The sequence below is a fragment of the Pipistrellus hanaki genome, assembly GCF_964339955.1.
Source record: "Pipistrellus hanaki genome assembly, chromosome: 17".
Lineage (NCBI taxonomy): Eukaryota > Metazoa > Chordata > Mammalia > Chiroptera > Vespertilionidae > Pipistrellus > Pipistrellus hanaki.
In genome coordinates, this window is record NC_140519.1 from 17,609,472 (window position 1) to 17,897,829 (window position 288,358).

The window sequence follows — 288,358 nt, forward strand, 5'->3', positions numbered from 1 at the left end:
TTTGGGATGGGAATGGGGGAATAAGGACAATTATGTGAGACCATACTCAATAAAATAAAAATAAATAAAAAATTGATAAAAAGCAATGGGAAAAATATCCTCGAATGAGAATTAACAAAAAAAAAATAAAATTAAAAAAATTGAAACTTTGAAAGCAGATATCCATTCTATTTGGTAACCAAGGACCCTTCCTGGCGCAGACCTTCATTGCATTTCTCTAAAATCTTGTTTGTTTTGGGGAGAAACTGCCTTAGAGGCAGTGCGGGGTGGGGGTGGGGAGGGGGAGGGGGGTGTGTGTGTCAGGGAACTTACAACATGGAGGGGCACATGGAATCATCTCCCCTGAGTGGCTTTCCTTAGCTTTTCCTCTTTCAGGTTCCTCTAAAGAGAAGAGAACATAAAGTATTCTACATAGTTTTATTCTTGTTTGAAAAAAATTGAGCTTTATACAGCTATAATCTGAATGGAAATAAACTACAGATCCTATACCCAAAAGGAAATGTTAACTTTAGTCTGATATTAAATAGTGTGGCTTTATAGTCACATTTTTCAAATCTTCCTTTTGCTTACAAGAGTGAATAATACTGCTACCCAAACAGATGGCATTAAGTGACTAATAAGTCAGAAAGAAAAGCTACCGTTGAGAAACAGAATTACTAGCTCATCATCTTGCATTATGAAAGCCAAAAAAAAAAAAAAAAAAAAAAATCACTTCCCACAAAGAAAACCTGACCTTTGTTCGTCTGCTATGGGTCTTATTAATGTCATGATGCTGTTGTCCTCTAGAGGGTAACATTTGGTTGCTATTTGCATCTTTGTAATTTAGCCTTTATACAGCACATTCATCTTTTTTTTAGGTCTAAAAGGTCAATTGTGACAGGTTTTTCCAGCTTCCCCCATTCTATTTTCTTTGAATTCAGTTAGGACATTTGGTTTGCTGTCCTCTGAAGGAGTCCATGCTGAGTGGGAAACCCATCCTAAGGATGCTTTAAAGAGACAGATCTTGATGACCTTGATAATTTATAGGTGCATGTGTTCTCATCTGATTCAGCACGTGGCCCACATCTTTGGCTATTCGCCTCCAGACTCTTCAGATTGCTGTTAAAGCAGAGAGGAGGGCAGATAGAATCTTAAAAAACTTGAACCTGCCCTAACTGGTTTGGCTCTGTGGATAGAGCATCGACCCATGGACTAAAGGGTTTTGGGTTCTATTCTGGTCAAAGGTTATATCTTTCTCCCAATATAATCTCAAGACTTATTGGAACTGTCAGTCCCCATCCCACTATATCACTGGAGTTATGTCTTTCTTTCTAGCCTAGACCCCTTCTTACAATTGCCATCAATTTTCCCTGTCAATCTTTAACCTTAGATAAATCCAACCATTGGACTTTTCTCATTATATCTCCTAGCTGGTAAAACTTACTAAAGAAACTTGAAACTTAAAATGTATAGTGTGTTATTTTCAGGCTCTCGACAAGCATTGAACACATAATCAGAAGCTGTTTTACCACTCATATTCTATATATTATTTTTTAAATTATTTAATTTCATTAAAACTTGTCTAAGTTTGAATGAACAATTTGTTGTTGACATTGTATTGTGGACTTTCACAAATACTGTTTGTGAGGCCTTTTAAACCATAAGTATATTTTTGGTGTGTGTTTAAAAATGAAGAGATGCCACACAAAATCTGGCACAATACCTCTTAGAACAGGGATGGTAAATACACTTATTTTGAATGCCAATTTCCATTAGCTACTGAACTCATGGTGCATAACTTAGTCAACAGTTGGTTGGATACAAAGGGTTAGAAAAGACAGGTACTTCACTGATGCTTGGAATAATCTTCCAAGCTCCAAGCTGTGCCTGGCTGACACTGATTCAACCTTTAGGGTCCAGCTTAAATAAAACATCTTCAAAGATTGTTCACCTCCAGACGTGGTCAGATGTTCTTGCCATAGCTCCCCTATCATAGCTGTTTAAATAATCTATCTCCCCCAGTAGACTAAAAGCTCCCCTAAGGAGACCCTACTGTGTTTCCCCGAAAATAAGACATCCTCCGAAAATAAGACCTAGCGCATGGAAAGATAAGACATCTCCTGAAAATAAGACCTAGCGCAACTTTGGGAGAAAAAATTAATATAAGACACCGTCTTATTTTTGGGGAAACAGGGTACCTATACGGCAGGCTCACTCACCATTGTATTTTATGCTTAGGATGGTGTCTGGCACAGAGCAAGTGCTTAAAAATATTTTCTGTATGGTCCCCATCTCTGCATTATTAAATCTAGCCTCTACATATTCTTCCTGTTCTAGCCACACAAAGCCCCTTGTGCTTCCCCTAAAGATTCCACATTTCCCAGATTTCCTCATATTTACTTGTGGGAATAAACAGCCCCCCCTCCCCCCATCCCATCCCCGAGCAAACTCAGCATGCCTGATTCTATTCTGTATCCTTCAATGTCCGTTTCCAATTCTACCTTCTGTAGGAAGCACTTCTGTATCTTCTCTTCCCATTAGGAACCCCTGCACATTTGATCACTGTTTCTTATATATATGCTTAGACCTGAAAGGGACCTTAAATTTGATTTGCTCCAACTCTGTAATTCAACATATGAGAAAACAGAAACCCAAAGCATGTAGGGCTTTCTCCACAGAGGCTACCCAGTGGAGCGCCCGAATCTGGAAGTCAAGCCACCTATGTTCTTTCCGCTGGCTGCACAATGCCACCTTCTGAAGGTAGATGGCCAACTCTGCCATCATCAGCTGAGAATTCTAGCACATCTGATGGTTATGCCAGTATATACCAATTATCACAATAGGGATACTTTACAATTTAAAAAAATGCTGTCTAACTTTCTGGAATTACTAATGTTCAGTGTTTATTTTTTGGTAAATTAGGATGGTTATGTATCAGAAATGTCCACAGTTAGATGCATCTGTATCAATGATTATAATACTTGAAGAACATTTTTCACTTTCATGCCACTTGAGTATATTCACCCTGATTCTAGGTGTTTTTTTAAAAGACATTTTAAAGCTGATTACATCGTGGTGATATTAATCTCCAAAGAGAAGCTTTTACAAGCCCTTCAACTAGAATCCAGAAGTGAAATCACTTTCTAACCTAAACTATAGCTTTTATGGTAGAAGATTTAGCGAAGGTCGGAGAGCATTGCTGCTGTAGTATTTTCTCCAGGAGCCCGCATTTTCTCCTCTTTTCTCCTATTTCCCATCACCACCCTCTCTCTGCCTGCTCCCTTTGTGGTTTCACCTGCTATCATGTTTTGTTGTCAGTATGCCACCATTAGCACAGATTGATTCAGGGCCCCTTACAAGAGAATGTAATGTTCCCAGATCCTGCTTTTTCTATTTCCTAAATATCTTAGCATAAACACAATCTGTTCTCTCTTATTAACTCCATTTAGAAGGAAAAAAAAATTACCCTTATCTTTCAAAGCCCAGCTGAGTTCCTGACTGACCCAGAAGAATTCTTACTAAGATCAGCCAGCAGTGGTGTTCCATTTATCGTATCCCAAGAGACGGATGGTTCTTAGGTCTAGGGCAGCATGGATCAGCAAAAATTGGTGAAACCTGTTTTTGTTGCTACCTGTTTTGCTGAAATAGTAACTGGAGAAAATAGAAGAACTTCTGCTAATGTTGTATAACCAGCATTTCACTTCTAAGATGGGATAGTTGACAGTCTAGACATTTCTAATAATCAAGAAGCCAGCAACTAGATATTAGATGAAAGTTTGGGCTAAAAAGGCTTAAAAATTGAATTCTGTAAAACAAACAAAAACTTCTCCTGAAATACAATTAACTAAAGGTAAAGGTTTACTTTCCCAGAGGTGGACAAGAAAATTATATACCATGAAAAAATGAAAAGGGATGTGCTGGGAGTTATTTTAAGCACTTTATGGCATTTTATTTAATTCATACAACCATATTGTGTCAGAGTATCTGGTGAGCTGGTGTTTGAATAGGCTGCTGGCCAACAATTCTTGTGTGTTGTTTGTTCTATCCAGTACTCCACACTGCCTGATACAAAATAGACTCTCTTCCGAGAGAATCAACAAATATGGACAATTTAGAACTGTTGATGCGAACAGCAAGGCTCTTGCCACGTGTCTGGGGCTGACCAAGTAGAACTATGTCTCAGTTTATTAAGACTGCTATAACAAAAGGCCATGAACTAAAAGTAGCTACCTAACCAACATAGCCCATTGTGGACTCAGAAGTACAGCAGATGATGCTGGATAGTCCCGTAGCCTCAAAATGCTGGAAAATAAGAATCTCTGCCTAGGATTTTGGAGACAACTTGACTAGCCAATATAGCTTTACTTTCAGCTTCTCAGATACTCAAAGAAGACATTTACTCCTGTCCCCTCTCTAATATCACCCCCCTATTAAAAGAAAAGGTTTTATTATTCAGGCATTGTGAGGCCAGAAGATCTTGAGATGATTGCCATGGGAAAGATCTTGTGTTGCTCCCAGTTCTCTAGAAGAGGGCGGGTATGCCATGCTGCACGGGGCCACATGGGAAAGCACAGGGTTGGAAGGAGGCAGAGGAAGAGGAGGGGGGTGGTGAGGTTTACTGTGGTTTCTTAGGGAAGAAACAGGCTTAGGATTGGCTAGCTTAAATACCATTGCAGACTCTGCGGTGTAGGGGCCATCGCTAGTTGTTTGGTAGCTGGCTGAGGGTGAGTAAGGCAGATGGGTTGTGGCCAGGAGTGTAACAGCCTGACCAAGGAGGTAGATGGGTGTGGACTCTGCCTTGGTTGGTTTGTATTTAAAAGAGCACACTGGCTGGTGAATTGTTTAAAATCTCAAGGTAGCCCTAGCCAGTTTGGCTCAGTGGATGGAGCATCGGCCTGCAAACTCAAAGGTCCCAGGTTCAATTCCCGTCAAGGGCACATACCCGGGTTGGGGGCTTGATCCCCTTTGGGGAGCTTGCAGGAGGCAGCCAATCAATGATTCTCTCTCATCATTGATGTTTCTATCTCTATCTCTCCCTCTTCCTTCTCGGAATTAAATATATATATATATATATAATTTTAAATTAAAAATAAATAAAATAAAATCTCAAGGTATTGAGTAACCCCGGGAGGGGCAGTCCTCCAGGGTCAACCAGGCCCCTGATGTCAAAGCATCAGAATACAGAAAATAAAAAACACGGTTCATATACCTCACCTCAGCCCCACCGCACTCAGTCAGCCAGGGCCAGAAGCAGCCCTTCTGCCAATCATAGAACTAGTCCTGCCTTATACGTACAAACACATCTCCTTCCTCTCTGGGTGGCATTTTCCACTGTCTCTATATTTAACACAATAATAATTATGAATTTGGAAAAGAGATGTGATTCAGCTCTAACATTTCAAATGACGTGTTCCCATGAGCACCGGCAGCAGTTGCAAGCAAGACTCCACTTCTTAAGTTTCCTGACACAGCTGGTTTTTTTTTTTTTTTTTCCCCAACCATTCCCTTAACTAATGTCAATATACATGTTCATATAAAATAGTTTGGATAACTCTTCCCTCTGCCTCTTCTCTAAAGGTGGATCTGGCGTCATTTGTCACCTGTCACTCTGGCGCAGGCATCTGCTAACTCTGCTTAGTTTCTGTCACAGACTTTGATGAAATAGTCCTGGGAAAAGTGAAACTGCATCTCATAATCTTTTCCCTTTTCTCCTCTGGCTGAGGAATAGAGTGGCAGTGGGTTAAAGTCCCCCAAAAAAGATCCTTGAAACATGTCCTAGATGTTTGAGAAAAGCTCAGGCAGTACCTCTCACACGTCTTTGTGATTTATAACGTCAGATGGGGAAACGCTATTAATGGCTTTCCATTATCTTCTTTTTGTCAGAATGACATCAGACACATTTCTTTCTGGATTTCAGTTTCAAAGTTAAAGTTCAATGCCACTGACATTTATTTATTAACTGAGGCAGTGAATACTACCCTGGTGATATTATCATCTAGCTCTTCTACTTCTGATTTTTAATTTTATCCTAAAAGCAAGGAATGGTTAGGGAATAAGTTCAGAATCACACACTCCATCCATTGTTCAGATCTGAATTCACAATAGAGTGCCAAAGCCTTCTTCCTGTTTACTTTTTAAAAATATTCAAACATTTGTTAAAACATTAACTACTTAACATTTTATTTTTTTATATTTATTGTTGAAAGTATTACAGATGTCTTCTTTGTTGACTTTTTCCCATTGACCCCCTCCATCCTGCACCCACCCTCCCAGGCCTTCACCACACTAGTGTATGTGTCTATAGGCTATGCTTATATGCATACAAGTTTCCAGGTTAATTTCTCTCCCCCCAATCTCCATCTTTCCTCATAAATTCATCAGTCTGTTCCATGCTTCCGTGTCTCTAGATCTATTTTGTCAGTCGGTTTATTTTGTTCATTAGATTCCACCTTTGAGTGGGATCATGTGATACTTGTCTTCCTCTGACTGGCTCATTTCCAGCACAATTTACCATAGCTAAGATTTGGAAACAGCCCAAGTGCCCATCAGCACACACTGAATAAAAAAAGCTGTGGCTCATTGACACTGTTTACTTTTTAAGAATACTTTCCTTCTGTGAACCATAATATGTGCAATTTAAATGTAAAACTCTGCATTGTTTAGATGGCCATACTTACAACATTTTAACCCTTGGAGGAAGCCTGCTGTAGAACATGCTGCTGATGTTCAGATCATCTATCTGCTATTATGCATTGGGTCTCCTAAACCACTTTCCACAAAACATGGTCTCTACCAAGGTTAACGTCATTCTGAAGGCTCACAGTTAAGCAGGGCCAAAGCCAAATAAAATAAATCCAAGACATGTATATTTACATACCCTTACCATGAAAAGCATCTTACCTAATTGCTACATGGAAAAAATATCTAAGCATTTTCATTCTTAATAGAAAAATAAATCGTCATTGATCCCTGGCCAACGAGCTAAAAAAACAAAAACCATTTTACGCTGCTTTTACCTAAACTGGAGCTCCAACGTTCTCCTTTCTTTTTCTATTAGCTTTATAAGAAAATGAATCTGTATTTGCTTTGTTTTCCTCTTTTTCTGCTTAATATATTATCTACTGTCGCCTGGCTTCTGAACCAAGTGTCTTTGTAGAAATAATTTTCCTGTTCTAGTTTGATAAAATCAGGAAATTCACAGAAAAGGAACTACACTAATGGACTTGCCAACAAGATAAAGCATGAAATTAAGATTGGTACATGAGTTCTCCAGTGCTACTCTCATGGCCATCTGTTGTTTAGGCCTGCCCAGAATATATTCCCGCTTCTGATAATATCACCATGATTTTTATTTTTTATTAAAGACATTTTTTTAGGAGTCTCTGACAGCACCCTCTCTTTGAGGTGGACGATGTCTTGCCAATGAAAGTACAGCTTCTCCCTGGCTCTCGTGATGGTTTAAGAGAGATCACAGGACTTGGACTAGCCGATCAGAAAGCACTGCAGAAATTCTGCTGCAGTGTTTGGGAAATTCTTTTCCATGGAAGTTGGTAAGCTGTATAAAAATAGAAGCTTAGTGATGTTGGTGGCCACTTTGCTATCATTAAGGGAGAGCTGGTCTGAACATGTAGCAAACACAGAGGAAAGCAAAGGCAAGAGATGAAGAGATGATTTCTGATGACGTCATTTTAAACGTGAGGGCTGGTCCTGCCCAGGAGACCCACCTCTAACATGTAATAACATCAATACTTCCCTTCAATGCTTTGTTTTACTTGTTAAAACCACTCGGACTTTGGTTCCTACCAATCACTTATACTAAAAGAACTGGAATAATACCAATATCTCTGTTATATAATCTGTATATTAGATATATAAATGTGCCAGGCAATAGGCATTCTGGTGGAATTATTATATGCTATGATGTTTTTTGAAAAACAAAATTATGATCTTACAAAAAGCATGAGAAACTTTTGCAACTAAAATAAGAGAATGCAAGAAATAAAAATAATTTAAAAAAATATATTTTATTGTTTTTTTACTGAGAGGAGGAGAGAGGGATAGAGAGCTAGAAACTTCGATGAGAGAGAAACATCAACCAGCTGCCTCTTGCACACCCCCTACTGGGGATGTGCCCGCAACCAATGTACATGCCCTTGACCGGAATCGAACCTGGGACCTTTCAGTCCGCAGACCGACGCTCTACCACTGAGCCAAACCGGTTTCAGCAAATAAAAATAATTTAAAAGCCAAATGTCCTTTTTACCTCTCATTCTACTTACAATCACTGAGTCAGTTGAAAATTCCCTCTTTGAACTCTATTTTATTGACTTCCATTACCACCTAATTTTTTGAATCTCCTCCCAACCACTTCAAATATTCCTTCTGGATTCCATTCACAGCATCTTTTATTTCACTTACATTTTAGTGTCCCAGAATTATATACTTGGTTCTCTAGTTATCTATCTCATTGTACTCTTATGATTATTGCAATAACCTTCTAACTGCACTGCTGTGAATGTAACTACTTTGATAGTTTCCTTTGTTTACTTGCTTGAAAACTTCCGAAGGGTTACCACTGCCCACAGAATAAACTACAAACTCCTTTCCATGGCATCCCATGCTTTCAAATGGCAACTAACTCCACTGATGCCATTTCTCTATTCCCCAAATAAGCCGTCCAAAGACACTGTCTCTGGAGAGTAGGTCTTTCCTCTTACTTCTTAGTTGAACCTCATAATGATACAATATTCTCCTCCCTAGTGAACATTATAAAGTGCTTCTAGGTGTCAGGCTCAGTGCTAAATTCTTACCTGCATTATTCCATTTAATTCATGTTACAGCCCAATGAAGCAAGTGGTATTATTATTGTGATTTTACAGTTCAGAGAATCTGAGGGAGGGTCAAAGTAGTACCTTGTTCACTGTCATGCAGCTATTAAGTGATGGCTTTGGCCTCTTAACTAGACGTGTAGACTATACCTCTGGTTACAGGCTGACTGCTCCATTACCATATGAACTCCTCAAGAGCCTCTGAACGGGTTTCTCAGCCCCAGCACCAAGCCTTCCCTTCCATAAAGTGGGCTCTCAGTTTGTGCAGTTGACTTGCTGAATGAATGAATGAATGAATGAATGCTATGAGGGGCAAAGAAAAAAAGAAGTCATCATATTTATTATTAGCCTCTATCTCAAAATGTGATTTCATTTTCAGGAAGATATTTTCCTTCCTAATCCTTTAAAACTACCATTTTGAGAGACATTTAATACTCATTCTATATTTTTAATTGAAAGTTCTATTAAGGTAAAGGTAGATTCACATTCAGTTGTGAGAAATAACTCAGAGAAATCTTGTGTCCCCTTTATTCAGTTTCCCTGAAAAATAAAATCTTGCAAAAACAATACTACAGTTTCACAATCATGATGTCAACAATAACACTGACAGGATGGAGAACCTTCCATTGCCCAAAGTTCACACTCGTTGCCTTCCTATAACTAAAAGTGCTTTTTTCCTTCCCACTTCTCATTTATTTTCCATTTCCATAATTTTGCCATTTCAAGAATGCTACATAAATGGAATAATAGTTTGAAGCCTTTCACACCTGCTTTTTTTAAAAATTCTTTACATATTCTAATTTGTCAAATAAGTAATTTGCGACTATTTTCTTCCTGTCTGTAACATACCTTTTCACTGGCTTTAAAATAGAAAAAGTTTTCAATTTTGATAAGAACTCATTTATCAATTTTTCTTTTCTGGATCATGTTTTTTTAGATCAAGACTAAAAACCTCTTTCTTGCCTTGGATCATGAAGATGCTCTTTTATATTTTTTCTTAAAATGTTGTAATTTTATATTTTATATTTAAATCCATGACTCATTTTGAATTAATATTTGCATGAGATGTAATGTTGAGTTCAACATTTTTATGCCTATAGATGGATGCCCTAGCACCTATTGAAAAGGCTATCCTTTCTCCATTGGGCTGTTTTTGAACTTTGTAAAAAATTTGGATCTAAGGTTATTTTTTTTAAAGTTTAATTAAAAATAACCTGCTTGAAGGTGATGAAAATGTTTTGGAAACAGTCATAATGGTTGCACAGCATTATAAATATACTAAGTGTCAGGGAGTTACAAACTTTGAAATTATTGATTTTGTTACACGAGTTTCATTTTAATTAAAAAGTGGGGAGGGGGAAGCTTATTGTTTGGACATCAACTCATATTTTAAACAATTTAAATAAGGTTTTCCAAGGCTGTGTATAAAAGCCACTTTTCATATCACTCCTGAACCTGCTCTTTATTCTGCGTTTGGTTAGTTTCTAGATCTCTCATTGCTAGTTAGGTACCATCCTAAGTCTAACCTCTGAGGGGAGCATTTTTAACAGTGAGTCAACCTGTGGGCAGTTAGAGAAGTTCTTAGTAGACCTAATATTTCCCGGCCCTCAATCCCTGCATGCCCTTTGTCATTCTTTGACCATCATTTATATCCTCACTTGTCTTCATCCTTCTGAACTGAAGTGCCAGGAACAGAATGCTCTACTCTATCAAGGGTGATCTCTGCCTTTTTTCTCTGAGCACACAGCCCTGGAATAATATAGTTTATCATTTTTCTGGCAAGGGGTTCACAGGTCTCTCCTAAATAAAAGCAGCATAGTGAGTCAAGGGCTGAGTCTCTAGAAACTCCATGACTTGATGAATGTGTAGACAGTTCTGCAATGAAATCTTTTCTGCTGCATCTACTTTAATTAACAGCAGAGGAATCCACATTCAGATCTGGAAGATTTCTGATCCCCAGGAATCTTGGAGATGATCTGGGGGCTCACTGTATCAAGACCTAGCTTTAAAAAAAATCAGTGTGATGTATGTATTCCTACATTCACATGAGGCCCAAATGGCTGACCAGTGAGTCTGAAAAACCCCACAGTCAGCATATGTTTAAGTACTTTCTGGAGAGATAACATTCCTTCAAGTCATCTGACTCAAGATACCTAGTCATGCCCATCAAAAATTACAAATTTGCTCCTAACTGGTTTGGCTCAGTGAATAGAACCTGCGGACTCAAGGGTCCCAGGTTCAATTCTGGCCAAAGGCATATACCTTGGTTGTAGGCACATACCTAGTAGGGAGTGTGCAGGAGGCAGTTGATCAGTGTTTTTCTCTCATTGATGTTTCTAACTATCCCTCTCCCCTCCTCTCTGTAAAAAAAAATCAATAAAATGTATTTTTAAAAAATTAAGAAAAAAATTACAAATTTAGTCCAGAAAACATGGTAAACTGGAGTCAAGTTTTTATATAATAGTAAAACATCTTATCAGAGTATAGAGCTGAAATGATTAGCATGCGGAGGAGGCATTTGCATTTCTCTGTGGATTAAGCTCTTCCTCATGACTAATATCCGGAGCAGAGACAAATGGTGAGACAATAAACATTACAATATTACAGCCTGCTTTTAATTCTAATTCACTGTTACTGTTCATTTATGTCACTATTTGTCATTTCTTCCTTTAAATCCTAATGACATCTGCATCAGATAAAAGCTGTGCCATCTCCTATGAATGCATTTATTATTTTTTCCCTTCTTGTTATCATGAAACTTCTACACCAGTGTTCCCATAGTGTGTGTTGCTGAATGTTAACAAATCTTCCGTGAAATATGTCCTGGCCTCTAGTAAGTTTGGGAAATAACGCATGCCACCTGTCTCCTCCGAAGTCACGATGTGCCTAAGTTCATTAAAAAGTTGGAAAAGTCTTAAAATAGAGCTGGTTAACCCCGTTTCTTAAGCTTGTTTTGACCATATCATATTTTGTATGTGTATCTCACCTAAGAACCTCTCTGGAACACCCGTGTCTAGAATGCTATTAGAACAGCCTGTGTGTGCTGGTTCCATTTTGTTCTTATTTCTCTAATTAAATTTGCAATCTCAGCATATACCAGCAATCTCCAAAAAGTCAAACCGAGTTAAAGATCTTTGTTTCCTTCAGTGCATATTTCTTTTGACATTTTTGAGTTGGCTTACACAATCAATAACATACACATTTTTCAACCATCTCCCTGGGACTTCATAATTCTTATCGTTGTTATGAACTAGGTATTTCAACTTGCTTCTGCATACAATGCTGACTTCCTAGCCTGCCATTCAGACCTACACCAACCAGACCCAACTTTCTTCCTAATCACACTCACAAATCTTAATTCTCTATTCATACCATCCCACACATCATCCCATCAAAATACCTGCTGCATTTGTTTCTCAGCTTGTGTATCTGTGCTGTTCTTCTCAACAAAGCTGCCACTCTCTTCTTCTGTTGTTTGACTTACAAATCCTGAAAGCTGACCCAATTTTCTATCATCATTTTCGTCAGTTTTCCCGCATCTAGACTGTAAACTCCACATGGACAATAACAATATATGTGTTTCTAATTACTAAATATCCAGCTTAGCTCAGTACCTGATCATTTCTATCAATAGATGCCCAATGAGATGTTGGGTTAAATGTAAATTACCTGAAATTTTGTAGGACACATATCTCATTGCCTTACTTCTCATTTTGTATGAATGTGTATTGCTTATGTCGATAGTTATCATTTTGGTTTGTGCACTGCATTCAGTATCGTAGATACCAAGTTCTTCAAGTGCAGAGTATGGGAATTATATGCATTGATAACACCCTCGGCAGGTAGGACAGGGGCTTATACATAGGTACTAAATAAATCTTGATAGATTGGCTAGTTAATTCCAGGAATAGCAAAAGTCTCTTACCTCCCATGAAGCTTTTCCAAGCATGGTCACTATTAAGCTTTGTTTTCTGACACCTCCTCCCCACAACTCACCTTGGCTCATATTTGTTGATTTGTTTCATATGTATATACATTTTCTTCTATAAAGCCTGTAAATTCTTAAAGGGTAAAAATCTGTTTTTCATGAAGTTTTGTCTCCTAAACAGGTGAGAACAGCAGAGGAATTGGTTAAATTTTAATATGATCATACTACATTACACTTTATTGTTATTGACATTTATGATACAATGTTACTATTCTAGTCTTTTATGCAAACAAAAATAAATGGTATAAAACACATAATACACTTTGATTATTTTAACCATACACAAAATACTGTGTGATTGAAACTATGTTACATGTATATTTTACAAAGGAAAGGATAGACTACTTTAATAACATCTTCAGATTAAAGTTGTCATTATATTTTGGATGTTATACAGCATTAAATATGGATATATTCAAGAGAGTTACTATATATAGAACCAATTTTACTAATTAAGATAATAACTGTGTAAATGAATACTTATAAAAATATGTTTAAGCAAAAGCTATGTTCTACTTATTTATTTGGCAGTAACAAAAATATATATATTCATCTGAAACTCTAATAAACTTGCTTGAGGCATTAGATATTCAAATTAAAAATGTATGTTTTCTAAAGCATTTTATCAACTTAGTGTTCTTGACTTAATACAGTATATATACTTCCACGATATTAGGATAGGTTTGCGTTACAAATAATGTTATTTCAAGTAAAAAACATAGGCAGTCATTAACACATCCAATACATAAAGGAGGCCCACGGGCTGTGCCTGGTACACAGTCGAACTCAAATACATTTGTTGCATAAATACACAAGTGGATGGCATTTATTCAGTTATTTTCACCCAAATGTAATTACCCAAAGCTTTCTATTTCTAGCAAAAATATCACTTAAAAACTCAACACTTTGACTTAATCAGCTACTTCTTCTGGAAAAGAAAGTTAGGTAAAGTGATTCCAGATTGAGTTGCAAACTAATGTCAGTGTTCAAAACGATGCTCTACCAGGTGTGCTTACTGTATATGTAGGCAGCGGTGGTGTTTACAGGACATTTAATATTTTGACCAACTCCATATATCATATCTTCATACAAAACAAGACATCATAATCTAACTTCAATCATGTATTATCATGAAAAACAAAAAGTAGTAAATATCAATGTGCATCTTTATATATTAGTAGACTCATCAGACTTCAGGTGTCTCAGTGAAGTAGGCCATGTGCCTGTGCAACAAAGGCTAGACCTGTGGTTGGCAAACTGCGGCTCTTGAGTCACATGCGGCTCTTTGGCCCCTTGAGTGTGGCTCTTCCACAGAATACCACGGCCTAGGCGAGTCTATTGTGAAGAAGTGGCGTTAGAAGAAGTTTAAGTTTAAAAAATTTGGCTCTCAAAAGAAATTTCAATCGTTGTACTGTTGATATTTGGCTCTGTTGACTAATGAGTTTGCCGACCACTGGGCTAGACGATGCACAGGCATTACTGAACCGTCTTCCACGCATGCACGACTTGGCAATCAGAATGCTGAGATCACTGGCCAAGGGAGTTTTGAAGCCGTAAAAGTTTTCTATAGCCAAAGTCTGTTAACAGTTGTGGCACTGCAGTGCCTAAGAAGACTGTGGCCGTTATACTAAAGGAATCAGCCGGAACCCATTCTTGGCCCACATTCCTCTTGTAACTTTCCCCTAACGCTTTAGCTTCATGCAGGGTGAAACATTCTGAGGCTCATCCCTAAAACTTCAAAAACTTGATAGGGTACAGAATATTTTTCTTAATCGAAGTTCAGATCATCTATTTCAAAAGCTTTTGCCTTTATAATTAAGCAGGACGACTGAAAATTCATTCTGCAAATTGGTTAATATATTTACATATTAATGAAATAAGGACTACTGGCTTTGAGAAAGCAATTAAACTATAATTTAGTGCAATAATTCTCTTGAAGGTAAGTCTTTAAAAATTAAACATAGTTTCCAAAAGCTTAGAAATAATTTAGTCACCCACTGAAGGTGAGTTTCAATATTAGTAAATACCACTAATGTAGAAAATCTAAAAAAATGACCATAGTCAAAAATCCTGTACAACTTGGGAATCCCCCAAACATAACTAATAGTCTACTCTTGACCAGAAGCCTTATCAAGAACATAAACAACTGATTGATGCAGACTTTGCATGTTATATGTATTATACGCTGTATTTTTATAATAAGTAAGCTAGAGAAAATAAAATGTTGTTAAAATCACAAGCAAGAGAAAATACATTTATGGTATTGTATGCATTTGTGGGGGAAAAATCTGATGTCAGTAAACCCAATGTAATTCAAATCTGTTGTTCAAGGGCCAGCTATATATTATAGTATCATGAGAATTTAAATTAATTTGAAATTGAACATTGTGGTTGCAAAAAGAGTGGTCACTGAATTGAAACCACTTGAAAAATGTGATTTAAAGAGACAGGAGATAGTATGAGACTTCTAAGGTTGGGATATTGGCTCATAAAATCAAGCTATACTTTAAAGTCAACATTAGATATGCAATAAAGGGAAAAATAATACAATTTTTTTCTTTCTTTCTTATTAAGTTAAGAACCACATTTTCTATGCATGCCTTTCCCTTTTAGGGGGAGAAAGGCAGATGTCCAAACTCAGGACTTGGAAGAACTGTTGGCAGACTTTAGCAATGTTAAAAGGTACTCAGGGTGCACAGGAATGTGTGAGCATTTTAGGTAAACCCGTTCTAAAAACTCAAAGCCAGTGAAATGTCCAATGTCACACAGAAGTGCATCATGGCATTGAAAAAAAGTTTTTTTATTCACTCATTAAATAGACATTTTTTACTGTTACCACTGCTTTGGAATCACAGTCAAATATTATATTATGTACTATTCCAGACTCAAAATATAGCTAAGGCTGTTATCTTTAATTTGAGGATTTTTTTTTCCTTCAGATTGCAACAGCATTGAATTACTTCAAAATATGTATTTAGAAAGGTAAAATATCCTGGAAATCCTAAGATTTTCATATATTAAAGGCATTTTACTTATTTCCATTCATTTTTCCCCTCTCAATATAAGATGTATAATTTAATGGCAACCCAGTCCACATAACTCCTACTTTACTAAGAAATAATTGGTAACATTTCCAATAATTCTGCTGGTAGCCATAATGTATTAAGAAGACAAACCTGCCTGGCTGGCGTGTTTCAGTGGTTGAGTGCCAACCTATGAACCAGGAGGCCATGGCTCAATTCCGATCAGGGCACATGCCTGAGTTATGGGCTCCACCCTCAGTGCGCAGTGGGGTGTGCAGGAGGCAGCTGACCTCTCTCATCATTGATGTCTCTCTGTCTCTCTGTCTCTCCCTCTCCCTCCTTGAAATCAATGTACAAAAAGAAAAGGCAAACTTCCTGGGTTCAAAATCCTGATTCTACCACTTGTCAGTCATGTAGTCTTGGGCCAGTCACTGGACCATTCTCTGTTTCAGCTCCTGAACTGTAAAAAGGGGGTTATGAAAAGAATGCCACCTGGAATTGTCATTATGAAGATTAGTGAAGCAATAACAAAAGAACGGGTAAAGCACTTTGTACGTATTGCTTGGCACATAGTAATTATGTAGCTGTTATCTATAATTTTTATTATAATAAAAAATGAAAAAGGCTGATGGTAATATACACCATTATTAACTTTGGAGCATTTAGTAAATGCCAAGCACTTATTAAAGTAAATGGTATCCTTACACATTGTTTGACCCTTAAAGTAATAGTAAAAGCATTATATTACAAAGAATGTAAGTCCTTAAAAACATGCTAACTTATATATACCACAAGAGCAGGTAATTCCCCTATGAAACATACCAAAGTGTGACCAAAATGTTTAAGGACCCTTTCATCCCTCTAAGAGACTGCTGCTGCCAGGACAGTGATTAGAAAACACCAATGACAGTATGGAAAGTATCCGCTAGTTAGTCAGTTTTGCTCACTCATTAGCTCTACATAGAATTTAACCAAATTGTCAGTATGTGGAAAGTTACAATTTGCCAATATTATGGACCTTTAGGATCACTTGCTGGTAGTATTGAGAATGTTAAAAGTTAAGAATGTACTTAATATAAATATTTATGTTATACTCATCTCTATATTACATTCAAAGTGTTCAATTTTTTCTTTGAAAACTCTGATGTTGGTTTCTTTATTTTTCATTACAAATATGAACTTATTGCCCAAATTTTAAATCTTTACCAAATAACAATATTACCTTAACCAGTATATAAATAGCTCATACATATGTAAACATGGTATTTTTGTTCTTAATACACAATTGCTAGGGATGAAGGTCGTTAATGATAGCTTGAAAACCATGAACAAAGTTTATAAATTAAAGTGTAGTAATGGTTTGTATATTCTTTAGTTTCCAAAGCATTTTTCATACTAAATTAGTCCAAATTCATAAAATTATAATAATCACAATAAGAGCATTTTAGTTATTTTGAAAATTATATGAATTTAAACTCAATATTACTGTATTCATTATGCTAACAACGTTATTTTATCAAGGTAGAAATGATAAAAGTTATGCACAGAATACATCTCGTGCTTCCATAGATTATCAAGGTCTCTAATAGTCCTTTTAAAGTTCACCAAATAAAGCTTTAGTTTCATATCTTCTACATATACCTTGAGAGAAAAATGCTGGGTAGGGCGTATTCTCTTAAGAGTTTGATGTCTTATGTGAAGGCCTTAATAAAATTAAGAATTTTAAGTATCTAAGTTAAAGGTTGAGTTTTTAAATAGACTTATTTTCCCCTCCTTTAGCCTAGCCTTCTTTTCCACCTCCCCAATCTCTGCCTCTCCCCACCCCCTGGCCACGTCTGACAGCACCAATACATGTGGCCCAAGAAAGCCACGCCCACTTCTGAGACCCATAATAATTATCACCATGTCCAGCTCTGGCCTCTGGAACTGTCCAGGAGCATGAAGGACTCCGGGAAGCAGCTGGAAGAAGGTCTTGGTGGAGGCCTCAATCGGTCTCTTCTCTCCGGACAAAACACCCTTTGAAAGAGGAAAGCATGCTCTTCACCTTTCATTCAGGAACCATTTTCTCTGCTGCAGAGGGACTGAGGACTAGGACCCCAGTCTGTTTTCTGTAACGTTTCTGCACAGTTGAGGAAATATGGGCATGTGTCTTCAGAGATCCATTATTACGTCTTCCCATTTGGAGGAGATAAAACTAAACACAATGAAATAATTTTAGTAAATGAGAGAGTAGACAGGCTGGTTCATTTTGTCCTCTGATATTTTTTCTGTAATATCCAGGGATGAATTTTGCCCTAAAAACGAATAGTTCATGTCAATACATAGAGAGATCGGCTTGTGAAACTGAATTGTATGAATGAAGGGCTATCCATTTCCAGCACAGGAGGAGCTGGACATTAGTTAGTGACACCACGGTGAAAGATTTAGAGAAAAAAATTCACTTTTCCTTGAGTGCAGAGTGTTTCGCCAGGCGGTCCTTTGTCTAGTCCAGCGCTCAGAAGCTCTGCTCGCCAGGTTCCTCGAGGTTCTCTTCATTCTTCTCCAACCGGGGGAGGCGGCTCGCACAGCTTGTACAGCCTAGAAGAGGCACGAGAAAGTGTGACCCGTGGCTTGATGCAGTGACATCACTGGAGGTGTTTTTATTAGTATAACAAATACATTAGTATAATAAACCACTAACAATAATTTCTTGGTTTAGGAGGCATGACCATATTGCCTGTTTCACTAAAAATCACATATGAATGAGCAAACTCCAAAATTTCGGTTCTATCTTTAAATTTTTTATTTATCCTCACCAGAGGAGATTTTTCCCATTGATTTTGAGAGAGAGAGAGAGAGAGAGAGAGAGAGAGAGAGAGAGAGAGAGAGAGAGAGAGATATTGATGTGAGAGATGCATTGATTGGTTGACTTTTATATGCACGCACCCCTATGGGGGCTGGGAAACCTGCAATCCAGGTATGTGCTCTTTGACTGGAAATCAAACTCAAGACCCTTTGGTCCCAGGGCCAATGCTCTAACCACTTAGCAAATCGACCAGGGCTGTTCTATTCTCTAGAAAACACCAGTGCTCTGTGCAAACAAATATGATATGCCCTAACCGGTTTGACTCAGTGGGTAGAGCATCAGCCTGTGGACTCAAGGGTCCCAGGTTTGATTCCGGTCAAGGGTATGTACCTTGGTTGCAGGCACATCCCCAGTAGGGGGTGTGCAAGAGGCAGCTGATTGATGTTTCTCTCTCATCAATGTTTCTAACTCTCTCTCCCTCTCCCTTCTTCTCTGTGAAAAATCAATAAAATATATTTTTAAAAATATGATGACTGGTTGGGCAATGCTGTCTTGTTCACTCCGGCTGCTTTGCTCCAATGCCCGCTGTTCTTCTCCCTGGTAGCAACATTGATCCTTTAAATTCCACAAGATGATATTATTATGATAATTATCGTCATGTCTCTCGTGATTGTCTTGTCCCAAGATAACATCTACCCCTTAAGGGTCTACTGACTTTCTAACCAGTTTCAGAAATTGACTTCATTTGGTACCATCTACTGCTACAGGCAGTTCAATGTGGAATGGCTGCTGGGGCAGAGTCCTGAGTCTGAACATCCAAGGCACAAGTAGCTGGTCTTTCCGAAGAAATCTATGCCCAGCTTTGCCTATCCTTCCCCTACCTGTCTACAGAATCAGGTGGAGATTCACGTGGGTCTAGGAATCAGGTGGAGATTCACGTGGCTGGAGATGCCGGGAGATGGGGAGATGGGGAGATGCTTCCTCTTTTCATCCCAGGTCTACTTGTTTGTGACCATACAGCCTCAAGGCCAAGTTCAGGGGACTGACCTAGGATTAGACACATTCTAGTGCTCCACATTCCCCTGAGTGGTGGAATCCTAACTCCAGAAGAGAGGAAAGAGGGAACATGGTTGCAATAGTGACCACATAGGGCGTACCCATGATGTAAGGCATAGTTTGAGAGAATATCTGCTGGCCTAAGGTGGCTGGATGTTGGACCCCACCTATGGTCCTTAACTTTGCCCATGGCTATGCTGGTTCTCCTTCAGAGCTTAGTTTCATGGTCTAAAAAAATAAGTGCAGATTTCTGCTTTGCTTCCTTTGAAAAGCACTCCAAAACCCAGGGGTAGCTGCTGTATTCACTCCCTTTAAACACATGAAAGTGAACCCAGATTAAATGAGTGTTGGCAAATTTAGCAAGTTAAAAATTTCCTCTCCCTTTCATACTTAATCCCATGCTAATTCTAAATCAAAAAGGAAGAATGAGAACGATTTAATATTGAGTTAGAAACTTAGTTAACAAAATGAACTTTCCTAGTCTGGACACACACATAAGAAGTTATTGCCTTGGAGGTTTGTAAAACATATTTCAAGTCTGGAAGTTGGTTACTGTTCCACGTGTCACATCCATAGAAGAAAATAAATACTGAAATAAGGACATCTGATATCAGAAAGCTTATTTCAAAATAATACATTAAAATGACCTGACAGACTTCTAAGCAGCTTTTTTGTTTTGTTTCGTTTTTTTGCTAAAGGATATAATATTGCTTCAAATTGCATGCCCGGGGCTGGAATAGCGGAATAATTAGAAAGTTCTTCCCCTCTTGAATGCCTATCCTCAATTCCCAACAGTGCTGCCTGGGGAGTGAGAAGGCAAAATGGCCGTAGCCGCACAGAACACACACAATACGTTAGTACGTTGGGTAAAGGATGTCCTTCCTGGGCTGAGCCATCACATTCCATTTCTTTGAACTGCATATTCACACAGAATGTAACTAATGCCATGGGGTAGGCAAGTCTTTGAAACGTCTGCCTTGCAATCTGGCGAAAAGGCTACTGCCTGTGATCACCTAATGAAATAATAGCTCTGGGTACTGCAGAGCTGGGCAGATTTAGCTTCTATGAGGCTTCTTGGAAGAGATTCAGGGTTATTTGAGTTCAGACACATTTGTAATGGAAATTGTGGGGCTTTGGGGATTTAGAAAAGCAGATGAAGTTCGGAAGTAAAATGTAATAGGTAAGAATTAGACTTTTTCTCTGCACCAAGGCATTTGTTTTTTGGCAGCTAAATTGTTAGGTAATAGGAGGTCTTTGTTTGCCCAACGCTCAGGGGCCCTTGCTTTTCTCATTCCACTCATGCACACCAGCGGCCCTGCACAAAGAGGGTGGTCCCAGCTCCACTTTGTCTTTTCCTGTTGGAGCTGATAGTTCCACCCAAATCTGAACCCGCAGAGTAGAACTTTCAAATTGCAGGCTATAGATCATGCCCTTCATCTGTGTACATGGCAAAGTACAAGCCCTGTTAAAGGAAACCACAAGCAAATGCCTCTTTCAAGGCTAAAGTCCCGTAACACTCCAATGCACGGCAATTTCCCCATTACACACACACACACAAAAGAAAACTGTCTCAGAGGATAAATAACATGACTAAATAAGGTCACATAGCAGGAGCTGGGGCTTAACTATCTTGTCACTTTTAACCACTACAGTATGCTTGCCTCCCAATCCTATATAATAAAAGCCTAATAAAAGCCAAGTGCCTGGTTGTCTGGTGACCAGTTGAATGACTGTTGAACCAATCAAAGCATAATATGCTAATGATATGTTAAGGCTGCTCAACTGCTCACTATGATGGCCACTGACCACCAGGGGGCAGATGCTCTGACCGGTAGGTTAGCTTGCTGCTGGGGTCTGGCTGATTGGGACTGAGAGAGATGGACCAGGTATGCCGTGGAGCCCTCCTGTGACTCTTCCCCAGCCCTGATTGTACACTGGCAGGGTCCCTTGGCCTGGCTTGTGCCCTCTTGCAATCTGGGACCCCTCGGGGGATGTCAGAGAGCCAGTTTCAGCCCAATCCCACAGGCTGCTGCCCCCTGGAGGGTGCCAGACACAAGGCTCGTGGCTGGCAAGTGCTGCTGCGACAGGTGGGAGCCGCAGGCAGCGTTGGACTACAGGTTTCAGCCTGATCCCTGCAGGCCACCCAGAGGGGCCCACCTGTGCACGAATTCATTTGTGTACTGGGCCTCTAGTTATACAAATAAAGAAAAGTCAAGCTTTCATTGAACAATCCTTTACAGATTTCATAATGCAATAGAAAATAAGACAAGTTTGCCATTCCAGCTGAAATGTAATATTTGGTTCTTGGTGAAGATGTGCTAATTGCTCTGAAAAGCCCATGTATGAACAGAGGAGGAGGAACCCCATCTGTACTGCCCGCAGAGGCATCTCCACATGATCCTTAGTCTCAGTAGTATCAGGCTGAGTTCGTCATCTTTCCTCTTTGTGTGCTCTTTTCCCTGTATCTAGAACCATTCATCTCTTGTCACTCAAGCCAAAACTGGGGTGGCCATTCTAGGACCTTGCTTTTCTCAACCTTCTTCTTCCCATTAGTGTCCGAAGACTATTATTTCTGTCTAGTAAATGTTTCTCCAATCCTTCCTCTCATCTTCATCCTCCTTTCAAGTGCCTGCCTGGCTTCAGGCTTAGCTCTCCTCTGATTGATCCTCTTAATGTTGCCAGAGACAAATTCTAAAATTTAAATCTTCCAAGTAGGAAGAGTGTTTATTAATATCTCCCGATGGTCTACAAGTTAAATGTCTCATACAAGTGTCTTCCTGATCCAGCTGCTGCCTATGTCTCCAGCCTCACTTGGCATCACTCTCCAAGCACATTCAGCCATCACAGAGACCTCAGACTAGTTCTCAGAATGTGATGTGTCTACAGGCACTGGTGTCATTGCATTAGCTGTTCAGGACATTGATTACCATGCTGACTGGGCCAGGACTACTCTTCAACCTCCCTTCTCCATTCCTAGGCTGAGATATGTGCCCCCTCTATGTATTCTCATGGCAATATGTGCCTGTTGCTGTCACGGCTCTTAACTGTCTAACATTATTATTTTGTTCAACTGTCACTCTGCTATACACATTGATGCCTGATGGAAGAGACTATATCGCTAGATTTTTAAATATATATATATATTTTAATTGATTTCAGAGGGGAAAAAAAGAGGGAGAGAAAGATAGAAACATCAATGATGAGAATCATTGGTTGACTGCCTACTGCAGACCCCCTACTGGGGATCCAGCCCGCAACCTGGGCATGTGCCCTGACTGGAAACTGAAAGTGACCTCCTGGTGCATAAGTTGATGCTCAACCACTGAGCAACACTGGCCAGGCTATATTTTTAGTTTTTAACAAAGAACCAGACACATGCAAACACATAGCTGAAATTCAATGTATGTTTGCTGAGTGAATTTTTAAAAATGAAAAAAAAGTGAATGGTTTTAGAGAAACTATGAAGAGATTGGTTGGAGATTAGAATGAAATATTATCTTAGGCAGAGGTAGCAAATGTTATCTCCACAAAGATATTTGCAGAAATATTACCCCAGATTTGCCCATGGATGGCCTGGTTGTAAGTTCTTCAGTTTGATGTCTTTGGGGGAAGGAATCCTGCTGGTTCCCAGCTGGGAGGGAATCCCAGCCCCTCTGCAGACCTTAGCACTCTCTTATCTTCTTCTACTTTTCCTTATGAGTTACATTTTACTCATCTTAGCTCTTTAGCTGAAAGTTCCTTGAGAGATGAAACTATTTCTATCTCATATTTACCTTCAGCATAGGCGGTAACAGAGTGCTTTGCATTTCATAGGTCCTCAATAAACATTTGTAAAGTGAATGAAAGAATAAATACAATAAAATGTAAAAACTACTCTAGCTCTCTCTCTGGGGGCCATTATTGCCTGGTGAAAAATGTCAGTTTTATAGCTGGCACATTTTATTGCATTTCATTTCAAGTGTTTTAAAACATAACCCAATAAATAAAAGAGTGAGTTCATCAGTTTCTTCTCTTATATTCAGCCTGCTACTTATTGGTTTATTGATTAGGATGCGGAAGTCTTATCCTACCCCACTGTTTATTATCGTTTATAAGCTCTAGCTGAGAGGACCTTGCTGAGCTGTTATCTTGTTTTCTTATTGTAATTTTAACACTGCACTGGGTTCATTATCCAAATGTACTCCATCTGCTCCAGGTGCTAGAGAGCTAATTCCTACGTGAAATGGTTCTTTGGCAAAAAAAAAAAAAAAAAAAAAAAAAGTCTTAGATTATAATCTAATCAAATATGGAAGATGACATTAACAAGACTTGACTCTCAGATAGGATTAGGAGTCAGCACTAAAAATAAATGCAATTAAAACACGAGTAGTACTTTACCCATTTTCAGGGGAAAATATGTTTTGTTTTTCCAAAGTACTTTCACTGCCCACACAGTATTTCAGAACGAAATTTAACTTCATAAATGCTGCAGTTTTCATTCTAACTCTGGTAACTGCTTTGTACATAGAAACAAAGAGTGTCTCACCTGCAACAAGGCTTGGAAGGGCCTTCTTTTGGTTAAAATGCAAAAAGTACAGGCACATTCAAAAGTAAAAGAAATTATTTAATTTTGCCCTACTTCAAGATGGATGACTATTACCAGGGAAGTCAAATCAGTAACATTTCTTTGATGGCTGTTGCCATATTCATTTACTGTAAGGGTGAATTAAAGTCCTTTCCTGTGATGACATATAAATTGTGAATATTTGGTCTGATAACAAACAAAAAGCTCCTTCATACATTCTTGAAATCAGTTCAGATATTCCTAGGTAAGCAATGATAAGCTTATCAAAACAACATATTCCCTGCCCCCAAATAATTCATTATTCAGATTGGGTAACTAGACAGTATATTGTAACACAATCAGGGTTATAAGCAATCAATATACAAGATGCTAATTGAGCATAAAGAGAAAGGAAACGCAAACAAAACTTCAAGGGGAAATGGTATCGAAGTTGGGTTTTGTGGTTAAATAGGAGTGTTTCATTATAGACACAGATGGCAAAGGCAGTCATGCCAGAGGGAACAAACAGCAAGGCCAGTCATAAAAGTATAAATGAAAATGGCATTTTCATAGTTTGTCACAGTTGGCATATACATTTTCATAGGAATTGTGTGGACTTTAGTGACCGAATTCATGATGAAACTTGCAAAATTTAAATGAGGTCAAGACTTCTACTTGCTACCTCTAAATTTTCTTCAGCTAGAATTCCATTTCACTTTGAGAGCAATTATGCCTAATCACATAGCCTCAAAATGCCTACAAGGCCAATTCCTATGACTATAATCAGGTCTACACTGGGCATAGCCTTGAGCAGTTGCAGTAGCTGAGAGTGACTGGGAGAGGGTGGAAAAGAGCAGACAAGGGGAGTCACTTACCTGGGAGCAGACTGTGGGGTCCGGTCTCTGACTCCTAAATTCTTTGCTGTGTTCTGAACTCTTGCTCCCTGAAAAAAAGTAAAGAGAATCACTCTCGGCTCTGCATTGCATTAGTAATCAACACAGCATGAACACTTGAGTGAAGAGTATTTATTCCAACCATGTACTTAACATCAAGGGAAACTGGATGAGAAGGAAGAGAGACATTTTCACCTGAGCATTTTCAAAAGTAAAGCTTTTAAGAATTAAAACAGGCTGATATAGTGCTTCAAAGGATTGGTATGTATTCCAATAGCCACCTAAATTATTTCAAATTAGTTTAAATATCAGCTTCCTTTTCACCATCTCATCTTTATTCCTAAAAGCAAGCAATGCATAAGACAATAGGAAATGAGCAGATTATAAATACCCGCTGTGTCTTCATTTCCGTCGAACAAAAATCACAGTTGTATTACACTCATGTGTATTAGCTAAATAATTAGCTATTTTAAACTTCATAGCTTCATAGTGTTTATCAAGAAAATAATGTCTTAAATAGTTCTAAAGCAATCTGCCTGTGGATCTCTGAAAGGTAAGAATTCTGTCTCAACATTTATAGCACAAAGACAATGTACTTGAGTAATGAGAAAGTCTTTACAATCTGTTAAGTTCACGAATGAAGCTATAATCATTGTTTAGTTCCCAATAGAAATTAGTTATTACATAGAACAAAACACTAGGGTGTGGGGCTGAGAACAGATAAAGGAGAGTAGTTTAAAAAAAAACAAAAAACTCTGAAACCCTCTCTCCTGCTACCAAATTCTAACCTATGGGAAAGGAAGAAAGGAAAGAAGAAAGAAAAGAAAAAGAAAAATTCTCTCACTTGGACCAAGCAAGGATGGGTAACCTCTGGCCCACTAGCCATATAAGGGCCTGCAAAGTAATTTGGTCTGGCCCTGCCAAGGCATTAGGAGTGAGTTAATTAAATGTTTGCCCAAACATAGTAGGCTAATTTTAAGTTGATAATTCTGTGTGGCCTGCCAGTTTATAAATATGCAATCGGCCCTTGGCAGAAAAAAGTTCCCCACCTCTGAACTAAAGGAAAGCAAATGGGGTAGGAGATGGGGGTGAGGATGGGAGAGATGGGAAGGGATTCAGGAATTGCAATTAGGCAGGTTGTAAAAGCAAAAAGAGAAGTTGTAAAAGCAAAATAGAGAATTCACAGTTTTCATTAGTTTTCTGACTTATGTCCGGGACCCACTAGGCTGTATACCACTGAGAGTACTTACTTGCCTGTTGGTGTCTGTATCATGGTGATTTGCCTACACAGGTGTCCACTATGGTATTAGGCAAGAAGTGCATCTTCCCTGGTCCTTGATCCTGGTGCCCAATCTAATACTGTAACTAAGGAGCCAGAATTCTTTGCAATCCCAGTGTTTGTTAAAATGCCCAAAAGAGAATGGTTGGCTTCCCTCAAAGAATATTGAAAATGCATAATTTATTGGACAGAAAACTTTAAGTTTATAATGTAAATGGGGGTGTCAACCTCAATTACTTTATTAATCAGATCAGATGGTTATGTGAAAGTGCTGAGGAAGATTATTATAATCATTTCAAAAAAATTGTAAGGAGTACAATACCCTTCCTTCTATCTTTTGCTTCTACTAACTCAAGCAGTTAATTCAAACAACTCTACAGAAAGCACATATACAAAATCTGTTCATGAAAACTGTACTGCAATTAGAAATAAGAATAATAAATAATGCTGAAAATCTTCTTCCTTAAAAAAAGAAGCTAAATATCTTAGAAATGATAAATCACTAATTTGGCAAATATTCTAACCATCCAGTCTTCTGAAAAACGGAGTCTAAGGAGTTAAAAGGCAAAAGAAACATCTTTCATTACAAGTGTGTCCTAACTGCTCAGATCCCATGCTGTGAAGTGCTGGCTTGCAAACTGGTCCCAATCATTAATCCCATTGCCTGAAGCTGCTGAACACTGGTCAGAGGGTTAGCAGCAGGAGGAACATTGCAAAAGTTGACTCCAGTTTCTCTAAAGAGAAGGCTTCGGCTCCATAATCTTTCTCAGAGAAGGTAGAACTCTGCCTTTGTCTCTCAGAACCTCTTAGAGATTTCCCAAATCTTAGAGTAGACAGACAAGCAACAAAGGAAGGGGTAATGTTCTAAATGTATTTATTCAACAATTAGGAGGAAGACGAAATGATAAATACTAAAAAATAGTGCAAATTAGATATCGACCAGGGACTTTGTAACATTTTAGTCTTTTAAAATTACATTCTATAAATATATAGTAACAGGTATGAATACAAATGTATGTATATTATGTTTTAAAGACACTTGTACAGTTAAACAAGTCATGAAGACCTACATAATATTGTTTTACTCTTCTCATTTTATCTATTCTCATTTTCACTTATAGGAAGTTAAAGGTTTTGAGTGTTTAAGTCTATATACTTACAATGCATATGAAGCCAACTCATAATTACCCCCTTACTATTAAAAAAAGATTTTTATTAAAAAAAAAAGATAATACAGTCTCCAATAAACCACAATTTTGAAATGGCTCCTACAAATCTAGTAGCAACAGAGTGAAACAGAAGGTTTTTCTCTCTCTGTATGTTTCAGAGCCCACATCCCAATCCAGATCTGACTAAATCACACATTCAGCTTAACCTACTTGTAAAAACTGAACCCCAAGAAGTTCTTCCTAAACCTGCCACTTTGCCATCTGCATTTGCCAGTTTCCGCTGAACCACAGTATGCCACGTGCTTCTAGCAGATCTCATCTCCTTGCAACAAATCCCTCCCCGGACCCCGTGAGGCCTGGGCTTTCAATCTTCAGCTCTGGGGTTCACAACCTGGAACTCCAGGGTATGTGCCCGCTGCCCCTCATGTCTGCAGTGCAGTCCACGGGCCAGCGCTGGCCTCACTGTCACTGCTTCTGGGATTTTGTATTGTTGTTTTCAGGGTTTTTTTTTGAGCAAACCCATAGGGATTTATGTTTAAGATCATCCACTCTTTAGTAAACAAAGTTCATAATTACAAAAGCATATCTTAAAAGTTAAGTCCTTCTCTATCACTGGACAATTCAAACCAAGACAGCAGGTAGAGAGATTGGTCAAACCAATTTTCTGTGGTAGCCCTAAGAGGAGGTGACAGAATAAGATATAAAATTGTCTTTCATCCTGGCTAGGTAACTTAGTTGGCTAGAATGTTGTCCTGATGCTCCAAAATTTTGGGTTTGATTCCTGGTCAGGGCAAGGCACATACAAAAATCAATCCATGGAACAACAAGTGGATCTCTCTCTCCCTCTCTCTCTCTCTCTCTCTCTCTCTCTCTCTCTCTCTCTCTCTCTCTCTCTCTCCCTCTCCCTCTCTAAAAATAAATAAATAAAATTTAAAACAATTAATTTTTCTCAACTTCTTTTGTCCTTCTACTCATTATGTCTTTTATTATGTCTTTTCTACTAGTAACTAGAGTAAGCACATTTTCCTAATAATCACTAAATTGAATATTAGTGCAGTTTTGCTACTACCTTTTCAAAGAATTTTAAGGGTTAAAAACCAATTGACCACTCCAAATGCTCTTGGATTATTGTATAGAATGTTCATCCCCTTTGTAAGCTAGTACATTCCTACCCACACATACTTCAGAGACCTACAGGCAGTCCAATGGCGTGCTTTATCCTCTAAATGAAAAACCAAGGTCTGTGCTTATCTGGCCCATGAGGCCCTGTGAGATCTCCAGAAGGGCGCAGGGCCCTCAGTTCTTTCCTCGTCCCCCATCCCTTCCCCAGTCTGTTCCCTGCGATTCCTAGGAAGTGACACACATCTTCTCCTTTACATAAGCCCCACGCCTGGCCAATTCCCTTTCCTCCTCAGGTGACCTCTTAGACACCTTTTCTCCAGGTTCTCTAAGTTTCCTGGAGAACCTTCATGTGGACATCCGTGCTGTCTTCTTCCCTGGGAAGGTTTCTTGTTCTCAGCTTAGGCTCTGAGCTTGGAAAACTGCCCGTCACCTCCAGGCACTTGTCAGACATCTGATGAGCGAACAAAGGAACCTTCGAATCCAGGTCTTATAACTCAACTCCCTACAGTGTGTGCGACTCACCTGCTTCCGCATCACATCCGTGGCCTGCATGATGTAGCGAGGAGGCAGGCCGTGGCTTCTGGCCAGGATGATGGCCTGCTCCACGGTCACGCTCAGGGTGCACCTGTGAGCAAAGGCAAGGGCAAGTCAAATCCCACCGATTCCTGGTAAGCACTTCAAGACACTCAAGGTTACTAAGGAAGGTAGCAGAATACACCCCCCACCCCACCCCAAATATACCATCGTGGAGAGTTAGTCATTTTCCCTTGGGTATCTCCCATGTATATATGATATATACATGTTAATGAATTTGTTTAATTTTTTTCTCTTGTTAATCTGCTCCTTATTACAAGGGGCTCAGCTAAGAACTCTGAAGGATAGAAGAAATTTTAATTTTCCTTCCCTACACTAATTTCAAAATCAAAAGGCACCAGGCAAAATCAAAGCAACCAGACAATGAACCATTAATTTTTCTACAAAATACCTGTTCTAAAGTGATTATAGAGCTACATTGTTGGAGTCCAAAATTAAGTGTTTAAGTTTCAAACAAATCCATAATGAACTATTGTTTATTGGAAAGTTCGTACACAGGAAATTAAATAAGCGAAATTATAATAAGTTCTATTACCTGATATTATTCTTTACTGATATTTTGTGTAATTAAAAATGACTTCCTAATATTGTCATTCATATTGATAATAGATTTATATTGATTTATGCCTATTATAGTAGAAAATAAACTGAAATTTTCACTAAAACAGAATTGATTTTTAAAAAGTGTACTTCTTGGACTGAATTTAAAGACTGTAAAAATTTCCAAAGGAACCTTTAATTAATTATACAACAATGCAGTACCCAGAATAACCCCAAGAAAATTCACAATTCAGTCCCTGAATTCAATATTGGTGAGCCTTCTTCCTTTTCCTTTCCTTAATGGTCTTTCATATTTTTCTCTCAACTAGCTCTTAGAGCCTATATTTAAGTATTTGTTAATGTTCTCAGGAGCTGGTTTCTAAATTGTTTTTTCATGGGTAATTTCTGTACACATTTAATAAAAATGCTCATTACTTTCAGATGTTTTTTCCGTTTTTCCTAAAATTTATTTTAATGGATATGCTCTACTTCACTTTTCAATTTATTAATATTTTATGGTATTTTCTCCATGTCTTTATGGTATGTTTCCCCATGTGGTTTGGTTTTTACACATATATCTTTCTAGATCGGTTTAATTTTTCCCTACAAATGAAAGTAAGTTCAATAATTCAATTGCTTTTTTTGTGTGTGTGAGAAATATCTAATCCATTTATCCCTGGTTATGAGGCTGAACTATTGCAATCAAGGATGTGTGGTGGCTTTTGATACTGATGATTAAGAAAAAAAGAAGACAGTATTTAAAATATCACTGCTGTAAATTTAGAAAGAGCCTGACAAAGTGCCACTGTGTTATTATCCATAATTGTGTTCTAGGGAGAAACATGTTGCGTTCCACTGGCTGTTAAATGACTTGAAAAGCTGCTTCCATGTTAACATTACAGAGAATTCTTCAGAAAGCACTAATAACCCATATTCAAAGGCTAACGTTTTATGTCTAGCTTCCAGTAGTGCACAAGGTTTACAAAGATTTAGTGTATGAACCTGATAATGCACATGCCTGCTGTAGGACAGTATATGCCAAATGAAAGCCAAAAGGTATCACTGACAGTTCATGTGTAAAAATCAATTGTTTACAAAGCATTTGCTAGGTTACCAGATAGACAATACATAACCTTATTCTCCTTCTTCAGGTCTCCTCTACTTCAATTTTAAGTCCTTACTGATCCTAACATTTTAATCAATAATGCCCATTACACCAACTGGATGAAGTTAAAAAAAAAATTGGTATCTTTTCCTAATCACACTGAAATATCTGAATGAAATTTCCTTCACCAGCCTATCAAAAAAAAAAGATGGCTTCATCTATCCTTGCTCTTCATATTAACCACATATTCCAATTAGGCTCCAAGTTTAATTTGTCATTGTTTAAAAGTAAGACATTTTAAAAGAGACAACTAGGTCAATGTGGAAGATAATGCAAAAGGTTGATGTCTCCATGAAGGCTCAGAGTTTCCTTCACAGCATCACAAGTCCATTTCCTAAACTGAGCTTATAAAAGAAAGCCCAGCCACAAGTCCACAACTTCTCTGTGAATATGTCATTATTTGCCTCATAACCTTTTATCTTCTCTCAACTACCTCAATCTGAATGTCCAAAGGAAAAACTCAGCATTAGCAAGACGCATTCTGATTCTGGCATTGTCTGCAAAATCCCAGGTCGAGAAGAATGGTGCGTGGTTTCCCAGTGGTGTATAAATGTACACGCAGAGTCAGGTTTTATGAGGAAACAGTCGATTCTGTAGCTATTACCAGTGACAGTGATCTGCTAACGAGAGTGAAGGGAGCAGCACCAAAGGCCAGGACGCTAAGCAAGCCCCACTCAATACTAGATGTCTTGTCTGACCACCAGTTTCCTTTCTAGCACAATCTCTGTTGTAACATTAGACAGTACATTAAAATTTAAATACATCTATATATATATTTACTCCACCCTGGAAAATATGGACCTTCATATTTTAAGCTCATTTCAGATCCAATTCCACATAAAGTTTTTAGACAACTGTTTTTTTGGGGGAAGTCACAAAAACAAAAAAGGTCACAGAGTTGAAATTGTCCTTTGTAAAAAGGCAAATATAACTAGATATTGAAGACAGTTGTTTATTAATTTTAGTAATAAGACATTTCAAGTAGTGGTTCTGCGTAGGGCATACTCCTGAGGAAGTGAAGTAGACAAGGCTTCAAAATTTTGCAGAAATTGTGAATTTCCCATAGAAAGAGGAAACAGGGGGTCAATATATCTGTGCTTATAATGAATAAATCTTGACATATTTTGTGTTAATAGATCCCAAGTCACTATGGTAAATGTGACGTGGAGCTAATTGGTCCAATTTAATTTGATTGTGGAAATGTCACAAAGAAGTTCCTTTCCATCCATCCATCCAACAATTATTTTTCAGTGTCTACTTTGAACCTATAAGTGACATTAAGTGCTGTCAGAAGTGGATTTATCATTAAAATAAAAAAGGTTGAGTTTTAGGGTCCCTTACTTGTATGGATGCCTAAAAACCTGTTTATATAGTAACACACTTTTAAGGACTCACAAAAGCTGTAATACTTTCAATAATAAAGACAAATTTAAAAAATAAAATTAATTAATTAAAAGAACTCACAAAAGCAAAATGTTTTCATTGCAAATGGTTATTACGGCTGCCTTTTTATATCCCAATGTCCCTCTGTCATGTTCTGTAGTGTTCAAATGGCCATGGCTATTTCTGGAAATAAACTAAATGCAACTAAAAGATGCATTTAGGTTAGTTTACTGGGACTTATGTATATGATTCCTAGGCACTTCCACTTATAGTTAGGTTATTAAGGTATCCTGATGCAGAAATGGATTCCAGAGTATTCCTACTACCCACTGTACAAATTCACCCAACGTTAAAAAGGAGGTGCAGGGCTCCAGGCTGTAATGCAGTATGTTCATACCCTGGGGCATCCAGGACTGTAAGTATGTGTGTGGAGGAGGAGAAACAAGGTTGGAAATGCATAGAGCCAGAAGGCTACTAATGTCATCTCCACTGCTCCTTGCTACTGACTCATACGGTACCTGTGCCTATATGATCTCATGTAGGCAACACATTATTTGGAAAATCTGAGGAACATTAGCTTTCAGAAATCCCAGTTTCTCAAATCCCTTTGTATTTTAATTATTATTTTTAATCCTTTCTCAAGGATATGTGTTTATTTTAAATACAGATTTTATTTATTTCAGAGAGAGAGGAAGAGAGAAGAAGAAAGAGATAGAAACATCAATGATGAGAGAAAATCATTGATCAGCTGCCTCTTATATGCCCCCTACTGGAGATTGAGCCTGAAACCTGGGCATGTGCCCTGACTAGGAATCGAACCTCGACCTCCTGGTTCATGGGTCAATGCTCAACTTCTGAGTCACAACATTTGGCAAGGATATGTCATGATTGATTTTTAGAGAGAAAGGGAGAGAGAGAGAAATATCAACTTGGAAGAGAAGCATCAATTGGTTGCCTCCCAAATTCACTCCAACCAGGAATCAAACCCACAACCTGCATGTGTGCCCTGCTGGACAATACTTCAATAAATTGAGCCACCTGGCCAAGGCTATTTTAACTATTTTTAAAAAGCTTTCTACTCTTTTTATTTTAAAGAGAGGTTCATTAAAGTAACCCTGTGGTAAATTCTTTTATAAAATTCTGATGTTACAGGATTATGATCATTACATGGAGTAAATGACAAACTTCTACCAATATTCTTTTATAAACTGGGGTTTGGCTGAACTAGAGTTTTGCCTGACTTTATTAGGCATTTGCTAATATGATGTTTTTCTTTCAGATATCTGTCCCAATTGATCATAGGTAGTAGCTATCAATTTTACTTTATACTAGAGGCCCGATGCACAAATTTTGTGCACAGGTAGGGTCCCTAGACCTGGCCAGTGATCAGGGCTGATTGGGGCCTTCTGGCTGCTGGCCAGTGCTTTCCTTCGGTCTGCGTCACCCACTGGTGGTCAGCACACGTCATAACAAGTAGTCGAACTCCCAGTGGGTCAAACTCCCAAGGAGGCAATTTGCATGTTAGCCTTTTATTACATAGGATGTCAAACCACAAAGCTAAGGGTTAGGAAAAGCATGTGAACTGGTCTCTTATTTGCCATTTCTACTCCTAGATGCTAGGGGTTGAAAATGACCAATATCCAAATCTCCTTCTCAACCAAGTCTCACTGCAGAGACAAAGCCTGGCTTCCCAAGTTGGCTTCATTGGAAAATTGTGTAGCTCAGTCATTAATTAAGTTGAATCTATCATACTCTATTTAGTTCACTTTGTAAGACTTCACATCTTAAATCAAATTACATGTAAATCCTTTTTAAAAACATCAAACATGACATTTCTATAATAAATTAGACACAAGATTCTTGAAACCTAAGGGCCTTCTACATATTTGGTCATTTGCCAGGAAAACAGATAAAAACATCAGTTGTACTCTAATTACATTTTCAAACCTCCATGGATCTACTGCCTAATTTAATGTTGATTCAAATTGTACTGAACAATAAAGCCAATCTCCCAAGTGTTGAAATGTGTTAAATTAAACACGTGGGGAGATGCATCACCCCCTTTGGGCTACAAGGGTGACGAAGCAATTTAACCTGACTGGGGAAAGGAGAACAATGCAAGGTCTGTGGCTTTGGGTTCTGTTTTCCTACAGTGGATATATTTGCTAATTCTCAGCAAGGTCATGGTAAAAAAAAAATTCTGAGATTTTGCTAGGTACCTAAGGATTATATTGCTATTTCTTGGGATGATCCCAAATTTTCTTATTATTAGTGGAGGAGGGGCATTCAGATTATTGATAGTTATAAGCTAAATCATCTTCAACAAATCATCTGAAAACCTAATGTAATGAAGATTTCTGAATCTGCAGCCACCATAATTTTGAGTAAATTAACATTATGTATCTAGATGTTGAAGTGAAAACATATTTAAAAAAGTAATTCAAAATAAAAATGCAACCTTAAAAAAGGATAGTTTGTTTTTATTTCCCCCTTTTTTAGAAAAAAAAAATCAGTATTCATATTTCAAGTCTCTAAAGGACCAAGTGTTATAATCATGATCACGCAGGGAGGAAGTCACAGGACTCAAAACCATTTTCTGATTCAAAATCTAGGTCTCTTTCTATTATTGCAAAATTGTATCACGTAGATGGCTGCATTTAGAGAATTCTAACTCCACACATCCATAATTCAACAATCACAATCTTGGCTCAGCATTTATATTTTGGATATGTTTTTTAAACTGACTTAAAAAAGAAAAAAAAAAGAGGAAGGGAGAGGAATAGAGAGACAGAAACATCGACTGGTTGCCCCCATCATGTTCCCTACTGGGGATCGAGCCTGCAACCTGGTAATGTATCCTGACTGGGAATCGAACTGGTGACCTCTTGGCTCAACCACTGAGCCACAGTGATTGGGCAGCATGTATACTTTAAATTCATTGTTTTGGGAAAGTTTAATTCAGTCATCTCAAATCAATTCACTATGAATGTAGACCTCATCACACTAAAATGAATGTGTTCGTGATTTAAAAAAACAAACAAAACTTAAATGTGAAGCACGTTAAATGAGTATAATGACTGTAAGGCCATCAAGTAGTAAAAATAAACTGAAGGGAGACCTTGTACCTTCTCTATGCAGATTTGCATTTTTCGATATAAAATGCACTTTTCTTTGCAGAGAGTGTTCATTCCTGCAATGATCTCATTTATTCTGTCTTCTAATTACTTTTAACCACCGAGCACAGCGCACCACTGTGAAAAGCATATTGACATCTAGAATGAAGCAGCTGACTGAAGAAGCTAATTGCATAATGTCGCAGGGTTATATGTCCCCTGCTCCCGTCTGCTTCCTTACACCTAGGGAGAACGGTGCACCCAGGGCTGATCCTGAATGTTAAGTACTGATCAGTCCTGGATTGGCTGCTCTGCTTCTACACACACAGAGTGTCTGTGACATTAATATGGAAAGACCGCTGCTGACCTATGGGTCTTTCCCACCTTGTTTGCCCTTAGCAATGCATTTGTGACAAATGGAAAGCGTGAGAGCACTGTCACAGGTGCTCAGGGATCTCAAAATGCCAACCCCTGTGTCCTTGATCCCCTGTAACAAGGAAGATAGTTTTCTTTATAAGACACTTAAGTATTATTATGTGGAAAAGGGGCAAACAGACTATTTTCAATAATAAGGAACTCATATATACACTTATACACAGATAGAATAAAATATTAAATATATATATACTCTTCCTTTAGGAAAATGTGAATGACAGTCTAACAACAGCTAGTAACCATAAGCCAGCAATCACTCAAGCAAGTTTCCAGTATAGTCTATAGAAATAAGCTCTGGCCCTGCTGGTGTGGCTAGTCGTTGAGCTTCAACCTATGATTCCCTGTCAGGGCACAAGCTTGGGCTGCAGGCTCAATCCCCAATAGGAGGCATGTAGGAGGCAGCTGACGAATGTTTTTCTCATCAATGTTTCCATCTTTTTCTCCCTCTCCCTGAAATCAATAAAAACATATTTAAAAGAAAAAGAAATAAGCTCCGATGTCTTTTGAGGCTTTCAACATTTTTTGGCTCCTGTCAAACAGACTGTACTGATGATATTTTCCCATGACTATACTGGGTTCCTAGGTTTCCTGGTCTGCGAGCTGAAAGATGAGGGGTTAATGAGCAATAGATAAAAAGAAAATAAACACAGCAGAGATGGCAGGCAGAGCGGAGCAGGGTGGAGAACTGAGCAGAAGGCAGAAGTGAGCAGGAGGGCTGGAGTGAGATCCTGGTGGCACATGTAGGGCCAGGCTGAACACTCCGCTCACTCCATATATTTTAAGGCAAAAAGCCATCATGTGTAAGGAGCACATGTGCAGCGTTGGCACAGGAAACTGGACGTGGCATTTTCATGCAAGATAATGGGACTTTTCTACTGCAAGTTTCCATACATGTCCTGGCAGTCCTCGAGTATAACTTTAAACCAAGGCTTTCAAATTAACTGGCAGGCAAAAACTTTCCCCACCCCTAGTTCTCTCTACTCAAGCACCTTAAGGCATGTTTTCCTCTGAAGTGGTTTAGCACAGAGGCAGTCACGTGCCTTTGGGGAATTGAGCACTTGAGGATGTATGTGCTGTGCTGAACATGTGTCTGAATATGAAATATCATGTGTGTAGCTTAGTCACCAGGTTTGAATCTGCTTCTCCACATTTTAAATTTTTAGCCCAAACTCTACCTATTTTATTTCATTTCTGTTTTGTTTGGGCGGATTTACCTGAATAGACTGGAAACCTATTGCAACTTTCTGAACTTCCTTGACCTTACTCTCCACTTTGCTATCTGACTTGTATCTTTACTCCGTACAGGTTCTCTGATGACACCAACACAAAAGGGGTGTCTGGTATGAGATTTCTTCTGTCTCCCCAGGTCTTTGACGCTGGACCATAATTGGTTACTCTTTGACCTGTTTATCCCAGACACCAAATAGAGCTTAATCTGCATATCGTGAGACTTTTCTGATGGGTCCTCCTGTGTTTTATTCTGAGGCCCCACTTGCAGGGCACAGTATGTACTGGGAGGTGGAGAACCCAGGACAGCAATACTCTGATGTGTTCTGCTGATCTTTCCTTAATCCCACGGGGGCAGCTGATTCTTCTTTGTCTCACTTCTGTGCCTTCTCTTGGGGTAGCTCTTCCTGCTTCTAACACCTGAGTGTATTTATGCCCAGAAAGTTCTTAGTCATGCTTTAAACTCAGCTCACATATATCTCTGTGAAGTCAGCTCTGACCTGGTCTCCTTCTCCTCTCTCATGTACTTATATCAGCCACATTTCTGTCTTTCCATAGCCTCTTGGAGGGAAGGGGGAGTCCAATTATTTCTAATTGCAGAATACATTGTGAAATAGTCATCACAGTCAAGCTGATTAATATATCCATCACCTCACACAGTACTACTTTCCTATTCTTCGTGTGTGTGTGCTGTGTGTGTTGAAAACACTTAAGCAATGTCAGGTATATAGCACAGTATAATTAACTAGTCACATTGTTGTACATTAGATCTCTAGAATTTATTCCTCTTGCATAACTGAAATGTTGTACCATTGACCAATATTTTCCCATTCCCTGCTCCAAGCCCCTGTTAACCACCATTCTGCCCTCTGTTTCTCTGAGTTTGGTAAAGTAATTAAGATTTATATGTACTGATATTCTACTCTGAGTGGGATATATTTTTCTATTTTCCCAGAGCCCCATTATAGTATTTTATTTTTTCTTTCTAAAGATTACAGCACACTTTTTTTAATTTTTTGTTTTGATTCATTAACTATTTTATTAGATATCAAACAAGTGAAAGCAGCTGATTTAGTCATAACCTAACTGTTAAAAACAATTGAAACTACAGTTAAATTTAATGACAATTTTAAATGTCAGCTCTGACAATTTTAAATGTCATTGTTATTCCTACCTTTATATAAAAGAAGTGTTTTAGACAAATGTGTTTCAGATTCGTGATTACAGAGCACAATTTTAGAACTCCTTATTGGGAATGTGTAAGTATCTTGGGATCATGAGTAAGCAAAAATGTCTCTTCTGTTCTATTTAGCCGTCTTTCTGGAGATTTAAAATTCAAGCCATTTCTACTAATCTTGTTACTGAATCTCTCAAATCAGTTTTTGCACAGAAAGTAAAGGGATCCATCTGAAACCTACATTTGCTTACTGCAGGGTTTTTCTGTCCCATAGAATCTAACCTACATAGGGAAATCCCCGGAGTGAATCTTCTGCCCTTGCCTGCTGTCTCAACTGCAAGTGGAGAAAGATGCCGCTTCATCACCTGCCCCTTAGGACTGAGGACCCGCACCAGGCTGCCCTGAGTGCCCCACTTTTATAAGATCCTGTATCTTTTAATCGGAGGCCTATTTTGTAAATTTGTCCTCCAATGTCATATGATGTCAGATTAAAATACTAAGAGAAAGTCCTTTAAAGTTCAAACAAAAGTGGTTTTCAAAATAGTTCATTGATGCTTATCTGAAAATTTTTTTTAAATTGTAGGTATTGAGAATCACTACACTGTTTATCATAATTTGAAATAACTTTTTCATTAACCAAATTGGTAACACATAGTTTTCTTTATTGTTTTATATTTTAACTCCTGGATTTCATTTTTCTAACAAATGCTTACAATCATACCTTAGGTCCTATGCTTTGGTGACATGATGGGTTATATAAGCTTCAGCTGGGAGGGAAGGGTTAGATAGGACAAGGGTCTTAAGGTCTGGGCGGTTCTTACTAGGTGCTATTCTTGCTAAGTGATAAAACATACCACAGTATTTTGCAAACAAAGCTACAAACAGATGAGCTTGACAGCAACTCAACCTGGTAAGCCCACTGCAAAGAAGAAATCAACCTGTAACTAACCAAATAGCCCACATAAGCAATGGCAGAGCCTACCTTCCCCAAGACAGAGTTTTGGTCAGAAATCCTGTCTTCTTCACTTGTCACAATTAAGGAAGCTAGCCCGCCCCAACCATGTCTAAGTCCTAGAATAGAGCACCCCAAGTGGCCAACCCCTGGAGTTCAGTAACACAAAGGGAAGAAGAACAACTGAGAATCCAATCTCCAGTTGTAATACCGTTAAATGTGAGAATATATCCCAATTTCAAAATACCAAAATAAGAAAGCATTTTAGAAATAGACCCCTTTTAAGTTAGAAACTTCATATATCTCTATCCCTAATCTCTATACCTATATCCCTTTAGCTCCTAAAACTTTATACATGCTGAAGTTAATTTCTACAATGTACTTAAGAAAAAGCAGTCTAACACTGGAATTCATAGATGATGGCCAGCTTGATGATGCTCAGCATAATTACGTGTTTTGTTTTGTTTTTAATGATGAGAACAAGCTGGTGTGGCCACAGACTTTCTCACGCTTATGTATGGTTTTAAACGGAGGATAGTGGTGATGCTGGCTGGTGCTGGTGAGTTCAGGTGCAGGGACCCCTCCTTATCCCCCATGATGCTATTCATAAGCCCAACCGGATGTCAGTAAAAAATGCAGGGCCTTACTTCCTGGAAGACGTTCACCCTCTCAACAAAGCATGAAGATAGAAGGTAAATTATGAGTACAGAGCCTCCAAAGTTCTAATTCCAAGAGTCAGAAACATGCACTTGTGTTCAGATGACCCCTTTCCTTCAGGGCCAGCCCAGGGCTCTGACACCACCCACACCCCATTGTTAACAGAACCAGAGAGTGTGGACAAAACCCTGTGGAGTAAGTCCTTAGAGGGGAAACAGAATTCCAGGTTTCTTGCCCTCACTAGAAATTTCTCTGACACATCTTTTCAGGTAGCCTCCGGAAATGCCCACCCACTGGCTCCCAGGAAGCTGAAGCCGATGGGGCAGGAGGACAAGGGCGTCTTTGGTTTTGGGCACAATAGGACGCATGCCTCTGGTTTTATAACATTTGTGGGTACTGATTTTTATCAGTTAAAGAAAACCAGTTGGCTAGTAAGCAGGTGTGGGAATAAATACCAAAACAAAATGAAATGCCGCGTTGAATGGAAGGTTGCTGCGGTATGAAATCAAAGAGACACGGAGAAATCCCCAAGGCATGCTTCTGGATTGCCCGCAACAAATAACCCGGCAGGGGGACAGAAGGAAACTTTAACAGCCACAGTGGCGATTCAATACTTTAAAAATGTCCACTTGAGCAAAACAAGTTAAAAACCCTCACTTTGGCATAAGGCAAAGTTGCTGTAAGGCATGCATCTGGACAATATAGCATATATCTTGGTAGAAAAGGAAATTCAAAATATCTTCAAATATTTGTACTGGTTAAGCCAAGGAGTGTAAATGAAAGCACTGCTGAAAGATCAGTGCCCATTAAGAAGAGAAGCATAATCTGTACCCTCTTTACAAAAGGTAAAGGGGAGCGAGTCCACGACCACCTGACCTGGTTGTATTGTGCATGAGGGCAATCCTTCTGGACCCTGAACAATCCTACCTAATATAAAAGAAACATGCAAATTGACCGCACCTTTGCTATGCCCATAAGCACTGCCCACCACCAATCAACGCGAGTATGCAAATTAACCCAACCAAGATGGCAGTTAATTTGCCTATCCAGGCCAGAGCGAAGACTGAAGACAGTGTAGAAAGAAGCCAAGCACTGAGTGAAGCTGTGGAGAAGCAAGCAAGCAGGGTGGGGGAGAAGGGAGAGAAGCAGTCGGGGGTGGGGGGGGGGTGGAGAAGGGAGGGAAGCAGGGCAGCGACCACAGCAGAAAGCCCTATTGCAGGAATCTTCCTGCAACAGGCCATTAGTAATATATAAACCAGAGATTTCAACTCCAGTAATTCTACCTGGAGGATATTTTTGTTTTCTTTTAGCTTGGTGGGAAATAAAATTGAAATATAAACAGCCTCTGATGTGCAAAGGATTAAAAAAGAGAGATCCCCAAAATAATACAGTAGTTGACTAAACTGTGGTATAACAACTAGTTAGAATGTTATGTAACACAAATAAAAGTGATAATGAGAAAGTTGATGTATACATTTTGGAAATACATATAGTTGCTAGGAGCCTAAAGTAGATTGTCAAACTGTATATACCAATAACACTGTGTTCAAATGTGTGTTGTTTGATATAAGTTGCAAGAGATGATATAAAATGAAAATAAGGAATGTCAGGATGGGAAATTCTGGGAATTTTCTATTATTACACTACTTGTTAATAACATGCTTATATTGATTAAAAGGCAAAACCTGATCTTAAAAAGAGACATTCCTGCCGAAACTGGTTTGGCTCAGTGGTGGAGCGTCAGTCTGCTGACTGAAAGGTTCCAGGTTTGATTCCGGTCAAGGGCATGTACATTGGTTGTCAATGTTTCTCTCCCATCGATGTTTCTAGCTCTCTATCTCTCTCCCTGCCTCTCTGTAAAAAATCAATAATATATATATTGAGAGAGACAGTCCTGTTCTTCCACTATTCGAAAGCAATGAAGAGACTGTGGGCAGGAAAGTTCATCGGTGGAATTGTAACTCATGCAAAGGATTACCCTGGGAAAGAGAATTTAATAAAAACAAAGCCAGGCTAAATGCTGTGAGTGGGTTTTAATCATTCATCCTGAATTCTTGTCCAACTAATCTTGAATTCATTGTTGTATGCAACTCTGCCATCTAATTCAAATAGGCATTGAGACACCTAGACATTAATGCTAATTAACTCTGCCTTTTCATACCAAGAAACCACATTCTTCTCTTTAATTGGAAACATATGCAGTGTAATTCAATCTTTAAAAAATATTTCAGAAAAGGAAAACTGACTCTCTAATGTGGATATCATAGGGTTGACAATTTCTCATCTTGATTTTAAAAGTAGATGATAAAAGGTGTGTGGAATATTTATTCTCACACTGTGAACTTCTCCCCTCTGTTGGATCCATGTTTAATGGCAGTGCAGGTGTGGATCTACTTGAGCTCCTCTCCAGCTGTCTGAATTATAACTAGTAAGGGAATTATTTTAGAACCAGTCTTACGTGGAATTTCTGTTTCCAACATAAATTAGTGCACATTTACCATCATGAAAAGTCTAAGCCTAGCCTTCACTAAAAGGTTAAGGATATTATTAAAGTCTCGTTTTATTCTGCATCATGGAAAAACAAAACCATACCATTTTCAAATAGTTTTGACCTTCAGTTCAGCATCTGCCATGGGGCATTTGTGCCCACACTTCAGTAAATGTCTCCAAATTGAACTAACCAAAACTATATTTATTTTGAATTGTAGAAATGGAAAATGTCACACTACTTTGAAATCCCAATGTTACTTGTGATTCTAACACACCCTTCAATGAATACAGCAATTGTAAAATAGTTGTGGGACATCAATCTTTTTTCTCCTGTACAACATCAGTCAAATTCTCAGTTGCTCATGGAATATCTAAGAATAATTTGGACAACTTGGTCATGGTTCTTAGGTTAAATGACAAATTAATTGTATTAACTTTCAGTAAATTGATGTGGTGGTTGTCACAGTGTCTCCAGTCCTCAAATAATGATGATCTTGTACCAGGAAGAGAGAAAACACAAATGCTCAAGGTGGTGACATGTGGCTGAGGCCACCATGGCCACCATGCCATTCCTGGAACACACCAGGCACACTGCTACTTGAGCTCCCACAGAGGGATTGGCTGTACCCTACCATGACCAAATATCCTTTCCGGAGATTTCTGCATACCTCAGCCCATTTCATACAGGTTCTAATGAAATCACCTCTTCAGAAGGCACTACCTCTTCTTCCCAGCCTGTCAAATTTTACCCCTTTGACTTCTAATCTTTTTTTTTTTTTGCATTTATTTCACATATCATACTATATATTTACCTGTTTACTTTATTTCCTGTTTGCCCCCACACAATGAACACCATATGAGAATAGGGTCTTTATTTTTTTCAATGCTGTATCCCCAGCCACTAAAACAGTGCTGGCCCATAACTGGTGTTCAATACATATTTATTGAGTGAATGAATAATGAGCGAATTAATAGGGACAGAATGAATGAACACAAGTTGATCATATAGGAGAGAGAATTTTTCTGCTAGTAAAAAATGTGAAATAATTTTATATATTCAGTTGCAGACAACACTTTCAATTAATCTCTTAGTAAGCTTCCAATAGAGCACAAATTTCACAGCAATGAAAATAAAGAGGGAAATTCTGTATACTAGTATTCTATCAATCAAAATCTGTAATGTTCCTTTCATAAAAATCAAGTCTTGCCATACTGCATAAGGCAAAACATGCTGTGTAGGACTTGAAAACTAGAATTCAGGCATACCAAGTCAAACAGAATTTCACACATGAGCACCTCCTGCTTTAAATCATCTTTCTCCCCTTTTCTACTTCATCAATCTGATGCAACAAAACCCAGTTCAACCATCAGCTTCTCCATAGAAACTTTCCAGTTCTAACCATCGCAAAGATCTTATGTTTTATGGATAACTTTCCTAGGTCATTTACATTTTCTGTACACAGTAGTACAGATTTACTTGTGTTTTTTTTAATTGTTTTTACTATATGGTATATTATTATTATTATTATTATTATTAATTTGTTATTATTTTCTGTTGTTTGTTGTTCATACTTTATGTCTCTTACATGAGCATCACCACTTTATTACACAGCCAACAGCACCAACTGCGGTTCATTGCATGAGTTAAATACCAAATGCATTTAAACAAATAATAACCACCATCCTCAAATCTAACGGGCCTAGAACTAAGAGACAATGACAGATGACAGAAGGTTCTCTGCCCACTCAGATGACAATGAGAATTAAATTCTTCCCTATTTTCCCACCTATATGGTTTAGCTTCCATGTGAAAATGGAAGGATGATAGAAGAGGAACACATACTTATAAAAAAGAACTTAACTTGTGGCTGTCCACTCCCCTTCTTCACCTGAGGTAGCCATATGCATTCATACAAAGCACAGTTGCCAAAGACAAACCACCTGACTAGGACCCATCTGGGTGTCCCCTGATATGTTCAGGAAAAACATACTAATGGGCTATTGCACTATTATTTTGCCAGGAGTGGGAAGATGGTAGTACCCCCAAGGTTGAAAACAGCTCACAATAATTGTGTAGTAGGGATCTAAACCACTGAAGAGTGGAATGTCCACCAAATGCAATGAAAAGTTCCAAGCAAGTTCCTTCAGTGAATAACTTTGTACCTAAAGTACAAATATTATAATATAAATAAAAGGGCAAAAACATTCTGGGCTACAATGACAGAAATGTGGGACTGTATTCATTTGGGTGAGTAGTCACAGAAAATATAGGAACTAAAACCAGGAAATACTGTGTAAGGATTATCTAATTTCCAAAATCTTCTCCCAAAATACATTTGTCCTTTGAATGCAGCCAGTTTAGCCAAAATGTAAACCAAAGCCACTAAGGGAAATTGGGCCCGGTGCATGCTCACGTACCGGTGCACGCCGCTGTTGCACATGATGACGTGGCAGGCCCCCAGCCGGCTGCACAGCTCCGACGACACCGACAGCAGCCCCACGCCCGAGGCGCTGCACGCCGTGTTCGCACAGGCCGCCGTGCGCTTGGACCTGATGAACGAGGCTACCAGTCGGTAAAGTTCATCCAGGGCATTGAGAGGCCTCAGGAGCTACAGAACAAAGAGGTGAACATAAAGTTCAACATGTTTAGTGGAAATACATCCTTTTATTGATTTTATTTTTTCATTGAATTTATTGGGGTGATATTGGTTTAAAAAAAAAAAGGTTCAGGTATATAAAATATACATCATCCTTATATTGCACTGTGTGTTCACTACCCCAAGTCTCCTTCCATCACCATTTATCCTCCCAGGCCCTCTTCTACCTCCCCCCAACCCCTCTTCCCTCTGGCAATCACCATACTGTTGTCTGTCCATGAGTCTTTCTTTTTTAAGACATACTTATAGATGGAATATAATTCATAGTTATTATTATAACTTCTAATGGATAGTCTAAAATATTTTATTATGGAGGTAACAGAATTGGAGACTGCAAATACAAAAGCAGAAAAACTGAGTAAAGGAGCTATGTGAATGATAAAGCATAAATAAACGCTTTCCTCTATTGGTACCTTATCAACATAGGCAGCCTTGGATGTGGAGTTGGGTGGTGAATTTGACTTGTCCAAGTAAAATGCCCTGTAAGAATCCAAAGAATAAAGTATCATTCAGTGTGAGAGAAATTGAAGTGCACGAGTGTGCTTGGTACACAAGTCTACGGACACATTATCCTCTCATCCTGAATCCTGCAGCTGCCTGTTGGTCCTGGGCACACAGCACTTTCAAAGTAACCCAGGGAAGTGTTCAGCTCAGGGCAAAGGTTATGGGGACAGAACTCCTGCAAAGTGGAACATCGAGCAAGGGCCATGACAATAGTTTCATTTACCTGGCTGAGTCAATATCTACTAAGAGCACAGGATGGAGAGCAAGATCAAAGGAATTTGAGCTATTTTAAAGAGTTCTAGACTTTCCCCAGTATCCGAAGGAGATAAGAACTCTCTAAGAGCATTGCCGTGATGAGAAGAGGAAATGAGCTTGAATTGTGTGAGGTACAGAGAAATGCAATGTGGCTGGAGCTCGGTCAGAATGAATGAAGCTTAGGAAGAGGCTATAACGAGCAGGCACTATAGGACCCCGTTAGCCCTGATGAAGACCTGGGTTTTAACTGGCCCCATGACCAGAAGGCGGGCTGTTTTATAAACTTGATTGCTGGGCCTAAAGAGTCATGTTCTCCTGCAGATCTGAGTACCTTTTTATTTCAACTGTACAGGTACACACTTAGGTGAACGCTGTGAAAACCCATGCACGCACCATGCTTTAACTGTGTTAGCTTTATGCACTTTGTTTCTCCTTTAAAATAAAGGAAACTTGACAGATGCAGATAAGCCCTTTGTTGCTCACCCTTCTCAATTCCCATCTGGCCCCAAACACTCCCTCCCAAAGGGCAGCAGCACCTCAAAGCTGGTGTTTATTCCTTCCACACTTTAAGCTCACCCATATAGTTGGCCTGAATGGAGGCACCAAGGAATAGCTGTGTCTTTACCACCACCACCCCCTGCCCCTTTAAATCCCCATTTTCTTTCTAGGCTACTTTCCCAAGAAGGTAATTATTGGATAAATATTTTCGTCAGCATCTGTCAGTGGTATGCTCCCACAGAGTTCTAGAATTAGATCGACAGTACATTTTCCCCTAGGTCCTGCTTTGGTGTCTGCTCTCAAACTAGTTGTTTTTGTTTTGGGCATAGTCTATTTTTTCTCTCATAGGTTAAGGCTTTCTTTTTATCCTCGATATTCTAAAGTTTTACCACAAAATATGTAGGCATTGGTTTATTTATATTTATCCAGACAGAGTCTTAAAGTGAACTTTCAGCTTGAAGAGTTTTATCTTCAATTCTAAAATAATTTCAGCTACTATCTTTTTACCTAAGCTAGGGGTGTCGAACTCAATCAGAGAAGGGGCCAAAATCTAAAATCCAGCCTAAATCGTGGGCTGAATGGTTTACTGAACAGTCATAAACTGACAATGTCATAAACTGACAGCGGAGTGCAGTGATGACAGCGCGGTGCGGGCCACATTTGGCCCGCGGGCCTTGTGTTTGACATATGTGACCTAAGCGCACGTTCTCTCTCTCTCCACACACACAAATACTCAGACAGTGCACCCTTTTTTTTTTTTTTTTTTTTTTAAAGATCTTATTTTGCAATGATTGCATTTTAGAAGATTTACTAAGTAATATCTTCCACGTGAAAAAAAAAAAAGGTCAAGTCTAGAGTTTAGCATTTCTGAGAATTTTATTTCCATGATTATTTTTTCATTTGCAAGATTTCTGCCTAATCTTATTTCATTCCTATCATTAAATGCACAAGAATGTAAACTCTCCATGTGGAGGTGGGTTTGATTTACTTTGGTTCATTGTTGCTTCTCTGGCACCTAAAACAGTGCTTGGAACATAGTGTGGACTTAATAAGTGTAAATAAGTAATTAGGTGAAAAAGGTGGAGAGATTACAAACACAACACAGCTCATAGACAGATAACAGTATGGTGATTACCAGAGAGAAGAGGGGGTGGAGGGGTGTAGAACAGGGTATGGGGGGATAAACAGTGATGGAAGGAAACTTAATTTGGGGTGGTAAACACACAATACCAGATGTAGAGGATGTATTTAGATTTGTGAATCTGAAATCTATATAATTTTACTAGTCAATGTTTCCCCAATGAATCCAATAGTTACAGAAAATAATAAATAAATAAATAAATAAATAAATAAATAAATAAATCACTGGCTTTCTTTTTCTTCAAGATTGTCTCCCTTTTTAATGGGCTTCAATCCTTTGTTTATACTTTGAGCATCTACAATATTCCTTGCCAGGCTATTTCAACATTTTAATTTCTTCTGAGTCAAAATTGTTTTCAGAGGCAATTTCGTTGGCTCTTTCCTTCTTCATGTTCTTTGGGATTTTGTTTTGCAAGTTCATTTGACGTGGGAGGATTTTTAATTTAGTTTTGTTATTTTGATTTAGCTCCATCCCCTATCTCTCATCATCTTTCTCTTACAAATGATTCTGTGCTCATTTGGTGCCCAGAACCCCCATCTTCATATTGGAGATGGGAGTATCACATTATGCGGACATCTGGATTATTACCAGTCACAACATGAGCCAGTTTAGTTCCTAGTTTAATGGCCATGTCAGCTTCTTCCTTCATCTCAAGTCCATAAAAGCTACAGTCTCTGGCAGCAGTCGGAAACAGATTGCTCATATTTGCTCAGAAATGGAAGAGTCCTTCTCTACACCCTGCTTTTACACTGAGGGTGGCTCTTGATCTCTACCTAGTGTGGGATGACTTGAATTCCTCATTTTCCTTAAAAAGTTGTACAGAACCCTCCGTCCATCATCAGAGGTCAACAAGCCAGAGGCCTCAGCACAGAATTTTTCCCATTTCCTTTCCATTCACCGGTCAATGAGATGGTAAACTGTGACCTCCGCTGTGACTTTTACATTGTCTGCCTTCACATTTTATCCAGCATTGCTCTACATTTAGAACAGAGGTAGGTGATGCTTCAAAGCTGGAAGGCACAGAGACACCAGGTCAGATGTTCTCATGGCTCCTCATGTGTGCTTGGTAGAAAAAGAGCACACAAGTCAATGAATTATTTAGCCCCTCCAGGGTCTCAAGCACTTCATTTTTACAGTGGATATTAAAATTGCCCTTCATATCTATAGCATAACATTGAAGATTAATCAATGAATATGAAGTGGTCAGTACTGTGGTCAGCAAAGAGGGCTTATGCAATAACTATTTTTCAAGTGCACACAGTAGGAGGCCTCTAAGCCAAAGTGTCCAGTTTTCCCTTAGGCCATTCAAACATTTTATGATCCACGTAGAAAATGAAAATTAAGGTGGATATTTGGCATCTACATAATTTTGCAATCACTGCACAAACAGAGGTTCAGTTCTCAAAAGAAAGGAAACTCTATTTGGTGAAAGTTAGAGTGTAATTTAAATGGCTTGCTCATGTGCACCAGTTGTGGGAACTGCGGCTCTTCCCTACCCTGAACAGTTTGGGGAGAAAAATATTCTGTAAAAGCACTGCAGGGATCATTAGTACACCAAGGAAAACGTCACTACTGAAGCCTGCCACCACAGCCGGCCACACTGGGCACTCTCCCTACTTTCAGAAAGGAATGTTACTTAAAAAGAAAAGTTAACAGGAGGATCATGTTGATCTAATTCTGCTACATTCTTGGCAGAAATCTTCCACTTTTCAATAGGTCAACATATTCTAACAAACATATGTGGTGAAGAGAATCAGTAGAAAAATAATTTGTATAGATTTAAAATAATTAAGTGCCCACATCAAATGAAATCTTATTCAGAAACAATCATATCTTTCCTAAACTGCTATATTGCAGAACTAAAATAGACCAAAAAAATCAAATGATATAAGCGCATCCTGAAAAATACTCTTAGAAGAGAAAGGCCAACTATAAATTCAGAGTTAGATATATTATTGATCCAGACTTGGGCAAGTAGTTAATATTTGTTAGCCCATGATGATAGAAAGCAAGAAATTATTATAAAATACAACTGTGAGCTGATGACATTTAGAGAAAATGACCATGAAATATAGCCACCTTGTTACTCTTATGAAGTTTACATAGACAACAAATATTTTAGTCAATTACTTCTTATAATAAAACGTGGACTTGAGGCTGCAGCCAATTTTAGGTACCCCCGTCAGAAACACACACACACACACACACACACACACACACAAAAGCACGGTTGTGCAGCCAGTTTACCATCCTTATGGTTTGCAGGTATTTTTCAGAATATGACAAACTATGGACAGGAAATGAATTTCTAATGCACTTCCCTTAATTGCAAGTCTTACCATATTCCTTAATCAAAATTTATGAAAAAGTTAATGGTAAAATTGGATCAATGCCAAAACTGACCGTAGTTTATTATGTTTCTGAGGCTAATAAGAATGAAGTCATGATCCTTTGTCTCAATATAGCAAATCTGTAAGACCATTTGGAAAGTGCTGCTCTTATTTTATATAAGGTGAACAGTAAGTTTCCTTTCATGCTTGATTACATCAGGCTTCACTGTCACAATTTTATAAATTAACTCTACCATAGAAAATGGATATATTACAATAACTTTCTTTTCATTTAGTCCCTACAGAATAAAATACCAATGAAAGAAGTGATAATGTCTTAAGTACGATCAGTAGTGATATAAACCTACCCAAATCAGATAACTACAATGAAACTAATTTGAGCAAACTAATTTCATACAATCTAATAGTAAAGACAAGTGTACAGGTATCTACAATGCAAGGTACAGTGTTTGGAGGTAAATCAAAAAGTGCAGAAAGTCACTGGGATATACCTGCAAGAGAAAGAAGGAAGGCCATGTAAGATTTCTATATAATAAAAGGCTAATATGCAAATCAACCAAATGGCAGAATGACCAGTTGCTATGACATGCACTGACCACCAGGGGACAAATGCTCAACACAGGAGCTGCCCCCTGGTGGTCAGTGCCCTCCCTCAGGGGGAGTGCCACTCAGCCAGAAGCTGGGCTCAAGGCTGTTGAGCTTCTCCCTCCTCCATGGCAGCACTAAGCTGTCAGTCAGGCATCCCCCAAGGGCTCCCAGACTGTGAGAGGGTGCAGGCTGGGCTGAGAGATGCCTCCCTGAGTGCATGGCCTCTTGTATAACATAAGAGTTGTACTTTGACCCATGGAAGGAATTCTGGGCAGGTCAAAATGGGAAAGAATCATTTCAAGTGGAGGCAACACCATGAAGAACAGAACAGATAAAGAGTGAATGGAGCCAATTTGGCTGAAAACAAGGTTCATGTAAGGTACAGAGAGAGAATATCGGCCAATTCAGCTGGATCATATTGTGACAAAATTAAGCAGCAAACTGAAAAATTGTAATTCATTTGTTAAGCAGTTGAGAAGCACCACACAGTAAACACTCAGCTACTAGCAAAAAAAAAAAAAAAAAAGAATAAATGGAAAAAAATGTGTGACACACAAAATATAAAAGTTCAGGGAATTTAGAGCAAGAGACCCTAGAAATGAAAAGCATCATTCAGCATTCATAACAAGACCACAGTAATGGAAATATGGGGATAGATGTTTGCCATGAGAGAGAGAAAATTCGTTTGGGGAACATAGAGATTAGTTGTGTAGAGTTAATCAAGCTCATATACTAATTTAAGGATCAGGGAAATGTTTTGTCAAATGGGTGAAGAACTAGGATCAAAGCGCTATAGGAGCAGGCTGATGCTCCCGGGGATGGCCAGGTTTTCACACAAAGAGAGACGATGCAACAGCTTGATGTAAAATATTTAAATTTATTAATTTTGTCATTGAAGATACAGAGAGGTTAAATCAATGACAAATGTGACATTCTTCTCATTTGGCGCTACCCCCCTCCTTTTTCTGGGCATGTTGGAGTATATCCAATTTTCCAAGAGAGATGACAAAGTCAATAGAGCCCCTGCTGTTTTATACATAGGGAAGAATAACTATAGTATTCAGCTCAGATCTCTGCTATATTCTTGTTTCTTTTCCAGATCATTGCTTATGAGATCATCTCTATATTTAAAATAATTATGGAAATTTCTCACTTGGCCAGACTCATCTGTACTACATAAAATCGCATTAAAAGATACTGATCTCTTGTCCAAGTGAGCATCACCAGCGAGGTTCAATCTAAGCTCACATATGGGTAAAAACACATGATAAGAAGGAGCTAGGAGAACATTAATTTGCATCTTCATCCCAACCCCTTTCCTTGTCCATAAGCATTAGCCTTGGTTTCTCTAGATTAGGTATTTCTAAAAGTAAGAGAAATCCTGAATAATGAGATAAATGTGGATTTGCTCGGGCAAATTGTGTGTTTTGGCTTATCAAAAACAGAGCATCTTAGGTACTTGTCATTAGAGAACCGCCTATAACCAATTAGCTGCGCCATTTTTACTTCTACCCGAGTGTTGGGAGTGGGAGGGTGAGGAGTTTTGGGAAGGCTAAGACAGTCGTGTGACCACAGAGGACAGGACTTTCCCACATTGAGAAAAGCACTCTTCTCAGACTTCCCTTAAGCTCTGAAAACAGGATCATGGTGTTCAAGGTGATGGAGATGGACCCATTGCTCCCTACTGCTGCTGGCCACATTTCACTCTCCTTTTGACAGCCTTCAGCCAGCAAATACTGGACTAGAATCCTACTCTCTGGTTTTCAAATGCTCCTTTTCTTCACTTTCATCTTGTCCATCTTTTCATGAGGATGCTAGGGTGATAGTCCTTCTTGCACCCGCGACATGTCATTATCACCACATACCGAGAAGAGAGCGAGCCTTATACCATTTCTGGTCATGGATTCTGCTATGTTGAATTAGATTGAAGAGAAAGGGTAAAAGAAATGTTCCCTTGCCCCAATTGTCAACAAACTACTGTGAATCTGTCTTATCTTCCTGAAATCCTTGTGGCATTCAACAACAGTTGAGAGTAATAAAAATTACTAATCCTACACGATGGCTTTCTGGACATAAGGACATGTTCTTAATACTTTTCATTCAATTATTTCAACCAATATTGTGTGAGCATCTATTGCAGTGTGAAGCACTATTTCCTGTTTTAGGAATACAATGATGAGAGCAAGAGACAAAGTTTGTTCGCTCGAGGACGTGTACACGTCAGGTGAGAACACGTGTACAAGTCAGGTGAGAAATTGTCCTTCCCTCCTTGTAAGTGTCCGAAGAGCCTGACTCTAGCAGCCTTTCTTTGTGGGAAAATAGAAACTCCTCTAATTCTGGTTCTCCCGAAATCTGCTTTTCTACTACAGAGCAGCCCTGTTCAGTGTTTTCTCCAATAACATTTCTTTACCCAGACACAAGACAAGCTTGTTCTCACTCCGGTGGGATCTGCCCTTTGCTCGCTTGACAATGTCCATCCTCATTTAGAAAATACACACACACATGAAGGGCCAAAGTGACGTCTCTCACCAGCAACTGTTTATTTTAAATGTGAGCCTATTCCTCTATCTCGGCGCCACTCAAAACGTGGTTTGCAGACTTAACAAGTTGATAGCAGAAATATAGAAATTTCATAAAAATATATATTGTGTCATCCTGCAAACATTCAAAAGCATGTTTTTGAACTTGTCATGTTGAGCAGGACTTAGACTGGCACAGTAAGCCCTGTGCTATGTGAGTTGCAGAATAGTCACAGACAGCAGGGCCACATCACAATTAGTGCCAACTATAAACCCAACCTGTATAAAAACAGGAATCAAACATAAGCATGTGTTTTTATTTAAAACTTATCGACTCTACAGTCACTTTAATGACCAGTCAGAATTTTAAAAATTGATGGTTAACGTAATTAACTAGGAAATAAAATTGGTAACATTTATCTGTACTTTATGGATAACAATAAAAATTTCACTGGAGTTTTGTTAAGAAATTGCTTTTAAGTCTTATCTTTCTTCCCATTAACATATCTCTGAGAAACTGGATTTCCCATACTCTGAGGGTAAGACCAACGTGGAAAGATTTTAGAGTTATATTTTCTCCTGTAAGCCATGCTGCCATGCCAACCCAGAGTAGGCCCTCAGAAAGAAACTAGCTTATTTCTCACACTGAAAAATTTAAACATTAGTGTATACAGTGCTTGTTCAAGTATATGTAGACAGTGAATATGGAGAATCACAGTATTACTCAACTTTTCTTTTCGGTTGGAGAATAGCAAAAGTGACTCATGGTGATTCCGTACTCACTGCTGTGAGAATCTGGTAGTATTCAGATTCAGCGGAGCGGAGCAGAGCTGAGCCTGATACTTCCCGTTTGAATTACACCTGGCATGAAAAGCCCCTGCTTCCTGGGCCCTCACTGGAGAAGAGTACTGCAACCTTGTTCATCACAGATTTGGGCAACCTCATTTCCCATTGTTACACCACACGCAGGACTGGAAGCACAGCTAGGCTGTCCCTCCTTCTGGAGAGTTCTCCACAGTCACTTCTGTCCTCTTACAGCTTTCTGGTATGAAATCTAGGTTATTTTCCTGAGTATCTCGGTGCTCTTCCAGTTCCATCTGCATAGTTGTTTCATGCAAGTGCCCTCTATGGTTTCCCCACTGGAAGGTGAGGTCAGCTGGCCTGGCCCTGAGGTCCTTGGAGAAGCCCTTCATAATAACTTTATTCTCCAATGAGCTTCTCTGCAGGAAACCCATAGGACCCACCTTCTGAAACAAGCCTTTGCTACTATTTACGTTTGGTGAACATGGAGATCTGGACAAACCTCCTCTTGGCTACTACTCATAGCAACCTCAAAAGCAATGCTAGCTCCAATGGATAAGTAAGGACATCAAGGCTCAGAGATATTAAGAACTTTCCAAAAGTCATACAGCTAGTAGGTATAAGCAGGAGAGGCTCCAGCCACCACCGTTGCGCTCGCCAGTCATAGGCCTTGCTTCTGGCTGAGCAGCGCATCCCTGGTTGGAGCACACTGACCACCAGGGGGCAGACACCCAGTCCCCTGGTGGTCAGTGTGTGTCACAGTGACCAGTTGTTCTGCTGTTTGGTCAATTTGCATATTAGCCTTTTATCATATAGGATTACATAGTATATATTCCAACACTTGATTGAAATTTGAGGCAAGGAACATGGCTGATAATGCATTTTGATGGCCTTTAAAACATATGCAGATGAATTCCCCTTCCTGAGAATGTGGAATCGTCTATGAGGCACATTCATTGTGAGAATAAAAATACATCAGTGAGATTGATTCACAGACCCTAGAGATGCTTTCAATTAATTAGTAATATGATTACAATGATTTCAGTCTCTTTTGCCTTTTTCTTCCACTTTGGTCTCTTTCATCTCTTCTAGTTATATAGCTATGAAACAAAATCTTTTCATAAAAAAACAAACAAACAAAAAACAAATCAGGATGCTTCTTTGCCTTTTAAAACACTTGGAAATTCTCATCTCCCCCTTGCCCCCAAAGATTTCACATATTTGTGTTGTATTTAATGCTTGTAAACGATTACAACAGCATTAAATCACTTCCCCAAACCATGCACATTAATCCTGTGATCGTTCACTTGTTGGGAGAAGAAATGGAGTATTAATATAAAAGCATATGCTTCAGAGCTGAAAATATCTAGTGTGAGTCTCCACTCCCATGGAGCCAGCTGCCTGCCTTTGAGCAATTCACCGAACCTCTCTGTGTGTGAGGTGCTATCATCTGGGAACTCTCAGGCATTATTTTGATTTTAACTATTACCTCCCTGTTAGTGAACCCAACCTACTGGATAGAGCCTCTTAGATAGCAGTCCCATATCTCAAATTCAATTCAATGCAGTATCCTGACACTTCCAATCCCCAAGGAACTTCTCCTCTGGTTTTGTCATTATATCAGATAATGATGTAAGCGCCCAATCCAATGAGTCTGTCTCCCTCTCAGCACACTATGTATTCTCTCAAGACTTTTTTTTCCTACTTCCTAAATATTTTTAAAATTGATACTTTCCTCTGCATTTCCATTTGCTTCACTAACATCCTAACTAGTCTCTCTGACTCTGCTCTTAGTTTCAGCCTTAATTTGTCCTCAGAGGTACCACCAGGATGCTCAATTTAAAATGCATGACCACTTGTACCACTTAAAACTCATAAGCCAATCACCTCTCTTACGGGCATAAGGCTAAATTCCTCAACTGGTGTCCCAAGGTCCCCTTGGGCTGCTCCTGCCCACCCCTCCTGCTTCCTTTCTACCCTTCCTCACCCATCATGGTTCTACAATGTCTTTGCTCATATTGTTTTCTCCCCCTGAAGGAGCCTCCTCCCTTCCTTCAACTAGCCTACTAGCAGTCATCTGTCAGAACTGCCCAGGCTAAACTCCTGGGTCTTTCCTAAGTCTCTACCGCACTCCCTGGCATCCTGTTACCTCTACCATAGTGTTTAACCCGTGTACTGCATTTCCTCTTCCTTTCCTTTAAGATTTTCAAGGGCATACTGTCTGATTCATCTCTGCATCCCAATGCTGTACACAGTTCTGCACTTGCATAAATTACACAATAGCTGGGCTGGCATGGCTCAATGGTTGATCATAGACCTATGAACCAGGAGGTCATGGTTTAATTCCTGGTCAGGGCACATGCCCGAGTTGCAGGATCAATCCCCACTAGAGGGCTTTCAGGAGGTAAGCATTATTGATGTTTCTGTCTCTCCTTCTTTCTTCCTCTTTGAAATCAATAAAAAAAATATATTTTAAATTACACAATAAATATTATTGAAACATACAGATTATTTCTAAAAGGAAGACATTAAAGTCCATACTACCTGTTTCCCCGAAAATAAGAGTGTCTTATATTAATTTTTGCTCCCAAAGATGCGCTAGGTCTTATTTTCAGGGGGTGTTTTATTTTTCCATGAAGAAGAATACGGTACACATTTATTGTTAAATGAAAATAAAGGAAATTTATTACCTGTATACGGTACAGTAGTATGGTAGTGGTCAACACAAACCAGACAAACTGTGAATCCTACAGTATCAAGAATTTACTCATTTATTCAATGACAATCATGTCATTATCTTCTGGAACATCATCATAACAATCCAATTCCTGAATTTCCTGGTGAATTTCTTGTGACTCCATTTCTTTCAGAATCATTGGACCAAATATCTCATGTTTAGCCTAGGGGTGGGGCTTATTTTCCGGGGGATGCCTTATATTTCACTCAGAAGGAAACCTGTAAGTAGGTCTTATTTTCGGAGGATGTCTTATTTTCGGGGAAACAGGGTATTCACCATGAATACTATTCTGTTAAAGTCACCATGTTACTCAGGAATCCACCACCATTTCTATTCTCATCTGGTTGCCCCAACTTTAGGGTATATATATATATATATATATATATATATATACACACACACACACACACACACACACACATATATATATATATATATATATATATATATATATATATATATACATACAAACATTCATTAATCATCTGTTAGTAGATACCTTATCAACAATGGGTAAATAAAAAAGAAAAAGACAAATCAAAAAGAAAAACCAGATATTCATAAAATGAATATAAAGAATGATGTGACGAAGTCTATAATGTAAGCATAGAAAGGAATATAAAGAGAAAACTAACTTATGGGAAGAAGGAGGATGGATTTTGAGATATGCCGGGAAGATGGGTGGGAATTGGCCAAAGCAACTGAAATTAGTCAGTCTGGCTAAACTTTAAAAAGAAAACCCAAGCAAAGATATTTCATTTTCTTCTTGAATGACTGACAGAATCTCACAAACTTGGAGCTAATATATAAAACAGAGCTTTGTCTACCATTGAAGTTGTAAGGTTCATGTAACTAGAGAGCTAATATTCAAAACATAACACTCTATTTTTCCCACAAATCATGATTTTTAGTAAGTCCATATTAATTTCTTCTAAGTTACAATTACGTATATATTTTGAATCAGAAGTTCTGGGCGTGACCTAAATTTCCTGATTGGTACAGGAGCAAAGCTTTGAGAGAATAATGTATAATTATTCATTCACCTTCTGTGGTCCATCCACCAAACAGAAGTTTGAAATGTCAGCAAAAGAAACTAAACAAAAGCAACAGGGGGAAAAATTACACTCAAAGAATTTGACCAGAATGCCCTGAATACATTTTTTAAAGACTGATTGTCCTTGTGATGGGCTAAAAAATCCAGCAAAGATACAAATAAAAAGAATTCCTGCTGCTGTAAGCCCTAACAATTTTTCCTCACAGAGTACATTTCCTTAACTGAATCTTCAGGTTAGTCTTATTTTCTCTCTAATATTTTCAGCTCTCCGTTATCCCAAAGGAAATTCTGGACACAAAGTCCTTTGATCTTCCCTTTGCTTTGGTGAAAACAACAGCTTTTCTTAGCTTAGAGACAGAAGTAATTCAAAGGTTTCTTTTTGAAGATGATTTTATCTGCTCCTGCTTGTCAGTCAGGGTATCTATTCATCCTTAATAAATATTATCACAATAAAAGACTTATCATAGGATGTGAAAACACCGAGTTAAGTAATTCAAATCTCATTTGCTGCTCTTATCTAAAGATTGTATTAAAAATTCCTTTAATGTAGAAGTTAAATAAATATTAGATATAAATACAACTTCTCAAGGGCAAATGAATTAGTGTGCATGCAGATAAGCATGAGCAGAGTGCAGATAATGAAATAAGGCTACATGTATATATGTAAATGCCTCTAGGTCATATTCTCAGAAAGTAGTGGTGGCAACCTTTAATAGAATTATAGTGTTTTCCAAATAAGGAAAAGATAGGTTGTTCTTAAGAGTGTCACTATAATTTCAAGTTTACCTGCTCTTGTCTCATGTAAAATTTATGAACCTTGGCTCTGCTGATGAGTTTTCTTGAGAGCGGCCTCCAACAGAGCCAGCATCTGTGCCCTTCAAATGGCCTAGAATGTTCTGTATATAAGAAGCAGACTGGATGCTAGAATAAGCTCAATAAAATAATATAGCACAAAAAAGGCTATTACACTAAAATTAATCTGATCTCCAATTCACTTCAACTACTTTTATGGTACTCCCTACATACCAAGCACAGAGGTGGCCAGGACCTAGCTGCCCTCCTATGCATTGAACAAGGCAGATAAATAACTCACAAGACAGACCAAAACAAATGACATTCAAGAGGTTATTAAGTTTTAAAGAAGAAAGTGATTAATTCCAGCTGAGACTGTAATAACTGAAGGCTTCCTGCAGAAAGATAAATTTGAGATGGGTCTTAAATAATTACTCTCTCACCAAATAGAAATGGACCTGAAGCATGCCCTGAAGGACAGCTGGGTTCAAACAAGCTGAAGAAGAGCTGACAGCATAGGAGGCACAGGTGGACATGCTGACTCTATGCGTACACCTGTTTCATGCCCCTCTTCCTTTTGAATTCTAACCTCATACCACTCTATTATCCGCCCCCTGTAGGATTTTCACACATGCTATTGTCTCTGCTAAAACACACCCTCTGCCCCACACTTTTATGTCCTCTTCCCTCTCTCCTAAACTCTATAGCTTCAACTCCTCTTTCAGAAGATCGCTGCACAAAGATCATACTTCCTCAAATAATTCACTCCTCTAACCTTCAACCATCTCCCTATCCTGCCTCCAATTAAGACAGATTCCCTTCTTATGCACATGCATAGCACCTTACACATTTCCATTGTTTTTCCCACACATTGCTACAAATTGTTAGTAAAAATGTTGTTTGATGTTTATCATAACCCATAGGCAAAATTTCCTAGAAGTTAACAATCTTATCTCCCAGAAGGCCCTCAATGTGAAGCGCTGTCTCCAGGTACTTGGTGGGAATACAGGATTGGGGAGCACATGGAAGTATCCAGGAATACCTTTACTATTATATTGTATGAGGATTTGGCACTTAAGTATAACTTACACATTGTAAATATTAGAGCCTTTATATATTTCACATATAGAAAAGAAGTATAGAAAATATTCAGCCATTACAAATTAATTCAAATTCTTTGTAAATTTAATTTCTCCTGCTATTAAAGAATCACTTCTTATATAACACAAAATTTACAACTCTGAAAACAGAAAGAAATTAGATGTACACATTTAGTTTACAGTTTTTCTTAGAGCGACAGAAATATGGATGCATCTTAAGGTATAGAAACATAGAATCCGCCTGAAAGACAAACTAGAAAATAAATGTAAAACTGCTATAGAGGAGATAAATATGCATCTGGAATGTTTTGAGTTAATTTAAAAAAGAGACCCCATCCTATATAATAAAAAGGTAATATGCAAATTGACCCTAATAGTGGTACCACGGGTCACTCTGATGTGCACTGACCACCAGGGGGCAGACACTCAATTCAGGAGCTGCCCCCTGGTGGTCAGTGCTCTCCCACAGGGGGAGCTCTGCTCAGCCACAAGCCAGGCTGACTGGCAGGAGCCTCTCCTATCTCTGGCAGCATTAAGGATGTCTGACTGATGGCTTTTAGGCAGTGCTCCCTGTGGGGAGCAGGCCTAAGCCATCAGTCGAACATCCCCCAAAGGCTCCCAGGATGCCAGGGAGCAGGCCGAAGCTGGCATCTGGACATCCCCTGAGAGGATGCAGGCTGGGCTGAGGGTCCCCTCCGAGTGCATCCGGCCTCTAACATTTACCGTATTTTCCGGCTCATAAGACGACTTTTGAAACGAAAAAAAGTCAACCGAAAATCGGGGGCAAAAGACCAAAATTGCACAAAAATTACCTGCATATCTTGACGGCAAGGTAAGTCTTTTCTTTGAAGTGGGGGGTAGTCTTATACAGCAAATATAGGCCTAAACCTATGTTTTAACTGCAAAATTAGGGGGTCATCTTATATGCTGGAAAATACGGTAATAACTCTAAAGCCACAGATTTACTAAGAAAAACAACTGAAGGATAAGGAATTATTCATATTCTAATTTAATGATCTCTCTCTCTCTGTCTCTCTTACTTTTTCTCTCCCAGATTTATTAAGTTCATACTCATGTTGAGTTAAGGTAGTTTCCACAGCTCTTCATCAATAGAACAACCAAAATTTTCCATTTCAAGCTTGGGTACACTATTTGTTATCTAAACAAGGAATGAGAAACAGTGTTTTATGAGCTGAAGACACTGAGGGAAGAAGGACATGGGGATGGAGACAGGGGCTAGGACTGGAGATGAGGTATGAAGGCTGAGGTCCTTTATGTCCTCACACTCCTAGCTGTACTTAAAAACGTGAAGTGGCAGTGAGCCCACACCATCCTTCACATCTACCTCATGCCAGAATATATTCATGACATCCAGCCCCACTTCAGAATACAGAGAAATAACACATTTCACGGAGGTGCTATCCTGGGAATTGCCAAGACTTCCAACCAGACATTTTTTCTTTAGTTGAAAAAAATTGTTCAAAATATGATTCTGAGATTGGTATTTGGGTAGCATACCTTGTGAACACAAATAAAATATCTATCATTTTCCTATTTATATCAAACATAGTTTGGCCCTTTAAAAACTTGCTTTTAAAGAAAATGTGCCAATCCATATCCACAAAGGCACACTTTAAGAGAATACATGCTTTGAGTAATTTTCTTGTCTTCCTTCTGTAAGGATGATGAATTTACATTTAGATACCCCGAAACATAAACTCTAGAATGTTTCAATGTGAAGCTGACACATGACAAAAATGATAAATGACCTCAGTAACTAATGTACAACTTTTTTCCTTTTGATTTTTCTGTTTTATTTTACTGTTGACTTTATAATAAAAATGATACTTAAAAATAATCTAGAACCCTCTAATTGAAAGGAGTACTTTCATATAAGGAATAATGTTCACACTGACATTACATTTTAGCTAACAGGTCACCATGTAGTGGTGCTTTTGGCTAATAACCAGGATGTATTAAAATGAGTTTGGTAACGATAAAGTACATTTATGTAAGGCAGGAAAGAACAAGGCTAATGGGGATGATGGCTCGTGTCCAGAGGGAATGAATAAAAAGGAAAGTCTGGGGAAGAAAAAAGAGAATAAAATAGTTAGAAGATGGTGAAGGGAGAAAATAAAAATGCCCTTGCTCCTGAGTTTCTTGGTTAGAAATTATGTTAGACACTTTACATGCTGCTATCTACACTAATAAAAGAGAAATACGCAAATTGACCATCACTTCACAATACCCACCAGCCAATCAGGAGTGAGTATTCAAATTAACCCAATAAAGATGGAGGCGGCCTCACCCCCCAGTTGCTCCAGGCCTCTGGGCAGCATGCATGCATGCATGCAGGCACAGAGCGGCCAGGTGGGGTAGGACACCTGCTATGAGGGGGAGGGGGAGGGAGGAGGGAACTACAGGATCAGCACTCGGGCCGGAATGAAGATAGAAGGCAGCAGCCAGAGCGAAGGCCTGGGTCAGGGATGCTGTAGGAAACCCGGTGCTGGCAGCCAGGGGAAAGAAGGCCTATTGCATAAATCTTCGTGCAAGGGCCTCAAGTTTCTTAATAATCAGAGAAAATTCAATCAAGAACTCTGACTTGGCACAGGAGGGTATAATTTAGACATAGTTGTCAAACATTTCTGCTGGCTTAATGCTATCTATTGAGGATAACAACTAAACCAGGTTGCCTTCCAGCCACCAGTGTCAGGGCTCTGATGCAGGTGGCAAGGATGCCTCAGGTGCTCTAAATGCCTGGCCCATATTCCCATGGAGACTGGCATGGGCAGACCAGCCAGTTGGTGTCTGCTGGGTGCATTAATGTCTCATGAGAACTTTAACCATTTTGAACATGCTTAATGGTACATAACAAAACTATTTTACCCTCAACCCACTGAACCTCCTAGGGACACCACTGTACACATCAACGCTTTTCCACCAGGAAATGGTCTACTAAATATTTAATCCTTTAATCTTCAACAGAAATTAAAAGGATAGCATGAAAATTTACAAACATGTTTTCTATTTTATTTAGAAAAGTAGTACCCATTTGAATATTTGAAATAGTAAGCCCTAAATCGAGAAATTTATATCAAAAGAAATATCATGATTCATCTAATATAATGAATAATATAAGAGGGCAAAAACACTATCTGCCCCTGTCAAAATACAGAAACAGAATTTTTTTTAATCTTTACTGTTGAGAGTATTACCAATGTCCTCCTTCCCCCCATTTCCCACCTCTACCTAGTTCCCATGCCACCCTGTCCTTCACCACCATTGAATAATTACATACCTGAGCTTCTGGTTGTATTGTTTGACCTTTTCCAATGAGGCTGCATTTATTTGGGCTTGAAATTCTTCCACTGAAACATTGTCTCTATAATAATATCCTTCCATGCTCTCTAGAGCTGTGGAAACAAGTAAATGTACTTTTTATGTGATTTATAACTCAGTTTCTCCACATTTAATCTTAATTTTTAGTAAACTAGAGGCCCAGTGCATGAATTCGTACACTGGTGGGGTCCAGGCCTGCCTCAATCAGGGCAGAGGTTGCCTGGCTGTCCTGCCTCCAATCAACGTCAGGGAGCTGATCGGGGGCTGGGCCAGCTGGAAAAGAGGGGCCGAGGGAGGTTGGTCCAGGGAGGCTGGCTGGCCACAGTGCATGTCATAGCAACCAGTCGTTCCGGTCATTCTAATAGTTGAGGTCACTTGGCTTTTATATATATATAGATGTATTAAATATCACCAAATATAACCATATATGAAAGAAACTATCTTTCATCAGACCAAAAATGAATAAAAATCATTCTTCTGCTCTCATAATAAAAAGCAAACATTTGATGACTCTGTTTAGGAGGGAAAGGAATTTCTAATTTAAACTGTTTTCTGTTCTTAAAACATTTTGTATATGTTCTTTGTGAAGCTAAACTCAAACTCGTATATGTTATTAATATATAAACACAAAGGTAAATACACACATACTTATGTATGAGGCAGAAATGTATATTAACATATGAGAGTAAAATATTGAAATTGTCATCTCCATGTATATTCACATTCTCTTATAGCTGCAATTAAATTATGAAATATTAGTGTAATAAATAAGACATCTAAAGTTAAAACATAGAATACTGCCTCTACCCAAAATTTAGTTAAAAATAAACAATCATAAACACATATATGTGTATATAAGTGAATATATAACTAATATATATGTCTATATATATGTAAAACTCTCATTCATTTTAAAAGTCTTTTGATTAATATAAATTTCCTTCTTAACTAACATTTTTGGGTAAGTGGTTCTTTTTCCCTTAAACTTTATGCAGTGATATTTTTAACCTTTTGGCGACGAAATGAATCACATGGAATTGCCAGAAGTATAAGATTTCTTATAGAGAGGTTGCCAGCAAAAGGAATGGCAATGGAATTAATCTTGTCCAATGTAAATTATTTCCCTGTGAAATTATTGCCACTAAAGAGCCTCACTTGTCAGCAGACTATTTCAAAATTGAGTAAAAATTAATCTTTCAAAACTTCTAAATGCCATCATTTCTAAACTATAATAAATAATAAGGTTTCCTTGAATTGACAGAGACGTATCATCATTTTGGGAGGCAAAATAAGAAAGTCGCTGCTAATTTTAGCTGTGCTATATTTTCTAAACTAGTCAGCTTGGAGCACTGAAGAAACAACAAAACTTTGAATACTGCTGCATTTGAAATTTTAAAAATGGAATTACTGGCCTGTAATCAAGAATAGCATTTGTGCAAAATTAGAAAGACTACTACATTTAGTTCAGCACAGGAAATAAAATGTGGAGCTTGTTTCAATGATTGTTTTTATTTGTTTATTCCTTAAAACTTCTGCATTAATTAGACTATTTGCACTAGTTCAGCAAGCTTCTGGTCCTGAATACACACACAAGTCATACAAAGAAGTCTTCCTGAAAAATCAATCTTCAAATATTCTAGGAGGATTCAATGTGGGTTCCTCTTACTAGTTGTAACGCTAATAATGAAAGCCCTTGCATGGGAGTTAAACCACCCCTAACGTTCCATAGTACCGTGTTTCCCCGAAAATAAGACATCCTCCGAAAATAAGACCTACTTACAGGTTTCCTTCTGAGTGAAATATAAGGCATCCCCCCAAAAATAAGGCCCCACCTAGGCTAAACATGAGAGATTTGGTCCACTGATTCTGAAAGAAATGGTCACAAGAAATTCACCAGGAAATTAGGAATTGGATTGTTATGATGATGTTCCAGAAGATGATGACATGATTGTCATTGAATAAATGAGTAAATTCTTGATACTGAAGGATTCAGTTTGTCTGGTTTGTGTTGACAACTACCGTACTACCATACCGTATACAGGTAATAAATTTCCTTTATTTTCATTTAACAATAAATGTGTACCATATTCTTCTTCATGGAAAAATAAAACATCCCCTGAAAATAAGATCTAGCGCATCTTTGGGAGCAAAAATTAATATAAGACACTGTCTTATTTTCGGGAAAACAGGGTAGCTGTGTGACCTTGAGCATGTTAATTAATAATCTGAGATCATCAGGTTCCTCATTTGTAAAATAGAAAAGAAGACTACCTACTAATTATGGTTCTTGAATTAAGGTAAGTAATAGTATTAAGAGAGCCTATGACTACTCTTATCATTCACGGCACACACTTTATGTACTAGGCGACATGCCCAATGCTCTACGGGCACCATCCAACTTTCAGGGCATATAGATGATGCATGAGTGTGCTTAGCCAAACAAGAAGTTTGTGATTCCAGACCAAAGAGACTGGGAAAACACTAGGAAGGAGTAAGAGGGGAACAGGGGCTGGGGGGTGGGAGGGAAAGAAGAAAACACCAGGGGTCTAATTTTTATAAAAGTCTGGAAGGCTTGACTTTAACCAGAGTGTCCAGTCCTGCTCTAAACGCCTGTTATAATTTAAAAACAAATGGACATTTTCATCACTCTTCTGGACAATATTTCTAAGTTAACAACAGTTAAGATTCACAACTATGTGAAAAAAAATTTTTATGAGAAGAGAGTCTAATAATTTCGCCAGAGTTTCGCAAAATGTTATGGTACCTGCATGGTGTTGTGGGGGAATGAATAAATAAGGTGCGCTCTATATTTAAAAAGTAAACTTTGTATGGAACCACATTCCTCCTTTTAGGTCCATGGCTTGATTTTTTGTTTTGTGTTTTTTTTTTAAAAGAAAGAAAATGAAATGACTTTTTGCCAAATTAAATTTCTGTTCTCAGGAAAGTAGGTTAAATATACATTAACATTCAAACTTTACAATTTGACCTCTCCTTAGCATTTTACCTTAATTCTCATTCTGTGGACATCTAGCCTCAAGAACTCTGATAGAATACATTTCTGTCATTGTAAGCCACCTCGCTTGTGGCCATTTGTGTGACAGTCCTGGAAATGAATACACATTCAGTTCCAAGGCCTCCCGTAGGGAATGTGTTCGTTCCAGCCCTGAAGCTCTGGCTCCCTGGGCTTAAATTCCCATCCTCAAAGGGTCACACTTTCCCCAGGAGACAAAGCAGGGGTCCCACAGAACTGTAAGCTGTGGTTGCCACCTGGGCACTGGAGATTCCTTGTGCCAAGACATCAGCAGTCGAAAAGATCAAATACCATCTTGGCAAGAGTAATAGACCCTGATCATCGTAAGGGAGTAGTTATGATGCATAATATGAATGGCATCCAGGTAATCCACTCAGGTCCCTCTTGGTACACCCTGGCCCACTTTTGACCCTCCGGCATGAGGGTCCTAGTCGCCATGGAGACCAGCAGAGACTCAGGCTAACAACAAGGCTAATCTTCTATTATGGGTAGCAAAAGAGGAAAAATGAAAATCTATTGCAGCCCAAGACCAGCTGTAGCAATAGGGCTATAGCAATAGGGCTTCACATGTCTTCCCAATTATCCTCCCAGGAAAGGAGGTCCATCAGTCATGAAGGACACAATCCTGATTCTTTAAAAAAAAAAAAAAAAAGAATGGATCTGAGAGTGCGAAGGGTGTACTATAGCAGATGTTCTGAGAGTCACCCACTCAGATTCCCTTTCAAAAATGTCGCCCAACCGCCAGAAACACCAGAAAAACATCCTCAGCTGTCAGCTCTCTACAGCATCTTCAGCCTTTGCTGGAAATTTGTCCCTCCCAATTACATCTCCTCTGGAGGCAGCCTGCATCCTAATGACCTAACAACTGCAGAAGCAAAAAGGCCCAGCTCCCTCCCCCCAAATGCCCAGACTTTAGAAGGGTCAAACATTTGTGAAATGGATTATTCTAATTAAGCAAATATTTACTGGAAAATTTCCCAATGTTTCATATTCCACATAGTCCTGCGCCTTCTCACTCCCAGTGGACATTCAGAATCACCTGGAAGGCTAACATATACCAGCATTTGGGCCCCACCTTCCAGAGATTGTGATGTAATTGGTTTAGTTTGGGACCAAGCCTGGGTATTTTCTAAACCTTCCCAAGGTAACGAATATGTAGCCATTAGTGGGAACCACTGAGAGACAGCATGAAAACAGGCCTGTGGGGATGAAGTGAAAGTCAGTGAGGAGGAAGTAACCCCTCAATACCCCCCTTTATTCCCATTTCTTACTTCCTTTATCTCACCCAGGGCTGGGGGATCTGGCAGGATTAATCCCCTGACTTGCAGGGTGTATTGACAGAAGATAGTTTTAGCGTGATCTTCACCTTCTGGCACTGTGTGATGCTTTGTGCTGACTTTGTGACTGTGTCTGTGCCCCTCACCTTGGACACCTGTGCCACTCGTTTTGACTGCCCATAATTCTTTTCTGCAGCTCTGATCTTCAGCAATGCATGTTCCCTGATGTGTTCCACTCTGGCCTCCAACCCTGGAATTCCTGGTCTAATTGTTGGTCCCATCTTTGCAGGGTGCCCCCTCTATGAGTGTGCCCTCCTCTGCCCAAAGACCCATTCTAGTAAGAAAATTGGGGAGAAAGCAGCTCATTCGCTTCCTGTTCAAGGATACGGTACTATTGACAGCTTTCAGAGCGATACTGTTAATATATTTCCCAGGAAATTTTCAAATTCATCTACCGTATTTTCCGGCGTATAAGACGACTTTTGAAATGAAAAAAAGCCTGCTCAGATTGGCCAGAGACAGAGAGGCGGTCTATTAAAAAAAGAACTGGTGTTGCCTCGGAAGTGGGGGGCAGTCTTATACAGCGAATATAGGCCTAAACCTATGTTTTAACTGTAAAATTAAGGGGTCGTCTTATACGCTGGAAAATACGGTATTTCTATATTCTTATTTGCTAGCAAAGACCTATGTATACATGTCCACACAGAACTAAAACCCTCCAAATAAATGTTTATCGCAAAATAGATTTCACTTGGAATCTCTTCCATTTACTAACACTTTCAATTGCCAGATGGTAGTCTCCACTCAAACCATGGCCGTATTTAATGTGCTTCCCGCAATCTGATGAATACTGAGAGCTACTAATGGTTCCTCATGGGGGTTTATGAATGCAGAGGAACTCCTGCAAGCCATTTCTAGACAACTTTATCAATGACAGAATCTCAGTGACACAACTGTTTCCAAGTCTTCTTTACCTATCTGTGACCTCAACTGCACAAGTATTTCCTCTGATGCTTACTCATTTTTCACATTTTACTGCTGTGTGGCTACTAAAACTAACATTTGCTATAGTTTCTTTTTAAATTTTATTTTTTAAATATATTTTTTATTTATTTCAGAGATGAGATGAGAGGGAGAGAGAGAACCTATATATATTTTTAATTAATTAATTAATTTGTTTATTTTTTATTGATTGATTATGGTATCACATAAGAGAGAGTCTATATTTATAAAAGGCTAATATGCTAAGTGTCTGACCATCTGACATTATAAAATAAAGGTTACTTGCAAAATAGTCTTTCTCCTATGCACGCTTGCTGCTGTATGAATATTCAGCTATTTATGGCTGATATGGCACACATGAAATAATTCTTTGAGAAAAGATGCTTAATGCCATCTGTCATCTCAGTAATGATTTCAAAGACAGAGTTTTTAAGAAGAGACAAAGGAAAAGAAGGGAAGAGGCTGTAACAACTGTCTGCTCTGGTGAAATGCTATACAAGTTAACATTCTAGGTCAGCATTCTTCTCTGTCTTCTAAACCAATGTCTCTATAATGGCTTTTAACACATTTTAGGCTGAACTAATTCTCTTAACATACTCCAAAGGTCTATTTTTGCTCAGTGTTGTTTTTTTCCCCATTTTTATTCCTTTTCATTATAGAATCTTGTATTACCTTTAAGGACGCTAATACAGTTAGATGGATGGATGGATGGAAGGAAGGAAGGAAGGAAGGAAGGAAGGAAGGAAGGAAGGAAGGGAGGGAGGGAGGGAGGGAGGGAGGGAGGACGGGCACCGGTGGAGGAAAAGGACAGGGAGAAGGCGAGAAAGGGAAGAAATACCTTATAATAACTCTTAAGATCCTCTCATCCCTGAAATTGTCCTTTGCTAAAATGTATTCTCGCTACGAATTTGTTCTTGGTAGTCATTGTTCTTAGAATTAAAATAATATGCATGTGGTAGAAGCAGAAATTTCACTTGGTGTGAATTTAGGTTTCATATGCCGTCTGCTCTTCAGTCACAAAGGTTAATTTTATTCCTCTTCTCATTTTTTTTTTGTAAGAATATAAAATTCCCCAGCAAAACCAAGGCACGTCTTGAAAACTCAGAAGAAAAAAAAATGAAATGTTCTATCATACCACTCAGAAAAATGAATATAATCTTGTGACCACAGCATGAATTAAAAAAAAAAAAAAAAAAAAAGACAACCTACAGGAAACTACACAATAATCTGGACTTCTGATCTTTCCTAGGCTGCATTTATGACTCTAAAGATAAAAAAAAGATGTGGGACCTTCCTTTGGAAACCCACTCACTGCAAGAATCTTCTCACTGTGTTAACCTTAATCTCTTCTACTGCATTGCTACTCACTGCTCATTTCCAAAAAAAATTTTTTTATTTACAAATGGAATACATATTCATTGACATAATGTATAAAAACTCAAAGAATAAAATATCATCGTTAATCATCCAATTATTTTAAAAGCATTTTAAATACATGTAAGTATATAAATACATGTATGACATAAGTGAGATTATAATATAAATCCTTTTTCATAATCTGAATGTGTATATGTGAACCTTTTTCTATATCATAAAATGTTGTAAATAATACAACTTTAATGGCTCTACCATCATATAAGCCAAATTAAATTATTTTATTTATTTCAACCAGTTGTGTCTAGTTACTGTATTATAAATAATGCTATAATCTTATTTTATAAATATTTAAACCATATGTGATTATTTTTAATAAACATTCCCAGAAGTAAATACATTAGCTAGGCATTATGCATTTTTTAATTAATGGAAAAACCATGATGATTACAATTACATTTATTTTTTAAAAATTAATCAAGATAGAGTAATTTAGGTACATGAAGTAAAAAATAAAAATAAAAAAGGATTCAGTTTACCTTGTGCAAAAAGAACAGGATGAATTTTGAAACCTCCTCCATTTTTCAATCGTTGAGGCAGCTGTTCAAAATGATAACTATCAAGGTAGAAGTAAACTTTCAGAGCTTGTCGGCTTCCTTCCACTTGATACGTAAGAGGAACATCTAAAATGACATTTAATGTTATATTATTTCCTAAAATCAGTTATACTGCCTAGCATAAAAATTACTAGAAACTACACATCTTAAAGTACCCATGTTTATTAAGTTCAGGCTTGGGCACCCTTTCAGTGCTATTCAGGGAAAGACTATAAATCAGGCTCTCATTAACTAAATAACAGATTTATTACTGTACTGTATATAAAATCCTGTAAGAGGAAACTTCATCACACTCTGATGATACACCAGGTGTCTCACTTAACTAAATGAGAAGTTAAGCTTCACGTGGTTTGGAATCACAATCTCCCAGGGCCTCCGCCTCATTCATATTTTAGCCAAATGGGCCCATGGGGTACACTTCTTCAGTAGGGTGCAAGGAATGGAGTACCTACCAACCATTATCAAAGTCAGCTCCAGATCAAAACTGGATGATCTCTGCTGGTGCCCAACAGTCATTAGAAATTATCTGTCTTTTCTCAAATATCCTAAATGCACTTACTCAAAATAGCAAAAACAGAACCCAAAACACCAAGAGAAAATGCTGCAGGAGTATTTCACAGTGCTGTCCTAAATCCTCATCATGGCAAATAATTTTCAGATAACCTTTTAAAAAATGAGTGTAAAAACTTTCTTAAAAGTACTGTATTAACACCTACAAATCTCTTTTATCCATATACTAATAAAGTTCATTTTATTTCTGTTTCTTTTTTTAAAGGGAGATGAAGGATTTTGATTTAGGAAAAATAACAAATAAAGAAGTGAAAGAGTTGGAAATAAGTGCATTTTAATGATTGAGAATACCTTTTTTATTTTTCCTGATTCTAAAATAAAGAGGAAAAGATGCATGGACACCAAAGAAAAAACAAATTTCTATATTTCAGATATTGGTATCTTCTTGCTCCCTTTTTCATACAATGTTATTCATATGTATTTTTTTAAATATATTTTATTGATTTTTTTTTTACAGAGAGGAAGAGAGAGAGTTAGAAACATCGATGAGAGAGAATCACCAATCAGCTGCCTCTTGCACACCCCACTACTGGGGATGTGCCTGCAACCAAGGTACATGCACTTGACTGCAATCGAACCTGGGACCTTTCAGTCAGCAGGCCCAGGCTCTATCGATTGAGCCAAACCGGTTTCAGCTATTCATATGTATTTTTTTAATTTTGTTAAGTCCCATGCCTTTTACTCTTTGGCAACCATGGAGCCGATCTCTGCAGAAGCAAAAGAACAATGTCATTGGAAAGAAAACAAGGCAGCAGTTTAGTTCCATATTACAGGACTAACAAAAAATGCTTTACCAGAAATTAGGAAACTGAAAACCAAAATAATCAAACAGACTGAATTTAAAATGAAGTAAAAAACTAAGAGTACTACTATCTGAAAGAAAGCAAACCCATTTCTCTCAAACTATTTGGTGGGTTCTTGACTTCAAGGTCAATGTTCCCTATTAATTCTCTTTATATATTCATGCTTCCACCCTCTGCACTCAGTCCTTCTTACATAGATATGCAGCCAACTAGTTCTCCTTACAGTGACACATATTAGTCAATCTGAAGCCTCTGCTTCTATGCTTATAGAAATTAAATCACATGCAATTAATGGTAAAGCTCTGGTTTTCTTACACCACATGAATAAGCTGTGATGACCCTCAGATACTGAATCATTCTCTTCTTTCTTGAAATTAGCTTAGGATAACTAGATTCCTATCATCACTATTTTTAATTTATTTGGAATATCTAGTGATGTAGCCTGGGAACTGCTCTTTCACTGGCTGAGGTTATGCTTCAGGGAAAGGCATAAAAATGTATTGCCAAATGTATCTCACAGTTTTTGTATTTGTCGCAGATTCATCTACATTTACATACAAAAGTTAGTTAATCGGTCTGCATTATCCAACAGTGTATTTTCAACATGCCAAAGTCAAATCTCTCATAGTGCATATGCAATAATTAGGTATTTTATCAAGCTCATGGTATCGGTTCCTCTTCTGCTTGTTCAACAGACCATTCATCCAGGAATGTCATATTTAAACCATGAAAAAACAGTACTCTTGTAATTTATTGTCCCTCGGGCAAAATTTAGAAGAAAACAATAGGTTATATGGTGAAAATAGAGTTTCTCTACCTTCAGCAAAGTGGTGCCTACATTACTCAAGCAGATGAAAATACATTTCATTTTACACATGCCCACAGAAGACCGCACAATTTGTTCAAATAATATTATCCTTAACAAATAGTCCCCTTGATCAGACAAATTCTCCCTAGAATATAACCTACATTCTTAACATTGTAATTCATGTTTTTGTTCACTGTCATTTATCAGGGAAGGTGAACATTTAATAAGAGTCTGTCCTCTTATCTTCATAATTTCACACCTACAGAACCCAGGGCTTTTACCAACTCCACAGCTCCTATCAAGGTCAAGTCCCCATCATCTTTCACCTGGGTCACTGTAATTGCTTCCGAACTGCTCTTTCTGCTCCTGCCCTGGCTGCCAGTAATGATTTATTCAACACAGCAGGCTGAGGCAGCCTTTAATAAGCAAGGCAGATCATGTCCGTCCTCTGCTCAATGGCTTCATTAGGAAGGCAAAGTTCTCTCAATGGTCTGGCCTCGGCTTCCTTCTTATCTCCTACTCTTTTCCCCTGCGTCACTCCATGTCAGCCACATAGGCCTACATGAGATCCTGAGAACATGCCACGCAGTTCCAATGAGTCTGGAGCACGCCCTCCCAAATACCTGTGTGACTCCCTCCCTTAAGGCATTCAGGTCTCTGCTTTGCTCTTCAGTAAGGCTTCCCTCCCCAGCTTGTTAAACATTCGCACCCTTTCATCTGCCCCTTCCTTTTCATCCTCTGTTCTCTTCTATTTCCCTTATACATTCACATTATTATCTCCTAATTTATTATACAATTACCTCTTTTTATCTTGCTTATGATTTATATCTCTCCACTTGAATAACAGCTCTGTGAGGGCTGTCTGTCTAGATCTCTACCATATCCAGCACTTAGAATAGTACTTGGTGATAGTAGATGTTTACTAAATTATTTTAAAGATATATTTTATTAATTTTTTTTTTTTTTTTTTTTTTTACAGAGAGGTAGTGAGAGGGATAGAGAGTTAGAAACATTGATGAGAGAGAAACATCGATCAGCTGCCTCCTGCACACCCCCTACAGGGTATGTGCCTGCAACCAATGTACATGCCCTTGACCGGGCACAGGCCGACACTCTATGCCACATGTGTCAAACACAAGGCCCGCGGGCCAAATCCAGCCCGCCAGGCCTTGCAATGTGGCCTGCACGGCGCTGTCATCACTGCACTCCACTGTCAGTTTATGACATTGTCAGTTTATGACTGTTCAGTAAACCATTCGGCACGTGATTTAGGCTGGATTTTAGATTTTGGCCCCTTCTCTGATTGAGTTCGACACCCCTACTCTATGCACTGAGCCAAACCGGTTATGGCAGATGTTTAAGAAATTTTTGATGAATGAATAAATGATTATCATTCTTAAATCAGATCACAAATTAAATGGATATTTATCGAGTCCCTATTTATTGTTCTAGACATCAGAAATGTAAAAATAAGTAAGAACCTTTCCCAGCCCTGGAAAAATTAATTTCTACATAGTACGTAAGATCCTCACACTTATGGGGGACGGAAAAAGAGAGAGAGAGACAGAAAAATAACAAAACTGCTAAAAATTTCTTGGATTCACAGATAAATTTTAAACCTACTTATGACAATGTTGAAATAGTAGGTAAATGAGAACTTGCAGAAACTAAAAGATAAAGATTAAACCCTAGGTATTTCTATTTCTCTGAATATAAACTTCTGAATTACTCCCTTCATTGGGTAAATTGTGTCTTATGACCATCAAATTGCTAAGTCAAAGGAATATTTTTCAAACCCTCCATTCACTAAGTAGCTTCTTCATTATATTAGATATAACTACGTTCTAATGAAGTTCTCTCCTTCAGTCTTCACACTGTTTGTTCTTTCTTTAACTTTGATAATAATAAAGCCCTTCTGCCCATGGCAATGCATATACTTAATTGATATTAAGTAAATAAATAAATTGATATTATTTATTTCCTTGGGGACAAGTAACAATGTTGCCTTTTTTGTTTTAGGCACTCTCTTAGGTGCTGGAGATATAACAATGAACAAGACAGGAAAGAGTTTTGCCATCCTGGATACTGTAGAGCCAGAATGTCAAACTCACGGCCCATGGACCCCATGCCTCATTTATTTGGCCTATGTTAGCCTTTTAGTTTGACATGCTTGTTGTAGAGAATATATAAGTGAATCAAGACCATTACTGTGATCATATTTTTACACATTAAAATTCTTGACATTCAGAATGAAATGATTTTTGATTTTCATTTTTAAGCAAGCAAAAGGTACTGAATGTGTGTCTACTTTGAAATTAAATTATAACTTTTTCCAATTGTTGTCAGATTAAGTAACTATCATGTCTTTCTCAATTGGTTTAGATCTAAGTTGTATACAATGTGAGCATAACATAGGACTCTTCTGCTTCTTATTGGCCCTAAATACTTGTTTGTGTTGCCTGCTAACACATTCTTTAGAGAAGAACTATTGTGAAGATACGGAGTGCAAAGTCAATGCAGTAAATTTTGTATATATTTGAGAAAAAGCTTTGGAAGCTACAGTTTTAATTATTTTTAACAGTTATAATTAGATTATGGCTAAATCAACTGTTCTCACTTGTTTGATATCTAATAAAATAGTTAATGAATCAAAACAAAAAAAAAAGAAAAAAACTGTGCTCTAATCTTTAAAAAGAAAAAAATGTTATAATGGGGCTCTTAGAAAATAGAAAAATATATCCCACTCAGAGTAGAATATAATTATGTATAAATCTTAATTACTTAATTACAAAGCAGGAGAAAGAACAAATATGCTATGACTCTACTTATATGAGGCACCTAGCATAGCAAATTCATAGAGACAGAACATTGAAAAGAGACTACCAGGGGGTAGAAGTGGGTTGTGGGGAGGATTAAGACTTAATGCTTAGTGAGAATGAAGTCTCTATTTGGAAGAATGAAAACATTCTGGAGATGAATGCTGGAAATAGTTGCACAATAGTATGAGTTTATTTAATGCCACTGAATTCTGAACTGAAATTTATTTAAGTGGTAAATTTTATGGTATGTATGCTTTACCAAAATAACAAAAATAAAAAAAAGGGAAGAAAATCTTGACTAGCACAAAATTTGATGCACACATTCAAAACATTTTAGAGGCCAAACTAGTAAGTACAAAGAAAAGTTTAGAACTATTTGTAGGTTTACGTTATATATACTTTCTATGCCTCCCAGTTTGCTATTATTATTTTCTCTAAACATGATATTTTATATAAATTAAACTTCAGTCCAGCCAGCATGGCTAAGTGTTTGAACGTTGACCTATGAACCAGAAGGTCATGGTTTGATTCCTGGTCGGGGCACATGCCCTGGTTGGGGCTCGATCCCTAGTGGTGGCGCATACTGGAGACAGCTGATCAATGATTCTCTCTCACCATTGATGTTTCTCTCCCTCTCTCCCTCTCCCTTCTCTCTTAAATCAATAAAAATATTTTTCAAAAAAATAATAAAATAAACTTCATTTAAAACATATTAATATCAAAGTATTACCATATGTGTTTGATGACAAAGGAATTCTATAAAACACTTTACTACATACTTGCAACCAGTGGTTCCTCTTCTGATGGTTTAAAGTAAAAAGAAACCTTTTCCAAATCAAATAGTGCAACCAGTGTATCTTCTAGCATGGCCTGTTCATCTGTCTAGAAAGAGAGGGAAAACAAATGATACATGATATAATAGGATTGTGTATAACATAACGTGACATGACATATATTACATTACATCTCCAGACCTAAACTAGCTTCACTTGTGTTTTAGTCACATACAAACCAAATTATCAACATTTAACTAGAAGTTTGCTGTTTAAAATAAAATAAATCTCTCAAAGCTAGACATTTCTTTGTAGTTTTATATTTTTACCATTCCCAATTGTTTAAATGGTTCTACGCAACTCTTCATTCTATTTTGTAGCTAGAGTCTAATCATATTTATTTTGTGTACTGCTTACAAATAAATCTTTACAAAAAAGCATATCATTTAACCTCTAAATTTCTATAATCTTATTAATGTAACAGCTGAAAGGGGAAAATGTTGTTGTATTAAAAAGCCACACCACATAATGGTCATCCCATTTTACAATAAGACAACTACGCATTATTCATTTTGCAATCTATTAAAACTGTGATAAAAGCAATCTGCATGGTTAAAACCACTATTCCATTTAACTAGCACCTTAAGTTTATATTTAAAAGTGAACTTATTTGCCTTCAAACATCATGACAACTAGAACCACAGAAAGTATGTGTGAGAGAAAAACTCTTAAGTTCACCACAGTGTTATTTATCACATAGTTCAAGATGCTTTCTTCATATGTATTGTGGAAAACTAATGCACAAACATGGAATATTCTACAGTAATTAGAGCAATGTTCTTAGATTTAACAGGACAAACATGATTACGAAAGGGAGGAATTTTAATCAGGTTGTCAGACCATATGACAGGCGAGTTGTCAGAGCATGTCTATCAAGAATGCTCCAGAGTATCAACCTCCATGGGAAGTTGGTTTCCAGGCACGGGAGGACCCTTTTCCTGCACTGGAAATAAGGAAGCATCTAAGGAACCCTCGTTCCTCTGAAGACCCTTTTTCAGCCAGTGCTTAGGGGTGCAGGATTTAATAACAGATCAAGGTTTTCTCAGCTTTTAGCAACCACTGAGAACAGGTCAAAATCAGGAAAGAAAGAATTCCTACATGCCTACTAGAACTACATTTCCCATGAAAAATATATATTCTTTGGAAGGAGCTGAATGACTGCTGATACAATAATGAAACACTTGCTATTTGGGAACATGTTACAAAGAATATATTACAACAGACAGAATATATTACAGCAGTGTGTCCTGTGGTTCCTTACCAAGTTTGGTGACAGAAGGGACTGAAAGTGAAAAAGAACGCCTGCATTGGCGATCTGGTCCAGCCACCTTCTGCTGGCTTCCCACGTTTCCATCTCATTTTCCTTGCTGTTGTCAAACATCTGGTTTAAGGCTGCCATGAGCTGCTCGGAGAAGGCACAGACCGTGGCCACAAGACTCTGGCAGAAAACCATGTCTCTTCGGAGCTGTGGCTCACTGTCTGCGATCCAGGAGAACAGAGGGAGCTTTGAGAAATGTCATCAATCAAACCAGTCCAGTAAGCATTTACACTAGCTGTTATTTCGACCTCTCACTAAATTCACACTATGTGAGGACGCAAATTTGAGCTCTCTTAATGAGCACATGTATTTTAGCAAGTTTGTTTTTTAGAAAACACCAAAAAGCGTTAGAAACATTAAAATAATTTTTCTTACATGACATTGTGACTTTATTTTATAATCCCTAAATTGCTTTATAAAACCTAAGGAAAAAACATAAGTATTTATTTACTTTTTTATTTCTCCTAATGGTCCACAATTTGTTATAGGGAATGTCCCTAGAGGAAACTCAGAGTCCATTTTTTTGGTTTATGCTGTCAAACGAAACACAATACCATGCCGGACCAGCATGACTCAATAGTTAAACCAGGTCATGGTTCGATTCTTGGTCAGGGCACATGCCCAGGTTGCAGGGCCCCCAGTGGGGGGCATGTAGGAGGTAGCCAATCAATGATTCTCTTTCATCATTGATTTTTCTACCTCTCTCTCTCCCTCTCTCTTCTCTCTGAAATCAACCCTATATAATAAAAGCGTAGTATGCAAATTGTCCCCTCCACCAGGAGATTGTCTAGGTCTCTAGGAGTTGGACCAGGAGGCGGGGCCTGCCAGAGAAGGGAGGGAGTTCCTGGCTGGCAGCTGGCACCTGTTAGGGACCTTACCAGTGCATGAAGTAAAAATATATTTTTAAAAGTACAATATCATGAATACTAAAATTTTTTAAATTGCCTACTAAACCTATTGAAATATTGATGTGAAAAGCACATGGGAAACAAAGTATCAATGTCCAATTGTTTGTAACAACAAGCACATCTGTATGTCCTGAATTTACTATTCAACTTCACAAGTTATCAATATGTCCAGTTCATAAATTCCTATATTTCTTTGAAATAAGTAATGTAGTTACAGTTTTAGCACAAATTGCTTTTACTAGGATTCTTATTCTGCAACTGACTGGCATTTTCACTGAACTACTTTGTAGGTATATTTCCCATGTGATCTGCCATTCTTGGGTCACAATGTTTTCCAATGGAAAGAAGCTGTGCCTGAGAACCTGATCACAGAGGGTTAACTTCCTGGGGTGGTTTGATATATGCAAATTACATAATTACTATAAACACACACCATATATTATGTGCATTAAAAAATGTACTTGTACTAGAAGAACAACAAAGGTGAAAATAGTGTATTCCCCAAAAGTCTACTGAATATTGAGAGGACTCAGAATCTTCTGAAATGAAGGAGTATTGTCAATATTAGTGTATAATGTAGTATAAATGCTGCCTTTATTCGGGGTTGAGTTCTAGCTTTATTCATTAAAAAACATAATTTTTAAGATGTTTAACAAGAAGACAAAACACCTGTTTTTAATAACCATCAAAGGCACGTGTACACATAATGTAATTGCTGTGTCACTCAGTTTCACTGTTAGTAAAAACTACTCTTGAAAATTTTATTAGAAAAAATAATTAAATATTTTAAATATTTAATTTAATAACAAAATATTCATTTATTAGGTTAAACTACAAGAACTTGCTATTTCAGCAGGTCAAAATAGTTGACTATGGCAATTCCATATGGTTCAACTTACTAATTTAACCAACAACATGTGTTAGACATTTTCCTTATGTAGTTCTATACCATGTGCCCCATTCTAATAGATGGAAAAGAGCGTTTTTATACAAGTAACTATAAAAGGGCTAAACTGGAGAAAAACTCTGTTCAAATTTCAATGAAGAAAAAGGCAAAAACACTTATTTTGTTGTCGTGTATACGTTCTCACACAATGTGGACATTCAATAAATGTTTACTGGATGAAGGGATGAAGATAATAAACCAGTGGAGCAACTAAGAGACAAAGGAATTGAGTGAAATGAAAATGTCTGAGCTCATTCCCTGGCTTCTTGAAATCTCTGGATTCAGTTTTACTTAAAAGGGGACTTCAGAAAGCTTTTAGCTCAGCAGTGCGGCTAGAAGATTGACGTTCAAGACCGAGACTAAATAAACAAAAATTGCCCTGAATCTTCCTTACACGTTGTTGCTTTGTTTTTTCTTTGTCAGAAAATCTGGGCAATCTTAAAATATACCTCAGTAGCTTTGGCAGGGATACTCCCACCTATAGTCTGAGAATAATTCTTTAACAAAAATCTAAGTGGAAAGAAATTGCTTATATCAAGAGCAGCGGGCTGAGGGCTGTAGAAGGAAGGACCTGGCTCCCCTGAGAGCTTTAGGAGAGATCACAAGGCCTGTGCCATGAGAAGAAACAATGATCTCCAAATTGATTTTTGAGAAACAAATTCTCAAATTTCTTCTTCTTTTATCCTAAAACAAACACTTAAGATGTTTGTTCTACTCTTCGCTAAGTTCTGTATGCAATGTAAGCCAAATTACATTTTTCATTCAGCCTCATTATCAAATCAAAACTAAACACACAAAAGTTGAATTCGTTCACTAATTCAAGCTTTAACACTGAATGCCGCCCAAGAAATAAACATTTTTGCACCAGATACTGGGGGTGTAAAGAAGTCCGAGTCCAGGCCTTGGCCATGGCCACGCTCCCAGCAGATTGGGAGAGGAGATAAGCAAGATGCCTTGAGACCACACTGCTTCTGATACCTTAAAACCAACATATTTTCAGCTGAAAAACATTTAACACTTCGCAAGTGCTTATTACTTCAGGAGCGGGTTTTCAATTGCCCCTTCCTGTTTTTAACAGAGAGTAAGTGACTAGTTTGCCTAGACTTCACAATGCACATCATATATGAAAAGCTTTTCAAGTGGCTTTTGATAGGAGTGATGAAAGTAGAAAACTGAGTAGCGGAAGCATCTATCTATACCCAACTTATAGCTTCTCCACACATTATCTGCCTCCATCCATCCCAGACAACCAGCAACAATTTTCACACAATTATTGTGGGACTATAATGAAACAGCGTATCTGAAAGCAGCCAGGACAGTGCGGTACAGACCTCTCTGAGCCACACAGCACTGCGGAGCGTTCCTGGAACATGAAAGGCCCCTACAGCCACACGTTTGTCCACCGACTCGCTGGCTGCAGGCCCTTCCCTCCTCTCCACCAGCAAACTTCAAACCATCAGTGAAGAGTCAAGTCACTGAACTACTGAAACGCCTCTGAACTATGAAAATATTGTCTCCCCTGGTAACATTTCCCTTCTCCTTCAGGAAGTACTGTGCATGTCTCCCTGCCACTAGGCCTGGAGCATCCCTGTACCAGATGGCTAATGACCTACAGTGGTGAGTCTGTTTACTGGTTTGTGAACCGCAGGGACCTTCAGCACAGGCCATGGGAAGTGGCCTATAATGTATAATGTGTGAATTATACACATAGATTTTAGAGGTATATGGTTGGCTTTTGTCTACCCATCCCACCAATTTTAAACCATATAATCCTAAGCATTAGGTTCTAATATGTAAAATGGGGGTATACCTATTTCTTAGATCACCATAAAGATAAATGACACAACATTTAGAGCATTGTCAGCCAGTGTGGCTCAGTGGTTGAGCATCAACCCGTGAACCGGGAGGTTATACAGTTCAATTCCTGGTCATGGTACATGCCCAGATTTGTGGGCTTGATCCCCAGTGGGAGTGGTGGTGGAAGAGTAGGGAGTGGATGGATGAAGGGGAGAGTAGGTAGGAGGCAGCCAATTGATGATTCTTTCACATCATTGATGTTTCTATCTCTCTCTTCTTCTCCCTTCCTCTCTGAAATAAAAACATACTAAAAAAACATTTAGAGCATTTTGCAAAGTGAAACTGGACATTATAGTGATTCCTTTCTCTAGCATTTAGCAGTGTGTCTGGCACTGAGTGGGAATCCAGTTTTATTGATGAACGGAGAGAGGACAACATGATGAAGAAAATAAAATAAGTGAACTCTAAGCAAAAACACAGGTTTTTTTTTTGTTGTTTTTTTTTTTTGTAATTATACAGCTGTTTAAAATTCACAAGCGTCCATCCTTGCTAAAGCTGTTCTCATTCCTCATTTTATCAATAAGAATTATAGCAAGAATCACAATTGCTGCTTTCAGCTTCCAGCAAACGAAGAAAAGCAGAGAGCTGTGTTTTCTTGGTGACAGCTTGTTTATTTCTTTTGCACAGTAAGTATTCTCTTATAGTAGAAATGGACTAAAAAAAAAAAATGGATTTTTTGAAACTTATCAAATGCTTCTGTTTCATTTCCGTTTTTAAGCACCTACTTCAACTCGTTTTTTACAAACATGCTTTACAATATTAATACTTCATTTATCTCACTGTTTTAAAAGTTCCATAGTTAGCTAGCTGGTCTAAAAAGAATGAGATGGTTTCTAGACACAGAAGCAATCCCAGCGATTTTTCTGAGATGGTAGGGAAAGAAAGCAAAATAAACAAGGAAACAAAAAGAAAAGATCAGAGAGAGACAGGAATAAAAGTGAGTTAAGAATATTTAGTAGACACAGTCTACCCTTTCCAAGTGAAGAGTGTAATTTCACAGCCAACCATATAGTGTAATTTGGTTACTGTTTTGGTGCCAGGCTATTTATATATGAGGGAACAAAGAGTTAGTGAATAAAGTAGGCAAAGGCAGAATTATGACGAGAACAAAAAAAAATAAAAAAGAAATCCAAAATAAGAATCTACAAGAACAGCCATTTGAATATTAATGAATAAAGTAATATATTCCAGGACCACTTCTGAAATTAGCATAAGTTTGAATTTCAAAACTGCCACTTACAATTTATTAATTCATGTACTCAGTGAAACATATTCTAGTTGCTCAAAGATATGTGTTGAATGAACATCATTTACAAAAAATTATTAACCTTACAGATTCTTAATTTTTAATTATTTTTAATCTGCCTGATTATTATTTTCTTCAATTTTAAAACTGTGGAAAAATAATTATATTCTCACAGAGTGGTTGTGAGGGTCTAATGAAATACATAAAAATGAGGTCTATCAACTCTGTGGTTATTAGTAAAGTTTAAAAAATGTAAGAAATGTATTATATTATTATTCAGTCAGAAAGCAAAGCAAAAATGTGTTTTAACAACCAACAAACAAAAAATCCCTCTTGGTTAACCTGACTCCTACAATTATTTATTTATACTATAAATTTTCTAACTGCGGCAGGTTTGTATAAGTGGTCACAAATTCCTATATGCCTTTGCAATATGATTTTAATATTGAGACTCTCCATCCAAAGCACAGTCCATTTCCCCACCTATATGCTTGTTCATATACAGAAGTTAAACACAATTTCTCAATATATCTGGTTTGCCCAATTGGCTTTACCAAATCTGCTTGCTTTTTCTTTTTAATTATATTTTTAATTGATTTTAGAAACAGAAATAATGATTTGTTGCTCCAGTTATTTTTGCATTCATTGGTTGCTTATTGTATGTGCCCTGACCGGAGATGGAACCCACAACCTTGGTGTATGAGGATGATGCTCTAACAAACTGAGATGCCCTACCAGGAACCTAAATTACATTCATATAAATGTTTCTATGTGGTCCCATGTTTCTATTTGTAAGTGAAGATGAATATACATTTTTGTGTTTTTCTTAAAACTAAGTTATTTTGTCTATCTTTCAAACACTTTAGAGAAGGTAGGGATCATATTTCCATCTTTTCGCTGGAGGCATTGCTTTGATATCATGACACTTCTAAGGGCATAATTTTAAAAAGTAAAAATAACGAAAAATATTACCTGAATACTCCAGAAGTGCCAGAAGTATTCTACACTTGACTTCTGCAGAGGAAAAACACAACAACATATCAGTTAATTGTTCAGTCTTTTTCTGCCACATTTTAATTATTCCATAATAAAAATTAGCTCAATCTCATTACATCAGATAATAAAAATCACTTGAAATGCTATTCTTTCCAACCTGCTTATATAAATTCTATCCATTGCTCAAGACCCTGAAATGCCTCCTAGATCTGAATTATGTGAGTTGATGAAACATCATTCAAATCCTGCTACTTATGTAGGTCCTCCTTTGTTGCTATAGCTTACATGGTACTCTCTAAATTCTTACAGTTGTCATAGTCTTGATCAATAAACTATCAAATGGTATTTTGATTAGTTATTTTAACTTTTAAAAATCGTATATAACATGTACAATTATCCTATATAATAAAAGGCTAATAAGCAAATTGACCAAATAGTGGAACGACCGGTCACTATGATGCACACTGACCACCAGGGGGCAGGCGCTCAATGCAGAAGCTGCCCCCTAGTGGTCAGTGCACTCCCACAGGGGGAACGCCACTCAACCAGAAGCCGGACTTATGGCTGGCGAGCGCAGTGGTAGTGGCAAGAGCCTCTCTTGCCTCCATGGCAATACTAAGGATATCCAAATGACGACTTATGGGGAGCGGGCCTAAGCCATCAGTCGGACATCCCCTGAGGGCCCCCAGACTATGAGAGGGCTCAGCCTGGGCTGAGGGACCTCCCCCCACATAAGCGTACAAATTTCGTGCACAGGGCCTCTAGTATATTGTGCATTATATATTATAATTATAGCTTATGTATAATTACATAAATTACATTTATAGATTCTACAGAATATATATAGTCTTCCTTTTCCATCTATAATTCAAGATACTGCACTAAAGGACAGAAAAATACTAAATGTTTCCAAATAGTTATCTTCCCACTCTATCTCCAAGCAGGGTCAATCACAAGTATTTCATAAATGATGTATATGAATTTCATTTTCATTGCTCTGTATCCACTTATTTCCAATTGGCAAATAGTTTGTCATAAAAACCTACAAAGATTTTCCCCAAGATTATTGGAAATAACAAAGGTTAGATTGCATCCTATTCTAGATAAATTCACAATGGTCAGAGCAACAAAATTAATCTACAAGAAATGCAGGAGATACTTAAGATGGCATTAAATTTTACAAGTGAGACTGCAAAAACAATGGTAATGACTGGGGTAATGCTGTGATTTTGCTGAATACTATTTACCATATTGAACTGACATTCAAATCATTGTGGAATAAAAATTTAAACCCAGGCATAATACTTATTCATTGTATAGGTTCCCTGGTCTTAGCACTACTAACATTTGAGCCAAACCATTTTTTGTTGTGAGAGGCTGTCCCATACATTGTAGACTGTTCAGTAGAATCCCTGGACTCTACCCACTAGATGCCAGTGGTATACCCACAGTTGGGAATGCCAAAATGTGACTTCAGATAACTGCCAACCACTGGCTGAATTTTGGAAATAAAATCATGAATTAGATATTTTTAAAAATTAAACAAATTTCTCTCTTCATTATTTTCACCATAACCATGTAGGAAACTCTCAGAATTTTCTACTTAATAATTCTGAATCTAAACAAGCAATCAGATTTTGGCGAGGTCTTGAAGTTATATCTCCAATTACAGGTTGTACCAATAATACGGTGTTGAAGAAACAATGTCATGGTAGATAATAACACCAACAACTCAGACAAACAATTCTGATAAAGAAACATAAAATGAACAATGCAACCTATGTCATTATCTTGATTCTCACACAGATGCCCAATTGATTTTTTAGACTCTCCATAACATTTAGCTTCATGTCTTCTGCGAATTCTTTAAAAATTTTTCTGTTGTCTCATATTATAAGATGTGAAGCTCCATGCTCCATTTGTCTTAAAAAATATAAGCTCTTATTTTATTCACTGAGAATATTCTCCATCATGTAGATCATTTAGATCCTTGGAACATAAGGTTCCACAATCTTATTCCTCCTTTCTCATCCTCCATCACACTTTACAGTCCTTTTATTTCACTCTTAACAGGAAACATTGAAAAAGTGATCAGACCATTACTGAACGATTAGGTTTAATGGGTTTTTAAATGATTACTACTAATATAGTGAAATATTCTTTGTTTTTCAACCTGACCTTCAACAAATTTTCTGATGTTCTGAGAAAGACTCCGGACGCTGCTGGGAAGATTCCAAGGATCTTGCTTGATGTGAAGCCTTAATCGTTTTGGACAACTCAGCTTTGGTTCCATTTCCAGCTGAAATTCTAAATAAACACAAAAAAATCTCTCTTAACTCTCAAACAGTTAACAACACTATCAGCTTCAGAATCTTCTTGTTTTTCTTGCTGTTGTCCTAAATTATTATCATGTTGGTAATTTCTTCAGCCATATCACAGGAGAAAATGTGTTAAATCCAGAATGCCAAACCTTAATATTATTTTCTTACAAATGTTTAAACAAAGGTGCAAATTTAGATGAAAAAGTATACTCTAAACATCTTAAACTAGATGTCTGAATGTGGAAGCTCTAAATCTTCTGTTAGCCTATTCTGCTTGCCCATCCACATTCTCAACCCTCCCCCCTCACCACTGGGATATAAACAAGTAGCCATTATGCTTGGTTTTAGCCAAAGCAACTTAATACCTGTATCTCTTCAATTAACTCATATGTTCAGTCTGGCCCCATAGGCATTAAACATTTTAACTTTCAAAGAAATCTAAAAGATCCTATACTTGTTTTTTACTTAGATTTAAAATTTATCAAAAAGAAGCAATATTAAGTGAATTATGAAGCATGAGCAAAAAGAACTTTTCTTGTAGTACTAATAGAGGCCTGGTGCATGGATTCATGCACCAGTGGCGTCCTTCAGGCTGGCCTGTGCCCTCTTGCAACGTGGGATCCCTAGGGGAATGTCGGACTGCCGGTTTCGGTCTGGTCCCCACAGGCCAGGCCAAGGGACTTCAAGAATCCATGCATTGAGCCTCTAGTATGCATATAAGATCTTTGGTTAATCTCTTCCCACCCTCCCCTCTCCTGCCTTCCCTCTGAGATTCATCAGTCTGTTTCATGTTTCCATGCCTGTGCGTTGAGAGTTTGTCCCCTGGTGGTTAGTGTGCATATGGCTACCAGTCGAACAGTTGAATGGTTGAATGGTCGAAAGGTGGAATGGTCAAATGTTCACTTAGGCTTTTATATACATAGACTAGAGGCCCAATGGACAAAATTAGTGCACGGGCCTATGGCCCTGGCAGCCATGGTGGCTTGCCTTTACCCTCGCAGCCCCTGCTTCATCAGGAAGGTTGTTTGGCTGTCTGGTCTAATTAGCATATTACGCTTTTATTACAATAGATGCTTTTGCTTCATAACTATACTGTCTCCCATTTTGTTTCCCAATTGCTTCTAACAGTTATTTTATAAACCTTACCCTGCAATCCTCGACCTGGGGTGAGGTACTTGGTTTGCTCAAAGGCTCTGATCACAGCTTGCCCTTTTAGGAGATTGGTAATTGAATCCACCTATGACAATAGGAGAGATTCTGAGAGTTACATAATCTCTCATAAGACATCACATATTTCCAAGAGTAAATCTTGCAACATTTTTTTTTTTTTGTAAAGCAACAATTACTGCTTAAAATCCCATGATTCTTATGAAATCTACCTTTAAATAAAATATTGGAATAAACTCACCTGAGAACTTTTGCAATATTACTTTTTAACATTTCTTACTATCCTACCATATAATTTTACAACATAAGAGAAGTATAGGTCTTAAAGTTATTAAAGAAAACTAAAAGTTATCAAAATCCTTTTCAAAGTAATAAAAGCTTCTACACTATAAATTATAGTTATGGATATAAATTTTTAAAGGAGCCCTATGATAATCTGTGCTTTTTGAAATTAAGAATAAAATTAAGTAAGAAATGTCATAAAGGATTCTGAAAACCCATAAAAAATAAACAGTAAAAAAGATAACTCCTGTGTGTATAACTCTTTATGATTTCCTCAGGACTGTAAAATACTTGACATTATAACAATCCTTCAGGTTAGTTGGCTGAAAGAATATTTATTCCCATTTTTAAATTGTGGGAATTGAGTTAAAGTGGGTGGAAGGACAGATTGAAGCCTTTCTATTCTAATTCCAAGCTATTTTCGGTACATCTGAAAAAGAGATACCCGATAGTTTGGTCTACAGGAAAAAGATACCCACGGGGTCCCAGTCATACCTGGCTGAAAAGATGCTCCAGACAACCATGTATCTTGTCCTGTTTTTCATGAGAAATTCGAACACTTAGTGGAAGTTCATCACCTAGATTTTAAAAAAGAATAATTAATCCTATGTTTAATATTCCAAAGTATTTTAATATAAATAAAATGAAAATGTTGAAACACAAGCTCTTATTCAAGACATTCATTTTCATGATCATAAAATGAATCTCAAAAGGTTTAATAGCTATAGAGATATCAGATTATTGATCCTAGCAAAGTGGAGTGAAAGAGGCCACATAGAATACTGCACTATGTTAATTCTTTCAAATGGTTCATTTTTCTAATAATTAAGTAGTTGAAATAAATTTCAGATTCAAAGTTAATATTTATCCTAATTGGCTGCAAAATCTTGTCTTTAACACACAGAAAACAAGAAATTTGTGAGGTCTTTATATCAGGTATTTATTTATTACTCTGATCACTACATTGAAGCTATTTCAGGTACCGTATTTTCCGGCGTATAAGATGACCCCTCTAATTTTACAGTTAAAACATAGGTTTAGGCCTATATTCGCTGTATAAGACTACTCCCCACTTCCGAGGCAACACCAGTTCTTTTTTTAATAGACCGCCTCTCTGACTCTGGCCAATCTGAGCAGGCTTTTTTTCGTTTCAAAAGTCGTCTTATACGCTGGAAAATATGGTACATCTACTGTCCTGAAGTCCTTGGTTCAAAAGCCCTTCCCACACACATACCCAATCAACAATGCCTAATGTTTCAGTAAAACTTGCTTCCTGTATATCTATCATCCTTCAAATTGCCATAGAAGGATCATAAAACATATACTAATGTAATTTAAAATTTTTAGTTTGTTTACTTCATCTCTTTTTAGTTCACTATTTATATCACGATTGAGAAACGGACTTGACCAAGCACCTACCCTGAAATGCAGCATGCGCAGTTACCAAGGATGACTGGAAAAGGTAAAAATGCATAAGGATCCAAGAGGTCCATTCCAGCGGTACTAGCATCCCAAAGCACCCAGACCTTCCCCACACGCACCTGAGTCCATGTCGTCACTATGGAAATAGGAGCTGCACTGGCTGCTGCAAATGCTGGTGAAGGAGGCGATGGAGTTCCTGTTGCTATTGCAGTCGCTGAAAAGAAGGAGTTGCGTTGACTTTAAGGCTGCATTCGCCACACCTGCCCTGTGATTTCTCATGAGAGAAACGTACTCTGCCACAGTTACAGGTATTAATATGTTTTATAGAAAGTGATGCAAAAGATAAACTTCTCTACCACAGTTTATCTAACTTTATTCAAAAACATGTATTTTAAGTTCAATCATATTTCAAGTTTTCTTGTTATAGAACATCATTCCAGATACATTTTTAAGTGCATAGTTATAAAATCTTAAAAAATGAGTATATAAACCAAGGATTCAAACCAAACTTAAAATCCTTCATAATCTTTTTGATGATATACTAGTATGCCTGGAGTTAACCTGTTAATAGAGACAAATAGAGTCCTGTTTCAGATCCCTGACTTTCAACCCTTACTGGTACCTTAAGTGATAACTTATCAATGGCACTCTGAGCTTCCCTAGGGGGGAGGGAGGTCAGTGCCTTCTCCCCACCTCAGAGCTTAGCACAAGGCATGTACCTTGAAAATGTTCAATAATGGTGAACTTCGAAGGAAAGGAAGTTTAAAATAATTGTGAATGTATATGGATATATTACACATATCTGAAATAGTGCAGATTAAATATTGTTTTCCTCTCACAATAAATAAAAATGATTTATTTAAATTTACATTTACATTTAAAATTTCTATTTTTGCCTAGTGGGAGACTGAGAATAATTTTAATTAGTAATTTTAACTACTAATCAAAATAGTAATTTTAATTACTCAATAACTAGAATTTTAGGCAAGAAAGTATTTTTAGGCAAGTCATTTCCCACTGGACCTCTCCACAGGTTCCTATTAAAGAGCATATTGGTATCCTTAGAAGCTAAAAGTAAATGAAATGGTAAAAGTGGTCCATCTGCGTGATATATTATTAAATCTCTAGTAATAATTTTCTTATGTATTGGTTAAAATCCCTTTCACATAGAAATTGGGAAAGTAGAATGGTTAAGAGAGAAACTCGGGGCCAGACCACCTGGTCTCATAGGTCAATTAGGGAAGCTCTGTGGGCCTCAGCTTCCTTATCTGTGAAATGGAGCTCATCTCAGAACCAGTCACATGGGGCTGTGGTGGGAATTATGTGAGAGCATCCTGTTCCTCCACGAGTCGGTAAAATATGTTTTTAAGAACTATTAGTATGTACTAAACATCTCCGATGGGAGTAACTTTGATTGAATAATTATTTTTTACAAGACCTGTGTGGAAAATAACTGAATCACATTTGACCTTGTGGATGAAATGAGTTCAAGGAGTTAACGAATTACCTGTAAGAGTCCCTGTTGCTGATGGTGTCATGACCTGAATCTTCCTGCTCATCGCCGGCCACATTAAAACAGACCCGCTTGCTGTTCCTTTCCCCCTTCTCATTGTCACTGTCTGTTGGCACTATGCATTCGGCTGCCTTCCGTTCTAACTTAGGAGAAGATGTTATCGAAGACAGAAGGCTGTATGGTAATATAAAAAAAATAAAAAAAAAAGAGTAAGTGCACACTTTCAAACTGGCTGCTTACTGGTTGATAGCATGGGCTTTCAAAATATGCCTAGAGTGCATCTGTGTTTTACAGGAAGTAAATATCCTACTGCAACCAAACCCAAATAATAGAAACACAATTTAGACTAGAAAGCTGTGTTCAAATCCTGGTTCTCCAACTTACGAGCTTTGTTATTAGAGCAAAACAATGAGTCTCTTTGACATCCATCAGATGGGAAAACTACGAATGACTAACCCACAGGATCGCTGTGAGAATAAAAAGAGAACAACAGCCGAGACCCGTTTGGCTCAGTGGATAGAGCGTCGGCCTGCGGACTGAAAGGTCCCAGGTTCCATTTCGGTCAAAGGGCATGTACCTTGGTTGTGGGCACATCCCGAGTAGGGAGTGTGCAAGAGGCAGCTGATCGATGATTCTCTCTCATCGATGTTTCTAACTCTCTATCCCTCTCTCTTCCTCTCTGTAAAAAAAAAAAAAAAAAAAAAAAAAATTAATAAAAAATATATTTAAAAAAATAAAATAAAAATAAAAAGAGAAAGACATCAGCTACTAGCACTGACATCTGAAAATACTGGGAAACTTTAAAGGGCTACCCAGATATTAAAATAAACACTAAAGGTGCTTCAATACCCTCACTGGCGTGCCCTCAGATATTAAAAAGCCACCTACCCACCTGGGCCTGTCTTAGTTACCTCCCAGGCTTTCTCCATTTGTCAATCCTTTCTTACTACTCAGACTCACAGACTCACAGGAAGGTCCTGGTCCTTGTGATCATAAGATGCTAAACAGAGTCACACACAAAGTGAGGACAGGAAGCCAGCAGCTGCTATTCCCACATTGGCGGCAATACATCAGGACGGAATGTCACAAATCTGCCCCCAACCTGGCTCAAGGCTAAAACGCCACCTGCAGATGCTGAACTGGTGTGAAAACTGATCTTGGACTTGGACAAGCACTCCAGCCTTGAATGCTGGGCTGTGAAAAGTTTCTGTTAGACTTGTCTAACTCAAAATCATGCAAAAATGTAATCAGTCTTTACTATTAAATAACATGCTATAAACTTGAATTAAATCACATCTGAAAAAAAGGATCCATGTTTGGCTTCTCCAGCCAACCTTTATCTTCTCATTTATCAAATAGCAATGACACTCTATTCCATCAATAGCAAATGTACATATCTTTGTTTTCAATCTTCACCTAAAGACATGTTTATTGATTTTAGAAAGAGAGGAAAGAAGAGGGAGAGGGAGAGGGAGAGGGAGAGGGAGAGGGAGAGGGAGAGGGAGAGGGAGAGGGAGAGGGAGAGGGAGAGGGAGAGGGAGAGGGAGAGGGAGAGGGAGAGAGGGAGAGAGGGAGAGAGGGAGAGAAGGAGAGAAGGAGAGAGGGAGAGAGGGAGAAAGGGGGAGAGGGAGAGGGAGAGGGAGAGGGAGAGGGAGAGGGAGAGGGAGAGGGAGAGGGAGAGGGAGAGGGAGAGGGAGAGGGAGAGGGAGAGGGAGAGGGAGACCTCCTGGTGAGAGAGAAACATCAATTGGTTGCCCTGAACTTGGACCAAACCCACAACCTAGGTATGTGCCCTGACTGAGAATTGAACCTGCAACCTTTTTAGGTGTATGGGACGACACTATAACCAACTGAGAAACCCAGTGAGGGCAACATATACATTTACTCATTTTTTTTTATAGCAATGTCATGTTTGCTTTATTTCAAGACCATGAAAATGTCTCATACCGCTTCTATGTAAAACCCATAATGTCATAATTAATTATTTGCATTTATTATATTATGCATGGCTCTCAAGCTGTGCATATCACAGTTAACAAAACAAAGATCGCCTGCCCTCTTGGAGCTTACAACCTCCGGGGAGGGAACAAAACAATAAACAGTAAACTGTCTAGTAATCAGAAGGTGACAAACGTTAGGAAGAAAAACGAAGATGGCAAGGAAGCCAGAGCTGCAACTTCAAATCAGTAGTCAGGTAAGGTTTCCCTGGGAGATGACACTGGAACAGCATTTGGCAGTTTATGGTTTTTAGGCACCAGTGACAATCAGGAAGCCAAGGTACAATTGCTACAGACCTAGTGAGGCTTCTAATTCTTTTAATAAAAAGCCCACTTGGAAGGATACTTTTACGTCTTGTAAGACAGATGGGATATGTATTCACTCCCTCCACCCAAAAGACTGAAACAGTATGCACCACAAGCGCCACAGTGCACAGACAATGAGCCCTGAATGCCAAAGAGTTCGCAGGAGTTCCTTCTGCCAGGCGTCCTCTGTGCTCTGTGTGTTTTTAAATCAGAAGCCGTGGGGCTCAGCATAAACATTCCTTTCCGACTTACAGACACTGCATTCACATATTTGCTTTTCATCAGAATCAGCTGCAATTATGCTCACAGTGACCCTGCAGGAACCAGTGTTAACGCTCACAAATGTTACAAAAAGTGTGTGACACCATGATTTTGCATAAAATGTCTAGATTCCTTACAGCAATAATAAGAAATAAAACTTAACGCGTGCATGCAAACAAATTTTCCTGTACTGTTGCTCATATATAATTTGAAAAAGCTACCTACTATAAGTCCATTCATTCTGAATGAGAATTCTGAGCAGCCTACCATTCCAGGTCAATCTTTTCCTGATGCCCTTGATTAATAAAGAGTTTTGTATGTCAGATGTGCATTGACCTGTGTTTTTTTCTATAATATTAACATTTAAATATCATCATCATCATCATCGTCATCATCATCATAAATAACAGAGCTCTTACTGAAGTCATTACACTAAGTACTTAATAGACATTAATTCACTTAAGCCCTAAAACTACCTTATGAAGTTGGTATGATTATTATTATTCTCTCATTTTAGAGATGAGGTGAGACACACTGTTTTATACATATACTTTCAAGTTCTGCAGAATGCCTGCTCCCCTGCATATCAGTGACACACTCTGAAGGGAGGAAGGTGGTCATCAGAGCTCTCCTCCCCTACCCTGGTGAGGGTGGGAATGACCAGGTGACTTGCTTTTGATGTGAGTGGAGGTGACATGGGCCCCTTCCACCTAGAAGCCTTTATGCCAGCGGGATTGGCCTCATTCTCTCCCCTGCTGGGGCAATCAGACATCCCAATGGACCAGGGCTGTTGCCTAGACTCTGAAGGAGGTCAGTGTGCAGGGAGACCCTGTGACTCAGATGGGCATGGAGAGTGGGTAAGAAAGACACCTTGCTGTGAGGCTTCCAGTTAACATAACAATGAAGGGAGTAAAAAGACTTGTATAAAAAGTAGATTCTAAGAAGACATGACATGAATGGCTGGGCACTGGAGCATCTGCTCACTAGGGGTTCTGAGGCAGTGTCTCTCTGCACAGCAGCCATTAGCCTGACACTTAACTGCCTAGAAGGCCAGCCAGGTAGACCTCAGGAGCAGGGCTATCCAGGCTGTTTGTCAAGTTCCGGGAACAGGAAGAGGTTGGTGTCTTGGAGCTTAGGGAGATGAGTTTCCCCGGAGAGGGGACAGGGGCAGATCATGTGGAGTCTTGCAGGCCATAATGATCCATTTGATGCTGTATTAATTGCACTGCAATGTCATCAAATGGTTTTAAGCAAGAAGCTAGCATGCTTTGCCTTTCAGATCCCTCTGGCACAGGTGGATGTAGAATGTATCAGAGAGAGGCAGAGCTGGAAACTCCTACAATGGGCACACATGGGGGGACAGTGGTGATGCAGTCTAAGTGATGGGATGGATACGTTCTGCGGTACAATTGATAGAACTTAATGAAGTACCAAGGTAAAGGGGAAGGAAAGGGAAGAATCAATGGTGAGACCCAGATTCTGACTTCATGAACTAAAGAGTTGGGAAGTACTTTACTGACAAAGGGAAGCTCTTGGTGAAGGGGTTGAAGTGGACTGAGTAAGAGAAAATCTAGAATTCAATTTTGGAAACAAATTTAAGTTTGACGTATCTGTGATATATCCCAGGGGTTCATAAGCCATATGACAGAGGGACTGTGACAATGAATAAGCCAGTGCCTACAGTGTGTCTGGTGCACAAGTTAACTCTCATGAAGCTGTTGCCTCTTGTATACATTTACCAGAAAAATGCTTGGGAAACCTCAAAGATAATTCCACCGCCAGCCCTACCACTTCTATCTGTAACCCCCAGCTTGCTGAACATTCTACAATATTCACAGCTCAATCCTGGGCATGTGGTACCTGCAAAATGAAGTCTGTTTTCAAATGTCCTGTCTTCAATAACTCCCAAGGCTCTTTATTTATTTTTTCTATGTTTTCTGAAATCCCATGAAAGGTTTTAGACTATCCTAGATCATCCACAAATTATTTTCTATTTACTTATGTCTAGTACCTCACTGTCATTAATCAGAAAATAACCCATGAGAAGGCAAAAGTATTTAGTGTTCCACAGTGAAATAGGAATCACAGTCTTGATGAAATCCATAACACTGCCTTATTTCATGGTACTAAACAGTAAATTGATCTCCAGTTCCATCTTTGGACCCGAATGAAGTAGGAGTGAGTGGAATGTCTACATGTTAAGTAAGATGTTAATTCTAGAAGTGCTCCAAGTGACAGGCTTCAGGGGAATACAAGTTCACCACCAGGCCCTTTCACAGGAATGAATGACTTCTAGAAAGGCTAGCCATGGGGTGTTCTGAGGCCATTTCCTTTAAAATGTGGCAAAACATCTGAGATCTGCTTCTCCATTCTGCAGACACGTCTATGTGTGACTAAGAATAATTACTACATGGTGAGAAAATTGTTTGGTATTAGCTTTTCAAATAATTTGACAAGTTCCACTGTACTGCAGCATCTCTGAATTGTAAGGCCAACAAGGAATCCAAGCTCTTGGACAACTACTATACTGTTTTAAAGTTTATTATATCGCACACTGAATTATATAGAACATATTTATATTTAGAATTGAATTATATGGAGAAAACCAAGGAAGTTCCTCAAATCATTTGCTCATTTCACATCACTTTCCTAATAAACCTGCACAGTTGAGTAATGGCTTTTAGAAGAATAGAGTGGAGGAACTCTTAAGTAAAAATAGGTAATCATTTTAAGTAGTTTTAGATAAGAAAAATGACTTCTTTGTGCAAATAGTGCTTTAATTGCAAAGCATTTTAAACCAAGGAAAAGGAGTTCCTTGGCTCTTACCATTTTCTTGGAAAACACACAAAACACACACACATTAGCAGAACTTAAAAATAAAAAGGTCAAAAATCTAACACAGACAGATGAAGCCTGGACAAGTGCCAGGCTGTGCCAGGTAGTCAATGCATCCAAAGCTTCATTCTGAGGCAGTGTGCACTCGGGCAATCAATTATCCTGCCACTGACAAAGGATTCATCTGAAAAGCAGGAACAATTACTCTTGGCCTGATTGGAGTATGCAATTGGTCCAGATGTTCTGCTAAAACCCTTTGAGACTAAGATACATGACTCAATGTTATTACTTATGGCTTTATTGCATATATCATACTGAATGCATTTCCTACATATTTCAGAGGGAAAAACTGATTTCTTATATAAAATATGTCATATAATAAAATCAGATTTATTAAATAAAGCAAAATATAATGCCCTAAAATATAAACTTCTCTATCAAAAGGTTACATATCCATTCTAAAACAATTAAAAAGTATCATACAGTTGTTTGAAACTAGCTTCCTGTCCTCAGAAACTGCAAACTGTCTAATTCATCCTTAAATGGGGCAGTCACAATATGATATGCCAATGTCATTTTTTAAAATTTATTTTCAAATTGTATTTCATTTTACTTTTTCTATCACCATTTAGCTCCTTTATGCCCTCTTCCACCTCCACCCATTCCTCTTTTCCTGCAATCACCACACTTGTCCATGCCCATGAGTTCTCTTTTTTCTTTTTTGCTTAATCCTTCCACCCACTCCAACAATGTCCCCCCACCACACACACACACAATAAAGCTGACTCCCAAGCACAATAGGTAAAAAAAACAAAACCTAGAGTATCAGATCTAGTAAAACAGAATTATAATTCCAAATTAGCTCATTAAAACAACTGGAAAAATAGCATAGTAAATAGTAAATATAAAAATAATCTTATAGAAATGATATAGACTAAATTTCTCAGATATGTAAAATCAGAGATGATGTCTGTTAAGACTTCATTAATATAATGTCTAATTGCAACAAAGGCTTAAAGTAAGTGCTAAATATTTTGTCACAACTGAATCACCCATGGAGGAATGGGAAGAAGTCTGTGTGTGTGTACTACACAACACACACCCAAAAGCAACCTAAAAGTATAACTTCAAAAGGAGATACAATAAAAAAAGAGGATTAACAGTGTTTATACCATTTGCAGATTCTACTAATTTTGGATATTTTTAACAATTTCAACTCCTTGAAGGATAAGCAAACATGATTGCTGATTGCTTTTTGTATTAAGTTGTATAATTATCACCACAAACTTGCAATGTGTCATTATTCACCCTGCTGTGTATATGAGACACTGTGCTACACTGAATGCCGTGTTGTTTTGTACACACTGAGCTGTCTTGACTAGATGTGAAACTTAATCAGATACGATGATGGGGCAAATCATCCTGCAGAGCTCAGGAAATTCTCCAAATGTCAAACTCCTCAATCAGACTCATGTTGGAAAAGTTATAATTAACTTTCTCTGCCTTACATGATAAAATCTTTCAAATAGTTGGCACAGCTATTTGGGTTATTATATACCATTAATTTGGTCATTAGTCCAAGGAATATATAGGTTTGGATTGACTCATTTAAGAAGTATGTTAAGGATCTGTTATATTTTACATTTTTTCCTAAACATCTACTGCATGCACATATACCATATATTGTGCTCTGCTCTGTGAAGGCTACAATGAAATCCATCTTTCAGTCATATTTGTCAATTTAATATTTTCACACTGAAACTTAGTGTTTTCCATACAATAAAGTTTTGTCACTCTCTTCCCTGTGTTAAAGCTTCCTTAAAATATGTATCTATAGTTATATGGCATGTTTTATCATTTTTAAGTTAGAAGAAGAGGGTCTAAGCAGTCAGCAAAAATCTCCTACATTTCCAAAAACTAGAGCGAATGATGGCTATTCAAAAGTGTTATTTTCTACAGCTATTTCATCAGGCACGTTTAAAAACACAGTAAATAAAATACTTACTCGTCTATTTGACAAACACACATCTCCACCTCTTTCAGGGCCGCCTGGAGTTTGCCCAGCAGTTTCACATAGATGTCCTGGGTTTCCAAGTCTTCTTCTTTTAACAGATACCGGAGTCCGTGCCCGTCCTGCTGTGCCAGCGACAAGCCCGAAGGGGCCGCCATGGTGGTGATGGTGTGCTGAATGTACACCATAGGGTTCAGTTTCCCTGGGGAGGTAAAATCATTCCATCATGATACTTCCTGCCTTTCACTTATAGTAACAATCGTAGAGGCCCAAGCTTACCATACAATAAAATGCAAGCCCAATGCTGAATTTAATTCCGGAATTAGAGCTTATGGGGAATTGCCATGTAAGGGGAAGAATGCAGTTTGATCCCACATCCTGCGGTGATGGTGGGAATTACACTGTGCTTCTCTATTTTTCCCAGAGTTATAGGGCATTTCAGATTAATTGATTTCACAGTAAGATGAGCTGTACCCATCATGTGTAAGAAAGGCAAGAACCCCCATTCTTCTTAAAGAAAAAAAACAATAAAATAATAAAACTGCATACTCCATTTTCATTCTATAAATGCTTACACATAATTATCCAAGTGATTATAGTGAGGAGTCTTTCTTTACAAAAGTTCAGACTTGCTTACACACCAGGAATCTGTCCAAGGCCAGGGATGTGGGAACCATTATGACTGCCTAAATTACTTTTATATGATTTGACCAAGTTTCGAAAGCTAACATACCTTGTTCAGATTTGTTTTCTTTATCTTGAGTGTTATGCTTCCGACTATCCAACTGAACACCAAAGGCGCTCCCCAGCGAGGTCGATGTTTTGGGATAAGAAACTTCCATCACGTTGACATGGCAGTTGGTAGGGCAGAAATCACTGCTGTGCAGCGGGGATATTTTAGATTTGGCTTGTTTAAAGGTGGGCCAGGCTCTATTCTTCAGTACACGAGAAAACTATAAATTAAAGAAATAAACAGCAGTTGAACACACAGTGGTACCTCAGACATTTCACTTCCATCATCCATAGCAACATCAACATAAAATTAAATGTCAACTGGAACAAGTGAAATAAATTATAAGCTGCTAGAATTTAAATTGTTATTTTAAAATCCAGACATTTTTTTTAATAAAGCAAAGCAATGTAGGCAGCAGATGCATGTAATTCATTTGGAACTCTGCTCACAAGGTAGTGCTAAAAAAAATTAATTTAAGGAACCAATATCACTTCCTAGGATTCAAATTCAAAGACTCTTAATATTTGAGAGTTCGATAGAGAAGTAAATGTCCTATAACATCAATATAGGGTGTTCATTTTTTTAAAATATATATTTTATTGATATTTTACAGAGAGGAAGGGAGAGAGATAGAGAGCTAGAAACGTCGATGAGAGAGAAACATCGACCAGCTGCCTCTTACACACCCCCTACCGGGGATGTGCCCGCAACCAAGGTACATGCCCTTGACCGGAATCGAACCCGGGACCTTTCAGTCCACAGACCGACCTCTACCACTGAGCCAAACCGGTTTCGGCAGGTGTTCATTTTTAAAGTGAGACAAGGTGACAGGATAGGGTAGCTGGCAGGTCAAGGGTGAAAGATGGGTTTATTCCAAACACTGCCATAAAAATCAATCTAAGCCTGAGCCTGGGAGCAGGTTAGACAGCAAGGTGTGGTGCTGTTGACCCAGAATGGCAGGATGACAGACAGGACCAATTGTGTTCCCCATGCCTTCTGTTAATCACTGCAGAGCACTCGGGTCAGGATCAGCCTGAGGACTGGTGTGGAGTCCGCTATAGTGCCACTGAGAATAAAGCACTACTCAGAGGACTGACATGCCTTCCAAAGATAGCCACTCCAATGCTTACAACCTTGCAATCCAAATCCATCTAATTCTTGCCATACTCCACAGCTGCCCAAAGTCCAATTGCACCTAGCTTATTTATCTCCAGCTCTCTTCCCCTTGCTCCCTGTGCTCCATCTAGGCTTCACTCAGTTGCTCTCATACACCATCTCTCACTCTTTGTACACACATGTCAGAGTGCCTGATTCCCACCGGTTATACTAATACTTTTGTGTAAATAGGAACTATCTCTTGATTGAAAGCTCATGAAACATGTATATGGAGGAAGTCTGACCAATATCCCAAATAAGCTCCATTATGAAAGTATTCTAAAACAGAATAAATCTAGAATTTAAAAGGATTCCTAGGACAATTTAGGATGAGAATGTTTCTTCCAACCAGTACCCAGTCTTACTACTGGATCACCACATATCCTCCAGAGCTTAACTGCCTGCGGAGGACTCATCCAGGTCTCCAGTGAGGTCTGAACTTCTCTCACATCTGGGCCAAAAAAGCATCGATGGCCAGTACAACTGGCTGGAAAATCTATTATGATCGTAACAGCCTGGCTACAGAAACTATAGAAATCAACTGCTTTCTATTTTTATAATCTAAATCTTTTCTAATCAAAATAAAGGCAAGGTAGCCTCTTTCGAGATTTCAGTTTCTATGGATACATTTTATTTCACAGAAAGAAAAGTCTTTGAAGCCTTCCTCTAGAAGAAAAATACGTTGCTAATAATACTATAAAAGTAAATATGTGGAAATTAAACACATATATTCACCAATGCTATTGTTTCGGTTGACATGCATTTGACATGCAAATGGAACTAACCTTACATGACCTAGCGAGACTATTATTTTAGGTATCTAAACTTGGTTCAAATAGAAAAGAACCTTGAAATAATCTCTTGCTAATCTGGTTTCTCTATCTAGTGAGAAAGATAGCCAATTATTCTAAATATGCTATGGTCAAGAAGGGATAAGGGGGGGGGGGGGGAAGGGAAATAGCTTCATTTTTTTTAAGTCCTAGTTGTCTACAAATTTCTTTTTATTTCTAAATTGAAAATAAAAATAAGTGAGAGCTTTCCAAAGGACTGAGACCTGGTCTTCCCCAGCTACATGACATTAAGGAAATTATTGATCTCCCTGAAAAACCAGCAGCTTTCCGTACTCATGGTTATTTCAAAACTCAAATAATAATGCACATACAAGAGCTTTCTATAATTCAGTGTTATTATTTTTGTCATCTAAAACCATTTCCTGTTAGCTTCTCCATCTCTGCTTTAAAAGCTTTCCCAGGCTGCTAGTTACTCCTGAGAAAATGTAAAAATGATGTGTTTTCATTTATTTCACTCACCAGAATAATGTGTTTGAGAACCCCCTGCATCTGGGGGGAAACCCTGAACTTTATGTTTCTAATCCCACACAACATTCACTCCTTAGTTTATCACAAACCATATTTTTGTTAGAAGCCAGGGAAAAACACCTGCTTCCTCCACCATAACCATTTCATCATATATACTTTACCTACACACACCATGAACGAGTCATTTTCTCTCCATTCCCAATGCTTCCACACAAGTCTAAGTCACTGGCACTTTTTACAAACATGAGTATTAGGCCACTCCAAATATCACTGGAAAAATCAGTTTACTTTTTTAATTGCATCCAACTCAAGTCCTCCAGGCAGTCTGCCAACTCTTCATCAATAAGATCATTGTCACATCAACATCTCTGCCTTCACTCAGGATATATCCCTTTGAGCTCACTCTTCCCTCTTCACTTAGATAAATCTTTCCAAACAGCAGGTAGCACTTTTTGACGAGTTGATCCATAATAATTCCTCCTTTTCTGAAATGCTGTTTGTTGCCCTTGTGGTCTCAACTATACTGTTTAGCACATAACCTGTGTAGCTCAGTGTCAGTACAGGTAAACAAGCAACAACCAGCGTTAGCACAAAAGGGAGCAAGGTTCCAGCTTCACTGCTGTTTCCAGCTGTGTGTCATGACGACTCAGCTTCAGATACTTCTCTGATGAAGTGAATCATGTGGCTCGTATCACTGCACTGGTAAAATTATATAACATAGGCAAACTGTGAAATATCTCACACAGTGCCTGACACCTGTGGCAGACTGCTGCAATCTGCTGTGCACTCACTCCATAACTCCAAGGGGCACCGTCATATAGATCAGGGTGTGGGATGCCAGCACGTCCAACCATTCACAATGGCACCCCCTCGTAGGCTAAGCAGGCAGTATTATTACTGCTCACTTCACGTATTTTGATCTTTCTTCCCAGGTAAATTGTAAGGGTGAGATGGCAAGAATCCTCAAGTCAATAATTTAAGGACTCACTTAACAAACATTTCCCTATTCTTCCTGACCTATTGGCTTCTGTGAAGTTGAGTTTTGACCTACGTCATTGGCTTTCATTAAAAGAGTGCATTAAAAATATCAGCCACATAAAACAAACTGCTGCTCCTTTTGCATGGATATGTTGATGGGCACTGCCCTGCCATTTCCTGGTGTCGCCCATTTGAAATCCAGCGAGAGAGATTTATTTTAGAACTCAGGCCAAGAAAATCTTTGCTTCTCTTAAGAAACATGTATATATCTCAGAGATGCTGATAAATATGTACTGGGTTACATTTCCTTTTCTATTTGGGCCGTCAGGAAGCTGAAGTCTAAACAGAATATTCCACTTCAGTAACTAAATAGAGTCTTAGCACCTGCTTACCTATGACTCCTTTCCCCTGGTGGTCTATACTATCTATTCTAATATAGCTTCACCTATAAATTTACCTCCTAATTTACCTCCAGTATTTGTCTCCTTCTTCCTTTTGGTAATAAAAGTTCCTGAGTTTCAGTTGAGCACACGATGCCCAGGGCTCATGGATTCCCAGCCTCCCTTTCACTAAATGACTAACAGGATGTCAGTAGGAATGATGTCTACAACGTCTGGGTCATGCCCTCAAATGGAAACTCTTTACTCTCCTCTTCCTCTTTCCCCTCCTGGGGAGCTATGACTTACATGGTAGTGGAAGAGGCCAATGTCCTAGGAGAGACAGCAAAAATATAGGGGGATCCCTAGAAGACTGTCAAGCCGTACCCCACCAGATTCCAGGTTGGGCCTCCTTAAAAATAAACTTTCTATCTTTTTTTAGACTGTGCTATCCTGGTCCTTCTTGCTATTTTTAGTCTGTGCTATCTTGGTCCCATCTGAATCAATACCCTACCTACTATACCCTGATCCCAAAGTTTTATTTTTATGTATAAAGTATACCTATTTCCATGTATATTTCTTGAAGCTATTTCCACTGCCTTTGTTGTATGAATGGAGAGAAGAAAGTACAAAGAAATTCAAGAAAACATCAAATGACCCTATGCCTGGCCACACCTCCTTCCATCCTGGTCTTTTCCTGGCTATGGGGCTTCAGCTGCTCCTTCTACATGGATGCTTCCCCACTCCAGTGGAATGAAGGGTTCAACTTGCCATTCACCACACTCTTTCTCGAGGAGGCTTTCTCCAGCCTCCCAGTCTAAAGTTGCCATCCGGGCGCTTCCTGCCATGGCTCCCTATTTTGACTTTCTCACAACTCCTTTCAATATTTGATTTCACTCCTTTGAAGATATCTATTTACTTTCTTGCTGCTTCCCCTACTCAAACATAAGCGCCACAAGAGATGTTTTTGCTGCCATATTCCTCAACCCAAGAATAGTGCTTGGCATATAAAAGGTGCTCAACAAAGTATGTCAAATAAATGAAACAATCGATCAATTTAAAATAGCTGATGTTCCCTATATTTTCTGATTAATGGCTCTGTTCCCTCTGTGGAGATGAAAGGGAAAGAAGAACTAGCAGGGGTCCTCAAACTTTTTAAAGTGGGGGCCAGATCACGGTCCCTCAGAGAGCTGGAGGGCCGGACTATATGAACTACTAATTCCTACTGTAACACCTCGGCTGCGCTCACTGCCCAAAAAACCTGGCGGGCCGGATCAGACTCCTCTGCGGGCCGCATGTGGCCCGTGGGCCGTAGTTTGAAGACCCCTGAACTACAGTATAATTTTAAAATTTGACTTCAGGATTAGGTGGTTGAGATTCAAATCCCAACTCTATCATTTGCTAGTAGGTTAAATATAATTCTCTAAGCCTCAGTTATTACATTTGGAAAATGTGGCATAATGCCCTAGCTTACAGGTTTGCAAAGATCAAATGAGGTGATAAATTTACAGGCATTTAAAATCATTAGAATGTTATGTAAAAATTATCATCTTAATAAGCTGGAACATGAATAAGGAAAATATCAGAAATTGAATAAAATTTGACATTTAAACAATAATTTAAATAACCCATGTGAAATGTATACATAGGATGTTTACCTTTTTGTAACTGGATATTCTCTGACAGATGTGCTCAACTTTTTCGCTGCAGAGGGCACTGAATTTACTCTGAAGTTCAGCAGGAATCACTTCATTTAAAGAGTTAAGGCTCGTGCAGTTTTGTACAAAATGATCATCACTTTTAGCTAAGGCTTCGAGAATCTGTAGGGACACACATGCAAAATGCAGAACAGAACAAGAAAATAAAACCTTCAAAATTAGCCAAGTGAAATGTTCACATTTCCACAGCACAGGTGACTTCCCAACGCTCCTCTGCGGCTGCCTAGGATTTCCATGCTTACCCAGCCCTGGCGGTGGAGGGATGGGCCTGTGTGTCTGGTATCTCCTTCTGTGCCTTCTGTTGACTATAAAAGACTCCCCTGAAGGAGCTGAGTGGGCTTCTAAGACATCTCGCTCGATAAATCAGCACACTGATATGGGCACTCAATGCCTATGTTACTCAGAAGATTTTTTTTTTCTTTTCAATTTTATAGAGCCACAAAAACTAAGGAAATCCAATAGAGTAGCCTCCTGACTTTCCCAGTACAGAGAGTGCATTTAACAAGTGTTTGCTGAAGGACTGAATAAATAAGAGGTCCTCTTACTAGAATAACAATCAATGCTACCTGCAGTGTCTGTGCTCTATCTGATAACAGCATCAGATAAAAGCGTCCTATTATGTATTCAATTTGTAAATCCTTTTGGCTATTTAAATCAATGGTGAGGCAGTGTGCGTGTGTCTGTGTGCATGTGTGCTTGCACACACATGTTCATACGAATACATACACACTCTAGATCACTGAGAATGTCTTATGAATTTAGAATTATTTGTCATATTTATATGTAGCATTTTTTATTGTTTAAAAATCACAGGGCTGATTACACCCTTACCTAACATTTTTAAATAATTTGTAAGAAATGTATAGATGGTATATTTATCTGAACTGCCTCACCACCTTCATTTCCCTTTCTTGCAGAATCTGGAGTGTGAGTTATTTATTTATTCCACTAATGGTTGTGGAATGTGAGAAATTTGAGGAGTTTTTCTACCTTTAATTTTCTTTTCTTCTTGTGTGCAGTGGAAACACATAAGTGTACTAAACTTATTCAGCATTCATATATAAAACAACCCATGTAGGTAATTTTGCAAATTTGAAATAGAAAATGAGATAAAATAATTGCAATAACTTGATCACAAATCTTACATGGATCCTCTTTAATAGTATAATGCAGATGGGAAAGGAGTGCATTTTTAAAATATAGATTATCAATAGATAGATATATAGAGTGGTAAATGTCATCAGAATGATGACATTTATTTTCTTTTTTTCTTTTTTTTTAATATATTTTACTGATTTTTTACAGAGAGGAAGGGAGAGAGACAGAGAGCTAGAAATCATCGATAAGAGAGAAACATCCACCAGCTGTCTCCTGCACAACCCCCACCAAGGATGTGCCTGCAACCAAGGTATATGCCCTTGACCGGAATTGAACCTGGGACCCTTCAGTCCACAGGCAGACGCTCTATCCACTGAGCCAAACCGGTTTCAACGATGGCATTTTTTTTTTTAAAGTTGACTTTCAGAATATAAAACAGAAACATAATTATTTTTAAAATAGTGTATTTATATTTCTATAATTATTTTCTCTAACTAACATCTTAAAAATATATATGCTACAGCCCTGGCCGGGTAACTCAGCTAGTAGCAGTGTCATCCTGTACAGCAAATGGAAGGGCACATACCTAAGTTGTGGGTTTGATCCCCAGTTGGGGCTTTTACAGGAGGCAACCACTTGTTTTCTCTCTCTCTCTCTCTCTCTCTCTCTCTCTCTCTCTCTCTCTCTCTCTCTCTCTCTCTCTCCCTCTCTCTCTTCCTCTCTCTCAAAAGCAATAAAAACATATCCTTGAGTGAAGGATTAAAAAAGTACATGATATAAATATTTTAAGTCTATCTTGATTGCCCATAAGTGAAACAAGAATTGAGATGAAGAAATAAAGGCAGAGAAGCTACTTGTCATCTTACTTACTTGTAACACCTGAATCCTCACAGGGTGATACAAAAGCAGACAAAATACTGAAGTTCTAACCTGTCGAGAGTCCCACAGGAGCTTGATAGCTCTCCCTTGTAGAGGATAATGAAAAGCAAGCACAGGATCACCTCTCACTTCCTACATGATTTATCCTTTTGGATGAAGACTTGGTTCCTCCCTCCCTGTCTTGCTGCAGGCTAAGGACTAAGGATAATATCCTTCACTACCAAGAATTATATAAATGTCTGAGGATCTATTCGTAAATCATCTCTAAGCTTTGTGAAATTTTATGAAATAAAGTTGAGACTTGCAGGATCTGAAATTTCTTATAATGTATTCCATGACTTCAAATACTTTTCCGAGAATTATGTACATTTAAAAAAAGCATCACCCAGTGTGAAAATCATCTCAAACGTATACACGATACTGAATTAACAAACACAGCAAACATATAAAATGCAGAGAAGACTGACAAAGCAACTAACACTCCCTTGGGCTGGAGTCCCATCTAACTTCCCACTGTGCTCCAAAAAGTATCAATAAAAAGGAAGACTGTACACATACTGAGTAATGGGGGGTGGGGAGAATTTGACTGAGCTGACAGCTGAAACGCATACAGCTCTTTACACATTTTAACATGGGGGTAAAGAACACAATCCCTTGTTCCCAGGATGGCCTTACCTTGGCAGTGAGGCTGAAGAAACCTTTGGGCTCGATCATCTTCTCCACCACGTTGCACTTGATGCCAGCGGTGCTGTCATACTCATACACAACCCCATATTCCAGGTGCACGTTATCCACCGTCAGGCTCACATGCTCCTTCTTCCCATCAATGATGGCCATGGTGTTGAACTTGTCAATCACCTCTGGAATAAAGACAATTTTAATTCAGCAAACTCATGGAGGATCTGTTAGTCTCTTCAAATAATTTGAGTCTCTTTGAATAATTTTTAAAGGAGTTCTTTAAAGGATGGCTAAGTTTAACGTGCTAATAAAGTATATACTCTTGTTAACTTTTTTAAAAAGAAGAACAGTTTTCAGAAATATGCCTGTGTTATCCAAATCTCACTACTCTATCTTCACATATCCCTTTGGATCTATGGACCATATGTGTGCCTATTTACACCACTATAAACATTTTACACACCATTTTACATTTTCTCATTAAAAGCATGCATGAATTAAAGTCAGCATTCTTGAAACTGCCTTAAACATTGGATGAATGTTTTCTGAAAGCAGGAAAAAAAATACATAAAGCCATATTGAGGAAGCAGAAAGGAGATGCAGTAATCATTTTTTCAGCAGAGAGGGTGCCTGAATTCTCCCAAATATTGTAGTATTTTCCAGAGAGCTCATTGAGAAAAGTTCTCATCTTTCACTATATTAACATTCCCATTTGGAACATCTTCTTATAGGTTTTGACCTATAATCAGTCAACTGATAAAAACAAAAACAGCAAAACCAGCTAAAATCTCAAGTAAGAAACACTGAGAAACCTAACAGTAAATATTAAATAAGAAAAATAGAATGTGAGTTTATTTAAAATAATTCTAGAAATCGTGGAAATAGCAAAAATAATTAAATCCCAGCATAGCTAGAAATCAGCTTCCAGAGCATCTCAATTCTTTCTACCTTTCACTGAGACAGCAATGATGATAAACAGAAACTAACTCTAAATAAGGGGAGTGGGGGGGGAGAGGAAAGTTCCAGGATGAGGTCCTGAGATTCATCTTCATTAAAAAAACAAGAGTTGATTTATCATAACAGTCTCGCTGTGCCTGCGAGGTTGAGCATTTCTAATACTGCCCGTGAAATGAGTGGCTCTTACCAAGTGGCCTTCCAGGAGTGGGGAGAAACAGCTTTTCCTAAGTTCCCCATACGAGCAGTGTGTATGGGGAATTCTCCACCTGTGCTGGTTTGCAAGAAACTAAAACTACAATAAAAATGTAGGGACACCCACCAAATATATAAGTGGAAAGATGCCAGGAAAATGGAAGAGAAGGTTCAAGGACTTCTGTGAAAAACTTTGGAAACAATAATTCAAAGCATTTGTCAATTGCCTCAGCCCCTTCACTCTTGGCAAAGAAGCTACTGAATATAGCAATCTGCTGGCTTGCTTCGCTGAGAAAAGAGATGCTAGGAGTCCTTATTAAAAGGTCTCTCTGTCTCTCGTTTACACATTAGTTTGCTTCTTTCATTACTATGAGTGCCTTAATACAGTAAAAGTTACTTGAATCAAGAAATTATTTTCAAAAGGACTATGGACCTTCTAAACTAGGGCTTCTGGAATGTAAGTGTGCATGCAGATCAGATCTTATTAACTTGGAGATTCTGAGTCTGTAGATCTAGGGTTGGCTGAGATTCTGGGACTCTCTCTTGCTCCAGGTTCTGCTGCTACTGGTCTGTAAACCACATTAGAGTAGTAATGTCTATACAACATCTAAACTCAACACCAGGAAACAAATTTATAACTGAGATTTGAATCCTCATTTACTATGTACTAACTTGGGCCACTCTCTTAGCCTCCATTTCTTCTCCTATAAAATGAGGATGGTGATAATCATACCTCATGATATTTTCTCTTTTGATGACTTTATGAGATAATCTATGTAAAAGACTTTAATAAAGTGACTAACAAAGTGTAGTAGTTATTCCATGTTAGCTAGAAGCTATTATTACTTAATGCATTTGACATGACATCTATTAGTAACAATGACTTAAGGAAGTGGCTTGAATGGGGAATGGGCAAAAAGGTGAAGGGGATTAAGAGACACAAATTTATAGTTATAACATAAATTAGTCACAGAGATATAATGTGCAGCATAAAGAATATAGTCAACAATATAATAACTTCATATAGTGATAGATGGCTCCTAGACTTCTCATGATGATCACTTCAAAGGCATATAAATATCAAATAACTATGTGTACATCTGAAACTAATGCACTATTATAGGTCAACTGTAATTTAAAAGAGCTTTGCATTCCCAAATGAACAATATAAGTGGCTTGAACATATCGAATTTTCAAAAACTGGCACACTGAAAAAGAATACTATGAACAAATAGTGAGAGAAGATGGAGCCCACCTTCTACTTTGCAATCAAAGGAATCCCCTGCTTCATCCCCGGGGGGGTTGGTGTTAGACTTTTGAAGGTCTTCTTGGGCGCTCTCGAGGCTGTTATACACCCACTGTATGGAATCTTGCTGGAAATGAGGAGGGGAAAAAACCTCAGTGGCATTAGTGCTTCCTAAACATGCATATCTGTTTCATAAACCTGCCTCAGAAGGAGGGCTGCAACCTTACTTTTCCTTCTATTTTGTTTAAAAATAATAAATTTTGAAAAAGAAAGAAAATCAGCATCAGAAACTAATAGAATGTCAAAGCCAACTATCGTTGTTTTACAAGCTGACCTTTAAAAGCTTGAAATTTTATCTCCCAAAAGTATGTTTTTAAGAAAGATATATTTCCCAAATACTTAAATGCCTCAATTATATCTTAAAATGAACTGTAAATGACATTTTTAATAAATAAATGTTAGATGAACAGTTTTCCAAAGAATCAAGCATCTATAATTGTACATACCCTTTAAGTGCTCTCCTAACAGTCATATAAATTTTAATACACTTAATGTTTTTTTTAATCAAATCAATAAAAAAAAAAAACTGGAATACCATCTTTCATCTCATTGGGTTCTTAAGTAATGTAACTATCTTTTAATCCTCCCATGTCATAAATCATCCTGCGTCCCTCCTCCACCCTGATCGTGCACCAGTGGGGTCCCTTGACCTAGCCTGCACCCTCTCACAATCCGGGGCAACTCAGGGGATGTTGGTGAGCCAGTTTTAGCTTGATCCTGCAGGCCGGGCCAAAAGACCCCACTGATGCATGAAATTCGTGCGCTAGGCCTCTTGTATTTAGATAAATGAGAGGGAGAAAAAGTGACTACCTAGTAAAGGTTTTTAGGGTTGTATTACTCTAAGTTTATACTTTTCCTAGGTAAGACGATAAATTGAATTGCACTACTGAAATGTGATATAATTTGTATTATCCATTTTTCTCTTGTTTATTAACATCACAATTGTATTTAGTTATATTATTGCTATGCATCATTAAAATACTAACATTTGATCATTCAAACATATCTTGGTAACCTGTTGTGGCCTCCTATGACCCATATCCCCCAGAATCTACACCTAACTCCTCCCACACTGACTCTGGGCGCAGTCATGTGATCTGATTTTCCCAAAGGGAGAGAGCAAACAGGATGTAAATAGAGAGTTGATCAATTGTAACATCCCCTCTTGAAATCCAGACACCATGAAGAAGGGAAGACCTGCTCAAGACTGGAAAGGGAGGCCATGTGGGGGAGTCTGGAGAGAGGTTAGCAGCAGCAGAACTGCAGGGCCCAGTCAGTCCCAGCAGAATGCAGACAAGCCAATGCCCTCACAGGAACTGACACCAATCAGCCCGCAGAATCAAGAGAAATAATCAACCACTATTGTTTTAAGCCACCGAGGGTGGGACACTCTGTTTTGAGGCAATGAATACCTGATCTTATTCGTTTTGTAAATGTTTGTATCCATTTATTATTTTTCTCAATCATTTTATTGATCCTCTCCAAGAAGGCAGGCTGGGAAAATAGAAAGGAGTAAAACTGAAATCTACTTAGCTACTTATTAAAATGCTGATAGAAAGGAAAGATTTGATAATTTCAGAAGTGCCCTTTATAAAAATTTATTCAATAATATAGTTCAATAGACATTTATTGAACTACTTACTATTAACCAGAATAACCTATGCACTAATGTGTGAATTCTAATTTGCTATGCTAATGTGACCTATTGGTAAGTAAAATTGATGAGCTATTTTCTTGTATGTGCAATATTTTGCAGGGTGTTGGGCCTGAACTGTGAGAAAACAGCCATTTATTCTTCTGATTTGGACACAAAGGCTTAGTCCCCAATCCAGAAAACAGGACTTCAGTACACATGACAGGAAAAAATGCCAAGCCTCTCATCTGGAGATTTTTTGCATTTAAAATCCTTTTGTATTTAGTGGATTAAACTTAATTTTCTCTTTTAGTCCATTGTGCACTTGCACATCATGAGAGAATAAGCTTTTCTTATAAATTAGGATTGTAATTTTATTTTTTGTATGACACTTGAAATTTGGACCAGAGGATAGTGCTGACAATTTTAAATAATGACAAGTATTTTCTTTTCTGAGCTAAATTCAATTTATCCAAAAGTCTACTGCAGACCCTATAATACACAGAAGTTTTTGTTTTTCACAAAATTCTAATAGTAAACATTGTAAGCATTTATAATTTGTATCTACAGACACAGAATGACCATCCTATATTCTCAAGCAAATACAAGGGTCAGGAAAATGGTTTAAACCTTTGGATCTCAATTTGATATATTTAAAAACTCAAATCCCAGGGCATTTTTTTTTAAACAGGTGATAATACTACAACAATGAAATGTAACGTTTAAGCACAATTGGTCATCACTCATTATTTTGACAAAGCAACCATGATGAGACTTACAATGCTGTGCTTAAATGTGAGCCTAGAACTGGAAAAACCACAAATATCTCCAGCACTTCCTGTGCTGTCCCTGGGGTTTCTATGCATGTTTGCACTCAGATCTGGATAAGCTGAGAGGCAGCTCACCTTGGTTGGCCTCCTGTACTTCCTGCAGGCCGTGACGTGTGCAATGACGCTGGCATGTGTCTCTTTGCTGACATTGATCCCATTGACTTTGATGATACACTGTCCAGGGTGAAGACCTGCTGCTGCAGCCACGGTTCCTTTAAATACACATGGAAAATTTCCAGAAAGTCACTTTAGATTTCTTTTCATCACATTTGCAATAAGGAGAGCAATTAAAAATATAATAAGCATCTGGCTAGTGTGTTTTTGATGATTTGTTTCTGATAGCAATGCTCTCTCAACATATTTCTGCTACTTAACGGGTCATTCAAACTGTGAGTAACAGAATATTTTCCCACCTCCCTATGAATTAGTTTGAAGGGGTATTGTAAAGTAACCTTTTTAATTCTAATCAGTTATTTTCCCTTTAAAACGTCTAGTCAGTCTAATTTTCTGAATATGCATATATAATGGCAAAATGAGAAAGCCAGAATTGTGCCTTATTTATCTTCCTTTAGTTTACAAAGATCTCTAAAAATTAAAATAGAGTTCACTTTCATTTTTAAAATGCCAACAATTAAAAGAAATTCTTAAGAAATCAAATCAAATCAATTATCAATTACAAGTGGACTGGATTTGCTAAGAAAAATAAGTTCAGGAACCAGAGAACTAAAGAATAAAATTAATCAGATAATATCAGCTGCCCATCATTTATTTGCATAGACATATGTTTAATTATGGAAGTGGCATATCCTAACCAGTGAGTTAAGATTTTCAGACCTTCCAGTCATTATTATTTGATATTCAAAGCACCATTAACAAAGCAATGAATATAATACAAATAACTACAAAAACTGTTATAAGTATATCAGAAGAGCCTTTCTTTATAAGCAATTTCCCCCATGAAAGAACTAACAAAAATCTTGAAGAACATAATTTATATTCAATAATTGTCCTCACTAAAATTCACTCCCAGAAATTTTAAGTGCTTTTTCTGGATTGAAGTGAGGGACATTTAAGGACTTTTGCTGGAGTGAGGGACATTCTCAACAGAAAGAACAACCTGAAAACAGGCGCTGTGTCAAGAAATAATCTGGACATTCAGGGAACTATTAGCAGCTGGGAGTGTGAACTCAGAACAGCAAGGATACTGGAGAGAAGAGCAGAGCCAGCTTGGGAAGTTCTGGGTGCTTTGCAGGAAATCCTAAGTCTGAACCTTACTAAATATGGAAAAGAAAAACATTTAAGAATTTTAAGCACAGAAGTGACATTATTCCCCTGCAAATGGACCATGGGTTATTGGAATTGAAGTCAAAAGTCAAAATCACAGCATATACTGCAATTTTCCAGACTGGAACTAAGGTAGCATTAGTCATAAAGGAGAGAATGAGATCAAGTATTTGATGTGTGATGATGGATATTGTGGAGAGGCTACAGTACCCAAGATCACTCCTGTGCTTTTGGACTCAGTGGCTGAGAAGATGGAGTCACTTAAATAGAGAATACAGAAGGTAAAGCTTTAGAGAATGAATGATAAGTTCTTTTGAGGAGAATGCTGAGCTTTAAAGTGCCATAGGGCCATCCTATATAATAAAGAGGTAATATGCAAATTGACAATCACTCCAACACACAAGATGGCCACCCCCATGTAGTCAAAGATGGCCACCACAAGAAGGCCAGAAGGAAAGGGCAGTTGTGGGCAATCAGGCCAGCAGGGGAGAACAGTTGGGAGGGACCAGTTCTGTAGGGGAGGTTAGTTAGGAGTGACCAGGCCTGTAGGGAAGGGCAGTTGAGGGCGACCAGGACAACAGGGGAGAGCAGTTAGGGGTGACCAGGCTTGCAGGAAAGGGGAGTTAGGGGTAATCAGGCCTGCAGGGGAGGACAGTTAGGGGTAACCAGGTCTGCAGAGGAGGACAATGCGGGGGGGGGGGGGGGGGGCGACCCAGGTCTGAGGGGAAGGAAGTTGGAGGGAATCAGGCCTGCAGGGAAGGGCAGTTAGGAGCGACCAGGCTGGCAACGGAGGGCAGTTAGGGGTGATCAGGCCTGCAGGGGAAGGCAGTTAAAGGCAATCAGGCCAGCAGGGGAGGGAAATTAGGGGCGACCAGACTGGAAAGAGAGGGAAGTTAGGGGTGACTGGGCCAGCAGGGGAGGGACGTTGGAGGTGACTAGGCCAGCAGGGGAGGGCAGTTAGGGGCAATCAAGCTGGCAGGGGAGCAGTTAGGCATTGATCAGGCTGGCAGGGGAATGGTTAGGGGTTAATAAGGCTGGCAGGCAGAAGCAGTTAGGGGCAATCAGGCAGGTGAGCAGTTGGGAACCTACAGTCCTAGATTGTGAGAGCAATGTCTGACTCACAACAGGTAGTTGGACATACCTCAAGGGGTTCCCGATTGGAGAGGGTGCAGGCTGAGATGAGGGACACACACACCACCCCCCATGCACGAATTTTGTGCACCCGGCCTCTAGTTATGTATATAACAAACAATTGGATCTGGGCGATAGTACACAGGAAAGAAATCTGGGCTGGAGATAGAAATGCAGAAATCCCTGGCAAAGAGGATCAACATGATTGTTTATGGAGAACAAGCAAAAAGAGAATAAAATATAAACAAACGTTTTAGTCACTACAATCATTTAACTTAAAATGCATTTTATAGTTTAGTAAAATGCATGGCTTGTAGAAATTCTTGAAGTAATCATATGGCAACAGGCTATAAAGCACACAGATCATTTTTAAACCTGAAAACTCACATCTTTGAATTAATGACAAAAAGGTAATTACTTGCTGTCAGAAAAAAAGACAAAGAGATGCCCTTAAAATCATTGTATCCTCTGGCTAAACTGAAGCATGCAGAAAAGTGATTTTAGGAGGCATCATTCGTTATTAACGATTTAACAGTGATACATATGCCCTACAATTTTTAAATGTTTTTTCTTAATATTGTTTTAAGGCTATATACTGCTATTGAGTTAATACAGTAAAATATGATGAGAACATTCATAACAAGATTGTGTACATTTTAAACAGATTCTTGTTTAGTGAAGAATGAATACATGCTGGGAAGCTGTTCACCATGCAGAACGGCTTTCTTACCTCTTCCCACCGCATGCACAACCGATGGGCCATACCCCCGGATCTGGAATCCAAGTCCATCGGCTGAATCTGGGATTTTCACTGTCCTAAAATCAACCCGAAAATAGGGTAAGACGACTTTAAAACACCACAACCGGTTAAAAAAAATAGTTGTCCAAACTTTTATTTATTCTTTCAATAAATTCATATTGAGGGTTGACGCTGTGAAAAACAGTGGGTTCCAAACCCTCGAGGGAAGCATCAGGGTGCATGCCCTCAGAAAGGCACGGAGCAGGCACACACTGCAGATTTCTCGCTTGCCACAGTCATTGCAACTACAACCTGAGTCAGGACAGGCTCCGGGCTCAGACACTCCTCATTCTGAATCCTCTTTTAGTCACTTGATTATTGGATAACTTGAATGAACTCCTTAACTTCTCTGAGTCTGAGTTTCCAGAAAGATGGTAGTGTTAAAACTTACTTTGCAATGTATCGGTGGAGACTAAAAGAGATACCACTGGTCTACTGCCCTGCATTGCGCCATGAGCTAGGTAGGTATTTAACAAAATGGAAGCTCCCGGCTTTTGTTTACTATTACAAAGAAGACATCAGTGCACACTGTAAAATTTCTTTGCTAACATTAACATAAAAGAAACAGAGTTAATACATTTCTATCTGTTGGGAACTCCATCAAAAAACAACTAAGAGCCAGTTATAAAGAACAGATGCATCAAGCACTACATCAAAGCAATTTAAGAATATGATTAATGTTGGTATTTATCCAGTGGTATTTTTAAAAAAATAACACAACAAAATGTAAACCTGCATAAGTAAAAAGAAATTTTCAATGAATCCACATGGAAAAGATGAAGGGGTTGGAAAACTTGAGTAAGCTGACATGGCAAACCAGGGAGGGATGTCCGATTTGGCACTAACAAATCAGCTACTCCTTTGAAGGAAGCCAGAAATCAGATAGTGACAATGAAAAGCAGAGAACAGGAGATAAGATGGAACCTCATAATAAAAATGAGTATAATAAATTGCGGTAGAGAGCACAGACAAATGAATACGATGCAATAAATTTTGATGGATAGCCCTTGATGCTCAAGAAACAAGTGTTCACCAAAAGCTGCTGAATGAATCATGAAATACAGGCAGCAGTACTTCTTCAAGGGCACATTAAACAGTCTAACGTCTTATTTGTAATTTATGAGATAGCTGTTGGAGCTCCATGGTGCCTAGAACATTGGAGAAAGCCAGATAGTGCATTTAGACCTAAAGGCAGGGGCTGGCACTGCCACCTAAAAATAACCCAGGCAGGCATTCAGGCATTTGGGGATTGAAATGCACATTGCCTGTTCCAGGGGACCTTGAAAGTATTATCACACACTAGGTTATACACTAGGAAGTGATCTGCATATTGGTGAGATGGAGATCAAAGAATAAATATATCCTTTATCCTTAATTAGATAACTTTTTTGGTATATAAAACTGTATCTGCTTTCTTTGAACAGAAACTTATCACTAAAATCTGTCAAATATAAACTTAAAAGAGAAAGAAACTGAGGAGGGGAAGGGGAATGAATACATTTTCTGAGCATAAAATAAATAAATAAATAAATAAATAAATAAATAAATAAATAAATAAATAAAAAACAGAGGTAACTCATACTTCTATATATTACCAAGGAGAGCTCCCTTTGACTGAAATAACTTAGAGCTTTCAGACCATGATGAATTATTGTTCTTTAGGATTGTGCAGAATTCTTGGTGGCCTCTCAATCCTTCTTGGCAATGTTTTCTATCCTAATATGGCTATGGAAGCTGACCCAGCTCTAATCTTCTAGAAGATTATTGTACCTTTCTTAACAAAATGTGTACAAAACACAAAAGATGCATTTAGTCATAAAATGGGGACTCCCTTCATAAAATGATCTTTGGAAAATGTTTACTGGTGGAAGCACTACGGTGCCTATTAAATTTATACAACAAGGATGCTCTATTTCCTGTAGAAAATAAGTGCCTAAATTATCTTCTACAAAGCCTGCAAAAAAATTCCTTGTGTTGTCTTTTGTAAAAAGCAGCTAGATTCTAAAGAAAAATTCTGTTGTATTTACCTCTCGCATTTTTGCTTTTCCCCCCAAACAGGATACTTAAAAAAAAATATGAGAGTGATTTATATGAGTCATACATTAGAATAAGGACATAAAGGGATGGTTATAAATTTTGAACAAATTAAAAAGAAAAAATGAGTACTCCATCCTCAAAACAGCTTTAAAATACAATATAATATGTGCTCTTGATGTAACAAAGCAGAAATGGGAAAATAAAATGAGAGAACAAAAAAGCATCACAGATCAGATAACTGGAGTATATACAGTATTATGGGCTTAACATGTCACTAAGTTCTTATAAACCTAAATTTATTTAAGTATTCTTAGCAATTCTGTAACATAGTCACTCTTATCATCCCCACTTTTTTATGGTTGAGGATGCTGAAGCAACACAATTAGCAAACAAGTAGTGGATGAGAGGCTTGATCTTGGACCAGAAATATCAGGGTTCCAGCTACTGTGCAACAAACACTGTGGGAAGAAACAGATCCACGTTCCAACCCTGCTCATCTAGCAACTACTTCTAGGACTGAGGATTTGCCCTATCTAGTTTTCAAGCTGCTGACTCCAGTGACCTCTACCTGTTGAAATGTTTGTGATCAGTGGACCAGTATTTATAGGAGTAAATTAGGGATTAAGACCCCATGAGTAAAGCTAAAGAATGCTACTGCCTTATTCCATTCCTGTTAAATGTCCTCACAATGTCCAGAGACAGGCAACTAGGTTAACCTTATCCTAGGTGGGTTGGATAAAGGGGGAGCACTAGATCGTAACTAGTTTTAGAGAAAGATGACATTGTGATGGTTATCTGCTGCTCTCTAGCACAAAGTCCCTCTAAATTAGTAACTTTAATGAGGCCCACTCTTTCGGACTCCTTAGTAAGCTATTGGTAGAAACATCTACCTTGATGACGTTGCACTATAGAATGTAGCCCATGACACTGCACTACAACTCTTAAGATAAATAGTGCACCCAACTTTGCTGAATATATATTAAGGCAGGAAAGAATACTCCATTATATATATTTAGAATCTTTCTATAAGTAGTTAAAATAAATTATTTTATTTTTGAAGTGGTAACCTTCATTTATCTTAAAATTCATGAAGTTGCCTATCACTATTGATAAATAATATAAGTATTAAACAGTAATTCTGAAAAAACAATAGTATGTACACTAACACATTATGGTGAGCACTTTATATGCATTATTTCTGTTACCTCATTGAAAACCTAATAAGGGAAAACAAGATCAATGATTTAGAGAAGAAAAGCCATGTCTTCCAAGAATATCCATGACATCTTATTAATTTTTGTAAAAGGGGGAAAAAAAACATCATAAAGCATATCCCATTTTATAAATATGTGAATATGCATATGTCTGTCAGGACTTATAAAATTCAACTAACACTGAATTTCAAAAGAATAATAATGGTTATTTATGGGTGGTATGGTTATAAGAAAAATCCTTTGGAAAGTCTGTACTCTATATTTCCTACGATAAACATGAGTTTTTTCTAATCATAGGCAGATAGATACGACACACAAGCATAGGATTGTCTTTCTCTTAGTTTTGATACCATATCCTAACAGTGTTTGATTATAAATGGTGTTGAATTAACTCATAGTCCCTGAAATTCTTAGGGCTGACCATAGAGGAATGCAATTCTTTGTTATCAAGTCTTCTATTAGTTTTTTGTTTTGTTTTGTTTTTTTTCATTTGTTTTTTTTTTTTTTCACTCATAGTCAGACTCAACCCAAATTAGACCAGGAAAATTTAGGCATTAAAATGAAATTATTATTTCTGCTGAAGCTACATGATTCAAGTAAGCAAGCATTTTGTCATCATAAGCAATGTCGTTTTCCCCATCATTTAAAGGCCAATCTTAGTGATGTTGGTGAGGTTTCAATATTCCAAGCAATGAGAAGCTTAATGTTAGACATTTGCTTAGTTAAATTTTCTATTTTATTCATCTATACATAATTTTTTTAAATACCACACAAATCATACAACTTACTCCCTTGGCTTTGTGCTCACAAGAACTCTTAGAGGTTTTCTGCTGTTTAAGCAGGATTTCAGGAAGCAATCCACTTCACTGAAAGGTCTCATGAAAACTAGGTCACCGTTAATAGCAAAAATCTTTTTTCCAACTTCCATGCCAGCCATCTATGAGAAAAATAAAAAAAAAATTATATTTTAATAAGGGAACTATTTATTTCCCAGAATTAGAATCTGAAAAGGTCTAGAACTTATAGATTTTGACATTTTAACACATCTGCAATGTTTTTATACAATTTCACAAAATAAAACTGTGGGAGAAGTGACAGAATTATTCTTTCTGACCTAGTTTTAAATTTGATCACCCGTCTTTACCTCCCTCCATGACTTAACATTGTACGCCTCCTGTGATCCTTTCTTCTGCTCTATTTTATAGTCCTTTTTTTTTTTTTTTTTTTTTTTTTTTTTTACCTTTTTAACTATAGTCAAACCCCAGGTTAATTTTTTCTACTGCATTTTCCATGGATATCCAATTAACTCAGAGTTTCAACCTCAACATAGACATCAATGACAACCAAATATGCATCATGAGCCTGAGAAAGGATAGGAGAGAAATGGAAGTGGAAAACAGTATGGAATTTTCTCAAAAAATTAAAAACAGAACTGCCATTTGATCCAGGAATCCCACTTCTGGGAATATATCCTAACATTCCCTAAACACCAATCAGAAAGAATATATACACCCCTATATTCATAGCAATGTTTCATGAGGATAGGAAATGTTGTCTATTTTGTTCGTTGCTATATTCCCAGAACCCAGAACACTGCCTGGCAATCAGTAAGTACCAAATGGATATTTGTGAATGAATGAAGTAATAAGTCATCAGGAGATTTCTTGGTTTAAAAGGCTGGTGAGATGAGAGAACATCAATCAGCATTCACCCAATGAGAAAATAGGTCAAAGTGTGTACTTTACTGATGGAAGTTGTATTTATATGACAGTCAACAGAGATAGGAAAATAGAAGACACAGCCCTTGAATTAATGGACGAACCATCTGACATGCATAACAGTCCCACCCTACGTAGTCCCCACAGGGTTCTGGGCTAGAATCCTGGAACAGGAAAGACCCAGGGGCATAGAATGAGCCATTTGGCCTTCCAGGAGCTCAAGTTCACAGCTGTAGATATTTCCAATACCTCCCCACAACACCTGAATACCCAGATGTGACCCCTCTCATAGATCCCGGGAGTATTCAGACACATTATTTTCAATAGGATACTAGAAGACTGATTTCAAATAGTTTAGAAATTTTATATTTATATGTCATGAGCAACAACTTAAAATAATAATGCTAATTTACATTACCTCAGCATTAGACCCCTTTTCTACCAACTTAATTATTGGAACTTTATTTTTGTCTTCTAACCCAAAACCATAGCTGCCTTCATTGGATTTAATCTGAAATGTAAAATAATAACATTATTAATAAAGCAAGTAGGAAAAGAATTTTTAAGTCAAACAAAATTAAGTAATATGCATCAAACATGTTTATGTAATCTCCTGCTAATATCTCATCAAGAAGAAAACTTATATAACATATTAATAAACTTACCAATAATGATTTAGCTATAACATTTTCCACAACTTTTAAGTCGTGTTTCATAAGTCGATGTTTCATGTTGGATCCTTCCATTTCCTCATCCGCAAAAAAACGGAAAAGTAGAGGCTCATCTTTGAATTCACTTTTTTCAAGGACTAATGAAACAGAGATTCAAATTGTTTCCATTAATCACAAAATCAAATTCTTTGCCCAAAGTGACAGACATTCAGTAAAGTAATAGCTGTACCATGACCTCAATTTTATACTCCTAGAACAAGTTACACTCACTAATATCCATAATATTTTTCCACTTCTTTCTACAATTTTGAGTCAATGTTTCTTTTAAATTTCTGTTACCTAAAGGATTTTGAATTTTTAATATTTTGTCAATGTTAACTTTTTTTATACTTAACCAAGTCTTTCACTTTCCAGATTAAAACCTAAATTTAAGTAAAAGATTATGTTGAATAAAAAATGTATACAATCCAAATGTAGAAAACTACAGTGTTTTGAATTTGTAGTTACCATTTTAAGTATGATTTTAATATCCTGCACAATTCTGGGAAAATACAAATGAATTAAGTGTTGTTTTTATGTTGTGAACAATTTCCATTGTGCTCACTGTTCTAACACTTGAAACCAGAAATATGTCTTCTGGGTGAAATGTGATTTTAGTTTCCATTAATTCTTAGCTCATTTCTGTTTCAAAGCAATACTCTCAAATAACCTTATTTATGCAAAGCCCAGTTTTTTCTCTTTCGTCTGAACATTAATATATTCCCCCAAATCCCTAAGATTCCTGGATACAAGAATTATGTTTTGTAAGCTTTTTAAAAAAATAAGGCTTAGTATCCATAGAACGAATTTGTATTCAGCAAGATCCTGACAGCAGTCAAATGTGGTAAAAGAGAAATCTTTTTAATTTCCATTAATCTCTCAGTAGTACCTTGAAGAGTTCTTCGTTGGGACAGGATGATTCATTGAGCCGGGGAGCTAAAGGGGAGGCAGTGTCCCCACAGCACAGTAGAAATTTAAGGCTTTATGATGAGACAGACATGATTTAAATTCCAGGTTTGAGATTGAACCTACGTGTAACTTTGGACAAATTACCTACACTCTTTGAACTTCAATTTCCTCATTAAACCTTCATGATATTGTACAAAACTAAAATGAGGTCATAAATGTAAATAACTGGACATATAGTAAGAAATAAAAAATGATAGCTATTTTATTATTTTTACAGAGTCCCTAATAATAATTATTGACTGGATGTATGCATGTATTAATCTTTGGATGAGAGACTGGCTGGCAATGTGAGTTAACAAGTAAAATATTGACCACAGATTAAAAAGTAACACAGTCACAGCTGACAATAGAAATGAGAATATAAGAAAGATCGAGTTAGGTCTTGTCTACATGACATAAGCAGTTCTCAAAACACACAGGGTGTTTTGCTACTGTCTTCCTTCCCAGAATAGTCTGTCTAAAAGAAGTGAGAGAAAAAGACATCAGGAAGGCCACATATGCATTGATTTGATTGTGCTTTACTGACAAAGACTTGTGTAGGAGAAATGTTTGTTATAACTCAGGATTTAAAAATTAGTGTTGAGATCCAATGACTGCTTGTTTCTAGCTTGATATTATAGTTTTAATTCCATATAAAGATGCCATTTCTTCCATTCAATTGTTTGCTTTTCAAGGATTGATAAGTCTATTATCACACCTTTCACAGTGCTCTAGAGATAGTGGAATGTAATGGAATTCTCAAAGGATATACAATATCCAAGGATGCTCTCAAAATTGCTAACTTTTGCTTTCTTTTTTATAAAAAGGTAACAATATTCTGAAACTAATTGGCAAATGGGTATCAAATATTTGGCAAGTGCTATTAAATAATGTATATAAGCACATATATTGACAAATATTTGAAAAGTACTATCAAATGCATTTTTATAAGCATACATATGTACATATATATAACAATAAAAAAGATCATTTGGGGTTATGGAATTTCTAAGATGGTATGAATAGAGAGGGAAAACTAAGTCTCATTATTTTTATAAATTTAAGGGGAATGAAGTCATCAAACAAGAAAGAAAATCAATCTTTAATTAGTTGCCAAAAAATAGATTTCTCTAAGATATTTATAATTTTGTTCTGAGATAAGTTTGAAAGTATTTTTATAAAAAGAACAAGAAATACTTAATAATGTATACTTTCATTTAATCATTTTAATATATACTAGCATTAAAAACCCATAAATTTGATCTGAAATAGTTTCAAAGGAGCATATGAGCTTTTTTGTTTGTTTGTTTCAAACTTCTAAACTCAATTCCTTGCTCTTCTGGAATCAGTTAGGGCAGTGGTCGGCAAACCATGGCTCGCGAGCCACATGCAGCTCTTTGTGGTTCTTCCACAAAATACCACAGCCTGGGCGAGTCTATTTTGAAGAAGTGGCATTAGAAGAAGTTTAAGTTTAAAAAATTTGACTCTCAAAAGAAATTTCCATTGTTGTACTGTTGATATTTGGCTTTACTGACTAATGAGTTTGGAGACCACTGAGTTAAGATCTAGAAAAATAGAAGACTATTATAGTCATGGCAACTGGGAGATAATGCAGGTGTGGTGACCCAACATGGACACATGGCAAGGCCTAGACAGTCTTGCTGGTTCATTTCTAAATTACCTCACTGGAACACTGGGATGTTCCCAGCATCCTAACAAAAACAAAACAATGAAATATATCTGTAAGCTTCCAGAATAAAAATTCCTACCATGGTGCATAAATCCATTGTCACAAAGCCCAACAGCAAATATCATTGCCTCTTCTCTGGTGCGACAATCCCCCTGTTAACCAAAAAGCACTGTACAGGTTAATAGGCAACCTAAGTCCTGTATGTTTACTACATTTGATATTCGCAGCACTGGCCTGACAAAGCCACTCATATATTATGGTTTCCGTTGCTTTCAAAGCCCACACTATACCTAATTGCTATAAAACATTCACTTGATAATGAAAACATCTTTTGACCTTCAATGAAAAACAAAGATTTAACATTTCTAGAAAAAAACTATACTTTATTAAGTATGAAAACATATAACTAATATTGATTGCTACCAAAATGAGTCCTTTCTCTTATTTCTTCAATCTTGTATCCCAACTATGCATCCAGTAAATAGCCTATATATTGAAATCACACTAAAAAAAAAAAATCTCAGCTATCATTTCCCCTCCATCAAATGGCCTTGCTCTTTAAAAACTCTAATATGTACTAATCTAGGGTGACTTGGAGTAAACTTTTTGGCTGAGACAACAAATGCAAGCTTCTTTTTCAATATAACTGAAACCCCCCACCCCCATAAAAAAAAGCTCAGTGCAACCTCTTGTCCAGGTTTTGAGCAATTTATTTTATCCTTCTAATGCTCACACTTAAAAAGTAAAAATGGCAAAATAAAAACAAATAAAATTATAACTAACTTCCTGGGTCAGAACTTCAAATATTTATTCAGCACCAGCTTTTACTTTAAAATAAATATTCTTTGGTTTTCTCACATATCCAACATATAGTATAAAATCTTGTGACTTCTATAACATTAAAGTTCCTATGTGAAATTCCAACTCTGATATCAAGTACAGAACCAAGTCCAATGACACACATTGACCCCAGTGTTAGAAAAGGCTCTAAACCCATTGTGTGTGTAAATTAGGGTTTTACCTAAAGGTTGCATTAATCTAAAAATCTTAACTTTAAGTAGAATAAATTTTAGTGTAATAAAATATAAAAATAAGTGGTCTTGAATAATCTAGAAATTAATATTAATAATAAAAACTCTAAAGTTGTATGTGTACAAATTAATCAAATGTGATTAAACCTTAATGTTTGAAACCAAAATAAACATATTTATGACTGAATATCAAGTATTATACAGTTGTAACAGGAAGTGGGCCACTTTCTTTAATAACAAAAAAGTAAAACTGTTTATGACACTGACTCAAAGACCCAAACATAATGACAACTTTAAATCAAGCAGTATCCTCTCCCCAAAATAGTACATTCTGTCAAAGTGGATATCACTTTTTTTAGCCTTTTCTTTAATGAAGGGAAAATATTTGCTCCTTCATTAGTTGACCTACTATGATAAAACATTTAAGTAAGTTTATATTTGAATGTCTATTATGATGGGTGACATGACCTGATTAGCACATGTCCTTTTCCTAGCTGGCACATTCTAAGCAGAATAAAAACCACCACAACAAATTTTGTACTTTCCTATTTAAAGTATGGTTATTAAATCTCATAGTATCAAAGTTCAATTATTACTTAAAAGAGAATAGGCATAGGAAGATTATAATAACTTGCTAGGACTAATAAACAGATACTTTAAAACAAGTTCATGAACAAAACATGCAACATTTTAGTATATGTCCATTGCTTTTTTTCTGTGATATTCATATTATACTTCATTTTTTAATCCAATTATCTCATCTAATTATTTAAAAATAGGAACATCTTCTTGAAAGACAATGTTGCACAAAAGTTAAGCCTGAAGATTTTGAACTCAAATAGATTGTCTAGCCTTAAATCCTAACTCTGCTTCATATTAGCTGTATGAATCGGTCAAGTTATTTCGCCGTGCTTCATGTGAAGGCGGAGATTTTTTTTTTAAAAATGTACCTCAATCACATGCTCAAATTTACATCAACAGTGAATGTAACTGAGCAACTTCTGTTTATTTACCTGTGCAATTAACCAGTCTATCAGTTTGTTGGCCATGACTACAGATTTGTAGGTCCTTAAATGGTAATCTTTATCTCTACAGAGAAAAAGAAACAAAAAACATTAAGGAAAGAGATGAGTAAGAAACACTTCAATATGTGCATTTACTCAATGCAATCGGAATCAACTGTCCACATTATGTGTAAATAAGAGACGTTTACAAGGTCTGCACACACCTGTAAACTCCTTCATCAGCTCATACCAACGGAAGAAACCCACAATGATACCAAAACAGGACATTTATCCTTTCACATTTTCTCATATCCAAATATTGGGTCGGCAGCTAAGTAATTGCGGGTTTCACACATATATGCTTCAGTTGAATTTTTAGGTTTGCAGACGTAGTACAAATGTAAAACACATTTTGTTATTTGATAGTTGGCTATTCAGCTGTTAATCAGTAAAAAAAGTTTTTTGATCTGTTTTATAGTTTTCGTTTGGCGTTCGTTGAAAAATGGAAAATCAAAAGGAACATTTTCGTCATATTTTGCTTTTTTATTTCCGCAAAGGGAAAACGCATCGCAAGCTCATAAAAAGTTATGTGCTGTTTATGGTGACGAAGCCTTAAAAGAACGGCAGTGTCAAAATTGGTTTGCCAAATTTCGTTCTGGTGATTTTTCACTCAAAGATGAAAAACGCTCTGTTCGTCCAGTTGAAGTTGATGACGCCCTAATCAAAGCAATAATCAATTCAGACTGTCACAATACAACACGTGAGATTGCAGAGAAGCTTCATGTATCACATACATGCATTGAAAATCACTTAAAACAACTTGGCTATGTTCAAAAACTCGATACATGGGTTCCTCACGAACTGAAAGAATCACAGTTAACGCAACGCATTAGCAGCTGCGATTTGCTAAAGAAACGTAATGAAAATGATCCATTTTTAAAACGACTGATAACTGGCGATGAAAAATGGGTTGCTTACAACAATATCAAGTGGAAAAGATCGTGGAGCAGGCCAGGTGAACCAACTCAAACAACATCAAAAGCTGATATTCATCAAAAGAAGGTTTTGTTATCAGTTTGGTGGGATTACAAAGGAATTGTCTACTTTGAACTCTTACCACCCAACCGAACGATCAATTCTGATGTCTACATTGAACAACTAACGAAATTAAACAATGCAGTCGAAGAAAAGCGGCCCTAATTGACAAATCGAAAAGGTCTTGTATTCCATCATGACAATGCAAGGCCACACACATCTTTGGTCACTCGGCAAAAATTAATGGAGCTTGGTTGGGATGTTTTGCCACATCCACCATATAGTCCTGACCTTGCACCATCTGATTACTTTTTGTTTCGATCTTTACAAAACTCCTTGAATGGTAAAAATTTCAATAATGATGATGATGTCAAATCGTACCTGATTCAGTTTTTTGCTAATAAAAACCAGAAGTTTTTTGAACGTGGGATTATGATGCTGCCTGAAATATGGCAAAAGGTCATTGATCAAAATGGGCAATACATTACAGAATAAAGTTATTTAGTTCCATGAAAAAATTGTCTTTGATTTTCTTTAAAAAATCCGCAATTACTTAGTTGCCGACCCAATAGATTATTACTGCTATATCACCTGGTATTAATTTAGCTAGACTTAAAATATCTTGTTAATAAAAGAATAATAAAGTGGAATTTTTTCCATTTAAATCAGGAAAGATTATACAAAACATCTTAAAAAGCAGAGAAGAAAGCAGTCACTGAATTCCCACTCTGACTTCTCTGGGCAGGCTGGACTTGCTCTAAAGGAGTGCTCATTTGGCTCAGCTGACCCGGTAGACTGTAGGCCTACCCAAGGTGAATGCACTGAGAACCATGTCATACATTTTGTCACAGTGACACCACATCCCCAGGGAACAAAGGTAGTCAACTGTCTCCATGTCAGACTTCTTTCCATAGACTTCCCAGATCTGAGAAACCATTCATATTTCAACTAGTTACCGCCAAAATGCTCGTGATCAGAATGAGGCCCCAAAGGCAAAAATCTATAATGCGTTGAGTTTGCAGGTCTGGATCAAAAGGGAGTGAGAGCCCTGGCCATGTATCTCGGTTGGAGCGTCATCCTGATGTACCAAAGTTGTGGGTTTGATCTCTAAGCTGGGGCGCAGGCAAAAGTGAACCAATGAATGCATAAATAAGCGGAACAAGGTTGATATTTCTCTCGCCCTCTCAAATCAATAAATAAAATTTTAAAAAGAGAAAGTGACAGTCTTTTCAAAACATCAAAAGATCCAAATTGTAAACAACTTGAAGTGATGAACAATTACTAACTATATTGAGTTCTCTAGCCTCTGCAGGGATTTACAATGAACATTTGCATCATTTTATCCACTTTCAAAAAGAGCTCCCTGAAATATGGTTGAAATTTCTGATATTTCAATAATAAATGTATTAGATTAGCCAGTAATCAACCATCTTAAAATAAATCTCTTTATTGATACTTCACCACCCATTTCATCTTGGTGCCCATAAGCATTATTTAGGAAGGAAAAAATATATTTCCTATAGACCACAGTGAGCCTGTGGGTTCTTCACCCAAATAATTGTTCTTTTCACAAGCTGAGTTCACACATGTTAAAAGAATGGTTATTATACATCCCATCTGTTTTATGGGGTTTTTCTCCCATAAATATGCCCTTGACAGCTCATGAAAAATTGTCATTTCTAGCCAAAGAATAATTCCTTCTTATCAGCTGCTATCAACTATAACTTTCTCAATAAGAAATTCCATATGTCTAAAATATATTTTCAGAACCTATATTCTCACATACAAACTCTACATCTATATAGGTGAGATGAAAAAAAAAATGGCTATCATTGTTTTCTATTAATTTAGCAGTAAAATAAAAATAAGTATGCACTTGCTATAGAGTGAAGCAAACATCTTTTAATATTAAGTTATCCAAAACATTTACAGGGTGTCTGTGCCACAGCATCAACAAATATTGGTTCTTTTTCCTCTTTTTACTGTGTGAAGCCTGCCTGGGCAAGGGGACAGGGCACATTCAGGAGTAATGGGTGAGATCCTGCTTCTCTCCAGAATATGCACTGTGTTCTCTGTGGAACATTAGAGAGCATTCCAAGTCACTTAAACAGCAACTCCTGAAAGGTTTTTATTTTTAATTAGGTTCTGCATTTCCTTGGAATGGGAAATCAGAATGAAGACTAGAAACAATGTACATCAAACATTTGGATTCTATAACCACAATTGAAAAGCCTCTTTATCCATTTTGGAAATAGTACATCCATATTTTTTGTGTGAAAAATATGTTTAAATCAACCAAGTGCGAATGATATCTGGCCATTTGAAATCTGCTTACCATCATATTACATTCTATCAGTTAGTGTATATTACATTTACCATAATACTGCTGGATGATCTCCAATTTTAATCATAACACAAAACTCAAAGTTTTCTGCTTTCTTTCTAAAGAGATAAACTGAAAATTAATCCTAATTTCTCTTAAAAGTAAAAAACATATCTCTTTATAAGGAAAAGCACAGTGGAGAACAAAACTATCAAATTATACTTATTAACTCCCAAATGATTCTTAATTTTCAAGTATAAAATATTTTATTCGAATAAAAGACCATTAGAAGGAAATATTGTGAAACAAAATACACATCCAACATTGGATTACACAATTTAATTTAAAAATTAATATACAAGTAATCACAATGGTAAATGTTTATAATAAACAATATTTCCAAATCCTCTTCTAGTTAACTATTGTTTATTAAATATTAACTGAATATGGATTGTTTCATTATAAACTCTGTAATTTACTATACATTAATGGCAAATAATTATAGAAATCAGAATAAAAGGAGTGGAAGAAACTGTATTTTGAGCCTCAGAAAATTTAGGAATATTTTAAAATAAATTATTACTTAAAAGTAAAATTTTCACTTTTGGAAAAAATAAAACAACAAGTTGCAGGTGAATATTTAACTAATATGCAACATAAATGTTCCCATATAAGTTGCCCAGAACTTAAAACCAGACTCACCTTATCACTGGAGTAAATAAGCTATGAAGACGGCAATATAATCTTACACCCTATTGTAAAATAAAGATATGTCAAAAACAAGTAAGAGCACTAAAACGACATACCAATGGCATTCTGAAATAAATGTATTTATTTATTCACTGCTGACATTCTAGAATCAATACATCTCAACCAATACAAAAGTTATTCAAATGTTACATTACAATGTAACATATATACTGTCAGTCATAAAAATAATGACTTAAACCATTAAAAGTAGAACTGTGAAATAAGCCAGTCAATGAAAGAAAAGCACCACATGTTCTTACTCATTTATGGATAATAAAGAACATTATAAGCCAATGAACAAAAAGATAAATACAGAGACAGTAAAGCATCAAACAGATTGTCAAATTACAGTGGGGAGGGTAGAGAGATATGGGGGAGATAAGAGATCAACCGAAGGACTTGTGTGCATGCATATAAGCAAAACCAATGGACGCAAAACTCTGGGGAAGGAGGGCATGTATAGGGGGGAGGGACAATGGTAAGATATGTACATATATAATACCTTAATTTAAAAAATAAATAAAAATAAATAAAAAATAAAAAAATAAAACATTTGACACTCAAGAAAAAAAGTAGAACTGTGCTATGAATTTGTCATACACATGTGACATATACATACAGAAAGGGTTTTTTAATTATTTTTCTTAAAATACAAAATATCAAAATATAATGTGCCCTGGCCAGTGTGGCTCAGTTGATTGTCATCCCATGAGCCAAAAGGTTGTCAGTTCAATTCCTGGTCAGGGCACATGCCCAGGTTGGGGGTTTGATCCCCTGTTCTGAGTACGTGAGGCAACTGCTCAATGTTTTTCCCTCCCGTTGATGTTTCTTTCTCCCTCTCCCTTCCTCTCTCTCTCAAAAGCAATAAAAACCTATTTTTTTAAAAGATATAATGTAAACAGAAAATCATCATCAGCAACATCATTTTACTGGTTCATTGTATATCAATATAAATTTTGTCAAACATATAAAAAATGGCATAACATTAATTTTAAATATTTGTATTGTTTTAATTTATTCATGTACCATGACCACTTATTGCTACTTATAAAATAGCTTTCAATAACCTTCTGAATGATGTAATTGCATTACTTCCCTTTAGAACGAGATAAGAGAATGAAAAAAAAGATTTAACATTAGAATTCTTGAAATAGCAATAAGAAATTGAGAGTATTGCTATATGAATGTCATTTAAAAACTTCCAATACCAGAAGAATATTTTAAGTCTCTCAAAAGCATTTAAAAATATGACATGAATTCTGCTATCGATAGAAGGTAGTAAAAGCTGTTACCTTTGAAATCACATCCTGCATCTCATTTCTTGGATAAAACGTTCCGTCATCATAGCGAAATCTATATAACATTTGTTCTGGTTTGAATTGATGTTTATCAGTAACTAAGAACATAAAAACAAAATATGAAAATACTAAAAATCTAAAGAGCATCAGCTAAAAACAAATACATTTACGAAATCCATATTTCCCAAATACTGAAACTTTAATTTTATCTAAAGCTTTTGTTTTCCTAAATAGTAATACAATTCTAGTATTTGATATTCATAAGTAAGATTCATAAGATTTGGTTATATAATACATTTACCAGCCTATGTAATATATATAATATAATACATTTAAGAGATAATATGCAAATGGTCATCATGCCCTCATGTCATCACAATCCATCACCAGAAGGCTGTATGCATGTGGAGCCATGGAGGCAGGTCCCAGCAGCTCTGGCGAGGCCAGGGGTTTCCTTGAGGCCAGGCACCCCTGAGGCCCTGCCCCCTCCTAGGGCACTGGGCCAGGGGACCTGAGGCCATGGCCCCCACCCTGGTGCTGGGGCCGGAGGACCTGAGACCATGCCTCCAGCCCAGTCACCAAACATTAGTCTGTGTCCCCCACTCAGGGGGGTTTGACAGGGGTGGGGCCGGCCAGGTCTTGGTGTCACCCAATGGGGGTGGGGCTGGCCAGACACTCCTATTATAGAGAAAGGGCAAATAGCAATATTAAAATATTTCCTCCAATTAATTCCCTTTTAACATGCACGAAGTATACCAGGCCACTAGTTTCCATATAATGACTTAAGAACTAAGTTGAGATTAGCAACATTTAGCTAGCATATTATATGTAGTGGTGTGTATTTACCCACAAAAGTGTAATATGCTAATTAAACCAGATGTCCTTCCAGACATCCTTCCAGATGACCACCTGGACAAAGCCACAGCTGCGAGGGAAGCCCGAGTCCCAGGTGCCTGCCAGCAGCCAGGGGGAAGCCTGGGTTCCGGGTGCCAGAGGGAAGCTGGTACCAGCAGCCGGAGGAAGTCCTACTCTTGCACAAATTTTGTGCACTGGGCCTCTAGTATTTACATAAATATACTAGCCTGTGTTTTCTATTTCTTTTTTTAAATATATTTTATTGATTTTGTACAGAGAGGAAGGGAGAGAGATAGAAAGCTAGAAACATCGATGAGAGAGTCATCGATCAGCTGCTTCTTGCATACTCCCTACTGGGAATATGCCCGCAACCAAGGTACATGCCCTTGACCGGAATCGAACCCGGGTCCCTTCAGTCTCCAAGCCGACGCTCTATCCATTGAGCCAAACCGGTCTCGGCATCTATTTCTTTATAGTACCACAAAATCAAGCAAAATGTTCCATTCAAAGAGAAGATATTCCAATTAGTGAATTGTGCTTTGAGTCTCAGTCCTAGAAGTGAATGTTAACATTTATCTGTTTTATCCCACAGTGATCAAGCCAAGACCACCCATACATCAGTCTTGAACATTTACCCTGTGTTTAGATCTTGAGAGCAGATTACATAATTTCAATACACAACTGATTCCAAGATTGTCATGGCTTTCTTACACTGAAAAATACTTTTCTATTCATGTCACTTAATTTTTTTTTTATATGAAATTAAGACTCAAATTCTCTTTTTTCTCGAAGTTATTTTAAGGACAAATTTTTTAAATGACTGTTCTATAAAAAAAGAAAAACTTCAAATTAAAGCTCAGAATTTGCATGTAAATAATTGTGTTTTTTATGTATTTTTATTGATTTCAGAGAGGAAAGAAGAGGGAAGGGAAAGAGATATAGAAACATCAATGATAAAAGAGAATCATTGATTGGCTGCCTTCTGCACACCCTTTATAGGGGATCAAACCCGCAACCCAGGAATGTGCCCTTGACGGGAATCGAACCTGGGACCCTTCATTAACTAATTTTGGTGAATACAGAGAAAAAGCCAAAAGGTTTGTAAAACACACACACACATGCATGTGTGAATTTTCAGCTATTTTACCCTAAGCTAGCCAAACCACATGTGTGGTTTATGGCCATAAAAGTGGGAAAGAACTGCTATCCCAAATAAAGACAGACAGCACAGCTTTTTGGAATCCTCCTTCCAAAATAAGCCTCCCAAATAAAATATAAAAAGTATTTTGGAAAAAAAAATTGAGATAAATATTGGAAATCCAATAGTGTCTTTAAAGATCACTCACTTATTTCTCCTACACAATCTACCTATTCCCATTTTTATCCCTAAAGATTCACTGAAATAAATCATTGTCTTGATATTCCAAAATTCAATGAAATATTGGGCCCAAATGTCTCTTGTCACAATAGAACAAGTGGTGCTTTAACCTCTTCAAAATGGAGTGCTAACCACAGGCAAACGCCTGTGACTTTGAGAATTACTCTTCGGTTAATCTGAAACTCTTAGCTGTTGCCTGGGAGAAACAGTGAACAGTCCTACATTCAAACCTAAACCCTCAACTTCTTGAACATGGAAAAGGGGTTTATTAGCTGATGAGGTCAGGTCATCTTGTGAGAAAGGCTGTGCCATCTTTTCAACTAGTGTGTGACGTCACCAGGGTACACTGGTAAATGGGAGAAGGAGATCTGATTTGTAGCATTTGCCAAGTTCCCGTGGTATTTATAAATCCTCCCACAACGACCAACTGCAAGCTACTGAAACAAAGTCACTGAACACAGACTTAGATGTGCGCTGACACATTGTATTGAGGAGTTCCATCACATAGAAATAATAGATATAAGCCGGGACCGGTTTGGCTCAATGGATAGAGCGTCGGCTTGGGGACTGAAGGGTCCCGGGTTCGATTCCGGTCAAGGGCATGTACCTTGGTTGCGGGCATGTCCCCAGTGGGGGGTGTGCGAGAGGCAGCTGATCGATGACTCTCTCTCATCGATGTTTCTGGCTCTCTATCTCTCTCCCTTCCTCTCTGTGCAAAATCAATAAAATATATATATTTTTTTAAAAGAAATAATAGATATAAGTAACACTAAGAGCACAGTTAACAGGAAAACAGTAAAATAATTAGGAAGTGATGAGTTCTAAGAACATATCACCTTTGTTTATAATGTATGTAGTTAAATGTTTCTAGAACTTAAATTTTAATAGTAGTTGTGTTTAACAATCACCTTGCAATTTTTTAAAAATTTAATTACCAGCTCTCTTAAGCTTGTACAGGCAACTTCATTACACCAGTGGATATAACACTGGAGGTCTCTGAATTCTCACATTAGCATTTACAATGTAAATACTAGTGCCAGACAAGACTAATATTATCAGCACATCACAGAGAAAGCAAATGCACTTCAACCCCTGAACTCCTGGTGTAGAGGAGATAAACAGATTAGGAGTGAAATTCTCCCATTCTGATATCCCTTTCAAACAAAAATACTTATGTTGTTGTTGTGTGTTTTTTTTTTCTTGTTTTGTTTTTTCTTTTTAGAGAGAGAGAAAGGAATTCCAGATGATTCCTATCTAGATAGGCAGTGGTACAGGTATGTGGTATCAGTGGCCCCAGCATTGTAGGGAAAATTTGGGAGGATCTAATTTGTTTTCAACCCACTCCAAGTAAGAAACAAAATCAACATCAAAATACTATAGCCAAATATTCATATTTATTCATAATTCCCTGCCTTTTTCTCCTCTCCCACATTTCACATTAGACATTCTCCAAGCTTTTATTTTTAGTCTTGTTATCATTGTTCTCTTGTATTTTGTTTCACTTGTCGTTTCCTATTACTGATTTGAGCAATCTGATGACTCTGTAGAAATATTCCCAAATCTGTCTCTTACTCTCTCTACACTGAGCTTCACACACACACATGTTCAACCTTTGCTGGACACTTCCACACAGATGTCTCACATCCACCCACAGCAAATCTTTATTTTCTCCCCAACCTGTTCCTCCTCCTGATTAGCTCTTTCTGACATCCAAATAGAAAGCTCAGAACAATCTGATTTCACTCTTCATTCTTCATCCCCCTCCTCCAGTTACCAAATATGCTGTTTCAGCTTCACAGAATCTCTGCAATGGGCCACTCTCATCATGCCCACGGATACAGCCCTGGCAATGCCTGTCCTTTCACTACTGCGGATGGAATGCCCTCCCACCCCAATCCATGGGGCACTCTGCAGTCTCCAATCTGTCTGCTCCAGGCTCCCCCCTGCCTGTGGTCACTCTAAGACCAAGTCTGGTCACTCCTTCACTTAAAAGTGTCCATCAGCTAAGATGACCAGATTTTAACATTGGTAAAGCGGGACACCATTGACCAGGGGTGGGATGGGGTTCTTGATTAAAAATGTGGTTTATATGGAGCAACAAAAATTTTCATAGAATGCAAAAATAGTATTGTAATATATTTTTTTTAATTTCAACATAATTACAATTTACAAATATAATAAATAAATAAAATTATGTATAGTATTATTTTATTATTTGGTATATTTCTCATTTGAATGAATCCTAACAACTGATCAACAATGCGAACTTTGATAAGCAGTTCTCGATAATCAGTTCTCAACAATTATTTATTATTAAAGTTTAACATTATAACATTAACAAAAATAATATAAAACTCATATCCTGGCTAAATAGCCACACGGCCACCTTACTACTCTTTCTAGTTCTTATTACTCTCTCTAGTTTTCTCCTTTAGGTATCTTTAGAATTTGTTGTATACTCTTTAGTCCATATATTCCCTTCCCGTTCTCCAGCCATTCCCTAGCTTGTAATGCATTCTTTCCAAAAATGGGTACTTTTTTATAACGCTGCGGGATGCAGGACAAATTGTTAAAAATTGGGACTGTCCTCCCAAAAGTGGGACGTCTGGTCACCTTACTATCAGCTTCTTACCTCAAGAATCAATCAGAGACACTACAGCCTGGGAGTTAAAATCTTCTGAGTCAGGTGTTAGCCCACCTTTCTCACTGCAACCCCCACCCCAGTCTATGCATTATGGAAGTATGCTGTCTTACCACATGAGACTGTGCCATTTCCTGAAGAGGCCACCTTGAACTTCTGCTCCTAGCCTGAGTGCCATGTAATATTGCAAAGGCTGGAATGTCCTTCTGCCCTTTGTCGCCGGTGGAATACTACTCATTCTACAAGGCCCAACATTAACCCCCTCCCTCATGAAGCATTCCTAAATACTCTAGTTAGAGCTCATCATCCCTTTCTGCACAATCCCACAACACTTACCTGCACTTCTGATTCTTGCCTGTGGTGTAGTTGCTCATTGTAAAGTTAGCAAGTACAGCACCATAAACTTTCACTCCCTAAAACATGGTTCTTACATATATTAGCTATTCAAAATGTTGAAAAAACATAAGCACCTTATAACTTGGAGAATTATTATAGAGTAAACTAATCAGTGGAGCTAACATAACATACAATCTATGAATGAACAGGATAAATACAAAAATTACTAAAATCATTACCATGATGTATAATTCCATTTTCTAATAATGCTTGACCCAGGTGAACACCTTCTTCGGGCCTGTGAATCTCTCCGATTTCCAACAGCCACGACACAAACTCACTGCAGCAGAAATCCAAGGAAAAGATTAACTAGTTAATTTCTCCCCCAGGAAGTCTATCTGTGCACGCATTCATCAATCAGCTATGCAAGGTGCCTCAAAATAGAAGGGACTATTTTTAGCATATTTCAGCATCCACTTTTCATATCCATAAAGCTCAGTTATTTAAACTGAACTTTTCTGGACAACCCATGTCCATACATTCAGACTTCCCTACACTAGCCTATATAATAAATGCCTAATATGCAAACTGTCCCCTCAAGGATTCGATGGGGAGCTCGACTGCTCACTAAGGTGTGCGCTGACCACCAGTGGGTGGTGCGGAATATGGCAGGTGTTTGGCAATGTGGCTCTGGCATCGGGCAGCACTGGAGGTGCTGCTGGCTTCGATGGGCCCCAGTGAGAGCAGGACCGTGGCAGGATGGGTGAGTGGGTGGTATCAGGCTGAGGTAAGTGCAAGTAGGGGCCCAATTGCCCTGCCAGTTGCCCCACAGATGGAGGGGAAGCCACCTGGCTTCCAGGCGCTTAGGTAGCTGGGCGAGGGGGGGTGAGGGGAGGCAGCCCTGATCCATCTCCCTGCAGGCGTGATGGTAGAGCAGGTGAGGGGTGGCACCAGGCCAGAGCAGGGTATCAGGCAGGGCTGCGAGGCTGAGAGCCTGGGTGTGTGAGCTAGGACCCAATTTCCACAAGCCACTCCGAGGGACCACACCTGTGCACGAATTTGTGCACTGGGCCTCTAGTACTTAATAACTACTTAACTTGTCGAGACTTCTAATAAACACAAAGGGAAAAACAATTATAAGGTTACTACCTACATAAAGGCAAATATGGGACTAAAGAGTATACAACAGATTCTAAAGATACCTAAAGGAGAGAACTAGAGAGAGTAATAAGAACTAGAAAGAGTAGTAAGATATAAACTCCTTTTTAAAATTTTTCAAGCCACAATCATACTCATGGGGATGTAAAGTATAGGGAATATAGTCAATAATATTGCAATAACTATGTGTGGTGCCAGCTGGGTACTGGTAATAGTGGGGGTCCAGGCACAGAGAATCAGTGGATGGGAAATTCCAAGAGGGCAAACAAAACAAAACTCATGGTATGGCAGACAGAATCTGAAGATACCCACCCACCCCCATCAAGAATCCCACCCCTTCCTTTTATTTTATTTTTTTTATCACATCCTAATGTAGGTAATGCTGGTAGATACTGCATATGTAATTAACATCCCAAGTCAGCTGACCTTAAAATATGGAAATCAACCACAGGGCCTGAGCCAATCACTTGAGCCCTTTGAGTCCTTGGAAGCAGAGACCGGTGGCCCAAGAGGAAGTGAGGAAGATGAAAAGTCCATGAGGAAGATGCCACTGCTGCCTCTGAAGGCAGAGACTGCTTCAGGGGAATTCAAGCAGCTTCTACCTAAGGGCCGCCCTGGCCTAGAGCCAACAGGAGGTGGAACCTCATTCTAAAACCCAGGAATCTGCCACCAACCTGAATGAGCCTGGAAGTGAATGCCTCCAGGGTTTCAAGATAAGAGCCCCACCCAGCCCACACCTTAATTTTGGCCTTAAGCCGAAAACCCTGTATTGTTGGCCAGAATTAGGAACTAATAAATGGGTATTGTTTCAAGCCACTAGGTATGAGGATAATTTGTTTTGCAGCAATGAAAACTTAATACATAACAAGAGACACGGAATAGTTTTATTATTCTTTCCCCAAATTTTAAAATTATTTTGTCAATTCATTGGTGTCTCTACACAGTCATCTATCTGTAAGGAATCCTCCAGCGCAAAACCCTCTCCCGAGCGCAGAGGCTGTGGCTGTGAAAGGCCACAAAGGACTAGGGCTCTCATCTTTCACCATCCCTGGAGGGAATGAGGGGCCCCATGCTTTGCAGAAAGGAAGAGTGATGTTTTGTAACACTTAGAAAAGAGACCATCAGCTCAATAGTAAATTTTTAAAGGCCCTGTGGTATCATTAAAAGAACACTAATGACAGAGACATTTTACAATAAAAATTTTACCAAGCATAGCATATGGTATAAAAATCTAACATTTGACATTTTACGTAAACTAATGAATATATTTGAGAAGGGCTTTACTTTTTTTCTCAGAGGTCAGAGAGGCAAAGCTATGAAACCTGTGGGGAAATGGCTTCTCTATTTATTTCAAAACCAAAAGCAACACGAATGGCTAAAGAACAAACAGCCAAGGAACGTGGAATTCTAAATACGATGTCTAGTCTAACAAGCACATTTTAAGGCAGAACAAGTTGTCAGAAGAGTGCTTTTTATTCTCCTATTAGGTAAGCACCACCCGACAGAAAGAAAATAAAAGAAGGTGAAATACAGTCCAACAACATAGACTGATGAACAAGAACAGACCCAGAGATAAGGAGCCATGGGTCAGATTGTTGGATCTCAGAGGGAGGGTGGGGATAAAAGGGAGAGATCAACCAAAGGACTTGTGTGTGCACATATGAGCCTAACCAGTGGTCAAGGACAATAGGGGGGTGAGGGCATGCGTGGGAGTGGGGTGGGGGGATTGGAATGGGGAGTTGAGGACAAATATGTGATACCTTAATCAATAACAAAATTAATTAAAAAATAATAATAAAATAAATGAGCTATGGTAAAAATAAATAAATAAAAAGATCGTGTTCTTCACAATAAGATAGCCTGGATTCGGGTCCAGGTCCTGCTTCTAATAGCTGTGTGATGCTGGATTAGTAAGCGCAGCTCTCTAAACCGCAGGTTTTTCCTTGTAACACAGAAATAATGTCGTCCTCACAGTGCTGACACAAGATGAAATGAGCCAAAAGGTCAGAAACCCAGCCCAGTGCCTGGCACGTGGAGCACTTATTAAATGTCAGAGATGGAAGAGGACGTTGAAAAGGCTAGAATGTAGCTAAAGCATGATTTCACATTCTGACGTCACCAGACTCCTCGTGGCGTCAAATTCAAATGAGGGAAAAGAACAAAATTCTAGTACTGTTAGGAATCGGGAGCACGGACCGAAAGGGGATGCTGTGATTAATCTAACGGAGACTAACTCTGCAGGGTAATTTGATCATAAGCTCCTAACTGGGCAGGTCATGGGGGACACGAGAGGGAGTGTGGCAAAGGCCACGATTAACACAGCGAACGCTTCCTACGTCTCCTATGGACCAGGCACCCTGGGGGAATTCTCTGCCTATCACTGCATCTCAGGAGCACCACCGCCCCAGGAGAGCTGGTGGGTAAAGGGTTAACAAAACCCGCCTCCTTCAGTAAGGACAAGTGTGACCCTGGGTTAGCCTGCTGGCTCTGCTTCCCTAGAAACCTGCTGAAGGCAGGGCATCGGCCACATTAAGAGGCAGCAACTGCTTCTGGAGAAAAGGACCCCGGTGGCTGATGTCATACTCACAAAACCTAAGGAAAAGCCAGAATTTGGAGTGACTCTCCTGTCAGTAGGCATGCCCCTGGGGGGGACGTTGGAAGTTATGTCCATGAGGCTGTTAATAGAAACAGTGTCTTCCTTGCAATATGGACCCTCTAAGCCAAGGTGGGTTCACATTTGCTCTTTCTCTTGCACAAGATCCAGCTGCCGGGGCGCTGGGGACACTAGCAATAACAAGGCTGCTGGCAGCCACGTGGCCACGCTGAGGGCCACGCCCACTGAAGAGGAGGCTCTGCGCTGCCCTCCCTGCAAGCACAGGCTCCTGGCCCATATTCTTCTAATAGGGAAGGGGGGTAGGAGGGAGGAAAGGTGTGGCCCATGGCGATTTAGGGTGTCTGCAGAGCTAATCAATTCATAAGACAGTCTGGTAGGTAGTACAGGTAAGCACTATGACAATCTCCATTTTTAGAGAGGAAAGAGAAATTTAACTTCTCCAAATCTCATGACCAGCTCTGAATGGAGAGAACCTGACCGTGAAGTCTGGGCTTTGAATACTACTCCAATCTACTTTTATGGCCTGACTTTAACATCCACTAGCTGTATGAGCTAGCTGTTAAACTCTCTGATTCCTCATTTCTGATCTTTATAAAATATAAGTATGTATTTGAGGATTAGAAATAATGTACAGAAGGAATCCAGCCCAGAGCCTGGCCTCCCGATAGGTACCCGAGACACTGCCCTTCCCTTTGGCTCTGCCGGCTTAACCCCGCAGGGATTCCCCACACACAGCTGTCTGCAACCACCCCGAGGACACACACAGTCCACCCATGTAAATGCCCAGGCGACTTCCCTGCCTCTTGCTCTGTGCCTGCCCCTCACATGACCCACTTTTTCATACTCTTCATCAATTGCTCTTCATCTTGAACCTGCCTGTCAAAGTAAAATTAACTGGTAGTCGCCCTCACCAGTTTGACTTAGTGGATAGAGCATTGGCCTATGGACTGAAGGGTCCTGAGTTGGATTCCACTCGAGGGCATATGCCTGGGCTGCAGGCTCAATTCCTAGTGGGGACGTGCAAGAGGCAGCTGATCAAAGATTCTCTCTCATCACTGATATCCCCATATCTCTCTCCCTCTCTCTCTCTCTCTCTCTCTCTCTCTCTCTGTCTCTGTCTTTCCTCTCTGAAATCAATAAGATATATTTAAACTTAATTAATTAATTAGCTGGTAGCTTACACTGTGTTTCTTCAGTTCTCTAGCCTTCTCTGACTTTCATGTCACTTTCACTGGTTAGACATAAAGATTGAGAACTTGGCCATGTAGAAGTCGAAGTTGATCTGGTGGGAATAGACGGCCCAGGCAAGGAATCTAGTTTAGAGGAGGCCAGTGCCAAAGCAGAATCCTCTGTACCCATGCCCTTGCCAGTCTGTCCGCTCCAGGCAGATCCACCTGCAGACATAGCCTCTGCATGTGAGAGGGCAGGGCGGGGCGAGGATGAGCTCCCAACTCCGCCCCGCAGGGCGGAGTTATCCCTAGCCCTCAACCAACCAATCAGGGTTAGCCGAGGCAGTGACATCACCACGGACCGGAGTAAAACCCCTGGACTGGGAGAAGTTCGCTCTCTTCCGCCATGCTGCAGGCGTGGGTGGGAGGAGCCCATGCTAGCATGGTGAAGGCTCTTTTGTTTATTGCATCGGACTCGGCTCCCTGGTGGTCCTTGGGGATCACGAAGTCTGGGCGTAACAATGCACAGCCTCATAGTATATCAGAAATTAATAAATCATGAATGAATAGATAAATGTCTTACATTTTCATGGTTCCCAGTTCTACATCCATTCCCTCATCCCACTATAGGCCAGAAAATGTTGATAATAAAGAAATTTTCAAAATGCTTAGAATATTTTTTAAAGAGAAACAAATAGTGTTAACACATTAGATAATGAAAATATTATATATATATATATATATATATATATATATATATATATATACACACATGCACCTAGACCACCAACCTTACCTTCCAAGAAAGCATTTAGGGAACGTAGTCAGTTTTCTTTTTCTGTCTTTGATCAGATTTCCTTGTTTGCACATCATTTTATAGAGTTTCTCACCCTGTTCAGAGATCATTACCCAGGTGTCTTGCTCCATTCCTAATTTTAAACCTATCAAAAAATGGAACAAAGGACAGGTAATGGAAAAAGTCTCTTTATTCACGCATGCCTTTATTAAACAACCTTTCATTGCATGCCTGCCATGTCCTGGGGCTGTGGGTAAGAGCTCTGTACTACAGGGGCCTGGTGGTCAGGAGATACAAGGAGACAATAGAGGTAAGAAGCCCAGGGCCATTGGCACCTTTGTGCAAGCTCTGCCTCAAAGATACATGCTTGGCCAGTGGAGGAAGAACAGCTGTATGGCCCCCTCTGTCAGGACGACATCGGAACAATTGGACAGGGACAGCCTAACAGGAAAAATTCTGATACAACAGGGACCCATTCAGAGTAGATCCATCATCTGAGAAACTTTCAGAAAGGCTTCACAGAAGGGCCTGTTTGAATGCGGAGCTATGAACAGGATTCGCAAAGAGAGAGAAAGGCGTCATGAGAGCTAACTGAGGTGAAGCAGCCCTGACAGGGAGCCCTGGGTTTTGGTGAGAGCACAGGAGATGCACTGGTGGATTAGGCAGAGTCCTTGCTCAATTGCAGTTCAAGGTCCTTCATTATTAAGGTACTGGGGAAACATCTGTTTTATCAGGAGGGGAGGAGGCTGGGTAGTACAGGAAAGGAAGTTTTCTTGCTTTGGAAACTAAACTCAGAGGATAAGCTGAAAGGGGCAGGGTTTAGAAAGAGGGAGATCACTTAGGAGGGACATGCAAACGTTCAGGCAAGTCGGTCCCTACAACAATAATAGGAACAAAGTTGAGAAACAGCTAGGAGGTGGTTTTGGGAGGACACACCAACAGGTCAATTGTACGTGTGAAGGCAAGAGGCGAGGGAAGAAAATCAGGATGCCTTCCAGACTTTGGATATGACAACTGGAAAGGAAGTGGGAAGCATAGTGGGCATGGGTTTCAGGTCAGGAGGAGCCCAGCACTGACCAGGTTGACCTTGGACCTTCAAAGGGAGTCCAGGGGTCAGTGGAATGCCTAAGTATGAAGCTCAGGAGAGCGGACAAGGCTAGACATAAAGATTGAGAGCTTGGCAATGCAGAAGTGGGAGTTGATCTGGTGGGAATAGATGATCCAGGCAAGGAATCTAGTTTAGAGACCAGTGCCAAAGCAGAATCCTAAAAACACTGACATTTAATCCATGGGACTTTCATGAAGAATTATTGCAGAAGAAATATTTGAGTTATTTTAGTCTTCTAGCTACAGAATTTTGTAGTAACACATTTTATTTTTTACAATGACAGGAGCCATTAATGTTTGTCAGTATAGTGAATAAACCATTAACAATTGAGCCTATTGCCTGGCTAGTGTGCTCAGTGGTTGAGCGTCGACCTATGAACCAGGAGGTCATGGTTCGAGTCCCGGTCAGAGCACATGCCCTGCTTTCTGGCTCAATGCCCATTGGGGGATGTGGAGGAGACAGCTGATTAATGAAAATCTCCCATCACTGATGTTTCTATCTCTTTCTCCCTCTCCCTCTCTGAAATCAATAAAAGTATGTTTAAAAAAGAATTGATCCTATTAACATACACATATTTCTTTCTTCCCCCTCCACTTTTTTTTTTTTTTTTTTTTTGATGGGGTGTGTGTGGTTCTTGGGCATATTTACATACATAGCCATTCTGAAAAGTAAATCTTCAATTTGATGAAAATTTCAACTTATTTTTAAATAATTTGCTATATTTGAGTAAACTGCTGGATCTAACAAAACTTAGGGGCCCATTAGACATTCAAAATTTTTGTCTTAAAAATTACCATCTGGTTCTTCCTCCAACACCAATCAAAGGAGTAAGCATTTAAAAAAATGCTTTGGAAATTCTTAGCACAACTGTGTACTATGGATATTTTAATCAAGGTAGAAAATTTATACATCTCCAAGGGAACATAGCTGAAGATGGAAAGGGCTCTTTGTGTTCCAAAATTTTATCACCAGTGAGACGTTTTATTCCTAGATCTCCGGAGAAAAGAATAAACACTGTCGTGTTTCTTATTGATTATTTGATAAAGAAACTGGTAGTTATGCAAGCATTTCTATTTCCTAGCTGAATTACAGAAATATGGTTCCTTGCAGACAACTGAAGATTGCCAGACCAAATACCTCCCACAAGTCTCCCTAAAAAAAAAATCAAGCAAATTTGAGTTAGGCCTGCCTCATGTGAACAAGCTCTTTATTGGGTTATGTTACACAATACTCAGTGCCATTGTAACATGTTTTAAAAGTTAATATATATCCAAAGTGCCCTCTTCTATAATTAGGATACTAACATATTTGGAATGTTCAGTGTTCTACTAAATATGCAGAGAACAATTGTTGGAGGCCCTACAACACTGCATATTGTTGAAGCTCATCTCTTAAAGGAAAACTCTGTGATGATGCTTTAGAAATGGCAAGAATAAAGTGCAGAGAAAATGGAACGAATGTTAAAGCAAGTGAAACTATTGGTTGTAGACTGACTATCAGTGTGCCCCCATATCCATATGTGAAAACCTAACCCCTAGAGAGATGGCATGAGGAGGTGGGGCCGCTGGGAGGCAATTAGGGCATGAGGATGGAGCCCTCATGAATGTGATTAGTGCCCTTAGAGAAGGGACTCCAGAGAAATCCCTCTCACACCCTCCACCTTGTGAGGTTACCGCAAGAGGCCTTGTGTGAGGAAGTGACCTGTCATAGAACACAGCATATGCAGGTGAAATGACCTTGGACTTTCCAGCCTCCAGACAGTGAGAAAGAAATGTCATAAGCCACCCAGCCTATAGCACTTTGTTTTAGCAGCCTGACCAGACGAAGACACTATTTAAAAGACACTGCCAGTCATAATACAACTATTTTGCTAACGACACAAGGTTACTTTCTTATTTTAGTAATAATGTTGGAAGCTTACAAAAATTGTTTCAGCATGGGGGACTGATATCACGTGGAAAATTCAAGTAAGCATTATATACCTTTTTCCTTTCTCATAACTTTTGCCCATTCTCTGCTTTTCTGCTAACTTAGAGATTCACCAAAGCACAATAGTGCCCAATTCATATACCCACTTTTTCGTCTCTCTCTTTCTTTCAAAATGGCTTCTAACCATTCGTGTTTCTCTTCGGGGGTTTTCGCCATACACACAAACCATTTGTTTTTTGCCGTGTTGTGTATCTTCCATCCATTCACCACAATGTGCCCGCTGCTATGGAAGTCAGCTGGAAATTAAAGAGCAAAGGGGAGTGAGCAAATGTTATATATATAATATTATTCCAATGCAATCGTACAATTCACAAACGTTCCAAAACAACTGAATTCTTCAAGGTTATCTTTCCGTTGTGTGTGTGCGCGCTGAAGAACAAAACATATTTTAAAATTTAACACAAAGTTAATATATTGAGTGCAGTCAGTGCTCAGTTGTGGAACACATCTGACATCCATCACCCCTCACAGGCTCTCACTCCCCTACCTCTGACACAGATACACTGAAGTAAGCATTTGATGCCCATCCCTCCAAACCTGGGTGATGGCATGTCTTCATCTAGCGTCCCCGTTTCCCATCAGCACAGTAACCATAGCAACCAATACAAAATTCACTTTGACTACTAGGGCAGATGGCACAAATGTGGACAACCACGTCATCTGAAGAAAAGGAAGGAAGTGAGACACAGGGAAGAAAACAAAGGGAGTTGCTGACGCACCAGGGCAGAGGTTCCCTGGGAGACGGGGCCAGTGAAGGACAGCGTGGAGGCTCGGGTGTGCCTGCCCCTCTCTCACGTCCTCCCAACCCAACCACAATGTGGGATAAAGGATGTTCTCTTGAGCACGCAGGTTACTAAAGCCAGAAAGCTGTTCACATTTTAAGCAGGTGGCATTTCTAAGTGCCACTAAACGGTCTCTTTGGAAAGTCTTTACATGAGTTACTGCCACCTTCGAAAGACTAACGTGCACACCTGCCATGGAGAGAGAGCCTGCTAGGTCCCACATGTGATCGTGGGAGAATTTGCAATCAAAGTCTGAGGCACATAAAGGGATTTGAAATGTGGGGTTTTTTTCCCTGTTCCTGATGGTTCCGCACCTCCATCCCACCATCAGCCAAAGAGGATCGTCTCCACAGTATGACTTGGTTCCCAAGGGAAGTGCCCTGTCTCAGGCACCACCCGAACATGGACCATGGTATGTCTTTTTCCCTTACCTGCGGCAGTTCACTATTTTAAGAACTGTACAATTTGTTAGGACAGTAATGATAAGATGGAGAAATGGCACACAGGTGAGCATTTGAAAGCCTATGTTCCCAACAGATCAAAAACACTCTTCTCCCTTCTGAGACCCAGAGATGACATCAAAGGTATGTGAGAGGGGGAAGCTAATCTGTACCCCAACCCCATGTTTAGATTGAATATTACAAAGACATTTCTCTACATGGGAATAAAAGTCATTTATCAACAATTAATTATTTTATATTATTTTGTCTTTTAGGAGCATACCTTTGAAATTTTAACTAAAATCTTTGGGAAAAAAGTGATTCAATTTACTAAGCATTCATTTTAGAGATTTTTTTTTCAAATAGAAAATAATTAACTTACTTTAAATTCATTTTACATAATGTTTGTGACTGATCATAATTTCATTAACTTACTTTTAAAAGTTCATACCTTCAAATGTACAGAGCAAATGTTTACTATCTTTGTGAGATAAAGAACTTAACATTGCACAAACCACCTCCATCCACAACTTTCCTATATAAGCAAATTGATAACTTGTTTATATTAATAACAGTTATATGCCAAAATAAATCTAAGGTTTGCTATATTCTACATTAAATATATTATAGGAACACAATGTCACATATATACTTATAACACATAAGATCACTTAAAGAAAATCAATTCATCCATTAAATATTTCTGCATTCACACTCACTAGATTAGGAACTGTGTCTATAATATTCCTATTCAACTATTTCTTTATATCTGTGTTTAAGGTTAGTATGCTTCAGGCAAAAATAATTTTTTTTTACAATAGTCCTCCCCTCCCTCTAGCCTTTTTCCTCTATCTAACAAAGTATTTCTAAGCTCTAACGCACTGCACAGAAATTATTCAAGTGAGAAGTCTATCTTATGAGGGAGTTTACCCTTGGTCTTTGATTTTAAATCTGCTAATCACTTACCTGTACCATCATCCACATTCTCCACTTCCATCACCTCTGTATTGATCCGGCCACGAAAAAGGTACCGATGTCCATCTGTAGATGTCTTGCTATTCTTTAATCGTCTTATAAAGGAATGAAATTGCAAAATCATTATTACCCTAGTTAATGCAAGACAATGTTGACGCAATATAACTTAAACAAATCTTTGTAAAAGAGAGGCTGATTCAACCAATGACATCAAATGTTAGGCTCTTGGTATTTTTACTTGTGTTCTCCCATTCATAATAGCATTGGTGCATTATAGGATGTGACTTCTGGTTTTTTGTTTTTTGTTTTTTAATAAGCTAAAGCTCTGGGCTCAAGACAATATATAGGTGGCAGGGTAAAGCTCAATATAGGACATCAAAGATACCTAATCACATGCAAACAGACACTAATAGTTGGTTTAAATTTCATTTGATTTTTTTCACCTTCATTTTTCAGTTAATAGCTATTAATTGCCATTTTCCCAATTCCTGGTAAAATTCAGTTAGTTCTTATGACCCTTCTGCAAATAAATTGACTCTGCTGGAGGTTCTTAAGCATTATCCAGCTAAAAGTATTCTCCCTATATTGTTTATATGATATGACTAGAGGTACATTGCACAAAATTCATATATGGGTAGGATGGCCTGGTCAGTGATTAGAGCCAATTGGGGCCTTCTGGTTGCCTGCCAGAGCATCCCTTTCCCAGCTGCTGGATGGGGCCTTCCTTCATTCTGTGCTGCCCCCTGGTGGTCAGTGCACATCATAGCAAGCGATCGAACTCCTGATCTCCCACTCAAACTCCCAAAGGGACAATTTACATATTAGGCTTTTCTATATATAGATAACTGTATACTTGTTGAATAAGTTTCTCAATACATTTACAATCCTTCATAAAGGTAATATTTATTTTCAAAATAGTCTAAAAGATTCCAAAATGTTGCATATAGTGGGTCCAGTACTGGTCTTTAATCTTTAAAAGTATGTAACACAAAGTAAGAAAATCCAGGTTTACAGATGAACATTTGTAATAATGCATTAGATCATTATGTATGTTTATAGTTCAATCACTGAACATTCACAACAGATTGCTTTAAAAACTGAGTTTTTTCCATTAAATTGAAAAGGAAAGATTGTAAGGAATGATTCAAGAGGATTAAAGAATACCTAATCACTCAAGAGATTTCAATTGGCCTGGACTATTCAAGCTGACTTACTGACACAAGTCTGCCTAACAATTTAGTATGCTGAGATAACTATTCATTTACTGTCTAATACAGTTATGCTAGCAAAAGTGAAGCTGTAACTGTATACCAACACCAGTGTTCTCTCTTCTCCTCTCCTTGGTAAATACCTGCCATGGAATGGAAGGGTGGATCAGGGGGGGTGACACAGGTATCCTCACAGTCCCTGACTTTCTTCTTTGGAAAACAGTATATATCCCTACTTATCCATCTCAACCCCCATCAAAACATATAGTCCTTCATCACTAATAAAGAAAACTAACTAAACTGACTGACAATTCAGCTGACTGACAATCTGTTGGCCCCAGGCCTTGAGGATCTTGCAGTCCTACGTTCATTCTGAAAGCAACCTCTAAATGCCCTTCGTTAATAAGCCTAAATACATACTATCATTAGGAATTTAAGCCAAGTAGCTATGAAAGTTGGCATCATTGGAGGCCAAAGGTAAAGAATGCAGAGGTGACTAATATGCAGGTAACTGCATATTTTCTCAGGTAGGAAACTGTACCCTGGGGTGTTGCAAAAAAAAGGGTTTCTTATAAGTCAATACATCATACTTAAAACCAATCAAATTTTAAAAAGCTTAAAAACCTGGATGACAGTTTTAGTCACAGGCATGGGATCTACCATTGGGTCCTATTTTTCATAGTATTAATTTTCTTTGTGATCCTGCTCTTTAGCCTGTACAGGCTTTTTATATTCTCTTGACCTGCAGATGATAATAGTGAATAAGGAATTCTAGTCAGTGTCTGAGCAATACACTAAGAAATACTTTGATCAGATAGATCTTTGGTCCCTTCAGAAAGTGGCTCTATTGAATTCTAAAGATAAAAAATCCATGGCTTGAAAATTATTTTACTCTATATTATAATGTTGAGTATTTGCATATCTTGAGTCTATTATTTCCTTCCTAATTATGTGTTTCAATGGCCACTGGGATGCATGTACAGGATTGTTCACAGTAACAGAAAAACTAGAAAGAACTCAAGTCCATGGACAGGAGAATGAATTAACTATTAATTAAACTGTGTTATATTCAATCAATTGAATATTATGCAGCAGTTAAGATGAATAAACTATTGCTACATAGAGATACGTAGTTTAAAAAGTATATTCTATAAACCATAAGTTGCAGACAACTAAATACATGATAATACCATCTGATATACAAAGTTCATAAACAAGCCAAACTCAGAAGTCATGTTATAAGTATCAAATACTACATAACACATTCTTTTTCAATACTAGTTTCTTCTAAGATTAATAGTGTTAGAACTAAAGACAGCTGGGATGCCTAATTAGCACTCTTGTTTTTAATGACTATGATTCTAAAATTAAAATAAATTCATCAGGTCCCTGGTTCTTGCAATTACAACATTATGGAAGTTTGGAAAAGGTCCAGTTTATTCATACTTTCTGAAGGATAATTAGAGCTTAGACAGTACAAGGTAAAGGAAGTGAAGTATTCTAAAATGAAGGAAACAGATGGTGGATTCACATTACTATCATTCAGGAAAGGATGGACACACAGATTTTTTTAGTGATTTCCATTTCTAAGCACTATCTATTTTGTCCATGCTACACATACATTCAGGATATTTGCTAAACTACAAGATCTTAATTTTACAAAACTTTTTTTATTGTTTAACTTATTTAAATATTAAGTCCATGAGGCCATAAATAATATCATTATTGGTACAGTCTTCATTTGCAAAAGCTTTTAACTTAAAGGCAGATATATATATATATATATATATATATATATATATATATACATATACATATATATGATCAACTGTAATTTAAAAAAGATATCATTTTCAAGTAAATGTCTTTAATAACTGCACCTACACAAATGTGTTAATTAACTCAATGGGGAAATATTTTCATAACATACTATGTATATCAAATTACAATATGTTATAAACTCTAAAAACACTTACAATTTTATTTTTCAATTATACCTCAATAAAGCTGGAAAAAATAATTACACCTAAACAACTTGAATCACATTACAGTTTTTTAATGAGTTACACACAAATAAAATTAACAGCCCACATCTTTATAAAGCCTATTTCTATTAACCTCAGTCTTCCTACCAAAGACAAGGAATTTAGAAGAGCATACTAGAAAAAAATAACAGGTCCATTTTCACATTGGTAAAGGGCAATGTTTTAAAAGCTTACTGAGACACAGATGACAACAATTTAATTATCTTTTGGCTCTAATCCTGACTGCCTGGTCCCTTTCATCAAGGTGCATGGCATCACTTCATTAAAACAAATGTTTCCTAGATACAGTTAAGAAAAGCACATAAAGGCTCAGGAAATTTATCAATAAAGTACATTTTATTATTTTGCTTAATCCACCTTCAAAAATTTCCTCCAAAAGTCCAAGAAAATGTTCTATCAAACAAGTAACTTCTGAAGAAAAGACAAAAAAAAGCATCAATTACATCAATAACTTTGGTTGGGTTTCATTCAATCATTTATTCACTTATTAAACAAATACTTTTTGAGTAGCTATTACATGATAGGTCTGCTCCAGTCTCTGGGGAAATAGCAATGAAAAAGCAGCAATACCCTTGTTCTCATGGCCCTTGCAGTCTCATCTTGTAAAGGTGGCAGAAAATAAGCAAATAAATAATGGAGAAAATATCAGCTTACATTTTCCAGATATTGATAGATTGGCTGGGAGGCTGCTTTGGATGGGGTGGTCAGGGAAGATATTTCTGAGGAAGTGATATTTAAATGAAATCTACAATAAAAGACATGAAGAATCTGGCCACACAAACTTTGGAGGGAAGACCAACTAGGAAGGAGAAATAGCCAGTGCACCATTAAAGAAATAGTGTTCTTTACTTCCTCATGGGGTTGTAACATACAGCATAGAGAATATAGTCAATAATCTATGTATATAAAAGCCCAGCAATCAGAATGGTGGAACAACCAGAAGAACCAAATGACTGTAGCAGCCAACCAGCCTGATCTGGGCCACCGATCCATCTCCAACATCCCAATGGGGGATGGGGGCAGCCAGCCAACTGCCTGCAGCCCCTCCCCGCTGCCAGCCTGGCCTAATGGGCCACCTTTGGGGCAGCAGGCCAGACCCCACCTGTGCATGAATTCATGCACAATGCCTCTAGTACTGTAATAACTATGTATGGTGCCAGCTGGGTACTGGAAATATCACGGAGAATGCTTTGTAAAGTATATGATTGTCTAACCACTATGCTGTACACCTGAAACCAATACAAGATAATGTGAAATGTAAACCACAATTGAAAAAAATGTAATTACATTTTTTTAAATGAAAATTATTGATGTCCTCTCCTAAAACTGCGCCTCTCCAGTTTTCCCAATCATTTGTTTCCTTGATTCTAAAACCTAAGAGTTAGCCTTGAGTGCTGCTATCTTTCCCTCATCCTCCCACATCAATCCATTAGAAAATCGTATTGATTTTGCATTTATATCATTTTAAGTTTTAAATATATATATTTTTTATTTTAGAGAGGAAGGGAGATGGAGAGAAAAATAGAAACATCAATGATGAGAGAGAATCATTAATCAGCCGCCTCCTTACACCCCAAAGGGGGGGATTGAGCCTGCAACCTGAGCATGTGGCCTGACTGGGAATCAAACTGTGACTTCCTGGTTCATAGGTCGACACTCAACTGAGCCACTTCGGCCAGGCTGATTCTGCATTTAAAACATACAACAAACTTTCCACATCTTTTCATCTACCCTAGTCCATTCAGTCCACTAGCATCTCCTTCCTGGGTGATAGTGGCTGCCTCCTAACTGGTCCCATTTACCGCTGCACAATTTATGCTCTCAATTTTTTACAAAAACAAAGACATGAAAGTGTTTTAAGAAGAAAGAAGTGATCAACTAAGCTAAATACTGCTGAGAAAAACAAATGAAGCCTTACAGAGTAGAAAAGGGATCACTTCCTTAGAGGTCAATGGTGACTGTCATGAGCAGCTTGGTGGAGCAGAGAGGAATGCTTACCATCAAGATTTCAATTTTTAGAACTGTTAGTGTTGACAAAGTAAAGGGATGCCCACAGGACAGGTGGCTCAGGTATAATGAAGTAGAATATTCCTGCAAGGTGAATAGTCTGCAGACTTTCAGGTCCTAATGCTGAAGGGATCTTTTATAAGAGTTTCGAACACAGCAAAATGGTGACCAAGAAAACACAAGAAAGTGGTATAAGAACTAAAGCAATCACTGAATTCATGTGTGGCAAGTAGATAAGAAGTGTTAAAAGTAAATAAACCAAGAAAGCTACTAGGAAGGAAGGACTAATGGCATGAACTTCACATGTGCTCGAATTCTTAAAGGCAGAGGAGAAAAGGTTGGGAAGCAGCATTAGGAAATAAGGAAGACACACCTACCTGTTCTACAGGGTCTGAGGTAGGGGGGTTAAAAATAACAACAAAAATCTTTCCTTTAGAAGGCTCCTGGGGAAGTAGTGGCATCAAATGATAGTCACATTTCAGTTCGATTTTATTAAAAAAAACTAGAGATCTGATGCACAAATTTGTGCATGGGTGTGGTCATTGGCCTGGCTGACAATCAGGCCAATCGGGGCCAGGGGGGTTGGCCAGCCACAGGCAGTTGGCTGTGGGAGCACACTGACCATCAGGGGGCAGCTCCTGCATTGAGCATCTACCCCAGGGTGGTAATGCGTGTCATAGTGACTGGTCAACCAGTTGTCCTGGTCGTTCTGTCATTTGGTTGCTTAGGCTTTTATATATATATGAAGAGGACAGTCAGCATCGGCTGAGTATGTGGGAGTTTCTGTAACCATGAGATTGTGAGTTGCCAGGACCACAGAGGGAAAAGTTGAGCCTATGAGATGGATAAACAACTTCTGAAGTGTTACCTGTTTATCCTCTTACCTGTGTTTTCTTTTGCAATACACCAAAAGATTATCAAAAAGAAAAAACACCCGTTCTTGAATGTTTCCAGAAGAAATCTTCAGTAAGACTCCACACATCAGCATTTCAGTGCAGGTGTCAGTAATGTTGGACCCCTAAGTCAGGAAAAATGGAGATAATGCCTGATTACTTATTAGAAACTTCCATGTGTAATTCTTTTTCTCTTTAAAAGCATATTTGTTTTTATTTCAAGATGCAATATATGGAAAGGATTAAAGCTCAAACAGCACAAATATTTATACACTGAATATAGGTCTCCTTCCTTTCCTCTCCTCCTGACTGGTCTGAGACTACACAACTACTGATAAGAGTATCACCCCAATAAATTCAACAAAAAGGGGGGAAAAAGAGATTCTGAATCTTTTTGCTATATATATATATATATACTGTGTTTCCCCGAAAATAAGACATCCTCCGAAAATAAGACCTACTTACAGGTTTCCTTCTGAGTGAAATATAAGGCATCCCCCTGAAAATAAGGCCCCCCTAGGCTAAACATGAGAGATTTGGTCCACTGATTCTGAAAGAAATGGAGTCACAAGAAATTCACCAGGAAATTCAGGAATTGGATTGTTATGATGATGTTCCAGAAGATGATGGCATGATTGTCATTGAATAAATAAGTAAATTCTTGATACTGTAGGATTCACAGTTTGTCTGGTTTGTGTTGACAACTACCATACTACCATACTGTATATAGGTAATAAATTTCCTTTATTTTCATTTAACAATAAATGTGTACCGTATTCTTCTTCATGGAAAAATAAGACATCCCCTGAAAATAAGACCTAGCACATCTTTGGGAGCAAAAATTAATATAAGACACTGTCTTATTTTCGGGGAAACAGGGTATATACATACATACTTAAGGCATCTATGATACATGTTTCCTATGTTCTTTAAAAGGGAAATTATTTCAAACCTGAACAGGAAGCTAAAGATTATTAGAGGACATCAAATAGCAGGATAATAAAACAAATCCTGGACTCTAAATTGAACCAGGTCAGAATCATTGCCATTAACCAAAAGAGCTGAGAGTATCCTAAAATAGTATGAAGGCACTAATCATTATATTTGCATTTAATTATCATTCAGCCCACTACTAGTACGTATCAGACAATGTCTTAGACATTAGGGACCCAGAGTTTGAGACATGACCCCCACTCCCAAGAAACACATACACTAGTGGAAGAAACAGAAATGTGAATGCAATTATATACCATGTGATCATTGCAAGAATAGACCTTTAATAAAATGAGGGTTGGTGTGAGTGAACAGTAATGAATATCAGGGATGGCTGTGTGTGTTTATGATTATGTGTGTTTATAATTAACAACATGGGCCATTCCAGGTTGTCGTTTCAGGTACCATCATTCTCCAGTAATTTTCTTCATTTTATTTATGAAGCACACCATTTAAATATCTTCTTCCACTAGAGTTGAGATTGGTCTGAAATGGATGAACTTCAGTCACAGACTGGGGCCCAGAGCAGCCCATTTTGGCACCACTGCTCACCAACAATATATCTTCTTGTGGTGTGTATGCCATGCCACAAGATCCAGCAAGAAAATAATAACAGTTCTAATTTGTGAAGAAGCTGAATAATGTTTCATCTATAATTTGAAACATATAGTCAGCTGTCGATTACTTGTACAGTCAGGATACATGAAGAACTGTTAAGTCTCATGCATCATTACAGAATTTAATGGGGACACATGATAAATTTCATGAGCAGACACTTGTTAGGTGCCAAAGTATACTTTGAGAAACTGACAAGAGCCAGAAAAGACAACTAGAAGCATGTGTATTTATTTCTGGTTACTTTCCCAATTTCCAAATCTCTTCAAACATTAAAATCATAATTTATGAAAAACTGCAATAACAAAACAAATCTCTTCTCAAAAGAAACAATAAAATATAATATTGCTAAACCAAATTTGGACTCTTTTGAGAGGGTGTGTTTTTTTCTATGTTAACGATTTATCTCAATATAAGTTACATAAGGGTTCATTTCTGATTCTTTGCAGTTATGAGATGGCAAAAACCAGTATAATAGGAAGCCATGCACTGATTATCTGCCCGTTTTCAGCTCTCTCTGCTTAACACCAGGAACTGTCTCATTCATCTTGCCAACTGAAGGATGAGTGTCAGCATCAGAAAAACACAGACTGACTGCAGAGAGGAATCATAATCCGAGGAAAGATGAGAGATGAAAGAGTGCTTGAAACCTTTTCCTTCGTATGCAATGCATTGCCAGACAAAGATCTAAGAAAGCGGGACCCATTCACAGCAGAAGAAAAGAATACTGACCAGAACAACAAGTAGATGGGTATTTTATAAGAGAACAGTTCTAATATCAAAGGAATTCCTTAAGAAAATTAATGAAGCATTTAAACATTCTTTTTAAAAAATCTTTTAAATCTACTATGGAAGTCAAATATGGAATGAAGCCTATCACATTGTTTTATTATACAATGCTGTCTTTAAATGTATGCACTCTCAAAAGAAAAAGAAAAAAAAGACTCAACATTTGAGTCACTGTTTTTGAGATTCAAATTGTTAACTGAAATTATAACCTAAATGTTGTTATATATTAGGTAAAACAAACTAATAATATAAATTTTCACTTTACTAAGATAATGTCCCAATCAAATTTACCCCAATTCCACATATTGTGAAGTTTTTTATCAGTTTTTATGTGGATTCACTTTAAATGTTGTTTTCCCACACCACTTATCCTTCAATAACAAAGACTATTTATAAATCAATTCTACCTCAAGGCAGACAAGCTGTGTCTACCAAATCACCATGTAGAAGGGACAGAAAGAAACCGGTCTCACCATAACCCTGGACACAAGAGAACATGACTTGAAGTCAATACACTGTCTGACACAAAGTTCATCAAATGTAAACAGCAAACAGGTTCCAAAAACAAGAGGTGATTTTAAAATGGTCTAGTAGCATTGCATGTCTCCTTGTAAAAAGGTGAGCAAGAGGTGTCAAATTTCGATTGTGTCTTTTTACTTTCTAAGACACAATTAATTATCTAGAAAGTTATTTTTCCAGCACCTTCATATATTAATAATTAACTCTCTATCTTTTATCATGACTTGTTCTCTGATTTGAGAGATCAATCTATCAAGGACATAAAACTGAATTACTAAATGACATAAAGTTTGTTGATACTCTTGTCAATATTGGTCAGTATTGCTCCAAAGATTGCTGTTATAATTACAATACTATCATCCAACTAAAAAGCAGACTAAGACTAAGAATGATCCTGTTCTGTGAAATGAATCAATGACTCTAACTAAAAAGCTAATCAGTTTCATTTCCAAATGAAATTGGTCATTGCTCTACAATTACCTTTAGTAGAATATCTTGTTCAATGTTTGAAATGTTGGGTAAGACATATGACTCAGACATAATAAATGATATTAATAATATTTTAGCAATGTTATTTTTGTTTCCTTTGAGAAGAAATTTGTTTTGTTATTGCATTTTTTCATACATTATGATTTTAATGTTTGAAGAGACTTGGAAGTTTAGAAAAGAAACCAAAAAACAAATACATATGCTCCTAATTGCCTTTTCTGGCTCTTGTCAGTTTCTGAAAGTAGACTTTGGCACTTCAAATATGAGCAATTAAAAAAAAAAAAAAAACTACAGATCTTCTGTGGGAGCAGTCACTACCTAATGCTGACTAAAACCTAACTTTTATAATAGGCAAATTTATCAGAGATTTCACTGTTTAAAAAAAACAAACAAAAAAACTTTAATTTTCTGAATAGGGAAACAAGACCCTAGATAATTAAATTACTTATTTGAAATAATAACCCCCCTAAGGTGGAAATAAGGGCATTCCATGACATATCATACACAGATCCCATTCGAGAGAACAAGCATGTTCTAAGGTGGTCATAAAAGGTCTGCAAGAGTTCGTGGAAGGAGCATTTCCCAAGGTTAGCTAGTGACTCCTAACCTCAAAAATTCAAGAAACTATGTCCTGTAAAGGTCACGCCATCAGCCATCTGTCCTTGATCTGCCCTAACCCTGCTAGAGCCACTCTAAATATGAGCAAAGCTGTCTGTAAATGGAGCAAAAATGCCTGTTAGCAATTCAAAGAAAGCCCACTTCCTCCCAAGGCCAGAGTGCATCCTGAGGATTGTGTCCCATTGCCTCATGACCTTTGGAGTCACATCAGATAGCGTTTCTCCTAATCTTCCCAGAAGGGACGTGGCAGAGCACAACAGCCTCACCACCCGCCTCTCTAAGGTGGTGGACGGAGATAAGGAATCAGGTTCTTATCACGAGTCATCAGACAACTGGCTGGGTCCAGCTCCAAGCTGCAGACCCTCTAAGTCCCCAAACTCCCGAATCACTGTACAGCCCTGTCTTACGCAATCATTTTCAAATCTCAAGTAGAATTCGTGTCGCCACTCTTTTTGGAACCCAACATCCAGGAGACCTGCTGGAACTGGTGTGCTATCTGAACTCCCTTTTCCCACCACTACCATTCCCTTTCCACCCGCCTGTTTCCTCTGTGTCAATGCTCCTTTTTGCTCCTGTACTCCAGTGTTGTATACTAGGCAAGGCTGCTATGGATCACATATGACACAGTTTGGCCCCATACTTTCCTCCTTGGAGTAACAGGCATGTAGCCTACAAGAAATATCAATACTTTAAAAATAATCAGCCATTTCTGCAGTAAACCTGATTTTTAGGATCTCTATGAGGAGAAAAAATGATTCCAGATCCCATTCCCATAAAGTGTCGAACAGAGACTGTGAAGTTTTTGTTTTGGTAAAAGGCCTACAAACATCCCTAACAAATCCTGCAGTTTTTCTTCCAATGTTTCAGTGACAACAGAAGAGCAGAAACAAAATTTTGAGCACATTTTTCTCAACCCAGCAGAACAACTGCTCCATAGAAAAAGAATGATCTTCATGAAGCAACTGTAAAACACACAACCATTTTTAAAAAAATATTTTTTATTGATTTTTCACAGAGAGGAAGAGAGAGGGATAGAGAGTTAGAAACATCGATGAGAATCATCGATCATCTGCCTCTTGCACACCCCCTACTGGGGATGTGCCGGCAACCAAGGTACATGCCCTTGACCAGAATCGAACCTGGGACCTTTCAGTCCGCAGGCAGACGCTCTATCCACTGAGCCAAACCGGTTCCAGCCACACAACCATTTTAATTGAGTGGAATAAGTGGCATTCATGCTGAATGCCGGGTCACTCTGGACTCCTGAAATGGAAGAATATAAATGAGGAGGAAGCTACACCAGATCCCTGTAAGCATTTTTAAAAATTCATGGGAAGAATTGATAAATAGGAGAATTCCCTGAAGTCAATGTTTGAGATTTTTTTGCAAGTCTAAGTGGCTGCAATTTTAGATCTAATTGGAAACAAAAAAAAACAACAACTGAAAATAAGAAACAAATCAGTCAATTATCATGCCCTAAAGATAAAAGCAATCCACTTGGATTTGTGTGATACAATATTTGGTTAGAAACACTTTAACACTGTTTTATACTTTTAAAAACTATGGTGATTTGCTTACTTTATAACAATAAAAATTTATCCAAGACCAAACTCATGCTCATCTAAATGATGAGCAATTAAAAGAAAATTTTAGTTTATTCTTTATATTAGCACTAAAGTAATATAGGACTCTAACCCCATGAAGTAACTGGGATTCAAAGTCACTATAGCTGGAAACACATTACAGATTCTGAAAATCACTCTTTTGCTTTGTTATAATTTAAAAAAAAATCTTTCTTTAAAGAATCATGAGCCCATACAATTTTTCATGTTGAATGGATCTTAAAAAATCACATCACAGGACTGGCCAGTGTGGTTCAGTTGGTTGAGTGTTATCCCATGCACCAAAAAGGCTGTAGGTTCTATTCCCAGTCAGGGCACATACCTAGGTTGTGAGTTCTATTCCCAGTCCGGGCACATATGGAAGGCAAACAATCAATGTTTTTCCCTCTCTCCCTTCCTCTGCTCTAAAATGAATAAAAACATTTTTAAAAATCATATCACAGCTACTTCATTCATTTTAGAAATGAAAAAATTAAAATTGAGAGAGATTAAATGAGTTTACAATTAAATTTATCCCCTAATTTACAGTCTCAAGATAATATAACAGCACACATAGGAAGCCTTAGTCCCCCTTCTAGACCCTTCCCAGGTGTCAGGCTGTATCCTTACTAACCAAAGTTAAGACAGGGAAAAGGATATTCATGATGCTCAAATACTGACATATCAGAGCTTATAACCCACACAGCGTCCACTGGCTCTATCACAAAGCTTGAGGTTAAGCCAATCAACTGCCACTTTAAAAATATTTCAAAGTAAAAAGGACGGCACTTTTCAGAAATGCTTACAGCCCCCTAGCATTACCTAGGGAAATGAGCATCCACAGTCCCATCCAAAGCCGATCAGCTCTACACACAGCATGAGAAATAGCAAAGCTACTTTAAGCTCAATTGCTGAGAACAGTGCATGTACCTCCCAGCCTTCAATGTGAGACTGCCATTCCTCCAACACTTCTAACTTCTCCATCTGTCTCTTGGCCTCGTTGATGTTGGAACAGACAGCTTTCATGGCTTGGAGAGCTTCCATCACTGCTGCGTAGTCGCTGTGTTTCCTTGGAGTCCGCTTCAGCAGCTCCTGTTTATACACAGAAAACAAACCGCCCTTTGATCTTCAGCTTTCTGGTACAGCAGGTTCGGGCTGACCAGGAAATGAAAACTTACAGAGATCATGAGAACTACTTTCAGAAGTGACATTACCACCTCCACTGAGATTAAGATAAAAAACAAAAGGTTGAACACATGAAGAAGTGGTACCCTGATAACACATTTCACGGTTACTTTTCTTTTTCCCTGAAAATTGTTTTTAAAAACTAAATTAGATTTCTCTTTTCAAGTTGTCAAATATCTCACCTGCAGAATGTAATTTTTTGTAAGTTTGACTTTTGCTCCAACAGAAGTACACTTTCATAAGTTAATTTCACTATCCTAGTCTTTAACAGAATAGTATATCTTTAGATGAATATTCCCCATAATTTCAAAAATAATTAGTGCCTTATTTCCTAATAATTTTGAAGACATTATAAAAGCATGTCATAAATAAAACAAAACTTTTAAACAATGTCTTTGTTACTTCTAACAAAATAAGTAGTTGCTAATTTCCATAATACTCCATCATTAAAGAAACAATTTATGCTGTTTTCACCAATAACTCAAGATCATGCTCTGCTATGAATGAACTGCCATATGCCCTTGATAGCTTTATTTTCTTTTGGTTTTTGGAGAGAGATTTTTGGCTTTTTATTCTTTTTTCTTTTTCCATTCAAGATCGCAGAACTAGAGTGATCTCTAATCTTTTAAATTTATTAAAAGGTCTTGTTAGTTGTTTAGAAACAAAAAAAATAAACATTTTCACCCACTGTCTAGACTCTAGACAGTTGTGACACATTGCTTTTCAATTAGTCATTTGTTTCCTTAATACAGTTGCCATCATCATATAACTAACACAATTACAGAAATCCCGAGGCAAATCTTTGTAAGAATTTTCTTAATTCTTAACATACAGTGGGAAAATATGCAGTTGCTATATTCTCTTGAAGTCTGTTTTGTGTTTGTTTTTTTTTTTTTACCAATTTGCCATAAACTTTTTGACCTTGTAACATTACATCATTCTCAAGACAAGGTTTAAAAAGTTATGCTGGATTGCAAGTACTTATAAGAGATATGCAACGCTCTCGAGAAATTCTGAAGGGCAGAAATATTTGTAAATCACGTGAAGGAGTCAAGTCAGTCTGCAGGACATGAGATGGGGGACCCGCTGGAAGTGTCCCCACTGGGTATTGCACGTCAAGACGGGAATTTAGATTACGTGAAATAGTGATGAGTAACAGTCGTCTCTCAGTTACCTGCTGGGAATCCAAAAATGTCAAGTTCCACAAATAAGGTCAACATGTGTTTTCTTTAACACACAGCCTAACGCCCTAACATTTTTCTCTGAGTAAACAAAGCCATCCAAAAATCAAAGAGACCCCCAGCACAATTTTTCAGCTGATAGGACCAGAAGGAAAAATATCAACACCAAAGTATCTACTACACAAGGAAATACATTTTCATGTTTGTGAAGATAATCTTCCAAAAATGGGAAAAGATATGTCATCTCTCTCCTGTTTGAAGGTGCTCTGAAATAAGCTCTTTTTTCCAACTAAGGAATTGTCCATGATCCTATCTGTTGAAAGGCTAGCTCAAGCACTGGAGGGCATCCTTATCCAGAAGAGAGTGATTTACCACAACTACTTGCCATGCTGCACTTCCCTTAATATCACTCTGCCTTCTGACTCTTAAAACAAACAAGTCCCCGGGGTTCCAAAACGCAGGCCAGGAATAACTGCAGTGAGGAGGACAGAAGCAAGTCTGAGTCACCAGCTTGGAAGTCTGGAGGGCCTCTCCCAATGACAGGCGTCACATGGACACCAATCCTCCCTATCCTCTGGACCACATGTGTCAAACACAAGGCCCGAGGGCCAAATCCAGCCCGCCAGGCCTTGCAATGTGGCCCGCACCACGCTGTAATCACTGCACTCCGCTGTCAGTTTATGACATTGTCAGTTTATGACTGTTCAGTAAACCATTCGGCCCGAGATTTAGGCTGGATTTTAGATTTTGGCCCCTTCTCTGATTGAGTTCGACACCCCTACTCTGGACTGTGCCAAAACTCTGCAGACCTGGAGATCCCTGTGTTAGCTCCTCTCTGTGGCTCACCCAAGCATCTTTACCTGTTTGTTCGAAGAAATTTTACACAGAAACCCAATTTATGCCAAAAGTTATAGTAAAAGGTATGTATTTTCGTTCCAATGTGTAACATTTATTTCTTGAAAAGTAAATCAATAAGAATACCAGTTAATATGTCCATAGCATTTCAGAGTATTTTTAAATTTGGATACCAAGTAATAATTAATGTATTAAAATAAATCAGAATCAAATATATATGAATAATGATGGCTAACATTTATGGTATATATACTATGCTAACTGGGTTATTTAAAATAGCCCAAATAACTATTAGGTAATAATTTATACATGCATATATATGTGAATATACACATATACATAAATATATACATCTACACATTCTTATATGCTATAATTTTGTCATCATTATTTTGATTCACAAGTGAAAACCCAAGGCTTTAAGAGATGACATTATGTGCTCAGTCATGCAGCTGTAAGCACAATACTTCTGACTTGAACTCAGAGCTCATGTGCTCAACCACCTCCCTAAAATGCCTATCCTGATGCTAATAGTTCCAAAACCCACCCTTTTTGGAATTACTATTCTAATCCATTCATAGGCCCTTGTCGAACAAACAGTAATTCATACTTTGCAACATGTTTTTTCATTAAAAAAAAAATGTTGGTCATTATAATGAGGCAATGTCCCTATGACCATCATTGAAGCATTTCCTATCTTCCAGAGGCAGTATTTTCAGGACACTGCCATTCTATGTGCATCATTTACTGTCCCATGTGATGCCGGGAGCTAATTCCAGCATGTCATAAATGCAAGAAGTTTCATCAAAAGGTTGATGGAACTTGGGGATTCAGTAGGGCTGAATACATATTATCTGCTGCTGGGATAGCTAAGGGCATTTCCCCACACCTAAAAATTTGCATATTTTATTACCTGCAGCCAGACAGCTGAGGGCATATTAATCTACCTGTTATTGTCTTCTGCTGATCAAACACTTAACAGCAGGAGGCAGGTCCCCCCAAACTAACAATGGCTACTGTATATCAAACCTTAACCTTTGATATGTATATCTGCTTTGCCTTAGGACAATTTGTGTTAATAAAGAGCGAGGGGTCTGGAGATTCAGAGAACTTGGTTTCCAAAGCTAAGCCCTCCTCTGGCTCCACCATGGATTACAAATTTATATTATATTTCTAGTCTCTTTATTAATTTATGCAACAGCGCCTTCTCCAGATTCCTGAACCCTTCAAGACACTGGGAAAGACCCCCAGCAATGTGACCCACTCCATTCCCTGTAATAATGATTTAAAACCAGGCTCTGAAATTACATAACATTGACCTTCACTTTGCTAGCACCAATGTTAGAGTAAATCAAAGAGTACACCAACAGAGAACTTACTTAACATAAAAAAGATAAAGTGCTATATAAACTGGACATAATGTACTTAATGGGATCTATCTTGAAACTAATGCATTTACTCTAAATGAAACTCAAATAAGTATATTTTCTACAAAGAACACTTCTTGCTTCTTTTCATAAAAGATTTGTTTCCTACTCCATATATAAATTAGTGACATATTAGTCATTGTCACCCAATGACTACAATATGCCCTTTCTTTATCAGACTATTTAAAAGGAAAAAATTAAAAATAATAAGCAAAATATGCAGGTTCAAGGAAAATGCTATGATAAAGTAAACACATAAAATACCTTCAAAATGAGGGGGTACTTGCATATTCTCTGTATTGGAGTTACTAAATATCCTTCCAGAGGGACATCTGTGTTCTTCCGTCCTGAAAGTAGCATGCAGTTCTGGGGTGAAAATAGGCAGAATTAGTTACATTTTTAAAACCTGTAGCTGTAAAGCTCACTTCTATCATGAAATTTTCCACTGAAAAGGGTTGAAAGCATGTCTCTATATAGCTCCTCTGAAAAGATCTCATTTAGTCACAAATAGCATTCACAGGAACAAGAAATACCTTTGCCTTTCATATTAATTATAGTAGCCAATATGTGTTTTGGATCTATGTCTTGAAAATTAATTCACATATATTCTCCTGAGTATTAAGTCTGAGAGAACAGAACTAGAGGTGGAGGAATGAATAAATGGCTGGACGGATGGATGGTGAATAGGTGAATAGATGGAATAAATTGATGGAAGAGTTGGAATGGGTTGAAGATAGATGGATTGATGGATGGGTAAACAACAGCCAGATACATACATGGATGTATTCTCTTTATAAAGAGTTGTAGTGTTGTTTTGTAGAACAAGGTTCCATGTATACCACTGACTAATGATGCAACTGGATTAAGACACGGGACAATTTTTTTGTTTTGTTTTTTCTCACAGCACTAGGCATAGCCAGAGTATCATTATTTGAGGGCCAGTTTCCAAAGCCCCAATTCCCGCATTACAACCCAAAAAGGGCCAGATGACATGTGCACATAAACAACAGGACAAGAGACCCGAGTTTAGGAAATATAAATCTTTTATAAAAGCAGCAGAGGAGGAAGACATCTCTCTCAGGCAGTTTGTGGTTCGTGATGCAAATATTATTTAAAAGATAGGCAGAACAGCCTGGCCAGCATTGCTCAGTGGTTGAAGCATCATCCCATGCAACAAAAGGTTATGAGTTCAATTCCTGGTCAGGGCACATACCTAAGTTGCTGGTCAGGGCACATACCTGTTGGGACACATACAGGATGACTGACAGATCTCTGAGGGAAGGTGTGGGGATACTGGAAGAGATTAGCCAAAGAATATATATGCCTATATGCATAGCCCATGACACAGACAACAATGGGGGGGGGTGTACAGGAGGAGGGCTAGGTGGAGGAGGGCAAAGGGAAGGAATGAGGGACATATATAATAGTGTCAACAACAACAATGAAAGAAACACAAGAGACCCATGGTGCATTGCCTCCCAAGACAAACTTCTAAATAAATAATGGATCAAAAAAATCACAAAGGAAACCAGACATTTTTAAAAAATGAATGAAAATAAAACCACATGTCAAAATTCATGGAATGCAACTAAAGCCATATATAAGGCAAAACTCAAAGCTTTAAACACCTACATCACAAAAGGAAAAAAAAAAGTCTTAAAGACTCAACAAACTATGAACATAATGGAAATTCCTCAACTTGATGAAGAACATCTACCAATAAAAAACTACAGGTAACATCATACTTAATGATGAAAAACTGAATGATTTCCCCCAGAGATAAGAAACAAGGAAGAAGTGTCCATTCTTACTACTTCTATGCAACACTATACTGGTTCTAGCCAATGCAAAAGGCAAGAAGAAAAAAAACATCACATTGAAGAGGAAGACATGAAATTCCATTATCTTGTTTGTGAAATATCCTAATGATCCTCTAAAATCTTCTAGAACTAATATAAAAATTTAAATTGCACGATACAACACTAGAATACACAAGATACAAGAATATACAAAATTCAATTAAATTTCTATACACTGAACAATCCAAAAATTAAATTAAGATAATTCCAATCACAACATTAAGAAGAATAATATACTTAGGAATAACCTTAACAAAATAAGTATAAGACCTGAATACAGATGCCTTAAATATGACAACAAAAGCACAGCCAAAATGAAAAACAATTTAATGAACTGGACTTCAACAAAATTTAAGACATTTGATTTTCAAAAGACATTTTTTTAAAAATGAACAGACAAAACACACTAAGAGGAAATATTTGCAAATTATATGACTGATATAGGAACTGAATCCAAAATAAGGCTATAGCTCAATATAAGATCAACATTGCAATTTAAATATAGGAAAAGATTTGAATGAGCATTTCACTAAAGAGAATATATGAATGGCTAATAAACATGAAATCGAGCTTAATATAATTGGTCATTCAAGAAATACAAATAAAAATCACCTAGCATGGCTATAATTGGATCTGATAATAATACCATTTGTTGGCAAAGATACAGAAAAACTGCTAGCCTCATACTGCTGGTGGATATGGCACAGCCACATTGAAAGTTTCTTGATAAGTTACACATAAACATCCTATGACCCAGCAACTCTATTCTTAGTATATAACCAAGAGACTGAAAATATATGTCTGCAGAAAGACTTGTACATAAAAGCCCAAACAAAACATTTCTTGACTTTTCCACATTAACAAATCTCCCTCTCTCTCCCCCTCTCTCTCTCTCTCTCTCTCTCTCTCTCTCTCTCTCTCTCTCTCTCTCTCTCTCTCTCTCTCTCTCTCTTTCTGAAATGGCCTTTCATATGTGGTATCTTTAAGGTCCATCATTATTATAGCCATTTGTTGACCCAATGTTCATAACTGGCAATGGGTAAACAAAAATGGTATATCCATTCAATGGAATGTTATTCAGCAAGAAATATGAGTGGGATGTAGCTACATACTACAACAAGGATGATCCTCAAAAACATATTCCTCAGTAAAAGAAGCCAGGCATAAAAAAGTTTACATGGTGTGATTTCATTTATATGAAACCTGCAGAAAAGGCAAATCCTTAGAAACAGAAAGCAAATCAGTGATTACCTGGCGCTGATGACGGGAGTGGAGAGGGGCTATAAGCAGGCAGGTGGGGCTTTTGGGGGTAACGACCATGCTCTAAAACCAGATCGGGGGAGGGGGGGGGGTGGTTGTTCCACTCCACAATCTGCTAAATAACACTGAAGTCTGCAGTTATAGCTTATTTTTCACTGACAATTAAATTGGCCAAGTAACTGCCAAAATACACATTTATTTGTGTTATCCTAAATAAATTAAATATGCATTTCTGCTCCATGAAAACTGAATAAGGAAAATATGTAGAAGGAAGATCAGTCTTTAAACTTTTTTCTACCACTCCCATCGTTTGCTTCCTTCCTGTTCCTTCCCCACTTACAGCTCTCTTAGCAGAAGCAAAGGAAACCCCTGGAAGTGAGAGATACAAAAGCAAAGTTGAACCTGTATAAAGGTCTTCGCTCCCTGGGAACCTGGGAATTTCACAAGCAATTCAGAATCAACCAGGAGAGGGCATTATCAGTGTGTCCCCACATACTAGCGTCTCCCAATGCTCACCTCCTGCGCTTATGAAAGGACTCCAGCCTCCCCGACTGGATATGGTCAAAGAGCTACGCTATTTCTCAGCTCTTGAGGGGCCTGGCAACAAAGAGCAGCACACGGTAACACCTAAACGTGTACTCACCAAAAGAAATGTCCGGATGGTTCTAATTTTGTTAAGCTCCAGAAGCAATTTTTGTGCCTTCTCATGGTTACTGCAATATTCATCATAAATACGAAACTTGTCTTTCTGTGAATTCAAGGAAGAAATGAGTTAGAGTCATTTTGTTAGCCATTGTGAAACAGTAACCTGTGTGATGTTTATGAGCAAACCTTATGAAGTGTTTGGTATGTATTAAAAACTATACACATGTATGTATAAATACATTGCATTTCTTTATTCTCCCTGATCTGTGAAGAATAGCTGTCGAAGGGAGCTAGATATATTAATTACGGTCCAGTAGGATGTGTGCGAAAGCAGGTAACTGAGCCATGTGGTAGGAACTTACAGAGCAGGGAGTCCCGAGCTTTGCTGAGGAGATTCATATACAGCTTTAAAAGGGAAGTAACATGAAAGCAAGGACCAGAGAGATGAGTCCATGATTCCCAGGGAGAGGAAGGAAAGCACTGCAGGTAGAGGGAAAGCATACACCAATCACCCAGGACTCTAAACACACAGTGCCCTGCCTTTCACCATCACCGAGCTGGGCCGTGTGTTTAAGAGGAAAACTGACCAACAGGAGAAACACGGCAGTAAGTGACTGAGGTCAGGAAGCCACTGCAAATGAAAGATCATTTCAGAAATGTTAGTATAAAAAATAAGAAAATGGTAACTATAGCCCTAGCTGGTTTGGCTCAGTAGATAGAGCGTTGGACTGGGGACTGAAGGGTGCCAGGTTTGATTCCAGCCGAGGGCACATGCCCAGGTTGCAGGCTCAATCCCCAGTAGGGGGTATGCAGGAGGCAGCTGATCAATGATTCTCTCTCATCATTGATGTTTGTATCTCTCTCTCCCTCTCCCTTTCTTTCTGAAATCAATAAAAATATATTTTAAAAAACAGAAAATGGTAACTATATTTAAGTTGTTATATTGCAAAGAATTTACAATTTTATGTAGCTCCAAAACACAAAGCTAGAACCACTAGCTTAAAAATTGCAAAGGGGTGGTGGGCAGTGATTGGCAGGTTCTGGATTAACACAAAGATGTTCTAACAATTGGAGCTGACACTAAAAGTGACCAGGTAAAATCAAACAACCTTCACTGATACTAGAGACATGACACTTACAAAACGAGGAGGAATTCCATCATCATGGTCTCTAAGCTTTCCTCCATCTGTAAGATTTTATCTAATTAGCTATGATTAGCATCTATCAAAGCAGCACAAACCGAAGAGGATAATAGAAAATGTATAGATCAAATATTAAAACAGAAGGATGTCCCCCTGGCCAGTGTGGCTTAGTTGCTTGGGCATCATCCCGTGCACCAAAAGCCAGTTCGATTCCCAGTCAGGCATATACCTGGGTTCTAAGCCCAATGCCCTGGAGGGGGATGTGCAGGAGACAGCTGATTGATGGTTCACCCTCACATCTCTCTCTCTCTCTGTCTCTCTTTCTCTCTCTCTCCCTCCTTCCCTCCCTCCCTTCCTAAAAATCAATAAAAATATTCTTATATATAAAAGAAAGAAGTGTGTCCCCTGAAATTTAAAGACATGCAATTAGAAAGAAACATGGAGTGCTGTTTTACATGGCCAATAGGAAATGTATTGAATTGCTTATTTCAAATGATAGTTCATGTAACATTATTATATTTAAGGTAATCTTTCTTGAAATATTAATGTTTATTGCATGTAACATTATTACACTTAAAATCATTTTTCTTGAAATAAAAAAATTTTAAATAAAAAGAAGAGAGAGAGAGATGGTATGAACCAGAATAAAGCAAACTTCAGAAATAGTTCAGCTGAATGCATGGATGACAGCTTGGTCATGTGTTACAGAGGAAATAAGTGTCAGGGTGGAAGACTCCCAGGTGCAGCCCTGAACTGAGATCACAGCCCCTGCAGCTGGCAGAAGCCTAGGATTCTCTCAGGAAAGGGAACCGGCTGGGTTAAGTGGACACAAACATGCCCAGCTTCCAGCTGTTCATCTTACTGCACCTAAAGAGCCTCTCCCATTAATATAATTATCTTTACAAAATAGTTTCTGATTACAAAAGTAACATATACAGAGCCTGCTCACTAGCATATAGAAAAGACAGAAATTAGAATGTATAAATAGGACAGGGCCTAAGGGACCAAATAAATACATGGTGATGGAAGATGATTTGACTTTGGATGGTGGTCACACAAATGCAATATACAGGTCATGTATCATAGCAATGTACACTTGAAACCTATATGACTCTACTGACCAGTGTCGCCTCAATACATTTAATAAAAAAAATATGTGATGAATAAAAGGAACAAAAACAGGAAATGACATATAGTTACCTTCATAAAAGATGACACAGAAATTTAAAATAAAAAATTAATTTCAATGACAAAATACTCTTACCCATTATTTAATAGAACGTTATTTGTACAGCATTTTTATAAATATGGATTCAAATTTGTATTCTGAATATTAGCATCAGTGGAATGGTCTAAGTAGCACATTTTTTAGATAAAAGCTTTTTAGTTCTGAAAACAAGTTTCACTGTACAGGAGGCTTTTCACTTTGCAAATCGTTTGCAGACACTATTTCAGCTATTGTGCCCCAAGAGATAAAAATGATCACACAAGCATGAGGTACAATCTGAAAAAGGGGAGCTCTGGCTTGTCCTTCTGCTTGGCTCAGCACCCCTTCCGAGAAGCCATCCTTGAGAAAAATCCAGGCGCAGACACCCATGTACCTAGAGTGGCCGGGTTGGTTCACCTCCCGGCTTGTCACCAGTGGATTAAAAGGGAGCACTCTGACTGATCAAAGGCTCCGCACTCCATTATGAGAGTAAGGCTTTTCTGCCTCAAAAGAGAAATGCTCCATGTTTGAGAGAAACATAAAAATCCATTCATTGCGAACAGCCTGAAAATTCATTAGAATTCAAAGCTACAGAGGATGCGAAGAACTAACTTGGGAAAGTGAAAAGGCTGTTTATTCTTCACGGAATAAAATGGATGATGTGGGGCCCTCTCCTTTTTTCTGGCCTCGACTGGGAGAGTTCACTGGCCTTAAAGGACCCCAAACTTTTGGTGTCAGATTTTACTTCTGATGCTGAATTCCCACATCCTCCCAGGCCAAAGGCTAAACCTCAAAAAGTAGGGGATAAGAGCTTTAAAAATAAACAGAAATGTATCCTACAAAATGAAGAAAGCAGGTCCCCACTTCTTGCTGAGCGTTAGGTTCAGGATGTAGGCATTCTTCCACCACTTTTAAGAATTCCTTATGGACCGCAAGGATGTCTTCGATGTTTGAGAACAGAATCTGGAAATAAATGTGTAAGTAAGTACAATGGTAAAGCGAGTTAAAAAAGAAAAAAAAAAAAAAAAGTCTATGCGACTCTAGTGTTCTCTTCCAAGCTGAAAACTTCAGCGGATAGCTATCGGTCCCACATCCATTCCTTCCTCCCACCCAGCGGGCAGCAGACCAATTTTGTCTGGACGTCCTCTCTCCTCCCACACAGCTTTGGGAACCAAAAACCTATTCCTGTCTCTCCGGGAAAGTGTGAGTGACTGAATCCAAGCACAGGGGTCCCACCCCCATTCACAAGAATTGGCTGTGGGTAAAACAGGGAAGGCAGATTGGCTGGCAGGCTTTTTGATCCTAAGAAGGGTACCCCGGGATGGCTAGCTCTTTTCCACCTCTGGAATACTTTGTCTGCATAGCTACAGGGTTATTTTGCAGCTGTGGAAGGGGATAATCCAGGGGCAGAGCTGATAACCTGGATGGCAGAGGGAAGAGCTACAGAGAACCTGGCAATTTCATTAACCTCCCTGAGTCACGGGTCCTGAACATTCGCTTCTGTCTGAAGTGCCCAATCTGAGCGCCAAAATATCTTCAAGTCAATTTGAGCAATAGAGGTCTTTTGCAACCAAAAGCATGCAAGGTAATATACTACTACTCCCCGAAGTAGGAGGATTTGAAAGTTAAGAGTTTAACTTATGGGGAAATAGGATAAGGAGAGCCGATAAAATCCTGGGAAATATTTTATTTTCCATAAAGCAAAACAGCCGGTTAGTGGTTAGCATCAAAAAGAGAAATCAATGATGACTTATACAACTTAAATGAGTAGTAACGACTACAGCCCAATTCATTTTCATTTACCATCCCTTTGTTTTCCCCAGAGCTCTGCAAAATCATCCTCCCGAACAGTTTAAAAGGAAATGTTTATACATGTGTCTCCTGAGCTGCGCATACTATTCCTTTCTGCACCAATGGACCATCCAGATCGCCTGTTCTTTAGTGATCAGGGACTGGGAGCTGCCTCTGCCCATATCCTGTCTTCCTGAGCCACCTCTAGCAATTGCCTTCCACAGAGCTCAGCTCCCTCCTTCTCACAGACACTCGGGGTTCTTGGTCTTGGTTTATGTTTCTTTCTTTTTTCAAACTTGTCTCAAAGTTTGGGCAAAAACCATTTCTCTATGTCTCCTATTCCATCCTCTTCATCACCATTTCTTTTCCCAAATTCTGGTTTTTCTTTTCTAATTACGACCCACACAAGTAAATGGCACAAGAACGTATCCTGGGACTAAAGGCAGGTTAAAGAGTCCTGAAGAAACATCCCCCAGATAAATTTCATCTAGGACCATGGTTGGCAAACTGCGGCTCACGAGCCACATGCGGCTCTTTGGCCCCTTGAGTGTGGCTCTTCCACAAAATACCAAAGTCTGGGCGAGTCTATTTTGAAGAAGTGGCATTAGAAGAAGTTTAAGTTTAAATATTTTGGCTCTCAAAGGAAATTTCAATCTTTGTACTGTTGATATTTGGCTCTGCTGACTAATGAGTTTGCCGACCACTGATCTAGGTAGGCGGAAGCTGTGTGTGGGGTGAGGGCCCACTGTCCCTCCTCACCTTCACTGTTTCCTCTGTGACGTTTTTGTCAACTTTTGACGCTGCACACTGGTTCATTCGGTGTAAGAATGCCTGCATGGAACAAGAGAAGATACAAAGGTAATAACATCAGGTTAATAAAATAACGGTGATGATACACTTAATGTGTTTTTTACAAGAAACCAAAGCTTACAAACCCAATCATTGTTGAATATAGTTTTATCATAAAAGGGGGACTCTTTGTGCATTGCTGTTCCTACCTAAGAATTATTTTTCCTTTACAGTTTTGAGTCAGGGCCACATAAATGTGAATTAAATTTATCCACTGGAGTCTCAAAGTACTGTGGTAACTACTTAGAGTCAGATGCTTCCTAAACTTCTAAGTCTTATGAAGCACAAAAGACCAAAGTCTAATGGAAAAAAAAAAAAAAAAAGGTGGGGGTTATTTCTAATAAAAAACAAAAGGGCCAGAAAATTCTGAGTTAACCCCTTTAGAACACAGAGAGATTGAGAGAGGGAGGGAGAGAAAGTGATTCTTCAGGAAAAAGGAAAGATACCCCCTTTTTATCCCCTCCTCCAAGTTTTAGAAAGCCAGAATGTATATTTCTGGGTTCAGCTCAGGGTTCTACAGAGTCCTATGGTAGACAGATAATTTAATTAGCATTTTTATACCTGGACTCTTCATGATGATTATTAAGCTTTGGTCCATAGATAAATAAGCTATTATTTTTACAAAGGGGGGGGGGGAAAGAGTGGGATGAGTTACTTATATTAAGCCTCAAAAGAGAAAGTTTAGAAGGAAAAGGAGAAGAGGCTTTCCATCAAGCAAAGTTAATTTGTGTCTTCAAGACCTTGTCCAGTAACCATCTAATGCCCGGGTGAGGCCATCCTCTCCCTTGTCTGTTCTAGGACTCTACCCGCTACCTGCCAAGTCAGGGTAAAACTGAGCAGACACCCACTCCCCAGGGCACAGAGAAGCTCTAGGGACTCTCTGGACACTGTAGCAAACAAAGTAAGGTAAGAATCCCATTTTCAGCATACTGATGATTTAGAAGATTAACAAAACCCAGATGTGGTCACAGTGTTCCAAAATTACCATCCTCAAGACATTACTAGTCAGAGTATACAATGACACATTTCTGAGGACAATTTGACAAGGTATCTCAAGTTTTTAAGTGGGCATTCCCTTTAACTCAGTAAATGTAAGTCTAGAAATTTATCCTAAGAAAATATTCAGACAAGGGGTTTCGGTGTGTTCATTATGAAAGTGGAAACATTGGAAATAACATAAATGGCCATCAATAAGGGAATCAGTTAATATATTTTTACACATTCACATTTTAAAATACACTGCAAAAGTATAATCATAAATGGAATGTTATAAAATTATACACACATATGTGTGTATAGAACAGTTATCTCTAAGATAGCATTTAGTGAAAATATTTACAAAGTGGTATACTTGCTATGTACACACATATATGTACACACATACATTTATACACACACATACAAGTATATATGCTTATATATTCATGTGCAAGGTCAGGATACTTGCATTCTGAGAAAAAAATATGTAATATATACCACAATGCAAACAACGGTTACCTCCAGATAGTAGGAAAGCAACCTTTGTACATTTCCTTATTTTCAGAATATTTGACCAAGTGCATGTTATAATTTCTGTAAAAAGAAAAACAAAACTATTTGAAAGAAATAAAACAAATGAGCACAAGCCCTTACTCCTCACATTCGTTTTAGCACCATCTATATTCCCGATTCAACCAATTCATACTTCGTATTCATAACTACAAAGACACTTCAGTACTAATAGCTTCAATAGAATACAATAATTTAGCTGAATTAAATAAATTAAAAAGAACATAGTAGATATTGCCTTAAAATTTTTTTTATTTAAAAAAACATGATACAGCCCAGCTGGCATGGCTCAGTGGTTGAGCATCGATCTATGAACCAGGAGGTCACAGTTCAATTCCCAGTCAGCGCATGTGCTCAGGTTGTGAGCTCAATCCTCAGAGAGGGGCATAAAGGAGGCAGCTGATCAATTATTCTCTCTCATCATTGACGTTTCTCCCTCCCTCTCCCTCTCTCTCTTCCTCTCTGAAATCAATAAGACATCACTTTTTAAAAATGATACAATTTTTTGAACTATTTTCTAAATTTACATTTAATTGGCAATGGAAACACAGGTTTTGAATTGTCTGACTCTGTGTCCATTTAATTGGTATTACTGTTTAATTTTAGTTTTGTTTTTCTTGAATATTTTTCCACATCCTCATACCAAAAATGCTCTTTAGACCTTTCCATTTAGTCTTAAAATAACATGGGTGATTTAGTTGCCTTGTTTACATTTCAATATTGACCACACAGTAAACAGGTAACCTCTCATGTAAGCAAAGCTTTAACTTCAAGTCTAGACTTAAAAACCTTTTCCTCATAAATTGAACTAAGTCATATCCTGAAACCAATAAATTAAAGTAAGGAGGTAGACAAAATACTTCAAACTATGAGTGAGAATGGGAAATACTAACTAATAAAGTAAACTATGTCTTTAATTGATTTTTTTTTAATCTTCTTATCCTCTGTGACAATATGGAACTTTCTGCTTAACTGCAAACGACAGAAAACCTGGAACTTATTAGCATTTCTGACCACGCGTTTATTTTTCCCAAGAGCCCCATTTTACACAACAGTGAAGGCAGATTTTTGATAGTTTGTTGAGAGTTCAAACTTATAAAAAAAAAAAAACTGGTTGGTATTTTTTCACAAAATGTGTAAGTCTTCCTTCTTGAAAACAGAGATAAATAATGTGTATTCAGAATCATCCTTTAACAACCAATATCTATAAAGTACTTTCAGACTTTGGTGACTGGGCGTTCCATCTTTCTCGTATCAATCAAGAAAGCATTAATACCCTAGTCACAAAACCGTGCATTCAGTCACTCTCACTGGTCCAAAATTTCATTAGAATTAGATCATCTTCATTTTGATAAAAACATATTGGAAATAAGTACTGGCAAACAGTGATTCTCAAAACCTTTTATTGTGTTTTAAGATGTGGAAAGTTTCTTCCAAATACAGATTCCCTGGCCTATCCTCAGAAGGTCTGATTCAGATTGGTTCAGGTCCCAGAAAGCAAGCTCCCTGAGATGCAAATACAATAAATCTGCATCCTGAGACAGTTGGTCTACAGACCACATGTTGGTGACCATTCCCTTAGGTTCATTCTTCCAAAGTCTGAGAGAAAAAAACAACAACCACACTTTGAGAAACAAGTGAATCTGAATGAAAAAAAAAAAAAAAAAAAAAAGTTCATTTGTTTCACCTTGACTTTCAACTCTGTCAGACTTCCCCTACGTACAACACCCTCTCATTCAGCCACTTGCGAGTGCTAACACCCCGCCAGAGGACCCTGCTCCCCAATAATGCAAGTCACAACCAATGAGTAAACAGGTCTTAATCATCTCCAAGTCACACTTGAAGGAAGTGAGGTGCCTCCAGGTGCCTTTCAGTGGACAGATGTGTCGGCTTGCACTCACTTGCCAGCATTCCCCTAACTTGATTCAGAAATCTTCAACTTGCTCCCCATGCTGTTTTCCTCTTATGGTGTGTTTGGTAAAATATGGCAAATGCCATGTATGTATTAAAGTTTAAGAAAGCAAAAATGTCACAAATTTGCTACAAAGAAATCAAATGAAGGAAGAAACTGACCAAGATACAACAGGGAGATGAACACAATCCCCCAGCCCTTGGTCTGCCCACCTGGGTCACTGACAGCTCAAAAGTGAAGTCCTTGGTGCGTTTAACTCTCAGAGCACAACTGCTCATGTCCCGATGTCAGTGTAGTCAATGATTTCTCTCAACTCATTTTTGTTCTTTCCACCCTTTCTTTTGTCAGGCACACACAGATCTCTTAAAGGTCCCACAGATGCTCACAGTCTATACTTTTAATTCTACATACCTGGCGCCAATCTGGATTTCATAATATTGTACAGGCAGTAAACCTTCTTACTCCTATGACTATTCGACATTCAGAATGATCATAGCAACAACTTGTCATCCTAAAACATGGCCAATTTCATACAGATAGAGATAGGTAAATTTTATATATAAAGGTGAAAAGAGAAAAGTTTAAGAGGGGTTGCACTGTTGCAAGAAATTGTATACTCGTTTCATGAGACTAAGGGTAAATATTTTCCTTTTACCTCTTGAACTTAAAATAATATTATCACATCAAAATTCTTTAGAGGTTAAGTTATTTTGTTTTGTCTTCCTAAGGGAAAAACAAAGTCCTAAGAAATGACAAAGACTTGTCATTTGCGTGTGTCTTGAACACCTGCTTGATAGTGGTACCGTTTTATTGCAATGGAGAAGTCTGAAGGAGCAGTAGGTTTGGGGATGAAAGAATCAGAGTACGTTCTTGAGTTTGAGATGCCTACTGGGCACCAATGTGAAGATCTAAAGTAGGGTGTTAACTGTGCCAATCTGAAGTTCTGAGGGGAGAGCAGAACACAAAGACATAAAGCAGGAAATAGTCATAGGCAGAAGGGCCAAAGGCCCCACTCTTTGAAGAATGCAGATAGAGAACACAAAAGGCCCCAGGACAGAACCTTGGGGCACTCCAACCTTTAGATGTCAAGCAGAAGAAGAGAAAACAAAGAAGCCAAGAAAGGTAGGAGCAAATCCACAAGAATGTGGTGTCATAAAAGCCAGCAGCAGAGAGTGTTTCCAGAAGGAGGGAGTGGTCAGCTGCTTTAACAGTGCTGAGAAATCGTCATGCACAAACCACACATGGCTTGACAACAGAGTTCAGTCGCTGTGATTTTGACCTGAGCAGTTCCCAATGGAATGGACAGAGGGGGAAACGGAGGATGCAGAAATGGAGCTATTACCACAGAAAATGTTTTTAACACTTTAAAGTTTTGCTGATACAGGGAGCACAGGTATGGAAATGGATTTGGATCAAGGGAAGGTTTATTTTTTTAAGTTAAATAATACTATCTCAATCCATCCTGCAAGTCACATATTATGTTCCTTTAATATAGTGAATCTTTTATAACCTCTCCATCTACAGGAGCTCACCCTCCCTGCACACCTATTGATTTCTAATTTGTTGAGTAGGAATCCTTCCCTAAACATGAAAAAATTGATAGACATGCATATTGTGGTGCTAATATTAATCTGTCAATTTAAATACTAACAACAAATTATTAGAATAAATTCAACAATGTCTATGCTATGTGCCAGGGAGGTTCTTTAAAGTTTCAGTCTCAGGACTCCTTTATACACTTAAAAATTATAGAGAACTACAAAGAGCTTTTATTCATGTATACTATATCTATCATGTTTAATATATTAGAAATTAAAACTAAGAAAAATGTTAATATTTGTTACCCAATTAATTTATAAGTTTATTACAAATCAATAATAAACCCATTACATGTTAACTATATTAACATTCTTATGAAAAATATTTTCCAAAATAATTGAGAAGTGTGGTACTGTTACATATAATTACAACTTTCTTTATTATCTAGGTTAATAGAAAATAGCTAAATTCTTATAGATGCTTCAATTTGTTATAATATGTTATTTGATAACATATTTCTCATGATAGTTGGGGAAGGGAGAAATGTGTTTATTGCTATAACATTTTCAGATATTTGTGGATATTCTTTAATATAACACCAAAACTAAATAAGTGGTATTTTCTTAAAAATTAGGCATGGTGTGGATTCTGAAACCGTATCAGTGAACTCTTCATACTCTGTCCCATTAAAACCCATTGGTCTATCTTGCAATTTAAAGGGATCTTTTCTCCACATGTGATTTTGTAATTTTTTTTAACATTAATTAAGAGTTATGCAAATATGTGAAATACTAACATTTTATTATACATTATCAAAAAACCCACATTCTGTTAGCTAATATCAGTATTCGTCTCATTAGGAAAGTCTTTATTAGGAAACTGTCAAGCTCACAGTCATAGATATAAATTCCCCAAAACCCTACATTCACTTGCAATCTTGAATTTCTCATCATCAACAAATATTTTCCGTTGTTTTCCAGGCTCACTTCATTGTCTTTTTGAGAAAATAGCTGCCAAATACCTCAATGCCCTGAAACTGAAACCACAGTTTTGCCTCGCTGTTGCTACTTCAAGTAAATATGATGTTCCATAGCAACTCAGACAGGCACACACATTCTTTCCCTGGTGACAACTGTAATACTTAAATATGCAGAAGTACTTAGGTCTACTTCCCATTTCACCACACAGGATATCAAAAAAGACCTGTGCAAGAGTCAGTTTTTTACAAAATTAGTAATTTTTATAGCTTTTTCAAGAACATTCTAAGTGACACTGACATCCTCCTCCCTCCCCCACACCACCATCATGAGTGGGTGACAGTAAAGTATACTGTAACCGCTCGTACACCCTGGTGCTACGCCTTTATTCGCACTAAAGCATCGACAGTTAAATACACCATTGCTTTTGCTCCATCGGTACAAATGTCAACAGAGAAAACAAGCAAATAAGTTTTTTCTCACCATAAAAATAGTTTAGACCTTTCAAATCTTTGAAAGGATTTCACAAAACTTCAAATGTCTGCAAACAACACTTTAGGAACTCTTGTTTTAGGCATATAGAATATATTAATAAACAAAATGGTCAAAATTCCTTGCTTATGTTCTATTGGAAGGAGACCTATAATATGCAATAAACAATCATAAACAATCATAAACATAGTTGGTATATTATATGGGAAGTGCTAAAACTGAGCATTAATTTTACCATAATAACAAAAAGGACTCTACACACACTTGAAAACCCATATAATACCTTGCAATATAATTCCATGCTCTCCAAGATCCAGGCCTCAAAGTTCATCACCATAACTCTCTACCACTGAGTTCTGTTATTTAATTACACTTGACCTTTCTCTTGTTTACATCCATGGAATCGCTTCTTACGCCAGCCAAAGCTGCCGGTTCTCTTTTCCTTCCTCATATGCCTTTCCTCTGCTCCATTACTGTCTGCACCCACTCTGTGTGTAAGACCAACCGTGGGATAGGACGCCATAACCTCCCTCTACAATTCCCAGTCACCTCCTGGACCTAAAATAAGGAAGCAAGTATTCTTCCGGTTTTATTTTTACTGCCACGCACTTGGGACTCCTTTGACTAGGGAACTAAGAAAAATTAGAAACACGGGGAAATTACCAACCATAGATATTTTTATCTGGCAAGGATGGTCCTGGTCTAGAGTTTCAAACTCCCTTTATTGACCCTTCCTCCCTCCCTCTTTCTTACTCAGACCTGTTTCCCACTCTGGGCCACTGCCCAGCCGCACAGCCTTCCTGCTCCTCCCCATACATTCAGTGCTCACTTCCCCATTAGCGCCTTTTCACCACCTGCTTCCTCTGCCTAGAATGTTCTTTTTTGGCTCTCTCCTCCTGGCACTCAGTTCTCAGCATATTTGCCACCTCCTGAGAGGTGGCTGATGACCATCCAGCATGGCAAGTCCCTTCTCAAACCCCTGTCAGTCCTAAGTATCACATTACTCTGCTTGTGTACCCCACAGCACTGCCCACTCCTCCACATCCCAGGTTATGTCATTGTCCGTTTACTAGTCTCCTGTGTTGGGACAGGAGCTCCATGGAGACAGAGCCTGTCTCTTGTGCGCTGGGATATTCTCATCAGCTACAGCACTGCCTTGCACTCCGTGAGCTCTCAATCAGCTTCCGTGAAATGAGTGGAAAATTTTTTCTTACCTAGGTTTCTGTGTCTAAACAGCACCAGAATGTGTAGTATTAATTACCCTGGTATATTATCTTTCAAATTTTCCCAAATGGTGTATTATCTTCCTGAATATTTCCCCCAAAATCCAAATAGTCAGCAATTTGTATTATAAGGATATCATATAACCTTTCTCTTTTCTACCACCATGTACCAGCATTTCTCAACCCTGACACTACTGACATCGGCGACCAGATCAATCCTGGCTGAGGGGCCTGCCCTGTACATTCAGGAGAATTAACAGTTCCACCTACTGTTACCCCTAGTAGTGACAACCTAAAAACATCTCAATGCATTGCTATATGTCCAACCTCACCCCCACAGTTGAGCATCCCTAGCATACAAGTCCCAAAATACCTATAGCCATGTGGATTAGTTTCATGAATTTGAGATGAAAGGCTTTTAAATTATTCTCTGGGCTACATTATAAAAATGATTGATATTTTCCATGTCTAACCGAGCTTTTGCTCAGACCCTTATCTCTCTAAATAGTCTCCTTGTTTCAATAAATGTGTTAGATTATGAATAAAAAGTCAAACACATTTTATGAAAATTATAATTAGGAGGAATTTATGTTTACATGTACATGTTGTTACAATGAACAACAATTACAAAATACTGTTAGTTGGCATGTCCACTCTCCCCGAGATTGTAAGCTCTTTCAGAATAGGGGCAGCACCTTATCATCTTTGAAACAGTTATTAGCTTGTCCCTAAATGGCCATAACAACATTCTGTCCACAATAAATTCCAAAAACTTAAAGAACAATAAATCATTTGTCATGGGCACCTATGACTCTACAAACCACTGAGAAATATATACCACCCCTGGATTACTGGAGGGATCACAGTGACCCCCAAACAGTACATCCAAGTCCCCTTTGTTGTTGATGTTTTCTTATTATTCAGAGCCAAAGGGATTTGGTGTGTCTAAGTTATTAAGAGCCTTTTAGCATCTGACCGACTTCCCACCAAAATATGTTTTATTCTTTTTCGGAACAACTATTCAAGAGAACATCACCATCAGCTGAGAGCCTCGGAGAAGATGATTTTTCATCAGACCACCCAGAATTTTTAAGCTCTTCAATGAAACTTTTCCAGGATTCGATGATAATTAAAACAAGATTTAGTGTCTTCTCAGAAGCCTGACAGAACTGTGTTCTTCAGTCTTCAATAGAAAGAATTCATCTTTGTCAGCATGTGGCCAGTGCACTAACTGAAAGGCACAAGATTGTAAAGATGTCTAATAGGTGGCTGGAAAGTCAATAGTGAAACTGGACAGAAGGTAAAAGGGAACTCAGAACCATCCTCAATGGAATTCAAGTCATAAGATTATTAACAGTAAAAGTGAAAATTCAGTTTATTGACATGATTACAATGAAATACTATAATAAGTACACACTTTCCTGAAGTTGTCTTTTGTTTAATTTTTTTGATTTTGTTGTTATTTGTTAAGTTTTTGTTTAACATTTTAAAAAAATATATTTTATTGATTTTTTTACAGAGAGGAAGGGAGAGAGACAGAGAGCTAGAAACGTCAATGAGAGAGAAACATCGACCAGCTGCCTCCTGCACACCCCCCACCGGGGATGTGCCCGCGACCAATGTACCTGCCCTTGACAGGAATCGAACCTGGGACCTTTCAGTCCACAGACCGATGCTATACCACTGAGCCAAACCAGTTTCGGCTTAACATTTTAAAATGTGTTTTGCAATTTTAATTCCCACTAAATTCATCTCACAGCTCAGACTATAAGAATAAAGATACGGTAGCTGACTTTCTTGGGTAATTTCCATTGGCCTAAGGCAATGAATTTATCTAAAGCAGAGGTCAAAAGCACTAGAGGTATTTTTAGCATAGCACAGTGTGGTTAAAACATTGATTAACTTGCTACCATTTAAAGACAGCATTCACATAAAAGTCAATATTTGTAGTTTCTCTTCAAACACTAGGGGGGGAAAATCAATACAGGGCCCACATTTTTGAATGGTAACAATAAGCTGAAGCAAAGAGAGCCAGGTTTCCTTAGTATGCTACAGTCACCACTGTTCCTTATTATCCCTACAAAGCTAACTGCTCATTACTCATTCTCACACTAATATTATCCTCTTTAACACAGAGTACATTTCATTCATTTTTGCTACTTAGATATCTCTGTAGACATTTCAATTTCCAGCCATAACCTTGAGGTTTTGCCTAAGCCCTTTATGTCTTAACAAATTTTTCATACTGATCATCCAGAAATCTAAGTTTCAAATGACATTTGATCTTAATGTGTTTAAGTGAAAAAGTACTCCCAAAATGGAAGAGAGGGGAAAAAAATATTAAAGAAACTAAGAAAATAGGTGCCCATTTACTAAAATTCTAGTTTCCCAAGGAATTCAAAATTAAGTTAGATATTAATTCTTGAAAGACAATTCTGGAAGCCATGTATTCAATTAGTTTTCTCAAACACTGAAAGGACTTTATTTTAAACTATTAAGTATTTATTTTAATGAAGTGACTTTTGACAATAAATTATTCTTGGCTTATATATTCCAAGTATCATTTAATACATGATAATCTTGTGTTCCTTGTATTGTTTACGATGATTGATGTCTCTTTCCGGAATGGTCAGGGATATACCAAACTCTAGGGAGAACTGAACTAAATAAAGTAAGATAAAGAAGTGCCCAATGTTAGTCAACTGATGTGAAAATTGTTAAAATTAAGCTGCCCTCCCAACACACCTAGATATAGTTACCCACAAAAACAGTTATTCAGACACAGGATGTCTCCCAGGGGTGAAGGTCAGCCATGTGATAAGCATGCAAGAAGCCCAAGGCTCAAAGCATCAGCTTTCTTGCTCTTTGATTGGTGTAATAATAATAACAGCTCTCTCACAGAGCAGGAAGAGAATTACATATTACAGGGAGGTAATTTTTGTTGGCACTTTGAACAGTGCTAATGCATAATTAGGATCAAATAAATGTTATCTGATATTTCTGCTGTTATTGCTTCATCCACAGTCGTTCTTTTATCTCTACTGTGATTATAATTATTGTTAACACCAGAGAGAACTAAACTAAAGGGTAAGTAAGACTCCTGCCTATCCCTTCTGCTCCTCTATCAACAGTGAATCAATTCAATAGACTCTAACGTCTGAAAAATCCCTGTTTCAAAACAAATAAGCTAATACTTTGGGATGGGGATCTACTATGTTTATGTAAATATATATAAATAATGAGTCTCTCTCTCTCTCTCTCTCTCTCTCTCTCTCTCTCTCTCTCTCTATATATATATATATATATATATATATATATACTGGTGCAAAAGTAGGTTTACATGGAAAATAATTGTAATGGAAAATAATATAGTAATAGATAAATAAAAATACAAGAAAGAATAAATTCTGTTTCATGTACTCACAACTGCAAACTTACTTTTGTCCCACCTACATATACATCTATACATATACATATATGTACATATATACATACATATATGTGTGTATACACACACACACACACACACACACACACACACACACACATTAGTGGCCCGATGCACGAATGAAGATTTGTGCAAGAATGCGCCTTCGTTCTCCAGGCTGCTGGCACCGCCTTCAACCTGGCCAAAGCAGCCTTTCTGCCTTCCCACACTGCCCAGAGACCTGGAGTGGCTGGGGTGGTGCAAAACACCTGTGTCGTCACCATAACAACAATGCAAGCATCCCTCCCCATGCTTGGAACCTGTGTATGCAAATTAACCCACCATGGTTATTGGGTTAATTTGCATACTTAGTCCTGATTGGCTGGTGGGTGTGGTGAAGGTATGGTCGATTTGCATGTTTCTCTTTTATTAGTGTAGATTCCACATTGTACTAGATCTTTTCTGCACAGGATTCCAGGCTGATTCTCAAATGTGCAAATGTCAATCTCTCTATTCATATTTTCTACACATTCCAGAAATGTAAAAATTAACAAATAGCAGAAGGTAGAAAAAATTAACTGAGGATAAAACTATAAAGTGCTAATTAAGACTAATATCTCTATAATCCTTGAGAAGATGTAGAAACCAGGTATTAAAAAACCTGAACATGTATGTGACGTATGGCCAGACTATGTTAGTTTCAACAATGCGGGATGAAACTAAAGAGCTGCAATAAGATGTGAGTATGGACAAAAATCAGAAAAGTCAGGTGCAGAAAAGAAGACTAATATTCTTAAAGTTGCCTTAGTTCATCTGGATGCTATCAACTCTTTATAGCAACAATAGAACCACTAAATAAAAGTCATATATTAGTTAGGTGACAAAACATAAATTACAATCGATTCCTTGTATATGAAATCATATTTGTAAAAGAGCTTGGTGTCAAATGAAAATAATAAACTTTCAATTAAGTTCAGAATTACAACAAAACTATTTCAAATGTTCCACAATTTCTGGTGGCATTTCAGATATCGTGGAATATTTGTAGTTTCTCTTCAAACACTAGGGAGGGAGGGAAATATGCTTCATGGTGTCAGGTAGTGACCAATACAAGATGAAACGAATTTCTAAAAGGCAGTTCATGAGCTTATGTGAACACACTTGGGAAACTTTTCCTTAATAAGATGTCTGGTAAATTGCTGCATTTTTAATGTTACACAAATATTTATACAGAGATGCCAGCAGGCTATTGTGTCTCCAATATAATACTTCACATTGTGCTGCTCAGGAATTTACATTGCTATCAGATAACTTAAAAAGCACAGCACAATGAAAGAGAAGGTTGAGCGGGAAGTACAAAGCACATAATATAGATAATATTCTCAAGCACAAATTTTTCTCTGGCACAGGAAACTGGTCATTTCCCGAATTCAGCATGCAGAACACCATTCCTGTTTAAGTCGTTATTCGAGAAAAGGAAATGCAAGCAGTGGGGGAGGAAAAGTGTTTGAAGCTGGAAAACAACCTAGAGAAAGGAACCAAGGATTCCAGCTGAAAGGTTCTCTGCCCGGCACCCACTACCCCCTTTTCTTCTCACACATTTTCCTCACTGTGAAACCCCATGAAATATAGAAAAAAAAGATTTCAGCCCTAACTGGTTTGGCTCAATGGATAGAACTGAAGGGTCTCATGTTCCATTCTGGTCAAGGTCATGTACAGTATTTTCTGGCGTATAAGACGACCCCTTAATTTTACAGTTAAAATATAGGTTTAGGCCTATATTTGCTGTATAAGACTACCCCCTACTTCCAAGGCAACACCAGTTCTTTTTTTTAATAGACCGCCTCTCTGACTCTAGCCAATCTGAGCAGGCTTTTTACTAGAACACAGTGTTGTCTTATACGCAGGAAAATACGGTACCTTGGTTGCAGGCACATCCCCAGTAGGGGGTGTGCAGGAGGCAGCTGATTGATGTTTCTCTCTCATCAATGTTTCTGACTCTTTTTCCCTCTCACTTCCACTCTGTAAAAAATCAACAAAATATATTTAAAATAAAAAAAGGAAAGATTTCAAATTCGCTTTAAAACGCGTACTTATTTCAACTAATATAAGTAACTTTTTATTCCAAAATTTATATATCTACTTCACCTTTTCTTTTAAACCTGACTCCTGAAATTGTCTACGCTTATCCTTAAAACACATACAACTTTCCTATCAACATCCTATTGCCCTTCTGACTCACCATATCCCCATCTCCCCTTTTGTCATGTCCAAATATCTTTTGCCTGTAGTTTGGTTTCCTTTCCTTCTTCATTTTATTTGGACTCTATTCTGACAAGGAATTAATGTGTACTAATGAAAACCGTTAGTGTTGGGCTGATCTAGACAAACAGATCAATGGAACAGACAGGAGTCCAGAAAACATCCTGAGAAGAGGGGGATTTAGTATTTCAAATAGGTGGTGCTTCAAATAAGTGAGGAAAAAATGCACAGGTGTTGAGACAATAGGCAGTCGAGTTTATAGACTTTGCCAAAATATAAAAGGAGACAAGAATGTGAAGTGGTTAAGAGCTTGAACTCTGGACATATTCCACCTGGGTTCAAATCTCCCAACTCTGCCAAGTACTAGACATGTGACAGCTCACAAGTTACTACTTCTCTGAGGCAGTCTCCAAAAATGTGCAGACTTGCTCTAAAGATTAAATAAATTAATATATATATGTAAAGCACCTGGAATATCAAGGACTAATAGATAGCTGTTTGCTATTATTACTATTTTTTCTATTTCATTTGACATCACCAAATTTACTTGGCATATGCTATTTTCATTAAATAGCTGCACACTTCATCTCTGAAGGAAGACCTTCAAGGAGAATCATTCTGTTTTACAATATTCGCAAAGCAATTTGTAATCGGGGCATTACTAAGAGGAATATGTCTAAATATGTAAAATATTTTAAACTGTTTATAAGCCATTCATAATTTTTTATATATCTTATTGATTTCATAGAGGAAGGAGGAGGGAGAGAAAGAGAGAAGCATCAATGATGAGAGAGAATCATTGATTAGCTGCCTCCCGCACATCCCCTACTGGGTATCAAACCCACAGCCTGGGCATGTACCCTGACCAGGAATCGAACCAAAACCTTCTGATTCATGGGTTGATAATGCTCAACCATTGAGCCATACCAGCTGGGCCATTCATAATTTTTATTCACAATGTTCTTTGTAAAAATTATATATCAACAATCTGCAAGAAGGCAAATATCTGGAAGCATTTGCATATACCATCAAGAAATATGAGGAAAAATAAACTCAACTGCAAATCTGGGGAAACAAATTATTATAGACAAAACTATTATGTTTTAAAAAGTGAGAAGAAAATAAAATATTAAATATCATAAATATTTCTATATAACTTCATAAATCAAATAGGAGCCAGAAAAGTCCTGTTAATGAGTTTATTGCCATGGATATTGGCTTGCAGGTCTGACAACAGCTAAATATTCATAAGGCAATCTGGATGCAGGTGAACAAGAAAGCTTACCTTTCAGGAAAAAAAGCTATAATAACTAAAAAATATTTCATACTCTTTTTTCTGACCTGAATTATATGAAATAACAACAAGGAAAGGCTAATGTGTATTCAAACTTTATTTATGAGCTTTGTTATATAATAACAGAGATGCAATAGATTTACTCAACTACTGAAAAATGACAAATATCCCCTAATATCAATAGTTCTTCATATCAAAGGACCTGCATCATCCCTGGTCCCCACAAAGCAGCCTTTTGGGGATGTAAGTGAAATTATACCCGTGGGCTGAGTATGGATAACTAACATGGGTTAGGGTGATTGTAAGGCATGGAGCTTAAAAATGCAAATAATATAAAGGATAAACTGAATGGTAAACCAAAACCTAATCAGAACTAAGCCAGATGAATGGGGGTGAGGAGGTCTGGAAGCCCTAAGCACCTCAGAAAGCAGGCTTCAGGTAGCAGTGACAGTATTCAGGAAGACAGAAGCATATGGTGCAGTGTCGGAGCTGAAAGTGACCCCAATTGAGGGGGAATGAGGAAAAGAGGGTGTGTGAAGAGAGTAGCATGCAATAGGATAATTGCTATTGTCATGGCTTATTATCAAATGCAGTGAAATTTAGGTTCAGGCTCCAGGCCTGATAAAGAACAGGAATAAAAATCAGAAATGAAATAGAATCCCAATTTCATCCTGAGAATGCACATTGTGGAGGCAGATTATCATTAGCCAGAAGCCTGGTGGGGAGTGTGGTGTCCTTGCTCATCCAGGAAGCTCAATCCCAGATCCGGCCTCCCAGGTTGGTCAGGGATCCTCTCTCTCCTCCAGCTTGGTCAGGATTGCTGCCTCTGGGACCCTGGGGAGGCTGAGGACACAGAGCTCAGAGGACCAGCAAACCGTGAGAGAGCTGCCTCCCCCCTGACAACTGTAAAGCTGTACATTCTGATCCAAGAATAATGGTAGAACTGGATTTCAAAATTTGGCATTCAACGTTATATCCTGAATCTTTTGGGAGTGGACATCCCATTGGGAAACTAATGCCTAAGTTCTGAAGTATCTGCACGATTTTACTTCTTGTTACCAAATGCAAAGAACAAAATCCTTGTAGTCATTGTGATGGTCAATGAGATGATGAGATAGTCATTGTACATATATGAGATAGTCACTCCAATCCAGCTTCTGTTGTAGGTGCTAGACAGATAGTAATAAAAAAATTTAAAAAAAGGCCAGTTCCCAGCCTTGAATTAGGGAAGCCGTAAAAAATATTATTAGTAAATAGTGCTATTTCATTAAATTAAGAATAAATTTGACATGGCCATACTTACTTTATACTTTTTTTATTCTAAAGTGATGTCAATAAAGACATCCCAGTGTCAAAAGTTCACACTTGAGGAAATAGGGGTTCAGAAATGAGAAGTATCATACATATATTTTATATAGGGATTGCTAATGCTTAAGAAAAATATTAAATGATATTTTAATAAAGAAATTGCTTGCATAATCTAAACTTAGTAGAATGTTTTGTAATAAACTGACACTGTCCTTTTATCAGTGGGAGGAAATATAAATAACTTTGAATTTTCAATAGAGTCTAAATCATTGAGGACAAGCATTGCTGGTTTGATGTCCATTCACTAAATGGTCTATGAAAGCAGGTATGAATGAATGGATGTGAAACAACTACTCATTGCCAGATGGCTAGAAAAAGCAAGAAAAACAACTACAGAATACTTACAGTTTATTTTCAAACTTTCTATTTCTATTATAGTCATAGCAAAAATGATAAAGTGTTCATTTTTTCACCAGCTTTATGGAAATTATCACAATTAATGCTTCAATAATCCTGTAAAGTTGGGTGTCATCTTAGCTCCATTTCAGCAATAGAGAAACTGAGCCTAGAAGTAAGTACAGGACGTTTGCACCATCATCCAGAGGTATGGTCAGGGCATATACCTAGGTTGCCAGTTCGATCGCCAATTGGGACACTATGGGAGGCAACCGATAGAGTTTCTCTCTCACATACATATCTCCCTCTCTCTTTCTTCCATCTTCTCCCTCTAAAATCAATAAAAACATATTCTCTGCTGAGGATTTAAAAAGAAAATCTGAACTAGACACACATTTAAGTAAGAGTTATAAAAACAAGCTAAGATAATTTCCCAACTTCTTCCAGTTCAGGGTCACGGGTGGCTGAAGTTTGTCCTGGCAGCTCAATATAGGACCCACCCTGTACAGGACACCCTCCCATCCCAGGGCCACTCACACCTACCCACACTCACTGAGACTGGGGCAACCAATTTACCTCACATGCACACCTTTGGGATGTGAGAGGAACCCATTTAGAAGTGGGGAGAAGGTGCAAACCCCAAAGACAGTGGCCCTGGAATCATGGGGGTTTTTGTCTAGTCAATATTATAACAAACTAGCGGCCCGGTGCACAAAATTCATGCATGGGAACAGTCCCTCAGCCTGACCTGTGATCAGGGCCACAGGCTGCATCAGCCAGAGCCGCCCCCAGTAGGGTTAGAAAACCTGCTGGAAAGCTGGACCAGCAGAGGCAAGGGGCCATGGATCATTCTGGTCGTACTGGTCATTCTGGTCATGCCATTTCAGTCACTGGATTTTTATTATATAGGATGATATTTAAAAAAACAACATTACTGGAGGACCTGCTGTAACTTCTCCAAGGTCAAACAGCCAGGAAACGAAGTAGCCTGGATTCATTCCCTCTGGGCTCTGCACCAGCGCTCTAACCAGTGATTGGATGGTTACACCCACACTTCCTCGAAGGTAAGTTAGAATGTCCGACCAGGAGACCTCATGTGGAGGTGAAATAAAACCCAATTACACTCAGTTTCTAAATTTAATTTCCAAAGTTCCTCTTCCTGTCTAGGAAAGGATGTCACTGCTTTCGGATCTTTTAGCCGAGAAATTAGATAAATCTCTTCAATTTAAGGCTACTAGACTTTGATTGTACTGACTTTTTTCCTAACTAAATAACAATCACAGAAGTTGAGTAACCTTATATTTCTGTAACAGAATATTGCTTATAGAAGAAAATTATCCAGCAACCCTTTCTTATCATAATTACAGCAGGTAAGTTAAGAAGACCACATTCAAAAACAATACAACCAAGTGCCTATTCTCAGTTCACAAGTTCCAGCTGACACCAGGGGCAGGCAAGGTCTTCCTGGTTCCATACTGCTCACTAGTCTGACTTAGCAAAAATGGTCCCATCGAAATGATCTTTTGCCAACTGAGGAATTTAGATACTCAAAGGGTTTTAATCAGAAAGTAATGTATTAAAAGGGACTTATCGGGGTTTAGGAAATAATTAGGATTAATCCCAAACCTCTGAATAGTCTTCAGACATCTTTTGAGAAAAAAATGTAATAATGAATTAAAAGTAGCATAAAAATCTCCACTGAAGCTGACCTATAACGATAACAATTATACTAATCCCTCATTCTCCAGAGATCTAATTGTTCTCTGCACGATGTTAAAACCTGAGTTCCTTAGCCAGTATATTTTTCCTAAAATATCATTAGTCCCAAGTTCTTAACTCAAAAATTCATATAACTAGATTTAACCAGTTATCAAAGTATAATATGTGCCATTTTCATCAAACTAATGTTTCAAAAAAAAAAACAAAAAAAAACACCTTTCCCACCACGTGATTAGCATTATGAATTTAAATGCATTGGTGACATATTCCAAATCTCTTAAGATTAGGAAGTACCACACACAATTTAAATGGAATGGATTTGGATGAGGTAAAGACTTATTTAAGAATATTCTCAATAAGTTCACATATCACGAACATATCACCAATAAGCTCACATAATGCAATAAGTTTATATATTGCAAACAGTACACTGAAAGCTTCTACTAAGACAAAGAGCCACCAGGACAAGTATATAAAGAAAATTAGTCTCTCCTCCATGCATCTTAAGTGATTACACGGAACTTCTGTGTTTCGGTTGGGATATAGAAAGTTGCCATACACCATTGCTTCCACTCTAACAAGCAGAACAAGATGGAGAAGTAACAAAGATCGTGATTTTTCAGGGAGCCAATGATGCAAATAAAAATCTAAATGAAATATCTTTCAGACAGTGGTGAGCCCTTCATAAGTGAGAAATGACCAGGCATTTCTTCTTGCCTTCCTGAAGGAGCTGTAGAAGGAATACGAATCTGTTATAGATCAGAGTACAGAGAAACTCGCTCAACTTCTAAAGAACTTTGAAAGATTACATGTGAAATTAGAATCCCAATAAGCCCCACAACATGCTAAGTTCACACACACCAGCCAACTCTTTCCCACAAGCTTTCACCAAGTGCTGAAGTGGGCTGAAGGGCAGTATTCTAAGCATTGGAGACAAAGGCAAGGAAGCTGAGCAAGATCCCCAGTGGGGCACCCCAGGCCTTCCCAGTGCAAGGCAAGGACCCACTGAAAGCTGAGGACCAGAGAGAACTGGGACTAATCACCCCACAGGCCTCATGCAGTGCATGCTATAGTACCTGTCTCCATGGGCGCAGGGTAGCCAGATGGAAAGGGAACTCCTGGGTGCAGAAAGCCAGGTGCGGTAATGAGGCACTCTATTGGAAAATTAAAGGAGAAACCTGTACCTAAGAAATTGCTTATGAAACACTCAGTCCCAAATGTGTTTTTAAAGGATCAGCATCGCCGAAACTAGTTTGGCTCAGTGAATAGAGCGTCGGTCTGTGGACTGAAAAGTCCCAGATTTGATTTCGGTCGAGGGCATGTACATTGGTTGCAGTCCCATCCCCAGTATATTTTATTGATTTTTTACAGAGAGGAAGGGAGAGAGACAGAAAGCTAGAAATGTCGATGAGAGAGAAACATCGACCAGCTGCCTCTTGCACACCCCCTACCGGGGATGTGCCCGCAACCAACGTACATGCCCCTGACCAGAATCGAACCTGGGACCCTTCAGTCCGCAGACCGATGCTCTACCACTGAGCCAAACCGGTTTCAGCTAATTCCAGCTTTTAATATCCCCTGGATATTACACTACCTGGCACATAACAGAGGCTCAATAAATATGTGTGAATTTATTACCTGGACTTCATGGTGAAGTAATTCCCTGAAAATGTAGTCAGCAAAACTAGTGATTGAGAAAATTCTTGAAGACTAGAATGAAATCTGTTCTGATTCTCTCTCCGAATCTAGCTCAGGACTCTGCACATAATAATATATGCTAAACAAAAGCATGTTAAGCTCATTGGGTGTATTTCTTTCCTTCAATATACTTTTTTGAATTCAAATTTTCCAACAATTGTTGAATATCCAATTATGTGAAATAACTTACAATAATCTCTATTATCTTCTTTAAAGAGGATATTTCATTCAAGAGTTAAGAAAACCAATCAGTTGACATCAAAAGTAATCAATGAAAGAAGCTCCTCCCTTCTTTACCACAAAACTTACAACAATACATTCGGTAACAATATTTAGGTTACTCCAACTAAATTTTTACTGTAGTGTCTATGCCATGTAAAATATCTGTCACAGGCAAACAATATGATTTCTGGGCTGGGCTAATTCAGGTTCTCACCTATCTATTATGAGTGGTGATCTCAGTCGGCCAACCTACTAATGGCAAACAGGCACATTACTGATACAGTAAGTGCAATCTATGGTCTGGATTACAAGAAAATTTGGTCTGGCTTGCAATAGATGCTATATTTTTACCAATGGAATCACCCAGGGCCAGATGACAGTAGATAAGCAATAATCAGTTTAAAGTTATACATCATTGCTATAGATCATTCATAGAAAACTTAATTTATCTTTTTTAATATAATCTCTCAGCCATTTATCTTCCTAAAGTCATCCTATGACCCCAATCACTTCTCCCTTCAATCACCAGTGTTATTAATGATGACACCTGCACATACCTGCCCATATAAATTCAATCCAGCCTACACGACCTACACATTAAAGCCCACTTTCTCTATGAAGACTTCCTCAAATCTTTTGGCCCATGTATTTTTTTTTCTTAATAGATTGCCAATAGACTTTATTGGATAAAATGCTTATTTGACATTTAATCTTATATTTGAGCATGCCCCTGGTGATTGGCACTGTATAAGGTAGTCAAGTAGGTATTGAAGTGAAGTAATATTCTAAAATTTCAAAAAGTAGTTGTAAGCCATACTATTCTTTCTAAGAAACTAGAATTATACACAAATTTCATCCTCATCCATCATACGACTCCAAATGGATGATATTGTCTAGAAAGGGGACACAGTCTACCATCTTAATAAAGTACGATGCATGATCAGTAAAAATAGCCAAAGCAAGACATTCATTTGAGAAGTTATCAGTATTTAAAAGAAACAATTCTTAGAGGAACATCAAGCTATAAATACTGACAAATCTACAACCATTTTTAATAATTGTTTCCTACCACTAAAAAAAAATCAAAACATTGTGAAATATGTTTACCAACTTAAGCCAAAGATAGGTCTAGTGGTTCAAGTTTAGAAATAAATAATTAATAATCTTCAAATATTATATTTTAAAGTACACATTGAAATTTGTTCATAACCTTAAAATTTACATTTGAAATGCATTCAACAGACATTTTTTCTTAAAAATAACTACATTGCCCGTGTTTTTCTAAGGTACCAGTTATTAACCCCCATACCCTCTTTAAAAAACTCAGTTTGGTTCCTATAACAAGAAGACAAAGTTCCTATTATGTTCATATGAATAACCCAAACTAATGAAATCTGAACTGTTGCTATAGAAGCTATGGAAAATAAGCTTTCAACTGCTTCTAAATCAAAGTGCTGATATTTAGATGCTATGGTTGTACTGCCAATAACAATGATGTTTCTTGCAAAATATTGCCCTCTTTTAAGAATGCCTACACCAATATATGCTAGATTAGAAAGTTAAAAGAGAAATCTGTCTTAAAAATTGTTTATAAAACAGTCTCAAATGTGTTTCTAAAAGAATCAATAGATCCTAGTTTAAGCAATATTTCATAAAATTATACAACACTCCATTTCTCCAACTTCTTAAACGCTTCTCAGCCTAAATGCTTGTTGAATAAATAAACACTAAGGAAATGTTAATCATACTTCTCAGCTGAGACTAATGCACAAGCACCAAAATTAGAAATGTATTCATGAGACTAGAGCGCAATCAGGATGTTAAGTTTCGGGAAGAAGGGGGGTATATGTCTGAACACCTGTGTCTCCGACATTATGACACCCTCGTCCTTGCTGAACCATAGAGAGAGCAAGAAAACTGGGCAGATGTCCTTTATTTAACTCAGAAGCTAATGAAGTAAAAGGCCATTAACTTAGACGCAAGCTAGGATGGGGGTCTGGAAGATTAAAGGTACACAGTGGGCAGCACGCAGGGAAACAAGACAGAAGAGTTTCCCCCGTGTGTGTTAGGCAGTCAGGAGTGGCACAGTAGAATGGAAAGAGAAGAGTCGGGAAGGCCTGTGCATGAGTCATGGGCTCTGCCATTATTGGCAGCGGGGCCTCAGGGGTGTAGCTCGCGCTCGCGCGCTCGCGCGCGCTCTCTCTCTCTCTCTCTCTCTCTCTCTCTCTCTCTCTCTCTCTCCCCCCCCCCCCCCCAACAATGGTGAGTTTTCACTGGAGTGATGAGAGCACTGTGCCACGCATGCGCCGGGGCTCAGGAGACTTAGGGAGCCATAGCGGGGAAACCATGGACTGTCAGTGGTGAAATCTGGCTTCAGATCCCAACTGTACTCCATCATTTCCACGAGCTTCAGTTTCTTCATCACTGAAGCTGAAATAGTGACATCAGGCTGCCAGGAGAGCATCCGCTGCAGAGGGCACTCACCTCCTCAGCTTACTGTTAATCCTAGGGCTCTAAATCTTGTCCTGTTTCCAGACAGGGTGAAGGAGAAGAATTGGGGGGGAAGGGGGGCGCAAAGGGAGGAGATCCTGGCAGCTGCTGAGAAAGGGAGGAGGTTGAGCTTCACAGACAGAGAAGGGCCCCCACAGGCAGGAGGATGCAGGGTAAAGGGTATTTTTTATCAAAGGGACCATGTGAGGCCAGACCCAGAGGCAGAAACCACCAGTCTGTTTGAGGACAGGTGATCAGTCCAGTGCATGTGATGGAAGCGTAGGGAAGGGAGGCGCGGGTGGTACAGATGGATGGAAATGAGCCTGGAAATGTACCTGCAGATGAATTATAAATGCCTTTCAGACTGAGACTTCAATCCGGACACATTCTTTGCACCCAATGCACATAGCTCTCCCCACGTAGAGAGCATCCCAGCATCCCTGCGAGAGTACAGCAAGTTGGAGAAGGAGAATAAATATTCTCAAGGAGCCCAGACAGTACAAAGAAAAAGCATCAAGCTTTAAGGTGCAGGCAGGGGCTCTGAGTTGATCCGTTAAGCATCAGTAGCCAAATAAATGCCTCGCTAGCTTAAGTTTTAGGAAGATTTGACAGGCTTCATGTCATTCTAGAAAGATGGAAATATTAATGATAAAAAGAAAGCAAGCATAAACACGTCAAAAATGGATTATTTTATTTCTTTAGTCATCTGAAGCTTGGTTTCAGTAAATTCTAAACTCCACCACAAGACACTATTTCTACTCCTTTGACAAGAGTCAGAAAGTGTCTCGTAGGTCACTCAACGCTCCCCGCCTTCCTGTCACTCTGGGTCCCAGGTCACAGGCACTGTGTCCTAGGACTTCATAAGGTCTGTGCAAAATGACAGATGTACTATAAACCGAAAATCAATTACTGAACCCCAGTGAGAAAAGTGCCCCATGAAGTGCTACCGAACGCTCAGAGACCAGCCCAGCTGTCATGCCTACACCTCTCTGAAGGCCCAGGCCATAAGTAGAGGGCACTGGCTGACAGCAGCAATTCTGTCACAAGACTTCTTTGGTTCAAATCCCAGCCCTGCCACTGACTAGCTGGGTGATTCTGGGCAATTGCTTAAGTAACCTCTCTTTACCTCAACTTCACATCTCTTAGAAGGAAAGGTTTCTACCCGATGCGGCTAGTGTGAGGACTAAGGGTCTGCACCCACAGTGCACTCAGTGCTGTGCCCTGCACCCTGATCGTCTTCATTGGAATGACCTCATTAGCTCCGAAGACATCCTAGAAAAATATGTCAATCTTTCCCCATTTCCCCTGTCTCCAGCCAAAAGAAACATTATGAAAATGAACTTTTCTCTCGATACTCTTTGGCCAACCAACCGAAATTAACCTTGAACTTCCATCTCCCAAGCGACAGCTGGCCTGAGCGAGCTCTTTCCACCACCACATGCATCTTCCTATTCACAAAGCTTCCTGGAACCTCCAGCAGAGCTGTGTACTCGGCTGAAAGCCTCACCATCCTGATAGCAGAATTAAAGAGGCATCCCTCTGGACATCTCTGGGGGGTGCGGCTGACTGTCTGTGTGGATGGAGCAGCTCCACCGCCCACTGGTGAATGGCTGACCCCAGGGCCAGCCATGTGCCAAAGCCCTGCCCTGGCGTCACTCTTAAACCAGCCACTGCAGTCTCCCTATTCCTGTCCCTTCCAGATGTTTGTACCCATCCAGGGGAGAGTCCCGGCCTGCTTCCTTTTCAGCCTCCTACACTCTACAGCCTTCCTGAGGATGGTCTGCCTCGACTTCAGGATTCAGAGGGTGTGCTGTGTGACAGCGAGAGCCTTGGTGTTCCAGAGCAAATACCTGTGTTCCCGTCCTGACAACGAGGAAAACGGAGCCCCATCAATGCGCACCTAACTCCATCACACAGATAACCTCCTCTAACACTGACATTCGGATCCAAAGCGAATACTTTTTCAATTATTCATCAGATTCTTAAAAAGGTAACTTAGTACTATCCATTGCAAATGTGTTGGCATCCACATGAAATATAATCTAAAGACGGCACATGTTGTCATGAAAACATGCATGGCCAATAGAATCAGTATTTAAACGGTTGTGTCAAAAATTTAGACATAAGCATCCTTACATAGAGAAAAAAATCAAATTTCCCACGAAGCTACCTCTTTACGAAAAGCATCCCCTTTAGTCTCCTCCCCCTAAATTGAAATCTGTTAATTAGATTGGCAGCAAAGCTGACCAAATGCCGATGAGTGTTCACGGAACTATTGCATTTGGCTTTGCAAACAAGTCATGATTAGGAAATCAACATGGGAAGCATACTTCAGCCATAGAAAAGCATTTTCTCTGCCTAGCAACTGGCAAGAACTTGGTGTGTTTTTTCAGCTTCTATGTCATGTTGCTCTGGTCACTGCAACAACGTGGTGGTCGCTACAAAAGGGCAAGGGGGTGGGGGGGAGGGGGAATCTGCTTTTAAGCAACAGCACAAATTTAGACTGAACGCTGCTATGCAGGGACCTGTGTGACTGGGCTCGGTGCCTGCCACTTATTGGCCAGGGAGAGGACAGGGGGTGGGGCCCCTCTGGCTCCCAGTCTTTGGTTTCCCCCTTACCCCACACTGCAGCTGGGGACCTTCAGCATTTCCTCTCCCGGGAGGGCTGGGAATTGACTGTTTTTATGAAAGGAACATGACCCAGAAAAGCATCCAGCACGATCAGCTTTGCACTTGAAAGAGTCCTCAGCTGTACTTCCCATCATCAAGTGTTCAAGCTCCTGTTTATTAGAGCACAGCTTGAACCAGCGGACAGGGAGTCTTCCAGGAGAACAGCAACACATCTTTGGCACTGACCCACCACAATGGACGGCTTCCATTTCTACATATGAAACCAAAGACATTCATTTCTTATAAACTACCTGAAGTAGTTAAGTAAATGAACAACTCGCAGCCGTCATTTTATTTGACCGGGCATATACTAATCAAACTATATGCCTATCAGCATGACAGAGTGACAGAGTGCTCTGGATTAGAGTCCAATGCCTTGACGTTCAATACCACCACCATCACATTATGTCATAAAGGGTTTTGCTATTCAATTCAAAACATACAGTTCCACAATTATTTGTGAATTACTTTGTGGCAGGCACGGAGCTAGCTCCTAAGGAATCAATGATGAATAAATCATAGCCTTTGTTCTCATGACTTTTTGGTCCAGTAGGGGACACCATTATATATTTTAAACATTGCATTAAAGTTGCCGAAAGCCAGTTCCTATGTGTCATAATTGTAAGAGTTTCATCGAAAGGTTGATGGAACTTGGGGATTCCACAAGGGCTGAGTCACTTGTGTTATCACCTGCTGGAATGGCTAAAGGCATTTCCCCAAACCTGAAAAGGATGATTGCTTGCTGTCAGGCAGCTCAGGGCATCTTAATCTACATGTTATTGCCTCCTACTGGCCAAACACCTGAACAGCCGAAGGCAATTCCCCATTTTGACAATGGATTCTGTACTAAATCCTAACCTTTGATGTGTATATCTCCACCTTGCCTTAGGATAATTTGTGTTAATAAAAAGCAAGGGGTCCTGAGACAAGGAGAACTTGGTTTCTTCAGCGAGGCTCCTCTACCCCCACATATGCCTTTCAAAATTACGTTTTGTCTCTGGACTCGTATTTAATTAATGCACAGCCCTTCTCCAGATTCCTGAACCCTTCCAGGTGCCAGATGAAGACCCACCAGAGTCAAATGGTGCCCAACGTCTGGCAAAAGTGTTTTGCATATGAATTTATTTTCAAAGTTCAGAGGTAGAACAGAAGATATTGCAAAGCATTTGTACATTCAAGCATCACTGAGTTAACCTGACTGAACAATGCAGGGGATACTCTGCACCCACGAGTCCATGGAGTTGGGTCAGATAAAGGGAGCATTCAATCTTTTTCATGGAAGTCCTTTGGGGTAAGGCAAGTTTGTTTCCATCAACACTGATTCACAATTGTCAGTATGCAGGATATCAAAGATTCAGAATCCGTTTTCATTAAGAAATGTTTGTTTTTTGCTGGAATAGGTGTGGCTCAGTGGATAGAGTGTCGTTCTGCAGACTGAAAGGTCCCAGGTTTGATTCCGGTTAAAGGGCATGTACTTTGGTTGCGGGCAGGAGGCAGCTGGTCGATGTTTCTCTCTCATCAATGTTTCTAGCTCTATATCCCTCTCCCTTCCTCTCTGTGAAGAATCAATAAAATATATATTTTTTTTTAAAAAGGAATGTTTGTTACTGAAGAAAAACACAAACATACAATTTTCAGAATTCATATAACAGTTTAAAAAATAAAACACTATGGCATATATAAAATGTCCTAAAGATGCCTTTCCGGTCCAGCCTGTGTTGCTCAGCAGTTGAGCATTGACCTATGAACCAGGAGGTCATGGTTCAATTTGCAGTCAGGGCACATTCCCGGGTTGTGGGCTAGATCCCCAGTAGGGAGCAAGCAAGAAGCAGCCAATTATTCTCTCTCATCATTGATGTTTCTATCTCTCCCTCTCCCTTCCTCTCTGAAATGAATTTAAAAAAAAATTTTTTAAAAGATGCCTTTCAGTGTTATTTAAAGGAATGAGGCAAAAGGAATAAAAATTAAAGCTTAATAATGTGGCTCAATTCAAAATACTTAAGTGCAGTATCTGCATAACAGAATTGAAGTATTCCAAGAAACATCACACAGGTGGCAAAGGCCAGGCCAAAACTGAGCATTATGTCCTTTTGGAAAGGGTATGATAAGTACATGGGTAGCTATTATTTTCGGCAGGAAATAAGCAAATAAAAACATTTTCTGGGGATTTAATAAAAAGACTCCCATTCCATTTTGTAGATTAGAAAAAGTTTATAAAGTAGGAAACATTTTAGATGGGCTTTGAGAGATTGTAGGCATGAGTAAAAATATAGAGGGAAAATAAGTTCACTCATGTTATTACCAACTCCCTACCAAATTCCTAAATGGAACGCATATATGTTTAACGGAAATTCTAATACTTTTCAATATTTCTTTTGCTAACTGTCATATTCACTTCCATTCTTTGCTAAATAAGGGAAAATTAAAGTACCCTGATGCAAATAGCATGAATCTGGGGCCATAATAAGAATTAAAGTGTAATAGCAAACTTTTATTAAGCATCTTCTCTGTTACAGACACATTTGACCCTCACAACACACCTCACAATATCCATCCTTTCGGATGATGGAAATGAGACAAGGAGACATTATGTCACTCTCTCAAAGTGACACAACTAGGAAATGTCAGAGCTGGACTTAACTTGTTTAACCCCAGTTTTTCATTGGCAAAAGGAAGGGTGAATAAAAAAACCCAAGTTTGTTGTGATGATTAATCAGATAGTGCCTGTAAAGCACCCCGCTGAGAACGGAGCACTAAGAGGCATTCATCTCCTAGTGACTATGATGATTATTGATTGCATCTCAATTTAGCAACTAAGTCATTTTCCTCTAGACAAACATCGGATAAAACTTCTCAGCACACAGCCCTACCTTACACCCAGGGTTTGCTGGCTTTGGGGCTCTTAAATGCATTTAGCCCTGGCCATCTGGTTCCCACACATCTTAAGGATATCAAGTATCATATTTTATACTCTCAGACAAGCGGCACTGATAGTCATTAGGTAAAACTCCCACAATTCGCAGCATCCCTGACAGCTTGGCACTCATTTACAGCTAGAACATTCCTAGTCCACAGGGAACTCATTATCTTAGAGGGACTGTACTTATTCCAATGTTGTTTACTTCCCTATTCACGATAGAAACCATTAGAAAGATCACCTCATCTTCAAATTAAATCTACTCCCTGGACTTCATTTAGTGGTTGCTGTCTTCCCCCTGGACAATTCTTGGTTTCAGCAGCTGTCTGTCTTGTCTCCTTCACTCAACTAGAGGGTTTCTAGCTTCAGTTTCATTATCTGCAATATTCTTCCCAGACCTTTTACTGGCCTGGTTACCTTCCCCAGCCATTCTCTTCTCTGCAATTATCCTATCTAATAAAGAGGGAATCTGCTCATTTTCACACCGTCCCAAAGATGGCAGCATCCATGGCAGCATCCATAGCCAATAAGAAGGGAATATGCTAGTTGACTGCTCTTCCCTCAAAGATGGAGGCACCCATAGTCACAAGATAGCGGCGCCCAGTTCCCTCAGTCCCAAGCGATCCCAGCCACTCTGATCCCAGCCACTCTGTGCACCTGCCTCCAGAGTCTTCCCTCAGCCCCCGGGGCTGGCCTGAGGTACAGGAAAGCCTTAGATGGTGACTGCCCAGCTGCTCAGGGCCAGTCTGAGGTACAGGAAAGCCTTGGATAGCAGCTGCCTAGCCACCCAGGGCTGCCTGAGGCTGAGGTAACTGGGGCCAGCTGAGGCTTGTGCTGCAGGCAGAGGTGTGTTAGGGCATCACCTTCCCCTGATCACTAGGTTGCCTCCTGTCCCTGAGGGCTCCCAGACTGTGAGAGGGGCAGGCCAGGCTGAGGGAACCCCCTCAAGTGCATGAATTTTCGTGCACTGGGCCTCTAGTTTCTTAATATATGGCATCCAGACTAAATGAAATGTCTGGATGGAGGCTAGAGAGACACTTTCTCCCTTCTTTATCCAGATCTTCCTGTTAAGACATTTTCCTTCTTGACCATCTCATAACACTGTTCCCTTTTTTAGGCATTTATTTAAAACACCTACTGTCTTTTCCCCAATAGTTGTAAATTTTTAGAAAGTTGTATTTGTCTTTAAACTTTATTTTATCATTTTTAGGCTGGTCTATCTTCCTATCAAAAACCATTTTGTTGCTTGCTTCTGTTATCAACCACATTGGCATCTATTCTAGCCAGTTGCTCCCTGTGATTTTTACCCAGGTCAGCAAAGAGAGACAAAAGAAGAAAGCCATGGCCAGTATCTACAGCACTCTGATGGAGGTTTCCCTCCAAAAGGGTTGCCCATTTCATCCATAGCATCTCTATTTTGGGAATGGCCAACTGGTCTACTTATTGTTCTGAGAATATTCTTCCCCTTCTTCATATTTGTTTTTTGGAACACCCAATCCTATTCTCTTTGCTAAACAAAAGCTGACCTTTCCTTCGAGTCCAGAAAGGGTTACCAGTCCCCAGACCTCCAATATTCCAAGAGGAAAGACACCTGGGGGAAGGCTGAGCTCTTCACTTCTGGCAGTGGGAATAGTAACTTACCTCATTCCCACTCTCCGCTCCTCTTCACTCCCCCGTGCTTGGAGCTCTCAGCGAATGGAACTTAAAACTGGGTCCTGCACATGCCAAACTTTTCTCAGCTCAGCTGTGTATTACCCGACTCCCTTCGCATACATCTCTCCCTGCACTCCTTTATTCCGATTCCTGTACTTCCTTTAAGTCTCAGTCCCAAGATGATCTGCTCTGTAAAACTGTCCACACTCCCCTAAGCAGAATGAGTTGCTCTGATACTACTTTGCTCATCTCTCTATTAGATGCATATTGTTAATACCTGTCTACTTATCTGGCTATAGGACTGTGGTCTGGTAGACTGTGATCTCCTCCAAGGCAGAGCCCTGACTATAAAAATGAAAGGACTCGGAGCAGTATTTGCCCCACGGAAAACACTCAAAAAAATCTTTGCTGAATAAATAAACGAATGGGAAGATGCAAGAAAACATACTGGCAATTAAAGGGACAAGGATAAACCGAGATATACAATGCATGGATGTGTTTGTAAACACAGATATTTTAAGCTTGGTAGTTAAAAAGATTCTTTAATCTTTTTATATGTCCAGATTCTTCAGAGTTAGCAACCACACAAGCTCTAAAACCATCTGATATTAATTTGAATATCTATGCCACTCTTTTTTTTTTTTCCCAAAAGCTACACTTTACCAAAAAAAAAAAAAAAGAAGAAGAAGAAGAAGAAAAGTCTGGCATATTGGAGTTAAACCTTTCCATATGGAATGTAAGTAAGTGTGCTAGGGTTGAAAATAATCAGTCCTAGCTTATTTGAAATAGTTTTATCATTGTGATTTTTAGGTAAATAGTCCAAATGTTACAGCAAAGAACAAGGAAATTTCTGGAGTTGATTAGATGTAAGAAAAAAAATGTTACAATTTTAGTACCCATTAACCCATATTACAGTAAATGTTATGCTACAGCTCTAAACAAATGGCACATCAAAACAGAGAATATGAACTCTAAGACTATTTTCAAGTTACACACAACAATATAATTCACTGAAGCTTAAAACCCTTAGGTATACTAACAGTACACAGAAACCTTAGTTGCTCATAGTATCCTTTCTTTTATCATTGTAAGAAACAAAGTGATTTTCTTTCTCACGCTGTTTGCAAAACACCAAACAACAGTTCTCAGCAAATAAAATATTTTCCAATAAGCTGTTATTAATTCAACAGAATTGGCTAATTGAAAGGATATCCCCTATTTTTTGCGCTTCAAGACTAGAGTGTAAACTCTATGATTACTTTAAAACTTTTTTGGAGAAGCCAAGAATTTGTGCTTTGGAAGTTCTAAAAGGCCCATCACACACATTTCCTGAATAATAACTCTGAACTTGAACTCTATTTGCAAGGCATCATGAAGAGAAAGGGGGAAAAAAATGAAGCCTAGACAATATGTTCTAAAATGGCATAGAGAAGACGTATAGAATTTAAACTAATAAGTACAAAACATTTCAAAAACTACCCAAATGAGAGGTGTACATAGGTTTACCAATGACATATCTATGAATGTTAACAGCAGGACCATCCATAATAGTCAACAACAGGAAACCACCCCAATGTCCATCAATAGAATAGATATGTTGTGATTCATTCATAGAATGGGATGCTACACAGCAATGAGAAGGCTTGAACTAAAACTAGATAAATCGCACAAATATATTGATAAGTGAATGATGCAAGACACAAACGAGTACATAATGGATATATTTCATTTACATTAAATTCCAAATCAGACAAAACTAATCTGGGGTGCTGGGTGTCAGAGCAGTGATGACTCGTGGAGAAGGCCTTTCCTGGAAGGGGATGAAACAGCTTCCAAGGTGCCAGCAATATTGTTTCTTGATTCTGATGCAAATTACATAGTTGTGTTCAATTTGTGAAATTTATTGACGATTTACAGGTTTCTGTATGCTATGTTCCACTTACCTATTGCTACATAACTAAGTGTGCCAAAACTTAGGGCTTATATGAACCATTCACTTTGCTCATGATTCTGAGGGTTAGAAATCTGAGAAGAGCTCAGCTGACATCCTGCTACACGTGGCATCCACTGGGGTGACTGGAGGATCCACTACTAAAGTGGCTTCATCCCATCATCAGACACGTGACTGGCACCTTGGTGAACCTTCCGGTGTGAATAATAAAATATACAGAAGGTGACGGAAAGGAAGAGTGTATGGAATAGAGCAGAAAGGGATGTTATTATTAAAAGATGTATTTAAATCAGATTTTGAAAGTCAGGTGGAATATAGATACTCAAGAAGAGAAGAGCCAGGACCGGTTTGGCTCAATGGATAGAATGTCGGCTTGGGGACTGAAGGGTCCTGGGTTCGATTCCGGTCAAGGGCATGTACTTTGGTTGCGGGCATATCCCCAGTAGGGAGTGTGCAAGAGGCAGCTGATCGATGATTCTCTCTCATCGATGTTTCTAACTCTCTATCTCTCTTCCTTCCTCTCTGTATAAAGTCAATAAAATATATTTTAAAAAAAGAAGAAGAAGAAGAAAAGTTATCCCAGCAGAAAGAATGGCATACACAGAGACAGAAAGGTAGGTCAGCAACATGACTATCTGGATTACTTGAGCAACAAACTAGCCATACCAGAGGGATTCTTACGTTAGGGGTAGCTAACATAAGAAGGTTTAGACAAGTATGGTAAAGACCTTTTTATAAAGGCTCTAGAATGTCAAGTTGGGAAATTAGGATGTGTGAGATTCAAGGAGGTGAAGACTATGGCAAAAGAAGGTGAAAAGACAATTTTAGGACGATGAAGCTGGTCATGGTGGTTGGATGGACATCATTCTGCCTGCTCTCTCATTGTTCTGTCTCGCCTGCAGAAAGGGAGTTAATTCATAAGAAGCAGCAGCAAAGGCCTGCGGCCATTTAGAAAGAGCAATCATTAGGGCATTGAGACTGGTAGACAGGGATGAAAGGTAAGGAGACAAAGATGACACAGCCTCCCAGTCCAGGGAGACTGGAGCAAGCCAATTACAGCCAAGAGGTAAAGAGAGAGAGAAGGGATGAACAACTTCCAAGGGAAAATGAGTTCAATTTCGCACATGATTCATTGGAGGTGAAAGTGAGACATACAATGGAATGTCCTGTATTGAAAGACATACCCTAAGGACTCAAGATCTTGCCTGGAGTGATATATTTGAATTAAGGTGTATTTTTTTTATGTAATGGTAATTATTTTTTAAAAAAAGGGGGGGTGGTAATTGTAGAAGGCCAGGAGGAGTTAATAAGCTTAGAGATAAAAATAAAAAATGTGTAAAAAAAGGGAATGAGAAGCTAAGACTGAGAGTTGAAAGCAGAGACTAGTTACAGAGTTTCATCATGAACCCAAAAGGGACACCCTACAATGAGGGAATTTCAAAAAAGGATCACTGCTGAACAACGTCAAATGCCACAGGGAAGCAAAGGGAGGTCAAAACTGGGACAGAGCAAAGAGAAATGGTCACTGGAAAACTTCAGGGGTCTTTCTTCTACAGAGAGGAGTCAAAAAGACTCGCTGGGATGGGCTCAAAGAGGGTATAAAGCAGTAACTGCAAGTAAATTTAGCAATGTGGGCAAGGAGTCTGAAAGCTCTGGGAGAGAATTTCCACAGCAGCTACAAATGGCAGTGAGATTAGGACGAGGTTTCCCGCATATTTTCAATACAAAAGATCTGTCTAATTTGATGGTTTACAGTAATATAATATATAATAGTAAAAGCCTAAATTCTGTGGAGACTGCCAAAGGACATTATTACAGGAACTAGAGACCCAGTGCAGGAATTCGTGCACAGGTGGGGTCTCTTGGAGAGGGACCACAAGAGGTTGACCAGCTGTAGGAGGTTGGCTGTGGGAGCTCACTGACTACCCCCTGTGGTCAGAGTGCATCATAGCTACAGGTCAACCGGTCATTCGGTCGTAACAGTGGTCTGGCTTTTATAAATATAGATTACTGCAACCAGAAATCAAACCATTGCCATTACACTCAAAAGCAAAGGCATCTGAGCTTCTCACAACAGGGACCTTTAATTATGCCTTTATGCATGAGGGGTGAGACAAAAACAAAACAAAACCTTTAAGGACATCACATCAAACCTTACAGTGGCTCCCTTGCATTTTAAATCTCCCTTGGTATGCAGATGCTTATATTCACAAATTGGTACTTAGAAAAATAACTCTGCATAACTAATCACAACAAAGAACTTTGGAAAATACATCACTCCCCTATGGGAATCATCTAAAGCCTTTAAAATATTAATTTTTACAACATCCTTATTTCCCAAAGTAGCATACTTCCTTTCCCACAGCAAGAGTACTTCCCACTAATCACTATTGTCTTATTACTTTGCTCAGATACATGAAAAACAATTAGTTGACTTCTATCTAAGTTAAATCCAAACTTTAACAATATCTTGTCTACTACCAGCATTTCTCATTAGTTTTGAAAACTATCACTGGATAACCACTGACATCGTACAAATGCAGTCTCCCAGCTAATTTCATTTCTCTTTAGCTTCTTCTTCAATGTTTACTTATTCTTTAGTTTTATAAATTAATTTTGTCAGGCTATCCCTTTCTCATCATTCATTTTATTATCAATATTATTTAGCATTTATAGATCTGACTCAAGTTTGTAGCTCATTACTAAACCTTCAATACCTTTCCAATATATGATGAATGATTCAATAATTTTTTTCAACAAAGAGTTTTGGCCGGGACCGGTTTGGCTCAATAGATAGAGCATCGGCTTGGGGACTGAAGGGTCCCGGATTCGATTCCGGTCAAGGGCATGTACCTTGGTTGAGGGCAGATCCCCGGTAGGGGGTGTGCAAGAGGCAGCTGATCAATGACTCTCTCTCATCGATGTTTCTAACTATCTGTCTCCTTTCCTCTCTGTACAAAATCAATAAAAAATATTTTTTTTAAATGAAGACTTCTTTAAAAAAAACAAAAGTTTTAAAATATATTTCTATTCCTTAATAAGATATTGAGTATGATTCATACCAATTTATTCCAAAACATTAATGAGCACCTACTATGTGCAAGGTATAGTTTAGGGGTTGAGCAAAGAGCAATAAACTAACAGTCACGAATCCCTTCCCTTTTCTAAAGAATTCACTTTGTAATGAGAGAAGCAGCAGCATAAACAAAATAATTAAGGTATTTAGTATGTCAGCAAGTACTTTAAAGAAATTAAAATAGAAAAGGTGAATGAGGGGTGTTGGACTGAAAAGAGGCGAGTTGCAGTTTTGGAATATGGTGGTCACAGAGACCTAAAGGAAGCAAAGGCGCTGGCATCGGGGTATCTGGGAGGACAGTGCTCCAAGCAAGGGAGCAACAGTGCAAAGGCTCCGAGGCCCTGCAACACCAGGCTCTGTCCTCACCCTCCACGCTCTAGTCTAGAAGGTTCTGAGTCGCCTCATGTAGGACATCAATTGCATCACAATCTCAGAAGAGGACAACTGTCTCCTCATTTATTTCCCATTGCTTACTCTGAAGTCAGAAGTGGGATTACCCCTTGATTAAGAAAACATGCGTTTGTAGCTACTAGTGTGAGAACTCTTTAATTCCAGTGTTTTTGGGTGCATTTTCCCAAACTGGCAGCCCAGCCCGATCTCGGTAGGAGGTTGGTGGGGCTGAGAACTCAAAGTAAAATGTCGGCCTTTTATTTGTAAATTGATTCCATCAGAGACATGGAAGGGTGGAAATAGGTTAGGGGCATTGTTATTTTCCTGGGATAATTAATCCCACGTCCTTGAGTGTATTAAAGTTTTTCTTCATATGAATAGGAATGGCTCTTGTTTGGGGGGTTGGTTTTTTGGGGTGTTTTTTATTCAATTTTGTTTCCTTGGTGTGGCAGTTTAAAGACTAAATTGTATCTGGACCTTATCCTGTATTACAAGAAATGTGGAGACTCTAACTCTGAACAACAGAACGCAACCTCACTCTCAACAACTGTTCCTCAAACATCATCAAGTTAATAAACAAAACTACTTAGCTTTGTGGTTTCCCAAAAAAAGAAGGAGATAACTGATTTCTGTCTTCCTTATTTTTTCATACTTCCTGAATCTCCAAACTGATTGTATCACTGGCATAAACAATCAAGGGGGAGAAGTACTGAAGGGAATTAGAATAAATTGAGCTACAGAAACTTGAGTTATAGGTCATTATGTATTATACAACTTGAATACTGGGCTCAGATGATGGGCCAAAGAGTCTCTGACTTTGTCCTTTGGTTTGGACAATCCACTTCACCTCTGTGCCCCTGGGACCGTAAGTGACATGAAAGACTCTCTTGGTGTTCACACAGGCAGCAAAGGGAACCTGCTCAACTCCAGAGAAGTCATCAGGAGTGTTTTCAAGCTTTTCCTAAAGGCTCCGTCTCTAGGTAAGACCAGACTTGGTACATAAAGGAAGGTCCTTGTGTCTGGTAAGTATTCTTATGAATTACACAACAATCATAAAACATTAAAAAAAAAACCTTCCTAGTTGGAAAAGGGACTAAGGGAGTAACTATAAACTAATTGGCACTAAAGATGATTCTAATCATCTAGGAAATAAGTTTAAGAAAAGCAGTTAAAAATCTACCTCTCTTTGTTACAGATATGGGACCCAATCTTTAATATCATGGAACCATCTATCCCTCCGACAGTATCACAAGCCTGAAGTCCTTACTCAAAGCTACCCAGCAGCCCAGGAAGTGTCTCTGCCTGAGGATCCTGAAAGTGAAGGGTGCAGCAGCGGGGGACTGGGACCAGACCAGAGAGCATGGGAAGGGGCTGAGCAGCAGGAACTAACTACATTTCTCAAGAGTAAAAGGTGGCAGAGATCCCCAAATGCTGCTTCCTTGGCTCTGTGTCACAGAGAACTCAGCTGTGTTAACCCTTGACCCCATTTCCTTTCATGACCCTCTAGCGTCCAGATGTTATCTTAGACCGACTTCTAAACCCAGCCTGGCTTCCCAAAGGCAGGCACTGTGCTCTTGATTGATGAGCACTGTCAGCACGCAGGGCCTCCTCCTGGGCCTTCGGGACTGCTGGCCAGGATGCGTGCTGAGATCTTGAGCACGGCAAGCAGATCTCAAAGCCCCTAAGTAAGAGCTATGGACACCCCCGAACATGTTGTTGCAGAATGAAATGGAAGTTCCCTCCTAGACACTGCATCTTACATGATTTCATGACACAAACCTACTTGCCTTTGAGGCTCACAGCCTATATTCTGTGCACAGTCCTGTGCTTTTGCACAACGGCTGCTGGCGTTAGGGCTGATTCTGTCCTGACCACACTCTCAAAACCAGTGCCCCTGATAAAGGAGAGATAAGAATACCAACTTTTTTTTTTTTTTTTTTTTACTTTGAAACAATCAGGCAGACAAGTCACAAATAGCACAAAGAAGTGAATGGAAAAGATTTCAACTTTCTGTGGTAATTGTGTTTGCACTTCCTTTTAACTTTTATGATGAATTAGCCATAGAATGGTCTCCACAGAGAAGCGGAAGAGGAAAGCACACAAGCTTATCAAAAAATACAGGCAGCTAAATCCCTTCCCTTCAGTTATGCTTTTTTTTTTGTTTTTTCTTAACATCTAACATAAGCATAATTAGTCACCAATTTCTATTCTGAAGTTGGTAAGGACGATGGCAATAGATCTATTTCCTCTCCTTTGTGCTCCACAGTCAGCAAACTACAGAATGAAGTGCTGCAAAAAAGGCTGCTTTAAAAATATCATTTGGAGAACTTCAGCCTCGGAATCCGAGCTCCTGGACTCTATTAACAGGAAGGGCTCGAGATGCTGAGGGAAAAGGAATGTTTTCCAAAGTCCTGAAGTGACCTCCCCCCTCCCCCACAGTCTGGCAGTGGCTCTCAGAGACACTTTACAGGCCACAAAGGGGCTGCAGACAGCTGTCCACGCTTCTCCAGGGAGTCAATTCTACGGGGACATTAGGGGGACAACACCCTAGGAACAAGGGGGTTGGGGGAGGAGGTGTTGCCAGGAACACTGCTTACCTTCCCGTTCCCTCTCAGGGAAAGACCCTGAACAAGTGACTTATACCTTAGCTTTTAATTCATGCCTGGGGTTACCTAAGGTAACGGTTACAAAACTGGCTTTAGAGGCAGCGGAGCATTCGGGATCTCCGACCCCCTCACCCCGACCCGCCTTTCTGATGCCTCAGTCCGCTGGCACTGGCATGAGGCAGTGGATTTTCAGTTGGCACCTCCAAAAACATAGGCCTATTACGTCCAAATCAAAGTACTGGAAAATGACAGCTAGTGAAAGCTTGAAATCTTAGTCACCATGCTTCTGCTAACCTGCTCTATTCACTTCATTAGACATGTTCACCTGGGTTTAATGTCATCTACAGATTATATAATTATACGGGAGCGTTAAGCAAGAGCCCTGCTTCTTCTAGTATACCGCCTGTGAAGGTAAGAGTAAAGAAATCAATGTTGTTTTTAAGAGACAGAGAAAGAAGCATGACAGGAAGGAGTGGATTCCTGCCTGTTCAGGCCTATAAAATGTCAAAACATAAACAGCTGTTTCTTCCCGGCTCTGCTTCATTCATTCTCCTTGCCGTTTAGGCTGGCTAATCTATCAAAATTTTACTCTTTTGTCTTGTATCTCCTGGTTGAATGTGGGAGCTCCATGAAAGCAGGGATTTTTCATTATTATGTATACATCTTCTTAGTCTAGAACAGGGATTCCTTTTGGACTCTAAGAATATATATCACTGTGCTAACTGTCCTTGCTAGAAACTGAGGAGAATACCCCGTCTATATAACATGCCAATTTGTCAAACTTGATTCCAGGACTGCCAGAATTCCAGTTACTCTATCTCCTCTAAAGGATCCAAAGAAGTAGTAGGCCTGTCAGGAAAGAGATTAACCCAAGAATACATATGCGTAGCCCATGGACACAAACAATAGTGTGAGGAAGGCCTGGAGAGGGACAGGGATTGAATGGAAGTGGGCAAAGGGGGTGGGGATGGGAATGAAAGGCCATCTGGAATACTTCAACAATAAATAAAAATTTAAAAATTTTAATGTATTAGGTGGGGGGAAAAGTAGGCTTGTCAACAGAATCCCGGGAATAACAATCATTTCAATGAAGGATTCACTTCATTTGTGTTTAAATTACATTAATGCTTTCTACCAATGTGATCTATACATTATCCACTGAATGCAGAGTAGCACACACATTTTGGAGGTGTGTGCATATGTGCGTGTGTGTGTGTGTGTGTGTGTGTGTGTGTAAAATTAACCCTTACCTCAAATATCTTTTGATTTAAGCATGTATAGGATAAACATGAGCTGCAGTTAACACATAAAATCAAGAGTTCTAATATGCTACGAAGTAATAAGTAAATAAGTACAGAGAGACACAAATGGTCCTAGAATACTTAAATTTGGCTGAAAGTAGTCTCAAAAATGATGTTTGTTAACAGATAACCAACTGGAGAACTAAAGTTGTCTATTTTTTTTCAAGGTTCATTGTGCATCCTCATTTTTGAGCGAGAAACTCCTGACTTCTGGGTAATCTTTGGCTCCCGAGTACTTGCCCGGCTCTGACCTGTCTTGGCTGACCATTAGCGCCTGTTGCTCTCTTGCTCTTGATAGTTTGCCTGAAATGAACTGCTGTTCCTTCCTGACTTCTAGTTTTTGTGTACATCCGGAGTCAAGTTCTGTGTCTGGGTTCCAAATCTGCCTTGGTTTTCCTAGGCCTGATTAATCACACTGCTCCCACAATCTGGAAATGCCCAGGCCAGTAAATCACCCACTGAGTCTTGGAACAGATTCAAATAGATCTATTCAGAATCCTCAACCTCCCACTTAATTGATTGGTGTGTCCTCAGTTGTGAGTTACAATGATGAAAGACCTGAAGATAGTTGTGAGTTGTGAGGTACACATGACTATGCAGCACCTGACACATACAAACACATGGTATCTGAAGATTTCAATATTATCCCGGGATTTTTTTTTTTTGGGAGACTTCAGAAAATAATAAAAATTACACAAACTCTTCCCATACATAGTGAAAGCCAATTGGGGAAGGGGGGGAGGGGTGTTAGAGGGGGGGAATGATAGAGTACGCTTACAAACATATATGAAAAGATAAATATTAGATGGATTTCTATGTAAGAATATGTTATTTTAAGAGAAAAATACTCCAAATTATAGTTTAAGTATAATAGATTCTTCCAATGAAGGAATCCAATAATTAATATAAATGATTTTTTGAGGACATGAGCCTAGAGTATCACTGGGGCCCAAAATGTGGCAGAGACTACACTTTGCTCCTCAATATTAATACTCCAATTCTTCATCCTATATAATAAAGGCATAATATCCTAAGTGTCCGACTGGTCAACCATTTGGTACACTGACCACCAGGGGGAAGACGCTCTGATGGTAGATTAGCTTGCTGCTGGGGTCCAGCTGATCTGGACCGGGTGAGAGGGTCAGACACGCCCTGGAGCCCTCCCACAGTACATCACCAGCCCCCATCACCTCGATCAGAACTGGGCAAGATGGCCCTGATCCACCCCAATTGCCAGCCAGGCCGAGGGACCCCACCCATGCACGAATTCATGCACCGGGCCTCTAGTTTTACTATAGAGCTCCCCAAGCAGTACTCATGGCTGCTGAATACACAACACACTTCCCAGGCTCCCTTGCAGCTGGTTCAGCCATGTTACAAAGTTTTGACCAAGAGGGTGAACATGCAAGTGATGTGTGGAATATCTCACACTCTCTATCCCTCTGGCTCTGGAATGTGCAAGGGGCCCTGATAAGCCAACTTCAACTATAATGACAAGGACACTCTAGTGCTGTGGTCGGCAAACTGCGACTCCGGAGACACATGTGGCTCTTTGGCCCCTTGAGTGTGGCTCTTCCACAAAATACCATTGCCTGGGTGAGTCTATTTGAAGAAGTTTAAGTTTAAAAAATTTGGCTCTCAAGAGAAATTTCAACCGTTGTACTGTTGATATTTGGCTCTGTTGATAAATGCGTTTGCTGACCACGGCCCTAGTGTATTGGTTCCCCAACTTTCTTTGCACAGTGGAACCACCTGAAGAAACTACATAAAATACTGATGCCTGACTCTCTCCTACAGATTCATATTGAATTGGTCCTGGGTGGTGGGGGAGAAATAGAAGGAACGAGAATCTGAATGACCCGATGGAGCTGAGCTTCGTACTCCCCTGGAACACTGTTGGGCAACAGTATCAAAAATTAAAAAACCAGAGCTCCGAGAGAGAATGCAAAACAAAGCCATGTGGATTCCATACACCTTACACATTCACAAACAAGCCCTCTGTGTCATTGAAACTGCTGCTGTTTGGCCTCAGTGGAAGCAGTTGAAAAAATATCCTGATAAATATACAAAATAAACACAAAAATTCGTTCAGAAGAAATAATATGTAAATGTGGGTAAGAAAAATATTGTTCTTTCTCTAAAGGAAAAAAAAAAAAAAAAACTAAAATAAGAGAGTGTGGTTTTAGCACAATCCAGGAAAATCATTGGTGAGCTAGAGAAGATTCATTAAAGAAAAACTAAAAATAAGTTTAAAATATTAAGTTTGACAAGGTAAAGACACACAAAATTATTTAAGTTTGTCGGTTTTTTAATAATTTTCGCATAACAATGAGAACTTGGAAGCAAAATGTGAAATCTCAATAAGATGATTTTAGATCAGAGATGACTTTAGATCAGAGTTAAATACTGATTTATCTTACAGACTCATTTTGATAGGTCACAGGTTAAACTGCTTTAATAAAGAAATGGACTCCTATTTTGTTGCTCTGTCATTCTCAACATGTGACTTCCATTTCATGGTCCAAAATGGTTGCCCCAGCACCTGCCATCACAGCCTCATACCAAGCCGGGGTGAATGGGAATAGTGCATACTCCTTTGTTATAAGGACATACTTCAGTAATTCTGCTATCCCACTGCCTAGAACCTATTTCATATGCAACCTAACTGCTAGGAAGGCTGGGAAATATAATCTTGAGCTGGATAGTCAAGTACTGCGCTAAAACTTTTATCATTATAGAAAGAAAAAATATAGATATTAGGGGCAATTAGAAGTCTATGCCACAGGTCTCATTCTTAAGAGATGCAAGAAACATTGAGATAAAATTCTATCGAGGCTATTCAAAAATGTTGTCAAGTGTAAACGATATAAATACAAAGATATTTTTATATCAAATACTAAGATATACAAAGTGCATACAAAGGCATACAAAGTGCAACACAACCTAATGTACAGTGTACAAAAAAAAAAGGAAGTCCCTTTTCCTCTCATAGTTTCACCGCTGGGAAAATAATGAATTATTAAAGTAATCTTGGAGCATGTGGGTATGGGACTAACATTCAGGTGAAATAATGTCTTTCCATAGCTCCTCCCCCAGTGCTACTGACAGAAAAAAAACTTTGGAATGGCAGATGTCATTTTTAGACTCCTAAAATTTATTTCTTTGGGACAAATAAGGAAACAAAAACAAAAACAAAAAAACTAGACTCCAAGGAAGTAAGGCCAAGTTGAGGCATTACAAGTCATCAAAGAAAAATATCAACATTACTTACACAATCACTAGAAATGTGTCACCATCTATAAAGGCTCTCCAAGACAATTTAAAGCAAGAAGACAATTTAAATTGATAATTAAAGTAACAAAAAGTGGCAAAGCAAAGCCAAACATGGATATCAACCCTTATTTGACATCTTCGAGAAACGAAGTTTTCAGATGAATAAAAATGTTTGCCCATTCATATTCCATATTGTTATGTTTTTTGCTATAAACCCAGAGAATATTTTTATATCATTATTCTAAATTTAAACAGCTGGAGTCATTTCCTAAGTATTATACTATTTAACCTTTTCAAATGAAAGACTTGCCTTTCAAAGAAAATATGTGCTTCGCATTAGTGACAGAACACAATGTCCTTGGCTTAAATATTCTCCCACAAAAGAGGTCCTATATGTCCATTATAATTAGCTATATAGCAAGGCTAGAATACAACAAATTCAAGGACCCAAAGTCTGAAATCATCTATACTAACTAGAAGTATCACATGAACTCACTCATTTGTGAAATATAATGAACAACATAAACTGATGAACAAAAAGAGAACCAGAGTCATAGAAGCATTAAACAGACCATTCAGTCTAAGAGGGAAGGCAGAAGAGGGAAATCAACCAAAGGACTTGTATGCATGTATATGAGCATAACCAATGGACACAGATCATAGAGGGTGAGGGCATGTGATGGGGAGTGGGAGCAACTGGGGAGAGAAAGGAGACATATGTAATACTTCAAACACTAACAAATTTAAATTTTAAAAGTAAATAAATAAAACTAAATGTGTAATTAAGAATTGTGATTATAGTTGAAATAAATGTTGCTCACATTGCTATAAAAAAAATCATAACCTCAACTTAATGTATCACTTTTCTTAAAATTTGCAATCATTGACTTCTTGACTCAAATGAAATAGTTAATAAGAATGGAAATTTTTTTTTAACTTTTTATTAGATGCCAGTATTTGACTAATTATACTCAATACCATTGGAAAAGTGACTCAACCACACTTTTAAACAAATAAAAATGTACTAAGGGATGTTTTTCCTGTGTATGTGATTGCTTACATAATGTTAAAAATCAAAGGAAACTTTGAGGTAAATATAAGGTGATAAATCAAAGAAATATTGATTTTAATATAGCTAATGCAATTTTAACATGCTGAGAATAAAAAGTCATCTATTATGAAAAGTAAATATTACATATAACATTTTCAAAGAATTAATGTAAAAAAATTAACTATTTTTAGGTCAAACTATTTGTACTGAAAACAAACATAATTTTATTTGGTATTAAAATGTAATACCAGGTATAGAGAACATCCAACAGAACACCGTTAAAAGACCAGCACTGAGAATAATGTAATCACAACAAAACCTGTGAGATAAATCAATGTTTCTTTTTTTTTTTTTAAGTGTGTACAATGATGGCTGTGTGCATTAAATGTAATAAAGAAATTCTGTATAATTTGTATCAAGGTTTAAAAAAGTATTGCACCATCCTTTCAAGATCTGAACCTAGTCATAATAGATGTACTAAATCAGGAGAGCTTACTTCTGTATTTTGACTTTTAAATTTATATGCTGCACTTAAGAAAGTCACGTTTAAAAGAATAATTAAACAAAGATATTATACAGACTCCCCCAACAAACCTCAGATGTCTGCGTCTAATTCCCTTGGCCACCGATGAAAGTGTATGTTCTAAATCTTTATTACTGTGTTTAGGGCTCCTCACTCTCAGCCAATACAAACAGCAAAACAAAAACAGAGCACAGAGCAAACAAGAGTTCAACTCCACAGATAAATAAAGGGCACCAGGTAGGAACCTCCAAATTTCTTCCCCTCTAACCTGACCCTTGGCCTTACACCCTTCCCTACTCCCAGAGGAAAGCATCCCTCCAGGAGCTCCAAGACAAGACAGCCCCTCCCTGCATTCCTGAGGGCCCCTCTGGCCTCCTCATGACCTTCTTTCGTCTATTAAACCCTCCCGTGAGTTCCTAGGATTGGAAAAGAAAGGGTCAGCAGCAGGCTAGGTGGTTTAAGCGAGTTCCAGGCTCAGTCTGTGAGGCAGAAGAGACAGAGGAGAGAGACATAAACTCAGAGTTTGCAAAGGGGGACAAAGACAAAACACTTCCTATTTACCAGAACTTTACTCCATGAGCGGATTAGAGCTTCAGGCCTGCCCTGTGAGGTACGAGGTATCAACTGTGTCTTCCAAATATAAACTAGGCATAAAGAGGTTATGTAATTTTTTAAATTACATAAGAATGTTTTTGTTGATTTTAGAGAGAGACACATCCATCAGTTGCCTCAGGCCACAACCGGGAATCGAACCTGCAACCTGGATATGTGCCCTGACTGGAAATCAAACCTGCAACTCTTGGATGCTCAGGATGACACTCTATTCCACTGGGCCACACCAGCCAGGGCTAAGAGGCTATGTAATTTGTCCAAAATCACACAGTTTGTACATTTCATGCCAGGGCTTTAACCCAGGTTGTTGGGTTCCCCAAAACCATGCTCTGTACTTCGACCCCACTGTCCCAGAGCGATGGCGTTTTCAAAAGGAGGTACAAAGGCCACTAGCTCTAGATTAGAGAAGAAGCAGAGTGCTCTTGCTTAGCCTTAGTTCTGCAATGACATGTTGCTGTGGGAATGTTTCATGGTGAGATGGCTCGGTGAATTTTGCCAAGTGCCTTGCCTCTCAGTGCCATGGTTTTCCAGAAGTATGCAGTTGACTTCCGCCATGATCTGTTGTAGCTGCTTTAGTTCCCTTTTCATTGTCTCCTTCTCCTTGGCTGTACGCACCTTCCTCAAACATCCTGGACAAAATCAGCCCCTTGCAATACTAACCCACTTCTTCCCTTACATTTACCACCGAGCACAGTGAAGATTTGTCTCCATCCTCTTCACCTCCTCAGCTTCCGCTCATGTCTCCGCTCATTCTTCATCAGCTCCTGCTCACACACAGTAGTAAAGCTAAAACCCCACGGATGCTCTAATTGTCTAAGCTTCCATCTTCACACTGCCTACTTCTCTAAAGTTGACACTTGAAAGAAACCTTTCTTTGGGGAACTAGATCCGTCCTTGTCATTCCAGAGATCACTCTGTCCTGGTTCTTTGCTTCAACCTCTGAAGAGGGTTCAGTCCAAGTCACCAGGGCACTCTCCTCTTCCTCTAACCTTTAAACATTGGCTCTCTCACATCCTACCCTTCTTTGTATGTTTTCTTCCTCAGATTGTTCCCCTGGTGTCAGCTGATCCACGTGACAGCTGCAACACATTTGATTCCTTAATTTATAGGCCTCTAACTCTGGCCCCAAATTCTTTCCTAAGTTTTATCTTCCTATTTCCAACCATCAGCAGAATTTGCAGCTCAGTGTGTCCAAAACCGAATTCCCTTTTCTCCTCCTTCTCCCAATGCTGTGATGTCCCTCACATTCCATTTCTCATTAAGGACGCTACCCATCTTGGCTTCAAACTAGAGACCTATGCTAGACCTTGGCTTCAAACCACCCTATGTTCTCTGTTCTACTTACCTTCACTTCTCAGTGAACACAAACACTAAAGGTTCTTCCCAAGAAATGTCTCCTAGTGGTTGGGTGTTTTGTAATTTATGGTTTGGTATCTTCTTCAATGCCTCCAACCTTAGACCAGACATTCCACGTTTCTTACCTGAGCCATTGCAATGGCAGAAACTCCTAATGGGTAACGACACTCCAACTTTGTTCCTCAAACCCACCGACAGAATTATCTTGGTAAGAAACAAAGCTAATCTCAATAGAATCTATTTTTTCCATTATGTCATCATATTATAATATGATGCAATTGTGCAAATGAAACCATAGACTAAAGGCACATCCTTCTGTGTAGAGAGTAGGCTCTGGCCACAGGATTAATTCTCCAAAAATCAGAATTATGAATGAACCCCATTTAGTTCACGGTACATTTACTGCAAGAGTCAGGACCTCTTAAGCGCAGCTTCCTGATGCCATCCTCACGTACACACCTCAGGCTAATGACTAGGAAACAAAGAACCCAGGCAAATCTGCCCAGGAGTAGTGCCCAGCCAAGGGGCTCAAACAGAAGCTATCGGAGGGTCTAAGGTTAAAACAGGGCAGAGATTGCAGATCCTGAGAGCAAGCTCGCTTAGGCAGGAGAAGCCAGGCTGTTTATGTTTCATGTCATTTCTATGGTTATTGGCCTCTCCCTCAGCAAATAACAACACTCTTTGAAAGTTATAATTTGACCCAGATTAAGGGGAGCAAGGACAGGTCTTCTCTAAATTAGGGTTATTCAAGAGGCAGTGCATGCTGAAGGCTGCTGGGTTGGCAGGAATAGAAAATAAGGAGAAGGAATTCAATGGTGACACAGATTTAGGGAACTTCTTCCCACATTCCAAGGTCACACTGAACATGCTACTTTGTGTGTGTGTGTGGGGGGGGGGGGGGGGCGGGGAGGGAGTGAATAATTCTCTTCCTAGTCTGGCACATTCCTCCTCAGCCTTCAGAAGCCAACTCCATTGTCATCTCTTCCCAAAAGCTTTCTTGAACCCCATACTAAGGGAGCACATTGATGCCTCCCTGCTACTTTGTTTATCATTTTACTAAAGACTCCAAGCACAAAATTCATGCACAGCGGTTGGGGGGAGTTCCTCAGCCCAGCCTGCAGGATCAGGCTTAAACCTGCAGTCAGACCTCCTTCTCACAATCCCGCTGGCTCCTAACCACTGGCCTGCCTGCCTGCCTGCCTGATCACCCCTAACCACTCACCTGCCTGCCTTCCTGATCACCCCTAACCCTTCTGCCTGCCTGCCTGATTGCCCCTAACTGCTTCTGTCTCGGCCCCCGCCACGGCAGCTTTGTTCAGAAGGATGTCTGGAATGACATCCAGAGGGTCGTTTGGCTATCTGGTCTAATTAGCATATTACACTTTTATTATCACAGATTGTTGCACCTGCCACATGATACTGTGATTATCTGTATACTAAGGGTTAGGGCTGCAACATGAATTGGGGGTGAGGTGGGGCAAACTGCATATCATAACATAAGCCTTAACATAATGTGTTGAATCTATTCATCTTTGCTTGGAAAAGTTAGATCGTGACTGAAAGAAGTTGTTTTCAAATTCATGCAAACTGTTTTGTTTGCTTTGCTTTATTTGCCTGTTTGTTTTCTTGAGCACCTGCTATTTACAAAGCACTGTATTTAGGCCAAGAAAAGCATACATAGGAAGTAAATGCACACAGGAAATAAACGCTCAGGCCTTATTCTCTTGGGGTTTACCCTCTAGTTAAGTGGTTTTTCTCACAGCTTTTTAAAAAGCACCAATCGGAGGACAGTGGAGAGCCTGAGTCCACCTAATTCAGCTCCCTCTGACCCTTCGTGAAGCCAAATCACAGAACCCTGGAGCTCCAGGGAGCGCCATGGGAAAGAACTAAGACACACACACCTATTAGGCCAAAGAAGATAATGAATATGCAACTGTTTAGGGTAAATTGTAAAGCACCATACTAACTATGGCTGTATGAAGGGTTCTTACAGTCTTAAAGTGCACTGAACATGTACAGACTACCTTGGGAAAGAGTGCACTGGCAGAAGGAAGTGGAGGGGAGGAGGCAGGGCCTCGGAGACACAGCTGAAAGGTAGAGGAGACCATAATTATGCACTAAGGATGACCAGCAGGTGTGACTCCATAAGGCACTGCAGCATCGGAGGAAACAAGAGTGACTATTAAAGGGCCCTCCTGCGAGCCAGACTCTGGACTGAGCCCAAAGCACACTTCACCTTGTCAGCATAGCAGCCTTGAGACAGTTACCGTTTCCCCATTTTACAGATGAGGAAAATAGGCCTTGAAGAGTTTTGGAATGTCTCCAAAGTTACACAATACATTAGAGACAGGACTAATTCTGGAGTATATGAGGTCAAGCCTGGACAGATAACAAATTTCATTATCTTTGTTTTATGGCAAGACACATGACTTTGTCTTACAGCCTACGCTGGTGAGTGATCCTAGTTTACATCTGTTTCCCACTGTAATTATTAATAGCACTGTCTTTCACTCTCCAGAGTGTCCCAGTTTAGAGGGGGAAAAAAGTATATGGTCATCTTGCCTCAATGCTCCTTGCTACAGTGAAACATGTCTACACAATTTTCGAGGCCCTGTGCAAAACAAAAATGCGAGGCCTTTTGTTCAAAAGGCAGAGAAAAAATACTATCAAAGGTGCTGAAAATATAAAGTCTTTTTTCTTACATGCTCACACTCCATTGTCCCACTGAACTTCACTTGCAAAAGACAAGTTCAAAGACAAAATTAGCAAGAATTCTGCCCTAACTATGTAACTCAGTTGGTTAGAGCATCTTCCCAATATTCGGAAGTTTCAGATTTGATTCCCGGTTAGGGCAAATATACACATATAAGAATCAACCAATGAATGCATAATATTAGTAAGTAGAACAAGTCTCTCTCTCTCTCTCTCTCTCTCTCTCTCTCTCTCTCTCTCTCTCTCTCTCAAATCAATAAAAATGTTTTTAAAATATTAGCAAGAATTTCAAGATGGTAATGGCAGAACATTAAACCTACCTAAGGTCCTTCTGAGTGTCAAGCCCTATGCGACTGCTATGAAGTGAAACCCATAAGGCTGGTTTTTTTCTGTTCTTTTTCTGTCCACTCAGGTGGTCTGTTCTTTTTCTGTCCACTCAGGTGGGTCTGTGAAAGCATCATGACCTGTGACTGGATGGCAAACAGGAAACCAGATGCAACCTACTACTGTCCAAATTTTGGACGTTAACTACTAGATCCATCACAGCATTCTTTAGAAGACATGTTTAGAGTATTTCTAATGAAGCACAAAATTTCATTGCCTAAACCAGTGTTTCCCAACCTTCTCTCATGATGAGAATCACCTGGTGGAGTTGTTAAAACACAGATTCCTGAATCCCAACTAAGAAGTGCTAAACTAGAATTTTTGAGAACATATAGGTAAAATTGCATACCTAACTTAGTGCTCTGTATATAACATCTGTCTTAGAGCACTAGTTAAGTATACAATTTTACCTATATGTTCCCAAAAATTCTAGTTTAGCACTTCTTAGTTGGGATTCAGGAATCTGTGTTTTAACAACTCCACCAGGTGATTCTCATCATGAGAGAAGGTTGGGAAACACTGGCCTAAACAAAACAAGAAGATATATTCAAGCCAATTTGGTCCTTCTCCACCATTTTCTTTATCTCAAAAATAAATAATCCAGAGGATGGAATTGATCCATATTCTCAAAGGAAAATTTAGAATACACTGAATTGAAATAACAGTGTATTACAAAGTCTAAAATACCTTGATGCCTGATTTAAATCATGTTTCTGTTTTAAATGCAGGCAACTAATGTTTAATTTAAAATATTTTGTTACAGAAATACATATGTGCCTCAGCTTAAGTAATTTCCATTATCTTTACAGACCAAAATCAGAAATTTAAGGATGATTAAGAAACTGTCCTTAAAATGGGTGAGGGAAGGTGGGGAAAGGGTGAGAAGAGATTAACCAAAGATCTTATATGCATATATGCATTACCTATGGACAGAGACAATAGAGAGGTAAAGGCCTGGGGCAGAGTGGGAACCAGGTGGAGATGGGGGGATGGTAATGGGGACTGGGGAGTATTTATCTGTAATACTCTCAACAATAAAGATTTTTTTAAGGGATAGGAGTTTGGAAGATGGGTCAATTTGCTCATTCATTCATTTATTCATTCAGCATGTACTGATTCCTTACAATGTCTCAAGCATAGAACAAGATCCTGGGGAAACACAGGTGAATAAAATATAGGCCTCAAGAAGCTTGCATTCTAGTACAGTGTTTCCCAAACTTCTCTCATGATGAGAATCACCTGGTGGAGTTGTTAAATTACAGATTCCTGAATCCCAACTAAGAAGTGCTTAACTAGAATTTTGGGGAACATATAGGTAAAATTGTATACTTAACTAGTGCTGAGAACTGAGCCTTGAAAGCCCAATAGGGCCAACAGGTAGCTAAGGGCCAGGGAGGAGCCAGAGAGGAGCCCTGAGAAAGCATGACACCCATGGGAAGAGACAGCCACTCTGATAGCCGCAAACTTAAAGGAAAGTCCCTTATTCAATCAAGAAGTGTGGGCCTGGCCTGGCTGAAACCAGTTTGGCTCAGTGGATAGAGCATAGGCCTGCGGACTGAAAGGTTTTGGGTTTGATTCCCGGTCAAGGACATGTACTTTGCTTGCGGGCACATCCCCAGTAGGGGGTGTGCAAGAGGCAGCTGGTCAATGATTCTCTCTCATAGATGTTTCTAACTCTTCCTCTCTGTAAAATAATCAGCAAAATATATTAAATAAAAAAAAAAAGAAGAGGAAGAAGAAGTGTGGGTCTGGCAGGCACTGGAAAGAAGGTGGATATGGATTGAGTCTATGTACAGAGAAAAAGGCAACATTCATGGACTACCTGGGGGTGGGAGTGGGGAAAGGTGCTCTCTCCTGCAAAGGTGAAGAGTTAGAAAAGAGAAGAGAAAGAATTCAGAAGTAAAAAATCTTAGTAAGAAAAGTCATCCCTCAGACCATACCATCATTTAATCAAGAGCAATAATACCATTTTGTTGGTTTATTTATGGGCCCGCAAGTAAAACATGTTCATGATAAAACTAAAAACATGTTTTCTATCTCTTTGTAATAAAGACGAGTTACCCTTCGTCCATGTGAATGGCTTGAAGCAATGACAAAAATCTAAATGACTAAGCTAACAAATATTTAAATTTGACTTAAGAATGCACTATCAAATTTTTGCAACAAATGTACCACAGTGCTTATTTAATATTACAGCTAATTTTTAAAAATAACTTTTATTGTTTGTCTGCATTTCTGATTATCCCATTAGGATGGACTTCTAAAAGATGAATTACCAGGCCAAGGGTTTAAATATTTTTAAAGCTCTTGATACATATTAGATTAGGCTAAAATTAAAACTAGATGGGCCAAATACAATACATGGAAATTAAATATTACTATCAATAATACCCCAAAAAGAAAAGCTAATAGTGTATTATAAGTAGATTTTAGGTTTTGAATAGTTTTAAGACTATAAATAAGTCAGGGGAAACTTTTGTTACGGATGACTTTCAGGCCAGTAAGTATGTTTGTGTGTATGTGTGTAAACATACATGTGCACAAATAATAGACATAAGAAAAGTCCCTAATTTCTGCATGAAATGAAAAGAATTAAATTATAATGTGACCTACTTGTAAGTAGGAAAATATAATTTATTTTATACCTCCTATTATTTCTATCTCTATATAGTGGTAAGTTTGCAGTTCTAATAATCAGGTGTTAAGATTAGAGGAAAAAATGATATTTTAAATAAAGGTTAACAACTTGGTTTTTAAGGTAGCTTAGGTTAAATGTGTCTCTAATGAGGATTTTCCACAATATCTTTTCATAAACTTCCAGAAAGGAGTAATAATGAAGGCAATTTAGGAAGTGACTCAGATTGTTATAAGTCAAAGGACTTTGTCACCACCAAAGTTTCACAAAAGCCAATTTGAGGCTATTAAACAAATCTCCTTTAAACATGCTTTTCTTTTATCTTCTTTTCTTTTCTTTTTACATTGCTGCATGGAAGTGTAGAACTCTATTTATGACCAATTACCAGTATAGTCTCAAATAGTCAAACATTTCCAAAGACTGTGGCCCCAGGGGGGCTTCAAGCAGATTGATTTTAAACTTGAGACATTACCCAGAAGCCAACCTGTGCATCTTCCATCCCCTGAGACATCCATTGTTCTTCCCTTTCTGCCTTAGTTAAGAAGCGAACTTCTTCGCTCATCATCACAGGCAGAAAGTTTACATCTTTCAGAAACCTGAGCAGGAAGTTTGGCCTAAGAAGCATTTCCCTCTGGCCCAGGGTTACCAACGGGGTGGTGGACGTGGTTAGGTAGGTTTGAGGGAGACTGCAAAGGCTCCGGAGTCTGAATGATGCTCCACCCGGTGGAAAGCAGCCAACCCTCAAATTCTTTGTCTTTGCAGCCGTGAGTAGAAGAAAAAAAAAAATCAACTTTTGAGTGATGTCTCAGAAGTTTCTTTCACTCAAGTGTTGCCCCTCCCGGTCCTTCCAATGAATGAACCCTTTACAAAGCTGGCTTCCAGTGAGCCAGGCTGAAACTTGGAAACATAGTTCCTGCCGGTTCTAGGGAAGCTTGAAGTTGTCTGACCTGAGTTTTATGATGCGCCTCTCCTGGGCTCAGTGGGACCCCAGAGCCTGAGCGGGAAGGGATTGAAACCCCGGGTGGGGGGAGGGAGGGAAGGAGGGGGAGGAGATTGTCGGACTAGGAAGAGGCGACCACCACATGTGGCTCTAATATCAAACAGCTGCTGGGGGCCACAACCCCGCTGCCCTCCTCCCAGTGCCTCCACCGGAACCCTGCTGCAAAGATTACTCTCACCAAAGGGACTTCCCGGTCCTGAGATCTGAATAAGGGGCTCAAGAAGAACCAAGTCCTTTTTTTAAAAAAAAAAAACACAAAAAACTAAATGTATTTGAATGTAGCAGACTGACTTTCATCAGCGAGCCAAAGTCTCAGCACAAAATCCCCAGGGGAGGAGGAAAAAGGGGGGGAAATAATTGCACAATGCAATCCTGCAGGCCAGGCGAGGCGGGAGGGAGGAAAGATGCCAGGATGCCCTGCACCAGCTCCTTCTGCCACTCCAGCTAACTTTGCAAACCTGCACCTTGGCGAGGCCCGGGACACTCTGTGCGCCCACCCCCGCCCCTCCCCGCACTACCATGTCCCCGCGGGGTCCGCGCCCCGTGCACTCAGCGTCCGCGCGGCTCCGGGCGCCCAGGATGCAAGCACCGGTGCGGGTCCCGGTGCCGGTGCCGGTCCCGCGCCCGGCCACTCACCGACACCAGGAACTCGAGCGTGGCCACGTAGTCGCGCTCGGTCTTCTGCAGCTCGCTGAGCACGCACACGCGCAGGCGGAGCAGCCGCTCCGGGTCCCCGCGGCTCTCCTCGCTCATGGTGCGCGGCGGAGCTGCGGCCGGAGAGGAGAGTGGCGGCCTCTCTGCAAAGTCCGTGGAGGGACGGGCGACTTCGCATGCGGGGGAGAGGCTGGGGCGGGGAGGAGAGGGGAGTGGAGGCAGGAGGGGTCGCCCGCTGGGCCTGGGGCGCGGGAGGCCGGGGCGCCGCGGAGCACACTCCTCCCCGGGGATGGGGCTCCGGCCGGGGACCTGCGCGCCGGTCCCGCCGCGCCGGCCTCACTCAGCCCCGGCTAGAGAGGGGAGGCGGCCCTGGCAGCCGCCGCGGGGACTTGGACATTAATCAAATGCTTTGTATCCATGTGACTCCGACCCTTCACCCTTCGCCAAATCTCAGGAAAAAGGAAACACAACCCTGGGGAAGTGTGTTGCGTGCCAGCTAACTAAACACCACACACACACACACACACACACACACACACACACACACACGCTGGCTCGCTCACGGTCAGCACTTGAGATGGAACGGATGGGAGATCCCCAAACCTAGGAGGGAGGACAGACTCCCAGACACAGCTCCGGGGGTCGCTCCTGGGACTTCTCCCGCCTATTGTTCAGCTTTAATGTGTTTTTGTACGAATCCTGAAAGCAATGAAACAAGTCCCCAAAGTTACATAACTGGATGGGAACAAAAACAAAAACCATGGTGTTGACCCTCCTGTTTGGTGTTTTCTTGTTTGTTTGCTTCTTTTTTTGGGGGGGGCGGGGGGGGACATTGATTTTTTTTTTCTTTATTCAGGCACAAAACAGGTTTGCTTTTAACCCCCTCCTTCTCTCCCTCCCCCCCCCCCCCCCAAGAATATTTCACTGGGCCGATCCCCTCCTGGCTGCCCTGGGAGAGCCCATTAGCATAATAAATAAAGACACCATGGGAAAGTGACAGCCTGGCCTATGCCATAAGCTCCCATACAATGATCATCACCATTACTCCATGCTGTTTAGAAGGGAGACCCTTTGCAAGTCGGTAACTTTCTTCCAACATCTAGATAGTATGCAAATCCAACCAAAGGCAGGGATATAGGGGCCGGTTTTGCTTCTAAGAGCTGCTATGATTTAAGGCACTGACCCTAATTAAAGAGACAGAGTTGTTAGTGAATGCTCATCCACAGAGGCAGATAGATTCTTGAAATCAAGAGCATGTCTTGATTTCGATGTTTCTGTTGATTGCCTTTTCTCTCTGGGAAACAGATCCAGGACCTAATGAGCAATGACTATTTCCACTTAATTTTTGTACTTCAGTATAATTTAGAATCACCTAACATAGGCAAAAGTGGTGGTAGTGGGGGGGGGGGGAAATACCAGCTTCAAAGAGCCAAAGCACAAGCAAGCAAAACAAACCATATATATATTTTTGTCTTGATACTATTCGCGTGTATTTTTTCAGAGGCATTTTTTCCTACTTACAACAACTTTAAACGGCCGCACTAATGACATTTACATAAACTGAAGAGTGAATGGTTTTGATGCAAGAATGTGGCATGTTACTCTGTCCCAGTAGTTGAAAGCCATTACTAGGCAAAACTCTAGAAGAATAAAGATGCTTTCCAGTTATTGATATTACAACAATGATCAGTTAGGCAGATGATGTCGTCAGAGAGCACAGTTTGTGATGGATCGCGGTACCCCTCTGAATGCAACAAACAGGGGCCGTCCTTGTCTTCTTACATGAAGGACCCCGTGTGTGAGTGATGTGTGAGCAGCTGATGGGCAAGAGGTGCTTTTCCTCTTTCCCTCGCACATGTCTCTTTGGAGGTAGCCATGGGCAAAGAAGAAAGACGTAAATGGCTTCACACCCTGTGGCAGAAGAACAAAGGACAAGGCACATGAAAGAGCAGACTTCACAGCACCTAGTAAACAATAAACAAAAGGAATAACTGGAAGACAAGGGAAATGGGCCTCCAGCGATGAGTGGGAAAATCAAACATGAATGCATTTCCTCCCCCCCTAGGTCTGCACCCCCTCTAACATAAAAAGTAAGTACATAAATCATGCTTTCTATCAGGTGTTCTCCCAGAAAAAAAAAAAGTATTTCTCTCCTACTAATTGTTCCCAATTGGAGAACTGTTTATCTAATAATTTCTTTCTACCAGGAAAGGAAATTGGCCTATGCACAACCCCCTAGAGACTCAGTCTTAACTCTGAGAGCTTGAACCACCATTGAGCCTGAACCACCAATGGGGTTTTAGCACCCAGAGCATGCGCCTCAGGTCCAAGCACTGAGGACCCCTATGTGTGTTGCATAGGGCTAGGGCATGAGACCACAGAGGTTTTGATCTCTAAGCAAATGTTTCTCAAGGTGGGCCATAGACCGATGTGTGACAATTCCCTGAGCTCTTGTTAAAATGGAATTTTCTGGGCCCCATCCCAAATGTATTGATTAAGAATCTTAAAAAGCCCTGAATGATTTGGCTCAGTGGATCGAGTGTCGGCTTGTGGACTGAAAGGTCCCAGGTTTGATTCCGGTCAAGGGCATGTACCTTGGTTGCAGGCACATCTCCAGGAGGGGGTGTGCAGGAGGCAGCTGATCAATGTTTCTCTCTCATCAACGTTTCTAACTCTCTAGCCCTCTCCCTTTCTCTCTGTAAAAAAAAAACAACAACAATAAAATATATATTTAAAAAAAAAAAAAAAAGAATCTCAAAGATGTAAACCCTAAACTATTCTGACAAGGTCTTCAGATTATTCTTAGATACACTAACATCTGACAGCCTCCATTCTAAAGACTTACAATTGAGTAATTCTATTAAAAGGCAAACTGTAGCCGGGACTGGTTTGGCTCAGTGGATACAGCGTTGGTCTGCGGACTGAGAGGTCCCGGTTACGATTCCGGTCAAGGGCATGTACCTTGGTTGCGGGCACATCCCCAGTAGGGGGTGTGCAAGAGGCAGCTGGTCGATGTTTCTCTCTCATCGACGTTTCTAGCTCTCTGTCCCTCTCAATTCCTCTCTGTGTAAAATCAATAGAATATATTTTTTTTAAAAAATAAATAAAAAGGCAAAATGAGTGCTTTGCAAAATAAATAAATAAATAAATAAATAAATAAATAAATAAATAAATGTGCAAGGAAGCTAGCAGAAAAATATTGACTTAAGTGTGCAGAGCCAGACTCCTCTCAGAAGTGCCTCTGTACAGGGATTATCAATGGTTTCTGCCCACTCTTCGCATCATTCGTAATAATGGTTGGCTTCAGGACACTGGCTAGTGCCTTCTGCCAGACAGCTCTCAGTGTCTTCTGTACCCCTGGCTGAGGTCCTTAATTCCTCATCAAAGACAGAAGAGCATAAGAAAACAGGGCTGGAGTATCTGGAAACCTTCACTTTAATGGTAAATAAGGTCTTTCATAGGCTCTGAATGTGCTGTATCCCTCCCCGCTTCCTCTATTGAAACTCAGGGCTCTGTCTGCCAGGAAAAGGAAAGCGACAACAGAAATGATGGACGGGATCCAGTTTTTCCCCCTGAAATACTAATGAGGCTGAAGCATCCCATAAACAGGAGATGGGAGAAGAGAAGATAGAAGAGGCTGCTGAGCAGTAAACCTGCTCAGCCATTAAATGTATTTCAGATGCATGAACTCGGCGTGGTTAGAACCCATTATTATACAGTTCAAAGAGCCAAAGCCCAAGGCAGAGCAGGTTTCCTTGGTCTGGCTGATAGAAGGACTCCTGGACTAAAAGAAAAATCCAAGGATGTTTCTTTGTAAGACGACAGCTTCCGTGGTCATATATCAGACAGAGATCATTTTAGCCTTCCTGCCATTTCAATACTAGGTAAGGTCATAAATAAAATGTGATGCTGACATTTATTAAGATAACACCACTGGAAAAGAAAATCTCTAGTTAAATAAAGAACTCTAAGAGACAGACTGTTCTTTATTTACAAGTGAAGTTGACTCTGGAATTTTTTCACTACTTTGGACTATGTTAGATGATTCTAAATTATAGTAGTATAAAAAGTATTGCAGCCCTGGCTACTGTGGTCATTGGTTAGAGAATTGGTCCCAGCACCGAAGGTCTCACATTCAATTCCTGGTCAAGGGTGGAAGGTCTTGGGTTTGATTCCTGGTCAAGGGGGCATACCTGGGTTTCCAGTTCAATCTCAGGATAGAGTGAGGGTATGTGCAGGAGGCAACCAATCAAAGTGTGTTTCATGTTTCTCTCTCTCTCCCCTCTCCTCTCTCCCCTCTCCCCTCCTTATATCAGACACATTGAGCTATATAATGTATAATTAAGAGTTTTGGACAAGAAGCAATTCTAAAAAGACTTGTTAATGCAGTCATACTTTACTCATAAGAAGCATAGGATGTACTGTAACATGTAATTATTTCTATCATGAGGATATTGGTATTGCCCTACAAGATAAAATATAGTTTTCATAGACATGTTTTAGTTTTAGAGACAATGTATATGACATAGGAAACTAAACAAATGTTTGGGTAGGATTATTTTAGCAGGACTCTAAAGTTCTTAAAGATGTGGTCATTTCCACGCTGGCTAGTGTGAAGCTAATGTGAAGATAATATGTATGGCCATGTGATCCCAGGGAGCAGAAGTGCGGGAAAGGAAAAGTGAAATAGAGAAAGAGGGAACGCCAGTACAAGAACGAATAACAGAGCTGGCCACCCCTCTGGGAGACTGGATGCTCCCATCTCTCCTGAAGGACCTTCCTCCAGAACTGCCAGCCTGGAGGAAGGAAGAGGGAAGCATCTCTTCATCATTTCCTCTTCTCACTTGGCCGGGGATTGCTGCGTGGTCCCCGTACGTCCACATTGCCCATGTGCGAGTGCCTAGAGGTTTTCACAGATAAGATCTGAGTGAGGAAGTGAGAAGGGCGAGGCACTCTGAGGCTGTTCCTGTGTCGGATTTGTCTGAGCATTTGAGGAACTGCTTCCGTGACCATTAGGAATAGGAGGTCTGGAGGTGTGTACTCTTTTTTTCTCGAATACATGGGGTTTCTGATCCTGTTTCAAGTATTTCAAGATCAAGACAATGTCATTGCTGACCAATCTCTCTGAATGCATTCCCTGCCACACCTCCCTGTGCAAATGCACCCCGGCCTCAGTACTTTCCAAATTCTCGCAATGCCCATAGCACAGTCTTTGCTCTCGGTCATAGCACTGACTATACTTGATCATCATTACCAGTTCAACTGATGGAACTCATTACCAGACCACAGTGGCCTGAAGGAAAAGATTGTGTTGCCCATGTGTACCCTGAGCCTCTTGGGAATCTAGCATGTAGCTGTAGTTAAATGACTATTTGCTGATTGAATATATGAATGAATAAATAGAAGAATAAAATGCACTGGAAATCTATTGGTCTCCCAGAGCCTAATCAGTCTATCTCCAAACCAATGCTTTCTGAGTAAATGACCTTCACTATGGATTGTGAATCTATGTAGAAGACACAAAGAAACTACAAATATTAATTAATACTAGAGACCTGGTGCATGAGATTTGGGGGGGGGGGGGGGGAGAGGAAGAGGGTGTCCCTCAGCCCAGCCTGCACCCTATCCAATCTGGGACCCCTCGAGGCATGTTCAATTGCCCATTTAGGCTCAATCCAGGCAGTCGGACATCCCTCTCACAATCCAGGATTGCGGGCTCCCAACTGCTTGCCTGCCTTCCTTTCTGATTGCCCCTAACCGCTTCTGCCTGCCAGCCTGTTCACCCCTTAACCACTTCCCTGCCAGCCTTATTGATGCCTAACTGCTCCCCTAATAGCCTGTTTGCCCCTAACTGCCCTTCCCTGCAGGCCTGGTCATCCCTAACTGTCCTCTCTTGCCAGCCTGCCCCCCCCCCCTAACTGCCCACCCCTGCAGGCCTGGTCCCTCCTAACTGCTCTCCCCTGCTGACCATTTTGTGGCAGCCATCTTGTATCCACATGGAGGCAGTCACCTTATCTGTTGGAGTGATGGTCAATTTGCATATTATTCTTCTATTAGATAGGATTAGATAGGATAGAGGCCTGGTACACTGGTAGGGGGCAGCTTGTTTGCCCTGAAGAGTGTCTTAGATAAGGATGGGGTTTCCTTAGGGCATGGGGTGGCCTGGGTAAGGGGCTTGTAGTGGTTTGCAGGCTGGCCACACCCCCTTCAAGCCAAGTGGAGGCCCTGGTATCTGGGATTTATTTATCTTCTATAATTGAAAGTTTTTAGCCTTGAGAGGAGGTCTGGGCCTGCCAGGGTGTACAGAAAGCTTGGCTTCCTTCATTGCCAGGGAAATCTAAGCCTCCTGCTCTCTCTGTGGCTGCAGCCATCTTGGTTGGGTTAATTTGCATACTGGCTCTTGATTGGCTGGTGGGCGTGGTTTATGGGTGTGGTGGAGGTATGGTCAATTTGCATACTACTCTTTTATTAGATAGGATTGTTGTATTCTCAAAGAAGTATTATTCATCTCACCTGACGTGTCAATAACATAATCAAATCCATTCACACTCTTCCCAAAGCCATCATTTCAAGCTGTGAAAGAAATATATTACAATAAACTAGAAAAGAAATTATAATTCCCAAAGTACAAAAATAAGTTTACTGAAAACAGATATATAATGTATTAGGCCACCTATTGTAGTAAAGAATAATTGCCTTTTTACTGGAGTACTTCTGAACTCATATAAATATAAAATAAAACATTATGAAATAGTTTTCTTATATCTATTTTTAAAAATTATTAGACTTTATCTTTTTTGAACAGTTTTAGGTTTATAGAAAAATTGAGTAGAATGCACAGAAAGTTTCTATAAACCACGTTATATTCCACCCACCCCTACCCCTAGTTTCCCCTATTATTATCTTTATCAGTGTGGTATATTTGTTATATTTAATGAGCTAATATGCATTCATTATTACAACAAAAGTATATAGTTTACATTAGAGTCCATTCCTTGTATTGCACATTCTCTGGTTTTTTAACAACTGTATGATGTATATCCACCATTGCAGTATCCTACTGAATATTTTCACTACCCTAAAAATCTACCAGTTTATCTCTCCCTTCCTTCAGGTCTCCTGGTAATCACTGATATTTTTACTGACTTCACAGTTTTGCCTTTTACAGAATGTCATATAATTGGAATCATGCAGTATGTCACCTTTTCAGATTGGCTTCTTTCGCTTAGCAATATTCATTTCCGTTTCCTCCCCGTCTTTGAATGGTTTGATAGCTCATTTCAATTTACCACTGAATAAAACTTCATTGTCTAGATGTACCAGTTTGTTTGCTAACTCATCTATTGAAGGACTTCTTGGAGGCTTTCAAGTTTTGGCAATGATGACTCAAGCTGCTATAAACACTTATGTGCAGGTTTTTGTGTGGACATAGGGTGTCAACCTGAGACAATGAAATTTTATTTAGTGGTAAAATGAAATGAGCTATCAAACCATTAAAAGACATGGAGGAAACTTAAATGCATATTTACTTCAATTGAGAAAATACCAAGAAGTGTGACTGCTGGATCATGAGTATATTTAGCTTTGTAACAAATTGCCAAACTCTTCCAAAGTGGCTGTATCATTTCTCATTCCTCCCAGCAATGAACGATGGTTCCTATTGCTCCACATCCTCTTCAGCTTTTGATGCTGTCAGGGTTTTGGGTTTTGGCCATATAATCGGAATGCAGTGGCATCTCGTTGTTTTAATTTGCAATTCCCTGATGACTTATGATGTTGAACATCTTTTCCAGTGCTTACTTGTTATCTGTATATCTTCTCTGGTGAAGTGTCTGTTAAGGTCTTTGGCTCATGCTTTAATTAGGTTGTTTTCTTATTGAGTTTCAAGGGTTCTGTATATATTTTTGTATAACAGTTCTTTATCAGATGTGTCTTTTGCCAATATCTCCTCCCATCTGGCCCCTGGCCCGGGGCTTGATTTTTTAATTCTCTTGACATTGTCATTTCTCACAGCAGAAGGTTTTCATTTTATTGAAGTTTAACTTATCGATTTCTCCTTTCATGGGTCACATTTTTGGTGTTGTACCTAAAAATGTGTGGATTTGCCGAAACCGGTTTGGCTCAGTGGTAGAGCGTCGGTCTGCGGACTGAAAGGTCCCAGGTTCAATTCCAGTCAAGGGCATGTACCTTGGTTGCGGGCACTTCTCCAGTAGGGGGTGTGCAAGAGGCAGCTGATCGATGACTCTCTCTCATTGATGTTTCTAACTCTCTATCCCTCTCTCTTCCTCTCTGTAAAAAAATCAATAAAATATATTTTAAAAAATAAATAAATAAAAATAAAAATAAAAATGTGTGGATTTATCATTATCAGACCCAAAGTCACCTAGATTTTCTCTCCTATGTTATCTTCTCAGAGGCTTACAGTTTTGCAGTTTATACTTAAGTCCATGATCCCCGTGTTAATTTCGTGATCTAAGGTTTGTGTTTAGATTTTTTTTTTGTATGTGGATATAGTTCTTTCAGCATAATATGTTGAAAAAAAATTACCCTTTAAATTTAATCTTAATCCAATTGCCTTTGCTTCTTTTTCAATGATTAATTCATTGTGTGTGTGGGGGGGGGTCTATTTCTGCGCTCTCTATTTGAGTACCTTGATCTATTTGTCTATTCTTGCACCAGTTCCACTATATTTGTTAGACTAGATTTATCATAAGTCTTGAAGTCAAGCATGATCAATCCTCTGATTGTGTTCTCCTTTAGTATTAAGTTGGCTATTTTGTCTTTCCATATCAACTTGAGAATAAGTTTTTCAATATGTACAAATTACTTTGCTGGAATTTCAATAGAATCATGTTGAATCTCTAGGTCAAATTGGGAGCTAGGTACACATACACTAAAATAAGTGTAACACACACTGAGATGTGGCAGAACAGAAAGCCAGTTCTAAAGAGAAAACTGTGAAAACTGGAATACGCCAGATAGAAGAATCTACATGATAACTTTTTAAGATAATACTGGAAAGTAGGTTATGCAGCATTTGTAACTTGTACTGTATAACTAGCCTTACTTTGTCATTATGGCTAGCTAATGCCTCTTAATGAATTATGATTCTTTGTGTTCACATCACTTCGTAATTGATAATTCTGCTGCTCCCATTAAGAAATAAAGTCTGTTGTTTTTTCTTTTCTCTAGCTTACATTTTAACTGGCTTTGTTAATTGCCCTTACCAACAGAATATGATATTATAGAAGTGATGATATGCAAGTTCCAGAGATTAAGCCTTAAAAGAACTTCCACTCTTTCCCCCTTAAAAACCTAAAATCAACATGGTAGGCAAATACCCAGGGCACCCTATTGTGGGATAAGCTACATGGAGGAGAGTCAAGGCACTCCAACCAACAGTCAGTATCAATTGTCAGACATGAGTGCGACACCATTTGGGATCCTACCGTCACAAGTGAACTGTGATATGATTGCAACCACATAATGACCTCAGGTAAGACCAGAAGAAACACTCCCATGGTTGACTCACAAAAGTAAGAGTAATAATAACTCATTGATGTTTTAAGACACTACGTTTTGGAGTGTTTTTTTTTTAAATTTTTTTCTTGAGCAATGGATTACTGAAACATCAACAATATCTAACAGAAGTCATGAACACTGCCTCTAATTAGACCACTTAATAGCATGTGCCCATCCCTTCAACAATCATTATCACTAACAGTAATTCTGTGCACTAATTAGCTTAGAGCTGAGTTTCTGGTTAACCTTGAACTAGCTGTTATAGCGAGAAATTGTAAAGAATGGCTTAGATCAAAACAGGCTCCATTCCTAGAAGTGAGGGGAGTTCAATCTCACCCAAGCCAATGGGGAGGGAGCGAATGGATGCTAGGCAGGCAATTACAATGTCCATGACAGGTGGAAGGAAGGTCGCAACGAACCATGGAAAAGTCTCTGTTCACGACTATTATTCATTTCCTGCTTCTTCATGGAGCCAACAATGTCACCATGGAAACTGCTGGCACCCTTGCCCAACCTGCCACTGTCAGAATTGCCACATCTGAGTCCACTGTGCTGCTGCCATCACTCCAAGCCTATTGACTCCACATCATGGCATTCAAAGTGCTGCAAGTACTGCCAGTGTTGGACTGCATTCCAGGCTAAACTGAGCGGAGAACAATGTATGGAGCGAGTAAAGGCAAAGTTGGAAAGACAGAAGAGAGGAGGCAGAAATAAGAGACAAATTTGGGGGTGGGGAGAGAGAGGGAAAGAAGACACCTGGTCCCAGCTAGGTTATTAAGGAAAAGAACACATGCATGGGCGGGGAAAGGCCATGTCTTTCTTCCATTACAACCGCTGCAGCTTTGGAGGTTGCAAGAACTGATCTGGCTACAGAGGAAAATGTTTATTGCAGTTGAGATTCCAGGGCTTTAGGAAGCATTCTGAGTTCCAGGACACCCACCACAGCTGCTGACCAGGATGTGAAGTGGGCCTGCCTCGCCAGTCACACATCTGTGTCTCTGAAGAGCAGCTCTCAGCTTCCAGGATCTCCTCACTCCCTGACATTCATGCAGGATGCCAGAGAGGATTTTCTCACTTTAACAACTGCTAAGCCCTGAGAGACTGTGTATCCCAGCTTCTTAGGTTTGGCAGCAAAAAGTACAAAACTACTCTGCAGCTGAGCCCAGCTCAGGTTGACATGTGGGCAGTAAATCTCCGGGATAAGGGAGGAGTGACAAACAAAAAGAGGAGGGACATGCTATCCATAAACAACTGGAAAATTTGCATATCCCAGGCTGGTTGTTCTCACCGCTGATAGTCTCTCCCCCCACATCTGTATGCATGAAGCCGTATTTTCTTTGAAAATATATGGTGCCAACACTTGGATTCTTCTTGATGTAATTTTATTTTTTAGAATTTTAAATCCAGACCATTGATTTTTCTAGATGTCGCCTTAGTTATAGTAAGGGCCCAGTTTATTTAATAACAAAACCTGTTAAAGAGACTATAAAAAGGAAAGCTACTCATTCATCACTGTACAAATTCTGCAAGAAAAAAAACAACGTGTTTTATTTTTAATCCAATCTTACAGTATCTGACAATTAAAGAATTCAGTCTACTCACAGTGTATCAAAATGATCAAGGAAGATTTAATTTAGAAGTAGAAGAGGGTTCAATGTGAAAATATCCCAATTAGCATAATTTACTAATTAACACACTAAGGAGAAAAATTTTTCATGATTTCAATACGTTCTGAAATGGTACTTGATAAAATATAACAGAAATTCTAATAAGAACTCTAAAAAGGCATTTAAATAAATGGCTTTTATATGATAAGCCAACAAGTATTATTCCTAATGGTGAACCACTGAAGTATTTTCATCAAAATCAGGAAGAAAGAAATGCCCTCTAATATCATTACTAAACAACATTGACTCATAGTTCTAGGGAACTGCAGTTTTAGGGAATATACTATGTGAAAGTAATAAAAATATCAATCAATATTAAACAAGAAAAAATTAAATTATCTTTTTGTTGATATAATATGATATAAAAAGGAGATTTGATTACTTCTTAAAAGATAATATGCAAAAATTAGTAGTTTTATTCCATACTAGGAATAATGAGCAAGAAACAAACAAAAAATACAATTCATTTATAATAAGGTTTAGAAACAGTATTTCTAACAATAAAAATATAGTGCTTAATTACCTATAATTATAATCTATTACATGAGGTCATATAACAAGATCTAAAAAGGGAAAATATATCATATAACACATCTAAGAGCATTAAAAAATATGCAAAGTAGAGGCCAGATTGGCCTTGCAAACATTACAGCTTAACATAAAGACTTCATGATCAAAATAATGTGTTATTAGCACATAAATAGGCAACTATATCAGAGTCACAGAATAGTTAATAGATGTGTTATAGGTTCAAATTCAACGTCTAACAAATGTGATAGGGAAATGAGACCTCTACTTCTGGCCACGATGGCACAGGAGGGACTGAGTTCAGCCTCTCATCTTAAACAAGCAGAAAAGCAGACCCGCTATATGAAACCCCAGGTAGCTCAGAGCAGTGGCTCCTAACACAGGCAAACAAGAAAGAGGAGACCAATGAGTGGCCTAGAGAGCCTTTTCCAGGCTAACCTCTAGGAAGAGGAGCTCAAGTAGTCCAGAAATCTCACTGATTGAGGAAACAGAATTAAGGAGGCCAAAGCTGGTGATATTATCAGGGTAGAGTGCTTGGGAGAAGAGAAACGCAAAAAGAGGGGTTGGCAGATCTGCTCAGAGGCCCTCTAAAGTCTTTCCCTACGAGCTGATCTGTGTATGCATGTGAGAAAACTAAGACTGAGGAAACACCACCAGAGAGCAACCCTCGGGTCTCATAGATCCGGGAGTAATTCATGTTCCTACCAGCCAGAGTGGAAGGATCTAATAAGTGAGCCATCAGGTAGCATGTTTAGTAGCAGGCCAGTTATCCCCAAGTTAAACCTGCCACAATCAAAGGGTCACACTGATTCTAAGTAATTGTATTTGTCCAGGACAAAGCCCCAAAATATGTAAGGGCATACAAAAATACCCAGCATTGAGCAATGTAAAATTCACAATGACTGGCACTCAATAAAAATTAATTGATGTGCAAAAAAGCAGGGGGAAATGAGCTATAATTATATATCAAAAGAAAAAAATCAATCAATATCCATAAAACCAGAAAGAAGATATTAGAACTAATAGACAAGGATGTTATAAGTAAACCCCCTAAGTTCAAGAAGGTAGAGGAAACTGTGAGGATAAGGAGCTGAGAAAAAATATATATTAAAAAAAAACCACACAAATAAACAACATTGACTCATAGTTTCATCTAGAGATGAAAAATACAGTATCTAAAATGAAACACAATGGATGGAATTAAAATAGATTAGAGCCGAAACCGGTTTGGCTCAGTGGATAGAGTGTCGGCCTGCAGACTGAAAGGTCCCAGGTTCAATTCCGGTCAAGGGCATATACCTTGGTTGCAGGCACATCCCCAGTAAGGGGTGTGCAAGAGGCAGCTGATCGATGTTTCTCTCTCATCAATGTTTCTAACTTTCTATCCCTCTTTCTTTTTCTCTGTAAAAAAAAAACCAATAAAATATATATTTTTAAAAATAGATTAGATACTACAGAAGAAAATACTAGTGAACTTGGAGGCATAGCAGTGGAAATTATCCAAAATTAAACACAAAAAGAAATTAAAGAGAGTATCCATGAGCTGTGGGAAAATCACAAATGGCCTAACATATATTTATAATTGGGGTCCCCAGGAAAAGAGGAAACAAAAATAATATTTGAAAAAATGATAGCTAAATTTTTTTCCAAAGTTCATGAAAACTATAAACCTACAGATCTAAGAAGCTCACTGCTATGAACTGAAATGCGTTCTTCCCAAATTCATGTGTTGAGGTCCTAATTGAAGTCCTCATCCCCATTTTGATATTGTACCTTTTGGAGGTATTTAACTTTAGATGAGGTCATCAGGGTGGGGTCTTTACAATGGGATGGTAAGAGAGGGAGGGAGGAGAGGCCAATCAGTCAATCAGGCATGCCTATCGAATGAAACTTCCACAAATACACAAAGGATGTTGTTTGAAAAGCTTCTAGGCTGGTGAACACCTCCAGGTGCTGGGAGAGTGGCATGCTTAGTTAGGGCATGGAAGTTCCATGCCCCTTTTCCATACTTTGCCTTATGCATCGACTTCCAGCAAATTAATCAAGCCCAAGGAGGAAGTCAGAGGAACCTTCAACCTGTACCTGTGCTTCAGAAGCACAGGTGTCAACATGGACTTGTGATGTGTGTGTGTGTGTGTGTGTGTGTGTGTGTGTGTGTGTGTTAGGGGGGCAGGGTCAATCTTCTAGGAGTGATCCCTTAACCTGTGGCATCTGACACTGCCTCCAGATGGACAGTGTCAGAGTAGATTTGAACTGTAGGACACCCAATTGATATCATAGAATTGCTTCATGGTGTGGAAAAATGTACACATGGAACTGGGTGTCAGAACCGTAGTCCTTGTGTTCTCAACCATAGACTCTGAAGATAAACATTGCTCCCCCGACCTTTTTAAAGGAGAGTGTTCTTATAGTGCTTTAAAATCAAACTATGCCTTAAATGTTGTTACAAATAAAAGGCTTGCTTACTAATGTTGGCCTTAACCCCTAATGTTTATAAATAGAGGAAAGTATTTTTCACTTTATATCCCCTTTCTTGGAATTCAAAATAGTCTGTTAAAAAGGAAAGGGCTACTTTGATTTGATTGACATGGTCTTTAAAATTTTCCAGGGCCCTGGCTGGTGTGGGTCAGTGGTTGAGCATCGGCGTGGGCACTAAAAGGTCACTGGTTTGATTCCTGATCAAGACACATGCCTAGGTTACAAGTTTGATCCCCAGTTTGGATGGCTTTTGGAAGCAGCCAATCTGTTTCTTGTTCTCTCTTTCCCTCTCCCTCTCTAAGTATCAATAAAAAGCATATTAAAAATTTTCAGGCATTAGAGAATATATTTGATAGCTTCATTTGAGATATCTTTGAGGAATAGCCTATCCTTAGTACAAACTTTTCTTTTTCTAAAAAAAAAAAAAAAATGGGGGAAATAGAGTCAAGTTAGATATGGAAAAGTTGTCCTTGATTATAATCAGAAATTTCCAGTGAATCCTTTTTCACAAGAGCTATTGCTGTTGGTGCATAAAGGAAAGTTTTTTACATGTTACTTTTTAAATTAATACTCCTTATTAGACTCTAAGAAAACTTTTGGATGGGTGAGATGTGAGGTTTTTAAAAATATGTGCTTGTTTGTTTTTAACCAAAACTGAAGATGACTTATGAAGCTGCCTGAGGCCGTTCTCTAGGCTTCTCACTAAAGCAGAGACGAAAGCATATTTGGGATTCTTATTTTTCCAAAATTGATTAGCTTGGCGCACAACTCTCCTAGAAAAAAAAAATACTGTTTTTGACACTAAAATTTGCCATTTAAAAAAATATTTTTTATTGATTTCAGAGAGGAAAAGAGAGGGAGAGAGAAATAGAAACATCAATAAGAGATAATCATTGATCAGCTGCCTCCTGCATGCCCCCCATTGGGGATGGAGTCCACAACTTGGGCATATGCCCTGACTTGGAATGGAACTGTGACCTCCTGGTTTATGGGTTGACACGAGCCATGCTGGCTGGGCTAACTTGCCATTTTTTATAATTCTTACCTTTTATCTAGATTAGCTTAACCATAGCCATAATCTCTAACTTAACGTCTCCTCAGTGTCAGGTAGTATGTTGTGCAATCCCAGACCATAGAGAAGTTCTTCCTCTCTATCCAATTTACCTTTGCAAGCTTTCCTTTACACAAATGTAAGGCTGCCACGTGGTAGGCCCAAGCGACCTCACCTGACTTGATTACCCAGTACAGTCTTCCTCACCCTATATTTCCTCTGTGATGAGCAAATATTATCGGTTATCCAGGGTTTTAATCCCACATGCAAATGTAGGAAAGATAAAAGAGCATATTAGTAGGTCTTTACTCAAGTCAAAATAAAATTTATTAATGGCAATACTAACACTATTAAAGACAAAAACTGGACAAAACAAGCAACCTAGAAACTAGATGTGCAGTCCAAATCTTATGAGACCTTGGGGCCAAAGATGTATTAACAGACAGACAGACATATTTAATAATTATTAATATATTCACAAACAAGGCAGATAATTCATTCAGACTAGGTTGATATCAATGCATTCATTTGCAATTAGTGATGGTGTTTTATGTAAAGGGTCTGAACTTGAAATTTTATTTTATTTCCTTTGACCTTCATTCAAAAGACTGTGGTTTCTTAATGAATGTCATTTTACTTGGGTTTCGACAATCGTGTGTGTGTGTGTGTGTGTGTGTGTGTGTGTGAGTGTGTGTGTGAGTGTGTGTGTGTGTGTGTGTGTGTGTGTGTGTGGTATTACTATAACCAAAGACAAAATATGTTTCTGGATGAAATCGGTTTGGCTCAGTGAATAGAGTGTCATCCTGCGGACTGAAAGGTCCCAGGTTCAATTCTGGTCAAGGGCATGTACCTTGGTTGCGGGCACATCCCCAGTAGGGGGTGTGCAAGAGGCAGCTGATCAATGATTCTCTCTCATCGATGTTTCTAACTCTCTATCCCTCTCTCTTCCTCTCTGTAAAAAATCAATAAAATATATTTTTAAAAAATGTTTCTGATATATATATATATATATATATATATATATATATATATATATAGAGAGAGAGAGAGAGAGAGAGAGAGAGAGAGAGAGAGAGAGAGATATGAACACAACAAATAATCTTACCTCTAACTGGGATAAATAATAAGACATTTATGGCAATGTATTTTTGACAAGAACTTTGAACAGTATGGTTCCCCTGTCTCAAACCAATGACCAACTTTTCACTGTTCTTGTGTTGGTTTTTGCATGGTCAAACATCTATTTTAAGATAAGTCCAGTTTATTCAAACTTTAAGCAAATGGAATGAGTTAGGAAAATTGAATTTAGAAGTAAAGTCTCTTTAGACCCAGAATGAGCATTAGTGGAGACTGTCAGACTTTAAGGGGAGAATAGCCCCCTGCAGAGATGGCAGGAGAATAAGCCCAGAAAATCTTCTTCAGAGCCACGTTAGATTGTTTTCTTCAATTAACGACTAAAATTACATCTCTAAAATAATGGACACATTTATATAGAATAGCTTAAGGCAAGTAGCCTAATTTTCAGAATGTAATAAATAAGACTAAGAATAAAATGATAGCAAACTAAGGGAAGTAAATGCATTGAAATTAAAATGCCATTTCTTAGAAATAAGCTCCCTGAGCTGGTAAATGTATGGCTCAAAGAAAAATATTTTAAAGGCAGACTTCTCTATGTGAATAAGATTCTTTGCAATTAAAAACCTGTCTTAAAATATTCTGCAACTTCAAAGGCACTGCTTGTCAGGAAACCCCCTTGGACTCCTTGGTGACACTTCACTTTTTTTTTTTCAGGAATAGGAAATTACAATACCAAAGTCCAGCAGAGCCCACACATCTGTTAGCCACTTTTGCCTTAGCTACTCAATTGATGCAAGGTGTGCCTGGTGAAGGATGGGGGAGGGGCACAGGCCAAGGAATGCAACCTGCACACTGAACTACCAACTCCAGAGATAAAATGATAAGGGAAAGGAAGAAAAATGAGGTAGTCAATCTGCATCTACTTTAAAGTGTATGTGTCTACGTGAGTGTGTCTGTGCATGTGAGTGTTTTGCCTGGGAACAAAGGTACTCAGTAAATATTGGTTAACTCATCAATGTTTTGTTTTGCAAAAATAGGGATCCCTCTGGAGAGACAGAATTGAAATAGTCTTGAAAAAGACACTTTATATTCAGAAGTAGTTTTCCTGTTTATGTGATCATGATAAAACTATTCAACTTCCTGGATGAGGCTGGTTGACCTATTTGGAAATGTCTTTTGTGTGAAGTGTATCATTGGGCATGTGGAGGTATTATTGATATGAGAAAATGCTAAGTAACTGATTTACTATCTGAAAAGGGATTTACTATCGGGGAAAGGGAGGGAGGAAGAGACTGAACATAAACTGTGCACCTATGGATGAGGACAATGGGGGATGGGGAGGGGTGGAGGGTGGGGTGGGAACCTGGTGGAGGGGGGACGGAATGAGGAACCTTTGTAATAATATGAACAATAAAGATTGATTTAAAAAAAACTATTCAACTTAATTTGCTTAATTTGCTCGATATGTGTGAAGATATAAACTAAGGAAATGTACAGAGGAGAGCATAACAATATTCCAACGATGCCTTCATTATCAAATATTCAAAATAGTATCAACAGCTTTTATTTAATGGCTACATTCTCTGTTCCAGACACTGTGACTAGCACATAATGATATTCTAGATCTACACAGTAGTTATTAATACTCCACACTTGGCCTTTAGCAATTCATTAAAAGTTACTAGCTGAATATTCTTACCAGCTTTTATTGTGCTTGGTGGTATCTGTCCAAGGCAAGTAAATACTCAAATTTTATTTCTCCTTGCAGATGCTTATCTCTTTCTAAATTTTAAGTAATTGATGGTCCAGTGACCTTAACAATTTGAAGGGCTCACACAATGTCCATAAGTATATAGTTTGTCCTGGTTTTGTATTGTTTAGAGGAGGGAGAGACATTTTATCCAGCTCTCTATTCTGAACCCTCATTTTCTTCCTTTAAAAATATTTATGAATTGCTAAAAGCCATGTGAATGGCTTTAACCAATAGAATACAATAGAAGTTACATCCTGGGACTTTGAGACTAGACTTACAGAAGAGTGGCAGTTTCCACTAACCGCCTCCTAGAGTCCTGTGCCACTATGTAAGAAATCTAGGCAACCCACTGCAGAGACAGCCCACATGTAGGAGCCCCAATGTACCCAACAAGCGAGTGAAGAAGCCATCTTGGATGACCCAGCTCCACCTACCATCTGACTGCAATCTCATGTGAGATCCCAAACAAGATCAGTGGAACAACCACCCAGCTGAGTCCTAGCCAACACACAGAATTACTGTTGCAATAAAATAGAGAAATGTTTAAAAATGCTTAAAGAATGTTAGAAAAGTTTTAAAATGTTTGAGTTAACTCTCCTTAAAACTTAAAGTATAATATTAAAGACACATTCCCCACTGCCTGGAAGTGTGTATACCCCAGCGATAAGGATTTGAACTGACCCAGAGTGACTTGTCAAGATAATCCCTTGCATGAGTGACATGCTCTTCCTAGCCCCCTCGCCTTGTTTGAGATTAACATATGTGCATTGACGTAAATCATTGATAACCACCTGAGCTATGGGTACGAACAAGCTTTAAATATGGATCTGGCCAGCTAATGATGCTTTCCTGTCAAGACATTACAAAGGCCAGGCCCTTTGTCTGTCTGACAAGTGACCACTCCACACTCCTGTCCCTGCCAGACGACAGAAGAATGACTAACAACCCCTGATTGAGCTCTCAAGTGAGGAACTCCGGCCTCCTGCATCCAGACTAGACCAGCTCAGCTGCCAGACCCCAGAGGACAGCACTATGAGGATCCCTAACTAAGCTTGTACCTGCAGCTCAGGATTGTGTGTAATAGAAAAGCTGTGTAATTTGCAACTGCATATGTTTCATGTGGTGTAATTCCTTTGACAGGTAATTGAATTACTTTGCCTAAGCTTAACACTTAAATTAAAGCTTCTGGTCCCTCTGGTCCTAAACCTGCCACTTGGTCCTGCTTTCATAGAGTAGTCTCTTTCCTAGCAACTACTTGAATGTCCTACACATGCACGGTTGAAGTTTATCTCAAGGGACACCTTAGATAAACACCCCAGATCCTTTCCCAGGATCTACTTTGGACAATTTCTTTGGGCTACTAAGTTTTCAGGTCATTTGTCATTCGGGGTAGATAACAAAGCAGTGCTCACTAAATATTTGCAGAATAAACAAATAAAAATGTTAGACTTATTACCTAAACCATAATTCTCTAAACACCACATCTTCTTCCTTCTAAAACCATTATGCAGCCAAGCATGTAAGGCAAAGGAGGAATGAGAGAGAAAAATTCAGAGGATATTGAAAATAAAAACTGTGCTACTGTCTTTCCCCCCCCCCCCCCCACATTTGATTTGCATGGGTATTTACAGTCAGTTTAGGGATAAGAGAATTGATGTGTTATCTTAACGAAAGCATGCACTCATCAAAACGTAGACACACTAAGCTCAATGGAACTAAGGAGCCATTGTATTTCAATTTAAGGATCTTTAATCATGTAGATCATGATTAAAAAGAGATCTCTATAAAATATTATCATTCCAAGGACATTGCTCTAAAAGTACACATAACATTCTAAAGACATTTCTACACTTATTCTAATTGTGTAGAAGTTGCCCTATTTACTTAAAACATTGTTTTAAGTTTTAGCCATTCCAAAGAGAGCCAGAAAATGACTTAAAAATTGCCAAAACAGAGGCATTTTTATCAACTCAGACAACAAACTATACCACATACAGTAGGTGCTATTCTCTAGTGATGGTGTCTCTTAAAACTCAAAGTTTAACAAAGAATGACTAATGAAATAAGTGAGTCAACGGCTGGTCAGCACAAAACAAAAATAAATTCCGGGAATTTAGATAAATAGGGCAAGTTCACAATTGGGACAAATTTGGAAATCTCTCGAGTATTATATTAGTTCACTTGCCAAGGTTCCCTTAAAATGATTCCTCTTTCAAATCTTCTACTGCTAATAATAAGAAAAAATACAGCCATACTATTAATTTTATAAGATGAAACTCGTTGCTTCAGGCCTATCTAGATGAAGTTAGTGAAGCATGCCTTCCAACAGAGTCTGCTTTCTAGGGCCACAATTGAAGGGACTACGTACAAGCTTTGTGGCACTTGGATTTTTAAAATTTCCTCTTTAAATTTAACTTCCAGAATTTAATCTTTGACTTCCTACATTATTTAGCTTTATTCATCTTGGTTGACTTCCTACATTATTTAGCTTTATTCATCTTGGTTGACTGGTGCAAGCATTCCAATCATTAAGACTGGAAAGCAGGGATAGCATATTTCTTTAAGGAGGCAAAAGTAGCGTGAAGTAAATGTCTCTTGTTGAGCTGTAGTTAAAACAATGGTCAGAGGAGGAACAACAAGTGAATAGAGGCAACTGTGAGAATTTGTGCTTGGAATTTCCTCTGGAAGTTGTAGATATTTCCCCGTTTCTCTTTTTTTGATAGCCGTCCATGATTAAGACTTTGTTTATGTGGTGTAATACTTCCTGCACAGGTGTAGCTTAACATTTAGGGAGGAACTCGGGGAAGAGAATACAAATTTTCAATTTGTTTTACTGTTACAGATGGTTGTGCTGCAGCTGAGTTTTTAAGTTTTTTCTCAAGGAGAACAATGTGAACATGAATTGTATCATAGGAGTCACTTAGAGCTAGGGTAACTTGAAAAGAGAAAACAATAACATAATGTTTATTGAAACTATTATCTGCCAGACATTGTATATAATTTAACTATTTTAGTTCTTAGATGCAAACACTAAAAAAAATAATAATAATATCGGCCCATTTAAAGATAAGAAGATTGAGGCTCATACATGAGAAATTTAGGTAAGTTTCTAAAACAAAAGTGGTAGCCAAATTATAACAAGAAGTCATTTGCCCAAAGCAGGATGGTTTATTTTAGGAGACACCGTGAGAATTAAGAGTCTTAAATTGTTAATAAGTTAGTTTACTTATAAAGTAAGTATTGATTGCAAGTCCACTATATCCCAGGGCTTTGCAAAGCTTTGAGGAGGCTTTTGAGAATTAGCAAGACAATGTCTTTTCCTTGGGGAGCTTACACTCTAAGATCTCTGATGCTTTGTCCTGATGAATCATTTCTCCTTGGTCAGACTATAAACATTAATTTATTCATCCATTCATAAAAATGTAATGAGAACCTATTCTGGGCCAGGTCCTACATGTAATATAAAGTATTAAATATAAGTAGAAATAAACCAAATTTAAAAACAAACAAACACCGGACCTTCTATAACTCACAAGGTAGTAGAGGGAAAAACGAAATAAATAAATAAAATAGAACATGCCCAGCCTGCATGGCTCTGTGGTTGAGCATCTACCTATGAACCAGGAGGTCACAGTTTGATTCCTGGTCAGGGCACAGGCCCTGGTTGCGGGCTTGATCCCCGGTAAGAGGGGTGCAGGAGGCAGCCAATCAGTGATGATTCTCTCTTATCATATGATGCTTCTATCCTCTCTCCCTCTCTCTTCCTCTGTGAAATTAATAAAAATATTTTAAATAAATAAATATGAAATAGAACATACTAATAATTACTAAGGAGAAATAAATAAATGATGCCAGAGGGAAGGAATGGCATGGATAGTGAGAGAGGTTCACTATGAAGATGACAGTGTCAGGAAAGGCCTTAAGGAAGTGAGAAAGGAGCAATGAAGATGGATAGATATTTGGATAAAGAGCCTTCTAAGCAGAAGTGGAGAGAGTATCAAGTCCTGGAGGCAGAGTTTGTCTGGAGAGGCTGATGGGAAGAAGCTGAAGACCGGGGAGAATGGCAGTAGATGAGGTCAGAAGTCAAGGAGGCAGGCGTGCACATCTGTGCGGACCGGACTGAGGACTTGAGTGAGAAGGGATGCTGTTAAGAGATGTTGAGCTGTAGAAGAAAGACAGGACTTGACTTTGGTTTTACTGTTGACTCAACAGCATAGACTTGTCCTGGAGCCCAACTCAAAGGCAACATGTTCCTTTTCACCAATGCAGCTTGGTACATAAATCTTCCAGTGTGGTTTAGATTTGGCACAGATAAGGCTGCCTGCAGAAAGGATAAACTAACTTTTTTGGAATAAGGTATTTCCTGTGTAATTCTCAATGTGCTCATAGGAAGTCGGAGGCTCTAAGCCAAAGGCTACAACACCACGCACCATTTTTAGTAACTGCGTTAGGGGTTGTGTGTGTAGAGCTATGAGACTGTTTTTCAAATTGTGTGAGAATGAAGTCTTTTAGCATTTCCCCCTCTTATCCAAGGCAATTTACCCTTTAAGCAGTAAGTCACCCAGAAAAAAATTGTAATCATGGATATTTTTCCCAATAGCAATAGGTCGACCTGAAAATGGTGGCCAGTCTCACCCAAAAGCACTTCCTGTTTGCTGAGAGCCTAACAATCGTGGTGACTGTGAGGACTTAGAGTCCAGGGCTGTCTGTTGATGGGAACTTCGGTGTGCGCGGTTCTCCTGAAGTTGCCCACTTCATTCCTGGCAGAGGTGGAACCACTCCAGGTTAATAATGCTTCTTAGGAGTAAGCATCTCCACTCTGCTGGGCAGGATCCCATGTACGTTAGGTTCAGTAACCTAGAATGAAAGTGAACTGTAGTTCTATGAGATAGACATCAGTGCCCTCAATTTGCCAGAATACAAAGTGAGTCTCACAGAGACAGAATAGCTAACTTTACAGGATCACAGTCCGTAGACAGTAACTCAGGGGCTGCCTGACTACAGAGCCTGTTTTGTTTTCAGTAGGCAACCCTCCACTTCAGAAAAGTAGCAAGGAGCCTTCGAGGTCACCACGCCTCACACTCTTATTTTAAGTCTGAAAGACAATGGTTCAATCTCAAAATCCGAAGGTCTAGTCAGTTCGTCTTCAGGACCTGCTGCCTCTATACAAAACCCAGAGGCAAGTCCATCCTTGAAGATGAATAGCTAGACATCTGACCCATTGCAAAGCCTATATTTCCCATTAGAAATAGGCAGAGCATGTGTCTCTCAAGAAGTAGTTCAATACATGAGCTTCATCTCATCCCATATAAACTTTAAAAGTAGCCTACACATCAGCAAGGAGGCAATTCTTTTCAGAAAGAAGAGAGTAAGACCTTTAAATTTTGAACATTCCAGGGACTGGACCTGGGCTGCCTAAGGCAGTAGTCAGCAAACTGCAACTTGTGAGCCACATGCGGCTTGTGAGCCGCAGTTTGCCGCTCTGTTGACTAATGAGTTTGCCAACCACTGGCCTAAGGGATATGTTTCAATGTTTATTCTTATTGGCTTCAAGATGGAAGAGAAGTGATCAGTGACATTTGGCAGTATTAACATTACCAGCAACTTTGTATTTGAAATCATTTTTAGATTATTTTCACTAACCATCTCTGAAGTAGAGTTTCATAAACTATTCCATAAGTTCAGGTGGCTAGACTAGGACCTTATTTATTTTTTCTCTCTAAGCTCTATGAGGATGCTGATTTGATCAAAACTAGTTTCCAAATTGGATCATAATCAAGCACAAGAACTATTTGCATTAAATCCAACTGAAATTAGAGCATTTAAGCATAAACTGGGCAAAGGGAAGTTCTAAACTCACAGGATATGGTTATTCAGACTGTCAGGGAACTGCTGTTCACATTAATCATACTAAAAAATGGAACCTTTAAAAATGAAACAATGGCCAAGGGTACTTTCCATTTAAAGAATTACTATTACCTAGAGGAAATATGTCTTGCTGTTCTGTATTGATTTCCAAAAAAGGACAATTACAATTTATACTAAAATAATCTTATGAATCTACAACAGTTGCAGGAACCACACACACACACACACACACACACACCCCTTGTTGCAGCTGTGTACTATGTGTATTTTTTTCTTAATGAAGAATGGCTTATGCATCCCATTAAAGAAATAAAATTTTAATTTGATAGATTTTTTTCATCCCTTATGTATTCTCATATGTGCACTAAGTACCTTCCACAAAGATACAGCTTTCCAATACTTGGAATTTATACATAGATCAATAGCTTAAAGCACATTTTATTTATTTATTTATTTATTTTAAAATATATTTTATTGATTTTTTTACAGACAGGAAAAAAGGGGGCTAGAGGGCTAGACACATTGATAAGAGAGAAACATCAATCAGCTGCCTCCCACACACCCCCTACTGGGGATGTGCCCACAACCAGAATCGAACACAGGACCTTTCAGTCCACAGGCTGAGGCTCTATCCACTGAGCCAAACCGGCCAGGGCAGGTTAAAGCACATTTTAAATGCACCTAAATGTTTAAGGCTGGAGATTCTTTAGGAGAAACAGAAAATGAAAAAGCAATTTTCCAAAGGAAAATGATAAGTTGAAAATTGGGAGAAGGGCAAGGTGGAATTGTCATCAATGTTAATAAAAACTGTATTCTCATCAAGGAAAATATAAACTCCATCAAGTGCTATAACCAAGTTTTCTAAACTTACTGATCACAGTGAGAAATAAACAGAACAATTTCAAAGCCTTTAAAACATATGATACCAACATTCCTCACATCACATATCAGAGGTGTCAAAACATAGCAAATCACTGTCTTTTGTCCCTTTCATTTATTTGCTTTCCTTCTGGCCACAGTTTCAAACAAAGCTGCTAAGGAAGCTTTCCCACCAGAAGCCAGCAGTCCTTGGTCATTTTATATTTGTATGAGAATCATGACTTGACCTTTGAAAGAAAAGTTTTCTCTAACACAGCACTATGATTTTAAAATAATTCTAGATTATTTAAACTGACCAATTTCTTTCTTTCTACTCATATTATTTTCTTCAGACTGCAATAGTCTGGTTAAAAACACTAAACTATCCAATTGGCCAAAAGATTTCTGTTTCAGTTATGTTCTCATATTATCTATGAGCTGAGCAAAAAGTTAAAGCTCCATCTAGTAGTTTGATGTGAAATAAAACTCTCCCTCCCTCCCTCTTTCTCTCTCTCTCTCTCTCTCTCTCTCTCTCTCTCTCTCTCTCTCTCTCTGTGTGTGTGTGTGTGTGTGTGTGTATGTATGTGACATGCACATATGTCGGGGATAAAAGAAAAAATAAATTGATTACATATTATATATTAAAAACATTAACAGGAATAGGATGTGAAATGGGCATAATGCAATGATCAAAATTCTAGAACACTCCATGTGAGTATGAGAAAAGCTAAAGTATTTATCACATGAAAGATAATTTAAAACTCTGTTACCTTGAATAAAGTTGTTTTTAACTCTATTAAAAATGATTTAGCACTGTAAGTACCTTCGAGCTTTCCTTCAATTTGTACTGCAAATAGGTTTAATATTTAATTACTCTGACTATCATACATAAAAAAGTAAAAGAGGTATTGAGCTTCTGCCACATTTAGTAATATCTTTAGGTGGACACATTCATTAGAGTAGACAATCATGAAAAATTGATGTGTAAAAATTCATGCTGAATATTATTACAGTTGATTTAAGATTCACTTTAAACAAATAGGTCTAGCCCACCAATGTACCATAGGGTAATGAGACACGGTGGTTTCTCCACCTGGCTCTGGCACTAGTCTAGCTGGGTGAGCTTGAAGAAGGTACCCAGCAATTCCCACATTCTGCCTCCTTACCCATAATAGGAATAATCCTGCCAAGAGGTTGGTTGTTTCAAGGATTAAAGTATATATGTTATAAAATTTTATCATTTAACTATTATATCTAACATTTCAGAAACACATGGCTATCTAGAAGAAGCTTTTGATCCCAACCTGGAATATTATTACTATTGTTACTATTGATATTATTATTATTATTACCAGACATTTTCCATACATTATTTTGTCTAATCACCACAATAATACTTAGACATAAGCATATTTAAAAACAATTTATCTAAAACAGAAAGCATCAGGACAGATAGTTTCATTGATGGATGCTACCAAATATGTAAGGAAGAAATTATACAAATTCTCTACAATCTTTCAAAAGATATCCATAGAAGCAGAGGGCATATTCCCTAACTCATTATATGAGGCCAGATTTACCTTAATACCAAAACTGTACAAAGACATTACAAGAAAAGGAAATTATAGACCAATGTCTCTAATGATATAGACACAGAATCCTTTAAAAATTAGCAAGTCAAATCCAAAAAGTTATCAAAAGGGATGTATGATCAAATGGGATGATTCCCCTGTGTTTAAGGCTGGGTTCAACATTTGAAAATTAATTAACGTAATTCATCACATCAACAGACTAAAAAAGGAAAACTACATGATCATTTCAATAGATACAGAAAAGTATTTGATAAAACCCAATATCTGTTCATTATAAAAATCTTAGTAAATTCAGAAGAGAGAGAGAGACTTTCTCAACTTGATAAAGGTGAGAAATTAGAAGCTTTCCCACTAAGAAAGTACAACACAAGGATGACTCTTCTCATTGCTTCTTTTAAACACTTTACTAGAAACCCTTGCTTTGTAATAAGGCAAGAAGAGAAAATTAATTGTATACAAATTGGGAAGACATAAGACCATTGTTCACAGATGATGTAAAATATAAAAGAACTGACAAACAAACAAACAGAAAACCTCCTGGAACCAATAAGCAATTATAGCAAGATTGCAGGATACAAGGTTAATATACAAAATTCAATTGATTCCCTATCTACTAAAAATGTACAAGTAGAATTTGAAATTAAAAACATGGTAGCATTTGCATTAGCATTCAAGAAAATGAAATCTTTAGGTTATAGAACTAACAAAGTATTAAAAGGTCTACATGGAAAATGACAAAACTCTGGTGAACAAAATCAAAGAACTAAATAAATGGAGAGATATGCCATGTTCATGAATAGAAAGTTGCAACACTGTCAAGATGTCAGTTCTTGCTCTAGCTGGTTTGGCTCAGTAAATAGAGCACTGGCTTACGAACTGAAGGGTCCCACAATTGATTCTGGTCAAGGACTCATGCCTAGGTTGTGGGCTCAATCCTCAGGAGGCAGCCAATCAATGATTCTCTCTCATTATTGGTGTTTCTATCTCTCCCTCTTCCTTCCTCTCTGAAATCAATAAAAATCCATTTTAAAAAAATGTCAGTTCTTCCCAACATGATCTACAGATTTAATGCAACCTCACTCAAAACCCCAATAAGTTATTTTATGGACATTGACAAACTGATTCTAAAGTGAATATGAAGAGGAAAAATATCCAGAATAGCCAATACAATATTGAAGAAGAAAAATAAAGTTGAAGGACTGATGCTACCCTACTCCAAGACTGACTGTAAAGCTACAGTAATCAAGACAGTGTGGTACTGGTGAAAGTATAGGCTACATATCATACATTATCAGGAATATGCAAACTAAGACTGAAATATTGCTATATACCCATTAGAATGGACAAAATCCAGAACAATGACAACACCAAATGATGTTGGGAGTGTGGAGTAACAGGAACTCTCATACACAACTGGTGGCAATGCAAAATGGTATAGTCACTTTGGAAGTCTGTTTGTGATTTCTTACTTACTATACCATCCAGCAATCACACTCCTTAGTATTTACCAAAAGGAGCTGAAAACATATTCATACAAATGTGCACATGGATGATTATAGCAGCTTTATTCATAATGAAAAACTTGTAAGCAACAAAGTTGTCTTTCAGTAGATGAATAAATAAACTGTGGTACCGCCAGACAATGGAATATTATTCTTAGCACTAAGAAGAAATGACCTATCAAGCCATGAAAATACATGGAGGAACCTTAAATGCATATTACTACATGAAAGAAGACAATCTGAAAGTGCTTGATACATACTATATGGTTCCACTATATGATGTTCTGAAAAAAGTAAAAAGATCAGTGCTTAACAGTGGTAGGAAGGAGAGGCAGGGAGACGAACAGGCAGAGAGCACAGAGGATATTTAGAGCAGAGAAAATCTGAAGGATATTGTAATGATGGATATATGTCATTATACATATGTCCAGACCCATAGTGTACAACACTCAGAGTGAGCCAAAAGCTAAACTATGGACTTTGGGTGATTATACTGGGTCAATGTTGGTTTATTCTTTGTAAAATGTACTGTTTAGGTAAATGCTGATAATGGGAGAAGGTAGGCCTGTGTAGGGGTAGGAGATAGATGAGAAATCTCTGTGCCTTCCTCTAAGTTTTGCTGTAAACCTAAAACTGCTCTGAAAAAATAAAGCCTAATTTACAGATGATAGAGTGAGGGTCAAGGAAGTTAAATAATCTCCTAATAAACAGTATAGTTAACAAATGGTTTAGTACGCACTTGAACCTTGGCTGGCCTTCTTCCAACGCACATACCTTTCTAGTGTTCTACGCAATTGCTTATTATAGTGGGAGCTTTTAACCTGGTTAATGAAGAAGTCAATGTTCCTTAAATAAATCTCCTCCCATCAACGGTCAAATACGACACAAGTACATGGTTAACATGTCACAAAACTAGGCCTTTCAGCCAGATTGATTCAGCAGCTAACAGTCCCCATAAGGAAGGACTCTTTCATTCTGCTGACATTCCTCAATACTCAAACACACAGGTTCTAAGAAATGTTCCTAGTTAAGTAAACTCTCCTGGAGTAAGTGAAGTAACAGCCTGCCTCATCCATTCAACTATCAAATGTTACATCGAGCTAAAAAGTTTTGAGTTATTTTCTAGAGTAAATATTATAGTTTTCTAACTGGGAGCTAAGTGACCCCTTAAAAAAGTACGATGGTTATCAACTGTCCTGGTAGTAAAAATAAGTCATATTATCAAGAGCCTTAGAAACATGTCCTGTCCTTGGGAGGAAATAAGCAGTGATCCAACCAGTCAAATTTTCTGGTCAATACCATGAGGTAAGAAATAGCCTTTTCTGAAACTAAATAAGAACTTTGCAAACAAACCAAAGATACTTTGAGAGGTATTGCACTGAATTTCGAGAAAGGACAAAATTAGGAATCTATCAAAGTTCCTCACAGAGCTCACAACCTGTTAAAGAATTTCTCATTTTGATGATTTGCCCACGTGGAATTGACATAATGTCAGCTGCTGACATATCCCTTTCTGTGAATATTTCTCAGAGGAGAGGGAGAAAGACCCTCCAGAAAAATGGATCACCAAACCTTTCTTATAATTCATTAACATTAAAATCGACCTTTTTGGGAAAAGATGGGAAGTAAAACTTCTGGTTATGTATGAATGCGTGAGGGAGAGAGTATAGAATGAGGAGAGGGAGGCTGTCCAAGACCTAAACAACTTCCACAGATAGCATAGATCAAAAAACAGAAGAGGACTCTGGCCGGTTTGGCTCAGTGGATAGAGCATCAGCTCAAGAGTTGAAGGGTACCAGGTTCAATTCCCGTCAAGAGCACGCACCTGACGGTCATAGTACATGCGGGAGGCAAACAACAGATGTGTCTCTCTCACATCGATGTTTCTCTCTCTCTCTCTCTCTCTCTCTCTCTCTCTCTCTCTCTCTCTCTCTCTCTCTCTCTCTCCCTCTCTCCCTCCCTCCCTCCCTCCCTCCCATTCTCCCCTCCCTTCCACTCATTAACAAAAAATTTAATGGAAAAATATTCTTAGTTGAAGATTACAAAACAAACAAACAAACAAACAAACAAACAAAAAAGTAGAAGAGATCCATAAAAGGAGGCTGAGAAGTTGTGGCCAGAGAAGTAAGTGCAAAACCAGGAGGATCAGAGGTGATGGAAGCCACAGGTATTGTGTCTGACAGAAGCAGAGTAAATTATGCCACAAAGCAATGATAAAGCAGGTGAAAGGAAAGCACCAGAGTGTGCATTTATCTTAATAACAAAGGTCTCTATTGATCTACTGATTTTCTTGTGAAATCATGGGGCTCAAAGCCAGGTGGAGGGAATGGAGGGACAAACAGCATGTGACAAAACAGAAGCAGTGAATGCAGAGAACATCTTGATGGTTGGCTGTATATAGCAGGACAGCCCTACAATGGTTGCAGGAAGGGGGATGGGGTCCAGAATTTTTTTTTATATAAAAAGGATTCAAACATATGTCAAAACTGAAAATATTAGAAGAAGGAAACCATCAGTAGGTTACATTTTTCCAAAGGTGGGAGAGAATGGGATCCTAAGTGCACGTGGAGACACGAGCCCTTGCAAAAAGGGAGAGCCCTGGGAACATGGAGGGAAGGATGGGTGCAGGGGCACCAGATCTGTTGCTCATACAGGGTGTTCAAGAGAAAACCACAGGCCCAAGGTGCCCCACTTGTAGTAAAGCCCATGAAGCCACATCTAGATTCAATACCTGACCTAACTGCTATTTCAACATCTCACAGAAACACAATTATCAACCAGTCTGAAAGTTTCTGGTCAATACCATGAGGCAATCTGTCATGTGGGCCTCTCCATCCCCCACCCACCACCTCCATAGAGAGAGGAGGCAATGTGCATGATACTTCCTTCTACTCAAAGGAAGATGTGCTGGTCTAAGTATTAATCCAGTTGTTTTTTTGTTTTGTTTTTTGGTGTGTGTGTGTGTGTGTGTGTGTGTGTGTGTGTGTGTGTTGCTAATAGCTAACTCGCTATACTCTTCCATAAAATCCTCCCATTTTGTACAACCCCTGCAGTGCCCTTCTAGTTACTAGGTAGTCTGCTCCTTGGTTCCTGAATGGCTAATCAAAACAATTAGACCTTTAATTTTACTTGGTTGAATTTTGTTTGTTTGTTTGTTTGTTTAACACGGAAAATAAGGGAGGTGTTTTTTTTCTGTTGCTTCAAATTTTTTAGAAAAAAAGAGAGTACTAGTATGTATATCTGTTGATAATGTAAGAACTAGAGAAGTGATGTTATTATTTTTTTCTTTATCACTATCTCAGCTATGTGCAGATTCTAATAATTATGCTATTTAAGAACATTAACTGGTGGTGATTTCATAGGATTTTTGTGTTTTGTTTGCAGACGAACTGAACCTTGAAATGGGGAGATTGGCAACTGCTTGGCTTTGCTGAGTCTGCTCTAGGAATAGGTCCATTAACTGTGTTGATTCTCAAGTCGAGAAGTCAGGCAGGAATCTTCCAAATACATGGCAGGCTGGTTCAGAAAAGATGGCTGTTATCGCAGACATGCTCTGGCAAATGCAGTGAGAACTGTCGGCTTTATTAAAGAATCAAGCCTGGATATTCGAGATAAAGAAAGAATAAAATGATGCCTTCTGTTTTTTTTCAGTTAGCTAATGCTAACAGAGATGAGTTTCCTTGTGGAGACTGACTTGACCAGAAGCACAGGGAAGCTTCTCCTATGTTAACTATGGAAAGTCTTTAAACTGACACAGAGGAGCTTTTCAAATTAATCTATGACAGTCAGCAGCAAAGAAAATTAATCTGGTAACAAAAAATGACAATGAAGCACAGAAATAGGAAAAGGAAACAGAAAAATCAGTTACGCTATAATTTCCCTTCTGTGCTATGATGGCTAGCTGCCAAGAAATGAAATTTCTAGCTATGAAGAAGAGAAACTGGATAATAGCAGATAACAGGAAATATATGTATTTCCAGATAACAGGATTTCTAAAGTGATACTAAGCATCACAAAATAAGGAAAAGAGTACATACTCTTCATAATGAAATCAGATTTTTCAAAAGCCTTATTTCGAAGTATGGGAAACTCTCACACACACACACAAAAATAAAAAATAAAAAACCATACCATTCATTAGCTATAATTAATTTCAACTAGGGTTTTCTAGTAACTAATTGAAAACCAAACTGTGGCTTGCACTGAACATATTTTAGATTAAAATAATAGGAGAAGAAACTGGCCATTAAAGAAAAACAAGTCACATGTAAGACTTTGCCACATTAGTCAGGTGTTGCTAGAAGTATAATCTCCGTACCAGCTGGGGTAGGTCCCTACCCTTTTGAGATCTAAACAGGCACAGGCTTGACTTCTCATATGTGGAAATACAAAGCCTTCCCATTCCTGGAGAACAAATCTTTTCGGAGCCAAATCTGTTCCAGGGGTCCTATTTCTGGGCCTGCCATCACTAACATCAAACTGATCCACATGTAAAAACCATCTCTTTTCTCAAGTCCCCAAGGACAGCCGTGTGGAACACTGTGGGATATAGTATGGGACTACCCAGCAGAAGAATGTGTCGAGTTGTAGGAATGCAGACAGTTTTTGTTAAGTTTTCAACAATCCTCTTCATAAAATATTCTTCGACCTCTCTGTCTTCCCCACTGGCTACTTTCCCTCCCATCTCCCAGCACACATCCCAATTTCCTCTTCCTAACCTCTGCTCTCTTCCCTCTCTTCCCCTCCTCCCTCTCTCAGAAACACAAGAAATCCCTCTATACTTGTCTTAACCAGCCTCTTGGGGGACTTTGTTTCTACTGAACATCTCCACACTCCACAGGACCCCACCATCTACCCAGTGGCTAATCAAGACATTTCCTCAGAGGCACTGTCCTCCCCCAAAGGCATTTTGGTGGCAATTGCCATGAAAATAAACCCAATCCATAAGTCACACAAGTACTTCAAAAGACTGGATTTGTCACCAAGGAAAACAACCAATTGCTTGAAAGTCTGTGTTATTTAATAGTACTATTCCATGCAGCCTGCAATTATTGAAACTTAAGTTTTCTGTGCCTTGAAGGGGGTTCTCCCACCTTAGGAAATTCTCAGTGAAATTGATGGTCACAGATAAGAAAGCTCTCAAAAAATCAAATAAATAAAACTTAAGAGAAGACTGTATCTTGTAGGTGGGGATAACTTGTGTTGGGAAGCCCAAGCACACACTTTCATCAGCAGAACTTCAGTAGAACTTGAGGAACAAACAGCAGCTGACTAAGGCCCCCTGTACCATGGTCTAAGTCGGGGCCGGACTAATTGATTGCCTGCCCTCCTCTTGCTGATGAGTACTTCATGCCTTTCAATCCTGTCTACCCTGGCCTTCTCAGCAGTCAAGGCCCCCAACTCACATCCTCTCTTTCCTCACTGCCCAGCCATCATGTTGAAATTACCCTTCCTCACCTGAGAGTTCTCTTAAGATCTCTCCTGTATTGATATGCTCTTCCTAGATCCAAAGGCTTCCTAATGCTGTTTAGGATTCCCTCAAAAGTCATTTAAAGTCTAGTTTTTGTATATGACCTAATTTTTTCTCTCTAGAATTTTGTTTATTTGCCTCTTTTCATTTGTATGGCTGAATCATGAATGGGTCATATTAATCTAGAAACCTCTGTTCTTTGGTTCTAAGAATGCTTTTGTTTTATTTATTTTTATCTTTTCCTATTTTCCTTTTGTAACTCATTATTCAGATGTTGGTCTTTCTACACAAATATAAATATTCTATATTTGTTTTAAGTTTCTTCTATTATCCCTTTCTTTTCATCTATTTTTAAAAATATTTTATTGACTTTACCTTTCAACCATCCTAATGATTCTTTAAGTTCTCAGATGTTTTTAATATCCAATAGCCCATTTTTTTTACTTGGATGATTTTCTTTTTCTAACATTCTGCCCTTGCTTTGTGGGTGTAATATCATCTCATAACTCTTTGAAAACATTATTAAAACATCTTTGAAGTATTTTGGTTCTTGTTACATTTTCTATTTCCTCTAAGATTTTTGTGTGTTTGATTATGGATTTTATTGTTTTTTTCTTTCTGAATTTCATGTTAGGAATTCTATTTGCATGAGCAGAATCTATCAGTGGTGAATATCATTTAAAGGTCAGCTGGATTTTTCATGGAGGGGTACACAAAGATAAGTATCTCTGGTTTACTTCAGGCCAGTGTGTTTTCCCAGAAGGCACTCCTCTATTCTCCAATCTGGTGTATAAAAAATGAAGCTTGGAACATTCTCATCATTGCTTGGGGAAAGATTCAACCTTTCTGGACAATGAGGTTCCTTCCAACTTCTGCTGGTATGACAGGTTACCCATTGGCTGAAGATCAGAGGAGAGGATGCGAGGACCTATTTCATAATCAGATGTTCAACTGACCTTGCAAAGTTTTCTGATACCTTGAGTTCCCATGTTCTTCCAGGGTACTAAGACATGAGCTGTCTTGCTTTTTGTGTAACTGCCCCTTACATTACTGCATTCACTTTCACCTTTTTTAGACTCCTAAGTGAGTTATCCCTTTTCCATCTTTCAAAGTTTATTGAAATCTCTCATCTGCTATTGACTTCCATTTAATTTTTGTGGTCTTCTGGGTTCATTGTTTTAAAAAACCAACAACAACTCTCTTGCTGTATTTTTAATGCTGTTATGAAAGGGAGCAGAAGTAACCACTTGTATTTAATATGCTTTGTTAACTAGAGGTACAATTCTCTCTTCAATATTTATAACCTGGTTTTCATTCTTGCCACATCAGTAAAACTACTTCTAGCAAAGTCACAACCAACCTCCATATTGCTATATACATTGAGAAGTGCCTTCACCTTATCCTTCTTGATGTTTTGGTGTTTAATACAACTGACCACTCCTTGAAATTCTCTTTTTTTAAATAGAATGATTCCACAGGCTCCTATTTTTTCTCTTAGTTCACCATCTTGGTCCTCAGTCTTCTTTACTTTCTCTTTTTCTTTTGCAATACCCTACATATTCAAGTACAAGTTCCGAGATCTTCAATCAGCAAGCTGGAGACCTTGGTGAGCTATTGGTATAGTTCTAGTTTGAAAGCTATAAAGCTTGAGACACAAGAAGAGTTGATGTTTCTGTTCGAGTCAGAATGCATGAAAAGACCAATATACAAGCTTAGAAGTCAGGTAGAGTTCCCCCTTGCTTGCAGGAGAATCAAGCCTTTTGGTCTATTCTAGCCTTCAACTGATTAGATGAGGCCCACCACATTAGGGAGAGCAATCTGCTTTACTCCATCTACCAATTCAAATGTTAACCTCATGTAAAAACACCCCCACAGGCACACTCAGAGTAATGTACAACTAAATACCTGCGCACCCAGTCAAAATGACACATAAATAACCATTATAGTTGGTTAAATAAAAAGTGTCATTAATATTAGGTTATCATAAAAGAGATACATAATAACCATAAACTTTTAATTTTACTTCAAACATATAAATGTATACTCATGTTCCAATCTTTTGTAGTAGACCCAAAGCTTTTTCTATGAGTATGAATCTGGTCATTAAAGTTCTACATGTCCTTTTGCACAAAATTGTAACTCTTAATTCAATATCTACATATTTCAGTGTCTATTTCCTTAAGTAAGAAAAGGAACTTACAACCTAAAAGTAAATTTTTTTCTACTCCTCGTAAGTTTTTTCCTCCCAATTCTTTCACAGGGTTTTGATTTGATCCAATTTTTGAAAAGTATAATTTGCTTTCTAAAGTATGTAATTTAGTTTCATAGCAATATTTTTCTTATAATACTTATCTTACGTAACATGTAGTTTTGTGTTATTACAATGACAAAGTTTAAAATCAAACACAACTGAGTCGAGGGAAGAATACAACTCAACTTGTGAGAGCACAAGTGCATGGGCTGCATGGGGAGAAGTGGAGCAGTGCTGGAGGTCAGTTTGCTACGGGAACCAACCAGTATGATTCAGAGAGATGGGATAAAGTCAATTAATTGGAATAGTCAGCTCAGCTTGCTTAGAGAGTTGCTCACTATACACCAGGCTAAAAGAATAATTAATATTAAATCTGTTTGCATCAAATTTATCAAGAGTCTCCAAAAGACACAGAATACCATAAGAAACTAAATAAACTAGAAGAGGAAGATTACCCACTTCCAGAATTTTCTAGAAACTTTCTTGATTCCTTTTGGTTATATTCATAGTTCCTATTTCCATTTCCACTTCCAGAATTCTCTAAAAACTTTCTTGATTCCTTTTGGTTTTATTTATAGTTGCTATTTTCATAGTTATTATTTCCTAAATATGTAATTTAAAAATTTTAAATTTTCACTGCAGTTTCTATAACTTATACTTTTGATATCTTAAGAATTGTTTTATTAAATTATTTACTTTTATTATAATAGTCATTTTTTAAAGCAAAAACTTGCTCTATTTTATTTAGATGATAATTTGTGCTGCACAGTGAAAACAACTCAGAAAGAGGTACTCTGGAAAGTCCCTTTTTCACTCCTCAGTAATGATAAAATACAATTTCATTTTCATGTGACAAGATGATACTATAAAAATTCTATTACTTTTTCTAATTACATCTATGACATATTTGTAAATCTAAGTAACAAAATCCTTAAAAGTTAAGCTTTTGAAGACGAAACAAAGGCTCATTTAGTCATTTTATTTCTGAATAGCTGAAAAGATAATAATCATCTGGTCATCAAACCATCAGGGACAAAAGAGTAATATCTGTGCTGGGTAATGTCACATTTTCCTTTGACTTTATGGCCTAGTGAAGGCAAAATGATGTTCTGTTTATGCAAGGACTCCAGCGTCAGACTACCTGGCCTTTAATCTCAGCTCCACCTCTCCGTGTCTGGATGAACATGGGCAATTATTTAAGTTCCATAAATGCTCGTGTTGTCAAATGCTGGATCCTTGAAAATATCACCAAAAGAACCAATTTAACTGGTAAATCTGAGTTTATTGCTCACCTCAGTAAGGGAGAACACCACTTTCACAATGAATTAGTAGAAGCTTGGAGGGGAGAGAGCAAAGTTGATATTTATGGGGCTTTGGTCTAAAGCAAGTCTTTTCAAGGGAAGGGGTGGGGCTTGGTTAGGATTGGGTAAAGATCAAGGCAGAGCACTTTAGGATTGGTGAGCACAGCAAAATGAGGGCTTTAAGGTAAGCATGTGGAAGAGTCTTAGAAAAGAGCTGTTTGATGTTATAATTGAAATGTTCCTTAAAAATGAATTTTTCAGAAAATTCCTGAAAGAAACATTAAAGTTATTTTTTAACATCCTCCTCTCTGGAAACAAATATCCTGGAATAGTTAAGACATTGTGATAAAGGAGACAATGGTAGAATAAAATTATGATAATGTGGACAGCAAGCTATGTATGTATATGTGAGTGGTAGGGGAGTAGGGGTTAGGATTTTCAGTTTCTCATTTGCAAAATGGGAACAATAATAGAAAATTTATGGAGGATGGCACTAAGTAAGTACTAACTAACCTTCTGGAAGGAAATTATAAACTGTGGAAGGAGCAATAGCTTACAGTTAGTCAAATGTAGATTTAAATATAAGTTACAGTTTTCAGTAGGTACAATTCTGTTTGGTGACCTTTAGAATGATACCTCTCACAGGACTATTGTGGGAATTAAATAAGTTATGGAAGACAGTATTTCAGGCAAGAAAACTATAACTTATTCAAGGAGGACTGGGGAGGACTTAAAATGGTTGGATGTAGGACTGACTGATTGCAGAGGATATTGATGCAGGAGTAGGAAGGCCTATTACTACCATTCCTAGAACTGAAGACACAAGGGAGGGAGCTGACCTTGAGCCTGGCAAGAGCTGGAACCCTGGGAGAGAAGCCTGCTGACAAAAGCTGAGACCATCCAGTACAGGAATGCTGACAGTCCCAAACCAGGCAGGGAGCAGCATGAATAAATACCCTCTCAATCTCCAATCTCCTACATTGCATTTGTCAAACCCAACTAAACACCAGAGGCAGGTGAGACTGTATAATGCAGGCCTTCTCAGTCAGCTTCTTGGGTCAGAATGGAGAAGACCAAAGACTGTCAGGACAGGTACACACAAAATAACCAGAACCTACAGGGAGTTAACAAAGTCTTGGTTCCCCTGCTGTGGTCACTTTGGGAATGATGATATAGTTGAGATGAGAGTACACATAGTGTAGTACTGAAGAAATCATGACGTGCCTATGTGGGTGGCGGAGGGGGGAATTAAGCAATAACAATGTACACTCTTTAGTGGATTAATACTTGGTTAATGTTTACTAAATGGGCCTGTTTATAAGAGGACCAACGTTAGATCTACTTGTCAGCAAATCAGAATGTACAATGCCCATTACATTAAGAAATACAATGTTCATTCAATTCAAGAACCCCTTCTCAACAAAATCTTTAAGTTTTTTTCTTTTTTAACTTGAGACCCACACAAAAAAAAAGTGGTGAGTAGAAATGAACTTATATTATGGAATAAACATACCGAATATACAAGTCATATATGAGTGTCTGTACACATGGCACTGATGCTAACTATCAATGCGTCATCAAGGGGCAAGCTGAAGAGCCTGGCCAGAAGCATTTCCGAGTGCCTTTCTGGAACCTCTTTGTGTCCCAGTGCTGCATTTCCCTAAATCTCATTTTGAATCTTGATCTAGTTCATACAAGGTGACCATTTGTGACTGACAGTTGACCTCTCTCAAACACAGAGTTGATTGGCCCCTCTTCTCTTGCTATCTAAACTTCTTCTGAATGTCCTAGAATACCATGAATAGTCTCTGCAAATGTCCATTTCTGCTAAACATAGGGAAATATTAGAATACCCCTCACTCCCACTACGGTCTGCCTACAATGGTGGTGGTGTTGTTGTTTTAATATGCTTTAATTGATTTTGAGAGAGAGAGAGAGAGAGGAAGGGAGAGGGATAGAGAGGTAGAAACATCGATGAGATTGGCTGCCTCCTGGACGGCCCTACTGGGGATAGAGCCTCAACCTGGGCATGTACCTTGACCAGGAATTGAACAGGCAACCTCTTGATTCCTGAGTAGATGCTCAACTGCTGAGCCACACTGGCCAGGACACAATGGTTTTTAAGAGAATGTCTTCTAGAATGAACTCACTAGACTCATTCAAAATCACTCATGTATAACCTCAGATATACTTATTTCTTTTTAAAAAATCAATCCTATTTCTTTATAGTTCACATGAATGTTTACATGTCACATACCCTTAAGAACAAACCTATTGATCTTCTCTAAAAGACTGCAAATTCATTTAAAACTGGAGCTATATTTTACTTATCTCTTTTATTCCACCAATGTATTCCTTTGCAGAATGACTTCAATTCATTTGTGAAATGCTGCCACCAAGTGAAAAGCCATTAAATGAGGAAAACAAAACAAAACAAAAAACACACATTAAGTTAAATGGGGGAAATATGATGCTTTTATGATGCTTGGGCCCAAAGCTCAAGATACCCAAACAATTTTCTTAGAACAATGTGTGAATTGAACAATAAACATACTTCATTGCACCTAATAAATAGTATAAATTAAACATAGTTTATACTTAAAATGTAATTTATGAAAAGACATAGTGGCTGGTGGGTAGTGTAGGAGGAGGTGTGAGAAAGATATTCTGTGAAAAGTGTTTTCTTCCTGCATCATTCTGTTTACCAATTTTTCAATTTTTTGAGTCTCATGGTTGTCTTGCACTCAAATCTATACATAAAGTTGTAGCACAGAAACACGCCATTAGGGCAAAATAAAGGTTGGATAACCATGATAATGCCTCAAAACACTTCAAAACAGCCCATAAAAAAAACTGCTGAGGATGCTGCCTTTTCATGGCTTTTGCTTGTCCTTTGTACACACAGGAAACATTCTGGATGCATTCATTCATGATATGCAATTTAAATTTGCTCCACATTCTGTTCTCCGACTAAAAACTTGTTTGGTAAGCGTGTCTAAACCATAATGTTGAAATACCACTACTTATAGCGTATTTGTTTAGTGTTGAATTTTGTTTTTCTGGTAGAAAAAAGAGTTATTGTCCAAAAAAAATAGTATAACTTTTAAAGATATGTTATGTTGATAAGTCATTAAGCACTCAAGTTGGGGTAGGTCATAGTATATTACAAAGCATGTACTTAAATCGATGAATAGATAAACCCATAACAAAGCACGATTCCTATGATAGCCTCATTAGAAGACTATGTAAAGCATTGGTCAAGTTGTTCAGTGGCTTCTGAAGGAGTTATTTTGATTGCAACAGTTAAATGTCTTCCAAAATATTTAACTTGCTATAAAAGCTATTTATCCCAGTGTATCTACCAGGTTTTTGTTTTGTTTTTTTTTGTTTTTGTTTTTGTTTTTAGAATATGGTGGAGTGCTCATACTGGTTCTCAGTAATTTTGGAGCAGAAACTAGCGCCAAGGAACATGAATGCCGACAGGTTCTGGAGGGTGAGAAGGCTCCAAAACTTACCGTGGTGGCAGAGTGAAGAAACGTTTGAAGAGCTGTGAGCTAGCGTTACAGTGCTCCCACAATCTGAAAGCATGGGGGAAAGGTACCCTTTTTCCTCTATCCGCTTTTCTTTTATGTTCACCCTAATACTAATTAAAGTCACTCTCCCCTATTCATCGTCACCCGATTTCTGACATTATCAATATTTAGCTACTTAATGTGTCTCCCTCCTCACACTCTCTCCGTCATGTCCCTTTCCAAGGCTCTAACAGGACAAAGTTGGGAGAGAATCTGGAGCTGGGATGTGCCTGTGCTGGTTTCTGTGCACATACTTTTACCTCTGGTGCACCCCCTTATACTACTATTTATGAAGCCTTTCTATGATTACACAGACATGAACTTTAAGTAATTGCTTCTTTCTAGCAAGAATGCTATTGCAAATCACAAATAAGTGCTTATTAACATCAGGAAGCACAATATGTCCAGCCTGCGTGGCTCAGTAGTTGAGTGTCGACTTATGAACCAGGAGGTCACAGTTCGATTCCAGTCAGAGCACATGCCCTGGGATTTGATCCCCAGTGGTGGGTGTGCAGGAGGCAGCCAGACGATCAATGATTCTCTCTTATATTGATGTTTCTATCTCTTTCTCCTTCTCCCTTTCTCTCTCTCTCTCTCTCTCTCTCTCTCTCTCTCTCTCTCTCTCTATATATATATATATATATATATATATATATATATATATATAGTGCTTCTTTAAAAAAATTATGTATATAATTTTTTTTAAAGAAGCACAATCCTGGAAATTCTTTTAATGTGTTGGTCAATTGGGAAAGTAACAAAGGAAGCCGAGTTGAAAGTTAATAATTCTGTTGTTGTTTTTAGTGCAGAAGACTAGAATCAGATATTTTTTAAAAAATTAAGTTCAATCAGGTAGAACTTACATTCCCTGTCACACCCAACACAGCATGTTCCCATACTTGATGAAATGCTTTAGGATGAATGAAGGAAGGGAATTAGAGGGAAGATTTTAGATCAGAGAGCATCCCAGAGAAAGGAAATCTGTGCTTACCTCTTAGGCTGATTCCTAGCAAGAGAGAAAGAGACAATTCCATATATTCGGAGGATTTGAAAGCAGGGGGAGAATTATTATGCTTCCTATCTAGCTACTCATGGAGGCTGCAAGCCCCACTGACAATTTCATGCATCTTAATGGACTAGAGAAGAACCTCAGAGATATCTGCCGAGCCTCCCTCCCTCAGCATGGGGAGACGCTGAAATTCTTACAGAAAACAGTGCAAATCACCATAAGAATATTCAGTTTCTATTACAATTATTTTAAAATCAAGCTCAAAATATATTTAATTGTGTCCAATAATATTGTATACATCTAACAGTGAGCTATTATTACATTCTGCAGGAATAATAGACACAGGTGAGGTTTAACAGTCACCTTGCCTCACCTTGTGACCACAAGTCGCTCACCAAACTCTACTGCTCCATAACTTGGAGGATTAGCCAATTTAACTTATTCAATAAGTAGGGGTGTCGAACTCAATCAGAGAAGGGGCCAAAATCTAAAATCCAGCCTAAATCGTGGGCCGAATGGTTTACTGAACAGTCATAAACTGACAATGTCATAAACTGACAGCGGAGTGCAGTGATGACAGCGCGGTGCAGGCCACATTGCAAGGCCTGGCGGGCTGGATTTGGCCCGCGGGCCTTGTGTTTGACACATGTGCAATAGAGGCTGGCAATTAAATGCAGGCGAAGGCCTTTATTGGGGGCTGTATCATATTTTAAAAGTACACCAATATTTGTGTGCTTTCTGTTTTGCAAAGCCATAAAATGGTAATTCGAGGCACTGCTGTATGGAAATAGACTCTCTAATCTGCTTCTCTATCTCCAGTGTATTATAATTTGACACAGGGATGCAGGCAGGAGTGAGGGGCTGGAGGCGAATACAAATTTGGCAGCAGTCTCTTCACATCAGAGCCATAGATGTCAAGATGAAAGGTCAGAACCTGGTCTCCTCGCTCCCTTCAAAGGAGTCCAGGCATTAAATCTCTCGCACGCTGAGAGGAGGAAAAGATGATTTTCCCCACACAAACACAAATCATCCCAATGGATCTGAGGGTGTCCAGCATCAGGCAGAATATGTTGACATAACGTAGAAAACACTGCAACATACTGAGGAGGAAAATGGAATGAGGAGCTGATCATTCTCTTTGGAAGGACTCTGACGGACAAGTCAGAGGTGAGATCTGCCTCTGTGCTTGTAGGAAGTGATCATAATTCCAAATTCTAAGACTCAATTGAGTGTCTTAAATCATTATTGTCTGTTTGTTTTCAAAAGTATTGGAAGAGAACATTAAATAATTTTATAATTAATGCTATCTCCTAGCAGTCAAGAGACAGGGGAAAAAGAAGAAAAAAAGAAAAAGAAAAAACAGTTCCTATTGGTGGGCTCTAATTTGCCAAACTTTCCAAACACTTCCCTGTTATACTATAGCCATTGACTGAGAACGTAGTTGGCATTTAACTCAATAAGCAAACACTGAGCCTGCAGTGTGAGCGAGACATTGATCTGTTTCTTGATAAAAGAGAAACCCAGTTAAGCTGGCATAGCTCAGCAGTTGTGCGTTGACCTATGAACCAGGAGGTCATGGTTTGATTCCCAGTCAGGGCATGCGCTGGGTTTCGAGTTCCATCTCCAGTGTGGGGCATGCTGGAGGCAGCTGATCAATGATTATCTCTCATCTCTGATGTTTCTGTCTCTCCCTCTCCCTTCCTCTCTAAAATCGGGGGGAGGGAGGGGGGCAGACTCCTTTTTTTTTTTTTTAAAGAAAAAAGAGAGAAAAACCCAGATATTCATAAAACACAATCCAACCAACTACCGTGTTTCCCCGAAAATAAGACCTAGGGCATGGAAAAATAAGACATCCCCTGAAAATAAGATCTAGTGCATCTTTGGGAACAAAAATTAATATAAGACACTGTCTTATTTTCAGGGAAACAGGGTAGCTGTGTTTTATGAGAGGAATTGCAGGGGGTGCTGTAGGAAGACCTGGAGAGCTATTAGACTGTGACACAAGTGTGACTCCAAGAGAATAGAAAGAAGAAAGGATGGTCAGATGGAAGTGTCTTAACTGCAGTGACTTGTAAGGGAAGTTCCACGAGCCTGTTGGGGAGTCCTCAAACACAGCCTCTCCTGGAAGAGTCCCACACGCCCCAGGAATGAGCCTGCCATAGCATCCCTGCCACATGCAGTACATGACTTAGAGTTACTTGTGGAACCTGTGGCTTTGGCACAAACGTGGCAGTGATTTTAGGATCAGGTAGCTGGTGCTTTCAGTCCATTATGCTCCGTGCAGCAGGAGATGAATTCTCATGGCAGTCATGCCGAAGAGTCAGCTCTTCTGGAAATGCCACACAAGGCACAGACTTAGCTTAACCCATGTATATCCATGCATCTTTTAACATTGCAAGTACGTGTGTTTAAATGAGAGGAAAATTAGTTCATATATTTACTCAGTAGAGAAATGAGTGTTTTCTGCCTCCAAAGGATAAGTGAATTAATTGCTCAGAGAATCATTGTACCTACTGGGCTCTTCTAACAGACACTGAATGGTTTTTAGCTCAAAGAAAGTTGCCACTTCCATCTCAGTAAAGAGCAAAGAGAGAGAAAAATATGATATTGCAAAAACATATACAGAAGTAACAGCTCTGTATGTTTTGTTTTGTTTTTTTTCTTAAAGTGAGCCTTTCCTCTTCATGACAAACAACTACTCTGCCTGAAGCTATTTGTCACGAGGGTGGGGACCTAGGGATGAGTAACCACATCAGCAGTATTCTCAACATCTCTTCATTACAGTCTAATTCTTCACACCTGTTTCCTACGGAAAACCCTCTCCACAACATAGTATTGTGTAATTCACGAGTTAGCGTGAGCAAGAAGTGAGCGAGGAATGGCATTCTCTTATGGCCTTACAAGCTGCCACAATGATTTCCTTGTTTTCTGGATGTCAAAATTTCACCCCATCGTGGCCTAAGTTCATCTCATCATCATGGCCAGTGAACATTAACTGAATATCAGTTATGAGTTTGCCAAAGAGAATGCAAAAAGGACAGAGAATCTTGGGTTCAAGAGGCTCACTATTTTGCAGGGGAAACCGTACCTATATAAAAGCAATTCAGGTGGTACAGACTGCTGGATATGGATTGAATTTTATACCACATATAAGCTGCGAAATTAACCTATAACAGTTTCCTGGATGCTTATCAGAAAACATGAGCTCCTGGGTCAAAAACAAAGGACTTTATTATTCACAGCACAGCAAGCATCAGTGGAGCATAGGGAATCCATGGCTTTTCTAGCAAAAAACAAGCTAGTCTTTTCTTTGTCCAAGGGAGGGGGGAGGGGGAAGTATGTGAGATACATTTACTCATCTCCCAGTTTACCAGCTGCATAAACAGACATGAGAAATGGCCTGGGTAATGAGCCTTACCGTCCTGAAACACCCAGCAAGACATGCAGGAATTCAAGAATCTCAAGTGTCTGTCCCAACACAGGCAGAAAGTCAAATGATCAATGCAGGTGACTACTGAACATCAGAAGCAACAGAAGCCTGGCTGGTGTGGCTCAGTGGTTGAGCATCGACCTACAAACCGGGAGGTCACCATATGATTCCTGATCAGGGCACATGCCTGTGTTTCGGGCTCGATCCCCGGTGTGGAGTGTGCAGGAGGCAACCGATCAATGGTTCTCTCTCATCCTTGATGTTTCTGTCTCTCTCTCTCCCTCTCCCTTCCTCTCTAAAATCAATAAAACATACACTGTATATTTTAAAAAGAAATAACAGGAGACTCAAGACTCAAGTAAGGGAATTGATGTTGACATAAAAAAAAAATAAATAAAAGACTGCAGGCTATTGTAACATGTTTATTACCAGCTTACCTCTAATAGGCTCCTGTAAGTTGCTTACTGGCGGAGGGGAAAAAAAGCAGGGGGAGGAAGGGAGTCTTAATACTTATTAACAACTACAGGGCCGATGCATGAAATTCATGCAAATGGCTCGGCCCTCGAAGCTCTAGATTAGTCTAGATATAGGGGTGTCGAACTCAATCAGAGAAGGGGCCAAAATCTAAAATCCAGCCTAAATCGCGGGCCGAATGGTTTACTGAACAGTCATAAACTGACAATGTCATAAACTGACAGCGGAGTGCAGTGATGACAGCGCGGTGCGGGCCACATTGCAAGGCCTGGCGGGCTAGATTTGGCCCGCGGGCCTTGTGTTTGACACATGTGGTCTAGAAGGTCATCCAGAAGTACATCTGGAAGGACATCCGGGAGGTAGTTCGGCTGTCTAGTCTAATTAGCATATTACGCTTTTATTACTATGGATGATGACGTTGGACTAACTATACTGAGAGATACAATGTAAATCTTTCCTTCTGAACGCTCATCCCCAACGATGTGAAGGAAGGGATGTTGGATGCAGAAATGTGATCATAATCATGTAAATGGAAATGTTATCTCCGTCCATATATTTCTCCAGACTTTCTGTGAAGCATCCCTCCTAAAATACAATGGAGACAACGGAAACAACACCTGCATTTTACGTTCCAATTAGCTGCACAGAGGCTGATGGGAATATGGGGATTGAAAACCCCTTATGCTCTCATTAGATAAAAATCTGTGACATGCAAGTCATCATTAATCAACAGCATGAGGCAAAGTAAATTAGTGGGAGGCCCCGCACCCATGTCTGCTTGGCCCAGGTCCCTCCGAGAGTTCCAGAGCCACACAAGATGTTATAGCCAGCAGCGACCTTTTGTACCAGAAACTCCCCTGATGCTAGCAGGAAATTGGGTTTCCTCTACTTCCTCCTCAGCTCCAGAGGGCACTGAACATGACCTTGAAGCATGTTGTGATCCCATTGTGAAGCCAACAGCAATGAAGCAGCATTTCCCAGAACAAAAGTAGCTGACATCAGGAGGACACGAGACACACAATTATGAAGCAGGACAGGACTCCGGTTATGGCCACTGCCTCTGAAACAGGCCCAAATAAACATGTAAAAATTGGTGTGTGTTTTATTCAAAACTAATGTTGGTCTTTGATCTTCAAAAATAATGTTAAATTTCCTCAATTCATAGCTTATATATAGAACCTTTGGTCATGAAAACACCTCTCTTTTTCTTCTCTTTTCTTTTCTCCTCCTCCTCCTCCTTCTTCTCCTCCTCCTCTTCTTCTCCTCTTTCTCCGTCTCCCTCCCCCCGCCCCCTCTCTCTCATTCCAGAATCCACCAGCACATTTTTAATTAAAATCCCATTTTAGGGTGAAAAAAAAAAGAAATCTTCACCTGCACAGGGAAGAAAAGAGCTTCAGGACATCTCTGGGTCACTTTGTTGGCGGACCTCTTTCCCATTTGCTGAAATTGCTTCTTTCCCCTCAGATTTTCTCTAGCATCCCACTTCCTACTTCACAGCCTGCCCTAGCTTACCTAATTATCCTTTTTTTTTTCTTAATGATTTCCAAGTATGACAAAGTGCTACAAACACCTCAACCATATTTGTATTTTAAAAGAGAAAATTTGTATTTCAAAAAAGAAAGCAGTATGTCACTACCAGTAGATATTTTTAAGAGATATCTCTTGGGGGAGGGAGGCCAGAACTTCACACTTTTAAAGCTACAGAGCATCCACTAAAACATCTCATCTGCTTTTGCACAGGTCTATCCTCCGGCCCACTTCATCAAATGCAGGATTTCTAACCCCAGATCCAGACGGAATCCTTGACTTTAGGCCTATTTAAGGACAATGCTAAATAGCCCATGAAAAATTTTCCAAATCCAGCAGTTGAGCAGATGATGGTGTGTCTGCTATCAAGCATCCAGATGCCATTGGAGAACACACAGACATTTGATTGCGTTTTTCATTTGTCATCCAGGCAGAAGGAACTCATTCCCCTGGCATTTCGTGTAACGTGCCCTAGCCTACAATGTTGCTTTCTGTTCTGTAAGAAAGTCCCACTGTGCACTGAGAGTGGCCGCAGCGTGGAAGTCTGGAAAAGAGAACTTGAATATTTAGGAAGCTGTTTTGATCTTTGGGGAAGCCAGGGCCTGCCAGGAGCTGAGTCACTCCCTGTGTCACTCTGGGTATGCTAGGTTGTGTGTGGTCACCCCAAATGCTCCAAATCTCAGTGGCTCCAACAGCCAAGGTGCATCTTTCACTTAAGTTACGTGTCTAACATGGGCCTGGGATGGAAGTAGGTGGGAGGAGGAATGGGGGTTGGAAGGTCTCTGTTCTGCTCTGTAGTCACTCCAGGACCCAAGCGGAAGGTGTTCCCATTTCAGCAAGTGTGTCTGCATTTGCCTCACAGGAAAGAGCAGAGCTGATAGGTTTTTCTTTTTTGGCATTTTTTTTTTTGGACAGTATTACAGATGTCCCCCAGTTCCACCCCCTTTGCCCACCTCCACCGAGCACCCAACCTTCACCACACTGCTGCCTATGTCCATGGGCTATGCATATATGTTCTTTGGTTACTCTCTTCACCTTCCTTTATCCAGTCCCCCACACGACCCTCCCCTCTGATATTTGTCAGTCTATTCCATGTACCCAGGCATCTGGTTCTATTTTGTTCATTAGATTCCACATATTAGTGAGAACATGTGGTTTTTGTTATTCTCTGTTTATGCTTATTTCATGTAGCATAATAATCTTTAGGTCCATCTATAGTGTCAGAAAGGGTAAAAGATCCTTCTTTCTTACAGTTATGTAGTATTCCATTGTATAAATGTACCATAGCTTTTTTTTTATCCACTGATCTACTGATGGGCACTTGGACTATCTCCAGATCTTGGCTATCCTATCCTATATAATAAAAGCCTAATAGGCAAATCAACCGAACTGCAGAACACTGGTGGAACGACCAGTTGCTATCATGTGCACTAACGACCAAGGGAAGATGCTCAATGCAGGAGCTGGCTCCAGCCCACAGGCCCCAGGCCAACCAAGGTGGGTGCTTCCCCCCATCACCACGCTGGTCACCCTGAAGATTGGCCTTGATCTCTAGCCAGGCCTAGGGACCCTACCCATGTAGAAATTTCATGCACTGGGCCTCTAGTTGTAAATAATTCTGCTATGAACATAGGGGTGCATATATTCTTTTCAATTGGTGATTTGGGATTCTAAGGATATATTCCCAAAAGTGGGAATCCCTCAGTCAAAAGGCAGTTCCATTTTCAATTTTTTCAGGAAACTCCATACTGTTCCACAGTAGCTGTACCAGTCTGGCATTCCCACCAGCAATGCACTAGGGCTCCCTTTTCTCCGTATCCTCCCCAGCATTTGTTGATTTATTGATGGCAGCCATCCATAAATGATGATGTGAGGTGATGCCTCGTTGTAGTTTTAATTTGCACTTCTCTGATGATTACTGATGTTGAGCAGTTTCAGATGTCTATTGGCATTTTGTCAGAAAGAATTCTCAACCTTGGCCAGAACTAGTTACATGGACACACTGAACCACAAGCAGTCAGTATGTACAGCCCCCTGAGTGTGCCCCAGAATGAGAATGGGACCAGGTACCAGTGATTGGTAGTATCATCAGTTACACCCATCCGGGTTCAAAAGAAAAAAATCATCAAAATGAAATTTCCTCAAAGCTGGGTTTCTTCCTAGTGAAAAATCAAACTATCTTTGATTCGTTCGAACTGGATGCAGAGTAATAATCTATCAATATATTATTACATAGGAAAGACACTGGAGTTTTACTTAGAATTTAAAAGTTTGCTCTCTCAAGGACCTTCACTTTATTCTTTGCTCCATCAAAACAGAGAGAAAATACACTTAAACCATAGTTCCCCATTTAAAGTATGCAAAGGCTCAAATTGTAAATTCAAACAAGGGAAAAACAAATCTACTTGCCTCCTGGCAAAAACATTACTGTTTAATGAGAGCATGCTCTGTGCTTCAAAATCCCAATACCAGCATTAATCATTGCTCAGTGCGATATAAATCAAGTTCCCTAGGCATAGGCAAACATGCATTTGTCTTTATAAAATAGGAATTATACTCAACTTTTATTTCCCACTTCTAAAATAGTCAGTGTTATTATAATCATTACACAATTTGTGGAGATGATTTTAATGGCTACGTAAGATTAAATCAAAAGAACATATAATTTACTTTACCATTTTCCTTTTGGACATTTACATTGCCTGCCATGTAAATGTATATGTCTTAATGTGATTATTTGATATATGTTTGCCTCGTGTAAATATTTGTGTGTAAACTTTTTTAATTTAATATTGGCATTATTATTTATTTATTATTGACACTGTTACAAATGTGGTCACCATTATATTCTCATTCATAGCAGTACCTGAAATATAGTGAGTAGGTTATAGTATGTGTTGAATGAACAAGGAAACCGTGGCTCAAATCAGCCTTATCGACAAAATATTGATCCTCATCTCAGCTACACATAGTAATCTCTCCCTCTTCTAAAATTTCTCTGTAGATATTTTTTAATAGCTCTCTTGCAGGGAAAAGAAATCAAAAATACTATTTATTGAACACCATTATGTGCCAAGCACTGTGCTAGACGTATTCAAGAAGAAAGTCCATGTCATAAGGGCTGCAAATTGACCTAGCAGGCATGCAAAAAACAAAACAAAACAACAAAAAACACCTGCCATGGAATTTTCAATCAAGGACTCTTCCAGAACTCTTCAGTGACCTTGGCATGCAGCCTGACTCTAGAAAAAGCTTGAGTCTCTCCTTCAGTGAGATCTCTGTCCTTCTGCCCGGGGGCAGCCTGAGAAAGGAAGCCTAAGGGACACTGCACTCAGGGGATCTGACACAGTGACCAAACCTGGGCAGGCAGATGTGGGCCAGCACCTCAGGAGCAGGTGCACTAAAGTGTGGTCTAATTAGCTTCGGTCATCAAAGAGAGTATTAGCAAAACTGTGACCTCATCTGCAAAGACGGGGAAATGCAAGAAGAAAATTCCAATGCTCCAGCCATTGACTCATTCTGGAGAAAGGGAGAAGAAAGTCAAAAGACAGAATAGGCATGATAGATTATCCCGATTCATTTTACATGTCTGATACATTGAAATTTTCCTCAGTTAAAAGCAACTCTGACATTATACTACCATCCTGGTCAGGGACCCCGGGGAAACTGATACTAAGTACAGCAGGGACAAAGTTAGTTAGAGAAGCCAGGTTCGTATTAAAATGATAATGTACAAATATATATGCATCTGGTTCAGATTTGTTAAGAATAAAACATCTAACATAAAAGTTCCTGCCAATGCTACTAACTGTGCATATTTTATTTCTTCTTTATCTCCACAGCTTTTTTGCTGCTTTTATTACTTAGAGGGTCTCATTGCTCTTCTTAAAATACCCTGTTTTAATCTAATTTGGGGATCTTGAAACTCAGGCATGTAGCACTCCCAGTGAGATCTGCTAGACACATACTAGTACATGAGAGATGAGCAATGTGATCAAAGAACAAAATCTGTTTCTTCCAGATATCACAAGGAAGGTCAAGTCTCAGCGATCTCCTTGGGAACAGGACTATGTTTACTGTTGGTATTACTAAACATTTATGTGACATTTGAGATGATCACAAGTCCCCAAACAACTTTTATATGCCATCTCTCTCCATGGCTTGTCTACAGTGGCATTTTCAGATACATTTTGCAAGTACGAGTATCAATAAAAATGGTGAACAAACATGGCCTGAAAGTATCAACATATACAAAGATGTTATCTTCTACTCTTTGCCCACCAAGTCAGGGAAGGAGACACAACTGAAGTGGACAAAACTATGGCACCACTATATCATACAGTTAGTCAGTGGGACACATGGATGTATGTTGGCTCTTGTGTCTTTTTTATAGACTTTCATCTGTTAAAACAAAGAAACAAAAAACTAAATACTTCCCTGTCCCTGGCTTTAAAAGGGTGTTTTAAGCTAATTTTGTACCTTTTCCTGCCCCAGCTCTGGAGTCAACCATTTTTCTGAGGTGCCCTGGTACTTAAAGTGGAGAATGGCATTATGTATCTAAGAGCTACAGGTGCCTGTTTCTCCTGGAATGTGTCTGCTTCTAGGAACTTTCAACAGATAAAAGTGGGATACACATACACACAAGAATATGCACATAAATGTACATGCACACACATATATTTATATTAGAGGCCCCTGTGCATGAATTCATGCATGGGTGGGATCCGGCCAGCCTGGCCAGGGGGAGGGGACATGAGTGGTTGGCCAGCCTGCCTTCTGGTCGAACTCATGGTTGAGGGGACAATTTGCATATTAGCCTTTTATTATATAGAATATACACTGAGTGGCCAGATTATGCCTTCAGAGATCATAATCTGGCAACTCAGAGTAGTTACAGACTTGTTTCATTCATAATACTACTACTACTACTACAAAAAGACCTAATGAAAGTGATTATGTATTTGCTTGACATTTTTCACACCATCACCACCATTTTACCTTCCAAGTCTAAGGATACATGGTCAAATACTGTGTTCACAAATTACTAAAATGTACCTTCTTTAGTGTGGTTATGTTATTTGTTTGAATACAGTTGGTTCATTTGTTTCAGCTTGCTTTCTGTTCTAGTTTGTGTTTTTTTTTTTTCCTTTCCCAATTTTGTTGACTTCATTTCATTTTTTTCAATATGTAGAATATTAACAGAGTTCTGAAAGTAAAATATATTCCAAAAGATGTGCTCAGAAAAATGTTACTCCCTCCCGTCTCTTCTAATTTGCTCCCCTCTAGTAACCACTGAAGGTGACAGACTTCATTGCCATCTGGTTCACCATTCCTGTGCAACTCTTAGTCAAGATTAACACACACACACACACACACAATTAGTATATGTAAAACTCCCCGTTCTTTATTAAAGGTAGCACACCACATATGCTCTGTATATGCTCTTTTGCACTTTGGTGTTCCTCCTTAGCAATATATTCAGAAAGTCGCTCCATATAAATTCAGTATCCCTCTCTTTGTTACAGCTGCATAGTTCTCCACCTTGTTTATTCAACCTGTCTCCTATATTTGGAAATTTAGGTACTTTCCAATATTTTTGGAATTTTTTTATTTATCCACTTACACATAATTTGACAACCCATGAGATTCTCTGTCTCCTAAGAATGTTAAAGTATGAGTTTTGTGTGATTGTATTTACTGTTGTTGACTTTCTGACATTTGGGGAGAGTATGAGAGATTGAAAATCAGGTGGCCACCATTAACCTCCTGATTACCAATTGCATTTTAAAAAATATTTAAAATATGTTTTCTTGACTTCTTTTTTTATGTTAATCTATTTTTTGTTTATGGGTCAATAAATTCCAAATCTCTTAGAGAATTAATAAGATTTTAAAAAGCTTTTCTTCTGATCTCTGAATTGTGTGCTTTCTTCAGGGTCAGTTACCTTTCACTATTATGCCCTTATTGTCCTTGGAAACAAATGATTGCTGATTGCCCATCCTCATCCATGAATAAAGGGATAAACTGCTAATATGGTATCAGCAGAGATGTCCTCTATTTGCCTGGATATGTACAAGCTAATTGCCCTACTAAGTCACTTACCTAAATAGGATGTTGACTGTAACATCCATGTACATGGGTACTATCTGTCATTTGTCAAAACAGAGTACTTCCCCACTCCCATCCCCACCATCAACAAAAAGGGCTTTACTTTGGGGTGCCTCTATCCACTCAGATCCCTAGGATTTGTCAACTGATATTTTTAGAGATCATTGTTCCAGTTCTATTCTAGAAACAATCATCATGCAACAAGGAAATGATAGCAAAAATATAAGGGTGAGAGCCCAAGCTCAAAACACTTCTGTAGAAGACTCATGAATTAATCACCTATCAATTCATATTTTCTTTCTCGCCAGCTCTTGATCTGTAGTCTTTCCATGGCCCTGGCACTAGCTGCTATCTCCACTGTAAACACTTTTCTGATACTCTCATAATTTAGTTCTGCCCTAGTTGATCTTTTAATATCATCCTTTTGGTTTTCCATCTTTGAGAAACTGGTTTCAACATCTGATCTTTTGTTGTTCTCTCCTCTCCTCTCACAGCTATCATGAATTAACTTTATTTTCAATTTCCTTACAGCTATTTCAATGGAATGTGTAGAGGGAACAGAGTTCAATGTGAATATTTAGTTAAAGAAGCATATATATATACAATATAATTCCTTAGAGCATGGATAGCACAATAAACTGTGCATAAATGGGTGGGGTTAGATGCACTGTTCATGGCAAGCATTAATGAGAGTTTGAACCTTGAGTAGTAACTGTGGTTCACAGGAACCATGTTGGAAGTTCTGCTGCAAGCTGGAGACACGAGTCATTGGAGATGGAAGAGCTAATAGAGTGGGAAAGACCTTGGATTGCTTGTCCCAGTTGGCCCAGAGGTTCCCAGTGGAATGTTTTGACTTCTAGTAAGCTCACCCCTATGTACACCATGACTTTCAGCACCATGACCCTAGAACATAAAGGGGCTTTGTCTGATGACAGATCCACAAATAGAAACCAAGAATTCATTCCCCTATACTTCCACACATTGCCATTCTATATCAGTAGCAGCAATGTTCTATTTTTAAACACCTTTTTTATTAGATTAAGAAGTATGCTGAATATTATTCAAAGGACATTTCATTGTAACGGCAGTGTATTTTTTGAACTCAATTTTAAATATTTCACATAGAATCACTTAGGTATTTTAGCATTAGCTGCAAGAACTGAAAGATCTTAGGGAATAAAAGCTATTTTTCTTCATAGGCACAAGGAGAGAAGGAATTTTAACATTTGATAATGACCAAGTGCTAAACTATCTTGCATTCATTGTACAAAAAGGAGTAGAGACAGGATCCCTCCTGCTCAGAATCTCCTGCAGGCTTTTCGTCTGTGCATATTGCGTTATGCCTGTTTGAGTGATTAACCACCAATATCATCCATTTTTCTAGTTTATATTTCCTTTGTAAAAAATCCCCCTGGGGAGCTGATCTTCTCTTGCTTTGCAGATTGCTCATTAATGATCACATATCAAAGGTGTGCTGTGGGAATCTCAAGCTCAGATGAAGAATGGTTTTCTTTCTCAGGAACCTTACTCAATGTCTTTTGTTTTTGTTTTTGATTTGCATTGTGTCTTATATGTGAACTTCAAGTCACACCATAGAAAAAAGACTTGTCACTGACATAATCATACTGTCAAAAAATAGGCTTACGAGAGGGTCTCAAGCATGAGTTTCTAACGCCATGTAAAATTCCGTTTGATTCTTATCTATCTTCCTTTTCTTTCCTACTTATTCATCTGTCACTTAGCATGCTTTACAGGGGAGTGTTTAAAAAAGACCAAAAGAACAGATATGGACATAAAGTTGATGGAAGCTTACCAAATTCCAGTGAAGTCTTTGATATAAAGGGAGTTAAAAAAAAAAGGTAAAGTGAATTTAGAACCTTCAAGTTCTAAGTCTTATCACTATATCTCTTGAATCAAAAATTAAAATGTATAAATAACCTGCCGGCTCAAGACTATGAAGAATTTGTGAAGACTATTGAGTCTACAGGAATCCACCCATTCTACTTGTACTCAATTTTATAGAAAAGTAGTTAAAAACATGGTTTTTATAGTCAGAGACACCAGGGTTCTAATGTGCCTCTAACACTTATTATTCGTATGATTTGTAGTATGTTAATATCTCTGAACTTTATTTTTTAAGGTATAAAATGGGATAGCAGTGTTGCTAATAATAATATCCACTTTATGGAGTTACTGCAAGATTGAATTAGGTCATGTATGCAAAGTACTTAGCCAGAGAGCCGGACACCTCGTAAGTGAAGAAAAATACTAACAAACACAAAAAAATGCCTTTTGGATAGTATTTCTATATTATTACAAAAGATACCTTGTGAAGTTGACACCCTAGTTTACTTGCTATTTTCATATCTCTGTTTTATGAATGGAATTTTTACCTGTTAGATATAATGACTAAAAATACTTAATAAAATCTATTTTAAATTTTTTAAAAGATTGGATAAGCCTGTGGGAAAGTGTGAAGAAGGAAACATGGAAAAGGGAAGCAAAGCAGAAGCTAGAGACGCGGAAGGGGGTGAGCACTGCCCATGCAGGATGCTCAGTAGTAACTACGCCCTGAAGCCAGGAGCACAGGGGGCTGGTGACAAAGTCCGGGGCCTTTGTAGAGAAGGGGGCTGGATCCAAGGCTAATCGCTTACTGTCAGGATCCTGGAGGAAACGTACCTCAGGATTAGGACACACTAGGAAAAAATACCCTCTCTACAAAAGCCGTTGTCAAGAGAGTTTTCTGTCCTGGTCTTGGTTCCAGTAAGAGGTTTTAAATAAAAAGTCTTTCCTGAGAATCTTTTATCACTGGCCAGATCACATATAGGTGTAGGGCCTAATATATAGTCTTTTCACGGCCCTGAATATTGTAAGCCAAAACCTGTAGTTTAAAGAGTATGTAAGTTTACAATACCCTGGGTAATGTTAGGAGCAGACATAAAATATCTGTAAAGGAACATGTGCTCATGCCCAGATTTAAAGAATTCTCAGAAACACTTCCAACAAATATAAATTCACAGTTAAAAAAAAAAAAGTCAGAAAACACATAAGAAAACAAGTCACTGTGAGTGAGAGTGAGAAAAAAACGAACAAACCAATAACAAAAATCAGACCTGCAAAATCGTAAGACAGAATTTTCAAGTGTAGAATACAAAATAACTATGTTATATGTGTTTAAAGAAAATAAAATGAAACAGAAGCAAGATACTAGAAACATAGTAACAGGCAAAATTTTTTTAAGGAACTAAAGAGAAGTTCTACAAATGAATGATATAATAACTTACTTTTAAAATGATTAAGCCACACACAAGAGATGAGAAATGGGAAACTTGAAGGTGTTGGACAAAATTACACAGAGGACAGAGAATATAAGAAACAAAAAGGTAAAAAATATTGAAAGTAGATTAATAGGAAGTGAAGACCTAGTAAGAAGATGACACTGAAAATAGTCCCCCTTATCTCAGGGGACAGTTCTAAGACCCCCAGTTGATCTCTGAAACCAGGAATAGTATCAAAACCTACGTATGTGTGTGTGTGTGTGTGTGTGTGTGTGTGTGTGTATAATATGCTAATTAGACCAGACGACCTTCCTGACAAAGCAGGGGGCTGAGAGGGAAGCACAGGTCAGTACCCACAGCCGGGAAAGGAAGGCCTACTCTTGCATGAATTTCGTGCATCGGGCCTCTAGTATACAGTATACATATCTTCCGACCTAACAGAATCTCTCTACATCTTCTCTTTGGCTTATCCAAATTGCCATTATCTTTCCTCTTGCATTTTGAGGCCATTTTTAAATAAAATAGGAGTGACTAAAACACTGGCACTGAGATGCCAGGACAGTCAATCTGATAACCATGACGGCTACGAAGTAGCTAATGGACAGGGAGCATGTGCAGGTTGGACAGTCTGGACAAAGGGATGATTCACATGCTGGGTGAAACAGAACAGGAAGGTGTGAGATTTCATCATGCTGCTCAGAACAGCAGGCAGTTTAGAACTAACAAACTGTTTCTTTCTGGACCTTTCCTTTTAATATTTTCAGACTATGGTGATGATGGGTAATTGAAACCATGGAAAGCAAAGCCACAGATAAGAAGAGAACGACTGTGTATCCTCTGGACTCCTTTCCATTGCCCCAACACCTACAAGTGGAAGCAACTTCTTGATATTGTTCAAGTGTGAATTACCAGCCTCTGTATCACTTCTTTGCATTCCTAGTGCCTCTGCAACCAATTCCCTGTATTCAGTTCCTCTACTGAATGACTTTAAGTGATTTCTCTCTTCCAGCCTGGACGCAGAATGATAAAAATATTGAGTAAATTTTAATTTTCTCATGTAAATATGCATGGTATGAGTTTAAGAGTATCGCTGGAGGGAAATGGAAGAAGAGCTCCCATTCAATTAAAAAAACAGGCAACAGGTGAAAGGGGAAAACAAAGAAAGAAAAATAAAAAGCACAAAATAAAATGATTACAGATAAACACATATACGCTAGTATTTACAATAAATGTAAATGGATTTATGGGATTAGTTGAAATCTTCAGTAAAATGGCAACTGTCATACATGCAGTCAGAATTCAGCCATATGCAAAGAGGAAGAGACACATAGGAACCAAAAAAGGTTGAAAATAAAAGGATGCAAATAGTTATATAAGACAAATTCCAGCCAAAACCGATTTGGCTCAATGGATAGAGCACTGGCTTGAGGACTGAAAAGTCCCAGGTTTGATTCCAGCAAGGGGCATACATCTTGATTGTAGGCACATCCCCAGAAGGGGGTGTGCAGGAGGCAGCTGATGGATGTTTCTCTCTCATCGATGTTTCTAACTATCTATCCCTTTCCCTTCCTATGTGTAAAAAATCTTATATATATATATATATATATATATATATATATATATATATATATACACATATATATATATATATATATTTTTTTTTAAAGACAAATTCCAAACAGTAGAACATTTAGGTAGCTATACTAACATGAGACAGAAGAGAAATTATGGCAAAATATCTTTTAATGTTATAATTCACCAGATGGATGAAACAGTTCTAATTCATTTCTACCTAATATGATAACCTCAGAAATATAAGCAAAAATGACAGCAGAAATGGGCAAATTCACCATCACAGAAGATTTTTTTTTTAACACATCTCCCATAATGGAGAGAACCAGCAGATTTTAAAAGTAGGTATGTTATGAATGTCATGATTTAACAAGCTTGATCTAATAGACATACATAGAACTGTAAATTAACAATTAGGTAATATTCATATTCCTCACACAGGGACCATTTCTGAGAACTTCTATATCTTGGACTATTATGCCACAGCAGAAACCCAGCTCTGGCATGGTTTTGTGGTTTCCATCATCTGGCCGCATTACTTCTGCTATTTAGCAAACTAAAACGCCACCCTGAGCAGTCTGAATCATTCAACGTTTCTCAAACAGTTATGCATAACGTCTAATCCCCCCAGTACTCAAGCCTTCTCAGAGGTGCTAAACAATGTATTTCTCTTCCCTTGCTTCCACATAGCTCCTCTACAATTGCCCATTTCAAATAGACACCCAGGGAATCCTGGCCATCAATAGTATAGATGCTTCTAGAGCATGTCTACTCATTCTTAAAATTACTTACATTCCCCACACTACAAGATTGAAGGAACTACTAAATTAAGAGAGGGCTTTCTGTTTAATAATTTACTTTTCACACTGTGCCTAAACATTTTTGTAAGCACCAAATATGTTTGTTTGTTTGTTTGTTTTAATCTTTAAATATGCCCTAGCTGTTGTGGCTCTGTTGGTTGGAGTGGCTTCCCACACACCAAATAGGTTGCAGTTTGCAAGTTGCAGGTTGAAGGTTCGATTCCTGGTTAGTGAGTATACAGAAGGCAACCAATCTCTCTCTCTCTCTCTCTCTCTCTCTCTCTCTCTCTCTCTCTCTCTCTCTCCCTCTCTCTCTCTCTGTCTCTCCCCTCACTCTAAAATCAATAAACATGTCCTTGGGTGAGAATTAAAAAAAAAACAACAATAAAAAACAACTTCAAATACAGAGTAATTTAGTGGATTAAATACAATTTTGAATGACACTACATTTTTGATATAGTACCTCATGTTTCAAGTCATAAAAAGCCTTCCAGAAGATGATACCATCTGGCTATGTGTATCAGGATCCTATGGTCAAAGAGGCGATGAAGCAAAGAGTTTACCATAAAGTGACAGTGTTGAATTTTATCTGAGCCTTGTGCTCTGGAAAGCAGTGACAGTTGAGAAACCTTCCTACCTTTTTATAACTCTTTTATGTTTGAGAAATGGCAAAATGGCTAAGCAGCTAACTGGCTAACAATAAAGGGTCATCCTGTTCCTGCATATTCTAAAATCAAACCCACCTCCACCCTCCTCAAGGACTCTCGTGATTTTTTCTTAAAAAAAAAAAAAAAAAAAAAAAAAAAAAAACACTCAAATTTTCTCCATCTTCTTTAAAACATTTGTCATTGGTTAATGTTCTTCCTATTGCAATAGCCTGAATAAAATCATCTCTATAATATTTACATTTGGTTCTCCAAGAATTTGATGCCAGAGCTCAGATAGTATTGGTCCCTGCTTTAGGATTAATCCCATTTCCTCCTTCCAAGAAGTAAGGAGCCTCTTGGAGCCCGTTATGTTCCATCCTGAGTAGTGATCCAGGGTCCCAAATTCAGCTCCTGATTCTGTGTTCTGGACTCTTGTCCAACCACAGCCTGAGGAAGGTTTGATTTAATTTCTTTTGAGTACTTGGGTCATATCTGGTGCTGGCTTCGCTTGGCTTCATGGTCTGATGATTCCATGATTTCTGTAAATATATTAATGGTTTATAAATATCTTCTATTTCTTGGTTGAAAGGCAACAGAGAATCTGATGCTGGTCTTTTTTCTGTTTATCTTTTTGTCTATTTTAAGTTCAAATCAATTAAGAATATGTACCCATTGGGAATAAAACTCTCTTTGATTTAAGCCAGTGAAATTTGTATTTCTGTGTTTATGCTTGACCCATGGCTAAAAATTTTTAAATAAAGCCCTCTATTTGTGTCTGTTTATATGTTTGTAGATTTGTAATTCAGACACCTTTATGTGTCATTGTGAGAATATATACTATTTTCCTGCCATTCATGTATTAATAAATTAGGCTATAAGATATTTTTCTTTTTAAATATATTTTATTGATTTTTTTTTTTTTACAGAGAGGAAGGGAGAGGGATAGAGTGTTAGAAACATCAATTAGCTGCTTCCTGCACACCCCCTATTGGGGATGTGCCCGCAACCAAACCCTTGACTGGATTTGAATATTTTTTTATTTATTTTTTACAGAGAGGAAGAGAGAGGGATAGAGAGCTAGAAACATCGATGAGAGAGAATCATCGATCAGCTGCCTCTTGCACCCGCCCCCACTGGGGATGTGCCCTTGACTGGAATCGAACCTGGAACCTTTCAGTCCACAGGCCGACGCTCTATCCACTGAGCCAAACTGGTTTCGGCCCTTGACTAGAATTGAACTTGGGACCTTTCAGTCCACAGGCCTACAGTCTATCTACTGACCCAAAACGGTTAGGGAGGCTATAACATCTCTTAAAGGAGCTTTATTCTAATTGGCTTAGTGATAAAAAGTATTTACATAAATTGAATATCCCTAAAACTCCCAGATATTGAGGGTATTGAACCCCCTCAAATATTTTCAATGTTAAAAAAAAGAGGTATCCTTGCAGTAATAAACTCAAAAATGTTTCAAGAATTCAAGTTCACATGATTTTATTGATAATATATTCTTGGAAAACAAGACTCCTTTAATAATTTTGATCTAATTAAAAACAGCTGTGTGTTTTCCATTACATCAGTGTCAAGTATAATATACATGTACACTTTTATCCTAGTTGGGTATGTTTTTTCTCTAAGCATATGTCTGCTGATTGAATAAGATAGCATTACTTCTACTGAATGTTAAAATGATGAAAAATGTAAATATGATTAACCAGCTTTGAACCACTATTCTAACAAATTTTATTCCTACAGCTTTGTGGGCACTCTCCAAAGAAAGGATGGACATTTACCTGAAATGTGGTTCTGCCTGGAGACTGATGACGTCACCAAGAAGGTAGGAAAAGATTTATTACTCACATGGGAGGCTTTCTGGGGAGAGCACAGCAGGCCTCCACACCGGTCCAAATGGCTTGAAAGAGAATAAGAGGAGGCTGGTGTGGGTTTTGATGAAGGTTGGGGTGGGGCACGACTGAAGTTCCCCACATGCAAGTAGGGGCTGGTGTGGTTTGAACTTCCCGCCAGCACAAAAGGAGGAAGCACCTAAGCTTTCTCACCAACTTTCCCTAATGTGGGACAGAAGAGAGGAAGGTGAGGCTTAAAAGCTGTCAGCACACAGCCCTAGCCGGTTTGGTTCCGTGGATAGAGTGTCCGCCTGCAGACTGAAGTTTCCGGGGTTTGATTCTAGTCAAGGGCACAGGCCTGGGATGGGGACTTAATCCCCAGTAGGAAGTATGAAGGAGGCAGCTAATCTATGATTCTCTCTCATCATCGATGTTTCTATCTGTCTCTTCCTCTCCCTTCCTCTCTGAAATCAATAAAAATATATTTTAAAGCTGTTAACACTCAAGCATCAACATAGGCAACTCTTAATTAACAACAGTATTTATATCTTGTGGGACGTCAAGTTGAAGATCATTTCCAAGACTTTTAGGTAACTTATAACTTGCACTGATATTCAATTTAGTTAATTAATCAATATTCACAGGATGCCAAGATTATTTCAAATAAGATAGAATACGGAAACATTAATTAGTAAGCATAATTTTAATTTTTTATATTATTGCCTCTTCTTTTTATGATACAGAGAAGGTAGGAATTTGGGTCTGTTAAAGAGCATGTTTATCTTTGCCACTTTGAGAAGGCATCCTATAAAAGGATGTGTTTGTGTCAAGAAGTAGTTTTGTCCTAAAGAAAAAGAGACTGGTTGTTACCAAATGAGAAGAGGAAAATTTAGGACAAAACCTGAGTGAGATAAAAAGTTCAGGAAACTTTGCTGAAATGGAATTATTTTATTTTATTTTTTGTCACTGTCAAAGCTGACATGACAAAATATCTGATGGGTGCATTAGTTTCCTATTTTTGCTATAACAAATTACCACCAATTTTAGTGCCTTAACACAACCCCCATTTATTATCTTTCAGTTCAGAAGTCCAACCTGTGTCTTGTGGGCAGAGCTGCCTTCCTTCTGGGAGGAAGGGAATCCATTCCCTTGCCTCCTGGGGCTTGTAGACAGAGGCTGCCTGGATTCCTTGCCTAGTGGCCTCCTCCCTCTGAAGTCAGCAGTAACCAGGCGAGTCTGTTTATCATTCTGACACTGACTCCTCTGCCTCCCTCTTCCACATTTGACTGTTGTGATTACAATGGGTCCACCGGATCATTCAGGATAATCTTGTTATTTTAAGGTCATAGGATTTGCAACCTTAATTCCATCTGCAGTGAAATGAGTTCCTCTCACCAAGAAACATAACAAATTTGCAGGCTGTAGGGATTAGGATGCGGGCATCTTTGAGGGGCCATTTTTCTGCCCATCACAATGAATTAATCAGCTTTCCAAAGGGAGACTTTATGCCAAATATAATACCGGTACAACAACAGAATTCGGTCTTCTCTCTGGTAAAGTGGAATTTTTTTCTTGGGCTACTGGCCTGCTCTGGGAAGTGGTTGTAAAAGGTTATTTGTACCTTCTGTGTTAATTGCCCAGATCCCTATCAATACTCTAGGGCCATGGTGGGCGAACTGTGACTCAAAAGCCACATTCGGCTCTTTGGCCCCTGGAATGTGGTTCTTCCACAAAACACCATGACCTGGGCGAGTCTATTTTGAAGAAGTGTCATTAGAAGAAGTTTAAGTTTAAAAAATTTGTCTCTCAAAAGAAATTTCAATCATTGTACCGTTGATATTTGGCTCTGTTGACCAATGAGTTTGCTGACCACTGCTCTAGGGTGCCTGGCGGCTGACCTTGTCCCACCTCTCCCTCCCCCCAGCCCAGATTATTAAAAAACCTGGGAGCTGAAGCCCAAGGACTTGATAGAAACCTCAAAGGACTCACCACCACTGCAGACCACACATGGGTCAGATTTCCTCCTGGATCCTAAGGGAGGGCCACTAGGAAGTCCCATGAAATACTTGGTCACATATGCACTTATGGGAGAGGTAACCATCACCACACGCATTGTAATTCTAGCTCCTGAGCTCCCAGAAATTTAATACATGGATCTGTATACTAATGAGATTTTCCTCCCACCCATGTTGTGTGGATTCTACTGATCTGGTTATTCTCAGAAGGACTCTTTATTTTAATGCAACCTTTGATATTATTGTTTCCCTTTTTTGTTTGGGCATCTCTTTTAAGATGCCTGAACCAGCACCCCAGCTCTGCAAAACAGCCAAGCTTTGTCCACCCCTCCCATCAGATGGCTCTGTTGGTGTTATAGGAACAATGCCAACAAGAGTCCTTGAGAGACTATTTGCAA

General features: G+C 38.6%; 1 protein-coding gene across 1 annotated transcript; it reads right to left on the reverse strand.

Moving 5' to 3' along the window:
* Nucleotides 1-15,578: 15,578 nt before the first annotated feature.
* Nucleotides 15,579-225,211, reverse strand: PREX2 (phosphatidylinositol-3,4,5-trisphosphate dependent Rac exchange factor 2). Its single transcript, XM_084864341.1, has 40 exons — nucleotides 224,752-225,211; nucleotides 171,409-171,480; nucleotides 169,699-169,821; nucleotides 166,508-166,612; nucleotides 163,010-163,111; nucleotides 159,028-159,189; nucleotides 152,465-152,598; nucleotides 146,312-146,415; nucleotides 144,210-144,359; nucleotides 141,027-141,171; nucleotides 135,529-135,629; nucleotides 130,074-130,177; nucleotides 128,734-128,783; nucleotides 124,683-124,758; nucleotides 122,718-122,790; nucleotides 119,956-120,098; nucleotides 119,709-119,801; nucleotides 118,361-118,509; nucleotides 114,253-114,338; nucleotides 111,183-111,319; nucleotides 108,594-108,711; nucleotides 106,187-106,371; nucleotides 103,475-103,636; nucleotides 97,988-98,207; nucleotides 97,249-97,456; nucleotides 89,839-90,018; nucleotides 88,451-88,545; nucleotides 87,405-87,487; nucleotides 86,607-86,697; nucleotides 85,318-85,446; nucleotides 83,116-83,157; nucleotides 77,130-77,347; nucleotides 75,815-75,917; nucleotides 69,958-70,101; nucleotides 62,694-62,808; nucleotides 45,469-45,535; nucleotides 44,817-45,007; nucleotides 29,188-29,290; nucleotides 25,078-25,145; nucleotides 15,579-18,395 (listed from the first exon to the last, which is right to left on the reverse strand). Exons 1-40 carry the CDS (start codon nucleotides 224,866-224,868, stop codon nucleotides 18,350-18,352), a joined length of 4,794 nt encoding a protein of 1,597 aa, XP_084720467.1. The 5' UTR covers nucleotides 224,869-225,211; the 3' UTR covers nucleotides 15,579-18,349.
* Between the last annotated feature and the right edge of the window lie 63,147 nt (nucleotides 225,212-288,358).

What these genes read in the sequence shown, in the direction of transcription:
- PREX2 (XM_084864341.1), bottom strand. Translation starts at nt 224,868, where the DNA reads ATGAGCGAGGAGAGCCGCGGGGACCCGGAGCGGCTGCTCCGCCTGCGC. An exon ending in TTATTTACTCCAGTGATAAG is followed by an intron (nt 124,759 to 128,733) that starts GTGAGTCTGGTT and finishes TTTTCTCTGTAG; the next exon opens with AGATAAAGATTACCATTTAA. An exon ending in CCCTTCTGTCACCAAACTTG is followed by an intron (nt 75,918 to 77,129) that starts GTAAGGAACCAC and finishes CTCTCTTTCTAG; the next exon opens with ACAGATGAACAGGCCATGCT.